The sequence below is a fragment of the Opisthocomus hoazin genome, chromosome 2, assembly GCF_030867145.1.
Source record: "Opisthocomus hoazin isolate bOpiHoa1 chromosome 2, bOpiHoa1.hap1, whole genome shotgun sequence".
NCBI lineage: Eukaryota > Metazoa > Chordata > Aves > Opisthocomiformes > Opisthocomidae > Opisthocomus > Opisthocomus hoazin.
Window position 1 is genome coordinate 17,410,204 of NC_134415.1, and position 231,661 is coordinate 17,641,864.

At 58.9% G+C, this 231,661-nt stretch overlaps 10 protein-coding genes across 23 annotated transcripts; 6 read left to right on the forward strand and 4 right to left on the reverse strand.

Moving 5' to 3' along the window:
- Positions 1-18,836: 18,836 nt before the first annotated feature.
- MRPL14 (mitochondrial ribosomal protein L14) lies at positions 18,837-30,678 on the reverse strand. Its single transcript, XM_075412767.1, has 3 exons — positions 30,609-30,678; positions 23,094-23,187; positions 18,837-19,501 (listed from the first exon to the last, which is right to left on the reverse strand). The coding sequence occupies exons 2-3, from the start codon at positions 23,165-23,167 to the stop codon at positions 19,135-19,137; spliced, it is 441 nt and encodes a 146-aa protein (XP_075268882.1). The 5' UTR covers positions 23,168-23,187; positions 30,609-30,678; the 3' UTR covers positions 18,837-19,134.
- Positions 30,679-30,723: 45 nt separating this feature from the next.
- On the forward strand, positions 30,724-79,547 carry TMEM63B (transmembrane protein 63B). Of its 2 annotated transcripts, XM_075412768.1 has the most exons (24): positions 30,724-30,888; positions 59,855-60,053; positions 60,675-60,754; positions 62,586-62,624; positions 66,229-66,319; positions 67,144-67,181; positions 67,960-68,102; positions 68,369-68,420; positions 68,710-68,818; positions 69,826-69,896; positions 70,711-70,791; positions 70,926-71,049; positions 71,139-71,272; positions 71,416-71,553; positions 71,820-71,973; positions 72,240-72,346; positions 73,154-73,240; positions 74,607-74,672; positions 74,813-74,975; positions 75,113-75,218; positions 75,377-75,544; positions 75,711-75,826; positions 76,057-76,137; positions 77,128-79,547. In XM_075412768.1, the coding sequence occupies exons 2-24, from the start codon at positions 59,877-59,879 to the stop codon at positions 77,290-77,292; spliced, it is 2,490 nt and encodes an 829-aa protein (XP_075268883.1). In that variant the 5' UTR covers positions 30,724-30,888; positions 59,855-59,876; the 3' UTR covers positions 77,293-79,547. The 2 variants fall into 2 exon arrangements, with proteins under 2 accessions (XP_075268883.1, XP_075268884.1); XM_075412769.1 differs by lacking the exon at positions 62,586-62,624.
- A 2,652-nt stretch (positions 79,548-82,199) lies between these two features.
- Positions 82,200-95,369, forward strand: CAPN11 (calpain 11). Of its 2 annotated transcripts, none has more exons than XM_075412770.1 (22): positions 82,200-82,286; positions 84,852-85,134; positions 85,686-85,755; positions 87,226-87,344; positions 87,488-87,621; positions 87,794-87,962; positions 88,554-88,637; positions 88,724-88,809; positions 89,021-89,095; positions 89,499-89,659; positions 89,739-89,908; positions 90,121-90,132; positions 90,418-90,629; positions 90,753-90,792; positions 91,059-91,124; positions 91,359-91,416; positions 91,515-91,579; positions 92,815-92,883; positions 93,015-93,093; positions 93,556-93,672; positions 93,748-93,806; positions 94,041-95,369. In XM_075412770.1, the coding sequence occupies exons 2-22, from the start codon at positions 84,889-84,891 to the stop codon at positions 94,065-94,067; spliced, it is 2,118 nt and encodes a 705-aa protein (XP_075268885.1). In that variant the 5' UTR covers positions 82,200-82,286; positions 84,852-84,888; the 3' UTR covers positions 94,068-95,369. The 2 variants fall into 2 exon arrangements, with proteins under 2 accessions (XP_075268885.1, XP_075268886.1); XM_075412771.1 differs by lacking the exon at positions 82,200-82,286 and adding an exon at positions 83,167-83,255.
- A 6,531-nt stretch (positions 95,370-101,900) lies between these two features.
- Positions 101,901-121,236, forward strand: LOC142360457 (uncharacterized). Of its 4 annotated transcripts, none has more exons than XM_075412772.1 (33): positions 101,901-102,464; positions 105,187-105,294; positions 106,756-106,911; positions 107,603-107,734; positions 107,851-108,042; positions 108,124-108,207; positions 108,344-108,462; positions 108,637-108,751; positions 108,972-109,058; positions 109,368-109,483; positions 109,662-109,806; positions 110,029-110,135; positions 110,232-110,313; positions 110,486-110,620; positions 110,697-110,828; positions 111,100-111,356; positions 111,474-111,597; positions 111,754-111,948; positions 112,237-112,392; positions 112,849-113,069; positions 113,401-113,578; positions 113,885-114,031; positions 114,246-114,644; positions 115,022-115,141; positions 116,286-117,734; positions 118,240-118,320; positions 118,540-118,626; positions 118,737-118,828; positions 119,080-119,165; positions 119,759-119,825; positions 119,920-120,083; positions 120,374-120,508; positions 120,661-121,236. In XM_075412772.1, the coding sequence occupies exons 1-33, from the start codon at positions 102,042-102,044 to the stop codon at positions 120,894-120,896; spliced, it is 6,327 nt and encodes a 2,108-aa protein (XP_075268887.1). In that variant the 5' UTR covers positions 101,901-102,041; the 3' UTR covers positions 120,897-121,236. The 4 variants fall into 4 exon arrangements, with proteins under 4 accessions (XP_075268887.1, XP_075268888.1, XP_075268889.1 ...); XM_075412773.1 differs by having other exon boundaries at positions 108,975-109,058; XM_075412774.1 differs by lacking the exon at positions 115,022-115,141.
- Positions 121,237-122,045: 809 nt separating this feature from the next.
- Positions 122,046-155,768, forward strand: SLC29A1 (solute carrier family 29 member 1 (Augustine blood group)). 9 transcript variants are annotated; one of them, XM_075412781.1, is made up of 14 exons: positions 122,046-122,064; positions 129,445-129,602; positions 148,882-148,964; positions 149,486-149,567; positions 149,829-149,998; positions 150,225-150,364; positions 150,573-150,707; positions 150,882-150,979; positions 151,342-151,432; positions 151,561-151,652; positions 151,795-151,903; positions 152,179-152,264; positions 153,976-154,175; positions 154,818-155,768. In XM_075412781.1, exons 3-14 carry the CDS (start codon positions 148,936-148,938, stop codon positions 154,927-154,929), a joined length of 1,344 nt encoding a protein of 447 aa, XP_075268896.1. In that variant the 5' UTR covers positions 122,046-122,064; positions 129,445-129,602; positions 148,882-148,935; the 3' UTR covers positions 154,930-155,768. The 9 variants fall into 9 exon arrangements, with proteins under 9 accessions (XP_075268896.1, XP_075268895.1, XP_075268902.1 ...); XM_075412780.1 differs by lacking the exon at positions 122,046-122,064 and adding an exon at positions 122,554-122,948; XM_075412787.1 differs by lacking the exons at positions 122,046-122,064; positions 129,445-129,602 and adding an exon at positions 122,554-122,948.
- Positions 155,007-162,322, forward strand: HSP90AB1 (heat shock protein 90 alpha family class B member 1). Its single transcript, XM_075444273.1, is given in 19 exon segments — positions 155,007-155,412; positions 156,059-156,162; positions 156,244-156,309; positions 156,311-156,377; positions 156,489-156,687; positions 156,931-157,109; positions 157,961-158,017; positions 158,020-158,093; positions 158,604-158,702; positions 158,704-158,763; positions 158,765-158,879; positions 158,882-158,913; positions 159,327-159,429; positions 159,432-159,485; positions 159,679-159,869; positions 160,140-160,287; positions 160,566-160,834; positions 161,283-161,616; positions 162,163-162,322. Coding segments are annotated over 19 exon segments (2,655 nt in total). The 3' UTR covers positions 162,261-162,322.
- A 2,298-nt stretch (positions 162,323-164,620) lies between these two features.
- SLC35B2 (solute carrier family 35 member B2) lies at positions 164,621-171,519 on the reverse strand. Its single transcript, XM_075412776.1, has 4 exons — positions 171,436-171,519; positions 168,508-168,701; positions 168,059-168,219; positions 164,621-166,784 (listed from the first exon to the last, which is right to left on the reverse strand). The coding sequence occupies exons 2-4, from the start codon at positions 168,662-168,664 to the stop codon at positions 165,846-165,848; spliced, it is 1,257 nt and encodes a 418-aa protein (XP_075268891.1). The 5' UTR covers positions 168,665-168,701; positions 171,436-171,519; the 3' UTR covers positions 164,621-165,845.
- Positions 171,520-172,987: 1,468 nt separating this feature from the next.
- NFKBIE (NFKB inhibitor epsilon) lies at positions 172,988-186,462 on the reverse strand. Its single transcript, XM_075412777.1, has 6 exons — positions 186,043-186,462; positions 175,253-175,355; positions 174,521-174,752; positions 174,276-174,364; positions 173,800-174,048; positions 172,988-173,482 (listed from the first exon to the last, which is right to left on the reverse strand). Exons 1-6 carry the CDS (start codon positions 186,369-186,371, stop codon positions 173,417-173,419), a joined length of 1,068 nt encoding a protein of 355 aa, XP_075268892.1. The 5' UTR covers positions 186,372-186,462; the 3' UTR covers positions 172,988-173,416.
- A 10,152-nt stretch (positions 186,463-196,614) lies between these two features.
- On the forward strand, positions 196,615-216,346 carry TMEM151B (transmembrane protein 151B). The gene is made up of 3 exons (XM_075412778.1): positions 196,615-196,765; positions 203,507-205,958; positions 210,957-216,346. Exons 1-2 carry the CDS (start codon positions 196,673-196,675, stop codon positions 204,941-204,943), a joined length of 1,530 nt encoding a protein of 509 aa, XP_075268893.1. The 5' UTR covers positions 196,615-196,672; the 3' UTR covers positions 204,944-205,958; positions 210,957-216,346.
- A 445-nt stretch (positions 216,347-216,791) lies between these two features.
- On the reverse strand, positions 216,792-228,428 carry DRC5 (dynein regulatory complex subunit 5). The gene is made up of 5 exons (XM_075412779.1): positions 228,325-228,428; positions 222,906-223,169; positions 221,048-221,616; positions 219,505-219,954; positions 216,792-217,564 (listed from the first exon to the last, which is right to left on the reverse strand). The coding sequence occupies exons 2-5, from the start codon at positions 223,084-223,086 to the stop codon at positions 217,364-217,366; spliced, it is 1,401 nt and encodes a 466-aa protein (XP_075268894.1). The 5' UTR covers positions 223,087-223,169; positions 228,325-228,428; the 3' UTR covers positions 216,792-217,363.
- Between the last annotated feature and the right edge of the window lie 3,233 nt (positions 228,429-231,661).

The window sequence follows — 231,661 nt, forward strand, 5'->3', positions numbered from 1 at the left end:
GGTCCTATGGAGGGAGAGCTCTTAAGGTGGCTCCCTTGGGTTTGGGGAGGGCTGCGGGAAGGCTTCCCCGCATTTGCAGGCAGCAAGCGTCCCACCTGCGGAGACCCCAGGGCCCAGCCGGTTCCCCCTCCGAACGCCCCAGGGGCCTGGGGCACTTTCTCTGCTGACGGTGGGTGGTCCAGCCTTTTTTTGTCTTTTTCTTCATTGTAGCTGCCGCTTTACGTCAGGAAACCAAACTCAGCACTCCTTGTTGGGAGATGGTTCCAATTTACATAGGTTTCCAGGAAATCAATACATTTTTTTCCGTGCCTCTGAGGTATTTTGCGCATGGCCATCCCCAGCCGGCAGAGCCGTGCACGCAAGCTGCTACGAGGCATTGGTGGCAGCAGTGCACAGCCCACACTCCTGGCCGTAGCCTTTTCTAAACTCTGCATCTGGAAGCTGGCAAAAGAGCTGATGCCCTGATGACTGCAGGGACCCCGCCGTCACCAGCCCGGCAGAGCCGGGGCAGAGCCAGGGCAAGGCTGCCTGTTGCCTCCCAGTCTCCAGCGCCCACATTCATGGGAAAGTTGAGCAGGTCCTTGCACCAGATGTCCCCACCACAACCTCCTTGCAAATGCTGCAAGAGACAATGCCTTTTGGGAGAGGCCATCACCCAGAGCATCCACTCCTGGGAGGGGATACCTCCGTTTGCTCAGCTCTCTGGCTATGAGGAGCAACCAGGGAGAGAAGGTGCAGTGCAGGGTGGATGAGGAGGGTCACAAGGATGGGGCCAGCTCTCCCCGCCGCCACCCAGCCACTTGGCCAGTGCCAGGAACAGCAACACCGAACGACATCTAATAAGTGCCGTGGTGACCTGCTCCCCACAGCTGAGCAGCTTTGAGACATATTGATTAATCTAAACAAGTGTTCTGTGAACATCAACACTAATTCATTTTCCGTGGGCCGCACAGATTTACTCTGGGAGGCTCTTCCAGCAGCTGCAGCTGATGTCTGCTCATGCCCAGCATGTCGTCCCCAGGACCCCCCACCTTCACAGACATCAAGGTGGTTCTCAGCATGTCCCCTCACAGACCCCAGCCCTTGGGACATGCTGGGAATGGCGTCTCTCCATGGCTTCCCCGTGGGAAAACCCAGTGATGCTGGGATGGCCTGAGCTAGAATTGGCCCTGAGGACCCGGTGGCTGACCTGTGCCACCTGGATAGGTGCTAAAACTATTCATTGGCATTGATGGATTCTCTGTATTGTGTATAGAGACAGACTCAGGTTGTTGCCTTCCTGTACACTGTGCCCACCCCATTCAGAGGAATGCAGCTCTTCGGCTGGCAGGAGGGCCTTTGCAAACCACCAGGGAGACATTTCCAAAGGCATCAGGTCACCCCAGTGCCCTGGGCTATCTTGGCTCAATCCCAGAGAGAAGGGGTGCCACAACCACTGCTCCCTCCTGCCCGGGCTGCGCCCTGGCCACGTGTGCTGCCGGCACGTCAGGAGACTTGTCAGCCGCCTGTCCTCAGGGGTGGTGAGGAGGAGCACGTTCCTCCACGGCCACTGAAGCCACCGCATGACGCTCACACGCGTGGCTGCCAGGAGGCTGGCACAGTGCAGGGGAGGACAGCCAGAGCGGCCATGTGATCCCCTTCACTGCTATTCCTGGTCCGCGGGGAGGCTGGAGGACTGTCACACGGAGCAAGAATCACCCGGCTGCAGCATAGAAGCCAGGTGAGTCCAGCTGTGGTGACAGCAAATTCCTAATTAGTTCATTGCATCAGACCGGCCAAACACTCACAGTCGTTAGCCAAGGATGGACTACGTGCCGGGCAGGGTGTACTCCCCTGATCCTTGCTTCCCAAAACGGGAGCGGGAGAGCCAGACTAGCTCGCCCTGGAAAAGGGACATGCCGTGTGGCGTGCGCAGCAGGCCAGCTGCCTCCATGTCCCTCAAACCACACAGGGAAAAACCAGCGAGGCAAGTGCCAGGCACGCAGCAAATGTCCCGAGTGTGACTGTCCTGCAGGGTGAGGTCTCCTCCTGCCCCATGCCACCATGCAGGGTGGGTCTCTCTTACCCACAGCCACATGGACCCAGGCACAGGAGAGTGGGGCGCACACCGGCTCCCCCGTCCTGCTCCCCTGCGCCTGGGGTGTAGGCGGGCATGACCTGCTCTTTTCCGACCGCCTCCCCAGGACAGAGAGCTGGGCGGACATTTGGAAGCCCCTCATCATGGCGGCAGCGGGGCAAGCCCCCCACGCGCTCGCCGGCAGCTTTGCAGAGAGGTGCTCTCCCTGCGAGCTCGGCCGGACTCCACGTGAGTGCCGGCTGGCAGGTCGGAGCCCTGCCATGTGCCTGCTCCTGGCAGCATCGGAGGGGAGCAGCACTGCTCCTCGGAGGCAGCGCAGGCAGGTTTGGCAGGGAATTATGTATCTTGGAGCTGCTTTCCCCGTGGCGGTAGCTGGAGCCGATTCTGAATACTTAGCTGGTTTAATATGCAAACAAAAATCCCTGGATTGTCAGCTCTTCCAAGCAAGGGACCATCCGAGTGCTTGGCAAACACGCAGAGCATGGGGGAAGCTGTGGCAGCCGAGCAGCGATAGCCAACGCTGGTCACAGGGCGGAGGTGAGAAAACTGCGGGCCCAGCTGAGCAGCCTGGGCTGGGCTCTGCTTCATGCTCGCTCTGAAGTTCAGTCGCTCTCCTTTGCTCCAGCCAGGCTCACACGGGGTGGCAAGGTGTGCCTAGTCCTCCCTGGGCTCAAGCCCCATCAAGATGTGTGCTGCTGGTGGCTTCAAGGTGCTGCAAGGCGCTCGGCCAGGTGGGGACCTCTGGCTGGACCATGAGGTGGAAGCACCTGCACTGCTGCAGGCTCTGCTGTCCTGCTCCTCCATCATCTCCTGGCCCCAGGGGCACCTCACCCTGCTGGCTGCAGAGTCCCCCTCTCCTGTGCCCTCTGGATGAAGGGTCCTGCAGGATCCAGGACGCTGCTGAAGTGTGCAGACCTTCAGAGTGTCAGGCAGAAACCACCTCCCGGCACACAGCAATCCTACCTAACTGGTTCAAAGGGTGATGAAAAACCCTGCATTCACAATCCCGCTAAAACCTCTGGGGGATTTAGGTCAGGCAGGTGGGGTTACCCGGGATGGAGAAGGACCAGTGAGCAGGAACCAGTGCCCAAAGGCACCACCAGATCTGCAGGGTACCACCCCTGAGGCACAGCCAGCCACACTGTGGGGGTCAGCACCCGCCTTGTCCATCCCACAAGTAACATGGGCGCTGCTGAGAAACAGGGTCCAGCCACTGTGAGCACTGTGCTGGGGCTCTCGGCAGGACCCCTGGCCCAGGCCACAGGATGGCACGAGGGGAGGTGCCCCCAGCAGGAACCGGATCAAGGCGCTGTTGGGAAAAGGCATGTTAGACCTTCCCTCCTGGAGCAGTGCTGCTCTCAGGGTCTCCTCTAAAGCTCCCCCCGAGCATCTCTGCACCTCGAACGCTCCCCAGAAGGAAAGAAGCCTCACCAGTGCAGGCAGCCATAGCTGCTCCTGGAGGAGATTTTACTCCCCATGTGGCCAAGTGGGCAGGGTGGTTGGGAAAGCGGCCATGTCCCAGGCCCGCTGCCTCCCGGGAGCAGCAAGGGCTGTCGGTGCTGCGCTGCAGGCACGACCCACACCCACCCAGGCCTCCGAGCGAAGGCTTTGGGGCTGTGCACGGTCACCACTCCTGCTCGGCTGCTCCAGCTGTGCCAGCGATGCTAACGTCCTGGTCCTTACAGGGAGAAGTCCTGGGCTGCAGCTGGAAGCGACCGACACACTCAGTCCCAGATGATGCCTCAGAGGCCCCAAAAAAAACAAAAAATGTGTCTTTTCTTCTCCTTATCTCAAAGCACCGAGCACTCGTCCCCTCCAGCTTCTCTGCCAGCAAGTGGCAGGGAGTTACTCAGCTGTTTCCCTCGCTTTCCCCACCAAAGGGGACCTCTGCTGCAAGTGGGAGGCCATGGGAGAGCAGGATGGGGGGCTGTGAACATCCCCCCGCGCACCAAGAAGCTGCAGGGGAGGAGGCCACCTCCGCCTTGCGAGGCCGGGCGTTGAAACAGGCAGCAGGGAGCAGGGAGCTTGCCGGCAGCAAAAGGCTGCGGTGCCCCCCAAATCCCCACTCTGCTCCCCGATCCCACCCCCCGGGGCTGCCGAGAGCTCTCCGACGGAGAGCATCACCGGGGGACACCGCACGGCCCCGGCGGCAGTCGGGGGGGAGACGCACGGGGAGCCGGGCTCCTCTCGGGGGGCTGCTGGGATGGGGTGTTGGGGGGGGGGGGGGGGTGCCGGGGGTGAGGTACCGGGGCGGGGGGGGGCCGGCATCTCCCCGAGGACACCTTAAAGCCGGCGCCTGCGGCCCCGCTCCACTCCCCGGCGCGGAGCAGCTGACTCGGGGCGGCTGCCAGCCCGGCTGCTGGATGCGGCCGCGGCAACGTGCGGCCCGGCATGTCAGCCCGGGCGGGCCCATGCTAATGGCTGGGGGAGGGAGCGGGGGCGGAGGCCGAAGCCCTGCCAGCAAATTTCACCCCCTCCCCTCCTCCTCCCTCCTCCCTCGCCACCTCCCCGCATCCATCTGCCTCCCCTCCTCCTCCTCCTCCTCCATTCATAAAACCCGGGCGGCACTGCCATCTGCCGTAAGGCGCGGCGGGCACCCCGTCGGCCCGCGGGCAGCCCCCCCAGCCCCCCGCCCCTGACCCCCGGTCTATCGCGCTCCCCGGGACCCCAGCAGGCTTCCCACGGGGCGGAAAGGCGAATGCTGTCCTTGCCCTCCGTGTCTCTCTGCCCAGCCCCTCGCCCCAGCCTCAGGCGTGTCCCAGCTGTGTTTGGGGGGGGGGTCTCCCCGCCACCCTCTGGGGCAGCACAGCGGTCAGCCCCACCGCTGCCGACCGAGAAGAAATCGGGAGGCGGCGGAGGCAGCGGTCACCTACCTCTGCTGCGTGGTCTCCCACCCTCGGGAAAACCCTCAGCTCGGGTTTTGAAGCACCTCCTTAAAGCCTCGAAGCTCTCCCCCAGCGTGGGGAGATAGGGGAGATACAAGCCCAGCTTCTCCTGTAATGAGCCACCGGCCTGAGGCTTTTAAAAAAAAAAAGACCGGGTAGCACATGCTGCCCAGGAGAAGGGTGAGTTAGCCATCAGCCATAGTCCCTGCTCGGCAAAAAGTCCTCCCAGGGCCGAGCAGCCCCCTCCAGGAGGAGACACTGAGGGGCAGCCCCTTGCTCTCGACGATCCCTTTCCAGTTCCCCACCGGGGAGGGCCTGGGGTCCCACCCGCCTCTGCTTGCAGTGTTTTATTCTCGCTTCTCAGCATCCAGCGGGGCAATCCCTGCTTGGCTCTTATTCCACTTCCCTTACTGTCACCCACAGGAATGAAGTCTTTCCCCCACCAACTCACGTCAGGGGACCTTTCCCCAATCTTTCCTTCCTCCCTCCCTTCCTTCCTTCTTTCCTTCCTTCTTTCTCCCACCCACCCACATCAGGGGACCCACCTTCCTTCACCCACCCACCCACATAAGGAGACCTTCCTTCCTTCCTTCCTTCCTTCCTTCCTTCCTTCCTTCCTTCCTTCCTTCCTTCCTTCCTTCCTTCCTTCCTTCCTCCCTCCCTCCCTCCCCCATCCACCCACCCACATCAGGGGACCAACATTCCTCCCTCCCTCCCCTCTCCTCGCTGGGGAGGGCTGTGCCCGGGCAGCAGAGCTGCCAGCCCCCTGCCCCAGCAGGAAGCGGGCAGCCCTGCGGGGTGACCGGGGCCGGACCCCCGGGCTCACGGCTGGGCGAGCAGGAGCAGCGGGCTCCCTGGCCACCTCCTTCCCCTGGCAGCATCTCAGCTCGAACCAGCCTCCCTCTTTGTTCACCGGAGCTCCCTGCGCCAGGACTACAGCCCCAGGGGAGCAGGAGAACGGGAAGGGGGTGAATTTGGACTGGCCCAAGAGAACAACCTGCAGGCGGGTCGGTGTGGGCAGGTGGGAGACCTCGTGCCTGCAGCTGAATGGGGAGCACTGTCTGAGCATCTCTACAGGGAAGAGAGAGAGGGAGGGAGGGAGGGAAAATAAAAAATCTTGCGAGTGCAGCGTTTGCAAAACGAGCTGGCGGTAAATAGCTGGAGGATAGACAGCGTCTCTGTACGTGAGGCGCAGCACGGAGAGCTGCACCTGAGCGAGGCCGGGCCCTGCTCGCTCCGGCACCGCACGTCGCTGGCTGATGCACCCTCGCCAGCCTCCCCCCCTCCGCACCGCTCCCCCCTCCGCCACCACAACGCAGCGGGAAAAATGGGGCGCACACACACACCCCCCGAAACCGGTGCAGCCACAAAGCGGAGAGCCAGGAGAGGCACAACCCAACTCCGCTCGTGGTCCAGCTCGTGCCTGGCCCGGATCCAGGGGGCTTTCGTCAGCCTGAACCTCCAGACCCCCTCTCCCCGCCGGGGACCCGCACCCCCGGAGCTGAGCCCGAACCTCCAGACCCCTCTCCCCGCCGGGGACCCGCACCCCCGGAGCTGAGCCTGAACCTCCAGACCCCTCTTCCCGCTGGGGACCCACACCCCTGGGGCTGAGCCCGAACCCCCCGACCCCTCTCCCCGCCGGGGACCCACACCCCTGGGGCTGAGTCCGAACCCCCCGACCCCTCTCCCCGCCGGGGACCCGAGGGGCTGAGGCCCGGCACACATCCCCCGACCCGGGGTGCTCCGGGGGGGCGGGCGCTGCAGGGAGGTGCGCTCGGGGGTACCGGTCCCGCCGAGCCCGGCCCATCACCCCCAGTTTCCCCCCGGGCCTCCCGCCCGGGCCCCACGGGCGCGCGGGAAGGCCGGCGCGAGCCTGACACCGCGTGGCCGCCGCGCGCCTTGCAGGAAGGGGGGGGGGACACACACACGACACCCCAGCCCCGGGGGAGCCCCAGCAGCAGCCGGGGAAGGGACCGACGCCCACCCTTCCCGGGAAGGCGGGGGGAGCGGCTCCGTGTGCTGCCCCGGGGGGGGCACGGACCCTCGGCACCCCTCAGCCCTGGGCAAGCCGGGGCAGGGGGAGGTGGGGGCCTCAGCTGAGGTGGCTGTGAGCGCCAAGCCCCCCGGGGAGCAGCAGCCCTTGCTCCAGGCGCTCGCCCAGGGACCCAAGTGAAGCCCCGCAGCCTTGATGGAAAAGCCTGTCTCCGTTTAGGAGAGGATCCTTTGGACACCCTGACTTACCCGTCTCCCTCTTCCGCTTTACAAACCCCCGTGGACATCCCACCCTTGCTCCTCTCGGGGCCTGGGAGAGAGACCTCCAAATCCCACCAAGCGCTGAGCATGGCCGCCAGCTTGGTTCTCCTGCGGGTGCATCAGCCGTGCCCGGGGAACCGGGAGCCCCGAACCCTGCCACACCGCCCACAGCGTCGGCATCCTCCCCCGGACATCCCCAGCTCCGCACGCACGGAGACCGCTCCTCACTCCCGGGCCTTCCCGGGGCAGAGCTCGCCCTTGCCGTGGAGCCCGTCGTCGGCAGCGGGGTGGTGCGGCCATCAGACGCTTTCGCTGCTCCCACCACCGTTGCTCTGAACTGGCTGCAGTTCGGAGAGGTTTCGACGTGATACTCTGCCCCGGCACGTCCCTCCGGCCGGAGCCCAGCGGGGAGAACCGGAGACACGCAGACGGCGCAGCGCAGGGGAACCGTTTTAATTAAAAGCGATGCAGTGGTCAGCGGGGCACGGGCTGCTGTGGGGATGTGGGGAGGAGGAGCGAGCTGCGTGAGTGATGCGGGGGGACGACGTGCCTGCTTAGGGTTAGCTCTGGACTCGACGGCTTTGCAAGGAAAGCGGGAAGCAGCAGGATGAGCTGGCGTTCGCTTCCCAGCAGCCTCACCATCGGGCTGGTGCTCCTGGCAATGCTTAAGGCGCCTTGAACCCCCCCGTGTGAACTGGGGGACTCCCTCCCCCAAACTCAAAGCATTTGCGGCTTCCCGATAGCAATCCCTCCCCCAGCAGAGCAGGAGATATCTGTGTGCCGCCTCTGGACGTCTGGGAGTCCAGGGGCCTCACGCTGGCTCTCCGTCTCTGCCAGAAGACAAAGCTAAAAGCTCGGGAGGGCCCTGCACCAGGTGGGTTATGGCAGCGTGGTGGGCAGCCACCGCAGCCACCTCCTGGAGGTGGGGACAACCACGAGGTCTGATGTCCATCCCTCCGAGCCGCAAATCCAGCTCCAGTGGCAGAGGGCACCCATTGCTGCCGGGGATGTGCCGAGAAGACCAGAAACAACTTGTGAGGGGGAGCAGGGTTTGAGGAGGAACTGGGCAAGGGGATTTTTCCTCACATAGAAGCGCGGCATCCGCAGGGACCGGTAGGCTTGAAAGAGGGACGAGCCCTGGTGTCCATCCTAAAGAGCCTCTCTCAGGCTGGCCTCCTGGCTAAAGACTAGTCCACCCTGGGTAGCTGTGATCCTCCTGCCTTCATCCAAGGTTCCTGGGATGCTCCAGAAAAAAGCTCCCAGACACCAGACCACGTGGCTTTAAATCACCAGGGACGTGTCTCCCTCCAAACACACACCAGGCCTGATTTCTGCTCCTGGGACAGCCGTGGAAAGCAGTGGCCGGGCCCTGCACGCTGCGCCTGCCGGCAGCCATACCCCTGGAGGAGTCGGAGCAGACTCCAGCCTGGCACAGAGGCCGGTGCCGTGACGGTGACCAGCACCACGCTCCTGTCCCAGCAAGGATGCGTCCCGCCGCCTCCCCGCCTCGGCTAGCGGCAGCCCGGCCACGTCAAACCGCAACTGTATTTCAGGCAAAGCGGGGAGCATTTCTAGCTCGTGCCACCAGTCGCTGTGAAGAGCCGTGTCTGCCGATCAGGGCTGGCGAGACAGAGGGAGCGTGGCGGGAGGATGGGTGGCACAGGATGGAGGTGGGGAAGCTGCACCGCCAGTCCTCAGCAATGCCTGGCGAGACAGCGAGGAAAGGGTGGAGAGCGACTACGTGATGCTTCGCAGGGAGAACTGATCTTATTAATAAAAGCTGCTTCTTCCCAAGGTCTTGATAATCTCTCCTGCTGCAGATTATTTACAGCTGTGGAATTTAATACTCCAATGAACAAAGCTCCCCGAAGCAGAGAGGGAAGGAGTGGACAGTTAACCCTTCTGCACGGCACCAGTGGCTTTCGGCAAGGGTTTGATGTCTCGGTGCAGTGGAGCCCTGCCAGATCTCAGCACCTATGCAGCCAGCACACAAGCCAGGCCGATACTTGGCAGAAAGCCAACCCAAAGCCCATTCAAACACCTGGATGGGGAGAACACCACTTAATTAAAAAGACAGGCCAGCGAGCAGTGCTCGGAGGCAGAGCCTGGGCAGGCCTGGGGGCTGTGTTTTCAGCAAGGTCATGCTATATGAACACCGCCAGCTAAGCACTTGACCACAGATACTGGGCCAACAAACTCAGCCCCCAGGGTGAGAAGATTGCTGGCCCCAGCGAAGTTATCCACCCCACACACTCAGCTAAGCCCCGAGAGCCTTGCCTCGGGTCTGCAACACCAGCAGGGTCACAAACTGCGGCACAGCACTCCCTCTGCCCTCCCTGGGCCAGAAAGTCCATGGTTAAAGTACACGCTTTAACACACTCTGCCATGTACCCCCTTCCTCGGCTTGTCTTGAAATTCAGTGCATCTCAGGATGAGGGCACAGGACCCATCAGACTTGGCTTATTTGCCTGAACGGTTGCTTAGATACAGCGGATTTCGTGGGAGAGAGAATGGGGTGGGCTTGAGGCACAGCCTGGCGAAAGCAGGGGTGAGAGGGTTGTAGAGGAAGGACCGGCTAATCATGGCGGCTGGTTGTCCCACCAGTGCCTGAGCCTGGTTTGAGCCTGTTCATTGCTGAGTGGGGTGGGCACAAGAGAGCACCCAGAGGAAGGGGTGGAGGAAGAAAGGCAAACACCAGGCCTCCCTCACACGCTGAAATCCGCTACCCACCCCGTAACAAAGCGGCTGATTGTGGAGCCATAAATGCAGCCTGGTTTTGATCTTCACCTCTCTTAGCATGCCCGTACTTCAGACACTCCCTGAGGATCACACAAATCCTTGGTCCAGTTCTGCACAGCATGATTTTAAAGGGTCACAGTAGCATCCCTACCATAAACTACATAACTATAATCCCCAGACATGATAAAAAGCCTCTGTCCACCCCACATAGCCCATGTAGGAAAAAGCAGAGCTACAGCCGAGTTCAGGTGGGATCCTCTCAGTCAGCAAAAAGCCTGGCTCCTGAAGAGCAGCAAACATAGAGCTGATGCACCAGCTCATGAATCCCTTGGGATGGCACCCCACCTATTTCTCAGCAGCACCCAGCCTCTGCACAGCGCTGGAGAAGCCCACACCTGCCCTAAAACCACAGGATGTGCCTCTCAGGTTAGGTAGCTCCTTTGCTCTTGGCTTGCAACACCCCTCCCTACAGCCCCTCTCCCACCCGCATGATGCCATCTGGCAAGGATCTCTCAGGCCTGTTCCCCATCCTTCAGCCACCCACGTAGGAGGAGCTGGAGGTTGTAGGAGGGAGCTCAGCCCAGCCTCAGGTGACCCAAAATTTGAACGGGATAGCCCATTAACTCCACATTTCCCCATTCTTAAAAGTCTTAAGGTTTGCTCTACTTTCTGCAGAAACACCAGACACCACCTGCCAGCCACCACTGTGTTGGCAGAGCCTTTTGCCATTGAGTTTGCCAGCAAGAAACGCAGGCTGCTGTGAGCATGTTGAATGGAGACACCAGCAGCAAAAGGAGCTCAGGGAGCCAGTGAAGGATGGATCCTGCCCTGCAGAGCCCGGTGGGTGTTTGGAGACCCTCTCTCGCAGGCCTGGCTTCCCTCTCCCCGCTGCCTCGGTGCCTGAGCCACCAAGCCTCCAGAAGGCAACTGCCTACATGGGTCTGGGTCTGATGCCCAGGAGATCCCTGTGTCCTCAGCTCACCTCACTGCAGGTGAGGCCTTCTGGGGTCCTGTCCCTCCTCCACAAGGCAGAGCCAAGGCACCAAAGGCAAAGCAGCAGACTTGTGAAGCCAGTTAAACCAGCTATTTACTGCTGTTAGCATCATGAAACAGCTTTGAGGCTTCCTAGAGCTGTCTAGGGCCTCCTGGAGGAGGGCCGAGCATCAGCCTCAGGAAACAAGGGCAAAGATAACATCTACCATCCTACCACCTCCTGCCCTCACTTTATCTGCCGCTCCGAGCAATGAGTTTTGTGTTGTCAGTGAACTGGAGCCTTTCCCACCACTCTCCAGATGCACATAGCGAATCTTGCGCCTTGTTTTGAAGAGGAACATAGACATGGTTAGGAGCAAAGCTCGGATGGCTGGGCAGCACATCACCATTTTCTCTGCTCCAGGCATGCACGAAAGCAAAAGCGCAAAAGTTCATCACGCAGAAGCAGTAGCCTCTCCAGCGCTGGCGGTGGGTACTGCCTTCCCAAGCCTCCTGTGCATCCCAGACAGCATGGACCAGACCATGGGGCAAAGTTTGAAAGTCAGGACAAAACAGCACGCGGGGGGCCCCAAGCAGGGCTCGCCTAGGCACGGCCTGAAGCACGTTCAGCAGCACTGGGAGGCACCAGCCATGGTGATAAGAAATGCTTGTTGGCCTGTTTGGCTTTTGCTAGCCCCAGTGAACCAAGAGTGGTCTGCTGTTGTCAGTGCCTCCAGGGAGCTGCGGCTGGGCCAGCAGCATGGCTTGGGTGTCACTCACCCCACTGTATCTCCCCTCACCCCGTCCCAGCATAGGGTGCCTGTTTGGGTGAGCAAGACCAGGCTTGGCAGGACCAGGATGCCTGGGAACACCTGAGTTCTTCCTGCCTCCCAGGTGCCGGAGGTGGAACTCAGTCCCCAGCGGTGCATGCCACCCCTAATGCTCAACTCCTGCTCCCCCAACCCACAAAATGTTCCTCATTTCAGAGCCCGTCGGGCATCACTGTAATTTCCAATCCCTGCATCGTATTGTCCCAAAAATGGGAGGAAGGTTTATTTTTACCTCCTCTAGCATCAACCCCCAGTCTCACAAGCTAGAGCAACAAATCCTTTAATCCCAAGAGATGCATCTAATATGGGAAAACACACTGGGATGCCGTGGTCACAGCTAGGGCCCATCAGAGGTGGAGGCTTGGTTCAGAGTCTGGGCCACATGGCCACAGTTATGAGCTCCATGAAGGCCCTCGTTGGCCAGGGGTGGGTGTCATGGGGTGATGTTACAGTACCTGGGAGGTTTCAGCTTTTGAGGGCTGAATGTCAGCCACCATCCACATTCATACTGGGGAGTCAGAGCAGCATCCAGGAAGCCCATCAAAGCATTGCTCTTGGTTCTGGTATGAGGACAGACCCAACTGGAGGGACTGTTATACCAGAGGTAGGAGATAAGAATTTCCTTGGGGTGGTCCAACCCTGGCTCATTCCTTTTCCTGCCCTGCCCTGGAAGATCCTGGCAGAAAGAGCAGCTGGTGGGCTCTGAATTCAGCTTCAGCTCCTCTCCCCACACTCCGCAGGCAGCCTGGGGTACAGCCGCTGCCGGTCACCACTGGAAGCATCCCAGTACCTGGGACAGGATGCCCGTCGAGCCTTTCAGAGCTGCAGTCCTTTGGCAGGCTGGGACACCAGCAGAGCTCACCCTACCATGCCCCGGGGCAAGCAGAGGGCTGTCCTCACCAAACAGGAGCAGTGGGACCACTACATCCTGGCCTTGGCCCTCAGGAACGCTCACCAGTGCACCCTCACCCGAGTTCCACACCGAAGTGCTGCGAGGCCTTTACTGTGAACAGCAGCTCATTTGAGCTGGAGAGAAAGGTCTGCAGTGCGATCTTACACCAAACGATCTTGGATTTGCTTCATAGCCTCTGCCTTGGTCCATGGTATATCCTGGTGCTTCCGTGTTTGTCTTTGAAGCACCACATTAGGTTTATGGAGTTTACAGCCCTCAGATATTTTCAAAGTGAGCTTGTATCTCAGAAGCCCAGGTCACAGCCTGTCTTTGGTGTCCACGTCACAGTAACTGGGCACATCACTTCCCAACTTTTTGGGGAGGGTGTGGGTACTATTCACACTGAGCACGCTCACTCCAGCTGACATGGAGGTGAGCATCCATGGTCATTTCGATCTGTATTAAGCAGTGAAGCTTGCTGCTGCCCTGGAGCAATGAATTCCATGGAGCAACTTGTGCTTTGGGTGAAAGGAAAAATGAAAAAAGCTAATTTTATTTCCTGCACCATCCTGGTTTTTTTGAACATCGCCTCTACTGCACACTCAGACAGGGTGAATGGATGTGCCTGTTGTGCTTTCTCCACATCGTTCTTGTCATCCTCCTGTCATGAGTCCTCATTAATCTTCCTTCTCTCCAGGCTAGACACTCCTGAGCTTTCCAATTATATTTTCTAATTAGAGGGTGGGTCTGCAAGAGGTCTAGGAAAATTCCCATCCTCTACTCCTGACAGCTTCTGAGATAAGCTGACCAGCCCGGCATGCACTAGCTCACTTGAGGCTCCACCGCTGATTTACACAACAGCATTAAGCATAGGTTCAGTATCGTTCACCACCCCATTTCTTATGCTGGAGAACGGAAGAAACTACTCAGAAAATGAGTTGACAAGGCTGCAGCCAGTTACTTGTGCTAACTCACTCACAAGAGAGCCTTCTGGGCAGCGACCACACGAGCTTTGACCTCGGGGCTCTGTGCTGACAGCGCTGCCATCCCTGGCCTCCTCCCTCCACTCCCGGCTCTTTGTCCCCTTCAGTCCCCCTGGGCTTCCCAGTACAAATGTCCAGCCCATACCAGTCCCCCTTATGCCCACTCTCCCCCTGCCCTTGTCTGTCTTGCACAGTAGCTGCAGGATACAAACAAGCAATGCCCCAGGTCCAGCTGTTCCCGGGTTGTCTCAGGTTCACGCGGATCCTAAACGGCACAGCCATGTTCAGAAGAGCAGCAGACAGCTACAGAAATGACAGCCCTTGCCTGTCTCATCAGGAGGGCTCAGCAGGGCCCTGCCTCTGCCTGCTCGCCCAGATGGAACAAGCCTCTCCCTTAGAGAAGGGGATTTGGCGTCTGCCTCTCCCTGAAAGGCCCCAGGCAGGGGGTTTCAACCCATTTTGTTTTGCATCAGGAGAGTGGCCCAGCTCCGGGCTTCCCGAGAGAGCCGGGCCGTGCCTCCCTGCTGCCCACCCCTGCTGCCCGCCCCGCAGCCCCCCGCCAGCCACGAGCCAGCATCCCACCGCTCGGCAGGGCACCGCGTCCCTCCGCTCCCCGCCACGAGCAGCTACCAGGCCCGCGGGAGTCACAGCGCTGCTTCCAGACCCGTCTTTCCATTCAGTTCCAGCTAACCCTCACCAAAACGGCACAGGGGTCAGATGTGACCCTGCCACCCCCGGCCACTCAACACCCCTTCGTGGAGTCAGGGCTCAGCCCCTGTCACAGCTCCCCGGCTCTCGTCAGGTCTTTCCCCAAGGGACCGGGTCAAGCTCGGTCACTCCAAAGTCTCCATCTGGAGACTCGCTGGCCATGGCTCCGCTGCCCCGCTGCGGGCCGGTGGCTGGGGAACGTGCTGACGGAGGGAGATTTCGGCTCCGGCGCGTCACTCAGGCTTAGGGGCCCTCGGAGCGGGGCAGCGGGCCGTGGGGCAGGCGGCCAGGCACACCATCACGGCCACATTGCCATCTAGCCTCCTGCTCCGGGATGTGCAGCTCGCCGCCCTCGCCCCTGCCAACCCAGCGATGCTCCCTTCGGACCAAACACCGGCTGGGGTTTGGGCCGTCTCCCCCTCCTCCCAGCCCCCAAAGCCACTAGCTGCCTCCCCCAGCTCTGCGGTCCATCCACCCTGCTGGCATGGGGCCACGAGACGAGGCCTGTCTCCCAGCAGATGGAAGACATCAGCTCCCCGCCGCATCCCTCCGCGATAATCTGTCTCGCCCGCTTCCTTTCGGGGACACCCCTTCTCACGGCCAGCTAATCCCCAGTGCTCGCCTGTCTCTTTCCAGACCCCGGTCCTCACCAGAGAGCCCTGTCACATGTCTTTCCAGGCAAGCATCTCCCCAAAGGTCATCTCTCCCTACCCATGCAGGATGCCCTAAAAAAAGACCCCTCTCCTCCAACTCCCATGGAAGAATGTCTGGGCATGAAGTCCCCACCATCACCAGGGGAACAGGCACCCTCTCGGGATCTCCATCTGACGCAAACCCCATATCCGAACACACGGGAACAGACACCAACCCAGGGACCCATTCGGAGCTGACCAGGGAGGCACATTTGTAAGGGGGCAAGAAGACCCTGGGAGGACTCTGCCTTTGGCTTCCCCTTACCTCTGCAGCGGGTGGCAGCTCCCCCAGAGGCTACACAGGAGATGACAGAATTCCTCCTAAGCACTGTCCCACGCTGGGAAATTTTCCCATTTACCACATAAAATCATGGTAATGTCAGAATAATAAACATAAATAGGGTGCAGGGGAGGAATGGCCTTCTGGCAGCAGCTGAAGTAAGTGGTGTTTTGGTTTCTCTTCCCTACTTTATGGAGTCAACCCACCAGCCTGCAGCCATCCTTGAAGAAAAGGACCTGCAGGAATTGCTGCCCACAGAGGAAATCACATCTGATTTCCCAGCAGGATGGATGCACAAGGAAAAGCCTCCCGTTTGGAGAGAGCTCAGTCTCAGGCAGATCCCAAAGAAGGATGCCACAAGCCAGAGCCCAGGAAACGCAGCAGCCGCTCCCGGGACACCACTGCCTCGCTGCTCAGAAGGCTCTGGCACATCCAGAGCGGAGCAGGAGCCAGCCTGGAAGCTGAGAACAAACAGGTATTGTCCCCTGTGCCGAAACAAAAGAGAAGACCTAGAATATACGGCCTGCTCAAAGGAAAAGAGAGACCCCACAGAACCTACATCAGCTTGGGCAGCATCCATCTGCTCCTGCCGGAGCAGCACTGGGGCAGTGAGGGGCTGGCCATCCCGCAGCCGCAGCGGGGCCAAGTTCAGTGGGACGGGTGGGAGCAGGCTGAGGGCTCATCCACAAGCCAGGCCCTTTCCCCCGGCAGCGATGCTGCTACAGGCAGCGCCTGGGATTTGCCAAGCACAGAGTTGTCACCGCGGGCCAGGGATTTCTGCTGAGGCTACGTTCCTCGTTAGCGAAAGATGGGTAAAAACTGCAGGAGACGTTCTGCGGGATATGCTTAGCTTTGCTGTCTGCATGTCTGCTTACTGAGGTCCAAGATTAAGGGTTTAGTTCCACATATCAGTTTACTTAGAAGTAAAGCATCGCTTCGCATTTTAATCTCAAGTATGCTGCATTGTCTTGCCCGCTTCCTCTCGTGCCCTCTCCCCACGACCTCTTCCCCAGCAAAACGCTGGAAAGTTATTAGCAAATATTCTGTGAAATATTTAATATCCAAACAGCGGGGTCTGTGCATCCCATGAGAGACTCACAGACCTTATGACCAGGACAAGAAAAACAAGGATTGTTTGCAGGCCCCCAGGTCCTACTGGGAGACGCTTCGAGGCTGGAGTTGTTGCCAAGCAGAAACCTCACAGTAAAGCAGCGCTTCAGATGAGGTCCCAGGCTAGCTGGGACCGGGGTATTCCGGCTTGGGATGTACCCCACTTCCACTGTGTTCACAGCCTTTGCACAGAAACAAAATACCCCATACAAGTGACATTTGAAAGTATATTTTCCAGCCTTTCTTTAGTGGAAGCAATCTTCCTCTTCTCAAAAGGAGTTATACCAAGGAAGTCTGAGCTCCTCCTGTCTGCAGGAAGGGCATGACAGCCATGTCAAATGGCTTATGATTTTTTTATAAAAAAGCTATAAATATTTCTTTACATGTTTATTGGGATCAGGTGACTTTCAAAGGTTGCAGGAGGTTTTCTAAAGCAAGATGGCAGAGCTGTTAAGTGGCATAAACACTTTCCCTAAATACACTTTTTTTTTTTTTTACTTCAAATACTTTAGCCTGCTACTGGGATGTGCTTTGAAGATGCTAAAGAACACACCTAAAGCGGGCTGTGAAGATGTATCTGCTGATGGCAGGGCGCAGTGCTGACTTTCCCACCCCTTAGCCAGGCTCGGTTAGACCAGCACCTGGCAGCCCTGCACAAGCTTCCCCTGACCCCCAGCAGAGCCCAGCCAGGCCCGTGCCCCAGCCCCGGCTCTGCTCCCAAAGCCCAGTGGGGTGGGATGCGGGCGGGATGCGGGCATTGGTGCGCCTGCCCACCCGGCACTGAGCATCGGCAAAGGGCTGGGCAGCCGCTCATAGAACAGCGCTCATGAAAAAAAAAGAACTCTGGGAGCATCCCCACGCCGATCCGGGAATAAATTCAATGGAGGGGAAAAAAATGCGGTGAGTGATGCTCGAGCAGTGAGGCCGTGCCCCGGTGACATGGAGGCAAACCCACCCGAGGAGGGGGGCGAGTCACGCTCATCGATGCGACCAGCACACACGGTTTGTTCACCGTCCTCCGCAGCAAAGTGGCACAAACATCACCTCCGAGCACAGAAAGTTCTTCCTGGAAGTCAGCTGTGCTCGGACAGACCGGGAAGACTGATACCAGCCAGGCGAGCATCCACTTTGCTGCAATGCCAGCAGGCAGAAGCCCAGGAAGCGAGTAGGCTGAGGGCTCACAGGCAACACCCGCGGGGTTCCGGGGGACTGGGAGCAGCAGACCCAACATCCACTGGCTTATGGACGACAGCAAGGAACGTGCTGCTGGCAGCAGTTGGTTCTGCTCTCTCTCCCACTGACCTGGGCAGCAGACAGGCTTGGGGCCCTCCAGGTCACAGGGAAGTTTTACTATGGGGGACAGTGCTGTTACTCAAAGGTTGAGACTAACTTTAAATTTGAAGTATACTCTTACCTGCGTTACCTGGAGTAAGAGAGTATGAGGGCATCCAAGGCTCACCTTTTCCATGGGCAACGTGGGTTCCACAGTGGGGAGCATGGTGCAGATACATCCGCGAGGAGTAACTAGTTAAAGGGAGGAATAGCTCAGCACTGCAGTTCTCAGATCTTCACATCGGGGCAGCACAGGGCCACAGTGAGGACCTCTCCCAGCGCAACCGTGAGGGGAGGTGGAAGGACAAGGCACAGCCAGCCACCGCTGCCACCAGATCTGTGGAGTCGGCTCAGGGGCCTGAAGCTGGCCAGGCTCCGGCTGGCTGCCTCCCCGCACCCTGTCCCCCAGCACTGCTATTTGTAGGAGTGCTCTGTCCCAACATCCCTTTACCTGCCACAAGCACCGAGATTCTCTGCTCGGTTTCATATTAAGACAGCTGTTTGGCTCCTGGACCACAGCTGGCCCTAAAAGCAGCACAGAAGCATTCACCCAATGTCATGCCCAAGCTTAGGAAGCATGGCTGGACAACAGCCAGACTCACCAACCGACATCACAGATCATGTCTGACATGGTCCCAAAAAGCAGTCCAAAAGGAAGCTTCTTTCCGTGGACCTTTCAGTCTGAACCCAGCCCTTGCATTGCTCAGTTTCCTGAGGCTGGTCAGGTGGAGAGCACAGGCTGCATCTCAAACCTAACCCACTCACCTCCCCTTCCTACCTCTGCTTCCCCACCTCTGGCATACCCTGTGCAACCGCACACCACTAGAGCTGCAGGCCATCGTGCTCTCCCAGTTCCGATTCCTCCTAAAGACTTTTATTAGGTAAAGACATAAAAACAAATCCTTTTATTAAATGTGCCCACGGCACTAATAGTTCACTATGTATCTCTCCTGCTCTTTGAAACGTGAAGCCAGTTTGTAGCCCCCAGTGTCATTGGGCCAGGGACTGTGCTTTGTGTCTTGCTCCTGGGGAACCAGGAAAGGCAGAAATAGGCAAAAGAGAGCATAAGCTGTACAAAACAAGAAGGATTTTCATGTTCTCATTTTAATGATTAGAGATCAAATTAACACCACCGGAGCGGTAAGAGCGAAGCAGCATTTCCCCAACACACTGCAGAAGTTCTGTGAAACAAATGAACGCAATTTTGAAAAAAAAAAAGGCATTTCAACATTTAAACTAGTTGTTTGTCATTCTTAAACAGGAAGAGAGACCCTTGATGAACCTCAACTTTTTCAAGTTTCAGCATTTTCTAGTAAAGGACCAAGGAACAGCTACTGTATGAAAGGATATAAACAGGATTGCCAGAGACCCTTCTTAGCTTTCATACAAAATTGCGGGCAATGGCCAATACTTTGGAGAACTCTCCTTCTTTCTGCCGCAGGATATAGGGTATTGGTGTCTTTATTCTAGTCCCTACTGGATTTCCGTTGTCTTCTATGAGTACCACATTGTTGGAATCAAATCTAGGCGTCATGGTGGGGCCAGGCATCTTGTGCCCCACAATCAAAGCCTTCTTCTTTTCTCCTTTGATAGCCAGAAGAATCTTATCTCCTACTTTGCCAACTCCGGTCTTGTTATACACGTGGATACATTTTGGTGGCCGGTGGTACGGCGTGTTCCCCAAGGCGCTGTTGTCCACCACTCGCACGCGGGTGAGTTTCTGTATTGCTCGGCATGCCCCAGTGATACTAGCAAAAGACAGGAAAGAATGAGAGACAGATCTCCTCAATAATCCTTGGGGAGCAAGCGCAAACCCAGCACAGGATCTTGTCATTACACAAACCACTTGGAAGGCGCCAGCAGCAAATACATACCATATGGGTGACACATTTACTGCATTCAATGTGGTCTTTGAAAGCCAGATGCTACTTTGGGCTTTGCACACTCTCCACTAAATGTCAAACATAAAACGACCGTTCTACTCTGAAACACGACTAAAAGATGGCGCGAAGAGTGGCTTCCATTTACTCAGCTTTTTAGCAACTGCAGACGATTCCATTCCACTTCAATTTACAAGCAAAAAAACGCGCTTGCTTCTGCCACAAACGGCCTACAGGAAGCTAAGACTCCAGTCAGGCCCTCTCAATCTTGTACACAGTCCCCAGCAATAACGACTTTTCTGACCAATCTTTTTTTCAGTGAAGTCCATGAGGGTCTCCCATCTTATTCCGCTCTCAGTGAGACCTCTGAGGTGCTGCTGCGCCTGTGACCAGCTGCCACCAGCTAGATTCTAACAGATCATCACCTACCCCACGTGGGAAGAACCCAGAGAGGTGCAGTCTCTTCTGTATCTGTTTGCCCTGTGGGATTATCAGGAGCAGGAAATAAAAGCAATATACTGCACGATACTAAGTTGGTAGATCTGACCCTGGATATACGTGGCAACAGCAGGAATAAACTGAGAAATAATTCATACTCCTTTCAGAAATGGCTATTCTTTTACCCAGTAAGCTGAAATTCAAGTGATTTGTTGCTTTTCTTCAAAGAACACCCAAACACAGACCATCGGAAAAGCAGGAAGATCTCTACTACTGCTAAACAACTCCTTTGCAGCAAGGTACTAGAAACATGCTGGCCAGACAGCTGCAGGAATGCCAAGCTGCTGCCAGCTGAACTACTCAGATAGACAGCACATGGAATCAACCTAACCATTCACCTTGTTTTGCAGAGCAGAAGTGCACACAGTAAATAAAGACCAACGGGGACCACCACCCCTTTTTGAAGACAAAGGACCTGTATTTGCAATGCTGCCTAACAGAAGACCAAGCCACCCCCTGCGCATCAAACAGTGTGGATGGACATCAGCTGAAGCAGACATTTTTACATGCAGTAAGGGAAGGCCAGCTGGGTCAGTTGGTGTTAGTCTAACCGCTCCAGAGGTCCAGTGCTGCCTTTCAAGATTTGTTTCCCGCAGTAGAGGCCTACCCTAGCCTTACCCTACGAGAGGACATCTCTCTCCTCTCTGAGCAATCACTCACCTCTGCAAGCAGCCACCCCCTCCCACAGAATCACAGAATGGTAGGGGTTGGAAGGGACCTCTGTGGGTCATCTAGTCCAACCCTCCTGCCGAAGCAGGGTCACCTACAGCAGGCTGCACAGGACCTTGTCCAGGCGGATCTTGAATATCTCCAGAGAAGGAGACTCCACCACCTTCCTGGGCAGCCTGGTCCAGTGCTCTGTCACCCTCAGAGGAAAGAAATTCTTCCTCATGTTCAGACGGAACTTCCTGTGCTTCAGTTTGTGCCCACTGCCCCTTGTCCTGTTGCTGGGCACCACTGAAAAGAGTTTGGCCCCATCCTCCTGACACCCACCCTTCAGATATTTATAAGCATTTAGAAGGTCCCCTCGCAGCCTTCTCTTCTTCAGGCTAAACAAGCCCAGCTCCCTCAGCCTTTCCTCGTAGGAGAGATGTTCCAGTCCCCTCACCATCCTCGTAGCCCTCCGCTGGACTCTCTCCAGTAGCTCTTCATCTTTCTTGAACTGGGGAGCCCAGAACTGGACACAGTACTCCAGATGTGGCCTCACTAGGGCAGTGTAGAGGGGAAGGAGAACCTCCCTCGACCTGCTGGCCATACTCCTCCTAATGCACCCCAGGATGCCATTGGCCTTCTTGGCAGCCAGGGCACACTGCTGGCTCATGGTCAACCTGTCGTCCACCAGGACACCCAGGTCCCTCTCCGCAGAGCTGCTCTCCAGCAGGTCCACCTCAAGCCTGTACTGATGCATCTGGTTGTTCCTCCCCAGCTGCAGGACCCTGCATTCGCCCGTGTTGAACTTCATCAGGTTCCTCTCTGCCCAACTTTCCAGCCTGTCCAGGTCACGCTGAATGGCAGCACAGCCTTCTGGTGTATCTACGACTCCTCCCAGTTTGGTGTCATCAGCAAACTTGCTGAGGGTACGCTCTAACTCTTCATCTAGGTCGTTGATGAAGAAGTTAAACAAGACTGGGCCCAGTACTGACCCCTGGGGGACACCACTGGTTACCGGCCTCCAACTAGACTCAGCGCCACTGATGACAACCCTCTGAGTTCTGCCATTCAGCCAGTTCTCAACACTCCCACCCCATGCCCTGGCAGGAACTGTGGGCACACAATCTCTGTCCTCTGCTTGTGAGGTTGTGTAGCAGGGAAGGCAGAAGCGAGGAGGCTGGAAAGCGACAAGAATGTTGTCACAGGAAGGGGAAGGAGAAACCTAGGTGGGACCAAGTCCGCAACGCAGCAGTAGCAACCAACCATAAGTGCAATTGATTGCCCAGGTACTAGTAGCCAAGAGTAACTGCATCAGGAGGACTTTTTCTTTCCCCTCTCCTCCTTCATTTCTACCACAGTTTTGGAGCAAAAGCCCACCACATCCAAAGCAGGCCCACCACAAAGGAAAGGTTTCCCCATTAAGACTGGTGACATCCTGCAGCAGCACTGGTCACCTTTGTGGACTTCACCTCCTCCTTGCTGTCAGCGTATTTATATCCTTTAAATGTCTACTGGCCAATGCTCTCACGCAGCCCATGAGAAAGCCAGTAAGACTCAGATAGCTCCTCAAGATAGCTCCTGGGACTACCACACAACCTAGCCCTGAGCATTGTCCTAATCCCCTCTCTAGACCACAGTCATGGGAATGACTATTCTCACCCTATAAACTGAAGCCCTGACCCTTCCAAGCGCTACACGCTAGGGATTCCCCATACCCACACCAAGTGTACTGTGGGATTAAGCTCTAAGCTTTGTGCAAGGCATTGTAAAACATGAGGCCCACAAATTTAAGAAGCTTTAAATGCCTTGAGCCTGAAACAAGGACCTAAAGAAAAATAACAAAATGGACACTGTTAAGGTACAAAGCAATAATTTTTCAGGTTACTTTTGTTCTAAAGAACTGAAATTATAAACTCTGGAATAATTTTAAACATGTCATTGGCTTTACATCAGCAGGCGCTGGCTGTTGTTTTCTTGGATTTGGCTGAGAAACACAGGCACTTTCAGCTGCTGCTTGCAGGCCCTTGCATCGCCCTCAAAGGCTTAAAAGCCTCCCTACAAGCACACAAAAATACAGCATTCAGAACACACTCAGACTGCCAGGCACCTGCATCTGTTGTGTTTGGGCTCACTCTACAACCTGTGAAGAGACAACTATGAGATTTTGTTTTATTATATCATCCTTTTTGAATTAGAAATACTTTGTCTTATGCTTGACTACTACTAACCTACTTAACCTACTTAACGGCATCTCTTTCAATCAGGAAATTCTCCCAAGAAAACAAAAGCAAAAGCAGGATTTGAAAATTACCTGAAGTGTCGCTGGATCACTGCGCTGCTTAGATGGGTTAAGGATGAACCCAATCGCCTATTCAGGAGAGCCATTTGGATGCTGGCAACCTGCCCTGCGTAAGAAACAGGAGAATTATGAACTCTGGAAATTAGACAAAATTTGTTTCTCTTCCTTACGTGAATCACACACGAGAGTCTCAACACCTCTTTAGATGCCGCAACCCACAGCACACAGAGCTCTAACAGCATCCGCAGCACGACACGAAGCACATCAACAGCCCCCGCCTGAATTCAGCAGACAGTGTACCTCGGCCGTGTATACTACAGAGCTGGATTCAGCATCATGGCCCAGCAGTTTCCTGAGCGCAGAGGTAAGGGCCCTTCTGCGTGTGCTGTGAACCATGTAACAACAAGCAGGTTTGAGAATTTTGGATGTGAACCAATTTAGAGGCCGCAGTCACCAGTAGAAGCTGCCACAGTTACTTGTAAAAGCTACCAATGTCACACCAAGCAAAAAGCCAGAGATACTCTGCAGACTGGCATCAGAGCTTCACGAAACAGTTTGCCAGACAGGAAACCAGACACAGCTCCGCTGGTGAGGGCGTGCTCCCTCTTCACATACACACAAGGTGTTCAGCAGCCCGTGTTTAGAGACCAGAATCGCACCTCTGCCAACCTCGCCCCGTTAAGGCTGCCCAGATGAAACAGTTCCCGGTAACCTCACGGTGCCTGCTCAACTCAAACCAAAACGCTACCCCGACTGCAGCAGAGCAGGGTTACAAGGGCAACCTCTGACTCAGTTCTTCCCCGACTACATCTACGGTGGTTCCCTACCCTCGTTCTGTCAGACTGACGGGGACCAGCTCACACACGCAATCGCAAAGGCTCATGTGAACCCGGAGCACTTTGCCAGACATCGGCTGGGGAGCGATGACCCAGGCAGCTATGCCGGCAGACCCAAGTGCGGGGAAGAAAACAACACAGACCTACAGCCAGCCCTCTTTCAGGCCAGCTCAGGTAGAGCTAAGGCTTTCCATCTGACTGCAACTACTGCTGTGTGACACTGCTTGCTTAGACCTTGGCAGTGTAACCAACATGTGCTCCGCTTCTCTCCTTTCTAAAGCAAACATTAAAAATACATCGACCTCTTATCTCTGTCAGTTCTGACCAGCTTATGGCCAAACTGTAGCAGCACACTTTCTTAAATCCATTTTCTTAACTTTTCTTTTAAAAACAAAGCTGACCTAACTTCTCTACAGAGTAAAAAATACCCACAGTGCTTTCCGACAGGTAAAGCCACAACTGGTGTTATTACAAGCAAGTAAAGCCCAGGCTAAACCTTCACTCTCTTTATTGTTTTTATTTTTCCCCAGTGTCTTTGCTTATTTGTAGATGTATGCAATTTTTAGAGTTTGCAGTTGTCCTACAGAGCAAGCGTTACCTGACAGCCAGATGAGAAGCACTGGAGATGTGCACCACAGCAATTCTGCAGCAGCACTCCCTGAGCAAAGCACACGCCGTGGTGAACCGTTTTGCCTGTCATACAGGCAGGTTTGGAAGAGAACAGCAACAGCCAAAGCTTACATTTATTTGACAACCAGAACCACTTTTCTGTGGGTTAGATCTCCAAACAAGTTCAGACCTTCTCTTCAGAGCTCGCCTGCACTGTCCCCTCTCTCCAATGAGATTCCAAGAAGGCTGTGTTTTTGCCACAGCTCCTTACCCAGCTGTGCGATCCTAACAAAAACAAGGCCCTGCGGTATTTACAGCACTGATGGCAATCAAGGTCCAATTACCTGAGCCTTGCTGCTCCTAGCATTTCTAAGCAAGTTCAACTACGCTGCCTTGCTGTAAGCCCACACCGGGTGCTGGCAGGGAGGACAGCCTGTGTCCTGTTCCGCGCTCCGGTGTGCTGTTTCCCATGCGAAACTCGAACCCAGCGGGCAATACTGCTAGCTCCTCCAGAATCACACCGAGGACTTGGATCCCTCCGGAACACCCAAACAAGCAGCAGCAGCAGCGAGTCAGCTTCTCTGTTGTCTTTGACGGATGCTTCCTGGGAAGTCCAGCTCTGCTCCCCTGGCAGGCACGGAGGCCTCGGTGGCAGGAGAGGATGGGCCTGCTCATCCTCACCACTACCTAAGGGTGACAGGAGAGGTCTGGTGGCTCATGGCAGGGCAGGCACGCTCTCCCCAGTGTCAGAGGGACAGCAACGTCAGGACCAGTGACAGCAACGTCAGGACCAGCGTAGCTAGATGAGCTCTAGGCCACATGTCAGAGCCCTAAAGTGCTGCCTAAACTCTGAACTCACTCCCCACTCCTGGGAGGAGTCACTGTTTGTTTCTGCCCTGTGGCAACAGTGAAGGTTTGAAGTCACAAAACTACCAGCAGAAGCATCAACAGCGTTAAGTGTCCAAGGACTGTTTATTTTTCCAGATGACTCAGTACCCCCTTCTTTGCTAAGAATTCTTCCTCAGCACATTAAGATGTGTCATAAGGTACGAAACTTCGCATGATTGATTATTTGGTATGAAGCATCCTGTCAGGAACTGAGTAAACAGAGGGGATGCTTCCAATTAGCAGGAAGGTTCAGGGTGGAGGGAAGAGAAGAATGCATCTGTGGCATAGAGTACAGCATGCAAGGGTGCAAGCAGGTTCACGAACAGTGAATCATATCTTCAGCTATCGTAACATGCCAGCTTGCCTTCTAGAAACGGATAGCCAACAGTTTGGATCCGTCTCCAGGTGCTCCTCAACCAGACCCAGTCCTGACTGGCTCCCTCCGTGGCTGGGAACAGGGCACTTGATCTCACCTGCCCGCAGCTTCCCACTCTGCGGAGCAGCTATTTACTCAGCTCAGCTCCAACAGGCACAGAAGTCATTCACTCTGCCGTGCTGGGTGCTGCCACACAAATGCTCCGAGTTGGTGCCGAGGTTGAAGAGCTGCTATCAAGCGATGGCGGCCATCGGCCCCAGCCAGCCAGCACCCCTCTCCATCCCAGGGCTGATGCAGCCTCACACCAGCAGGCCTTAAAACAGCTCAGAGGAAGCTGCACTTCACACAGGCACAGGGAATGCATCGGACCCGAGTTTGCTTCCAAAGGTGGCTCTCCCAGGGTTATCTCTGATCAGGGTTCAGTGCTTGGAGGTGTGTGGGAGGAGTACCCCCATAACCCTCAAGCAGAAGAAAATTTGCAGGAATTCCCAGAAGCCTGCTGTTGGTATTGCCCAGCTGATACAGGAGCGCACCCTACAATACCCTGGACAGGCAAAACACCACCGCTGCTTAGTACGTAGGCACTAATACACTCCTGGCCAAGGAATTACCCTGGAAGAGTCTTTTGGAGGTTATCTAGTCCAATCTCCTGCTCAAGCAGGATTAATTTCCAAGTTGTTCGCGCTAGGCGAGAGTGATATTTAAACAGACACTATCGTAAAACAAAAGGCCCAACACAAAGACAACTATTGATACAGCGCAGGCCACACGTAGCTGCACCAAAGCAGTGATAAAGAGCCACGCAGAGCAAACTCTCTCCCAGCTCATACCCTGCTGCCCCTAAATTCTAGCAGTGGCTCTGTCTCATGATTACAGAGACTAATTTCTTAAAAAGAGAATCGTAGAGACGCTTTGCTTCTCTCTGCTCCACATATCAGTTAAAAGTTAGCACAGACCTCAGACAGAGCACAGAGTAAGATTCAGAAAGGGCGAAGGAGTCTGTTAATCAAATATTCACTAAAATGACCCAATTTCTACTTCACTGAATAAGTCTGAGCACACAGTAACCTGCTGCAGCAAACACTCCCTTCTCAAGTGCCCTTCAAGCCATACCCCATTCAATGCAACAGACCGACATCAAATTCCAACACCGCACAACACAGGAACTCTTCACCAGTTATAAACCTCTGGAAGTTATTTACCCGCTGCACCATTTTCAAGCACCATACTAAAGCGACCACCTTCACCATTTTTCCTTGAGATTAAAGAACTTACATTTACTGCAGTCTTGAGCGGTTTTTGAAAAGCTAACAGAAGCGGGCCACATACTGTATTTTCGTCAAATGCATGCGAACATGCAAGCAGACCATCACAAAGAGCTGATACAAACCAAGGACATCTTCCAGATAAGGACAGGATTACATACTCACTTTGAAGCAACGTCAGGGCACACAGAACCAAGAAAGGAAGCCCTGTGTCCCCCCAACACATATTTGCACCACCTCCCTGATGCTGGCTCTAGCATTCATGTAAATCAGTCAGTTTTCAGCTAGATCAGTTCCCTGATCCAACTCATCCCACGACCGCATGAATGCTGATGTGATAGAATGTGGCAGAACACAAGAACGGGACTTCTCCTTTCACTGCCAACCCAGACTTACATCGTGACAGTATCTATGGAGAAAGACTGGGAGATCTGGGCAAGAAAAGGAGCTCGTTCATTCCAGCAGAAATACTGATGTGCTTCACAAGAATGGTCTGCATGAACACGCACTATTAACACAGCCATGCGAGCACTGCAAAGGTCTGCGTCTGAACACTCAAGAGGCCAGTGCGATGGCTCTGACCAAGTTTTTATCAGTGGTGTATACCCCAAAAACCAGTCAAGGCGCCATTCTTACCCTGCCTGCACCCTACTTTTAAATAGCGCTGTTACCTAGCAATCCAGTATTACTTTCCTTTCTGATCACAAGTTTTGGAAATGACACCTGCTCCCTATATTCCCCAAGGTCTGTAATTCCACAACCATTCAGCTATTTCTTTTCCTTCTTTCTGCTAGTAACTCATCCACACAAACAGGCCCCAGGGAAAACCAATGGATGTTGCAAAGCAAATGCTGAGGCCTCCTACCCAAAGCCTGCTGTCAAACATACAAAATAAAACAGGGAAAAATATTCTTCACTTCAATAGTAGTAACCTGATCTGCACAGTCAAACAGTGGGGGACAACATCCCCTTTATTCTTCTAAGAGACCAAAACAGACATGCTCCAGGCACCACAAAGATTTGAACTGCATCTGTCATCCATCATTAAAACGCAGGAAATAAATCCAAGACAATATGCGCTATGCAAATACCTAAACCCCTACTCTGCCACTACAGGTTTATTTATAGACCGTCTGCCAGGGTAAGCTACAAGAGCCAACTGTGAACTACGGGGCTCAATCCATTCACAGCTCTCCTCATAAAGGAAACAATGTGATTAAGGGCTTGTGTGTGTTAAAAATACACACGATATTCATTACCAAGACATAATTGGTTTTACATTAATGACAGCCAGAAAGGCCAGGATTCACAAAGAGGAATTAAGACTTTTTGAATTCCATTTATGAATAGGATCAGCTATTAAACAGGGTATTTATCGATCCAAGTTACCAACAGAAACTCATTACAGGTACATCTGTTAACAATTTTGAAGCAAAACACACTAACCTCATTTTCCAGATCACAATCAGTAATGGCAGATAAAAAAAGAGCTGAGTATCTTTAACAGAAAACTTATTTTTGACATTTTAAGTATCCAGAACTCTCAACTCTAAGGTACATGAGCTCTTCTTGTTCTAGTATCCAAACACCTTAAACCATTTTACATATTCATATTCACAGCATTGTACTAAAATATGGAGGGATTATTCCCAGTGCACCAGCAGGAAATTAAGCTACAGAGAGGACAACTCCTGTGTGAGGTCAAAGGAAAGGAGCGGTAGAGCAGGTATCTAATTCTGCTCTGGTATGGTCTGTGGAGCTGGAGGTGAAGCCCACTGAGGTCCTGTCTCGGCCACGTCTTTTGGAATTCCACATGAATTCAAAGAACCGCCCACACTCCTGCAACTTCATGCTGTTATCACCTCTCAAATGTATCTTTACTACTTCTACAAGTATTGAGGTCTCAGGAACAGGACAATAGATGGCAAGCCACAAGACCACATTCTGTTCCCAGCCCTGACCTGGGTGACCACGTCCCAACCAGCAAGGTGCGATCACAAACCAGACAGCAGTAACCACGCTGGCGGAAGCTGTGGCAAGGAGGAGGACACAAGAACAAAGAAAAGGTGGGGAGCTGCGGCTGAACCATAGAAGTCAGGAACCACCAACCTAAGTTAGTTGTTCACAGAACAAAGAATGATAGTGGCTCCAGGCCTTCCTGATACAGCTACAGCAGAAAAGGATGCCTAACAGAGGCAGAATTCAGGTTTAAGAGAAACCTAACCCGGAGACAAAGGCACGCTCATGGCGCAAGGCAGCACAGAGCTACCTGCAGCTCTGCTGGAATAAGCCTCGCTCCTCAAAGACTTCCCTTAACTCGGTTCCTCTCCTTCCAAACAAGACCCTCGCAGATAAACTTGAGGAACTTTTGACCCAGGCAAGCAAACACAGCTCAGATGGGCATCTGTGTGCTGGTTTTACAAAGGCTGGCTGCCCGTCTGCGTTTACTACTAGGAGTAAGTCTTTCACACTTACAAGAAACCTGTCATGCAGTCTTCTTTCCCCAAATTGCCTCCCCTTACTCACCGGACCTCCAAAGGAGTTTTTTGGAGAATAACCAGCAAGGCACAGAGCAGCGCCCACACTTCCTGAGTCCCCATGACACACAGAGTAAACGCCGCGCCTGTCAGGACGCAGGAATTTTGGTCCCACTTTGCCGCGTGACTTCTCAAACCCACACAAGCCCAAGCCCAGCAGCGCAGCCCCACGTGAATTCTGAAGCAAAGAAACACTCTGCGGGGCACAAGCGCAAGAGCACCAGAACAGGCTTCGTGTTTTCCTCCTCCCCAGGGGCAGATTGCTGGGGCACGGGGCTGAAGCCCAGCGGGAGCAGACGGCGATGGCTGTCGGAGAGGCAAGATGCTGCCGGTCACCGCAGCGCCCTGTGCGCGGGTGGCACGAAGGTTCCGCGCTCCGCACGGCCCGGGCTGTCTCCCAGCTGTTTTTGCAAGACGTCCCATCGCTCTGCCCCACCGCGCGCCGCTCAAACCGGACCCTCTTTGGGACCAGCGTTTCCCAGTCTGCCCAGCGCTCAGGGCTCAGGCGTTTCATCCCCCCACACACTCAGCGCCAGCGACGCCTGCAAACGGCTCCTGCGAGGGTCGGGCAGCCGGGCCCGCACCCGGGGCAGGGAGGCTCCGCAGGGCCCAGGCCCCGCAGGGCCCACGGGCGAGCACGGCAGCCACACAGCCACTGCGGCCCGCTCCCCCACGCCCCGAACGGCTCAGCCATGAGAATGCCCGGCGGCGGCTCCGGGGGAACGCCAGCACCCCGGGAGCAGCCTGGCCCGGCGGCGGGGCACGGCCTCCCGCAGGCCGCCAGGCCCGCAGGCCGCCCGCCGGCCCCGCCCGGCAGGCCCAAAGCCCCGCGACGGCAGCCCCGCGGCTCAGGGGCGGGGCACCCGCTGCCGCACGGCCGTCCCCACCCGGCACCCGCTCCGCTCCGCTCCCCACCGCCCGGCCCGGCGCCTCTCCCGGGGCCGCCTCTGGGCCCCCCGCCCGGCCCCCCGCACGGAGCGCAGGCCACGGCCCCCCGCTCCCCCTCCACTGCGCACCTCCGCGGGGACAGCGCGCCCTCCGCTCCGCGCATGCGCAGCGCCGCCCCCCGCGGGCCCCGCCCCCCGCTGCGCAGGGCCGGCGGCTCCGCGCCCCGCCCAGCCGGGGCCCCGCCCCGCGCCGAGCCCAGCCGAGCCGAGCCGAACCGAGCCGAGCCCAGGCGGGCGGTCGCCGCTCGCTCCCGGGAGCGGCGCAGCTCAGCGAGGTACTGCAGTGCCCGGCCCGGCGGCACGGAGCGGAGCGCCAGCCTGGGGGGAGCCAGTCCGCGCCTGACACCGGGTAGGCGAGCCGGCGGGGCGGGGCGCGGCGCGGCGCGGTGCGCGGTGCAGTGCAGTGCGGTGCGGTGGCCGCGGCTCCTCTAGGCCGAGCGGGCCCGAGGCCGTCGCCTCCTCGGTGCTTGCCGGGGTGGGGGGGGGAGGCGGCGGCCGCGCCTCAGGCTCTGCTGAGGGCGGAGCGGGCCGGGCGGCGGGGCCGTTGCGCGGAGCCCCGCAGCGGGGGCGGCCGGGGGCGGGGGGCGCCGCCTGCCATCTTGGGGTGGGGGGCGAGTCCGGGTGCGGCACCCGCCCAGCGGCCTGTGGCCCCCCCCCCCCCCCCCCCCCCTCCGATGCCGCTCGGGGCTGCTCCCCGTGTACCGTCCCTCGGCCGCGCAGCGTGGGTTCTGCGCCCCGGGGGTCGCCGGGCCTGCTTCGGGGCCGGCGGCGGGAGAGAGCGGCGGGCGGGTTGCCGGTGCCGCCATGCCTCCCGCACCCCGCAGAGCCGGGCGAGGAGCTGTCGGACAGGGCTCGCGTCCGCACAGCCCTGCCCGCCCGTGTCTCCACCGCCAGACCCCGCGGATCACAGAATCACAGAATGTTCGGGGTAGGAAGGGACCTCTGTGGGTCACCCAGTCCAACCCCCCTGCCGAAGCAGGGTCACCTACAGCAGGCTGCACAGGACCTTGTCCAGGCGGGTCTTGAATATCTCCAGAGAAGGAGACTCCACAACCTCCCTGGGCAGCCTGTGCCAGTGCTCCGTCACCCTCAGAGTGAAAATCGCCGGGCCCTGTTTTTTCCCCGCTGTCCTCGAGTGCGCCCTGGGTGTCTGCACGGAGCGACCTGCGGGAGGCTTCATGCCAAGCAGCCGTGACGTGGCTGCCATCAGCCCGGTGCCCGTCGCGGGTCTGATGGTCCCCGGCTGGATGGAGACCGGCTGTGGTGGGAATTTGGGATTCTGGGCGCCTCCCTGCCTTGCCCTTCCCTCGATAGCAGGAGACAAGCGAAAGGCTGAGCGGTGCGCGCTGGTGGTGCGCTGGTTTAGTTGTGTGTAGCCCACAAGGAGCCCCCACCCTGGTCATTGTCTGTTGCTGTGGAAGTGTCCTGCTCCGTTGGGTCACCCTCTGCAGTGAGCACCCGCGGAAAGCCACAGGCTGCGCGGCGGGAGCATCCCATTAGCAGCAGTCACAAAGCCACCGAAGGGTTGCACGGCACAGGTGCCCCTCGAGTGGTCCTGCGGATGCCCCACCCGGGCGTGGGACACAAGTGTATTGCAGGGATCCGTACATTCCCCTCCAAAAACCCATGCTATGTGGTCCCTAATAGCCTTTTATTCTCTTAATGCTTCCGAGAGAGCAGAAAGCCAGCCGCTCGGCTGGTGACTGACTCCAGGAGGACTCGGTTCAAACCAGAAATAGCAAAGCATTAAGGACGTTGCCTCTAATGGCATCAATTAGCTGGTATCTACCTGGGAAAGGCCTTTTTTCATCTTGAGTCTTTCAGGGGTAGGAATACGCTGTCTTCACAGGGAGAGAAATCCTTTCTGCAGTCTTTACCTGGATACTATATGAGCAACATAAACATGAAAGATGCCGTTGAGGGGGTTGGGAAGAGACTCTGATTTGGCTCACGGCTATGTTTTGTTGCACGGAGTTTGCTCTATTTTTGTCTGTTCCTGTCTTCGGTAACCTTGGAAGGAACTGAAGCTGCTGTATTTTCTAAGAGTGTCAGTTTTCTTGTCAAGAGAGCATTGCCATGAGGCTTCGCAATGCTCCGTTTTCTTCCCCTTTGACCAGAGTGCAATGCACTATCCTGAAATGTCCTGAAGTCATGAGTTGAGGCAAAAAAAGAAGAATACTGAGTTCTTTGCTTCTTGTTTGGTTTTTTGGGTGGACTGTTTTTTCCCTTCTGGGCTTTTAAAAAATTGTTGGTCATATTTTTTTGCTTTCTTCAGCAATAAAATAGGCTAGGAACTTGCTTGGGGTTTTTTTCTGATAAATTTTTCTGTAAAAAAAAAAAAATCCTCATGAAATCACTTTGTTCTGGGAGCGAGGACTTTAAGAAAATTCCAGGTAGCGTGAGATGTGTGATAAAAGCCTGAGAGCTGGCAGTGCCAAGGGCCTGCTTTTTGTCCCTTGCTAATTACGCTTTCCTTGAGCCCAGGGCAGCTGGAGTGCCTCGGGTCACGGGAAGCCTTGGCTGCGGCTCCTCTCCCACCCTCCCAACCCATACCAAGGGTGCGGGCTGGGGTTGCACCTATCGCTAGGGGCCCCGTCTCCATCCTTGCAGCCAGGGTGACGCCGTGTGCTGGGGACCCCAGGGCTCCGCAGGCGACACGTCCCGCTCCCAGGAAAGACATACGGGACCTGTGTCATCTGACGTGAAGCCTGCGCAGCCATGGGTGCCTGCTTCACGTCGGAGGAGGCTCTGGGCGTAGGATACTCCGCACGCTGTTAATTGCAGACAGCACTGGTTATGGATCCTGTGGCTGATTTGCATATCAAAGCATCTGAGATCTCCGCGGTGGGTAACGGAGGCAAGGATGATCAGGCTTGCTGCAGGCTGGGGCCGGATCTTCCCCGGAGCTTTTTGTGTTGCAGAGATGAGATATGATGGAGATGTTTGGAAAATGGAGATTGTCTCCATGTCCTTGAATGACAGCACCGTTAAGCCTTTTTTAATCTAGAAGCTCCTTTCCAGGGAGCAGGAACCGAGGAGAGAGGGAGCAGTTCTTGGTGGCCATCCCTTGGGCTGCTCCTGCCCTACCTCCTTCTCTCCGGCGAGAGCTGGCGCAGCAGCCCGCTGTGTCGGACCTGGGTTCCCCTCCAGTAGCCATCCCCTCTGGTAGCCATCCCCTCCGGCCGGCGGCTCCTGCGGCGAGTAGCTGGCATGCCAGCCTGCTGCCTGTTCTCTACGCTGTGCCTGGCACAAGGAGGCAGAGGCCTTGCTTGGAGCCTGAAGCGAAGGGGCAGGTTTGCTGCCACCTGAACTGGCTCTGCAGGGTCCCAGGTCTTGCCTGATGACTCAGGGGGCATTGAAGGGGGGGGGGGAGGGGAGCAGCAGAGCCCCAGGTAGGCCATGGACTCTGTGAGTCAGAGGAAGGTTCGCCTGTGTCTGGTCTCAGCAGAGCTATCTCCTGCTCCTCCTCGCTCTGGAAACAAGCCTGGGGAGCTTGGAGCTTGCTTGCAGGCTGAGCTGAAAGCCCAAATGGAGGTTTCCAGGCAGGGAGAGAGGGAGGGAGTCCCTCTGCCACTTTGCTCTTCACAGGTGTGTTGCTGGTCCTGACACTCCAGCTTTGAAGGGCCGCAGCGTGGGGCAGGCAGCCTCTCTGAGGGCAGCTCCGTGTTCCCAGTGGGAGCGCCTGCTGCCCGAGACTGCAGCCCTTGGCTTCTCTCCCGTGCCCTGTGCAGCTCAGGCTCTTGCTGGGAAGGACTCCTCGTGTCGCCAGCACTATGGGGGGGCTGGCGTGTGCAGGGACTGCCTTGAACATGTCCTTCTCAGGAGGCACCTCTTTGCCTGCAGCCCTTGTCCTGTCAGCAGCTCTCTGGCTCGCTCGGGGGAGCGTGTTGGGGGTTGGTTCTGATGGGAAGTTGGTCAAGAGGAGAAAAACAAAAATCGAGGAACAAAAAAGAAACACGCATGTGTGTACGCGCTCTGCAACAGAGGGAGGGCGAGAATCATGAAGCTGGTGCCAAGCTTGTAGAGCAAAGGCTTGCAGTATGAAATGGCTTTTCTCTGAGCCTGCAGGCCTGCGGTTGGCACTGCCTTCTCGCTTCATGTCCTTCCAGCGTGGAGCTGGGTGTCTGCCCTCTACTCCAAATACAGATTAGGCGCAGGAAGCTCGAGACTGTTGCTAAGTGTGAGAAGCACATTTTCTTCTGTGCTTCTCCATGCAGCACTCCCTGCCTTTTGCAGGGTTATCTTTGCACACTCTTTATGCGTTGCCTGCACGATTGCTTAGCAGTGCTGGACATAATTCTGTTCTCCCCACGGCTCTTGCACATTAGTGTTGCCTGCCTGCCATTCCCCCTCTTCTTTCAAGTCCATTCTTCCCCATCCCTCTTGAAGCCAGGTGGGGAAGTGGGAATGCTTCATCAGTATCCCAGTGCTCTTCTTAGGCCAAGCTCTTATAGTGGCTACGCAGCATATACGGGCAAGATGGGGATCCTGCTGGCATAGCCCACTGCATCTTTTCAGCAAGGTTTCCTGTTCTTGATGTGCTTTGGTCTAATTGCTGATGCCAGCAGCTTCTGTCCACATGGCTGTTGTGCTGGGAAGAGAGAGAGGTCTTGTTTTATGCATGCTGTTTTTCCCCGGAGAAATTGGCGGTTGGTAGTATGGATCTGGCTTAAGGCAAGGTTCTGAAGATTCCCGTGTGTGTGGCGGGATCTCGGAAGATGTTTGTGCGACTGCATTAAAGAAAGAGGCTGGATCTCTGAAGGGACTGTGTATTAGAAAGGCGGCACATTGCATCAGCACTAGGAGAAAGCAGCTGCAGGCAGGATTCATGTCTGCCTGTTTTCAGTATGTTCTGCAATTGCTTTTCAGAACCGCCGCAACTGTGCTGCCTCTGAGCAGCAAGCCAAAGAACCTCTCTGGCTGAAGAGGGGCTGCTGCAGGTCTTTCATGTCCAACCATTACCTGTCACTCCACAGAAGGACTGTCTGTCCCCAGAGCTACTCCTGTGAGTGTCTGCTTGTCCCCTCTGTACCCCTGTAATGCTGTGTATGGAGCAGTGGCTTGCTTTGACACAGCTTCTCTTTCCCCTGGGGATACTCCCGTGCAGGTCTCTTCTCCTGGCTCAGTGCAGAGCATCGCCCTGCAGACAGCCAGCTGCCACTGGTGATGTGACCTCTGACTCCGTCACGCTAACAAGGTGGCCACGTGGTGTTGCTCGTGGGGAGATGGTGTGCCTTCTCCTGTTGACCTGCATGGAAGAGCAGCTCTGACAGGTTCCCTTGAGAGCATCCCGCTGTCTCCCGATGTATTGCTGACATGGGCTGGGGGAGGGTGCTACTCTTAAGTGGAATTTCTTACGAGAGTTGCATTTAGTAGGAGAGTTGTGTGTTGGCCTGGCCCTGCTTTTGCTAATGAAGTGGGGACCTTTAGTAGGCTCAGTCTCAGGTCCCTTCAAAGCCCGGGAGTGAGACAATCTTGGCATGATCTTTTACTTAGAGGAAACTTAGATGGTGGTGGGCCTTGTCTCCTGCTTGAAATAATTATCAAGTTCTGATGTCTTCTGCTTGGAGGTCAGAGAGAGCCTGGCGGTGATGCAGGCTGGTGAGGTCTCTTCAGCTGACCTTAGCGTACTTGGGCTCTTGAGGTCCCAAGGAAGATCTTAAAAGGGATTTGTCCCTCAGCTCCTTGTGTGTATGGTCTGGACTCCCTTTGTGTGAAACCATTGGACTCTGGAGGCTCTCCGGTGATGCTGGTAACGCTGACATCTTCCCCAGGATGACGGCATATGCGAGTTGGTGATTTGGTTGTGCTGGGCTCTTGTCTATGCTAGAGGCATAGATGTGAAAATGAATTATAGTGTGTCTGCTGAACTGCGGTAGCTGCCCAGGGGCTCACTGTTACTCACAGCACAGAAAAGGCAGCTTGAGTTGGCATGAATCAGAAAGTTATAAATCTGTGAGGAAGGAACTGGATTTGCAGTGGATGCGAAACTCAGTGTGAACTCCTACCTAGGGCAGAAGGAGCCAATGCAGCTATTGCATAGAAGAAGGAATTGGCTTCTGGCTGCGTGGAAAAAAGGAACAAATAAAATGTGACAGTAAGAACTGTCTTCACATTGCAAAGAAGGTCAGGGGTGACAAGATACTTAAAGGAGTTAATTTTAAAAAGTGGATCCAAGCAGAAGCAGAACAGGTGACGACTATTTAAGTAAATCAGATGTGGGCATGTGGGCAATGTGTTATGAAATTTCCCTGAAAGTACTTAAAGAGTAGACTAAGGCAACTTTTCAGTGGTGAGCAGAACAGCCACCTCAGAGAACATCTAGGTCTGATCCCTTGAAATACAGGGAGAAAGAATGGGACTACAACTAGCCTCAGTAAACTGGAATAAACAGTTCAGCAGTTAGTGTTTATCCTGTTAAGGAGGTGGGAGAGTATGATGATTAAAAATCCACCAGCATGCATTTGTCTGGAACGTACCACGTCAAGTCAGTCAACACCCTTGCCTGAAAGGCTGCTTGCCTGCTGGCTGGGCGGGAGTGACGGATGTGATAGATATTGACTTAAGTCAGTCGGTGTCACTGACCTGAGTGTCAGTCTTATAGAAAACCAGGCAAGGTGTGGGAGATAGGAAGCATTCCTCAGGTGGACCCACAATCTGTAGAAAAGCTATACTCAGAAGGGTTCCAGTTTAATAAGGAGACCCTGACTAGGCAAGGCAGGGGGAAATGTTGGTATTTCTAGGATTTGGGAGCAAGATGAGTTAGTGCTCTGGTGGGAGGAGAAAAACATGAGGCAAGCCTTGTGCCAGGCTGTATGAGGAGTGACACCTGTAAGGTGCAGGAAGCAATTAGTGCTCTCCTCAGCACAGATGGGGTGTTGCTGAAGGACAAGGCTCAGATGTAGATACAACCCTTGGAGAAGGATGTGTGCAAACAAAAGAGTATCCAGGAAAACAACCAAAATGATTAAGGTCTTCAGAAATAAGCTGTGGGAGGAAGGCTGAGAAGAACTGGGACTGTGTAGCCTGAGGAAGAAAAGATGGAAGAGGGAACTTTGTGGTCTTCAAGGATGTACAGCAGTGTGCTTCTAAAAGGCTGTAGTTGTGATAAAGCGACTTCCTGCCCTGTCGTCACCTGTAATGAGGGAGTTCAGACCTTATAGTTTTCCCTGATGTCAGTTGGGAAGTGAAGCAGAGGAGGAGGTTGTCTTGAAGGGTTTTTTGTGTTTTGTGGGGTTTTTTGACTTTTTTGGAACAAATTAGCCAAAAGTCTGTAGATGTGGATGAGTTGCAGCTGGTTACGCCTCAAGCAAAGAGTATCACCAGATGACCAATTAAGGCCCCTTCAAGCCTGACAGTTATGTGAAATGTTTGGCACCTGGAAAAGCAGCAGTGAGTAGCACTGGGTATGAGACTTACTGCTGTAGGAGGTGCTGGGGAGACTGATATTAAAATACTCTGTCTAAATCCAGTGTCAGCACTCAGAAAAGGATACTGAAAAAATGAAGAGAACACAGAAAACAGTTACAAAATAATCTGAGAGCTGGAGAGAAATCTTTACGGTGAGAAACATACGGAGATCAATCTGTTTATCTAATCAAGGAAAAGATTAAGGTGGGACTTGGTTATCCTTCATAAGCATAACACATCTTATGACTGTGTATCATTAGCTTGGTAGGATATAAATGGCAGGCCATCAGGAGTGGCAGAAAAACCCATGGTGAGATGCTGGGCCTGTGGCCACCTCAAGAGCCGTGCAGCCAGCTCTCCCTTCTCCTCTTGTGTAGGTGGACGTTCCTGTCTTCGCCTGTTACGACTTTCTTTGTGCACCCCTTTTCTCTGGCTTTCAAAGCCCGCTCTTGTTTGTTGTTCCTGGCTTGGTATCTGTCTAAGCCCTTTCCTTGAGACTCCTCTACCTTATGAGGAGGCATCTCTGGTAAAAGAAAGCACTAGCTTATCCCCAGCTGATGTAGGGTGATGCCCTGACAAACCTATGCCCACTCTCTGTGCATGTGCCTCTGAAATTGTTCCCTGGCTCTCCTCACCCCAGCCCATCATCCGCCTCTGAATGATTTATAGCATCCCTTCCCATGTGGCGCCTGGCTTCTTTGCCTAACGGGCACCTGGGAGCAGTCAGCACCTACCACTGCTCCAAACTCGGCACCCTGGTCAGTGAAAACGATGAGTGAAACTGAATCACTGTCGGCCCTGGTTCCTGCCAGCCCATGGTCCAGTGCTCTGTCATTTGTATCTGCTGGTTTATTTAGGGTCATTACGCCCGTTTTCAGTCCGTGAGGTGACGTTTCTGCTGTAGCCCGATGAACAAGCCTGGAGAGGGAGATTGGGTGAGATGCTGCAGCAGATGGCTTGCTAAGATCTTGCTACATCCGCAACTTCCCTTTCACCCACTAACGCTGTAATGCTGTTAAAAATAAAGATGATCCAGTGTGCCTGACAGGATGTATCCCTTGTAAATCCCTGCTTGCCTGGTGCTCGTGGAATCTCACGCTCTCGTGTCTTCATGTTTTATTATTGCCTGGGATAGGAGGGGAATTTCAAAGCTAGTAGATAGCTCCTGGCTATGGTTGCAAGTCAGCAAAGCAAATGCTTTGATGTGTTTTAAGGGAGAAGGGGTATAACCCTCCACTGTTTCGCTTGTTTATTTTGTCTTCGCTCAAGCTTTGTTCCATTTGATGGGAGCAGAGCTTTGGTTTGTAGGAAATAACCTCAGTAAATGCTTGTTTTTTTCTGGGGAGTCAAGCACCAAAGGGTGGAACAGCCCGAGTTGCTCCAGAAGAGTCTTGTGGAGCAGCAGCCGTAGCTCAGCTCTCCTTTGGTGAGTATGGGGTGAGGGATGCGCCTTCGCACATCAAGGGCATAAAAACATGGCATGGTAGCAGTATTTGAGCATGGTCGAGGCCATGTCTGTAGAGTGCATTAGGTGCGTCCTTCAAGACACCTGCAGGCAGCGTCTGGCCTGCTTGATGTGTGGGATTGCCTGTTTTGATTGCTTTGCCGATGTATTATTTTGGAGAAAGCGCTTCTGCTTCTCAGCCTGGCTTATTCCACCACCTCAAAACACCGAGAAGCGGTTTTGCCAGTATAACTGCTCCTTCATCAGCAGACTTGTGCCTGTGGAGACACGTTGATTACTTGGGTCTTTGTGTCTGCCCCAGCTGTGCTCGCAGATGTCTCTGGGGTTGGCAGGGTGTGAAAGATCAAATAGGACCTCTAGCTGGAGCTCAGAAATCTAGGGAAGAGAAGGGATGGGGCAGTCAAAGTAGAGGAGGTGTGCAGTTTTAATTAGCCTCTTTTCAAAATACATGGGAGTGACTGATGCCTGGGTAGGAAAGCAGTGCTGGAAGCGCGTAGCTGGTAAATAGAGAACAAAGCAGGTTCGGGACAGCTGGAGGAGAGGGGGCTTTTCTCTTTGGACAGCAGCACGTATGCTCTGTGTCTTGTTCGCACTGCATTTCTTGGAGTAAGAAAAGGGATTTTTAAGCCCGTTTCGTGAAGGTAGGCTCCATCCCACCCAAGCAGTGGTGCAGGTAGAGAGCTGTGTGTTGTGGTCGAATGGGTGTGCGGACTGGAAACTCCCAGCCTGGTCCTGAAAAGCTACTGCAGGGGGGTGAGCCTGTCTGGCCCGTAGCAAGCACACCCACCTGCTCTTCCCTCTGTTCCCTTCCCTTCCCCCTGCCTGTTTCCAGCCTGTCAGTCATCCTGATTAACCTGTAATTGCCTCCCAGCCCACCTCAGCCTTTCAGAGCATCCCTTGACTTGCAACGCATTACTGATTGCGAAGCCCGCCCTTCTTACCAACCCCTTCTTGCAGAGCTGACTCCAGGCAGAGATTTGGGGCAACACCCTCTCCTCCTACCCGAGCACCGGGGCTTGGCTGCCTTGTTATTCCTGCTCTGCCTCCCCGCTTAGAGGTGGGTGCGTTTTCATACCCTGTTTTGCATGGAGAAGCCTCTTGCCAGGTGGATTTCAGGATCATTGAGGGTTTGAGACTTGAACATGGCTGGAGGAAGGTGGTTTAGGGTGAGCTTTTTGATTTTCTGGGGTTTTATCTGCCCCTACTTCTTCTTAAGGCATGTGTGTTGGGGATGGTGGGACAGGAACTTCTGCCCCATCCCTTGGTAACCCAGCAGGCTAGAAGGCCCAGGAGGAGGCCCTGCTGGTGCGCGCTGCTGTGCTGGAGGAGGAACCTCCCGTTCTTTCCCCACTACTGTGGCACCGAAACAAATACCAAAGGGAATAGCTGAGACGTGGTTTCTACGCTTCTTATCTGGTGACTGTGGATGCTAGGGGAGAAGAGCAGCGTACTGTAGAAAATGGTCAGCATGTGTGCTGTCCCTGTTAGGATCCCCTCATAGGATTGGCCTGGTCCTAACATTAACCTGAAGTCCTCTCCAGGGAGGGAAGAAATAAAGGAGAAAAGGTGACAGTGGAGGTGTCAAGAAAAGGTGACAAGCAGGAGGAGAGACGATGTGGAGGAGCCATGTGAGGCATGGGATGAAGAGCCCATGGATGAGGACCAGCAGCTGGGGGCACAGAGCAGAGCATCCTGCGGCACCACCACTCCTCGCAGGTACCTGAAAGTGGACCCGCCTGCAGGCAGGAGAGGCTGTGCTGGGGCTGGTGGGGAGTCCCATGGCTCAGGCCAGGGGTGGACAAGGAGTGTTTTATTCCTTCATTCTCACTCCTTGAGACAAACCTGCTGCTCGGTGCCGCTGCCCCCTCCCTCGAGGGCTGGGAGCATACCTGGTCCTGAAGAGCCCAAGCGCTGACCTGGGATGGGAGACGAAACTAGCAGTGGCAAACCTTCGTAAGGTGCGCTGCTACCTGCCTGGGTGTCTCCCTGGCTGCTTGGAGCTGACCCGAGCTGGCGGAGGCGGTGTGAAGCTTGTGCTCTTGCAGTTACCCCAGCAAGCAGCTGGGAAACCATCCGAAACCATCTTTGGTTTTAATCCTGTGGCTGGTGATGCTCTCGAGCAGGGACAGGACGGGTGTTGCTCACCCAGGAGAGGGGTAGAGGCAGAAGCCCTGGCAGAGGAAGGGGCAGCAGGGCAGTGACAGCCCCCAGCCACTTCCCCGGGCCTTACCGATGGGAGCAGAGGACCATGGCTGCAGGATGTCGTTCCTGGTAACTCCGCAAGGATTTCAGCTGACTGCAGGTGCGGGTGCAAGCAGTAAAAAACGCTTGTGTGCTGCCGGTGTGTCTGAGCTGGGAAGTGGAGTGTCTTTCTGCTGCCCGTGAGTTAACTCTGTGATCCCCCTGGGGGGGTTGCATGTGATTCCCACGGACAGAAGCAGAGGCGCGGGGCGTATCAGCAGCGTGCCCGCGGTCGCACAGCCAGCTGGGGGGGTGCAGAGCAGAGCCAGGCTGTCCTGCGTCACAGGTCCACACCGCTTCACTGCCACTCTCTAAAACAGAGCACTGACACCTTGTGACTCAGGGCGGGGGGGATGCCGGGGGCGAGCTGGGTGCGTGGTTGTGAGTGGTGGGGGGTGAGTCAGTGCCAGGGAGAGGTGAATCAGTACCGGGAGGAGTGGGTGGGCTGGGGCACGGGTGGGGATGGCCGGGAGATGCAATGTGGACGAGTGGGAAGCTGGTAGAGTGGGTGCCCAGCAGTGGGTCCTGAGGTGAGCCAGGAGGATGAAGGGAGCGAAGGATCATGCTGGGCACAGCCAGCACTGCTGGTGCATCCAGCTCTGGTGGCACATGGATGACAGAAACCTGCACCCCCACCAAGCCTGTGGCTTGTTGGTGGGGAGAAGCCATGCTCCAGGGATCGCACACGAGGGTGAGCTGAGTGAATGGCTTGTAGCCAAAATTTGTTGTGCAGTTTACCAGCAGTTCCTGGCTGCTATGTGTGATGATGTCCTGTGTTCCTACTGCTAAGGCAGCATGCTCCAGGCACACCTCTGGACTCCAAGCTGTGGCTGAACACATGCCAAGCCTCAGCTGAGGCTTTCTGGTAAAGTCTTCGACGCAACCCTTGCTGTGCCCATTAGGAAAGGTTAAAAACTCAGAAATTGATCCAGTCTCCTAATGTAAACGCACGTCCTCGCCAGCCTGTTTGGGACTGGTAAGTGCGATGGTGCAGGAGATAGATCTGGGAAATGAAGAGGGGAACTAAGCCAGGAGGTCCATTACCAGTGTGGTGGGGTGGAAGAGGTGTTGGCTATTTGAAGGCATGAAGGCAATAACTTTCTCAAAGATGGAGAGGAGAATGTGGAGCTCTAAAAATGAGCCTGGCATCGGGAGACAGCTTGGCTCAGCTGGGAGGGGGGAATGGAAAATGCGGTGGTGGCTCTGGGAAGAGCCAGGGGCTGGCACCCGTTGTTCCGCCTGAATGGGCTTCAAGGCTCTGATCTGCCACCATATGGGTGTGCAGTTCAGTAACATCATGCAGGGTCTTTTTCCAGCTGCCTGGGAGGGGGTATACCTTGGGCACCGGAGAAAGTCTGCAAAATTTAAGGAGCCCTAGGAGGTACTAATTTCTTGCCTTCTGTTGCTCAGGAGCATATTCTTGGACGGTATCCCGAATGTGAGACATTGCCATGGGGACCTGGGGTTGTAATCCCTCTCCTCCTCCTACCCCGTGTTGAGACCCATAGCAGACGTTGTTGTGCTCATCTCTGCCCATTGCTGAAGGCTGGTGTCCGTAGCGCCTCAGCAGTTGGATGTCCTTGCTTTATGCAGCCCTCTGAATCTAACTCTTCCCCAGGGGCACTGAGCAAACGCAAGGACAGAGTGACCATCCAGAGTAGAGGCTGGGCGAGGGTGAGCAGTGGGGGCTGCCTTCCCACCTGCCTGCTGGAGGACTGCCGGCTGGCAGGGTTGTGGTTCCCACTGGAGACGGGCACTGCCTGAAAAAGCCCTATCAAAGCATTGTAGCAACCAGCAGCCCTTCATTGAGTTGCTGGAAGAGGGTCCCAGGAGCTGTCAGGAGGCTTTCAGAGAGCTTATGTTAAATCTGCTCTTCACACCTGGTGGCACTCCATGCTTCTGGAGCCTGGAGCAGGCTACAGGGGAATGCTGGCTCACTCTTGTGTGCTGGGTCTGATCTCACATTTTCATAGGAAGATCATCCCAGAGCTTAAAGGTCTGATATAAAAAAAAAAAAAAAATTTGCTGAGCATGCCCTCGAGTCCGCTCGCTTTGGTGAGGGAGCGGCAGGTGATCATCCATGCAACAGCACCCAGCCCTAAGTAACCCTCCCACGGTCCCCTCATCTTCCCGTGACAGGGGAAAGGTCCAGGGTGCTCATGCTCCCTTGACTCATCTCGTCCTCCACTTCCAGCAAGAGAGTGCTTGGTGTTGGTAAACAGCGTGTTATAAATAGGCAAGTGATGCTATATTGGGAGGAGTTTTCTGTGCTGGTGAGCACAGGCGTAGTGGGACCTGGGCCTGGGAGCTGTGGGCTCGGCTGGCAGGCGTGCGGAGGCACTGGTGACCCCTCACTGAGGGGCTGCTGTGGGCATGCCTGAGGGGAAGCTGCCTGAGCTCTGCCCCCCAGCCCTGGGAAGCCATCCGCAACTGCCCACCCCTGCCGACATGTGGGTGAGGGCATCGGAGGAGGCTTGCAAGCAGCTAGGATTCCGAAGGAAGAAGCGAGGTGGATATGGCTGTGTTGGGCTGTGGTTGTCCCTGAGGGGCTGCAGGTAGGGACAAAGGTACTGCAGCTGGCAGTAGCGAGGTAAAACTTGGGGCAGGGTCACCGTCAGCTTCCTCTGGTTGAAATGGTCCCTGACATAGGAGGAGGTATGTGGCCAGCATCTGGGCAAGACTGAAGACGAGCAGATGATTGCACCCGGCTGCTTCGCAGTGCCCACCAGGGTGCTGGGTAGAAGGCGCAGAGCGAGGGATCTCCGATTGCTGCCCGGTCACAAACACGCACATCCCTACACCTGTGCCGCCTGGAGAGCGAGCGTTAACCCCGAAGCGCTGCTGGGGCTGCGGGTTTCTGGTGAGCTGCAGTGAATGAGTCAGCCCTCGGGTGCGTGTGTGACGTGGAGCCCAGCAGAGCTCCGTGCGGCAGGGCTGATCCTCGGAGGTCCCAGCATTGCCCCGGATGGGATGTGTCCCCCTGCCACCAGACCAGGCAGTCGGTCCCCGGCAGCCATGCCTGGTGGCTGGCACCGCAGCCTCAGCCCAGGCCTGATTTCCGTACGCGGGGATTCCACAGAGGCGCCGACCGGGATGCCGGTCGGGTGGCGTAAGCGGAGGGCAGGGTGCCAGGGGTGAAATTCCAGCCTCCCCGCTGGCGTACGGGGTTGCGGCAGGGTTGCTGTGGCAGGCCTCCGGCGTAAAGAGGCAGGCAGGGCGGCAGTGGCGGGGCTGGCCGCCCAGGAGGAGAGGCTGCAGGAGGTGCTGCCCTCCTGCATCTCTCTGCTTTCCTGTTTCAGGCCCTGGAGGAGCCAAGCACGGCTGCCAGGTTTGTTCTGGGGGCAGCTGGGGGCCTGGGAGATGCACTCCCACCCTGGCAGCAGCGTAGGGTGGAGAGGGGATGTCTCCACCGCAGGCAGCTGTGGCTCGAGGAGGAGCTGTGAGTTGGAACCTGGGATGCTCCTCCTGCTAGGGTGATGCTGAGGCAGGGGACTGCTGACTGTGCAGCAGTGTCCCCCCCCGTCAAACGGGAGAGTGACTGGGGGAAGGAGCAGCTGGGCTGGTGTGGGAGCTCTCGGAAGGGCCGTGGTGGCTTGCAAAGTGCAAATTGGATCTGGACACTCCTGCAGTTTGAGGAGTGGAGGTCCGCTGCTCAAAGAAGCAGTGTTGTTTGGCCTTACTCTGTGTTGTCCAGGTTGTGTTTTAAGCCGTGTAAACCTAAAGCTGCCTAGTGCTTTCCTGTGAAATGTCAGGCTGGCTCGTCTGAGCTGATTGGGATGCATTGGAAGAGCCAGGCAAAAGCCATCCCAGAGAAGAGCCTGACCAGCATGTGAGATGAGGTAGTGTGGCTATGCTTTCTCCATTGATAAAAAGCAAAATGTCCTGTAAGAGGCTCCTGCCTTATCTCCAGCATGGAGCACGTGTCTTTCCACACCGTGATCTGAAAAGCCAGTGTTAGGATGGGATCTGTAGATCACCTGCCCCGGGAGGTGACTCTAGATCATACAGCTGCTTGGGAAAACTCTGAGGTACTTGCATGTTTTAGTGGAGGAGACCTTTTCAAAGTACTCCATAACAGTGATGGAGATGCAGAGGCTGTGTTGGTTGTGTGGTGGTGTTTGCCAAGAGCCGGGCAAGCCCTGACACTAATGCTGGTGATCAATAGCAAGGCTGGCAACAAGGTTCAGGTGCGTCCCACTGTGTGAAAATGGGATAGCTAGGGTATTTGAATGGTTGGCGATACAAACGGGAAAACCAAAGTTCACCATACAACAGTTGATACTCGTCGAACTACTGTGGTTATTTAAAAAAAAGCTTGCTTTCCCCTTCCACTGCAGACAGTTTGGGCACCATAGGAGGCAGCTGTGCCGGAAGGAAATGGGAAGTGAGAGGAGAAGCTAGGATGACAGGGTATAGAGGTTTCAGTATTTGGCTACGATGTGACTGAAAGAGAACTCTCTGGCCTCTCAGGCTATGAGTGCACAGGAGTCGTGCTGCAGAGCAGGAGACCGCAGCACCCTTCTCCCTCTGGCTTTGGCCGTAGTCGTGCTTGGGATGTTTGGGCACAATACGGCTAGAGAGATGCTGACCACACAGAGAGACATCAGCCGTGGAAACAGGCTGGGAAGGTGTGCTTGGAAGGATGCCAGGTGTACAGAGCTTAGCTTAAGGAGAGCGGAGGCAGGTGAGGTGTCTCCTGACAGCAAGGGATCTTCAATCCCTTTGCTGAGAAGAGGGGAGCAGTATTTATGGAGGAGCAGCCAGGAGCAGAAGTAATGAAATTTGGAAACAGAATTGGGAGGAATCGCATGCCTTTCAAGTCTGCCGGAACCGTTTGCTCATGAAGAGAAGAAAGCTTTCTGGTCTAGGATCATTTATTTAACTAGTCACAGTGAAGTGTACTGCAAGAACCTGTTTTTCATCATCAAAGAAAAATTCTGGTGAAGCTACTAGCTACTTTGCTGTGTGTACCCTGAGACGCTCGACTGGGGCTGGGTTGATAACCGGTGTGCATAGCTGGGGTTCGGAGAATGGTCTTGGAGAACATCTGGTGCTTAAAGCAGAGCACAGTGCTCAAGTCTGTCCATTTTTAGGTAAACACTTTAGCCATGTTGACTTCAGTGAGAGCATTTCAAGATAAGTATGTGCTTAGGAGCTTTCCTGAGCAGGGGTGATTTCTTTTTCTTGAAGATCTTTGGAGAAATATCTTAGCCCATACAGCTGCCAAAGCTAGATTTTCATTGGGAGAAATACTAAGTGGTAACCTCATCTGGGTTATTAATTAGTAATTAATCTCGGAATGCCATAATCTACTGATTGTTCTTATACTCCTGCTCCTGTGATGTGTCTGGGAAGGCCAAGCAAACTTCACACACGTAAGGAAAATTCTGGAGGAACTGCTTGCTGTTCTGTATTAGAAGTCTCAGCCACAGCTTTAATGAGTGATTTGTCTTTTCAGGCAATACATGTGGTACGTTGTCCTGATCCAGAAATGAGGTATGGAACAGCACGTTCACAGTCTCCAGCATGTGAACCAGCAAAGAACAGTTTTGTTGTCTGAAGGAACCCTGATTGTCTTTGGGGTCCAGTGGCTCCTTTTTGTTTGGATGTACTGCACCTCCTGCACACCTCTGTGATACTGCATTTCAGATCGGTCCGTACAGCCAGATGCTTCTTCCATGCAAGCGGAACATCCAGGAGTGTGATTTCTTGGTGGAAACCTACAGTGCGCTTTGGTGCATCCTGCCAGTGTTGTGCTGTGTGCTGGTACCCACGTCCAGGGGAGGGTTAGGGTCGTGGGTGCAGTGTGACCTTCAGACTTCAAGGCTTCACGCAAAGATGGAGGCACATCAGGTCAGAGATTAGATTTTCCCTAGGCTTGGGGCACCTGGACCCCAGCCATCAGTGCTGTCACCCTGCTTTCTTTTGGTATTAGAAGTCATCTGTGGAAGCACAGAGTACGAGGGAGTGCTTTGGGAACAAGAGGGGATCTTGGGAAACATGGCCAGAATAAGCGGTGGGTCTTAACTCCCGCTGACATGTAAGGATCCAGGCTGAAGGTCTTCGGCCTGGCAGCAGAGGTGGTGGGATGGGAGCGGCACAGTTCTGAGCATTGTCCCTCTCAGGGCTGCAACTCCAGTCAGACAATTCCCTCACTGTTTTTCACCCTGTTTAGGGCAGTGCTTTCTGTGGAAAGCGGCTTCCAGGTGCGCAGGCTGCCTTATGGCAGCTCCAGGCCATGGTGCTTATCTGCCCCTGGGTGTTATTCAGGCTCCAGCCTGTGGGAAAACACCCACTGCTGTGTTCCTCTCAACACCATAGCCTGGAGGAGCAGAGCCCAGGAGATGCTCCGGCCACCCTGCAGGCACGCCTGAGGGGGCTGCCAGGTGCCCAGTTTTAGTTCTTCTGCGTGGTGCTGATCCATCTGGGAAGGAGGGCTTTTCCTGACTTCACCCCTGTTAGCCCTTAGTGCACAGTGTTTGGTGTGCTCCATGTTGCTTCTGGGCTGACCTCTAAGGCATCTCCTTCGTGTCGTGTCAGGATTTCAGTGGTCTTAGTGGCTGTAAGTGCCCTGGCTTCAGCTGGGGCTGCAGGCCAGAGGAGCCCAGGTTGCCAGCTGCAGGTCTTTAGTGGACTTTCATAGGCTTGATATTTGCTCTTGTGGAGCTGTGCTCCATGGATAAACAGTGACTCACGAGTGGCTTTGCGCAGTTAAAGTACTGTTTCTTTGTTTGTTTTAACATTGAGATAGGAGTCTGGATGACATGAAGCTTGCACTGCTGCGTCTTACCGAAAGTTCAGTGCCCTCCTCCAAGTCTAAGCAGCCGCTTTATCTCACACACCTTTATCTGCAAGCCTGGGAGTCGGGCTGCTTGCCTTGAAGTACCACTTCGGTGTTCCTGGTCTTGGCTGGACATCATCATCTCTGTGCCCAGTGCCAGACCGGTGCTTTGTTCCCCATGTTCCCAAGCCAGGCCCAGCTCTCCTTGCCAAGACCTGCAGGGTGGAGAGAGACCATTGAAAAGAAGAGCCCGGTCAGCATCTCTCAAGTGCTTGGTGGCTGGCTGAGAGCCCAGCGTCCCCAGCCTGGTGCATGCGAGTGACTCCTGGCTGCAGACCCCAGCCCTGGTAGTCAAAGGCAGGTAGAGCTGCCCTGAAAACTCAAAAGAAGGTGTTCAACCCTCATTCTCCCCAGGAGGTAAAGGTTATCAGGGATTTGTCTCTAGATTAGATCCCTCTGGCAGCGTCAGAGCAAACATCCTACAGAAGAGGGATTGGGATGTCTTTGGGTGTTGATATGCCAAGTGGGATCTAGTGGTTCTTTCAGGCATAGACGAGGGCACAGGGACAAGGACAGTCTTAAGGCTGGGTTAAACGTCCATCTTGCTCTACTGTGACCTTTGTTATTTAGTCAGTGCTCAGCATGAGCTCAAAACTGGTCTCTCACAGCCTCTGTCTCCCTTGGAGTTCAGTAGCTGCTGGAACAGAGAGCTTAAGGGGAACAGAGTGCCACAAAACCTCAAGGTTTTTCCAGCGTCACAGTGTCCTAGTTTGGACATCTGTGTGGCCAAGGTTGCGCTGCTGCTCTTGGTTGTCCTGGGTGCTGTGCCAGCCTTGTGTGTAGTGCCCTGGTGTTGTGCCGTGGGTTGGGCTGTGCTGCTGTTGCCGGAGCTCTGACAACACTGTCTGTCATGCTTTCCCCAGCAGATGCAGGATGCTGGTTCCTCGATGTTCTCCCATAACTGTCCTAGCTTGCTGGCTGCATCCAGACCTCCTGCTGTAAGAGCCCTTTGCTGATGTCTGCTGTCACTGAGGAGCAATTGACTTCTTTCCTCCTCCTGCTGTGGCTGCCAAATCTTTTCTCAGCATGGAGTCGTAAAGGGAGCTCGATTCTGCCTGCTGCAGGGCCGTGATTACGCTGACCTTTGTTGCTTGACTGTGCTATGGGTCCTTTGTAGACCAGCCCTAGGAGTGCTGTAAGGAAGGTGAGGAAAAGGCAAGAATATACCCAGCCTGCAAAATGCAAATGCTTGGAGCTGCAGTCTGCTTAAGGACCTGCAAAAAGGATCGGCCTTTGCTTGTTACAGGAAGGGTACAGGTGCCAGGGTTTGGAGTAGATGTTCCTGTTGTTGCAGGAGCAACACTGAGAAGCTGCTCCTGCTGCAGGTCCTGCAGCATCCTGGCTGGCTGCCCCCCACTCTGTGCCCACAAGGGAAGAGGTTTCCCTCTAGGCTTCCTGGTTTAACATCCCGCATGTTTCCTGGTGGATGAGAGAGCCGGGCTGGTCGGCCCTTCCCTGCTAGTGTCAGGCACCTTCTGATGTGAAGGAGGGTTTTTCTGTGTGCTGCTAAGCATCATCTCCAGGGATGCCTCTCTAAGCAGCCCATGCACCTGCTTTGCCACTGTGCCCGAACTGATGCAGGGTTTCAGTTTTCCTGGGTCTCTATGCAGCAATTGCTAAAAGCAGGGGCATGAAGCTTTTCTGCAGTACCATCCAGGAGAGCTACTGCCCCAACACTGTGCATGCTGAGTGTGGTGGTGTCAGTGCTTAGGGCAGGAGGACCAGGCAAGAGAGAAGTTTACCCGCAGTAACCCCGGAGTGAGCAGCTTGCATGCTGCAGAGTAAGTAGCAGGGATACTCCCAGGGCTGATGCAGTAGGGTATCCTACAAGCCCCTGGAGAGGAACCAGCTGTGGAGCTGTGAGAGGTGGCTAGGACAACTCTGAGAGATGCTCCTTGCCACTGCTTGGTGATTTGCACCACCAAGGGTTTCCTTGGTGGGAAGTGCTGACCACAATTGTAGGTAAGCGATTGTAAGCATGCCCAGTAGGAAAAATTCCTATGTCTGAGCGCTGTGTTGCAAGCAGGTAAAGACTCCTGTCATGCAGAAGTGAGGAGGAGGAAACAGTCAATGTCACCTTGAGACTAGCTCAAAACCCCAGTTTTATGAGACACACACATAGATGCTTCACTTGGGAGGAGAAGCTGGATGCAGATGAGAATACCCAGTCTGTGACAACTGGTAGGACGCAGATATTGGGCATGAGGGAAGGCAAGCATGTTAATACTGCCCTATGCACCAGAGGATTAAGATCGGAGATAAACAAGAAGCTCTGAGATGAGGTGAGCTTGCTGATAAACAAAGGAAAAAAGGATGAGAGCTGGGAGAGGTGCAGAGCTCCTGCTATAAAACATGTACCTGTGCAAAACGGACAAGATGGTATTTGGTCACTGAAGAAATGGAGGGGAACATGGAAAAATTCAGGGTAAGTAGGGATCACCAGGGAGATTGGTCTGTGTTTCAGCCAAGCCAGATGTCATGCACCTGAACAGCTCTCCTTAGCAATTATCGAAAGCCGAAGTGATATTTGTGCAGTGAAGATCCCGTATGAATAGTCACTCTCGCCTAAAGAATGCCGTACGGGAAAGCCAGTCTGGGGCAGGCCCACAGATATTTTGCAAGGGAAGTACAGACCCTGTGCAAGTAGCCTAAGCGCTGATAGTGGACATGCAGGAGATAACCAAGGTGGCAACCCCTGAGGAGCAGCCCATCTGCTATTGGGATCCATAAACCAGAAGCTGGAAGCCACTGGTGTTGAGAGGTGATGGAGTCTCCATCCGTGGGTTCAGTAAACGTCCACTGGGAATTGGTAGAGTTGCTGCTGCTGGGGTGTTGGGTGATAGATGAGGAAACTATGTCTTCTGGGACTTAGCTCCAGCCAGGGTTTGGTTGCCATATGGCCACTGCTCTGCAGAACATACAGCGTGAAGTCCAGCATCTCATCAGTCTCACCACTCAACTTATTTATGTTGCATTTGCTGTGTCACTACCAGCATATGCCTACAGGAAACGAGAGAAGCCACACAGCAAGCGGTATTTCTTTATAGACTATAAAGTACAAGCTGGCAGACAAACTTGATTTCTTTCTGATAGATTTACAGCCCAGGAGCTTGAAGGGAAAGTGACAGGTAGATATATTTGGAACTAAAGTGTTTGATTCAGTGACTCATGAAATCTAACACTCAAAATTTAATGCAAATCAGGTTGGCTGTGACTCTGCTGTGCAGACCAAGAGCTGATTGACATGGAGAACTGTTGGATGGGTTTGGACTTGCTCTTGATGGCAGAGGAGGAGATGGGCACTTGCCGTGGACTAGGGTGGGACATATGGATGGGCTCCCAGTGGGGGGGGGGGGGCAGGGGGGAGGGAGGTGTTTTTCAGGAGTCAAACAAGATGGGGCTGGGGACCTCTCCTCAGTGGTGCAGAGAGGCTGGGTGCTGTGGCTGTGTTGGTTCCTGGTAGCCAGATGGAGACAGTCAGGCTGCCGTGCTGGCAGCTGAGTTGCAGCTTGGTGTTGCGTGGGTGCTGCTGGTCCACCAAACCTCCCTGGAGGGGAAGGGGACACCATCAGCCCTTCCCTGATGGCCAGGCAGGGACAGACACCCCTTGCACTGGAGCACCCAGTCCAAAGGAGTGTGAAAACTGAGGCAGGAGGGCAGCAAGATGCAACGTGGGAGAAAAATGCAGAGCCAGAGAGACCAAAGGGCCTTTAGGCGGAGGACAGATTAGCCAGCCAAGATGAGAGGAGCCTGAACCACAGCGTAGCAGGGTTTTGAGCCATGGTACAGCCCCTCTTGGCATGGTACGTTATGTTCAGGGCACCATACGACTTGAAAGCGCTACCAACAGATTGGAGGGAGTTCCTGTAAAAAAGAGGCATAAACAAGACCTAGCTGTCTGGAGCTAAATCTGTATCACTTGGCAAGGCAGACAGTTTCGGGTAGGCGAAGGCAGCATGAAGGGGTTTGCTGATGTTCAAAGGCAAGGTTTGGTGATTGACTTTCCTGGGTGATCCTCAAGAGGACAGTGTCATGAAATGGGCAGATTCCCTGACCTTCATGGAAGGTAGCACCCAAAAGCTCTTTTCCTTAGTGAAAACTGTGGATGAGAAAATAACCTCCAAAAAAGAGGAGGGGCTGTATGGCTTGGTCAAGGGAGGACTGTCAAGATGAAGTTGCGGAAATAAAGTGGCTTGGTTTCATCTGAAATGTGAAGATTTCCCTGATGCTGAGGTTCCTCAGCTTGCGGAGTGGTTTTTCCCAGGGAAGGGAATTCTTCAAATAACCTGGTTTCAAGCCTTTGAAATGAAGAAGCAGCCCAGTACTGAGCCTTGGGAGGTAAGCAGGGGTCTCCAAAACATCTGTATCCCTTCAGAATCACCTTCTAGCAGGTTCAGGACGGAATGTTGGGAGGAATTCCCTTCCTCCTTTTAGGTGGGGAAGCCATGCTTCCTTCCCATTTTGCTCATGAAGTGAGCTGTGTACATCTCGGTTGTCTTTAGGAGAAAACCAAACCCAAGTTTCTCGTGGATCCAGAGGCTCCCTGCTGTTACAGCGTACTTCCATCCCTGCCAGGCGCTGTCCCAGCGCAGATGAGTCGCTTGTGTGGTCAGCTGTGCCTACAAGAGGAGCAGGGGTTCCCGAGCAGCGGGACGTACGCGAGCTGCCGCAAAACGGTGCTCTGAGCAGCGTGGGGCCAGGGGCTGGCCGTGGCAGGGACGGTGCCTGCCAGCACCGGAGCTGGGAGCTGATACACACAAAAAAAGGTGTGATGCCCTTCACTGGTTGATATATGAGGCCTGGTGCAAAGCCACCTGGAAGGGCTTTGGACCCAGGGCAAGAGTGCACTTAGTTTTTGCTTTGAAGAAGCCAAGCCTGCCAGATCAAAGCTTTGGAGGCCTGGTGTCTGCTTGGCTAGCTCCTACAGATGATGAAGCATGCAGGGAGCTTTGTACATTGACTGGAGGAGATGCAGAGGAGGTGGAGAGGTGCAGGGCTTTGGCAGGCCCTCCTCCTTCCTGGTGGTACAGGACTGATCCCTATTACCTGCTTGTCAGTGCTTTGCCCAGACCTGTTTGAAATGCACTGGTAGCACATTTGCTTCTTGATGCTTTTTCCCTTGGCCTGCAGATCGTGTTCCTCCTCACTGCATCCAGCCTGTCAGCACTTCTCCAGCCCTCAGCTGCCCGAAAGCCCCGTGCCCCAGGTCTGAAGCATGGCACGGGGCAGCTTTCCCACTGCTCTGTCTGCAGCAAGAGTGCTATTTACCCCTTTCCTTTGCTGTGCTCTGGGAAAGGCTTTCAGCCAATTTGCAAGCCCCCTTCTCCCCGTCTCTCCTGCGTCTTTTCCCGGCTTGCTTGCCAAGAGTCGGACTGTTCTGCCCATGGTCTGTTTGTGGCTGCAGGTGGTTTGCACAGAGCTCTGCTGGGCTTCGCTGTTGAGATACAGGTAGCCTACGTGGCTTTTTGGGGGATGGAAAAGCTCCCTCCACCTTGGGTTCTAGCTGGTGCATGAGGGTCCCTGGGTGCCCAGCACAGGCAGGTCTGTGCTGCCCTGGCAGGCAAGGGCTCAGGGTGGCAAGTCCTCCGGGCTCAGGTCCCTGGCGTCACGGCATGGATCACCCATGGTGCTTGGGAGACCCAGGGGACCCTAGACGAGCAGGTCTCCAAGGTACAGGCCATTCCCCCAGCACCCTCCGGGGCCAGGAACCAAAACGCACATCACCTTCCTGAGCAACATATCCTAGAGAATTAGCAAATTGTGGGTTGGGTTTTTTTTTAATCTGCAAATCTCTAGTATCCTAACCCCAGACCTGCTGGTATCCGGCTGCCTGTCTCTGTGCCCCCAGCCTGTTGTGAGACTGTCACATTCCCGTAAATTAATAGGTCTCTACCGGAGCACAAGCTCGCTGTTTTAATTACAGATGGGGTTATTCACATTTCCCGATGAGAGAACAAATGAACGTAGCTTGTGTGCTTGCGTCGTTCCAGCTGCAAGCACAGGCATATGCTTTATTGATTTATATTTTTCTGCAGGCGTTCCTCAGGCCTCCTCCTCATGTCTGGCTGACATCAGTGGTGTGGCTGGAAGGACGCAGCTAGACACTTGCCCATGTCAGTGCGTCTGTAAGCCGGCTGTCCAGCTTCTGCATCACTCCTGCCCGAGTCCCAGCAGAGTGCCTTCTCTGTCTTCTTTCCTCCTGGTCCCAGGGGTTTGGCAGAGGATGCGAGTGGTGGGCGTGAGGGGCAGAGAGTCCAGGATGAGCTGTCGAGGAGAATGGGAAATGCTTCACTTGGGAGGGCCTGCAGTGCTATTTTTATTCCATGCTCAGGCCGTGCTGTGCTGTGGCAGAGTTCAGTGTGGGGCAGGCAGCCTCCTCAACGGGTGCCTCCTGGTCCCCTGCCCTGCAAGAGCCCCTTGGGCCTCTGCTGGTTGTCACCCCACTGCCCAGACTGTGGGGCTGACCCCGTGAGCATCGTGATGCGCACTCTCCGTGGCTGTCTCAGGCTGTGAGGACTAAGGCTTGTCATCCTGGCCTTCCCAGCCTCATGCTGCCTTCTTCCCTCTTTCCTTCCGCAGTGGACAGGTGGGAGCGTGGACACTTGCTTGGCTCCCGTGTGGGTGCTCATCCAAGAGGGTAAAACCCAGCGAGCTGTGCTTACCCGCAGGCCAAGGCCAAAGGCAAGAGGAGGAGGAGAACCTCTGCCCTGCTGGGTCCACCAAGCCCTCGAGAGCAGCCGTTCCCGGGGCTGCGTTTGCGCAGGGCTTGGCAGCCGGGGGCTGCGCTGGAGGCTGCGCAGGGATGTGCTGTAGGGACTTCGGCTGGGAAGCGGGACGCCTCTGCTCCTGACGGGCAGGGGTAGCAATGTGGGGCAGCACGGATGTGCTGGTCCTGCTGGGGACAGGGAGGCTGCGGTGCAGGGCAGGGAGCCGGCTTCTCCAAGGGTAGGGGAGGCAGGGGGACTGCCGTTCCTCCCTCTCCGCTTCCTGCTGCTCATAGAGAAGGGGATGGAGTCCCGTATTGCTGAGTAAGAGCCGTAAATGCCTTTTGGCAAGTCTTTCTGTGCTGTCCTTGCTGTTCTGGGGAAGCCAGCATTAAATGTGCAGAGTGCTGGAGGGGTAGGCTCCAGGGCTTGTGTGGGACCTCGTGTCGTGTCCTGCTCTTTCTGCCTCCTTGGCCCAGCTGCGTGCTGTGGTGGAAGCCGTCCGTGCTTGCAGTCAGGAAATAGCTTGGGTGCCTCGGGCTGGTTGGCATCGCAGCCCAGGCGGAGGCAATCTCGCCCTGTCCTGCAGCCAGTGAGGGCAAGGAGGGACAAGGAAAGGTGCCTTTAACCACATCCCCCTCCCAGTACGGCACAGCCTGCGTGATCACAGGGGCTCTCTCACCTGCTGTAGCAGCGTAGGTGTAAAGAGGTATCCAGGGTCCTTCCCCAGAAGCAGGCAGTGGCATCTGAACAGAAAGCTGTGCAAAATCATCTCTGCTGTGGGTGGAGGAGGGCATCAGGTGTGTGTCTGGGGAGGGGGGTGGTTGCTGCTGGAGAAGTCCTCTTCCCCCTCCTGTGCTGCTGGAGGGAGTTTCCTTTCTGTAATCGGGAAGGATGCTGCTGTGCTGCGAGACTGTGCTTGCTGCGAGCGCCGCCGTTCCTCCCCACCTGTGCTTTGCTTGAAACGCTGCACCCAACGTCGGCTGCCTCCGGCACTAGCCATGCGCCTTGCAGCACAGGACACGTTTCGGCGTGCCCTGCCTGGTCAAGGGTGGGGACAGAGGGTTCCCTGGAGTGGCTGTGGAGACCTAGGTGCAAACGGAGTGTGAAGACAGAGGTATTGCCAGACCCATGGGTTGCGCTGTGCCTGGTAAGAACAGCCAGCCTCCTGCTCAGCTGATAAGCTCCTGGGGAAGGCCTTCAGATAAAGGGTGCTAGGTAAGCACTATCAGTTGAGCCTGCAGAGATGGTCACCGAGGTTTCCTTAGTTCCCTAATTCGTGTTGTAACCCCAGAAGAAGCTGGACACCTCGGTGTGTCTGAAGTGATGTAATGGCAGGTCGCCTCTAGCCTGCTGACAGATGTGTCTGCAGCTGGGGGAGCTGGAAGGGCAGAAGTGCTGGGGACATCCCTGCAAGCTCTCCCAGCCTTCCCACGCACCAGAAGCACCTCTGTCTCCATGGGGAGCCCTTTCTTGTGCTCACCAGCTGGGCGGGAGGTTGCAGACCCTAGGGATGGTGCTGACTGCTGCTGTGCCACCTGGCTGGGCTGATGAAAAGCCAGTGTAACCCTTGGGCATATGCCACAGCTTTTCCATTACTGGCTGTCCTGGCGAGGTTAGTGGGGAGGCTGGGAAGGCTTATTCCTGGTCCCTTCTAGTCCATCCTCTAGGCTTTAGAAAAACAAATACATCTCTGGGACCTGTCTCTGTGAAATGTGGCTTATATTACCCATAGGCTTGCAAAGTTTGTCTTGAACACGTAATGGTTTGTATAAATAATGATTATGGTAAGGTCGTGGGCAATGTGAGCATATAAGCCTTGTTTCTTTTAGAAAGACGACTGGAAAATGGGGCTATAAAACATGCAAGAATGAGGTAAACTGTTTGGTCTCTGCAGAGGAAAAATCATACTTCCCTGATCTGTTGCAAGTCTTTCAGTACTTCAGTAAAATAACAGGTAATATTCAGCCAGCTTGTGTGATTTTCTTGGATGTTCAGAAAACCTCTGAAATTCCTCACAAAGCTCTGTTAAGAAAACTGTCCACTGGAGGAGACTTAGAATCCTAGATCAAAAACTGGCCAAGGGTCCACAAAGCAAGCATGGGAGTGAATGAGCAATTTCAATATGATTAGCAGGGGGGTGAGGTCCTTTGCTGTTAATGACCTGGAAAAGATGGTGTGCAGTGAAGTACCCAAGATCTCTGGATACCCTGGAGTTGTTCAGACTTGTCAAGACGCAGTGACTCCAAAGTGACACCGTGTGAAGCAAACTGGTGTGAGGCAAGGAAAAAGCGGGTACTGAGAAGTGTACAGCTGGGTGTACTGGAAGGAATGATTTGTTCTGGGACGTGGCTGGCTTCTAAACACCTCAGCTACTCAGGGCAGCAGCATTGTGGGCTGGTTACTGAGATGGTTTTCCTCAGTACTCAAGGATGCCATCAGAGAAGTAAATCATGCTCAGCCGCACGAGGAGCAGTGTAAGGAGAGATGCTGAGAGCATCAGGATGCTGTTCTGGCAGTCAAGGTCATTTCCCTACCCGGGATAGTGTATGCGGTTCTGGTCACCTCTCTGTAGGGTCAAAAGAGGAGATATATTGGGGATGTGCGGTCAGAGTGGTTAGAGCTGGAAGACACCTCGTGTCACAGGAAGGAGAGGGCACTTAACAGCAGTGAGCTTAGTAGGTCTAGAAAAAGCAAAGGCTTTTATTCTTTGCCTTTTCTTACTATGCAAGGAGACCTGAAGGCTGTGGAGTTGCAGTGGGATCGTAGCCATTTACTTGACATCTGGAACTCGTTGCTGTAAGATATCATTTACAACCTAAAAGTTTACAAGATTCCCAAAAAGAGGAATGAGGGAGATTTCTCTTTGCAATGAGTCCATCTAGGCTGGTACTTCAGAGGTAAAAATAGAGGGGTTATAACTGTTCACGCTCGAAAGCCCGTGGCTTTCCTTTAAGTCTCATCCCGTCATTTCTTCCCATCTCTCCCCTGGAGCTTCGGAGTCTCCCGTTAGTTCAGCTGGGGTGAATTATCCTGCCTGGCTCCCCAGTTGGTTCCCAGCTGCCGTCTCATGGCTTGGCTTTCTTCTACTGCTTTTCCACTCCCTTTTTCTGCTCCCAGCAGCCCTGCTCCAGCTCTGTATCTATGAATATTTCTTAACAGAGGTATTAGTGGCTTTTCCAGTTTGGCTGACCCTCTCAATGCCTGTAGCCAGCCGGGCTTTTGCTCGTGGCCGTGCCCTTTGTTGTCGGTGCTTCGGCTGGTTTGCAGCTGTGCGTCCGTCCCAGCTGATCCAGGAGGGATCACTTTGGAGCGGAGCTCTCTAGGACAGCACAGTGAATGGTTTGGTGGTCATTACCCAGCCAGCGTTGTGCTGTGATGCTAATAAATCCCTGCAGCCAGGCGGGTGATGCCGGGATGTACCCGTGAGCTGGAGGGAAGAGCCTTGCACCCTCTCTGCTACTGTCACCATCCAAAGCAGGGCTGGTGGCAGGAGGCTGAAACCAGCACAGGGCATGGTGGTGGCTTTCCCGTGCTTTGGGTGAGTGGTGGCTCTTTTGTCCAGCCCACCAGGATGGCATTTCTGGGCTTGGGTAAGCAGCCCCTGAGCATTGCTCAGAAGTGGTGCTATGCCAGCCAGCCTTTCTGCATGGTGGTTGTGAAGGATTTGGGGTGGTTGGTGGGTGCTGGGTAAGAGGGGTGGTTCAGGGATTGGCAGCCTGGGTTAGATCTCATCTGTTATCGCTGCTTCCTTCTGCAGCTGATGGGGTTTTCTCTTCCCTGTTCCACAAAGCTGTTGTATTTCTGCTGTCAATTTGTCATTTCTAGACATGGTCTAGTGATGCTCAATTTGCATTTATCCGTTGCTAGCGTGGTCTTCTGTGTATTACCCATGGAGCTGCTCTGCACAGGAGGAAGACCTTCCCGTGTCCAAGCAGTGATGCTGCAGTGACACTGACCCGAACCCAGCTGCGGGTCTTGTAGCAATTCAGGGAGGGCGCTGAAATAAAAAATATTTCACCAGCTGAATAGTAGAGCCTAAGCTTCCTCTCTGCCCTCTGCGTAGTTGCGTCTGAATGCATCCAAGTCAGAGGAAGGAAAGAAAACAAGCCGGGGGTGCAACGGGTCCCTGCTGGGGCCCGCAGTGAGCAGGGGGTGGTGTTTCAGCCTCATAAAGCTCGTGGTGCAAGCCGGGCGAAGGAAATGGTGGGATCATGATGCAGCAGCTGTCCTGTAGCAGTCTGTTTCCACCGTCCAGACATGACTTCATGTCCCACCACCCCACCCTGTCATTCTTTACTGTGCCTAAGTGTTCTCCCTGCCAAGGGGAAGGGGCCGAGGCACCGAGTCCTCAGGAGGAGTAGTCGGGGAGAAGGAGGTGCTCCAAAATGGCGTGAGAGGGCAGGAACAGGGAAGGGAGCTTGGGACTGTGTGTGCTGGGACCACAGCTGCTGAAGCACCCAGGCTCTTCCAGCACCCTCCCAAACTCAGCAGGCTTCTCCAGATGACGTTGTCCCTGGACACTGGTTCCGAGGGAAATCCTGTAGTGCAGAGGAGCCGGAGGCAGCAGGCGAGGTCGGCCTCTAACCCCAGCGGGGCTATGCTGTCGTCCAGCTGGCATGTGTCTAACCAGGCCTTTCTCTCCTTTCCCCAGGGAAGACGATGAAGCTGTAGAGATGCTTCCCTACGTGATCGCCACGCTGGGCTCAGCAGGGGCCGCCTGCAAAGCCTCCACATGCAACAACAGCACCAAGGACTACTGCTACAGCGCCCGCATCCGCAGCACTGTGCTGCAGGGGCTGCCCTTCGGCGGGGTGCCCACCGTGCTAGCCCTCGATTTTATGTGCTTTCTCGTAAGTCTATCTACCCTTGCTTCAGCACCTTCTCCCCTAATTAGCCATGAAGAGAGGGCTGTGGTCAGGTGATTAGAGTTGGGGGCCCCAAACGCCATCCTGGACTTTGCAGCTGGCTGACTTCTTGTCCCTTAGCTGCTGCGGGCTTAGCCACTATTGACTTAACTCTGATACCACTGCGTTGAGACCATGGAAGGGTGTTGCAAATTTTTCTAAGGACCTGGGTCAGGTTAGGTCAGTCCTGCACGCCAAGGCTCCCACTGATGGTGCCAAATCCCTGCAGCTTTACCCACTCAAAGGCTCTGTGTGTTCCTCCTTAGGAACTGCAGGACCACAGATGCTGTAGCCTAAATCTCACTTCCTTGGCACCCGAGGGCCTTTTGATCCTGTGGCTAACTTAGCTACTGTGTGTTGCATCCTGGACCTCTGCCTCCCACAGCAATCCAGATAGTCTGATTTTGACAGCCCTGGGAAACTTGTGCTGTCCCCTGGCCTCAGTGTGTTGTTAGCTGAGCAGTCTGTCCCTTCCTCCCCTCCCTGTCCCTGTGCCTATGCACGCAGTGGACAAGGACAGAGCTGGACAATGCCTCACCTCACAGCTTCTCCTTTGCTCTCTTCCAGGCACTGTTGTTTGTCTTTTCAATTTTGCGTAAAGTTGCTTGGGACTATGGACGCCTGGCCCTGGTGACCGATGCTGACAGGTAAGCAGGGAGAGGGGCAGGAAAACAAGGCCCAAGAGGTACCTGTCTTTGCTGTGGGGCAGAAGTGGTAAATCGCTTTGTGTGTGTTGGAGGCAGCTGGAGTGGAGACGCGAGCATGCTAGTTGTATCCCCTGAGCTCCAGGAACAGCAAAAATCCCTGCTTACCAGCTTTTTTATTGCAGCATCCTTGTCCCAGCACAGGGGATTGTCTCCGCTGGCTCCATATCACTTATGGTCCCTACAGTGACAGAGATGTGCAGGGGCCTTTACAGAGGAGCAGCAGTTGGAGGGCAGGGAGCAGAGAGGAAAAGAGGTCACAGGAAGGGTGAGGGCTGCCACGATGAAGGCTTTGTTGAGCCTCTGAAGGTGTCTTTTGTGGCTCTGCTGGATGCAGTTCACATTCAGAGCATTTGAAAGTGGTATACTGCATTTCCAGGTGCGGTACTGCTGTGCTGATGTGAGTTTAGCTTGTATCCCAAGTGCTGATGAGTTGGTTTGGATCCTTCCTGTCCAGTGCATTTGTGGGCTACAGTGTCTGTCAGCAAAAGCTAGGGCCTGCTGGGGATGGAAGCTCCTCAGCAGAGTGAGATGCTATGCTCATTTTTGCTGCCAGCAGCAGGAAGGACAACGATTGTTTTCTTCCAGTGCAGAGCAAGGAACTCTCCTTGATTAAGCTAGAGAGGTTGTGCGGGTAGTCTGCCTCTTTCCAGGGATGGTTTACTGTGCCCGTGGAGCTTTGTCATGTGCTGGAGGCAAAGGGTGGCTTCTGAAGGCTGGCTGTGGCAGGTGGTTCTTCTCCTTGGTCAGCTCCACGCGCTTATCACGTCCAAAGGCTTGTATGGAGTTGAGCTCCACCCTCTTTGGTTCCTTTCATGCTGTAAACTCGGGCAAGCTGCTCTTGAGTGCTCCGTGCGTGACAGTGGAAAAAAGTAAGAGTTGCTTTCTTCCAGCACCAAACCAGGAACTCTCTTGGTTTAGCTAAGCGGTCCTGGACAGCATTAGATAAGCAGCTGCGTTCCTGTGGCTCCTCTACTTCCTTTCCTGGCCTGGCAGGGGTAATCGTCAAGACGGGGGCCTCGAGGGAAAGCGAAAAGAAGGGAATAGCTGGGTGAGACCTTACTGGGGAGAGGGCAGCAGGTCCTCAGGGTTAAGCTGTCTGGACCCACACGCAGGCTGGTGGCCACAGGGGCTGCACAGCTCTGGCGTTCAGTGGCTGGTCCTTCTTCGAGGTGATGCTTGAGCACCATGGGAGCAGTGGCTGTAGGCAGAAAGGCAGAGGGGTGCCAGCTGCTTGGCAAGGGAGAGCTGGTAAGTGCAGGGAGAGGGACAGCGTGGCTGTGGTAAGGTCTGTGGATCACCAGGGTCGAGATCCCAGGGAGGAGCCCCTGCTGCTTGGCCCATCTGTGGGGTGAGATGACCCTTTTGGGAGGGTGGGGTGTGAGTGTGTTGGCTGCCTGTGTGGGGAGGAGGCATGGAAGGGGAGCTCAGATGCCAGCTGGGCAGCCCCGGCAGGCTGTCCTGCCTGGCTCCATCTTTCAGGAGCTCGCTGGGACGCCTACAGTGTGGCTCCAGGCCACCTTCACGGTGAAGCTAGCTGCTCGTTAGCTGGCACCAAAGCACTCTGCCCCTGGGCCAGCAGGGGTACAGAGTGTTGTGGCCTGGGGCAGCACTGGGCTCTGGAAGGAAGGTCTTCTCCAGCCTGACCGTTGGCAGGTTTCTCTTCCTCAGGACAGTGTGGAGCCCTGTTGAGCACATAGCTGCCCGCAACAGAGGAGACCCAGCGCCTGCTCCCATGGTTGTAACCTCTCCTTTTGTGTTTCTGTGCCCCCAGGCGCCGACGCTGGCAGACGGAGCGAGAGGAGCGGGAATAGTATGTCGTTTTTCCAGGGACTTGTTTCTTCTCTCTTTCTTGCTGACACTCTCTCACTTTCTCCTTTTCTCTTACAGTTTTCTCTCTTGCTTCTGAACTAATCTAAGTGGCTGGAAGTTTGGGCTTGAATTTGTGCCTCTTGGTGGATTCGTGCTCTTCTTTCTGTCCCCTTTGTGTCAGCCACTACCACAGCTGGATGCACCCTGAGTTTCCCCTCGTAGGCCTTAAATGCTCCCTGAGGGCAGCAGTGCCGAGGAGCCCCCAGTCCTGGCCAAGGCAGAGGGTGCCACGTCACATACCCTGCTCTACCTGCCCACGTCCAGCTGTCCTGCCTGATGGTGAAGAAGATAAACCTGGTTGTCTGAGTCCACAGCACGCTCAGGTCGCGCAGGTGCAGGGCAGCCTCTTTTATCTGATCCTTCTCGTGCCAGGGTGCCACGAGGGCTGCTCGCACGCCGGCTGCAAGGGCAGGCGGGTGCATGGAGAGGATCTGGCAGGCAGTTACAAGACTTGCCTCTCTTTCCTTCACCCCATGAGGCTGCCACAACCAGGGCAAGTGTTGGCCCTTGTCCCTTGCCACCTGCGCTTGGCTGGCAGCATGCCTGGGAAGGCAACACCTTTGTCCTTTCTCTCTGCCCCTGGAGAAGCGAACTTCCTCCCTCAGCACTGCTGAGGGCATCCTCCGACACCTTGGCCTGGTGTTGCCCATTAAGCATCGCCATGGACCCTCCCTCGCTGCTCTTTGCTCTTTTTTGCTGCTTTTATATCTAAGAAAAGAGCATCCCCCCGTACCTTGCTGACTGGCTGGGTGGTGTACACTGGAGAGGAGACAGCCAGCAGTGCAGAGCCTGCAGTGGTTGCTCCAGCCAGGCTAACGCGTGTCTGCGGCCAGGGCAGCAGGCTGCTACTCAAACTCCATCGCTTGCAATGCAGGAGCTTGCTACTGTCTTGAGAGGGTACGGGGATGCTCCTGTTTTTGTGGTTGCTCCTTGCCGCCAAAGGAGCAGAGCAACTGGAGTTGTGAAAACAGGTGGTGGTGGCTGTGGTACCTGGCACAGAGGGGACTCCTCACTCATGCTTGAGTGCTTCACTACTGGTTGGCCCTGCTTCGAGTGTGTCTGGCAACTTTTCACTGCTAACAACCTTGTGGGGGGAGTAAGGCAGAGGTAGCAGAACTGTCATGCTCTGAGCCTTTTCAGGGTGGCCACCTCAGTTATCCTCATGAGCACTTGTCTTTCTCCAGGGGGCTGCTTCTTCCTGCTCCTGTTCTTCATCTGGGCTTCCTGGAGCTCTCTGCTGACCCCCCCGAAACCTACTGCTTGAGCTGGAGTGGTGTTGGTAGCCAGAAACTTCCAAAAGCCTGGGGACCTCAGCAAGGAAACCTTGTCCTGGCTGTGCTCTTCTAAGGCTGGTGGCACCCTCCCATCCCAGCTGTTCTCTGTGCTGGGGTGGTGTCAGGAGGTGAATTAGGGACATGCGTGTGCTGCCTAGTGCTCACAGCCCTTGAATGTGCAGCATCGCTCTTGGTGCGGCGGGCATCCTCCTGACGTGTCCCTCTGCCTGAGAACCAGCAAGTGGCATTGTCCTGCTCCTTGCCTGGGCTTGCGGAAGCCATCGGCACTCTGAATTGGTGACTCGGTCTGCTCCGGGAGGTCGTGGCAACCTACCCGCACCTCTGTGTGTAAGGGCAGTGATCAGAGCCCTGCGGGGCTTGCCACCCACACAGCCACCTCCTGCCTTGCGCCACAGCAAGCCCTTTCCACAGCATGCCTGGCCTCCCCTCCTGGAGCCTGAGGCTAGCCATGCCTCACACCCTGTCCCTCTCCCTCGCTGGAAGGGCAAGCACCAAACGTGGGGTAGTGGGCGTGGAGAAGGCCTCTTGGGTCCCATCATTAATCCTGCAGTTCAGGGCAACCTTGCCTCCACCTGCTTTCTTAGTGCTTTGCTTTAGAAAGCCTCCAGGTGCAGGTACGGTTGGAGCTCCCTCTTCTGCTTCCCATCTTCACCAAGGTTTGGCACCCTCTGTCTTCTCAGCATCGCCGGTCATCCCAGTTATGATCTCCGCATCCTGCTGGATGGAGTGGAGTTAGCCTGGTCATCTCGTAACATGGCACTCTTCTCAGCTTTTCCCTCGAGTACTGCTTGTGCTCTGCCCTCTGCTTTTCCCGTACCCGGGAGCCAAAAGCACACCCTGTCATCGTGCTGGACTCTCCTCAGGGCTGTGGACAGCAGAAGCACCCTTGCTCCCTGCGCCCAGCTGCAAGGCCTCTGGTGTTTTAAAGGGCTGAAGGTCCAAGAGCTTGGTCGAAGCTCACTCTGTCCCTCTGGCAGAGCAGGGTGTTGGGCTGCACAGCCGCAAGGCTGCACACCACTGTCTCATCTGCACTCCCGTAGTCCCATGACCTTCAGCTAATCTGCTTTCCCCTCGCTCCACTGCTTCCAGCTAGGGACTCAGCAGGTGCTGCTCTGCTCTGAGGGAGGCCACGTGTCCCATCGTCTTTCCTTTGACAGGGTCACGAGGGTATTTGCTTGTTCTCCTTCCCATAGTGTCATCCACCTCGTTTCTAGCACTTGTCTGTCAGCTGCTGCTTCTCTGGGTTCTTGTCCATCTGATCCTCCTTGAGCCTGTGCTGGTTACAGGGAGACCATGTTTTCATCTGTTTTTTTTTCCTTTGCTTCTAGCCTGCAGATCAGCCATGTCTCTTCTTGCACCTCCAAAATCCCAGCCTGCTGTTGTCATCGTGCAAGTGCTATTTAATTTAGGTCTCTGGACTATTTTCTTGTCTCCATTGCCAGCTGCCCACTGCCTCCACTTGCAGTGGGGGCTATTGTCTGCCCTGGATGCTTCTGCTACAGGTTCTTCAAGCTCCCACCCTGCACCTCGAGTAAAGCGGTCTGGGGTATTTACCCCTCTCGCTTTCCTGTCCTTTAGCCTGCGGTCATTCACTTCTAGCTGCCTGCCCCACTCCTGCTGGAGGGATTTCCAGGCAGGAGGCCTAGCTGAGGCTGTGGAGCAGGTTGGGCTCAGCCCAGCTCCAGGCAGCACAGCCGCTGGGGCTCAGCTGCATTCCTCCTCCTGGGTTTCCCTGCACTGAGGTACTAAGGGCGAGGAGGCCTGGCGTAGCAGTATGCAGCCCACCAGATTCCCAGCCTTCCCCTTCCCTAGGGTGAATGCGGTCCCCCGGGATGGGAGCTGCTGGGGCTGCCGGCTCATGGCCACGCTGGAGCCAGAGGGGTTGCAGCACCTTCTGGTTCCCACCTCCTCTTCTCTGTCTAAACCCTGCGCTGAACAGAACTCATCTCTCCTCCATGGCAGCCGCTGCCAGCCCCTCCTCGCAGAGGACACCACATGATGCGGGTGCCTATAGGAAGATGCTGAGCGAGTAGCGTCCATGGTCGAGCCCGTGATGGCTGCTGGGCTCAGGGTGCCATGTGAGGTCTTTGCTTACTGCTGCCCTCTGCTCTCTGATCTCACCTCTCTCTGTCTCACCTGGGGCAAACTGAGCTGAATTAACCTCTGATCTTCTGGGTGCTCTTGGTTCCTGCCCAGGCTGCCTCCTCACTTGTTCTAACTTTCTCCCTCGCCTCCCACTTGTCATTTTAGCGTAGCCTCCGCCCTGCACTCTGACAACCATGACCGCTATGAGCGCCTCACCTCTGTCTCCAGCTCTGTGGACTTCGACCAGAGGGACAACGTGAGTAGCAGCAAGAGTCAAACATCTTGAGTGTCCAGGAGCCCACAGCTTGTCTGAATCAAGGGCTCTTCAGAAGCAAAACTGTTTGCTCCTCCCTAGGCCTTAGCTCCCACACCTTGTAGTGTGTGTGTGCGTTGTAAAGCTCGAGATGTACCTACATGGCTTCTACATGTGCTTAAATAAGTAGGCTGTACATCCCTGTGGCTTAACACACAACTGTCCAACCTATCATCTCAGCGTTACAAACAGTACTTTCCAGGAGAAAGGTGTATGGCTCCTCCTCACACCGCTGTCTACCGCTGCTGCTGTTTTTCTCTGTAAAGGGGAGGTGCAGTTCAGTAGGATAATGAGGTGTGATGGATGGGTGCTGAAGCTCCCAGGAAATGTTCCTCCTCCAGGTGTCCTTTAAGGAGCATTGGCTTGGCCCAGCCTGCCTTACCAGTCCCTGCAGACCTCCTCTTGTCCACGATGGTGCCTAAAGTACCTGTGTGGTGAATTTTCTGGGTGTCCCTGGGCTATGGAGAGCTCCCATGCTAGCCAGGAGTCCATGCGTGGTTGCCTGGGAGGCTGATCTGCCAGTTGGTAGGGGACAGCCACGTGGCAGGGTCCGGCCTGTGTTGTGCCCTGTGGAGCAGCACTGTCATCTCTTTCACCTTGGCCCATCCGTGGCTTTACATGTCTGGGTGCTAGTGGTCTGTCCCTCCCTGAGCCAAGACTGTGGAGGTACAAGGACACAAGCCTGGTCCCCTGAGCCTTTGAAGAAGGGAGCAGGGATATGGGAACACAAAGGTGATGTGAAACCCTCCTGTCTTCTTTCTGCACAGGGTTTTTGCTCCTGGCTGACAGCCATCTTCAGGATAAAGTAAGTGCCCCAGGACCTGTGGTGGGGACGCATGAGGGGAAGAAGCAGAGGTAGTGCAGGTTGTTGGGACACCCAGCGCAATACAGCTGCATGAAGTCACTGCGCTTGCTGCAGCCCTCTGTTTGAAGAGCACAAGCAAAGTGTGTCCTCTGGAGATGACAAGCAAAGACAGGACTAGATGGAGTCCTAAAGCCAAAACTAAGGTCACACAGTGAGTCTGACAGAGAAGACGACCCAGCCCAGGTCTCCCCTGCCTCAGTCACATCTCAGAAACACTGACCACTGCTCTGCAGAGATGTTTCTCTCCATGGGACTCCTGCTAGGGGCACTACTGTCCAAGGAATGGCAGTGAAGGGTGGACCGGGGGATGCAGGGAGACACCTCCAACCTGACCGTGCTCAGAGTAGTCTCCAAAGCACTTCTTGGCTTCAGAGTGCTGTGGGGCAGTGCCAGCCATCCTGTATCTCAGCAGGGGAGACAAGGCCTACCAGAAGGGTGTGAGGTGGGGTTTGTGTCGGTCCGGCTGCCCATCTTGGGAGGTGAAGGGCAGGGGCATGGGGAGCTGGGGTTGCAGTAAGCATTGTATGGGCAGGTTTCTGCCCAGGCTTGTTCAAGACTAGGTGGTGGGTTCCCCACCAGAGGCCTGGCTACAGCTCTGCAGGGCAGAACCAGGGGCGCTGTGTGGGCTCGAACCAGGAGGACAGCCATGACCCTGTGCTTTTCTACATTCCCTCAAGTGCTGGAAAAGGTTGCCTGACTGTGTTTCTCTCCCTGGCAGGGACGACGAGATCCGGGACAAATGCGGGGGTGATGCAGTGCACTACCTGTCCTTCCAGAGGCACATCATTGGGCTGCTGGTGGCCGTGGGTGTGCTCTCCGTGGGCATCGTGTTACCTGTCAACTTCTCAGGGGACCTGCTAGGTGAGAGCAGGGAGCCTTTGGCTGGGCTGGGGGAGCTGCTTTCAACACCATGGCCCAGACCACTGGGGAGCAGTGGAAGGCAGGATGTGACTAACACAGAAAAACTGTGACTCCTGTCCCACTTTGTGGTGCATCCAGAGGGTCATCCTGGGCAGCCTGGGTTTCAGGGTGCTCTACAGGTGAGATTCCTGCCATGTCCCACCGCAGTGACGCTCTGTGCCACTTGGTATAACTGAACATGCCTGTGTCTGCCTCTTTCTCTCTAGAAAACAACGCCTACAGCTTTGGGAGGACAACTATTGCTAACCTGAATTCTGGGTATGTGTGGGCAGGGGTGAGATGATTAATTGAGGCCCTCAGGGGATATTTTGTGAACGTCCACTGGCTGCAGAGCCTCACCTCCGTGATGGCTGCCTTTCTGCCCTCACCGTAAGGCTGCTGTGCCTGCTCCAGTTTGCAGGCTGAGCTCCTGGAATTTGGTTACAGGGCATGTGGGTGTTGTGCTGGTTACGCTGTTTGTGGCCCCAGCACCTTCAGGGCCTGCCCAGTCATACACAGGATTGTAGCGGCAACCTTGCGTTGACCTTTGTGGTCTCCCTTGTGACAGGAATAACCTGCTGTGGCTGCACACGTCTTTTGCTTTCCTGTACCTGCTGCTGACGGTGTACAGCATGCGCCGGCACACCTCCAAGATGCGCTACAAAGAGGATGACTTGGTGAGCAGGATCTGGCCACTCTCCCAGGCACATTTTCCCATGCCCTTCTGTCGAGTCAAGTGGCCTTGGAGAGAGTGACGAGCACCCCGCTTCCTGCAGCATTTTGGGGCTGTCTTGTTTCGGTTGTTCTTTTATTCTACCTGGGCAAAGGGAGATCTCCAGAGCAGCAGCCCCTGACTACCTGTGGGGAAACAGGACAGGCCTGTACTGGGTGAACATGTGCGAGAGACCCCATGCCTTCCTCAGGGGTTGCCCCAGCTGCTTTTGCCTGCTTCATTTCTGAAAGGTACCCCCTGTTTCTGTGTGGGCAGCTTCAGTGTAAGCCCCCACACTGTCCATGTGCAGCACACCAGGATGCAGGATGCCAGCAGCTAGTGGAAGTGTAGGAGAGATGAGGAGCTACTGGAGAGAGTCCAGCGGAGGGCTACAAGGATGGTGAGGGGACTGGAACATCTCCCCTATGAGGAGAGGCTGAGGGAGCTGGGCTTGTTCAGCCTGAAGAAGAGAAGGCTGCGAGGGGACCTAATAAATGCTTACAAATATCTGAAGGGTGGGTGTCAGGAGGATGGGGCCAAGCTCTTTTCAGTGGTGCCCAGTGACAGGACAAGGGGCAATGGGCACAAACTGAGGCACAGGAAGTTCCGTCTGAACATGAGGAAGAATTTCTTCCCTCTGAGGGTGACGGAGCCCTGGAACAGGCTGCCCAGGGAGGTTGTGGAGTCTCCTTCTCTGGAGATATTCAAGACCCGCCTGGACAAGGTCCTGTGCAGCCTGCTGTAGGTGACCCTGCTTCGGCAGAGGGGTTGGACTAGATGACCCACAGAGGTCCCTTCCAACCCCTAACATTCTGTGATTCTGTGAGAGGGGGAGCCCTGGGTGCCAGAAGTGATGGGGCTGCCCTTTCCCGTTGCTGACTCAGGCCTTGGAGGGTTTTGCTGCAGTCTGGCCTTTCACACCATCCACATCTACCTGCCCTCTGCTATATTTTCGTTCTTCCTTCCTTCTAGGTTAAGCGAACTCTCTTCATCAATGGGATCTCAAAATATGCTGAGCCAGAGAAGATCAAGAAGCATTTTGAGTGAGTCTCACTGTGTCCCTAATTAAAGATTGCTCTGTGATGGGGATGTTTTCACTGGGATAGTGCTAGAGTCACCTGGAAGGACAATAATACATTGAGAGCAGAAAGGTAGTCAAAATCGGTGAATGCTTGTATTTTGGGCATCTGTTATTTTTCTGCACAAATTTCTATTTGAATGTGCGGTGTCCTCGGTTTTGTGTCATGGGATATGGGCAGCCATCTCTTGCAGAGCCACAGGGGCTCAGTGTGGTAGGTAGTGGAAAGGGCATGGCCTGAGACGCATTCAAATTCAGAGGTGAGATGCGGGAAGGAGTCACTCGAGCAGTGACTACAGGATGTTGTGCTGCTGCTTCTACTCTGATCACGTTCCTTGTAGAAAAGTAGATTTTTCTTTTTAATAAAAAAATTAAATTCCTCTTCCGTCAGGACCTCAGTGAACACACTGTCAGGGCCATGTTTAGAAGCACCATGGGGAGAGGAGAAATGCGTTGTACCCTTTTGGAACCCTGCTGCCTCTTTCCGACCCCAAGCCCTGCAGCCTGTGAAGGCAGAGAGGGGGTGTGGGTTCAGAGTGGTGCCTTGCAGCCGCAGGGCGAAAGCCCAAAGAGGCTCCACGTGCCAGAGCCTGAAGCGTGTAGTGTTTGTCCCACGTGTTGCTTCTGTTGTAAGGGACAGAGCCTGCAGGCTCCCCTGATGTCCCCAGCGAGCTCTTGCTCTGCACCCTGACGCTCAGCCTGGGGCAGGATGCGTGGGGTCTGCTTGAGGGTACAGTCTCTGGTGCCATGTGTGATGAACTGGTGCTTCCCATCCTCAGGGAGGCCTACGCCAACTGCACGGTCTTGGAGGCCCGTCCCTGCTATGATGTGGCCCGGCTGATGTTCCTGGATGCAGAGAGGTAACCCTTGGTTTGGGAGAGAAGGCATGGTGGGCAGGGGCTGCGGGGTCCCCTTCGAGTCTGGTGCCACAGGAGCTTTTCTGAGCCACCCTCTTTCTTTCCTTCCTTCCTTCTCTTCTGCTCTCCTGTTTCAGGAAGAAAGCTGAGCGTGGGCGAATCTACTTCACCAACCTGCAGAGCAAGGAGAACACCCCATCCATGATCAACCCCAAGCCCTGTGGCCACCTGTGCTGCTGTGTCATCAGGGGCTGTGAGGAGGTGGGGCAAGAGCTGGAGGTGTTGGGCAGTGGGGCTCATGGGGCCTTGTGTCCCCAGGTCTCAGCTCTGACCCCTATCCCTCTGCCCAGGTGGAGGCCATCGAGTACTATACCAAGCTGGAGGAGAAGCTCAAAGATGACTATAAGCGGGAGAAGGAGAAGGTGAATGAAAAGCCTCTGGGGATGGCATTTGTCACCTTCCACAATGAGACCATCACAGCCATGTGAGTGCAAAGAATCCTGTCCTCCCCAGGAAGGTGACTTGTCCCAGCTCTTGCCTTAAAGCAGAGGAATGCCAGCACTGAGGCGTCCTCCTCAGCTTGTCCCTGCCAGCCCACTGTGTCAGCATCTCCCTCTTTTTCTCCAGAATCCTCAAAGATTTCAACGCTTGTAAGTGCCAGGGCTGTGCATGCCATGGGGAGCCCAGGGCCTCCTCCTGCAGCGAGTCCCTCCACGTCTCCAACTGGACCGTCAGCTACGCCCCTGACCCACAGAACATCTACTGGTGAGCGGCTGTGTGGGGCTTAGCAGGCCCTGCCAGTGGGAAAGGGGTGCACCCTTCCCGTCTGCTCCTCTGGTAACTGAAGGAGTTGTTCTTGCTGAAGCCCAGCTGGGCTGAGCTAGAGGTCTGATCTGACTTGGAGGGGGAAGGCGTTGGGCTGGCGCCCAAAGCACTGGTCACGCAGGCTGGGCCATAGAGCATGTGTGAGGCCCTGGACCTGCCCTTCTCCCCAACTCAGCCATCCTGATGTCCTCCTTTCCCCCTTCCAGGGAACACCTCTCCATCCGGGGCTTCATCTGGTGGATCCGCTGCCTCGTGATCAACGTGGTCCTCTTCATCCTCCTCTTCTTCCTCACCACCCCTGCTATCATCATCACCACTATGGACAAGTTTAATGTCACCAAGCCTGTGGAGTACCTCAATGTAAGGCCTTTGGAGATGGCTGCAGGATGGGTAGCTGGGAACCACCCTGAGGCACAACAGCCCCTGCCGGGGAGGGTTAGGGAGAGGGACTGTCAGCGGTCCCCAGGTCCTGTCCACCTCACCGGGAGGGAGGTGCAGAGCCTGGCCAGGGCACAGTGGCAGCTGCAGTGCTGGGGACCCAGCGTCAGCAAAGGCAGCTGTACCTGTGGCAGGCGCAAGAGCTGCCGCACCGTGTGACACTTGGTCTCTTCTTTTCCTCGCTGCAGAACCCCATCATCACCCAGTTCTTCCCCACCCTGCTGCTGTGGTGCTTCTCTGCTCTGCTGCCCACCATCGTGTATTACTCTGCCTTCTTCGAAGCGCACTGGACCAGGTAAGGACAGCCAGCACCTGTTTAGTCATCCCAGCCTGCTGCCTGACCACTAGACGCTTCTCACTGACGTAAAACTCCTGGCTGGATCCTTCTGCTTGAACTTCTGTCTTCCACTCCAAGTGTGGTGTTATTTTGCACCTCTTGGACACCTGGGGTCTGCCATGGACAGCTGTTTTGCCAGTCTGTAGCTGTTGTTGCACAGCACGATTGTCTGAGCAGAACTTGACGTAGGTCTACAAGAAGAAGAAAGCTGGGAGGAGTTGGGGCTGGTCACTGTGAGAAGTGCTAGTAGCAAGGGAGGTCTTGGCTCAGGTGAGCGGGCAGGGGTGTGGTGTGCCTGTACCCATGTGTAAGTCGCAGCTTTTCCAAGGGAAAATCACCTTAGCTGCTATGGCTTATGGCCATAGGGAAGGTATTTGAAGTGCAGAGCACTAGGAGTGTGCTGCTTGTGAGGCACGTTCCCCACAGGACGTGTGATGTAGGCTTCATTTTCCGCTGTGTGTTGCGAAGAGTGGTGGCAGTGTCACCGGCTCTGAGGATTGCAGGTCAAGAGAGATGATTGCAGAGAGTCCCCTAGAGGTAGGAGGGCTGGGAGGGCCTGTGAGACAAGCGGGCAGGAGCTGGAACTCACGAACATACCCCAGACACACTGGAGGGAAAGGGGACATATTCACATACCAGTAGTGGACAAGGTGGAATTCAGATTAGACACTGGGAAGCGCTTTCTGATGAGAGAGTGGTGGGGGCACTGCTCCTGGGGCTGGTGAGGCGACAGCAAAAGGTTGACAGCCTCCCCTCTGCCCTCAGGTCTGGAGAGAACAGGACGACCATGCACAAGTGTTACACCTTCCTCATCTTCATGGTCTTGCTGCTGCCATCGCTGGGCCTGAGCAGGTAACGGTGGTGGGAAGGCTAAGCAAGTGCAGAGACCTGGAGCGTGGGGAGGGTGGAGATGCACCTCTGGCTGTTCTACACTACATCTCTTCCCCACTGCACAAGTGCCCTGGCCACCATCACCTTGGGAAGGTGGCATTTAGTTCTGGTTGGGGGGCCAGGCCAGACCGTACCTGGCTGGGTCTCTAGGAGCTTATGGAATCAATCTGCGGACACGTTGATGTGTGCCGTGGTGTTACAGATGACGCAGCAGAAATTGGCACGGTTGATGGACGCAAGTGAAAAGTCTGCTCGAGGTCTGCTGGTGGAGACACTCCCCACCACTGTGCACACTCTGAATTTTGCACAAAACTAGTGGATTCCCCATTTGAGCCAGAACTGAGTAGGTTGCACTGCTTGGCTGGGTGGGATAGTTATGCATAGGCTGATGCAGTGCTCATCTGTTGGGACGTGAGCCCCAAATCTTCCTGCGGGGTCTGTAGAAATGCCCTGTGGCAAGCAGTGGTACATCAGCTGCCAGCCATCAGCATGGGCTGCCGGCACTGAACAGTGGTCGAGTAGGGAAACGGCATAAGGAAGGAAAAACTGGGGGTGAGAGTGGGCTGGGGCGTCCCCAGTGTGGTCAGGAGTTACTTACACATGGGAGGGCGGGGGATCTGCACCCCCCGAAACTCAGGATTCGGTGCATAGCCCCTCAGTGGTGAAGTGGGGCAGCTCCTGCGAGAAGATGAGCCCTCTGATAGAGGCAGAAGGATGAGTGACTACAGCGATGTTTCACAGCCAGATTAGAAACACCTTGTTGCGTATAACCGTACGACTTAGGCAGGTGGATGCTCTCCAAAGGTTTGCATTTTGACCAGAAACTGTTAAACAGACCATGCTGCCTTCTGAGGACTTGGTCCCCCTGCTGTCACTTCTGGAGCTCTGTGCTCCGCCAGCACCCAGGGTGCCAGGGGATTGGACGGCTTCATATCAAAAAACCAGAACCGAGGAAAATGTGATTTGATTTGTCTCTCCTAAGGGTTGTTTTTTTTTAATCTCTGAGCTGGAGAGTACCTTGCACCTAACCAGTTTTTTCTGTAGAGTCAGTCACCTGTTCCTTGCATGGATGTTGTGCCCAAACAGAGAGGAGAGGAAAATACTTTACTGATAAGATCAGGGCAAAGGGAGAACACACACGAGGGTGGGAAGCTTTACATCCCTTTTTAGGGGCTGCACTGGTTTTCCCAGTGTCTGAGGTACGTAATTGCTGGTGACGCCTCCCAAAAGGGAATAAAACAGTCTATGGTCAGAGCTTTGGGTGTGCATATCTGTCTGTTGCTGCTTCTGACTGTTCCTCTTTTCTTCTTGCCTCCTTCCCCCACAGCTTGGATGTGTTTTTCCGCTGGTTGTTTGACAAAAAATTCCTCGCCGAAGCCGCCGTGCGATTTGAGTAAGTGGAATTGGCCGGAAGGCCCCTTTTTGCAACGCGGGGAGGTTCTTTTTGGCATCCAAAGGTTTTGTGGGCTCCTGGCTGCTGTGCTGCAAGGGGGGAAGCACCTCCTGCAGCCTGTTCTCACCGCTTCTCCCCAGGTGTGTGTTCCTGCCGGACAACGGGGCCTTCTTTGTCAACTATGTCATCGCCTCTGCCTTCATCGGGAACGCCATGGACCTGCTGCGCATCCCGGGTTTGCTCATGTACATGATACGCCTCTGCCTGGCCCGCTCGGCCGCCGAGCGGAGGAACGTCAAACGAGTATGTAGCGGGGCTGATGGGGTGGGTTCTGGCCTCCACCCAGGGACGGGGTGCTGAGATGGGACTCGCCCGATGCTGTGTGTTGCACACACGCTCAGCTCCTGGCGTCGTGCTGACAAGTCTCTCTTCTCCTGCAGCACCAGGCCTACGAGTTCCAGTTCGGCGCTGCTTACGCCTGGATGATGTGCGTCTTCACTGTGGTCATGACATACAGCATCACCTGCCCCATCATCGTCCCCTTCGGTGAGTGGTACCCCTCTGCCTCCCCGTGTCGGAGGCTGGGGAGAGCTTGAGGAGGGGAGGCAAGAAGGGTAGCGTGGGGGAGATACTCCCTGTCAGTTAGAGCTGCTGGGAAAGACGCTGATTCCCGTCTCTGCTGGCATCCCTCCTCTCTCTCCCAGGGCTCATGTACATGCTGCTGAAGCACCTGGTGGACCGATACAACCTCTATTATGCTTACCTGCCTGCCAAGCTGGACAAGAAGATCCATTCAGGGGCGGTGAACCAGGTGGTGGCAGCCCCCATCCTCTGCCTCTTCTGGCTTCTCTTCTTCTCCACCATGCGCACAGGTGAGCGCCGGGCTGGGATGCCAGCCTCTGGCCTTCTGCAGAGCCGGTTGCTTGGCTGGGCTGTGGTCCTGGCAGCCCCCAGCCACAGGGCATGGTCAGGGTTCCTCTGACACCGCCGCTTCGATTTTTGAATTTTTTTTTTTTTTTTTTTTTTTTTCCCCCCCAGGGTTCCTGGCCCCCACTTCAATGTTCACGTTCGTGGTCCTCGTGATCACCATTGTGATCTGCCTGTGTCACGTCTGCTTCGGGCACTTCAAATACCTCAGCGCTCACAACTACAAGGTGAGGCAGAGTGCTGGGTGGGAGATGGGACCCTTCCCCTTGGGAGCACAGCTCAGCAGCAAAGCAGTGGGGGCTCTGGGGGAGGCCCAGGCTACTCCCTGGCAGAGCTGCTCAGCCCTGTTTCACGGCGGGGCACGGTTCCTGAGGCCATTTCTCCTCCCTGTATGCTACTCCTGTGGTGGGACAGAAGATGTCATCCCAGCCGTCTCAATTTCTCCTTTCTTGCACAGATTGACCACACAGAGGTGGACACCATAGAAAACAGGCAGAACGGGAGACCTGCCAGCAGCCTGTCAGCTCCGAAATCCGCTGTGAGTCCCCATCCTCACCTCTGTGCCCTGGCCCTGGCACGCTTCTTACTCCGGTTTGGGAAGGGGGAGGTAACTCCCTGTCCGAGTACCTTGCTCCTCACCTCTCTGAGGCAGCACCCGGAGATTCCCAGCAAGGGTGGGAGGCAAATGTTGGGCACAGCTCCCCCCAGCCAAGCTGGGTGATGAAGTGTAACCCACACACAGACGTGCGCACCCCTTTCCCACTGCTCCTCAGACTCTGTGCATCTGCTTTCTGCCTCTCCCTCAGCCAGGACAGTGAATCCAGCGGGGTCAGTCTCCCTTCTCCTCCTGCATCTTTGAGCACTTGCCCATCAGCAAAGGCTGTCGCCCACTGGGCTGGTCCTGGTGCCAACAGAGAGGTCTCCATGGGCATTGACTTAAAGGCTATGAAAGTGCTTTGGAGACTCTCACCAGCCCAGCTCTTTGGGATCCCAGATTCAGTTTTCTGAACTTCTCCTTGGCTCGCTGGCTCTGTTCCAGCCACTTCCTTCCACCATGAGATTTTTTTAGTTGGGTTCTGTGCCGAGCTGTTCAGGCAGTACACGCACATCCTCCTGCTTCCTTAGGAGAGCAGGGCTTGGGTAATCCGGGCTTCTTCCCAGTCTCCATGTACCTAAGGACAGCGGCATCTCTCCAAAAGGAGATTTCCCCTTAGGAGGGTGGCACAGCCTCAGGAACACACATCCACCAGCAAAAAAGGGAGCACTGTCTTCCAGTCCACCTGAGCTCCGAAGTGCTGAGAAGCCCCATGCTCTCCCAGCCCTGGCTCCCTGGGTGTGCTGCCTGTCCTAGGATGCTGGGGTTTGGCACATCTACTGTTGCAGAGCCAAGCTAGCCCCACTTTTAGCCCCTCTCTTGGTACCCCCCGTGGAGTCTGGACCCTTCCTTCGCATGTTGTGCTCTGCTGCCACGAGCAGCCCCCCGGGCTCACATGTGTTTCTGCTCTCTCCCCGTGCCTGGCCCCGGCAGAAGTACATCGCCCAAGTGCTGCAGGACTCCTCGCCGGAGGGCGACGCGACGGAGTCGGAGGAGCAGGGGTCGCAGGACGAGGAGCTCATCAACGCGGATGGCATGAACGACACGGATTTCCAGTCGTGTGAGGACAGCCTGATAGAGAACGAGATCCACCAGTAGCGACCTCGGAGGGCGGGAGGGGAAGGAGGCCCGGGAGCGGGGCAGGCTGTGCACATGGAGACCGAGGGAGAGGCACCCGCGGGTGCTGGCCGCTGCCCTCGCCCACCCACCCCCGGGGCCGCTGCCTTCAGTGAGGGCAGGGGTCCTGCCGCAAGCTCTCCGTTCCCCTGCCCCGCCACCTCTGCGCCGGCCCGGCAGCTCGGCGCGCATGCTCTGTGCTAGCTACCTTGTTTCACGCACCCCCGGACCCCCAAACCCCGGGGGCTGGGGAGGAGGGGGACTGTGACCCCCTCGGTGCTGCTCTGGACCTGCAGGGTGGAGGAAGGCCAGGTGCTTTGTGGGGAGGGACACAAGGGACGCCATGGGGGTCTTCTCAGCAGGCCCCTTCTGTCCCCCGTCCTCCTGGTGAGAAACACTAATAATTTATTAGATTTACAGGAAGGTGATAAACGGACAGCTTTAGTCAGTGTAATGGGAGCCCCACCTAGGGAGGGGGGTGGCTTTTGTTGCACCTTCTCCCCATCTGTGCCCGTTCTCAACCCCTCGCAGCATCCCCTTGGTGTGACATGCCAGGAGCTGGGCCAGGCACGGCAGGGTGGTGACAGAGCCCCCCACTGCATGGGAAGGTGACAGCCTGGTCTGGTGGCCAGGGGTGGCATCATCCTGGGGAAGGGGCACGGGGCTGGCATGAGCTGGGCAGCCCCTCGCAGGGTGAGGGGTGCCGAGGGCGTTTCTCACCGGCAGCCTCTCCCTGAGGTCCTGTCCCCTCCTCCCCCAGGGGCAGAGGCAGGGGGTTGCAGCAGCATCATTTTAAGTGGCATTTTCTTTGCACATTTTACGCCCCTTTCAAACAAAAAATCAGCCTGACCTCTGCTTGGTATCATGATCCCCCTTTCCTGCACAGCAGGGTCAGGCCTGGTGGTGGGGGGGATGTGCTGGGGGTCTCCTGGGTGCTATGGAGAGGGGAGAGAGGGTCCTACGCTGCAGGCCCTTGGTACCTTGCGGGCTCAGCGCTGTCGGGCTGTGATGGAGCCCTTTGGGCTGCCTCCCCTGGGCTGCCGCAGGGTCTTCCCCTAGCTGAGGCCATCAAAGAGGGAGGGAGTCCTGGGAGAGCAGCCCCTGGGAGCCCTCTCCGAGCAAGCCCACCATCTTCAGGAGCACAAAAGCCTTGTGGGGCTGTGCTGGCTTTCTTCACCTGCCCTGAGTGGGTGTAGGCTCCCCCGGCATCACCCAGCCTCAGAGAGGGGCTGTTCCTCCCCTACCTCTGCCCTCGCCCCCTCCTTGGTGATGGCTGTGGTCCAGAGGCAGGGAGGGGACAGCATGGATGGGAGAGGTGGACTGGGGTCCCTGGCATCTGCAGGGAGGTCTGACCCTGTTTGAAGGCTCTTTGTGAGGAAGTTTCTGATCAGGATCAGTTGCCCTCAATTGCTTCCCCCCTCCCCTTGTGTAAAATGTAAAGGAAAATAATAAATCTCCCTGCTATTGAGCTATATTTATTTCCCTCACCCCCCTGCCGCCGTCCTGTTTGGTGCTCGTTGCAGACACTACCACCCCCCCTTTGCCTGGCATCTGCCGGGGCTGGGGGGAAGGGAACAGTCATTTACCCTTTCGGTCACCCGTGCTGGCCCTGGAGCTCCAAGCACTTTAGCAGGCTCCAGCAGCGTCAGCCCTGCCCAGCTCGGCTCCGGGGAAGGGTGGTCACATCCCATGGCTTTTTCCTCCCTCGCCCCCCATCAGAGGAGGGGAGCCAGGGACAGGGAGCAGGTGGGAGGGTTGCTCTGGGGAGGACATGGCTGACTTTCCTGTACCCCTCCCTATAGGAATCCCAGGCCTGGAGGAAGGGGGGGACAGAGGGGAACAGATGGGGGTCTTTGATGCATGGGGAGGGCTCATGGCCACCCCAGCTCTCGGGGCCGGGGCTGGAGCACACGTGGGTGCAGAGGGGCACGAGGGGTGTCACTCGTCCCCTCCAGGGATGGGCTAGAAATGGACTGAGCGTCTGAGCCCAGAGCTCCTGGGCTGGGCTGGGGAGGGTGTTGACCCTGCTTCCCTGTCATTGCACCCACTTTCCACCCTTGCCCTGGTCCAGCAGGCGGGCTGGGATGCTCCAGTCTCCGTAGGTACAGCCGTGGCCCAGACTGCCTCTGCGGCTGTCGGGGCTCTGCCCGTCGAGAGCTGTGTGTTCTGAGTGGCACTGTCTGTGTAGAGATGTGTATAATACCCTGTATATATTTGTGTACAAAAGAAAAAAGGAAAAAAAGGAGCTATTGTTCTTGCAGTCTTTTCTTTGTGGAGCAGGTTGGGGGCTGGGACCTGGGAGGAGAGAACCCCAGCTGCAGCAGGGATGCGGGAGCATGCGTGGTGCAAAAGGAGGAGTGGGGGGTTGCATGCTCCCCCCGTGCGAGCACAAGCCCTGCCCTGCTGCTGGGAACCCAGCTCTGGCTCACGGGCTCTCCAAGCACAAGCAGGCGCTCTCCCGGCTTGCAGAGGCAGGAGCAGCTTTGCTGCCAAAAGCTGGTGGACCAGGAGCTGCGAGCGCTGCGGCTGGGATGCGTTGGGCATGGTGGGGAGGGGAGCGTTCCCAGTAGCCTCAGTGGCAGATGTCAGCACAGCCTTACGGTTCTCATAGCAACGTACGTGGCCGCTCCTGCTGTCTCCACCCAGGAACCTGTCTCCCAGCCTGGTCTGGGTGGACAGCTAAAGGCGTTGGGAAGGGGTGAGGGGTGCCAGACCCCTGGAGCGCAGCTTGGCTGGGAGCGCCTTTTGGCCGCGCGATGCCGGCCGTAGCTCAGCCATCCCCTAAGCGCAGGTCCCCAGACACCGGGGCTGCTCCCTGCTGCTCTCTGGAGCAGGGGTGGTTCCTAGGCAGCTGCTGCCCTGGTCTGTAGCCAGGCACGCTCGCCGAAGTGTGTACGGTGGCCGTTGCTTGGAGGATGGCGCAACGGAGAGGCGAGGTGTGGGGCAGGCCCTGGAGTGACCCCAGGCTCCCAGCTCTGCTCCACCTCGCTGCGCTCGGGCTCTGCGGCTTCACGTGCCAACAGCGCAGCGTGAGCAGGGGACAAAAAGCTCTCCATCCCCTGGGGCAGCCCGCAGCCAAAGGACCGGGAAGAGGCGACGGCGCCTGGGCACACAGAGAACCAAAGACTGAAAGAAGAACGGTGCCTGCTGCCAAGTCCCTGCCCGCATCGCTGCGAAGGGAAGCTGGAGAGAAGGGAACAAGGAAATTGCGCAGGTACTTGTGCAGGTTTTTGACAGAAACTGCTCCCAAGCACAAGGGGCAGGACACGGGACAGCCTGCGTGACAGGATTAGACACGGAGCCATCTCGTACCCCAGGAGAATCAGCTGTGAAAGCGGCTTTAAAGGCCACCGAGGGGTAATGAGGCAAGAGATGAACAGGAGGAGAAGGGGGTCATGAGAAGGACGGGCACTGTCACAGGTGGTTCTGGGTGGGCAGGGTGGTCAGGAGCAGAGAAGAAGCTGGCAGAGCCGTTCGGGGACAAGCCCTGCTGTCGCAGGTCTGCTTGCTCCTTGCCTGAACGCACGCTGCTGCCCGCAGCTCGGAGCAGAGCTGGAGGTGACCCCAGCGGGGACGGGGGACACCCCTGCGCGTCCAGCCTGCGGGCAGCGGCGGGCGCAGCCGCCTTCTGGCTGAGGGTACGATGCGAGCGGCCGCTGCAGCACCCAGAGCAGGACACCCCGCAGCCTCCTCCGTGCCGCGGTGGGCAGAACAAGCTGGCTGGGGCGGGCTCTCCCGGGTGGGGATGGGGACAGGGCAGCTCCGCCGGGTCCTGGCCAGGGCCGGAGCAGTCCCCTGTGGCTGCGGTGGCAGGACCGTGCTACGGCTGGTTCTGAATGCCCTGGTTGCCCTTCCCACAGGCAAGGGACACAGCTCCTGCCCACACGATCAGCCTGCTCCTTGCTTGGGAGGGATTTGCTGCCCTGGGGGGAGGGGAAGTGGGTTAGAAGGCAGGCACTCTGTGGAGCCTGGGCGAGCTGCTGGATGCCAGGTCCTGCAACGAGGAGCTCCACGGTTGGTGACAACCATTGGGATCACCATGCTCAGCCCCAGTACCAGAAGGATGGCAGCGCAGAGGTTCTTCCTGGTGCTGGGGTGGGCTGGTCATGCCAAGCCAAGCCATGCTGTGCTGGTCCACGCTGGGCCATGCCATGCCAGATAAAGCCATGTCAAGCCATGCTGGGCTAAGCCGTGCCGAGCCTCGCCGTGGCCATGCCTGCCGGTAACGGCACCACCCGGCATAGCCGCACCGTGAGTCACGGAGGGCACGCACGGGCAGCCACGGGCAGCCCCGCTGCAGGAAGCCCGAGGGCAGGGGGACCAGCTCCAGCAAGGGGCAGCTGGTGGGGTGGGTGCCGGCCATGCACAGGGATTGCACAGATGCCGGGGAAGCTGGCATCGGGGTCGCTGGCCGTGACTGCCTGGGCTTGCAGGGATTCCAGCTCCTGGAGTGAGGTGGTGCAGGCACCAAGCACGAGGGAAGGAGAAGGGACCCTGTGGGCCATGACACCCCTCGGGACCACCGCGCTCAGCCCTGGCACCAGAAGACCAACAGCCCTGGGCCGAGGTGCGGCGCAGAGCTTCATGCCGGGGCTGGGGTGCCAGCAGTGTGCGGCAGTTCCATGTCGCTCCAGAACCCTTTCCCAGAGGAAAGCTGCTTCCTCTTCCTCTTCCAGCCCCGGTTTCCATTTGCATCGAGCCCTTTGCTCGGAGCAAAGCTGGAAGGAGCGCGCCCAGCCCGGCGCTGCCCCTCCATCCCCAGGAGCTGGGAGAGGCTGGCAGCAGCCAGGACCGCACCAGCAGCCCCTGCCAGCCCCTCCCCGGCTGCTGCTCGAGGTCGCTGCGCCTTTAATTCCTCCTCCCACCGCCCCCCTGGCTCTGCTCGCACATCCTGCCCGCCGAAACCCCACCTTCCGCGGGGCCGGGCCCAGCCGGGCCGGGCCGAAGCGGGCAGGGCGGCGGCGACGGGAGCTTCCGTGAGTCCATCCCCCTCCCCATCCTCATCCTCATCCTCATCCGCCCCCCGGCATGGGCTTAGCACCGGGGGGGGGGGGGGTCTCCCGGCTTCTTCCCCCGGGCTCTGAGCTGCTCCAGACTCTCCTGTCCCGCCCCATCCCTTTTTTATCCTTGGGGGATTTTTGCCTTAGATAAGGCGGCCGCAAAGACCCGGAGGCTTCCCAAAATCAGGGCGCCGAGTAAACTGGGTACGGCAGCGAGCCGGGGATGGGATGCCGACCCCGAGCCCCCGAGCCGAGGCCGCGTCTGGTCGAGGGGACGCGGGAACACAAAGGGGAGCTGGCGGGGAACGAGGATCTCTGTCCCTCGGAGGGCTTGCGCAGGGTGGGACCCCGCGGGCGCCCGCGGCGGCTCGCCCCGAGCTGAGGGTGCGGCGTCCGAGCTCGGCCGGGATGGTTTTCAGGAAGGGAGCTCCCCCTTCCTTCCATCTCCGAGGAACGCTGGCCAGCCCCGAGGTCTGCGGAGAATTTTTGGCTGGACTTCTGCAGTGATGCTGTCCAGGGGGTTTTCAGTGCCAAGGTGCGCGATGTATCGGGGACCCTGTGGGGACCAGCGTGGCTTTCTGCTCCCACCTGGGAGGGATCGGAGGTGCCCCCCGATACTGGAAAGCGTCATGTTCTGGTTGGACATTGCCTGGTGTGGAAAACAGCCCTGAGGGCTTGGCTTGTCCCTGCACACCCTTTCCTCGGAGGAGGAGGACCTGCAGTGTCCATCAGCATCAGACTGGGGGGGGTGTCAGCAGCTGACCCCACCGCTCAGGGCCCTGCGCGGTTCCCGTCCCCTCCTCGGGCCTGAAGCGTTTTTCCTCCCCCTGCGCCTGCGTGACCCCCGCCTGCCACCGAGCTCAGCCCTCCTGAGCATTCTGAGCCGCGGAGCTAAGAATAACTCGCTCGGTGCCCGTGTCGTGTCCGCGGCCATGGCCGGTGCCGGTAGGCAGGGTGGGAGAGGGCGCGGGGAGCCTGGCAGGGGCTGCGGGCAGCGGGAGTTCCCCGGCCCTCGGCAAGCTTCGGGGGGGGGGGGGGGCGGCGAAAAGGGCAGAGCTGCTGGGGCCGTCGTGGAGGGGCGAAGGCCTGGCGCTGCCTTGGCGAAGGGCGGCGGGCGCGGAGCATCCCGGGGCAGGCGCAGTTTCCTCCCGAGGAGCTGCTGGTCGGGGCAGCCCCTGGGCTTAGCAGCCGGGGCTGCGCCCAACGCTGCTCGCTGTCGCCCGCCCTTCCCGTGGCCGTCGCAGCGCCTCGGGACGGGGAGAGCCGGCCTGCGCCCGCTGCCCCGGGACAGGGCGCTGGCTGCCGGCGGGGCTGGGGGGGGGCTCTGCCCTGCCGCGGTCCCGCTGCCCCGTCCCCTCCCCGGCGGCTCCCGGCAGCCCGCGCCGCTCCCTGAGTCACCCAGCCCCGGGCCTCGGCCTGTGGCGGGCCGGGCCCTCCCCTCCTTCTCTCCCTCCCTCGCCGCGCCGGGGGCTCCTCCCTGCTCGGCCCCGCTGACTCAGTGCTCAGGCACCCGGGGCGGGGAGGAGGAGGAAGGAGGAGGAAGGCCTGAACCCTTCCGCCTGGGCCTGCGCCTCCCTGCCGGCCCCGGGAGCGGCTCTGAGGGGCCGGACCCCTTCCCCCCCGCCCCGAGGGGCAGCCACCGGGGCTCAGGGGGCGCGGGGATGGGACAGCCGGGGAGGAACAACCCCAGGCACCAGTGCAGGCTGGGGTGGACCTGCTGGAGAGCAGCTCTGCGGAGAGGGACCTGGGTGTCCTGGTGGACGACAGGTTAACCATGAGCCAGCAGTGTGCCCTGGCTGCCAAGAAAGCCAATGGGATCCTGGGGTGCATTAGGAGGAGTGTGACCAGCAGGTCGAGGGAGGTTCTCCTTCCCCTCTACACTGCCCTAGTGAGGCCCCATCTGGAGTACTGTGTCCAGTTCTGGGCTCCCCAGTTCAAGAAAGATGAGGAGCTACTGGAGAGAGTCCAGCGGAGGGCTACGAGGATGATGAGGGGACTGGAACATCTGTCCTATGAGGAGAGGCTGAGGGAGCTGGGCTTGTTCAGCCTGAAGAGAAGGCTGAGAGGGACCTTCTAAATGCTTGTAAATATCTGAAGGGTGGGTGTCAGGAGGATGGGGCCAAACTCTTTTCAGTGGTGCCCAGCAACAGGACAAGGGGCAACAGGCACAAAATGAAGCTTAGGAAGTTCTGTCTGAACATGAGGAAGAACTTCTTCCCTCTGAGGGTGACGGAGCACTGGACCAGGCTGCCCAGGGAGGTTGTGGAGTCTCCTTCTCTGGAGATATTCAAGACCCGCCTGGACAAGGTCCTGTGCAGCCTGCTGTAGGTGACCCTGCTTCGGCAGGAGGGTTGGACTAGATGACCCACAGAGGTCCCTTCCAACCCCTAACATTCTGTGATGGGATCTGGGGGTGCGGTGTGTGAGGGGCTGGGGGGGAACTGGGGTTCCTCTGCAGATCAAGGTGGCTGGCGTTCCTTTGGGGGGGGGTGCACAGGCACCAGGCCCTGCCGCAGCCCGGCCATGCCAGTTTCGTTGCAGGGAGCGGAGCTGAAGGGAGCACTGCCGGTGCCCGGCCATGATGCCCTTTGGTGGAATGGCCGCCCGTCTGCAGAGGGACCGCCTGAGAGCCGAGGGAGTCGGTCGACACGACAACGCCATCAAGTACTTCAACCAGGACTATGAGGCCCTCAAACAGGAGTGCATCGAGAGCGGCACCCTCTTTAGGGACCCCCAGTTCCCGGCCGGCCCCTCTGCCCTCGGATTCAAGGAGCTGGGGCCACACTCCAGCAAGACGCGGGGGGTGGAGTGGAAGCGTCCTTCGGTAAGTGCCGGGCTGGCTTCTCCTCAGGCTGGGCTGGCGTCCCTGCCCTGCGATGTCTGCACTGGTGTGGCTTGCCAAGCTGCAGCCTGGCCCTGGCCCGCTCCTCTCGGTGCTCAACGTCCCTCGAGTGCTTCACAGCCTCCTTTCCCAGGGGCTTAGAGCAACGCCCGTGAGCGTCCGCTCAGAAAAGCGTCGTGTGTAGCAGGCCCTGCTTCCTCTGGGCAGCAGACCTCGGGCTTTAAAGTGGGTGGGCTACGTCGTTGCTTCTAGGTGTGGTGGCAGGGGTGGATATTCCCTGGGGATCCCAGGGCGATTGCTGTTAGTCTGTCTCGCTGTGTCCTCCCGTAGCTACAGCAGAAGATCTTGTGTAGCCTTACTGTGGTGGCCTTGGGCTTGTAGTCAAGCAGGTTCCCTGGCAGGGGGCAGGTGGGGTGCTTCTCTTAGGGACCTGTACCCTTCCTTCTGAGTCAGAGCGGCAGCGGATGCCAGCCCCGCAGAAGCCCAGGCCCTGCTGAGATTCAGCACCAGCACCTGATTCTCTTCTCCTGCAGGAATTAGTGGATGACCCTCAGTTCATCGTTGGCGGTGCAACCCGGACGGATATCTGCCAGGGGGCACTGGGTGAGTGCTGGGGCTGTGTCCCAGGACCTTGGTCCAGAGAGTAGAAGCTGGGGAGGGTTGGCATGGCTGGAGAAGACATATTTGTGTACAGCTGAGAGGCGACCAGTTTCACAGCACCTTTGCCCAGGCCCGTGCTGTGCATTTTCATGCCAGCCTCTGTGCAGTCATCTCTGTACTGAAGGCTGCCTTCCCATTTAGTCCAGTGGAAACTGGAAGGTGGGAGACAGCCGGTACCTCCTGGTGGCTCTAGGTTAACGCTCCACGAAAATGGGTTGATGCGTGCACAGCCCAACCACGCTCACACCAAGGGAGATTTTGGGTGGATTTGTGCCTAATATAGGCCAACAGCAATGCCAGGAGCTGCTCCGAAGAGCTCCCTGCTTTGGTAAATGGTGAGGGATGGCAGGTGGATGACAGTAACAGACAGAGGTGAGGATGCGCTGGCCATGACAAAGTGCTTGTGAGGCAACACAGCGTGGCAGAAGGGAACTGAAAGCAGAGCTACAGAGAACAAGTGGTGATTTGGCATTTCTCAAGGGGTGTCTCCCAAGGCAGAGGCACTGAGACAAGGACAGCAGCGTTAACGGGCTGGGTAGGTTGGCAGGGCTGGCAGCTGGGATTTTGTGATCATCAGAATCAGGCCTAGGTGCCACCCAGAGCATTGTCCTGATCTGGGTCGAGTTGGGCGCTCGACTGAGAGTGTCCTGTACCTTAGCATACGTAGCATGCTGCTTGCAGGACTGACCACGTTTAATGCATCCAGTAATTAGAAAAAAAATGGAGGTGGTAACTGGAGCATGTAACAGCCCAAAGCACTGTGGTGATGTTCAATTAGTCATTAAAAATCGCGAGTGCCGTTTTGTCGAACCACAGCCTGGTACAGGTTATCCGGGCTCAGGGCTAAGGTGTGACAGGCTTCAAAGGCAAAAGAGAAAGGGGAACCGAGGCAAAGGATTTCAAGGCGGTGTGGCCTGGAGCAGCACTTGTGGTTAAGAGCACTTGGAAGGAAAAGTGCGGTGGTGTTGCTTGCAATTTGAGAAGCCGGGGCAGCGGCATTAAAACTCTCACTTGGTAGAACTATATTTTTTTAAATGCAAAGTGCAATTGCGCCACAGAACTCACTGAGTTGTGGAGGGCTGTCATATGAATGAGTCCCAGGTGGGTCTAGATAAGCAGCTGAAGGATGGGGGGTTGGTGCTGAGTGTGCCTGGTGGTCCGGACGCAGGCTCCGGGTCTGAGAGGATCGTTCCCTGCTGCCTTGAGCTAACACTGCTCTCCGAGGCAGGCTGAGTGAGCCTGGCTCCCTGAGCTCCATCTGTCTGCTGGACCATCTCTGGTTTCTCCACGTGCTTTTTGAGCTGAAGGGGCCCAAATATAGGAGAGCACGCCACGGGCTCCTACACATGCATTGCCCACCCCCCCAGCTGGGGAGGCAGCGGGGGCTCACGCCGGCTTCCTCTCCTTCCCCAGGCGACTGCTGGCTGCTGGCTGCCATCGGCTCCCTCACACTCAATGAGGAGCTCCTGCACCGCGTGGTGCCCCACGGGCAGAGCTTCCAGGAGGACTATGCCGGCATCTTCCACTTCCAGGTGGGCTGGGAGCTCCTGGCCCTCTGTGGTTGGTGGGCTGTGGGCAGGAAGGAGGGTGGTGAGCTGAGGGCGTCCCTCTGGGGTAGGGATGGGCAAGGTGCGCAACGCTCTGAGCTCACCCCACTTCTCCCCCGACCCCCCAGATCTGGCAGTTCGGCGAGTGGGTGGACGTGGTGGTGGATGACCAGCTGCCCACCAAGGATGGGGAGCTCCTGTTCGTCCACTCAGCAGAGTGCACCGAGTTCTGGAGTGCTCTGCTGGAGAAGGCCTATGCCAAGTGGGTACCCCCCGAGGCGGGTGGGCGGGTGGGGGACGGGGCACCTCGCTGCAAGGGATGGAGGGGAGGGGGTCTCCTCTCTCCCTGGGCCTGGTTATGCTGGGCTCCTGGGGAGCAGCGATGTGCTGTGTCCTTGTCACCTCACGAGTCCCTCTCGCCGGCCGGCGCTCAGGCTGAACGGCTGCTATGAGGCGCTCTCGGGGGGCAGCACCACCGAGGGCTTCGAGGACTTCACTGGTGGCGTGGCAGAGATGTATGACCTCAAGCGGCCGCCGCGCAACATGGGCCACATCATCCGCAAGGCGCTGGAGAGGGGCTCCCTGCTGGGCTGCTCCATCGACGTAAGTGATGCGCCGGCGTGAGCCAGGCTCTGCCCCAGCCATGGCCAAAGCAAGGCCTCACAGCCCCAGATCGTGGCAGCCGTCCCCTCGCTGGTACGCTGGGCAGGAGGTCGCTTCTTCCCCCTCTTAGCAGAGCACCCTTTCCAGAGCCAGCGTGTCAGCCCCGTGGCGCAGCGTGTAGCGCTGCAGCCCAGCTGCTGGGAACGGGCTCCTTCTGACGGAGCGGGAACATCCGTCTCAAGCGCAGGCTGTTAAACAAGGGTCTCCCTATAGCTCTGGCCATGTCTTGCATCAGCATCTGCGAATTACCTGGAGCGGAGTCTGCCATCTGCTCCCTCTCATTAAATTTTTTTTCTTGCTTTCCAAAGTTCAGGTGGTTCCCTGATGGACCTTCAGTGTCCTCCAGCTGAGAAACTGTCTTTGAATTGTCCTCAGCCAGCAGCCTTTGAGCATAGGGAACTGCTGCCCACTGCTTCTCTTGGCTGGAGCAGTGCAAAGCAAGGGCAGTTCTCCATGCAGTGGAGGGAAGGCGTAGGGATAGGACTAGATGAATTTAATCATGTTCACTTGAGCTTTGCACATTCTCCTCAGATCACAAGTGCCTTTGACATGGAAGCGGTGACCTTCAAGAAGCTGGTGAAGGGCCACGCCTATTCTGTCACAGCCTTCCGAGATGTGAGTTGGCTACGTGAGACTTTAATAGCAATAAAATAGCCTGGCCAGTGGCATGGGCTCAACCTCCTGTGTCTGGTGACCGGCAGGTGAACTACCGGGGTCAGCAGGAGCAGCTCATCCGCGTCAGGAACCCCTGGGGTCAGGTGGAGTGGACCGGAGCCTGGAGCGATGGGTGAGGTGGACAGATGGGACTTCAGTCCCACTGCTGGCAGGGCAGCAGGCACCGCCCGCACAGCAGTCGAGTGCAGGGCACTGCGAGGGGGAAGTGCGCAGCGTGCGGTGCCATTCGCATCGGAGAGGGGGACAGTTGGGAGCCAGCTCTGAAGCGTTCTCGATTCACATCGAGTAGTCCTCGTCTAATTGTCTCTCTCCTGCTACTCCAGCTCCTCCGAGTGGGACAACATTGACCCCAGCGACAGGGAGGAGCTGCAGCTGAAGATGGAGGATGGAGAGTTCTGGTGAGTGCCAGAGCGAAGTGCTGCTCTTCTTCAGCAGCCAGCTTGGGAAGGAGCAGAGGAGCTGGGGGGAGATTCTGCAGTCCTGCTGCTCCTGAAACACATGACCTGCCTTTATGAGCTGCTTTTCCACCACCGGAGAGCCTGCTAGCATTTTCTCATCTAATCTAGTTAATAATTTTCCTCCCTTGAAGGAAATTCAGCCCAACTAAATGCAAAGTAAACATCTAGGAAGGGTAAACATCTCTTCTTCCCCAAACCCAGCAGCAGGCTTTACATGAGTTACAGCTGCTCAGGGTGAAAGATCTTGCTGTCACTTAATTCTCCTGAAACGTTGGCTGGGGCCGGAGCTGCTTGTGCTCCCCTCAGTGGTGCCCTGGCCCCAGTCCCTGCCTGCTTCCCGCAGGATGTCTTTCCGAGACTTCATGAGGGAGTTCTCCAGGCTGGAGATCTGCAACCTGACCCCCGATGCCCTCACCAAGGACGAGCTCAGCCGGTGGCACACGCAGGTGTTCGAGGGCACGTGGCGCCGGGGGAGCACTGCCGGGGGTTGCAGGAATCACCCAGGTACCTCTCCCCTCCACACCTCCGCTCTGGGCAGCGCGCGGGAGCCGGGAGTCTCATCCACGTGTCCTCTTCCTCCCAGCCACGTTCTGGATCAACCCCCAGTTTAAGATCAAGCTGCTGGAAGAGGATGATGACCCAGGGGACGATGAGGTGGCCTGCAGCTTCCTGGTGGCTCTGATGCAGAAGCACCGGCGGCGGGAGCGGCGGGTCGGGGGCGACATGCACACCATCGGCTTCGCTGTCTACGAGGTAACCCCTGCCCGCCCCGATCCTGCTTCCCTGGGACCGGCTCAGCCCTGCCAGTCCTGCCTGGACCTGGCATCCCGGTCCCCAAGGAAACCTCTCCCACCTGCTTTGGCCAGTCTGTGGGACGTCCCCCCTCCCGTGCTCCCCACAGCTGTAGGGGATGGGGGCAGGTACAGGGATTCTGATTTTTTTTCCTTTTTCTCTCCTCCCTGCAGGTTCCTGAGGAGGTACGTCTGGAGCTGCCGGAGCCTACCCCCTCTTGGAGGGGAGCGCATGAGTGGGAAGGAGTGGGTTAACGCACCCCGTGGTGTGGGAGCTCCCACCACACTGGCAGTGGCTGGGGTGCTAATGGGTGCTGGTGCTGGGCACCTCCATGCAGGAGGGATGGCTCCCACTGGACAGCACGGGGAAATCCTGCCCGATGGCGCTGCCTTTGGTCCTGCCACTCCCTGCGGGTCCCCCCATCCCCCCGTTGCGGGGCTGTGGTCCACAAGTGCCTTTGCGTCCCCCAGGCCCAGGGCAGCCAGAACGTGCACTTGAAGAAGGACTTCTTCCTGCGAAACCAGTCACGGGCACGGTCCGAAACCTTCATCAACCTGCGGGAGGTGAGCAACCAGATCCGGCTGCCCCCCGGCGAGTACATCGTTGTGCCCTCCACCTTCGAGCCGCACAAGGAGGCCGACTTCATCCTGCGCGTCTTCACCGAGAAGCAGTCGGACACGGCGTGAGTCCCTGCCTGGCCAAGGGTTGCCCTGTGTCTTTGAGCGGTGGGACATTTCCCCACTGCAGGCAGCCTGCTGGCTGAGGACCCTGCTCATCGCTTTGCTTTCCTCCTTTCTACCCGCAGGGAGCTGGACGAGGAGATCTCGGCAGATCTGGCAGATGAGGTAGGAGCCGCTGCTTTGGTTCGGTTGGTGCTGAGGCTCTGGGGCTGTGGAGGGGGAGCTGGGGGGCAGGAGGTGGTACGTGGGTTTGGGATGTCGCTGTGGCTGGAGCGGGGCTGGCAGGGTTGAGGTGGTGGGGATGTGGGAAGGCTCGAAGATGAGAAGAAGAAAGAAGAGCTTCCCTTCCCGTTTGGGTTTGCTGAGCCTGGGAGGCAGGGCGGTGCCTGGGTTTGGCCACTAACCTCTCTTTCTGGCCTGTGTCGCCTCAGGAGGAGATAACCGAGGATGACATAGAGGATGGCTTCAAGAACATGTTCCAGCAGCTGGCAGGGGAGGTGGGTATGGCTGCACCGAGCTCGGGGGGGACTGACCTGGGGAGGGGACAGGACGGGACCCCTGGCCGTGAGAGCTCCATCCCACCCTACGCTCAGTCCCATCCTCCGTCTCCGCCGTGCTGAGCCGCACGTGGTTTGTGACTAAGGCAGAGAAGTTTAGGCAGGAGGAGGGAAATGGCCACGAGTGGGGTGGAGAGCAGGCAAGGGGTGGTGCTAACTCTGCCCCTGCTGCAGGACATGGAAATCAGCGTCTTCGAGCTCCGGACTATTCTGAACAGAGTCATCGCTAGACGTAAGCGCTGCCCTTCCTGCTCCTTGCTCCCCGTGGCCCAGGCCTGCTCAGCAGGTCGGGTTTTGATGCACATGCTCAACCTCCTCCTTCCTTCTCAGACAAAGATCTGAAGACGGATGGGTTCAGCCTGGACTCCTGCCGCAACATGGTCAACCTGATGGATGTATCCTCTGGGTGCTGTAGGCAGCCTGCTGGCAGCTTGACTTCTCCGCAGGAGCTGGGGCTTGGCTCTCTGGCCGTGCTGAGGCTGGTCAGCCAGGGGAAGGAAGGAAGAGGTCCTTCTGGCTTCAGGGCCACCTGCCCTACACCCCTGGGCTTTAGCAGCAGGCTTTTTGGAAAGGGAGAAGTGTAAAGCAACAGGAGCCGCAGCCTGTGTTCCTGCTTGCCCTAGGGTGTGCGGTTGAGGGGCAGATGAGCAGCTCTGAGCCCTGCTCCAGCCTGGGCCTGCAGCATCCCTTTCTGCTGCAGGCCAGCCTGGTTTTGCTCCGAGAACACCACAGCAGTGTGCTGCTGTTGTAGTTTAGGCAACTAAGCACTAGACAGCCACTCGCTCGCCCCTCGCCTTTCCCCCCAGTGCGATGGGGAGGAGAGATGGACAAAAGGTAAAACTCGTGGGTTGAGATAAGACAGTTCAGTAAGACAACAAACGAAATACTGCTACTACTAATACTACTAATAATTATAATAATGAATATGCAATACGATTTTTTCACCGTCTGATGACTGATTTGCGGCCCGTTCCCTACCGGTGATCACGGAACCTGGAAAATCGCGAATTTTGCGAAACTTCTGGTAAAAACCAAACTCCCGGAAAAGTTCGAACTCTCAGACAAGAGAGGATTCGAACTCATGGAAACAGGAAAAGAAAGATTCCTGCCGCCCCCCAGCCAGCTCCCTATTATAAACTGAGCATGATGTCTATGGTATGGAATATTTCCACTGGCCAGGTTGTCTGTCTGTCTGGTGATGCTCCCTCCCAGCTCCTGCACACCTGCTCCTTAGCTGAAGAGGAGAAACTGGAAAAAGCCCTTGATTGCATAGCAACAACTAAAACCACCAGGGTTATCAACATTCTTCTCATACTAAACTCCAAAGCAGCTACAGGGAGGACAATTAACTCTATCCCAGCCGAAACCAGGATAGCTTCTTACGGTGGCAGCACAGCTGCTCCCAGGGACCAGCACGGCAGCTGCTGCAAGCATTACACTTTCCCCGTGGGGTTGCAGGCTCTGATCTCACTGATGCTGCGGGACAGAGAGGGGAAGTTGGAGGGAAAAAATCAGGGATGCCAAGTGTGGCCAGGCCTTTCTTACCGAAAGTGGCTGGGATCTGGTGGCTTTGCCTTTATGTCACCACCCGCTTTGCTAGCTACTTTCTCCTTGACCCTCTGCTCCCCAGAAAGACGGCAGCGCCCGCCTCGGGTTGGTGGAGTTCCAGATCCTGTGGAACAAGATCCGGAGCTGGCTGGTGAGGAGGAGCGGGGGGCATGGTGTACTGCACGGAGGTAGCACCCCTCCTGTGGCACCAGGGCGAGGGGACAGCCAGGCTGGAGGCCCCAGGAGAGCCTGCCCTTCACGTCCTCCGTGATGTTTTTGCAGACGATCTTCCGCCAGCACGACCTGGATAAGTCAGGCACCATGAGCTCCTATGAGATGCGCATGGCTCTAGAGTCAGCAGGTAGGTCTGGAAAAGGATGGGGCTGGGCTTGGGGGCTGGGGAGGGGGCTCCTGCTGTCGGAGCCCTGCCTCGGGTAACTGAAGAAGAGCGAAACCAGCCTGTGTCGTGTGCTTGGAGCCAACCTGTTGTGGTAGCGAGATGTGGCCCATGTCCGTGCTGGGCTCTCTCCATCCCAGCCATGCTGAGCACTGGAGCCCGGGGGTTAGGGGTGCATGCAAGGTGGTCTCAGACTCTGTCCTCCTCTGACCTGCACGGCCCCATCCTGGCAAAGCAGAGGCCTGGGGTGGATCAGTGAGCTAGCTAGTCATGGCTCCAGGGAGAGCATCCCCTCTTCCTGCTGAGGCTCCACATGGTGCCCTTCCTTGGGTGGGTTGGTGGCTCCTTCGGGTGGGGGCATGGACTTTGATAGTTCCACCCTCCTCTCCTGCCTCCCTGGGTTGCTGACTGCTCTCTGCCTTGCAGGTTTCAAGCTGAACAACAAGCTGCATCAGGTGGTGGTGGCCCGCTATGCAGACGCCGACATGGGCGTGGACTTTGACAACTTTGTCTGCTGCCTCGTGAAGCTGGAGGCCATGTTCAGTGAGTGGTGGCTCTGGGGCAGGGAGGGCAGGGACAGAGGGATGCGTTGCTCACCTTGCTTTTGTGCCCCTGCAGGGTTCTTCCACGGCATGGACCCTGAAGGCACTGGCACTGCTGTGATGAACCTCTCCGAGGTGAGAGCTCAGCCCAGTGGGAGGTGGGGTGGGAGACAAGGGGACAAGGCAGCTGGGGTGGGTGGTAGAAAGCCCTCCAGCCGCTTGGGTAGGGGAAGAAGCCATAAAAGATCAAGATGAGAAAACAGGATTGTTGCAGGCTCTGTGTTTCTCAGAGGGCTGTCAGAGTTGACACATGAGGGCACGTCAAAAATGCCCCAGCCCCTGCTCACCCCTTCTCCCTCTCCTTCCCAGTGGCTGCTGCTGACGATGTGCGGCTAGGAGCCACGACAGATCCGCTGCGGCTGGGACACCCCGGCGGGCCAGGCCCCCTCCAAGTGCCTCCCCTTGGATCTGTGGACACAGGATACTCTTCCCCCTTGCTCCATCCCGCGCTGAGCCACCAGCCCTGCCTCCCGGCAAGCCTCACACCACCCTCTCCGGTGGACCAGGGATCAAGGCGGGCAGGGGATGCCCTTCTCCTCTTCCGGGCTGGGCTTCTTTCCGCTCCCCCCTCCTCTCTGCCCACCCCAGGACAGGAGGAGGGCAAGCAGCATGGGGTACCTGTGCGTCCCCGCACCGAGCTTGGCTGAAGTGAAGGAGCAGGCTGGGGGCCGGCTGAGGAGCAGGGAGAGGCAGGTGCTGCAGGGGGAAGAGAGGGGGGACTCGCATCGCTCGCTCTGGTACTGTCCCATCCCCAGCGGCGCGCACTGCCTGTCTCTGCGCCCGCCTTGGAGCCTCAGCAGTGCTGCCTCGCTCAGCCAGAGGCAGCGGGTTCCCGGGGAGCCGGCATGGCCTTCTGGGAGGAGGAAGGGCCATACTCTTCTTCTTGAAGCCCTTGCACTGCATTCATCGCCACTAAGCACGACCAAAGCGTGGAGCCCATGGGCTCTTCCTGCGTGGCCTTCTACACCTCCCTCCACCTCCATGGGGGCATGCCTTTGCCCCACCGCTGGGCCAAGCACTGAATGTCTGGGGGTTCCCTCACTGCATGAGCACGTGCCACCCTACAGCGGAGCAGATGCTCCTCTCTTCCACGTGGGGCTGGCAATGCCACCCCCGTCGCAGCAGCTTGGCCTCCCCTCCCAGCCCCGGGAGCTCCTGAGGCAGTCGCTGCCCCTGCTCCTGGCCTCCAGCAGGGATGGGGGGTGCCTGGCACCTGAGGGGCCATGCCTTCCCCCTGAGAGGACGTGGGGCTGGTTTGCGGGGGTGTTCTCCTGCGCACAGTTGGGTTTTTCACCCCCTTTCCCTCACCCTCCGCTGCTGTTACACACTCCTCTTCCCCTGGGCTATTTCGCCTGGGGCGGATGGGCTCCAGTGCCAACATATTCACACTTCTCCATGCTCCTTCGCTCCCCTCACCTTCTTCTAGGGTAACGGGGAGGCTCCAGTTTGGCGGTGGGCGATGGCCCGTCCTTTGCCCCATAGAGGCAGGCAGGCAGGCAGGCAAGCAGTTAGCTTTCCCCAGTCCCCTGTCGTCGCTGGAGGACGCGCCTGCAGCAATAACCACTGCTGCCCGCCTGGCAGCTCCGCTTCCCCCCCCCGCTCGCTGCGTGCTCCGGGAATAAACCGAGATCTGTTGGACCTGTGGCCCGGGAGGTGACTTGTGCCCACAGCCTGGGCTGGGGGGGTGAGATGCAGAGCCAAGCCCAGGGCATGCTGCTTGCTCAGCCCAGGGCACGGGTGCAGGAGCTGCATCCACCAGGGACAGGTCTTACCGTGGGGATGGAGGGCTCCATCCCTGCTAGGATTTTATAAAACTCGCGTTTTCCTTTACAGGGGGGTCTGAATGCCGACGGGCAGGGGCAGCACCGTGTAAGAAGTGTAAGGGAGCGCTGCTCTTCAAAGCGAGAGCAAGCAGCATGCTGTTAGCAGGGCTGTTTGGTTATCCCAGGGGTTTCTCAAGTGGAGGAAAAGCCAGTGCTTGCTCCCTGGTGTCGGCGGGAGGAGCGTGTTAGTGCCAGGCTGGGATGGGGAGCCGGGGCAGCTTCACCCCAGCCCGTGCCCCAGGGATGTGGGTGCAGCCGTCCTCCCGCTCGGCCCTAGCTGGTGTCCCAAAGGCCTCCCCGGGGCAGCGCTGGGTGCTTTTGCCATGCAAGTAGCTGCAGCAGCTTCAAGTCGCCGTCCCCCTGCCTCACCAGCGGCCCGGCAGCAGCTGAGGGCAGCCGGCAAGGCTGGGTTTGGCCCAGCGGACTTTGCGCTTGGGTGGATTAATGTTGGTCAGGGTTTGCTGCCCCGGACAGCCCCTTGCCAAGGTCTCCTCTGCTGGTGGCAGAGCTGGGGTCTGCTCTTAGAGGTGTCTGGGGGCGGTTGGGGAGGGGAAGGAGGGTCTGCTTGGCTAGGTCGGGGTTAACCGTGGAGCAGGTGGGAGGGGAGGGCAGCCTGCAGCTCTGGACCCCAGGAAGGGACCACACAGGGTATGTGACCCTGGGTGGGGGACATGGAGCTGAGGAGTGAGGGCAGCTCCAGCAGCACAGAGCATCGCCCCAAGCTGCCCTCTTCTCCAGGGCTGCACAGAGATGGGCTACTTGCACTTGGCTCCTGGCTACCTGGGGTGCGGGGGTACCTCAGCGCTTGGCAGCGTGGGCTCCCCTGTGCAACCACAAAGTCCCCGATAAACGAGGGCTCCAGGCGACAGGACGGGACACCGGTGCGGGCAGGCAAAGCTGTCGTCGCTGTCCCAGCTGTGGGGCCTCACTGTGCACACACAGGCCCAATTGTAGGGCAGGGTGACGTGCTGGCTTTGGGGTGACAGGTGCCCCCGGCGCAGCCTTACCAGAAGCCCCCTCCCTCGCTCCGGGCGCCAGCTGGCAGATCCCTTCCCTCTGCCCTGGCAGCTGGCAGCAGTACTGGCGGGGGGTCGGCAGGCGGGGGGTCCCCAGCTGCCAGCTAACGCCACGAGGGGTAGCCTGGTTCATCCCCCTCCTTGCAAAGGGGGACAAGGAGGAGGCCCAGCGGGGTCCTTAAATGCTGGTATAAGGTGACGAGCAAGAGCTGTTGGGTTGATGGTTGGACTTGATGATCTCAGAGGTCTTTTCCAACCTTAATGATTCTGTGAAGAGCGGATAGGGGCCAGATGTGGCCAGAAGTGCTCTCAGGGTAAGGTTTGTCTTGCCGTGGGCACTAGCCAGTGAGAGCCTTTCCCAGAGCCATCCCTTGGGTCTGCGTTGGGTGGGAGCGCACAAGGTAGATGATGGTTGGGCTGGAAACCTCTAAAGGTCCCTTCCAACCCAAAGCATTATATATGATTCTATGGAGGTGGGCAGGCGGCACCCATGGGTGCTCGGCACCGCTGCTCCAGCTCCCCAGGACCGCAGCACCCCTCCTGCACCCCCGTGCTGTCCCGCCGCCGCCCGCTCTCCCCGGGGTCCCCCCTCTCCCACCGGCTGCTCACGTCCATCCTCCAGGCACGGCGGGGGCAGGACCGCAGCCCGGCCCAGCTGCCCCACCAGCTGCCCCAGCAGCCGGGCCCTGGCCCCGTCTGCCCCTCGGCTGCGCTCCGCTCTGCCCCGGGCCCGCAGGAATGTGGGCACAAGGGGCCTTTGTGTGAGCGAGCCGGCGGCCGCGGGGCCGTGGCCCAGCCCAGCAGCCGAGCCGGGGCTGGGGAGAGCCCGCTCCCCACGCTCCTCGCCGCCCCGGCACCAGCAGCGGGGTGTCGGGAGCATCCAGCGGCGCTGCCGGCCCGGGCACCGGCACAGAGCTGGCACCTCCTGGGCGCCCGTGCCAAGGGACGCCATGGGCTCAGCCGCCGCCGAGGGAGCGGGGCGGGGGCCGAGAGCACCGGGCAGCAGCTGCTGGATTTGGGCTTTTTCAACAGCTGCCGTCTCGGCGCCAGCAAATGGGGAATGCGCGCGGGCTGGGGCTGTCCAGGGCCCCGCCATGGTGCATTAGACCAACTATTTATAGCTCTTGCGTCCCTCCCCAGCAGGAATGGCCTGTGTTCAGGGGACAGGCGCTCGGGTGCCACCGGTGTCCCCACCACCAACAGCCTCTCATCAGGCCCCTGCCAGGAGGGTGAGGTTTCCTCAAGAAAAGGACTCTCGGCCGCCTCTCGTCCTCCTCCCCCCCCATTTCTGCTAGCTCCCAGCGCTGCAGCCAGAGTAAGATTTGCTGCACATCTCGCACACCGTGGGAAGAGATGCCCGAGGGCCGTGCCCTGCTTCACAGCATCCCTGCTAAATCCTCCGGAGCCTTAACTGTGCAACAGCCGCTTCAAGCATTGGCAGGTGCCGACGGCTGCTCCGTCCCCTGCGCCTGCCCTGAGGCGGCATGAGGGCTTTGCCCTCCCACGAAGCAGAGATGCTACCCTGGGAGCAGGCCGGGTGCTGGCAGGTCACTTGTGGGGCAAAGGCTAGGAACCTGGCCCCATGTCCAAGCCCATGCAGCTTTGCCTGCCAGCCGACGGGACATGGAGCTGCTCAGCTGGCCTTCCCTCCACTGACAGGCAGCTGCAGCTAAGAGGGGTCGTGCCAGGAGGTAGCACAGCCACGTCCTACCCAAAGGCTTGCATGTCGTGCAGCCCTGACCCTCCAGCCGTGTCCTTCGAGGTGGCCACCCAGCAGGTCATCCTCTCCCAGAGAAAACAGAGGTGCTGGCTGGCTCCAGCCCCAGCGTCTGCCCAGAGGACACATGGGCTGTGAGCCCACCCAGCTCAGCAGCAAGAAGAAAGGGCCCGGGCTTTGGGCAAGACGAATCCCCAGGGCTTTGGGACAGCAGGGAGGAGAAGACAAGAGGACAGCTCTGCACAGTCCTGCCACCACCGAGGACAGATACTGCAGCTGAGCTTCTTCCAGCCTTGCTCTCCCATTGCCGGTGCTGCTGTGTCTGCAGGCTTCCCGGGACCCCGCACTCGCCTCGTGCCGCCCAGGGGCATCTCCTGCTCTGGGGAGCCCCTGTTTGGGCTGGGGAAGCGCATCCTAGCCCTTTCTGGCAACTAAATAGGGATACTTGGTTGTGCAACTGGTATGTTAAAAAAAGTGGTCACCTGAAAGAACGCGGCCTTGATATGTGCCTGGCAAAAAAGGAGCCGGCCACCTGGTGAGGGATTTTGAGGCCCTTGATGAGGAGGGATGGACAGGCAAGAAAAAGAGTTGAGAGAGAGAGACAGAGCAGTGACTGCAGGAGCAGAAAGTCCTCAGTGGATCAGAGAGATTACCGGAAGGCCCTGCATGCCCTGGCCCAGGAAACACACAGGCACACAGGACTCCAGTGCCCTGAATCTTGTGTTTGGAAGTAGATACTGGTGGGATTTCGTTTTCTTTCAAGATTGCATTCTCCTCCCAGCTCTCCGTCTGACTTGGCAGAGGAGCAGGGTTAAGTCCCTTCACCTCCCTGGGCTGCACTTTTGCCCAGCGGTGACAGGAGGCTGAAGCCCCTGACCTTCCAGATGGGGAAAGCGGCTCAGCAACGTCTCTGCATTTTTGGCAGGGACAAAAATCTGCCTCTTTATGAGTCCCAAGAGCTTGGCAAACAAGCCCTGCCCCACTTTCCGCCCCGTGCTGGGATGTGCAAGCATCTGGCTCTTGCGCCAGTATAACCCCTCCTGCCGCTATTTGCGCTCGCTGCCTGGGAAGGAGCAGGTCTCTCCCGCGGCCAGACACTGAAGCCCCTTTGTTCCCAAGGGATTTTCCATCCCCCGTCTTGTGTATCTCTGCCAGGTAATTCTCAGACCCAATGTCCCCAGGAATGTGCTCCAACGCCTCCGCGCCTGGCTGGCACCCCCCTTTTCCCATGGGATGGAAGGACAGGGTTCCCCTGGTTCAGGCACAGCTTCTCCTAGGAATACGTAAGTCTCCCTAGGGAGACCGTGGTTTTCATTGCAGTGGTCCCCAGCCTGCACCGAGGCAGGACACCGTGACGGCCCTCTGCATGGGGTGGGGATATTCCCCCCGGGGTTGTACTGCTGGGGAAACCGAGGCACGGAGCGGGGCAGCGACTCCCCCGGGGTCAGCCGCAGGGCAGCGAACCCCGGAGTCTCACGAGCCGGCAAAGTGCCGCACCCGCTGCCTCCTCCATAGCAGGGGAGAAGCTCCCTCCCAGGGAAACGTGAACCCTGACAAAGCCGCAGCAACGCTTTGGCTCCTACTTCCTTCACCTGGGCTCTTCCCACTCCCCAGAACACTGCCGGCGGCAGCACGCTGTGGAGCGGGGCCCCTGCGCTGGAGCCCTTGGACCGCAGCAGACCCAGAGCCCGGGAGGCTCCGGAGGTCTCTGGGAGGTCAGTCCCAAGAGGCTGACGTCAGCCCCGGTCCTTGCAGCTCCCGGGCCTGGAGCGGAGCCATCGGGGAGCTGTTTCTGGTCTCAGCACACAGTGTCTCTGCGCTGGGGCATGGCTGGCCCGATTTCCTCATCTCAGCCATGGCTGTCTCCCTGAGGGGAATCCACAGGGCTGGGAAAGGTCACCCTGGCTGAACTAACCACCCTTAGAAGGGGACTCGCTGGGCAAGGGACAGCTTGCATCAGGCAGGCTGGGAGGTGGCGCAGTGGCTTTCGGTCCATTGTGTCTGTTCAGTCTCCTAAATTCTGCTTGAGCGGGAGCTCAAGGGCCTTGGCAAGGTTTCTGAAGGGAAGAACAAGGCGAGGAAACAAAGCCAGTCAGCCGCCAGCAACCAAACAACGGTTAGGCACAGGAGGGAAGCGGAAGGGCACAGGCGCGAGGCACAGACCCTCCTGCCTGCGCTCCCTGGGTCTGCAGGGCCCTGGCTGCTTGCCCTGAGCAGGCTCAGCTCGGGAGTGCAGCTGGAAAGCATGGGGCACTGCTATCCAGCCTGCTCCGGAGCCCAGCGCGAATCACAGAATCACAGAATGTTAGGGGTTGGAAGGGACCTCTGTGGGTCACCCAGTCCAACCCTCCTGCCGAAGCAGGGTCACCCAGAGCAGGCTGCACAGGACCTCATCCAGGTGGGTTCTGAGTATCTCCAGAGGAGGAGATTCCACAACCTCCCTGGGCAGCCTGTTCCAGTGCTCCGTCACCCTCAGAGGGAAGAAGTTCTTCCTCATGTTCAGACGGAACTTCCCATGCTTCATTTTGTGCCCATTGCCCCTTGTCCTGTCGCTGGGCACCACTGAAAACAGTTTGGATCACAGCTCTTGCCCAGGGGAGCGCCCCATCTGCTCCTTGGTGCTTCGCGCCCCGGGGCATCCCTTGCTCACCCTCCTTGGCCACCCGGTCCAGTCTGCATTCCTGGTCCCCAGCCTGCGTTCCTGGTCCCCAGCCTGTGTTCCTGGCCCTTGCGGGAGCAGGGTGCTGGCAGACAGTGACAGCCAAGCATATTTTGGACACAGCTGCCTGCTCAGGGGCTTTGGCGAAGCACTGTAGTGAAAGGGGACCCCCCCCCACCCCGTCCTGCCAACCCACATTTCTGCGGTGGGCAGATGCTGCTCCTCCCTCGCCCCCCTGCTCCCCCCGGCGCCGCCACCCCGACAAATGGGGTCCGGGGCGGAGGGGCAGTGTCGCTTACAGGGAGCGTGTGGCCGGCCCGGGAGGAGGGGGCATTTAAAGGGGCAGCTGGCTTTTTCGTTATTGTTGTCCCTCGCTGCCATCCGGGCTGGCGGCAGGTCCCCGTGGGGGGAGCTGAGCCGTGCGGGCTCCTCCGGGAGCAAGGGCCGAGCGGGAAGGGCCCCAAGGAGGGCAAGAGTGACCGGGGGAGCAGAGCCGTTCCCCCGAGCACCGCGCCGGGGCTCCGCACTCCGCTCCGCTCGGAGGTGAGCAGCCCCCCGGCACCCCCCAAGGCACCTGGGGGGGGGTCCGACGGCGCTGCCGCAGGCTCGGGGAAGGGGACGCAGACCCCCAGCGATGCCCGCCCCGGCGCTGGCCGCCCCGCTGCTCCGCGCCCTGCTCGCCCGGCTCCTGCCGCTGGCCCGCGACCGCCTGCTGCCGCCGCTCCGCCGCCTGGGCCGCCGGCTGCGCTCCCGGGAGAGCCGCCAGGCCCTGCTCGCCTGCGCGCTCTGCCTGCTCGGCCTGCGCGGGAGGGCGGGCGACTGAGGCCGGCCCGAAGGGGAGGGGAGGGCAGGGGAGGGCAGGGCGGCCCCCTCCGCCTGCCCGGCCCGGGGCCCTCCTCCCGCGGCGGGGCCGGGGCGGGGAGCGGCCAGCCGAGGCCGGAGGGCCGCCCGCTCCGCGCCGCTCCGGCCATGGGAGCCGGGCCGCTCCCCGCGCCGCTGCCCCCCGCCGCGGGGCCGCCGCGCTGAGAGACCCCCGCGGGAAGGGGGGGGGGGGGAGGTCCCCGTCGCTCCGTCACCGGCGGTCCCGGGGCGAGGATGTCCGGCAGCACGGCGAGGAAGGTGCAGCCCTTCACCGTCGGCACCAAGCTCTCGCTGCCCAAGTGTGCCGCCGCCATCCCCGGCGACGCCTGCCCCGCCATCGCGCTCGCCTCCGCCCTGGACGGCCCCCGCGGGCTCCGCCGCAGCCTCAACCAGCGCATCTCCCTCTACCTGGCCCACGCCCGGGCCGGCCCCGCCGCCCCCCAGGCCCGGCCCCGCGGCCCCAGCCCCGGCCGGGATGGCGGGGCCGGCGAAGACGAGCGGCTGAGCCGCAGCTCCCTGGCCCGCTCCATTAAGAAGATCACGCTCTCCAACTGGCACGGGGAGGAGGACGCGGGGGGACGCGGGGACCCTGCCCGGACCGGCGGCGAGAGGAACCACAACAACAACAACAGCGGGCCAGGGAAAGCCCAGGTCCAGGTAAGCGCTCCCCGCTCGCCCCGCTTCCGCGTGGTTCCCCGTTCCCGGCTGCCGGGGAGCGGGTCGGTGCCGGGGAGGCTGCATCCCGGCAGGGCATCCCAGCCGCCTGGTCCCCAGCCCTCCGGGCAGCGCTGGCCACGGGGCTCCGGGGCTGGTTGCTTTTCCTCTCCCCCCAAGCGCTTCTCCGGTCTTTGCGGGCGAGCCGGAGACGAGCTTTCCCTCGGGCTGAGACGACCCAGAAAAGCTCAGCCCAAGAGCCCGAGCCGCGGAGGGCTCGGCTCTAGCGATGCCCGCGATGATGCAGTGGTGTGGCAGGGAGCTGGGAACCCGCTCTCCCATTTACTGGAGGGGAAACGGGGGCTGGGAGGAAGGGAAGTGACTCACGAAGGGCCGCAGAGCCAGGCAGAGCGGGGACAGGGCTAGGAGCGGGACTCGGGGCTCCCGGCTGAGCGCTAGCAGCCATGGAGGTCCGAGTCTGTGGGTGCCGGAGCCCGGGAGACCCCCTGCGCGGCTGGGATGGGGCAGAAGGCAGCTCGGGGACCTTGCTGTCGCTGGCAAGAGCAGGCAGGAACTCCTTGGGATTTAACCCCGACCCGCAGCGGCTGGTTTCCCGGCGGGATAGCGCTAGGGCGAGCCGTGCAGCCCTCTGCCAAAACCCTTGTCTTCATTGCCAATAAAGGCCAGGCACGGCCTCGCAAGAGCTGCCGCTTCCTCCGGCATGCAGGCAGCTCCTCGCTGGGCGGCCGGAGTCTGCGCAGCCCGTGGGGCGTTGGTGCCAGGCTCCCCGCTTTCCTAGCAGGTAGGGACACGTGCTCGGGCCGGCGGTGTGGTGCGGGACTCCCTGGGGGCTGCCGGCATCGGCCCCTCCTGCCCCGCTCGTCCTGCTCGTGAGCTGTCACCGGCACTCGCTCTTTCATGGGAACGCGGCGAGCCTACGTGCTGTGTGAATTCCGCTTTTGGCGAGGGAAAGGAGCGTTGGCAGAGGGGCAGCTGAGGCCGCTGCGCTCGTTTCGCGTGTGGCTTCGCTCAGGCTGTGGAGCCTTCGGGTCCGGCTGGGGAGCGGTTAGCACGGCACCTCGCACACACCGAGGCAGGCACAGCTCCTTCTCCCAGCCCTGCGAGAGTTTGTTGTTCTGCCGGACCGAGGACGGGGCTCAGGCCGGAGGGACCGGGGAGGAGGGGCAGTCCCGGTGGAGCAGCTCTGCGGGAAGGATGAAGTCATCCTTGTGCCGGCAGCCCTGTTTTCCTGCCGCTGACAGGCTGTGGGATGGGGACTTTGAATACAGCTCCCATGTCACCTGCAGCCTTGTCTCCCACGGCCGAGCCCTGGGGCCAGGGCTTGCAGGCTGCAGCCGCCATGGGACACTGCTGCGTAGCAGAGCAACTTCCTAGGGTCTTCTGCCCTGTGAGCACGTCACGTTTAGCTCCCCACCATTCACTGAACAGGCACCCAACACTCTTGGCCCTGTGGTCAGGCAGGGGGGTGCCTTCTCCTTCTGGCACCCTCCTGCCAGATGTGCTGAGCTCTTGCTGTGCCTGCCAGGCCGTGAGACAGCTTCACTCCCTGTCCACTCTTCCTGTGCAGGATGGCTTGTAGAGTTGTTGGGCTGCTCGTGGGGCTCTGAGCCTTTCTGGTGGCAGCAGCTGTAGCGCTGGGGGATGCCATCCGTGCTGGGACTCTCCTTCAGTCCTTCAGAGATGGTAGGAAGCCGCTTGCCCTGCAGGGAGGGAGTCCTGCTTTGCCTGGGTTGTCTCCCTCTTGGACACAGTCTGGAGTGGTCCAAGCAGTGGTGGGCTGCATCCGGCTCTGGCTGATCCACAGTCCCCTGCGCAGTGGACAACAAGGAGGGGGTCTCGGGGCAGCACACGTTGCCCACCACCTTGTGCTGCACTCGGACAGCCATTACAGAGACAGCAAGGTGGCCCCAGGGAGGGAGTAGAAGGAGGTCCCTAAATCGGCCTGCTGTATCCAACAGCCCGAGAAAAGATCCATCCGTAGAGGACAAGAGTGATTGCCCTTGTGCGTGATCCAAGCAATCCCACGCACCTCTCCTCCTGGGGCTGGGCTCCATTAAGGGTAAGGTAACACGGAGTTCATCCTGGACCTCCTCTCTGTGCCTGGCTGAGGCTCCTGGACTTCCTTCCTCCTGCCTCTCCTGCTCCCACCCTCGCCCCGGTCCCGTGGGAGCCCTTCCCTGCGAGTCAGCCACCCCCTTAACTCTTGGCTCCCGGACATGCCGAGGTCAGGGCTCAGCAGCTGAGAAGATTCGGGTTTGTGACAGTGGGGTTATTGTCCTCCCGCACCCTTGTGCCTCTGCCCTGCTGTCCTGGAGATGGTCAGGGTGGGCTGACTCTGAGCATCCTTAGATGGCCAGGGGCCAGTGGTGACCGCGGAATGGGTTTCTGCTGGCTTTGGAGTCAATTCAAGGGGAAAAAGGGTGTGTGTGTGGGGAGCTAAATCAGAAAAGGCGCTGAGCAAAGCAGGCTTAGGAGCTCTTGCCCCTTGCTGAATGCGTGGCTGGCGCTGCCGATGCTGCCTGGAGGAGCCTGGCCTGGATGCCTGAGGAGGGACGGGCGCGAGCCCGGCCGAGCGGTGTCTGGGTACCACTGGCAGCCGCCACTGGCCCGGGGCAGGGGAAGGCGGGCACGTGCTCCTCCATCCCCTTGGCTGCTGGGACAGTAGAGCGCTTCCAGGCTCACCGCTGCGCCTTCCTGTCTCCAGGTCTTCCTCAGGAAGGACGCGGATGTGGAGGACGAGCAGCAGGAGGCCGGGAGTCCCCGGACCGGTGGTTTCTGCTCTCCGGTGGACAGAGGTTCCCCCTCCTGTGCGGTACGTCCCCCTGCCCTCGCCATTTCGGGGGTCGGAGTCAGGGGTGCAGCCTGGGGCTGAGCGAGCGAGGGCAGCCGCTGGTGGTCTGCCTGGGTGTGGGTGTGGATGGAGCCTCAACACTTTAAATGAGCAACGGGACGAGCTGGGTGTGATGGGCTGAGGGGATAGCCCCCAGGTCAGCACACAGAGGTTTGATCACTTCTGAGAGAGCCGGATTACAGGCTCCTCCTGCCCTGGCCATGGCAAGAGACTGAAGATGCCGGAGTCACAGGAGGGCCTGAGAATCTGTGTTGCTATTAAAAAAAAAAATAAAAAGAAAAAAAAGGACGGAGGATTTCTCTAGTTCTTGTGGTTAGGCAGAAAGGCTTTGAAAAGCGACTCCCATGCCGTCAGCAGGGCAGCACATGCCAGAGTGCTTAGAGAGCCTGAAACAGTTGCCCTCAGCCCACTGCTCCACAGGCTCCTGGGAGATTGCTCCCTGGCAGGCTCGGAGGCGGCTGGGACCCCACGGGGCAGCTCGCACCGAGATCCCTCGGGGAGGCCATGCTGCCCCGGGCCGGCCCCAGGAGTGCTTGCTGCATGGTGGGGGAAGGCAGTGAGCCCTGCGCCTTCAGGGCTCTCCCGGAGATGCTCAGGCTCCCGTTTGCCACCCGTTCGCGTACGGTCAGGTCTCCGTCACCAGGCAGCACGGTGGGAAGTGAGTGCCCGGGTGGCTGTGCTGTCCCCGGGCTGCGTGCAGCTGGGCCCGGGGCTGAGCTTGGAGGGGGGCCAGCGCTTTCGCTGGCTGACCTTCGCCGTCACCCGCGGCAGAGCTGGAGCCCTGACAGGGCGTTTCGTCAGCGCCGGCCGCCCGCGAGGCCGAGCTGTGCTCCCTGACCCACCACTGCCACTTGCTCAGGATGGGGGTCTTGGGGTGCCCCAGAAGAAGCGGTGAGCTGAGCTCACTGGGGACCTGCCCCATGACCCCTCCATCCCATCCCATCCCATCCCATCCCATCCCATCCCATCCCATCCCATCCCATCCCATCCCATCCCATCCCATCCCATCCCATCCCATCCCATCCCCTGGCAGCATCCCCTGGGGTGACACCACACGGGTGCCGCAGACATGAATGCTCCTCAAAGGGATGCACAGCTGCGGGCCGGAGGGGCGGCCAGTGTGGCGTCCCCCTCCGAAGTGGGTGTGGGGACCAGCCCGAGCACTGGGTGCCAGCCTACCAGCCTGGGGTGACCCAGGGCTGAGGGCAGCCTTGGAACCCCCTGCTGAGTCTGTGAAAGCCACCAGCACAGCCTTGGTAGAGGGGAGCTGTGCCTCGGGGTGCTGGGAGAGCCCCCCAAATATGTTGGTGAGGGCATGGGCTCAGGGAAGAGGCAGGCTGACCTCCTTTATTTGGGCTTCCGCAACGCTCCCGGGAGGCAGTGGGGTGGCACGCTGACCCCCTCCACCTCTGCCCACCTCAGCTGGCAGCACCTCCGGCATCGTCACCCCGGAAAGAGAGCCCCAAGGGCAAGGAGCCGGCGGCAGCACCGAGATGCAGCGGGCAAAGCAGCGCGGGAGCAGCCCCCCTCCTCGACCTGAGCCCTCTGGTAGCCCAGTTCAACCGGGAGATGCTGCAGGTGAGGCCGGCCGGTGTGCCCGCCCGAGGGGCTGCCTGGGGAGCGGGCCGGGGGGGCCATCGGCAGCCTTGCCTGTGAGCTGCGGGGTGGGGTGCGCGGTGGGGGGGGCTGAACTCCCGGCCCCGAGCGAAGCCGTGGTTGTGGCATGAGATCATGTTTGGCCGCCTCTCGCTGGCTGCCGGCCCCGGGGAGAGGGGGTCAGCCCGCGCCAGGGCCCTGCTTCCTCCCCACGTGCGCACGCTCCTCCCGTCCCCCATCCTCCTCCTCCTCCTCCTCACAGCCCCTGGCGTGGGAACGGGTGCGGCGCGGGGGGGCTGCTTCCACGCCGTGCTGGGGAGGGTGCGTGGGCGCTTGTGCCAGGGAGCAGGGTGCGGGGAGGAGAGATGCTCTGTGCGGGGATGTCCTGCGCAGAGACCCTCCGTCGGGCCCGCCCAGGAGGGCCCCGTCTTCTCCGGCCGGGCTGGGGCAGATGCTGGACAGAAGCAAGAAGCTGCTCGCCATCCTACACCCATCGCCACCGATGCCGTCCTGAGCCCCTTTGCTGGGCTGTCGGTGCTTGGAGCAAACGGGTTGTCAGCCAAAAGGGTGCCCTCCGGTCCCCGTTGTGGCTCGGGGCGGGGTTTGGGCTTGGGTTCCCGAAGCCGCGTCCTGGGCGCCGTGGTGAAGGCGTGTGGCTCTTCCCACATTGCAGGCGGAGGGCTGGGTGCGAGGCAAGCTGCGGGACCTGAAGGATGGCTGTGACCTCCAGGACTGGGAGGAGGTGGCTCAGACCCTGCAGCGGGACATGAAGGATTTCGAGAACACGCTGATAAAGCTCAACCAGGTCAAGCTGGGCAGCGGCACGGCTCCCGTTCCCCGCAGCACTCGCGTCCCCGGGGTCTTTGCAGGGGAGGGTCCCTGCAAGCCCCTGACGCTGAGCTGGGTCCCTTGTCCCCACAGATGGGCGAGCAGCTGATGTGGCGGGCGAGCCCCAGCGCTGAGGGGGTGCGGAGGCAGCTGCTGGCCCTGCGGGACCAGTGGCAGCTCCTGAAGCAGACGGCCGCCAGCCAGAGCAAAGCCCTGGGGGGGCTGCGGAGCCTGCAGGACTTCAACAGGAAAGCAGAGCGGCTGGAGGCATGGATCAGGCGCAAGGTGTGGGGTGCGGGGAGTGCGGTCCGGGGAGGGGGATGGCCTGGCTGTCCCATCACCTTCTCACACCCTTCCCTGGCCCAGGAGGAGAAGCCCTCCCTGGCAGCCCTCCTGCAGGAAAGCCCGGACAAGATCCAGCTCACCCGCCGCATCCTTGACTTGAAGCAGGTGAGAGGCTGCTGGGGGTCTGCCGGCGTGCTGGGGACCCCGAGTCCCGTCAGGCAGGGGCATGGTGCAGGGCCCTGAGAGGGGGGCAGGAGGGCTGGCCAGGGGGTGCTGATGTCTGCCTCTCCACTTGGGCCAGGAGGAGCAGCAGTTCCAGTGTCTGCACGAGGAGCTGAACAGCCTGGCCCAGAAGCTGGAGAAACAGGGCAAAAGTGAGAGCAGGAGCATCTCGGCCCGGCGCAAGCACCTCAACAAAACGTGAGTTGAGAACACACGGGCTGAGCAGGGGCGAGCCGGTGCGGGAGCCAGCAGGCTGGGAAGCAGGACCCCCCCCCCGAAACGAACCTCCCGCCTGCCTCCCCTCGCCCGAGCTCTGCGCGGCTTCCCAGGGAGCACGAGCCGCCCGCCATCTCTCCCTCCCTGCCCGCGCAGGTGGCTGCGGCTGCAGGGGACCCTGAAGGAGCACCACGAGGCTCTGCAGCTGGCCCTGGAGGTGGCCGCCTTCCTCCAGCAAGCAGATACCCTGCTCGGGGCCATCCACGCCAAGGTACCGGCGCTGGAGCCAGGGCTCCCCGTCGTCCCCTGCGTGGGGGCTGCTGTGGTCCCAGAACCCTCAGCCTGGGGCGCGGGGAGAGAGCTGGGGGGCAGAGCCCGGTGTAAGATGGGGAGCCGGAACAGCAAGCTCAGCTTTGCAGCATCCCTTTCCGCCGGAGCTGAGGGCAGGGCCCTGTTCTCCTCCCACTGTTGACTGCAGCTTCTTCTTGCAGCAGAGGAGCGTCTGCGGTGTGGGGAAGCCAGGGGAGGGCGAGCCGTGCCGGGATCGGGACGTCAGGGACATAGCCAGCCAGGTGATGGTAAGTGCAAGGCTCTGCCTCGTCCTCTGAGCCCTGGGGAGCATCCTAACAGAGAGGGGACGTGTGCCTTGCTGAGTCAGCACTGGCACCGGCCGGGCTGGGGGCTTGGTGGGCACCCCATGGCCACGTGGGGTGGCCAGGGCTGTGTGATGGACGGGGGAACAGCCTCAGGGGACCGGGCTCGGTGCTCGCCACCTCTCCTGCTCCCGCAGGGCTGGTGGTGGGTTGCCATCACACACTCGCACCATGGCTGCGGTGGCTTGTCCCCCACCAGCCCTGTCATCGCTCCCTGGCTGCTCTCTCCTCCAGATGCTGGACGTGACTGTGTCCCAGCTCCTCAGCCTGCAGCCCAGCCTGGCAGCCCGAGTCGCTCCGAAGCACCGAGACGTCAAGGAGAGCTGGGCGCAGCTCCAGCAGGTGCTGAGGTAGGGCACAGCCCGGCAGGAGCCCCAGGGCCTCAACGCTGACCCTGCCATGTTGGAGCCGGAGGCTTAGGGAAAGACCTGGGTTAGCCCAGGCAGGCTCTCTGGGGCACCAGCTCCCCTTAAGGTCTCTTTTCTCCATCTTCTGCTCCCCTGGGCCTCCCTTGTGCCTCTTTCCCAGGACGGAGAAGGCTCCAGCGCTGGCAAACGGTTCCCCAAGGGGCAAAGTTGCAGCTCCAAGCGTGGAGCCCCGAGGAGATGATAGCGGCCGTGGGGCTATGGGGAAGGAAGCAAGAGATAAGTGCACAGAAGGCTCTGGGAGCACGGTGAGCGCGGGCATTTGCTTTCCTCCGGGCATCTCCAGCACCTCCGCTGCGGGAAGATGGGGGAGCTTGTGGGAAAGGGGTTTGAGTGTTGGGCAAAGCCCAAGCTGAGCACGCCCGTGACCTGGGCCCACCTCGTACGGGAGGTGAGAAGTGCCAGGCCCTAGGGCAAAGTGATGCATGCTTTGGGCTGGCAAAGGTGGAATGGGAGCCTTTGTACCGTAGGTGCCGAAGGACGTGCCAGGGAAGACGGCAGAGCATGGGAGAGGGGAGGAGAGCAGCCCTGGCTCTCCAGCAACAGAGCAGCCCCCTCATGCAGGGGACAGCAAAAGGTACCAGCTCGTGGAGGTGGCTGTGAGGTGCGGGATGGAGCTGGAGGGGATGGGGGTGCCCTGTGCAAGCTGGCCTGACTGTCCCCCTCTCTGCAGGAGGAGAAGAGAGGCAGAGGCTGAGTGGGGGACGCAGCAGCCGGAGGCCCAGGTGCAGGACAACTGCCAGGCGGTGAACACGGTAACGTCTCCCCAAGAGTCCCCTTTGCTCCCAGCCCGGCCAGGGGATCCAGTGTGGAGGGGGGACTCCCTTCCCTGACCCCCTCCTGCTGCTTGTGGGCATGCACACTTTTGCACACACACCCGTCCCTGGTCTGGGCACTAACGCACGACGTCCCCCTGCTCCTCAGCAGACTGTCCCCACACACAAGGAAAACGTGGGTCCTGGCATCCCCCCGTGTCCAGTGGGGGATGTAGAGAGCCCGGAGGCAGCACGGATGCAGCGGGAGCTCCCGAACCCCAGCTCAAGCCCCGGGGCTGTGCTCCCGGTGAGCACCCTCGGGTGGGGGTTAGGGGGACACACACCAGGCAGGGTCTGTCCTCACCGCCCTCCCTGCCTCGCAGGAGTGGCTGGCGCCGGGGGGCTCCCGGGGCAGCCCGCAGGTGGAGGCCATGCTGCGGGAGCTGGGGGAGCTGTGGGAGGACCTGCAGAGGAAGCACCGGGAGAACGGCGCCGTGCTGCGGGAAATCGATAAGGTACGAGGAGGCACGGCTGGGGTCGGGCGCAGGGCTGCGCCCCGAGCGCAGCGGCTTGCTGGGGATCGGCAAGCGAGGCCGCTGCCCGTGGGGACGTGATCCGCAGCGTTGGCAACCGACGTCGCCAGCGAGCCCCGAGCCTGCGTGCTGCTCCGGCCGTGCCGCCCGAGCTGCCGGTGCCCAGGGTACCTGCGGTGGGGTGGCAACGCGGCTCCTGGCTCCTCTTGCGTGGCTCGGAGCCAGGCCGATGGGCTCCCCGCTCTCCCGGCAGGCACTGAGGCTGGTGGGGGAGCTGGACCGGGCCGAACGGTGGCTGCAAGCTGTGGCCGGGTCGCTCTCGGAGCCGGCCACCATGAGAAGCCCGGCGGAGCTGCGCCGGGACCTGGAGGAGACGGGCCAGCTGGAGAGGCAGCTCCTGCTGTGCGGCCTCAAGCTCCAGGCGCTGCGGGAGGAGGCGGTGGGCGAGCAGCCCACCGAGCACGAAGGGGCGAGGAAGATGCAGAGGAAGGTGGAGATGGTGGAGGAGAAGTGAGTCCCCGGGGAAGATGCCTCCTCTCTGGTCACTGGGAAGGGCAGGTGGGAGGGTGCTCGCCCCGAGGAGGTGAAGAGGGTGCTGGCACCCGTGACGGGCACCTGTCCCCGCAGGCTGGCACATGTGCAGGCAGCCCTGCGGCACCGGGCAGCAGACCTGCGCGACTCCCTGGTGCTCTCCGAGTTCCTGCAGGACCTGCAAGAGGAGGAGGCACGGAGCCGGCAGGGACCTGCAGCGGTGAGCAGCGGGGCCACACATTCCTTGGGATCACCCAGCACCTGGGAGGCTTGGTCTGTGGCTGGCAGGGGGACCCTATGGGAGCCCCCTTCTGCCCTAGCTGCCTGGGGGGGCACTCTCCATCGCCCTCACGCTCAGTGTTTCTGTTGGTTTCAGCCAGGGAGCGGGCACTGTGGCTCGCAGGGGTCTTTTCCCCCGCTCTCGGCCCAGGCTGGGCAGCCACCGAGCAGTGAGGACATGAGCTGCCCCTTGGGAGAGCTGCAGGAGGCCGTGGAGATGCTGAACGATGCTGCGAAGGAGCGGGAGCGGGTAATGGAGGTGGCGGCGGAGACGGAGAGACTGGAGTGCCTGGTAGGTGACGGAGGCGGGGGGTCTGGGAACGCCGCTGGGTCACACCGGCTAGGTGGGACAGGCCATGCACCTCAGCTGGTGCCAGTGGGACCTGAAGGCTTTGGGATACACTGGGACTGCTGTGTGCAAGGCTGGCACCCCCGTCGCTCCCATGGCTGGTGCTCCCTGCCCCTTTGCAGGTGCACGGCAGGGTGCCCACAGGCTGGGGTGGGCTGGGGCCACATGGCAAGCAGTGGGACAAGGTGTCCCATGCCAGGGCTCATCTCTCTTCCCCCCCTCCCCACCCAGGTGGCGGAGGTGTCCCCGCGCCTGGATGCCCTTCGGTGCAGAGCCGAGGCGCTGGCTCATGACACGGCCCAAGCGGAGAGCAGCTTCACCGCGGTGAAGAGCGAGAAGGACCTCCCAGGGCTGCAGGGCTTGCTGAGCCGGCAGCAGGAGATGGAGGTGAGATCCCGGCGGGCTGAGGCTGTCCCAGGGAGGTGCTGGCCCCCGGGGGGCCCAGGTGCCGTAAGTCTTGGCAAGCCATGGCGGGCCAGGCTGGAATTTTCCAGCAGAGCCGAGCCCTGCCCTGCTCCACTCCCCTCTGCCAGCACAGGCCAGGCGAGGGGAGAGAGCTCACGTCAACTCCTGTGTGCCAGCGCCTGGCTGCCAGCACCTCGCTCATCTTCCTGCTGGCAGGGAGGTGACTGATGTGGGCAGAGCGGGGAAACCAGGCAGCCCTCTGCTCTGTCTGTCCTCCCCTCTGCATCCCGCCCCGTGCCAGCATCCTCCTCTCCCTCCATCCCTGCATCCTTCCCTCCATCCCTGCATCCTTCCCTCCATCCCTGCACCCTGCGGTGCGGGGGAGTTCAGCCCGGCTGCGGGAGGGTTGGATGCATCCCCGACCTTTCCTTCCTTCAGCGTGTGGTGTCGGAGACCCTGCAGGGGCAGCTGGAGGAGCTGGAGGGGGCGGCTGCCCGCTTGCAAGAGCTCTGCCCCGCCGGCCTGTGCCCCGTCAGCCGGGTGGTGCAGGGGACGCTGCGGGCCTGGGCAGGGCTGCGGGAGCTGCTGCGGGAGACCCGGGCCCGCGTGCAGCAGGCCGGCCGGCTGCGGCGCTTCTTCAAGGATTACTTAGCCATGATGTAAGTGGCGACGAGCTGTCGGGGTTACGTCTGCGGCGGCCGGGGGGAAGCTGCCGAGAGCACGGCGTTGCCGGAGCGTGGGCTGCTGGCGAGTGTGTGGGCAGTGCCAGAGCTGCAGCCGGGCAGGACCACGGGGAGCCTGGAACGATGGGCTGCGCTGGGGCTCACCCATTGTGGGGCAGCCCCACGGCATCTTGCCCTGCCCGGCCATTTGTCGCTACCCCAGCGAGCTGCTTCCAGCCATGCCTGCGCGTGGGAATGGCTTCTCCGTGGTCTGCAGGGCTGAGAAGGGGCTGGGTCATTTCTCAGCCTGTCCTTCACATGCCCACAGCTCCTGGACGGAGGACACACGGGCTCAGATCTTCTCCGAAAGCCCGAGTGGCCACGGCCTCGCAGAGACTCCGTGTGAGGAGCTGGAGAGGAGGATAGAAGGGAAGCTCAAGGAGTTCGAGGCGCTGGCAGCAGCGGGGCAGCAGCTGGTGTCTGAGGAGCACTACCTGAGCGCAGTGGTAAGGGCGGGGAACAGGGGGAGCCACCTTTGCACCCCCTGAAATCCTCTGGCAACAGTCACTGGAAGAGAGAGAGAAGCGTGGGTGCAGAGCCCCAGCGGGCGGTACAGGGCTGGCCATGCGTCTCCAAGGCTGCTCAGGAAGGGATTTCACCCAGCAATGGATGCTGAGACCTGAGGGGATGCCACTGATCCCGTCCCACTCCCCAAAACCCCCTGAACTGCTCCGTAGCGAGGTGTCCTGCTAAGGCCAGCGACCCTGGGCCAGGGATCCTTGCAAGCTGCCCGGTGTCTCTCCTCCCCTCAGATAAAGGAGCGCTTGGAGGAGCTGCAGAGCATGCTGGGCTGGGTGCTGGTGCGCTGGCGAGCACAGAGGCACCAGCGGGACCTGGGGAGCAAGCAGGAGGACAGGAGGGACCCGGAGAGCCCCTCGGGCACGTCGTCTACTGGCCAAGTGAGTACCCAGTCGCGCAGAGACCACCGAGGAGTGGGACCGGCCTTGAGGCTGAGGGTAGCGGAGGCACTGGACAGAACAAGTGGTGCAGAACTAAGGGAGGGACATGCCCCAGGACTCTCTGGACGGGCAAGGCAAAGGGAAGATTGTTCTGAGAAAGTGCCTGGCCCTGGCAGCCCTTCCTCCACGTTCCCTCTCTTGCCTTGCTCCCCAGGAGCAGCGTGCCCCGTGTGCTTGGCCCCAGCTGGAGAGCAGCCGCAGCCCGACGGGGTTCGTGCCCTGCTCCCTTCCCGAGCTCGAGCAAGGACCGGAGCCGCAGGTGCCAGTGGGAACGGCCGTGTCCCCGCTGGCATCGCCCCTCTTGGATGACCCACTGGGAGTAGAGTGGAGCTGGGGGAAACCCAGCAGCTTGACGCCCTGCGGCGTGGAACCCACTGAGGAGGCTGTCATCTGGGATCCTGCCGAGACCTCCACGCTGCTGCTGCCGCCGCGGGGCCCCGGCGGGCTGGGGGGGACGGTCAACCTCATCCTCAGCATTGGCAAGAAGGGCGAGAAGAAGAAGGTGCAGCCGGCGGGCAGCGGGGAGCAGCCGGGCGAGGAGGCGCTGCGGACGGTATGTGGGGACGGCGGGCGGCTTCGGCAGAACCACGGGTGAGCACCCAGCGATGGGTGAGCACCCAGCACCCATCCCAGGACTGGCCACCACCGTGCAGCCAGGGCAGCTGCCCGGAGCTGTGCCCCCACACAGACGGGGGGGGCTGTGGGGGCTGTGGGGTAGCCCCTGTGCTGGGACCCCCCCAGGCTATTTGCAAACGAGCTGCTGGGGCTGTGTCCATCTCAGGAGAGGGATCTTTGGCTGTGCCAACGCCGAGCGGTGCCTGAGGGCTGAGGACCAGCTTTAGCCACCCCCCTTTGCCTGCGCTCTCCTGCTGTGGCTCTTTGCCCGCTCTGCTCTCAACTCTCTCTGTGTCTCTCTCTCCCGCCGCTCAGCTCCCCGCCACTAAACCCTCAGGCTGTAAAACCTTTTGGAAGCGTTGCCAGGGGCTTTTAGGAAACACTTGGGGTAGTTTAAAGCGAAAGAGAAAGCCGCCTCGCCAGCCGGTGGAAGAGGTAACGTCCCGAGGCAGGCTGCATGCTGGGCAGAGTGGCTGCATGGCGTGAACCTGCCTGGTACCAACCCGCCTGGCTGTGCCACCGTGCCCTGCCGGTGGTGGTCCCTTGGGAGAGGGGAAACCCTCCCGGTGCTGTGGGCTCCGGAGTGTGGGTGCTGGGGCATGTGAGGATGGGGCTGGGATGGGGCTGGTCACAGTTTAGCCCCCCGGGTAAGTGGGTTTGGAGGCTGCGGGAGGCACTGCCAGCAGACGGCCAGCGGGAGAGCCTCCCCTCTCCATGGCTGGGGGGCCGCAGCAGCCCCGTGCGCAGCTGACCGAGGGGAGCAAGGCTGGATGGGGCCGTGTGAGGGTGCACGTTTTGGGGGGAGCTCACTCCAGGTCACATGGCTCGGAACCTCGGGGCTGGCAGCCCGGTACTTTGTTGAGCTTGAGTCCCTTGGTCGCTCCAGGCCCGGCGGTGCACCAGGACCCCCAAGGGCAGTGGCAGCTGGGAACCCCGCACAGCCAGACTGGGCATCCCAAGGGGAGGGCAGGGGGCCGGGGAGGCCAGAGGGCATCAAGGCTGGGTGAGGGGCTGCCAGGCTGCTGGGAGGGTGTTGGTAATGGGCACCTTTCAGCCTAAGGGGGACAGGGGGATGCTGCTCCAGCTCCTGCAGGCAAAGCCCTTCGCTTTTGTCCTTGCTGCTGCCGAAACCCGGGAGAGGAGCTGCGGCTGGGCTGGAGAGGGTGTCTGCGGGGAAGGGGAGGGGAAGGGGCTGCGCTCAGCCCCTGCCCTTGCATTTGTCTGCCTCTGTCTGCATGCAGGGGTGGCAGGGACAGGCAGCAGTGACTGCGGTCTCCATAGCCACCCAAACGCAGTGGGTTGGAGGGCAGTGGTGCAGGGGGAACGCCGCATGGAGCAGGCTGCACCGCGCCTGGGGGACTCTGTCATGGGCAGCGGGTCCCCTGCTTGCACCAGGGTGGGAGCAGCCCTCGTGGGGGCTGGGGGGAAGCCGTGCCTCTCCCAGCTCTGCATGTGCCTCTGGCGAGCGTTTGCGGCTGCCTGCTGCCCCGGCTGCCTGCGTGCCCGGGCACACCATGGCGCAGGGTGGTGGGAACTCCGGCCGTGGGGGTCACCCCTCTCTCCTTCTCTGTGTCCCCAGGCGGAGGTAGAAGCTGGGAAAACCTCTGTTGCACAGCGGCCACCCCCTGTCACCCACCGCACTCGGGCACCCGTCAGCGGGACACCGGCCACCTCCCACACCCTGCCCAAGGCCGGGGCCGGCTCTCTCTTCGGCAGCCTGCAGCGGCGGGAGCGGGCGCGGGCTGAGCAGGCGCGGCTGCAGACGCTGCAGGGCATCATGGGCGCCAGCTCTCTGCAGCCCGCGCCCGAGGAGCCCCATGGCCCCAGCAGCACGTGGCCGCAGAAGGGCGGCCGGAGGAACGGGGGGCCAGGGCCGGCCGCCGCCGGAGCCCCGCTCGGGGAGCTGCTGCTCTACGTCAGGAACCCGCTGGCGCGGGACATCGACGACGAGTGCGGGGCGGCCGCCCGGGACCCCCGCCTTGCTGCCCCGAGAGCCACGTGCCCCCGGCTTTCCCTGGGCTCCGTGCTGAGCCTGGAGCTGCCCCGGGATGCATTGGTCCTGGGGTGCCGCCGAGGGCCGGGGGCACGGCGGGAGGAGGTGGAGGGGCAGGAGCAGCATCATGGCGGCAGGGTGGAGCAGTGGCAGCCTGCGGGCACGCGTGGAGCTGGGTGGCAAGAGGAGCGGGGTGCGGATGGGCACAACCCCCAGCGGCCCGGCGAGGGGCTGGGGATGTCCCCCAAGAGCGAGCGAGGAACGTGGTTCGAGGAGGTGAGCTTCAACCCCAGCTACAGCTGGCAAAGGGCACGCCGCGCCGGGGAGGAGCGCTGGAGCCCACGGCACCCCGGCAGCACCGGCGAAGACCTGGACTGCGCGTCGAGCCGGCCGTCCCGCACGGACACGCTGGGCCAGGACAGTGGCCCCGGTGCCACATGGGCTGGGCACGGCGAAGCTGCTGGGCTGGAGCTCCGACCATCCCCCGCCGGCACCCCGGGCAGGGCAGGAGCTGCGCCCACCACTGCCCGCACGCAGCGGCCAGCTGGCAGTGACCAGCCCGGGGGGTCCCCGGCTTCCCCCGCTGCCCACACCCAGCTCTCTGTCTTCGAGTGGGCGCTGGGGTCCCCGCAGCCGCCCAGCCCCACGTTGGGCACCGGGGAGGTTTGCCACCCTGCCCGTGGGCAGTTTGAGGAAGAGGAAGAGGAGCTGCAGGCCATCTGGGATGGGGCAGGTGAGCGGCGGGCACCGAGCCCGCGGGCAGGCAGCCTGCCCAGCCCCGACACCGCTGCCGGCAGGCCCCTCATCGTCTCTGCAGCCAACAATGTGGTGGTGGCCAAGTTCACCCTTCCCGCCGCCGCCCGGCTCCTCTGCAGCCCGGCAGGAGAGAAGAGCCCCGGTGCCGGGCACAGTGGCAGCCCCAGCAGGCACGGGGCATCCCCCCGTGCGGAGGAGCTGGTGTCCACAGCCCCCTCGGATGGCCCAGGCACCGGGGATCGGCAGGGGCACGGGGAAGAGGAGAGAGACACCAGCAAGGTGAGAACTGTGGGCCGGGGGCTCTCCCTCAGGGCCAGGCAGGGGGTCGGGGAATGCCCCAGGCAGCAGCTGGGTTGCACGCTCTGTCTGAACATGAGGAAGAACTTCTTCCCTCTGAGGGTGACGGAGCACTGGAACAGGCTGCCCAAGGAGGCTGTGGAGTCTCCTTCTCTGGACATATTCAAGACCCGCCCGGACAAGGTCCTGTGCAGCCTGCTGTAGGTGACCCTGCTTCGGCAGGAGGGTTGGACTAGATGACCCACAGAGGTCCCTTCCAACCCCGAACATTCTGTGATGCTGTGAAACGTGACTGGTGTTTGGGGTCTCCCCAGCTCGGGTGGTCCCTTTGATCCAGCTGCACTGCCCGGCCGGAGAACGGTTCCTGCTGTCCCACTCCCACCTCGGTGATGGCTGCAGGGCTGGGTCAGACGGACCCTGTGCGCCCGGGGGCTGAGCTGGCACCGCCGGTCCCAGCACGGCTTCGCTCACCCTTGTCCCCTTGCAGGGCCCCCCCGGTAAATCGGAGTTCCAGATGATGGAGGGGACGCTGGAGAGGAAGCACGTGCTGCAGGCAGGAGGCAGGAAGGTACGGGCACGGCTGCGGGGCTGGGATGCTGGGATGCAGCAGCAGGGGGACCCAGGTTTCGGGGTGGTAGCAAAGCCAGGGATGCTCCCGGCGCTACCATGGCAGTGCTGCTGGGAGGAAAGAGCCCACCGGGGCCGGGGGCCATTTTGAGCGGCAGGGGACCGCTTGCCTTCTCCCAGACCCACTGGCGTCACAGCTGTCCCCTGCTGCGTCCCGCAGGCCAACTGCCGCGCCTGGGGCCTCTTCCACGCCGTGCTGATGAGGCAGACGCTGTGCTTCTACCAGGACCGCAGGGACAGCCTGAAGGTGGGCTGGGGGACAGCGGGCGGGCGCCGGAGCAAGGGGGCTGGCAGCAGGGGGGTCCCTCCCTGCGCCTGCCGACCCCGCTGTCGCCCTTGCTGTTCCCCGCGCCGCAGAGCTCCGTGGTGGCCCTTCCGCTGAACCTCGCCGGGGCTGCCTGCGCCCCCGACGCCGAGTACACCAAGAAGACCAACTGCTTCAGGCTACAGTGAGTCGCCCCCACCCAGGGCAGCTGGGGTCTCACGGCCGCAGCCCACCCCTCACCGAGGTGGAAGGGGCTTTGCGCTGCTGGGACGGACGCGCACCGACACCCCCAGCCGGGGCCAGCTCAGTCTGGTGCCCGGATGAGGATTTCCTCCTTGCTCTCTCACCCGCTTCCCTGCTTTCCCAGGCTGGCGGGGGGCTGTGGAGTCCACACCCCACATCTGTCTGGCTGCTGACTTCTTCTCCCCCCGACAGGCTGCGGGATGGCTCCGAGTACCTCCTGAGGGCCCCCTCCCAACCCCTCATGAATGAATGGGTCTGCAAGCTGCAGCAAAACTCAGGTGGGCAGCCCTTGCTGGTGGAGCAGGGGCCTGGGTATGTTCAGCTACCACGGGCACGCAGCCCCCGCTGAGCCCTCTGATACACAGGGGGTCTCAGAAGAGAAGTAGCACGGCGTCTCTCTGATTTATGCATCCTCCCAACCTGCCCCAGGAATGGCAGTTCTCCGCCAGGCAGGATCTGGAGGCTTTGTTTTCACACCACATACACAGTTATAAATCAGGAATAGCACGACTGACGTCAGTGGAGCCTCAGTAGCAAAAAAAATCTGTGTCAGGAAAATTATAATTGTGCCTCGGTCTTCCTCCATCTCCTCTGCGGGGTCTGGAAACCCCTCGCCTGCCCTCCAGGCAAGGAGATCTGCGATACTGAGGTCTTCCCACCCCTGTACCCATACCCGAGGGGGCTCAGGCCCCACCATGAAATCCTAGGCTGGCTGGCAGGACCAAGAGCAGGCGCTACAGCAGGAGGGGTCGGAGGGACCAGCCCTGCAGCACGGGCGTGCAGGCGGCTCGGCCGGCCGGAGCGGGAGCTGGCTCCAAGGGACGGTCCTGGGCGCTGCCAGCACCCCGACGGTTGTTTGCTGTGCCCCCAGGTTTCCCCGAAGTGGATTACTTCCAGGCAGCAGCACAGCGTGTCGAGGGCACCGGCAGTGCTGGGGGGTGAGTAGCCAGGAGCCGGCCGGCCAGCCAGCTCTCGTAGCACCTCTCTCCCATGGTTGCCGGTCTGGTTTGCTAAATCTCTGCTGCTTTCCAGTTTCAGCAAGGTCCCCAGCCCCGGGAGCTCCCATCTCCAGGGACATCATCAGGTCACGACGGCCAAGAGCCAGGAGATCGTGGTGCTACCCCGCTCCAATGCCCAGCTGCAGCGGCCTCTGGGCAGCCAGGATGGCCCGGCCGATGGGGCTGGGGCAGCAGCAGGTGACTCTTCTCCCTGGCTGGGCTCCTGCTGTCCCCCGACTCCTCTCCACGGCCCAGAGAGGTGCAAGGGAGCTGACTGGGGGAAGCTGGAGGCTGTTGGTCAGTCTGGAACTCGGTGGGGTCTGGGCCAGGAGTGCCAGGGCCCTTACCCAGCAGTGGGGTTGGGGGAAGGACCAGTTACCTCCCTTCACTGCCTGGGGTAACCGCGTGTTGCCGTGTCCTCTCTGGGGACTGACACAGGGATGTCCTGTGGTGGCCTCGCCTTGTGACACATCTCCATTCTGCTTCAGAGGGTGCTCATGGGGCCGGGCACAGGGAGCAGCAGTGGTCATCCAGGGCATCCCCTGGGCTGTGGGACGACAGCTGCCATGAAGACGACTACGGGCTGGTGGCCAACAAGAGGAGGTCCTACTCCTTCACCTCAGGTATGCCCTGGTTTCCCTGTCGCTGCCAGGAGGTGGCACCGCTGCCGCTGTTCCCACACCCCTGGGCTGCAGCACCCACTCGGGGAGGGCTCTTGGGGGCCGGCAGCGCCCGCTGGCACCCTGCCCTCCCCGCTGAGTGCTCCCTCTCGCAGCCACCTACCAGAAGATCACCCCGGTGGCCGTGCCCAAGGAGCCGGTGGAGGCTGGGAGCAGCTACTCGGTCACGCTGTACATCGGGGAGCAAGCGGCAGCCGCGCCCCGGGCACGCTGCCACTCCTTCGTCGCCCGGCCAGGGACCCCGCGGGACATGCTGGGGGAGAAGACCCCTGGCCCCCCTCGCCCGAAGAACAAATCAGTCTTCAAGAAGTTCTTTGGGAAGAAAGAGTGAGCCCCAGCAGAGGGGCAAAAAAGCCCCAGCTTGCCCTTCAGCCCTGCTCTCGGGTGCTGTCCTGGCACGGTCTCCGCTCCCAGCACCGGCTCACCGCTCGCCGTCTCCCCGGGGAGAGAGGCTGCGCCGAGGGGCTCCGCTCCAGCCGGCCCCGGGGCTGCCCTACGCCCCAGCCACCGCGGCCCCCAGGCTCTGCCCAGCACCGGGCACCCTTCCTGCCCACCCGCTGGGTGCTCTCCCTGGGTGCCGCCGGGTCCCCAGGCATCCTGCCGGCACGCAGCGCAGCCCAGGGCGGGTGGGAGCGTGTGGATGTTTTTATTAAAAAACAAACAGTCACTGAGCCTGGAGGCTTCTCGCTCCAGCAGCACCCGCCGGTGCAGGAGGAGAGGGGCTCTGCCAGCTGCTCCCTGCTTAGGGGTGGGGGGAGCTTCAGATGAGAGGGGCTCCCGCAGCAGAATTTGGTCCTACTTGGGGAGAAGCCTGAAGAGTCTGGTGCCTCTCACAAGGATGCTTTGTCCCATGGTTCCTCTTGGTTCCTCTGCCTGCGCCCAACCCAGCTGATGCCGTAGGGCACACGGGTCTCTTTTTCCCTGCTGCAGGAGCTGGCTGGGGAAGCCACTGCCTGGAGAGCCAGTCCTCCTGCCGGGGCAGCCCTGCCAAGCCTGCCCAGCCTTCCTCTCTTGCAGGATGGCCGCTGGCCCAGGTCGTGGCAGGAGGATGCTGCGGGCTGTGGAGGGGGCCAGGGGCGCACGGCCAGACCCCCCCGGGGGCTTCCTGCATCCCAGGTATTTTGCAATAACTTCACCAGGCTACGCCGGCTTCAGCTGCCCCGGTTCCTGCTGGCGCTGGGAAGGGGGAAGAGGAGCTGGCCCAGCCTGCCCTGAGCCTGCGCCGGCCCAGGGGCAGAAGGAGAAGTTTCCAGGGCCACGGGTGGCAGGGCCTCTCCCCGGCAGGCTGCGAGGCTCGGCCGCGCGCACCCCTCGCCTCCTCGTACGCATCGTGGGGCTGAAAATAGAAGCGCTGGCTGCAGCCCAGCTCTGCAGCAAGGGCGGGGAGAGGAGAGACGTGGGCAGCGGGCTGTCCCCCCCGCCGCGGTGTCCCACCAGGCTGGGGACCAGCAGCAAGGCGGAGGTGGGCGCACCAGCGTCGCCCGCAGAGGGGCCTCCTGGTGAGGAGTGGGGGGCGATGCTGGCGAGGGGTGCTGCTGCGGGAGTGGGGGGGGGTGCGCTCTCTGTGCTCCCCCCGCGCCTCCCCCCCTCCGCTCGGCTCCGTCGCTCTTGGCTCCGGCACCTGTTTTCTTCCGGCACCGAAGCTCGGCCGCCTGCGCTGCCTTAATGGGAAGAGGCGAGAGGGCAGCTGGGGCCGGGGGCTGCCCTGGGAGGGGGCCAGCCCGGCCGGCGCGGGGAGGAGGCCGAGGCACGGCGCTCGTGGCTCCAGCCACGCATGCCAGGAGAGCGGCCGGTGGGCAGGCGCCAGTTCATTCCTGAGCAGCCGAGGGGCCGGCGGAGGGGGCAGCGGGTGCTGAGGGCCCCCCCCGCCGTCCCGACGCAGACCCAGGGTGGGGTGGGGGCTCGGCGAGCGTCGCGCCACGGCCCGGGGCCAGCGCAGCGGCGTGGGGTGACATGTGCCGCCGGAGAGGTGCCCCCATCGCAGGGGCGACGCTGGCACCCTCAGCCCCCCTTGCGCGGGCTGCGTCGCCCCCCCGCCCGCAGCCTCCCCGCTCTGCATCCCCGCGCTGGCGCTCGGCCCCGCTGCGATCCGCCGACGAATCCCGCTCGCAGCTCCCATGGCAGAAGCCACGTCCGTCCCGTCCCCCCCCCCGATAATCCGCCCGTGCGTGCAGCTTCCACCTGCTGAGCCAGCGGGAGCCATGCTCGGCCGGCCCCGGCCAGCGCCACGGCTCTGAAACCCGCTCCGGCGGCCGGGCCCACGGGCGGAGGGGGCTCTGCACCCCAGCCCCGCCGCTGCAGGAGACCCCGGCCCCGCTTGGCAGCGGGCAGCCAGGAGGCTGCGGGCAGCATCGGCGGGCACCAGGAGAGCCCAGCGCTCGAGGTAAGGGCTGGGTGCGGGCAGGGGGGGGAGAGGGGCAAGCGCTGGCCCTGCTGTGCCTTCTTCCCCTGCGTACCGGGGAGGGGGTCTGGCTCCCAGCCCCCCCCCAAGCCAAGGGTTTGTCCCCCTTTTTGGCTGCAGAGCAGTCCTGCTGCAAGGTCACCCCGCAGCTGGGGGCTTGCCCTGAGTTCCCAGAGCCATCACCCGCTGTCTGACACCCCCACCCCGCGGGGACAGGGGTCTGGGAACCCAAAGAGGACCTGGAGCTTTCCGGTCCCACGGCTGCGAGGAGGGTTTGGAGCCTGGCCCCACTGCGGGGGGAAGTTAAAAAGGGGGAGCAGCGGTGGTGGGGCTGGCTGCCGGCAACCTGCCCTCCTTGCCCGGGCAAGCTCGCAGCACGGCAATGCCCCCCTCTCGTGGGGCAGGGTCCCCTTGGGGCAGGGTCCCCAGGAGGGCACCGGGGCAGGAGGGCCGGCACTGGGAAAAGCCAGAGCACGAGGCATTCCCGCACCAGCGCCACGGCAGCGGTGTGACCCCTCGCAGCACCCCTCTCGCAGATGTGACTGCCGCAGCTGGGGGACCCCTCGGCAGGGTGGGGTGCGAGGCAGGGCTAGGCAGGAGCGGGAGCACCGGGGTGGTCCCTGGGCTGGGGCTGAGGGCTGTCCCGCACCCGTCTGCGCTGTGCTCTTGAGGCGGCAGGCAGCGTGCTGGGACCTGGCGAGCCCCGGGCAGGCACGGCTGGCAGCCCTCTGCCCGGACGGTGCGGGACCCTGCCTTGTCACGGCAGCAGCGCGGGAAGGGGCCTGCCGGCACCGCAAAAAAGCATGTAAGCAAGAGTGGCTGTGTCCTGGGCCACCCGGGCCCGGGTGGGAGCTCCCTGCACTGCATCCCATGGGCTGGGAGGCACTGGCCGTGGGTTGGAGACTGCTGCTGCGGGCTGTAAACAGGGCGCAGGGTTAAGGGCCAGTGCCTGCTGCCACGGGGGTGGGTGGGCACTGGGGCAGACAAGCAATAGTTGAGCCATCATTACCATTCAGCTTTATATCTGTGAGCATGTGATCTGACCTTAGAGCAGCCTTCCAGTACCTGAAGGGGCCTGCAGGAAGGATGGAGAGGGGCTTTTCACAAGGGTGTGTAGTGATAGGACAAGGGGGAATGGCTGTAAACTAAAAGAGGGCAGATTCAGATTAGATATTAGGAAGAAATTCTTCACCAGGAGGGTGATGACACCCTGGCACAGGTTGCCCAGAGAAGCTGTGGCTGCCCCCTCCCTGGCAGTGTTCAAGGCCAGGTTGGATGGAGCTCGGAGCAACCTGGGCTGGTGGAAGGTGTCCCTGCTCATGGCAGGGGGGTTGGAACCAGATGATCTTCAAGGTCCCTTCCAATCCTGCCATTCTATGAGTCTATGACCCCGGTGGCAGCGGTGGTGGAAGCGCACTGGGAAGCCCTGGCACCCATCCCGTGGCAGGGCAGGGCAGGGCAGCCAGGGTTGGGGTGCTGGGGGGTGGCAGGCTGTCTGATGGGTGCTTTGACCCCTGCCTGTGTGGGGTGCTGCTGCCTGCCAGCCCCTCCCAGGACCCCCAACGGGGCTGGGGACCTGTTCTGGGAGACACAGCCAGCGCCAGGACAGCACGGTGGAGCTGCAAACACGCCCTCCACCCCCCCAGCACTGGCCAGCTGGGTACAGCGTTTGGCTGGCCTGCACATGCGGATGCCACTCCAAGACTGGCACAGCCACCTCTTACTGTCACCTCCTTGGGTCAGTCCCAGCCTTTCCCGAGCGCCGGCTGTCTCCCTGTCCCACTAGTCCCACAAGTTCCCCCACCGCCGTGCCAGCCCTCCCTGCTCCTGCAGGCCCTGGGGCTGTGCCACCCCTCGCCTCCGTGCTGGGGTTTCTTCTGTGGCCCCTTCCACCGCTCACAGGCTTTTTGTCCCAGTGGCCAGGCACTGTCCCATGACCCTTTCTATTTGTAGGCTGACCGCTGGGACCCTGCTCTCTGCCCTTGCACCGTTCCCCATCCAGCTCCTTCCTCCCCAGGCGCCGTGCCCCACAGAATCACAGAATGTTCGGGGTTGGAAGGGACCTCTGTGGGTCATCTAGTCCAACCCCCCTGCCGAAGCAGGGTCACCTACAGCAGGCTGCACAGGACCGCATCCAGCTGCCCTCAGCGTGATTTGGCCCAGGGCGGAGGTCCCGGCTGCCCCCGGGGCCTGAGGCTCAGCCCTGGGTTTGTTTGCGGGGGCCTGACCCCACGAGCAGGGGAGAGGGACATGAAAGTACAGGCAGTGCAGGGCTCATGGCAGGGCCCTCATCCCTGCACCCCATGGTGCCTCTCAGGGTACCACTCTGCTGCCTGGTAAAGGTCTCACACAAGAGGTGTACAAGAGGGTCCCCCACCATGGCTCGCTGTGCCTGTCCCCTCCCGGGGAGGGAGCAGGCACTGCAGGGGCTGCGATGGGTGGGGAAAGGTAGGGAGCAGGGGAAAATGGCACGGCCGGGTGGTAGGAGATGGCAAACATGGTCTGTCGTGGTGCCCAGGCCCATGTAGGAAAGATGATGGAGGACGCGGTAGAGGAGCACGGCCACGTGCTGCTGCTGGCCGCCCGCGCCGCGCCGGCTGTCTTGCACACAGACATACAGGGAGCCCCTACTCCCAGCCAGGAGCAGCCTGAAGGCGAGCTGGGCGGCACTGGGAGCAGCGGGACGGGGGATGCGGGCAGCAGCGGCGGAGCAGCCTGTCCTGCATCGGAGCGGGCAGCCCCGACCTGAGCTGCCGGCAGCAACGAGCCGCTCCTGGGCTTACCGGGCAGCCAAGCGTTCGTGGAGCTCTTCCGCTTCTTGAGCAGCAATCTGCCGGGCTGTTTGCAGGGATCCCGGCTCCTCCACAGCTGCAGCTACAAAGCGGGGCCAGCAGCAGCACAGCAGCAGCACTGCTGGGCGCTGCACGGCAGCTCGGCCCCGCTGCCAAGCTTCCCAGCTCCGCCGTCCCCGGACGAGGCACTGGCGAACGAGCCAGGTGAGGTTCCTCCACCCACCCGCGCCCACTGGAGATGGCATGTCCTGCGAGGAGAGTGGAGAAGGCAGGGAGTAGGTGATGCCTGCAGCTCCTCCTCAGAAGGGGGGGGTCTTCGTGGGAAGCCAGCCACCGCTGTTCTCAGGGCTGGCAGTCCTGTTCTGCCTGGCCAGGAAGGAGATTTACTGGGTCTGGGTCACGGTGTTAGCAGAGCAGGGTGCGTTTCCCCAGAGACAGTCTGTGAGTCCCGGCTGGCTGAGGACGGACGTGTGGAGCGAGCCTCAGGCCACCAGCCCTGGGCTGGCAGCGCCAGGAGCCCCTCTCGTCCCCGAGGCGCTCGGCAGGGACGCTCCTGGCTGCCTCGCGGCCCAGGGCAGCGGGGAGAATCACAGAACCACAGAATGTTCGGGGCTGGAAGGGGCCTCTGTGGGTCATCCAGTCCAACCCCCTGCTGAAGCAGGGTCACCTACAGCAGGCTGCACAGGACTGCGTCCAGGCGGGTCTTGAATATCTCCAGAGAAGGAGACTCCACAGCCTCCCTGGGCAACTGTCCTTGTCCTTCTGCACGGCGTTACCCCCAGGCAGACGCTGCCCTGCTGCTTTCCACCACCTTCATGCCGAGAGCTGGGGCACAGCAGGCGCGACGAGCCCTCGGACTCGCTGCCCGCCCTTCAGGGTGCCTGGTCCCTTCCCCCCCGAAGCCGACGGGCCGGCGCAGCCCTTCCCCGCGGGCTCCCCGGTCGCGGGAGGGGGCCCACAGCCGCCGGCCGCCCACCCGGGGGCCGCCGCGCCCCGCGCCCGCCGCCAGGGGCCAGCAGCGCCAGGGGCCAGCAGCGCCAGGGGGCAGCGCCGGATCCCGCCGCCAGGGGGCAGCACCGGGCCGCGCGCCCCGGGCGAAGCGTTTGTGGGTGCTCTGCGGCTGCGCGGGGGTCCCAGGGCAGCCCCAGTACGGCCCCAGTACGGCTCCCAGCACAGCCCCAGTGCAGCCCCAGCATAGCCCCAGTATGGCCCCCAGCACAGCCCCAGCACAGCCCCAGTACGGCCCCCAGCGCAGTCCCAGTACAGCTCCAGTACAGCCCCAGCACAGTCCCAGTACAGCCCCAGTGAAGCCCCAGCACAGCCCCAGTACGGTTCCCAGTGCAGCCCCAGCACAGCCCCAGTACAGTCCCAGCACAGCCCCAGTACAGCCCCTCTCGGGGCCAGGCAGCTTTGCAGCGAGGGCAGGCAGGGGCCAGAAGCAGGTGCCTCCCCTCTGGGGACCACCAAACTCTGTCCGGGCCCCCCCGGCAGCACGCGTGTGAGGCACTGCAGGCTCTTGGGGGTGTCCCCCAGCCCCATGTGCGAGGGGCGCGGGACCCGCCCAGGGTTTCCTTCTCCCTGGGCCATGTTAGCACGTCCTCTGCCCGCGGGTGGACGCTGGGCTCTGCCGAGGGGCTGCGGGAGGGAGGGCAGTCGCCTGGGTGACACCCGGCGGTCGGGCTGCTGGCCGTGGGTTCTGCCTGCCCTTCGTTTGATGTCTGGGGCTGTGCTCCGCCGGGTGGCCTGGGGGCTGCGTTTTCGCTTGGGAACCCATGGGAGCGTGACTGGCAAGGAGGGGAAATGATGAACGGCGGGTACTGTTGGGAGCTGTGGGAAAGGGCCCTCCTGCAGACCTCCCTGGGGGACGTTTGGGAGCATTCAGCCACAGCTCCATTGCGATTTGCCCAAGGGGGAAAGCATGATGGGATGGGCTTAGTCTCCAAACAGGATTTAATCAGCCGTGCCAGACGTTTGCACAGAGCTGAATTCCTCCAAGCCAGACACTGTTGGGCCGGGCACAGGCCAGGGCCAGCACGGCCGTGAGAGCTCCTGGGGCTGTGTTTGGAGCCCTCGTCTCTGCAGATGGCCGTGTGCCATGGTCCCTGAGTGCTGGTGGCTGTGGAGCCCATCTGGGGAGTGGGCAGGGTGGGCAGCGTCCAGCTGCAGCGGCAATCCCCGAGTGCCGAAGCACGGCTCTGCCTGCTGCTACCAAGGTGTTGATGGGGAGGCACAGCTTCAGGCTGTCCCTCGGGGCTGGGATTCAGCCACCCTCCAGAAAGTCTTCTTCCGCCTCTAAGATGAGACCCAGGGAGCTGCCGGGCACCTGGTTTCACTGGGGCGTGGATGGGCTTTGGGGGGGGGGGAGCATGACCACATATCGGCTGCCGCCCCGCTTCCTCTTGCCAGGTCCCCTGGTTCCCAGCTGCCCGCAGCTCCCCCGCGGTGTTTTACGAGGGTGGCTGGGCGCCAGGCAGCTCCTGGCTCAACGGCTCTGCTCCGTCCCATCGCGGGAGGCTGGTGCTGCCGGCCAAGCAGCGGGATGTGCCCCCGGCGCTGCTTCAATGGGCCGGGTGACCTTGACTGTAGAGTGGCTCCCTCCACCCGCGCCAGCTCCATCCTCCGCCAAGGACACCCGGTGTGAGACCGCAACGGGGTGACACACCACAGCAGGGTGACGGGGTGCTCGGGGTGGCCCCTGCCCCGGGGCTGCCGCTGCTGAGGGCCGCAGGAGCTTCCTGGCCACTGCTGGGCCAAAGGTTAACCCTGGCTCCCACGGTACAAACGGGAGCCTGCACTGCGTGTCGTGAGTTTAGCAAGGTCTCAGCTCGGCCCCTGGCAGGTGGAAACTGCATGCTGTGGGGGTAACATGTCACCCTTGGCCGGTGGCTGCACAGCTGTCACTCAATAACTAGCCACCCAGCAGCTCCACAGCTAATTGGTGTCATTAGGCAGTAAATGCTTGTAAGAGAGGGCAAATGGGCAGCTGGGCTGGGGAGAAGGCGGCAGTGGAGCAGCCCGTGCAGGGAGGGAGGGAAGATGTGCAGGGTGCAGGGAGGGAGGCAGAGGGATGGGGATGGAGGAGGGAGGATCGCTGGGGGAAGGGTCGCGCCCAGGAGGTGGCAGGGATTGGAGACCCTCGGCAGTGGCTTGCGCAGAGGGGTTTGTGTCCCCCCCGGCCTGGCAACTGGGAGATGTGACAGGTCCCAGAGACACCGCTACCCACGGGGTGCCAGCCCCTCCCTTCTGGCCATGCGAGAAAGGCTGGAGCGTGGCTGGACCCCACCGGCCACACCAGCCCCCGGGAGCTGGGAGGGTTCCTCAGGCCCCACGCTGAGCTGCACCCACCCTGTGGTTGATGGGGTTTGTTTCCGCTTGCCCGGCTGGAAGGCACCCACGGCCTCGACAGCGGGCTGGAGGCACTCGGGGCTGAGGCCCTTCCCCGCCTTGTCCCCAGGCTGTTTGCCCACGAGCTTTGGGAGCAGCATCCTCACCCCATCACATCTGGGTGTTAGCAGCGAGGGGGATGCTGAGCGCTGGGAGGCGGTGGGGCCAAAAGGCAGCAGCTGCCTCCCTCTCCCCAGCCCTCACAGGTCTTCACCCAGGGCTGCTCCTCTGCTCCCAGCGAGCTCCTGCTGCCCACAGCCCGCTAGTGAAGAAGTGACGGGCAGCTGCCTTTACCCCTGCAGGCTGGGTCGTGTGAGGAAGCAGAGGGACGGCGGCGGCACACTGGAGATCCACGTGGCTCCCTGCGAGCGGTGACGTGCCTGGCTGGGTCTCCACGCCACGGGCAGAGCTTGGGAGAGGATCGCAGCCGGCCTCGTCCCAGCCGGGCTCAGGCCGTCGGGTAAGCGTCACCCCCGCCCTGCCACCTCTCCTCCCGAAACGCAGGGCAGAGCACGGGGGGCTCGCCGTCGGGAGCCCCACCAGCCGTGATGGGAGAGCTCCCACCCCAGAAAGGGTCTGCCAGCGGCTCTGTGGCCAGGACCCTGCTCCGGGGCCAGCCAGGGCCAGGGAGGCAACAGCAAAGCTAAAACGGTCCCTGAGCCGTGCGCTGCTCTCAGCAACAGGCTGAGACGCTTTGTTGACTGTCACAGCACCCAGGATCACTGCAGTCTCATTATAACTGGATTCCCAGGAGCCTGCAGTGGTTTCCCCCCCCCCCCCCCCCCCCCCTTGGCTAATAGGTTAATAACCTGCTGGCACTTGACAGAGGTCCAGCATCTTCTGTGTTTCCCTCCATGTGACAGATTAAAAAGCCCCTTCTCCCCCTTTCCCAAGCCGGCTGCGCTCCGCTGCCCTGTCACACGTGCAGAGAATCGGATACAGCTGCTAATCTGCTTGCCAGCCCGCTCCCGCCAGCCTGCTCTGCCTTCTAAGCACCCTGGCTCGCTGCTCCTCCGCTCTGCGGCGCCGAGGGCTGGCGCAGGGGCTCTCTGAGCCGAGCTGCCCCTGTCTTCCTCGGGGACGGGGTGGGCAGCGCTCCATCGAGGGGATTTCTGTCGCCGCGGGTCACGCCGGCAAAGGGAAGGGCGGTTCTGCAACGGAAAGGGGAGCTGGACGGCGTAATGATGGCCTCGTCGTGCCTCGGTTTCCCCTGTCCCTAGCATAGAGGAATAGCACGTTAGAGGAAAAGGGAGATTGTGTTGTAGAGGAGGACTGGTGGGTTAATTAGTGTATGGTTGCAAAGTGCTGGCAAATCTGCAAGGAAAACGCTCGACGTGGGTGCCAAGTGCGAAGGATCCTGGAAACACTGAGTGCCTGCGAAGGCTGCCTGGCTCCTCAGGCCCGAAAACTCAAATATTGCCCAAGAGGCGTGGAAAATGTTCCCTCAGCTCATCTGATGCATCACCCACAGCCTGGAATAAATCTCCCTTTTTGCTCTTGCTTTCCAAACCAGCTGTTTGTTTGCTTTCCCCTTTTGGATTTCGTGGCTTTAGTTGAAGCAGGGAATTGCTGTGAGGGGGGGGGGGCGGGGGGAAAGCAGCTTTTGTGGAAGGTTTGGCAGCCAGCGCCTCTGAAGGGAGAGCCCTTCGCCTGTTTGTGCTGCCAGTTCCACACCAGTTCTGCCCAGAGCGTACAAACTGGGCCCCAGGTGATGGCGTCGCAACGCCTGCAGCGCACATTTCAGGTTTCAGAACGAAAACTCGAAGTGCTGGGCAGCTTGAGCCGCACCAGCACGTCCTGGTGACCCTGGTGTCCGTGGGACCCCCGGCCTTACGTAAGGGAGAGGCTTTGCTGGCCGCCTTCCTCCGGGAAAGCAGGGCTCTGCCTCCTCCTGTTGCTCTGGGGAGCGCAGCAACCTGCCAACAGCAGCAGCGGATTTTGGCACCACGCTGCTTCTTCAGTGGTGGAGAGGGTGGAAGAGCAACAAGCCCCTGGGCCCCGCTCGAGGCCGCCTTTCCTCCTTGCCCAAATTACACGGGGAGAAGCCCCTAGCTCCGTGCGTCGTGCTGGTGTCGTGCAGCGGTGGGCCCAGTACCAGCGCTGGGCAACGCATCAGCTGTTTCCAGTTTGGAGCAGAAAACCTAGCTGTTTGCTTCTTCTGGAAGGCTTGTTCTGCTCGCAAAGGCGAAGCCGACAGCCTGGGAGTCGCTTGGGAGCAGAGGGCTCCGCAAAGGCAACGCGTCCCGTCAGGATGAAGCCAGGCAGCTTGGACCTTCAGCGAGGGCTCGTGTTTGCGGGGCAATAAGCGAGTTGTCACCGGAGCTGTGATTTGTCACCTTCCCTCACGGAGGAGGTGTTGTCCCCCTGAGACCACATGCCGGTGTTGGCGTCACACAGCCCAAGGACCACGCATTGGTCTTGAGGGTGAACGTGCTCCTGGGGCACTGAAGTGTCTCTCTTGAGACAAGACCCGTGGGTGAAATCTCTTCTGTCCTGCCCCAGCCAGGGCTGGATTTCAATGGATGTTCTCTCCCAGCCTTGGCCTTCCTCACTTCGTGGTGACTTGCTCGCTCCGGGTCTCCTGCTTGCCCGAGGGAAGGCATCGTTAGACCCCGTCCTGCAAGCCGGTGGTGGGTGGGTGCACAGGTCTGCGCAGAGGAGCAGCCGGCGGCCCGTGCTGCACTCAGGAGCTGGAAGCTGCCTTTATCCTCACCTTCCCCCGGGTATATCTGCTGGCCTCCTGTCTGCCTGCGGTCGCCGGTGGCTGCGACGCTCTTCAGCACTAATGGATTTCAAACCCCCGTCTCCACTGAGAGACATCTCTATGGAGAGATGTTGATTCCAGTGCTCAGGAGTGGTTGTGCAGACTGGACCAGAGCTGTGAATCAGAGAACATTTAATCCCGTACTTCGGCGATGGTAAGTGCTACGCACCCCGTGCTGAAAGCCTGGGGTGAGGCAGCAGCTACACCTACCCTGTCCTGACGCGGAGACTTCCTGGAATATTCACTCAACGGTAAATTTTGTGGCGTTTCTCCTCCCAACAGGATCTGAGGCTCTTAATGGTGTGGAGAGCCTTGTCCTGGCTTCGCAAACCACAGTGGCAGGTTGGCTGGGCACTGCTGGTCTGGACCCCGTGCTCAGGGGTCCCTGAGGGATCGGTTCCTGCAGCTTTTAGTCTGTGCTAAAGTTGGAGCTTATCTGGAAAAATCAAATAGTAGCGATGATCAAATTTTAGCTCGTGCTGTTGAGCGGCAAGTGTGGACATCTTGAGGGGAAACACGGGGCCCAAGGTGCTGCGGCATCGAGGTCCTGGCGACTGCCACAGGGCTCGCGGGGCTCCGTAGGTGACAGCGTGGCACATCTCAAAGCTAGAGAGGAGGTGACATGAGACATCCCAAAGCAGACGACCTTGCTTTTCAGTTATGGGAGGGGAGGGGAGGAGAAGAGAGGAGAGGGGAGGAGAGGAGAGGAGGGGAGGGGAGGAGAGGGGAGAGGAGAGGAGAGGAGAGGAGAGGAGAGGAGAGGAGAGGAGAGGAGAGGAGAGGAGAGGAGAGGAGAGGAGAGGAGAGGAGAGGAGAGGAGAGGAGAGGAGAGGAGAGGAGAGGAGAGGAGAGGAGAGGAGAGGAGAGGAGAGGAGAGGAGAGGAGAGGAGAGAGGTTTGCCTGTGTGGCAGCTCACCCAGAAGATGACCTTCCAAATCGGAAAGGCTTAGGGTAAGTAGGCTGAAGAAAGGCAGGCCTAGGGCTTGGATCCGCCATTGCCTGGGAGATACAGCAGGAGCTTAATTGGAGATGGGAGCTTTTAGTTTGATCTGATACAAATCTTACATTGAAGACAAGAGCCTCCTGTCTTATTATCTGACAACATTGTCTGCTGCTCACTTCATGTTCTTGGTGCACCCTGCTATCTAACCCCAGAAACCCATAACTGCCAGAAACACCTGCCCCCGGCGCAGCCATCAGCGGCAGAGGCTGCTCCCAGCCAGGCCAGCGCAGAAGCTGCTTCCTGAGGGCGACGCTCCACAGTGTCACTGCTGCGTCCCAGAAAGCACCGGTAGCTGTCTCGCCCCTGTCCCCGCTGCCTTTTTCTCCGGCTTTGGGGACTTTTTGCGTATGTGTCGATGTTCTGCAGGTCTGTTGTACAGTAAGAGCTTGGCGTTTGGATTCTGCGGGGAGATGTGTGTTAGAGATCATCTCGCTGAGAGATAGCGAGGATGGGACTCTGCCAGAGCACTCGGGGGTGTTTTAACTTCTGATTTTAATTTCCAACCCAAACCGATGGCTGTCTGCAGAGAATTTTCCGCCGCAGTTTATTAATGGAAGCAAACGCTTTCGCAGTCCCAGCTGCCGCAGGGACTTCCTGGTGCCACTGCCTGCGGCCACGCAGCGTAGGTGAACAGAGCGAGTGAGCAGGGCCCCGTGCTCCCGGAGGAAGCACCTCGAAACGCCGAGCTACGGAAAACAAAGGTTTCTGCAGACCATTTAACCGTCTGGATATGAGGTTGAATTCAGGTGCACTCCCCTTCGCCGGGGACAAAGTACCCCAAGTCCGCCCGCACCTTGGCACTCCAGCAAAACAACAGGCTTTTATCACAGCGGAGTAGATAGCTACTCCGGAGAGATAGGAGCCTGGAGACAGGCAGCCTGAAAAACACCAGCCTGGAGTCCCACCTGCCCTCTGGATACTGGGTACACGATGAGACTTCATGGCCTCTGGATGCGGGGGAATTGCTGAATTCTGGAGGGGTCTGCGCGTCGCCTGCCATCCCGAGTAGCACTGCCATGAACGCACAGTGCAAAAAGCTGCCTTCCATCCTCTCTGTAAGTGGAGATAGCGATATTTTATTTATGTTTATATATATATATATATATATATATATTTACACGTGTAAGTGGTGCCTGCCAGCGGAAAGCAGTTTTTGTCCGGATTAGGATGCAGGGTGGGGGACAAGCGATGCACCTAGCTCACGCTCCATTTCGAGCCGTAACTCAACGCACAGCTCCCCTTAGAGCTGGAGTATTTCCTAATCCCTGCGTATTCACGCAGACCCGAGCCGGGCGCAGCTCGGTAGCGCGGCGAGGGGCTTTGCCCCCCCTTCCCCCCGCCCCGCGCGTTGCCGAAGCAGGCGAGCCCCGGGCGGTGGGGGGGGCGTGGGGATGCGGGGAAGGCGCGGAAAGGGGTGGGAGCCGGGGGCGGGCGAGCCCGGAGGGAGGGCGGGCAGCGGGCAGCAGGCAGCGGAGCGGCGCGGAGCAGCGCGGAGCAGGTGGGTTCACCCGCGGGGTGGGGGCCGCTGCCCGGGGGGGGGATCGCGGTGCCCCTCACCCCTTCTTTCCCCCGTAGAAATGGATGGGGAGGGGAAGGGAAGGGAAAACCCGCCTTCCCCCCCCCCACTCCACGGGGGAACCGCGTGGCGCAGAAGGCGGCAAAAAGCGGAGGAGGAGTTTGCGAAGCGGGGAGGACGGGGGGGGGGGGGGGGGGGGGAGCGTGTGTGTGTGTTTCCTACCCTTAGCGGGGCAGAGGTGGGTGCTCGTATTTAAGGTGTTGGCTCAAAGTCGCTGAGGTTATACGCCCCCCCCCCCCCCCCCGGCTCCTAGCAGCCTTTCAAAGCTGCCGGGTGCGTGGGGAACCCACGCACCCGGCAGCTTTGAAAGGCTGCTAGGAGCCGGGGGGGGCGGGGGTCGCAAAGCGGTCTTGGGGGATGCGAAGCGCGGTGATGCTGCGGGATGCAGGACTCAGCCGAGGAGCTGGCGCGGCGGTCCTCGGGCCGCAGGGGGTTTGCATCTGGGGGTGCTGGGGTGCCGCAGCCGGGCACCCGTCGAGAGGAGGTGTGGGCTGGGTGCCGTGTGCCGCTCCGCAGGGCCACCGTGGCTGGCGGAAAAGCCGCTGGGCCAGGGTTGCCCCGAGTCCTGCTCGAGAAAGTGCTCCCAGTTGGCTGCGGGATGCTGTGGAAGATCTTGGTAAGCGTTATTTTCCGTCCCGGAGCAAACCAGCTGTGTTAATGGAGAGCCTGGTCCAGGCAGGAGCACCAAGGGCCCCGTGTGGAGATCTTTTGTGCCGTCCTGCCCAACCCTGTAGTTAAATCTGAGCCTCTAGTTAAATCTGAGCCTCTTGCCCCTGCTAGGTGCTAATACTGCCAGACCAACACAGTCCGTGCCTGTACTAACCAGTATTCCCATCTGCCTCTCGGGAACGGGCTGTGGAGCTGCGTGCTGTGTGGGAAGGCAGCGGCGGCCAAGCCCTGGGGCTGTGGGATCGCAGACAAGTGAGCCTGTATCCTTGAGGCCAGTAGATTCCCCAGGGCTAGGGGCTGCAGGAGCGATTCGTGCAGCTGTTGGCCACAGCTGGATGTGCTTCCCGGCTGCTCCAAAGCAGGAAGCGGCCCAACGGCCCCTCAGTTGCCTGTTGCGAGCCGACACAATTGAGGGACTTCTGTGAATGCCGACACGGGAAATCCCACTCCCCTCCTGCACCGCATCCCGGCTCGGCGGCATCGTTTCCGCTCGCCAGCCCCTGCGAGCTGGCAGGCAGCCTCGGGCTCCGTCGGGCCTGCCTTCACCACAGAGCTATCTCGGGGTGTGACTAGGCAGGGATGCTCGGGTTCACTGGCTGTCCGAGTGCGGCTCGTGGGACACTGATACTGTGTGCAGTGCAGTGTCGACACCACACGTGTGACCTTCAGAGCGCTCCTGCTGTTGCCTTTCGCTCCTGGGAGAGGCTTGCTCTTGGCTCAGCGAGAAGGTCTTCACAGAGCAGGGGGCTTTCCGTACGGCACCGAAGGCTGTAACGTAGGCCCCAGGAGCTGGTTTGCAGGGTGGCTGTTTGCCCCCCAGCCAGTGCAGACAAGAGGCAGTGGCCTACGCTGTGCCGGGTACCTGGAGTGAAGAGGCCGAGGAAATTCACGCCAGCCTGAACGAGCAAACGTAGCGCCAGCACACAGGGCAGCGTGGCACCCCTGGCACCTCCACCCCGCACTTGTCCCTCTTCTCCCTTCCTCTGCAAGCTGCGTAATTAACTGCTGGCATCATTTCCCCATCATGGCATCTCTGCTCTTATTATCTTGGGCTGGGAGGTATTAATGAGCCTCTTCCTTTTTGAAGATGAGCCACGGGCTTTGTTCTTGCCCTGGCCTGACCTGTGTCCCTCCTTGTTGTGGTCTGAGGTGAAGCCAGGGCACAAAGGACAAGGCACCCGTTCACCTGCTGCCACGCTGCACCTTCCTCACTCTGCCTGGCTCCTCACCTAGCTTCGCTGGCAGAGACAGGGCTTGGAGACAGGCGCATCGGGCCAGAGCGAGCCCAGGAGCACCTGCCTGCCCTGTCCAAAGGGGAAAGCTCCAGCCATCGGCTTTGGGAAGCCAGCAAGCAGCCTTCCTCTGGGACGCACGTAGATCTCGGTTGTTTTTGTCCACCGTAACATCCAGGTCCTTGGCGTGTGTTAAGGAAGCTGCAACACCCGCTCTTATCAGCAAAGTGCTGTTTGCTTGCGGTCCCTGCCAGCTCCGTACCGACCCCACAGTGCAAACTCCACTCGTCCCCCTGTGCCTTCCTGAGCCCCCCAGCACCCAGCTCTGCCCTGTGACGCCTGGGGCTGCAGGACCGCGAGCACTCGGGGTCGCATCTCCATGCTAACTCCTACTGGGCTGCCAGCACGTTCAGGTACAAAGCACTACGCGGAGAGAGCTACAGGCGTTTGTAGATGGGCGGGAGTCAGGGATTTCACAGCCACGCAGCCATTAGGATTTGATTAAGCAGTGCAAAGTGCTTTCTAGGCTAACAGCGTGCAAGATGTGGGATGGGGAAAGAAGGCTGTGGAGTAGGGGTGGACGCTGGGTGGGTTTGGTTCCATCAGGATGTGTGGTCCAGAGGGACTCCGCTGCCCCCAGCTGAGGTTGCAGCGCGGCACTGTGCCTCATCTCCCAATCCAGAGCCTGCAGACCTGGTCGGGGGATCGGCTGTACATGGGCTCGGGGTTCCCCGTGGGGGAGAGGAGCCATGGTGCTGCCTGAGGAACGTGTATGAGGGCTGTTGCTCCCAGGGAACAAGGGAAGCTGTTGTGGAAGGGTAGGGCTGGCTCTTCGTAACTTCATTCCTGACGCTGGTGGTGTAAAGATCATCACTGTTGTGGTATTTTGGTCCAGCTCCAGCTTTTCTCTGGTCTCACCATTCAAAGCACTGGGTATGCGTAGCTGGCATGCACCATGGGTGACACGAATTGGTGAGCCTGGCATTCTGGGTGCAGCGCTCGAGGCTCTCTGTCAGCCTCTTAAGCCCTGGGTAAGCACAGTTGGGATTAATCTCCAGGAGACTATTTCAGAGGCTGAACGGGAGCAGAGACCTATTGCCTGCTTCTGGGTCACGCAGAAGAAGCCAGCAGGAAATCAGGCAGATTTCCGCAGAGCCTTCTTGCCTTCTTCCCACCACACCAGTGCCAGTGAGATCTGCTTTAGTTCATTTCCTTTAGGACTTGTCTGATGGGAAAGCAACTTGCTGTGAAATTTCCAGCTGGAAATTCCGGGAGTGAGTGGTCTGGGAAGGCACAGAGCGGGGAGGCAGGCAGGAGGCTGGAGGCGGACAGGAGCAAGGCTGGGAGGGATGTGGCTGGGTGGGAGCAGCGGTGGGATCGGAGGGGCGTGTGGTCAGCCTCCCGCTCGGCGAGCAGCCTGCTTCGGCCACGTACCAAAGCTGAGGCAGCGGGACTGGGTCTCCTCCCAGACTTCTGCCATCAGCCTTGCTGTGCCGAGGGCAAGCCACCAACCTGAATGCCGGAGTGTTCTCTGGCAAGGCTGCTGGGGACAGGGGCGTCCCACCTGGGCCACCCTGCTCGGCTTCTCCTTCTGCTGCCCATGCTGTGGCTCTGAGTGTGGTCCTCACCCCTGCCTGGTTCATCACACCTACGACAGCCGCCCACCGACGCCACGCAGAGACAGGGAGCTGATTTACTGCAACTGTGGCTGAGGGGCAGCTCGCCTGGAGAAGCTCAAAGACGGTGAGGGCTTTGGGGTGGGCAACCCCGTTTGAGTTTTGCTACAGGTTTGCTCGTGGGAAACACTCGTGAGAGGAGCTCCTTCCGTTTCGGCTTGGGGATTACCCCCGGAGAACAGCTCGGGGAGGTGGAAGGGACAGGTGGCGCAGCTCCCTTCTTGGTCCTGGCCAGGGGCTCAGGGTTAAAGGAGCTGCCTGCCCGGCCTGCCCTGCCTTTGACAGGCCTTGTCTTCTCCTGGCCTCAGGACCAGGTTGGAGGCAACTCAATTTTTTTTTGCCGGGGATATCCTCCCTTGGTGATGTGGATGAGAACCCTGATGGAATTTGCTCCAGATGGGACCTCTCGCCCTGGGGAACCTGCTGCTGCACGGGGAGCACAGTGCTTTCAGCCTGTCAGAGTTTGTAGGTGCTGGGCTGTGGCTGGGGCTGGTGGCAAGGGCAGGTCTCTTCACTGTCGTGATGAGAGTGGGAGCGTTATCCATTAACCAGAGGAGGAGACAGGCCAATGGCAACACAACTGAGCTATTAAGAAGCGATCCACCCTCCCCTGCAGCTTCTCCTTCCTGGCTTCACACCCACTCCTCATGGCAGTGCGAGGCTGGTGTGACTGCGTGGTGAGCAACGTCGGGAAATCGATCTGCCGGCGTGTTCCCGGACGGGGCTGTTACTGCAGAGGCGGTGGGAGCGGTGTGCCCGGGCGATGGTGGGCAGGAGGCACGTCTCGCTGGGGCTTGAGGGAGCTGCCATTAGGGCCCCACGTTCCCCCTGCCTGGGCTCTGCAGCTGGCCTTGCTCTGAGAGAGAAGCCTTCCATGCAAAACAAAACGCAATGGCAGCAAAGAGCCTGGCTGTCGATAAACAAACACGAGTCGTCCACCACCAGCTGTCCCTCCCTGCCCTCCCCGTGGCTGCGAGGGCGATGCGGTGTGTCAGAAGGGGATTGCTTCAGCAGGGCAGCAGCCCAGCCCCTGGGCTCCCTATCGCCCGGCATCGGCGTGGGAGGGCATCAGCACCCCTGCGTGTTCAGGCACCCGGGCAAGCTCTGGCAGCACGCCGTGCCGGATGGCCAGCCCGCTTCAGCAGGGGCTGCGATACCCTCGGGTCTGCCAGCGGGGAGTCTCCGAGCTGCCCTCGTCTCCTCTGCTCCCCAGATTAATGCAGGGGCGGCTGGGATGCCAGCAGAGCCTGCACGCCGATGCCAGCCTCTCCAAAGTGCCACTTTGGCAGGAGCAGAGCGCTGGGGGGCTCTCAAGCGGGGGTCTCCATGCTTCCCTGGGGCATCCCCAAGGATGCCAATGGTCCCAGGCAGCCCAGGACCTTGTGGCTGTGGCACGCTGGGTGGTGCCTGGTTGCACAGACGCGGCAGTGCCTGAAGGTTGGGATTTGGAGGGGATGTGACTTGCCCTTTCCCTGGTTGCGGACAGGCTTATTATTGTCGGTTGTGCAGGAGAGTCTGTTTTGTCAGGCTTTGGGCAGATGTGGGGGTGAGCTCCCCACCTCCTGTTGGCTCTCCCTGGCTGATCCTACTCGCACAAAGGTTTTCTGGTTTGCCACAGGTTGGCCGAGGCCAGCGCCAAGAGTGGGAAGTTTGGACTCTGACTTACTCCCTCTGCAGGAGGTGTCCACCTCGAGCCTTGCTCTCCACGTGTGAGACCTGAGTCCTGCCAGGCCGTTTGGGGAAGCTGAGCTGTTCAGGGAGGAGGGAAGAGGGTGCCAGACGCGGTGTTTCCGCCCTGGGTGTTTACTCCAAGTCCTTTGCTTGCTCTGTGACTCTGGTGGCATGCTGCCACCTTGGCTTTCCAGTCCTGGGTCCACAGACTGTGCGCTGCCCACGCGGCTCTGCTGGAGCTGCCGCAGAGTGGGGACGTGGCAAGCGCGGCTCTCAGCAGGCAGCATCTTCCCCTCAGCCTGCTTTAAAGCCAGCTGGGAACTGTGCAGGGGTATGTGGCTCCTGGAGTGCCCCCAACTCAGACCCAGCCAGGGCATCCATCCCTGCTCCCTCCTTTTGTTTCTGGGGATCATGGGGTGCGCTTGGCTGGGACAAAGGGGGTGAGGGGGTGACAGACATGCCCCATCTCCTGGAGCAGAGCTGCCATATCCATTGTGAGATGGCTGCATTTAGCAGCTGAAGCCAGCTTGGGGTTTGCGAGGGGCTGCGGCTGTCCGAGCAGCGAGCGGGATCTTGGCAGGACAGGCGGCTGGCAGAGGGACCGCGCGGGACCACGGCGGATGCCAAAACCTGCTTCCCTGCTTGCCATCCCCTTTCCCAGTAGGGCTGCAGACATTTGATGCCGAAAGGAGTGGTCAGCCAGGGCCCCCGTTCCTGAGCTGGCCTACAAGCCAAAGGCCGCTTCGGTCTGTGGGGACCCAAAATAGCCCTGGTATTTCTGTCCTGTCCTCCGGGCACAGCTGATGTGCCGAGGACGAAGCCAACCTCCGCCCACCACAGGCCCATCGGCGGTTCGCCCCCATGCCCGTGCGTCCGTCCCACCTTCTGCCAGGGGGCTGCTGGTCTGCAGGAAGGAATCGCCCCTCCAGATTTTGGGAGCTGGGGCGATGGTGATGCCAAGGGAAGATCGTGTTGCTCTGGCTCTGGTTGTGCTCCTCCGCCTCCCCACTAAATGGGAAGCAGCTGTGCAGCCTCTGAAAAACTGCTGAGCGGGGCAAAATGAGCTGTGCCCATGTGCCAGCCCCCTGGCAGGGCTGGCAGCCTGCTGCAGCCCCTCTGCCGAGTCCTCTGGGTGCAGGGGCAAGGCTTGCTCCATCCAGCCCAGGGGATGCTCTCCCACCTGCTTGGGGGGCTCGGGAGCAGCGTGGGGCTGCCTCTCCTGGGGGAGAGGAGCCCCCATAAAGTGCGCAGTGGCATTTGGGGTAGGGGAGCATGTTTGGGGTTCAGCTGAGCCCTCCAAGCCTCCTCTGCCGGGGGCTCTGTGCATAGCAGGGTCTCCATGCGTAGCTTGGGGAAGGATTTAGAGGGGCTTTTGAACTTTTCAGTGATTTTACAGGCTCCCCTGCCTTGCCCCTCAGTGCTGGGCTGTTTTGAGGACCTCCCAGCTGCAGCATAAGCTGTCTCCATCCTTCTCCCCCCAGCCCCTCACTGCACGTTGCTCCACGCTCATCTCCCTAATGTCATTCTGGCCTGACTCCTTCCTGGGTCTGCCAGCTCTGAGCTCAGTCCTGGGGCCAGGAACATGAAGCAATGAAGAAGGAGTCCTCTCCACTCTCCATCCCAGCACCCCGGGGACCACTGATGGGCAGGTGGGCTCCCGCAGTCCTGCTCTTCCCCTCCAGAACTGCTCCCTGAGCGGTGACCGCGGGGTAGCCATGTGTTGCTGGTAGGTACGGCAGGGTGTGGAGAAACTCATCTTGCCCCTCTCTTTCATTCCCGGGCTGTGGCACTCACTCCCAGCCTGGCCTGCCTGGGTTTCTTCTCGTGCATGCGCTGAGTCCTTATCTTCATACTTGTCTGGCTATGGGCTGTTTTGGTCTCGTCCTGTCTTGCCATGTGCTTCTTCCTCACCGATCTCACCTTTGCTTCTTTTAGCTGCAGACATGAGGGGGAAACGGGGTCACGGTCCTGTAGGCTCAGCCCATCCCTCTGACGTGCTGTTACTGCAACGCAAGGTGCGGCCGGTCGAGATACCATCTGTACAGATGGGGATTCCTCTTGAGCAAGCCCAAGCGTGACTCGAGGGGAAGCTACCAGAGCAGAAGAGGTGCATCTGGCAGCCATGCCCCACGGGGTCTTACCTAAGTGCTGCCCCACCCCGGCAGAGAGCATCCCTCTTCCCACCCGACCGGGTGGAAATGAGGAGTGTCACCTGCCTGCAGGAGAGCCGTGGTGGCCTCTGCCACCACTGCACCAAGCCCCAGGCTCCGTGCAAGGAGGACCCGCTCACGGCTCGGGGCTGCATCTGGCTGCTCCTTGTGCTTCCAGCTGAGTTTTACGTTTGCGGTGTCCGGACGTTCTCCCTAGGGGTCCTGTAGGATTTTCTCCGTTGGGAAGCGGAAATGTGGCTTCCTCCCATTGTGCCTCTTCCGCCGCGGCCCCTCTGCCAACCCTGGGGGAGCAGCCGTCCCTGGCAGAGCCAGGCCGCTGCTCCGCTGGCCACGCTGGCACCGCAAGGGCTTGGACCGGCCCTGCGGACGTGGGCTGCCGGCTGCAGAGGATGCCAGGCGAGGATGAAGGTCTGGGCTGAGGCATCCCCAGGCTCTCCCTGAACCCGTGGTGGTCCCGTGGGAAGCTGTGGCTGGATGGTGTGAGCTTGGTGTGAGCCTCTGTGCCTGCCCGTGGTGGGTCATTCTCCCTGGCCCCCCAGCCTCAGGCAGCCCCTGGAGATTCTCAGAGCTGCCTGGAGGCGCTGCCCAGATCCGAGAGGTGGTTTCTGCCCTTCTCCTTGGAAGAGCCCCTACAGATCCCTGTCTCTGCAGGCAGGCTCCTGGGAGCAGCTTATCTTTCCCTCTCTGACACTTCCTCAGAAATGACGTTCCCCCTTAATGCCTGCCCCCCCGGGCGCTGTATCTCCTCCCGCACCCCCAAACAGCCGGCCTTGGAGCAGGTGACTGCTCCGGTGTTTGTGGGGCTTTTCCTGCTTCTCCCAAGGCTGCGGTGTCCCCGCACTCCCGCGGCCTGAAGTGACCAGAAGCGAGGGTCCGGGACCAACCTGCCCATCTGGTAAGCTTCTTGCTGTGATATTAAAATGTCCCCCCGCAGCGTTTGATGGGATGCTAAGCAGCAGCTCCTGTCACCGCTCTGAGGGGTTGCGTGGATGCCTGGAGGGGTTTCCTCTGGCCGGGGACCAGGTGTGCCTGGGCTTCGGCACTCACTGTGTGCTGGGGAGAGAGGTGTGTGGGTTTGTCACGGGGCTGCCATCTCTAGGGCCTCCACATTGGTACTTGGCCAGCAATATGTCAGGGCTGGAAACCCACACGGCAGCCCCGGTGGGGAGGTGGGTGCCCACAGCCTCGTGGGACTCAGTGATGGGTGGAAGAGCCCCAGCTGCATTGCCTAGGGGGGTTTTATGGCTGTCTCTGCCCCATCACTGCCTGCTCCCCTCTCGCTGGTGGGAAGCTCTTCAGGGACAGCACTGGAGCCCCACCGGGCCCTGGGGAACTTGCTGCCCGGCTGGGTCGCGTTACCTGCCAGGGGCAAGGGCTCCCAGGGAGCCTCTTGGGGTTCCCTGACCTCCCCAGAGGAGGGACTTTGCAGCTGGCTGGTGTGCACGGTTCAAAACACTGCACAGGGCTGCGCGCTGCCCCCGCGCCAGCCGGCAGCCAAGATAACGGCCAGCGGCGGGTGCTGGGAGCGGGGACAGCCTCCATAGCTTCTGCTCTGCGGGGGGGTTGTGTGGTGGCTGGAGGAGCCGCAAGCCTGAAGGCAGAGAAGGTCTAGAGCTGCCTCTCCTTTTGCCCATGGAGGAGTGGAGGGAGCAAGGTGTAGCAGGTCAGAAACATTGCCCAGGGACCCTCACCTCTGTGGAGTGAGGGTGCTGTATGGAGGTTTTTTCTGCCTTCCAAGCCCTGGCAATGCAGAGGGGTTTGTCTTCAGGCAGCAAGGCCAGGGAGGAGGCAGAAATGGCCCCATCCTGCTCCCCGACTAAGGTCCCTCCTTGGGATGCAGGCGTGAGCAGCGCTGGCAGGAGCGGATGGCGCAGCAAGCCTGTTTGCAGAGAAGCAGGGCTCAGAAAGGAGAAGAACGAGAATAATAGGAAGTGTTAGCAGCTCCCTGATGGAAACTGCTCGCAAAGCACACCAGGAGTAGGAAGGAGCTTCTCTGTCTGCTCCACAAGAGCCTAAGCAGTTTCTTCCACCTTCTTGCAGGGGGCTCCTTGGAGCATCTGCAGAGGAAAGGTTAGAAAGCAAATCTAAACAGCAACAAGTCGCTAGGGCAAGGCGATGTTCACCAGAAGGAAAGGGAGGGCAAACTGGCTGGCTGTCACGTGTGGCCAGTAGTCCTTCGCTCCTGCCCCGGCCCCCAGGGACTGGGAGGGGAGGGAAAGACGTGACGTTCATTTCTAAGAAGAGCTAGAGGGAACTTCAGAGAAAAGCTGACTGATGAATCTGCTGCGTGTCGCGGGTGTCTGCGCAGCGATAGCGTCCGTGAGTGGTTGGGGAGGCTCCTGCTGAGGGGCCCTGGAGCTGGGGCAGCGCTTGGTAGAGACTCTGGGCTTGTGGCACCCACGCTGCTTCCCAGAAGACATTGGGCCAGGGCTTTCAGCCCAGTTTTTGAGGGAACTGGCTGGTCAAGAGGGAAGGTCCTCACACGGCTCCGTAACTGGTACGAAAACAGGAAGGAGGATGTAGGAGTCAGCGGTCAGTTTCTGCGGTGGAAAAAGATCGCTGCGTTGGGTCCCATGTTTTTTCGGTGTGTTCGTGAGTGACCTGGAAAAGGGAATGAGCAATGAGATGACAGGGCTTGCCGAGGCGACTGGATTACTCAGGTTCACGGGGACAAGTGCCAGCTAGAAAGAGTACAGAAGACCATTTCAACACTGGGCAGTAGGGCGGTAGGAAATTCAGTTTAGATAAAAGTCAAGTGATAGAGGAGGGGCAGGGGGACAAAGCCCCAGATCTGCAAACAAGATTAGACACTGAGCTGGCCATTTGCAGCAAGGCCTGGGGCTATTTCAGATAGCTCGGTGTGCGTAAAAACACATTGAATCATCTTTGCAAGTGACAAAGCAGAAATAAAGCAGGAAAGCCTTGTGCCACTCTTCAAATTGGCGTCTCACGCCCTTGCAGACCATGCGGGCCCCCAGCCCCAGTGTCTCTGGAAGGGTTGAGGGGAGCCGGGGAAGGCTGGGAGGAAAGCCACAAGGAGGACCGAAGGCGTGGAGCCGTGCCTGGATGACTAAGTGAGCTAGAATTTCTCTGTTTGGAGAGAGAGCTGTAGGGTGGATACAATCCAGGCCTGCAAAGCCATGGCTGGCATGGAGAAGCCACTCCAATGTTCATCTACCCTTTGATGGCCAGGGTGAGTGTTCCCCGGCCGAGGCCCTGCGTGTGGGGAGACAGGCTCCGAGTCAGAGGGGGAAGCAGGGATTTCGCAGAAGCGAAACCTGCTGCAGGCGATGAAATGCATGAACAGCGTGTTCCTCCGGCTGGGGGACTGGCGGAGCCGCCGGGCCGTTAGGCTGTGCCTGTGCCACCCTTACGCTCTCTTGGTGTCTGCTTTTGCCCTCTCATGGAGACAAGCTTTTGAGCCAGACCGGCCTCTGATTTGCCCCGGGATCCCAGCCCTTATTTTGGGAGGGCTTGCGTTTTTCCCAGCCGCGCGGTGGTGGTGCACAATCGCGCACACTCATACATCTTGTGAAATACAAGCACGTGTCCTCGCAGCTGGCGGCTGGAGGCGGAGGCGGGCAGGACGCTGCCCAGGAGGCTGGTTCCCCGGACCCCAGCACAAGGTAGGAGGACCTGCATGGTCAGCGTCAGGCACGCACATGAAATCTCATGAAACGAGCAGTCTCAGAGCGTTTGCCATCCTCCAGCTGAGTCACGGCCATCAGCGCTGCATGGGACTCGCACGCCCGTGCCGTGCCGGGCTTGTTCCCTGGCGACAGGTGAACCTCGGCGGGCCCCGGGTCAGCGTTCCTGCCGGGAGGGCTCTGGTGTCGCCTGGGGGAGTGAGCAGATGCACGGGATGGGGTGCAGCCTGGCCCTGCAAAGCGATCCCCTGCAAGCAGTGGCAGCGGGACGTGGGGTGCTCGCCATCGGGGCTGCTGGCAGCCCCTCGTCTAGGGACCGCAAGGGCGGTGCTGTGCTTGGTGTGGCGTAAAGGGCTTTTCTTTAAAGAGCTGGTGTTCCTGGGTATAAACCCACAGCATGCCTACCCGCCGCTGTGAAATTGCTTTGGAGTGGAAAGCTCAGCACACGCTGTGCTCCCCTTCGGCGAAGGCAGCAAGAGCAGGAGAAAAGGCGATGCGTGGGAAGGGAGAGGTCGGGAAATCTCCGAAGCCCAGTGACAAACGGGCAGCTTCAGGCATGGCTGTCCTGCAGTGCAAGTTTCTCTGCGGAGGTTAGGTGGCTTTGGTGGCGGCTGGCCCTGCCATGGGCTCCCAGGGCCTAGCTGGCAATGGGACTGCATGTGGCCCAATACCGCAGGTGTCACTTGGCATCTGTCAAGGCCTTGATGCAGTGTGAATGGGCAATTAAAATTAAAATTGTGTCTTGTTTGTACCTGCTCAGAGGCGTTAGCCTGTGGTTTGTTAAGCCCACTCCTTGTTATCTTGCTCCTTCCACTTACACATCGCTTCTGAGGGGACAAGACAGACTGCTCTATGCCCGGGAACAAAACGGGTGTCCTTAGGGCGAGCCCCCCATCGCTCCTCCTTTTCCCTGTCCCCCAGGCTGGGCAGCCACTGGACTGGGCACGGGGAGGCTCCTGCGGGAGGTGGTTGGAGCTGTGCTGCGGCGGGTGGGAGGCAGGGTGGCCTCCATCCCCCGGTCCCTTACGGTCGGGCTGCTCTCAGCGGGTGGGGGCAGGGTTGCCACCTGTTGCTGGTGTTGGCTGGGGTGACCTTTTCTGTTTGTGGTAGGGCTGTTTGTAAGAGCCGGCGGCTGGACGTGTTTCCTGCCATAATGAGTGCTGACCCGTGAGCCCCTTGGCAGGCACCGGCTCTCTGTGGAAAAAATTAGGAGGCACTTAGCGAAGTGAGACAGTAAACAAAACAGAGCGGAGAGGAGGCAGCGGCCGGGCAGCACCCGCCGGGAGGTCGGGCTCCTGACGCGGGGACGTGAGCGCTCTCCGGACGGAAGCGGGAGGCAGCCGGGAAGGCAGCGTGGCGGAGCAGCACACAGCACCGTGCCCCAGCACCCCCGGGCCCCACTGCTGAGCCCCCCCCACCACCTCCCCAGCGCCACGGGCCACCCCTTCCTCCCGCCCCGGGTGCCTGGGCAGCGGGACCCGGGCCGAGTGCCAGCCGTGGTACCCGACACCTCTTCTCCTCCTCGGCGGATGCTACTAGACCCAAATGGCCCCCGACCCCGTGACTTGAGCCGGGGCCTGACACTCACCCCCAGGCGCGGGGGGTGTGGAAGGGGACACGCACATCACCATCAGATACGCTGAGCACAGGGCTCGCTCTGGCTCTGTCCTCCCCAGGTATGTCTGTGCGGTCGGTCGCTGCCCCTGTTTCTTGGGACACCGATGTGACCTGGTGGGGGGCTGGGAGGGGGGCCAGGGGCTTGGCTGGGCGAGGGGCGGTGTGTTGAGGGCTTGCTGGAGACCCATGGGGGCAGCTGGGGTTCTCCTGCCTGTTTGGGGGTGAGATCTGTGTGCTCGGGGACAAGCAGTGGCCCCAGCCGGGTGTCTGTGTGTGAGGGGCTGGCAGTTGTGCGTGCAGATCCCGCTGCTGATCCCGGGTCAGGGCTTAGAGCATCTCCTGCCCACAGAGGCACTGGAAGACTGCTGGAGGGTGTTCTCGGATGTCTTCTCTGGAAGCCCAGGTGGCTCGCAAGGGCAAGGCAGGAGCATGCCCTGAGCTGTCTGCATGGGAAGGCAGGGGAGCCGTGCTGCGGATGGCTCCAGCGTCGTGGAACGGCACCTGCCCGTGTTGGTGGGGCGCTCGGTCCCACGCAGGGGTACCTGCCGTCCTGTGCTGGCTTTTCCAAGCAGCTAACGGGCTTCCCAAATCGCTCTCCACATCCTGCTGGCGATGTTCCGCCTCCACCGCAGCTGCAGGCTCCCCAGCCTGCAGGACCACACCGGGGGAAGACGCGAGCTGTGCCCAGAACCGAGCGGGGAACCTGCGACCAGTGACGGGGCTCCGCTGCCTTTAAGCGTGCCGGGGCTTGCCGGGACTACAGATCCCAGCATGCTGCGTCTCGCCTGCCCGCTCCCCCGCCGCGCTTGGCAGGCTGCGGGCAGGGATGCTGTAGCCCGCAGCGGTGCGGTGCGGTGCGGTGTGGTGCGGTGCGGCCGAGGGGCATGCCCCGGGGCGGCGGGGGGCTCAGCGCCGGGCGCCCCGCCGCAGGTGAAGCCCTGGGAGAGGTGCCGGAGCATCGCATGCTGCGGCGCCCGGACTGGAAAAGGACAAGGCAGGCCTGAGGTTTCTGCGGGGCGGCTAATCTCGCTCTGTCACAGGGAGAGGGGGCGGGAGGGTCCCTTTTCGGGGGTCCTGGCGGGGAGAGCGATGCCGGGGCAGTGATGGGGGTAAAGGATCGGTGGGCACTGCAGAGGGGACAGCAGTGCCAGGGACGCCCTTGGCTTTCCAAGGTGACCCAGGACATGGGCTGCATGAGCCCCAGGGAAGCGGGAAGTGGAAATGGGGGATTTGCGTGGTTTTGGAGGAAGAGGCCGCCGAATTAAATGTGTCTTTTGTGCCAGCGTGCCCCAGGCGTTGGCGGGAGGTGGGGAGGGCGCTGGGGGCGGACACAGCCTGCTGCGCATATGCTTCGCTCATAGCCCCAGGATTGGGGGCAGAGAGCTGCAGGCTCACAAATCCCTAAGTGCCTGCTGCGGAGCAGCTGGCCGAGCAGCCCGGGCACCGCAGGAAAGACGTCTCCCTTTCGGAGGGGAAAGGCTTGGTGTCCCCTGGCCAGCAGAATAAGGCTGTGTGTCGTAGCCCTTCGGCTGAAGGACTCTGAGCCACAGGTTTCCAAAGCTCCTGTGCTGTGCTCTCACCATTCGCCGGCTCTGTTCGGCTCCCGGTGCTGTGGGGCACTCACCCAGCAGCATGGCTGGCGGGTTAAAGCCAGCCCTGCTCCTGCCTAGCCTGCGTCCCTCACTCCTCCGTAAAATCCTGTTTGCTTTCCAGACGGAGAGCAGCCACGAGACTTGCTGGGACCTGCGCTGACGATTGCTGCACAAGATGACAGCAAAGGACGGGCCCCAAGATAGGTAAATGCCGGGCTCTGGTGTAGGTGTGGGGGCACATCCAGGGTACCAGGAGGTCAGGGAGGATGGGGGACCCAGAGTCTGGGGGACCCCCTCTCCTGCATGTTTTCTGGAGCTGAGCTGTCCCTTCCCCGAGATGCTCTCTCCGTCAGCTTTTCCACAGCAAACAGGCTGTAAACAGCCCCTGGTGCTGGGACACGCCTGGGGAGCCCAGCTCCCTCCCAGCTCTGGCAACGGCCACGGTGCATCTGGGTGCCACATGCCGAGGAGCAGCCAGCCTTCCCCCCGCCATCATACCCTCCTGGGGAGGGCCTCCCACCGCCCCTCGGCAGCGCCTCGTCTCCTCTGGCAGCCCAGGCCAGCAGGGGCTGTGGGGCAGGGGCAGGGACAGGGACAGGGCAATAAACTTCGTCCTCCCTCCTCCTCCTGGTGCCTCTGGCCACGGGGTCGGGGACAGTCGGAAGCGATGCCTGTCCTCTGCCCTGCCCAGAGTCCTGCTCCAAATCACTCTGTCCCTTCCACAGGTACAAGGCTGTCTGGCTCATCTTCTTCATCCTTGGCCTGGGAACGCTGCTGCCATGGAATTTCTTCATGACTGCCAGGGAGGTGAGGGCTTCCCTCCCACTGCTGCCCATGACACTGCTCGTCCCTTGTCACCTCTAGGCATGGCAGCACGGCACAGCATAGAGCCCCCGCATTTGCATGCATGAGACAGAAGCGTGGGTGACCTGGGTGGGACAAGTGGCACTGAGGTGGCAGGAGGAGCCCTGGGCTGGGCATGGGGCTGTAGGGGGGACAAGGGTGGCCTGAGTGTGCTGAGAGGGGGCCTCGCAGCACCTCAGCCCCACCAGGCTCCTTCCCTCGTAGTATTTCATCCACCGCCTCGCAGACCCGGAGACGAGCCGCCTCTGGAACGAGACCAGTGGGGCTGCCTTGCCCATCTCCTACCTGCAGTCCATGTTTGACAACTTCATGACTCTGTGCGCCATGGTGCCCCTCCTCATCTTCACCTGCCTCAACTCCTTCATCCACCAGCGGTGAGCCTTGCCCCATCCTTGCTCTGCCAGCCCCCATGGGGCCACCCAGCCCTGGCCCGTCCTCCTGCCCCAGCACTGAGCCAAGCCACAGCCCATTCAGTCAAGTCAAAGGCCAAACACCGGTCTACTGTGCTGGGGCTTGGCTGGGATTCCCACGGGAGGGCTTCACCCCAGGTTCACAGGCTTTTGAGGGGTGGGTTTTCCTCACCGAGACCCTCTCTTGCAGGATTCCCCAGCAGATCCGCATATTGGGCAGCCTGGTGGCCATCGGGCTGGTGTTCTTAGTCACCGCCATCATGGTGAAGGTCGACATGGAGCCTCTTCCCTTCTTCATCTTTACCATGATCAGCATTGTCTTCATCAACTGTGCGTGAGGCAGCAGGGGGAAGGAAAGGGGCACAGCCCCATGGCTAGGACTGATCTCCGTGGGAGAAGAGCATTAGGCTCACTGCGGGAGAGCCAAGGAGGAGGGAGACCTGCCTTGCCTCGCAGGGCAGGGTCCTTGGCTCCCTGCAAAGGTGCAGTCTATCTTTGCTTGTGGTTTCTCATTTCTGCTTGTCTTTCCCCTTCGCAGCCTTCGGCGCCATCCTCCAGAGCAGCCTCTTTGGGCTGGCAGGGCTCCTGCCTGCCAGCTACACAGCTCCCATCATGAGTGGGCAGGGCTTGGCCGGCACCTTTGCCGCTTTGGCGATGATCTTCAGTATTGCCAGTGAGTAATCCCTGCCCTGCAGCTGACAGAGCCTTCCCAGAGCACTGCTGTCAACAAGATCTGCTGGGATTACACTGCAGGGTTGGGTGGGAGATGGCAGCAGGGCCTTGCTCCTCTCAGCCCTCGTCATCTTCTTCCTTTTTGCCCCCATCTCCTCCCTCCCTGTGCTCCCAGTTGGCGCCCAGCAACCTGAGAGCTTCATTGGTTACTTCACCACCGCCTGTGTGGCGATCGTGCTGGCAATCATCTCCTACATCGTTCTGCCTCGCATGGTGAGACTTTGTTGTCCTGGTGGGGCAAGGTCTGGGAACACGGGACCTTCACGCATCACAGCACAAAGGCCACGGCCCACTAGCACCCCAGCCTTGGCTCCTACCAGCCTCCACCTCCTGGGTCAGGGCAAGCTCTCCCCTGTCCCGAGGGAGCTCTCTGGGGTACTTCCCACCCCAGATAACCCAGTATCCTTGGGGTACTGTGGAAGTGAGCCCCTGGGTGAGCAGGAAAGCATAAGTATTAGACGTAAGCGGAAGGATACTTTGCCGATATTGCATTTGCCCGTATTTCCCATATCTGCTGTTACCCCACAGCCTTCATTCCTCATGTACGAATGAGTTCTCCATGGCTGTCTCTGCAGGATTTCTTCCGATACTACTCCATGAAGGACAAGACAGAGTACCATGTGTACAATGCAGAGCTGGAGACCAAAAGAGACCTGATTAAGAAAGGTGAGGGGCTGAGGGGAGGAAGAGGAAGAAAAAAGAAGAAGAGCTGAGAGGAAGGATGAGACAGAAGGACTAAATCAGGTGACAACTTTCAGGGGTCTGCCATGTCCTACTTGTGTCTCTCCCTGCAGATGAGCCCAATGGGATGGAGCAGAATAACTCAAAGATCATCCCTGTCCGCAACCCTGACAAGAAGCCCTCGGTCGTCGCTATTTTTAAGAAGGTCTGTGAGTTCCCAGCAACCCCTGCCGTGCCCCTCATGTCAGGGGATGGGCACAGGTGTGGGAGAGCACGGGGAGAGGAGACCAGCCCTGCACTGGTCTCTTCCCTTGTACTTGGTACCAGCCTTTCTTTCATCTGCCTAGCTCTGGGTCATGGCTGTGTCTGTCTGCTTCGTCTTCACTGTCACCATCGGCGTCTTTCCTTCCATCACAGCTAAGGTGTCCACTGTCCTCGGAGAGGGAAACACATGGGGTAAGTGTGGCCAGGGATGGGGTGGGGTAGGAGGAATCTGGGAACAAGGTAAATGGGCGGAAAGACAGTGGGGCTTGAAGTACTGTGGGTGCCTGAGGGGAAGCGGGGACCAGTGTGCATGGTGGTTTGTATGCAGACATCGGCCTGGCTGGGAGAGCATTCCAGCCCTTAGCGGGAAACTGGGAGGACCCAGACCCGAAAGACAGCCTCCATGCAATCAGCAAGAGGGCCTGGGGCACCCTGGGCTCATCAGTGACATTCTCCCCATTCTGCAGGTCTCTACTTCATCCCTGTCTCCTGCTTCCTTCTCTTTAATGTCTTTGACTGGACAGGACGGAGTCTCACCGCCCTCTTCACATGGGTAAGCATGGGGCAGGAGCAAATGCCCAGGCACTCCTCATCCTCAGGCCCCTCAGCCATGGCTGTCACTGGGGCTGCCATCCATAGCTTGGAGGAAGGAGGCGCAGAGCTGACTGGCGTTAAATCCTAAGCAGAGACTTATGGGTCAGAGCCGAGAACCACAGTGTTGTCCCGTCCTCCTCCCACCCGTCTCTCAGCATGGCTTGGATGAAGCTGCCTCCTCCATTTCACCCTCTTTGTAAACAAACCTTCACTCCAGCTATGCAAACAGCCAGGCAGGACGGCGGCAGGGAAAGAGGGTGAACGACAGGGCAGCCCAAAATAAAACCCCTGGCCTCCGCACGGACACAGCTGCTTTCAAGAGCCTTGTCCTGGGAGCAGGGCAGAGCCACGCCACGTGGGTCACACAGCTGTCCTGCCCCGTCCCCTTGCTCTCATCATCTGCCCTGCCTGGCTCGGAGCTGCTGGGGCTGAGTGGTGGGAGCTGTGATGGCGGTGGGCGAGCAAGGGGGCTGTCGCCTCTGTCTGTGCCTCTTCCTGCCCCTTCACCCACCCCCCAAGTGCCGTTTCCCCCTGCATTGTTCAGGCTGCTTGTTTAGAGAGGCTCCTCAGCACCGCACGCCGTGGGGTCTGTCCGGGGCTGGCTTCCCCACGGCCTGGAGCTGCTTCTCCCTGGCCACCACTGCTGGCTGCCCTCGGCCTTGGCCACCAGCCGCGTTGCCTGGTGTCCAGGCCACAGCCTCCGTGGTGGGATGACCCAGCAGGAGACGTTTCCAAAACAAGGCTGTGTGGAAAGTCTGACTGCGTGCGGTTTGGGACGCATTTCCCTGGCTGGGGCCCCGCTCGCTCCTTCTCTCCTCCTCGGGCGGGAGAGGCTGCTGCTCTCGCCGGTTTGCCCACGGACGCGGCGGCTGGTCGTGACCTCAGCTTCCCCTCCCGCTCACGGGGAGCTCCCGGGGCAGACGTGGGGCTCTCCGGACCCCAGCCCTGTCACCTGTGACCCTGGCATCCCGTGGAGGGGACCCCGACGGAGCCAGGCACGTCTCGCACCAGGGGCTGCTTTGGTCCCAGCTGCAGGGAACATGGGGCCACGGTGCCGCCTTCCCTGTCCCAGCCTCATGCGTGCAGGGGCTCTGTTAGGATGCGAGGAGACTTTAATTCGTCCCGTGCCTTTCCCGGCGCTGTCTGACACAGCCCCAGCGTAATCCCTTTCCCAGATGGCTGGACCTCGCCCCGCTCGGCTGGGGGATGGCGTGGGAGGCTGAAGAGCTGGTTAAAGCCCAGCTTGCAGGCCCCGAGGTGCCAGAGGGGATTTGCCTCAGCCAGCCTTGTCCTGCGCGGTGGTTCGCTGCCGGAGGAGATCGCGTGAGCGTGCACGAGGCTCTCCTGCCTGCCTCTCTGGTGCTTGCGGCAAGGGCTTAGCAGTCGCTCGCAAGCCCAGCTCGGTATTTCGGCTGTAGTGCTGCTGCTCTCCAGGTCGGCTGGGACAGGGCTTCAGGGCAGTAGTCAGACCGAGCAGGACCTCCTCACCACAGCAAGCGGCGGCGCTGAGATTTGTTGCAGCCAAGGAAGCCTCTCAGCAACCTTGCCCGATCTGTGGCTCCTCAGCAGCCCCGGTGCAGTAGGGACAGCCTCTGTAGCCCCTGCCACCATGCCATGGGATGGGGAGTGCCCACTGCTCGGCTGCTCAGTGACCTGTGTTTTCCTTCCAGCCCGGGAAGGACAGCTGCCTCCTGCCAGTGATGGTGGCCCTCCGTGTCATCTTCATCCCCCTTTTCATGCTGTGCAACGTGCAGCCCCGTGACTACCTGCCTCTCGTATTCTCTCACGACGCCTGGTACATCACCTTCATGATCTTCTTCTCCATCTCCAACGGCTACCTGGCCAGCCTTTGCATGTGCTTCGGGCCCAAGTGAGTGAGAGCTGGGGATGGGGGAAGGGTTGGTTACACCCGCAGATGCCAGCCCTGACACGACTGGAGTCTGCCCCTGCCCAGCTCTGGCGTTTGGAGAGGGGGATGGAGAGCGGGATGGCCACACTGCCTCCGGGAAGACAACCGCAGTGTGCCATCTCCCAGCCTCGTGCCTCCGCATCCCAGAGGCGAGGAGGCTATTGTTTGGGCTCTCCATTTCCCCCACCTGCCCCGCTGGGGAAGGGGCTGGCCGCAGCGGGGATTGGGAGGGGAGCGAAGCGTGGTGCAGCACCCGCAGCAGGGCGAGCAGCCTTGCCCAGCGCAGGAGCACGGGCAGGACAAGGAGCCCAGCTGGAGCTCAGCCAGGCGGGCTGCCGTGCAGGGGGCAGGACTCGGGGAGGGGTGTCCCTGGCGCCGGGAGCTTCAGGGCAGCCTGCCTGAGGCACCTTCTCTTTCTCCACGAGCCCGTCATATGGAGGCAGGCTCTTGGAGCCAAGGTGGATTTGCTCTTGACGTTCCTCTGCTGCAGAGGAGCACAGCTCCTGGCTCCTCTGTGGCCTCCTCCCATCCCTGCATTGAACTCACAGCAGGGCATGGGGCACGCATCCCCGAGGACGGGTCTGACCCCTGTTTCTGTCCTAGGAAAGTGCTTGCCCACGAAGCGGAGACGGCTGGAGCCGTCATGGCGTTTTTCCTGTCGCTGGGCTTGGCCCTAGGAGCTGCCGTCTCCTTCCTGTTCCGAATTCTCATCTAGCAGAGGCACCCGGAGGGTGCAGGGACACCGAGAGACACCTCCGCATCCTCCCCCGAGGCCCTGGCCACCTCGGTGCCATGGGGAGAGGACACCTCACGCCTGCCCCTGCCACACCGCGCTGCCACGGCAGGCGTTACGCCCAGGGACAGTTCCACTCCTGCAGGGCTGGCCCGGCTCCCGCCACGCTCGGCTGTGCGACGCCTTCAGGCCCGCGTGCCTTCTCCTTCCCCATGCTGTGTGTGTGTGCGCAAGACCCCTGGGATCTCGCCGAGGTCCGGCCGCCTCCCACCCTGCCGCCATTTATTCCCCCAGCTCCAGGCCGAAAGCCATTCTCAGCCGCCTCCTCTCCGGTGGAGCTGGAGGCCGGCATCCAGTGTTACTGCCTCCCTTGCCCTTGTGCCCAGCGGGGCTTGCTCTCCTCTTCCTCCTCTCCTCTGCTTCCCGGGAGCCTGGAAGCGTCCCACACCTCTGCTGGGGAGACTCGTGAGCAGGCAGCAAAGCCCCCGCCATCCCTGCTCGCTGCCAGGCGCGCAGCCCTGCCCAGCACACCCCCGGGACGCCGGCTCCCCTCTCCCACCCACACCAACAGCCAGGCTGAGGAAGAACGGGGCGGGGGGGAGGTCTGGTGATTTTTCCAGGGTGTTTTGGGTGATTTTTCCCGTTTTCTTTCTGCCTGCCGGTGGTGTGACAGGAGGCCCCACGGCGGGCTGCCAGAGGAGAGGAGGCACCCCCCTTCCCCCGCTGCCTGTGCTGCAGGGAGAGGCCCCTCCCGTGCCCTCCCAGCCCCTTGTCTGTGTACATGTGCCTGTACAGTGGCCGTTTTCTATTAAAAAAAAAAAAAGACCAAAAATCCCCTTCGCGTGTGTCTCCGCCACCCGGCTGAGGGGGCGGCCCGCTGGGAAGCGGCGCCGGTCGCTCCGCGGCGCCGAGGCCGCGCTCCCGCCGCCGCCATTAAACGGCGCCGCTTGTCCGCGCCGCTCCGCCGGGACCCCCGGGCGGGACCGGCAGCGGGGCCGGGCCGCACCGCGCCCGGCGGGGCAGCCGGAGGCGGCGGGGCGGGGAGCAGCGTCCGTGAGGGCGGCGGGGCCGGGAAGCGGCGGCGGGAAGCAGGGCCGCTTTACGGCGGAAGGAGACGGAGAGCGGCGCGTCGCCCCCGTGCCTATAAAAGGCGGCCGGGGAGGGCACTGCCTCAGTTACCGGTCCCTCTGTTACCAGGCGATCGTGCTCGACATGGTGAGGGTCGTGCACTGGGGTGGGGGGGGCACCCCTCCACCCCCACCCCCCCGGCCATTGCCCCAGCGCTGACGGCCTGTGCCTGGGCGGGAGGGCGCGGAAGCCTTCGCCCAGCTCATGTCCTTCATCATCGACGCCTTCTGCTCCCAACAAGGAGATCTCCCTGTGGGAGCTCATCTCCGACATGAGCCCGGGGGTCTGCGGGGGAGGCCACTGTACCACTGGGGGTGCCTGGGGAGAGGCCGGTGCCTGGGCGGCCTGCGAGGCTTGTGCCGGGGGAGGGAGGCCGTGCCGAGCATCACCATCTCCCCTGGGTGCTGGGCGAGGTCCCTACGAGAGCCTGGCTGACCCCTCGAAGCTCAGCAGCGGCAAGGACCTCAGGACTGACACAGTTCCCAACCCCTGGGACCACGCTCTGACCCTGGCAGACACTGGCACTGGGATGACAGAAGCGGACCTCGTCAACAGCCTGGGCACTGCTGCCAAATCTGGTACCGACGCCTCTGCGGAAGCCCTGCGGGAGCGGTGCCCTTGGCAGCATGGCTTCCCGAGGGGACCTGGGGTACAACCCCAGCCCTGCTGCCTCTTCTGCTGTCTGAGCTGCTGGCCTACCCAAGCGTGCTTCCCCACCTTCCCAGCGGCAGGGAGGAGCTGAGGGTAGGGCTGGCTGCCTGTTGGCGCTTACCTCTTCTTCTCTTCACGCTGACCCAGTTCTTTGCTGCCGTGAATCAGTTGCACACATCTCCCATCTCTTCAGGGGTCTATCAGTCTTTCTCCGCTTTCACAGGCTGGTGCAGACATCTCTATGATGCGGCAGTTTGGTGTGGGTTCCTATTCTGCCTGTCTAGTGGCTGAGAAGGCGGCTGTCATTACTAAACACGACGATGATGAGCAGTATGCTTGGGAGTCGTCAGCTGGGGGCTCCTTCACTGTCCGGACTGACCATGGTACATGTTGTACAAAACCAAGTGATACCTGTAAATGTAAAATTTCCACTTACTAGGGTGATTGTAATTAGATTCTTGCTGTTTTGAGAAGACAGGAAAGCTCTAAGATAAAAAGGCTCCTAAATAACACTACTAAGACAGAATTGACTTGCTGTTTGGGGGGGGGATAGGAAAGCTCTAAGATAAAGAGACTCCTAAATAATGTTATTTGGACAGCTCAGCCTTGGGAGGGCAGATGCACCAAGCTACAGAGATAAAGAGGCACCAAGAGGGCCACAAGACCAGAGCAAAACAACCTGGAAGGACACGGTATACGTCACCTTAGAACTGAGTTTGCACAGAAACAAAGGTCAACCAGCGGACACTGTGATGAGGAGTATAAGCCTTCATCTTAAGACTCCCAAAGAGCATCCGAGGACACCAACAGACATGCGTGAAAGATATTAACATATGCTAATTAGTTCTTGGAAAAGTAATGAATATGCTAAGCATTTCTCAGAAATATAATGAATATGTATACTGTGATTGTATTTAACCTGAAATGACAGGGTGTTTGGCACGCACGTTTGGAGGAGAGATCCCCCGTGTGCCTGGTGCCGCAATAAAGAATACCTGCTTCATAGTCTGCCGACTATTGAGTCTTCAATTCCGGCTTTTCACGGCATCACACGCGTACTTCTCCACTAGAAGCATTTCTTTTCCTGGTGCTCCCTAGAGCTGGCTGCGTTGTCAGTCACACTTGATAATGTTGGGGATCAAGTAGTGTTTAAGCTCGAGGAGCTGGTCCCACTTGCTCTCTGCCCTTTAACACTATGCCCTGAAACACTAACGTTTCTCTCCTTGCACCACAGGTGAGCCCATTGGATGGGGCACAAAAGAGATCATGTATTTGAAGGAGGACAAGACAGAGGTCTGGAAGAACAGCGTGTCAAAGAGGTGGTGAAGAAGCACTCCCAGTTCATTGGGTACCCCATCACGCTCTGTGTACGTAAGGGAAAGACTGTGGGGACCCCCTGGAAGGCCGGAGGCAGGGTTGGGTGGTGTTGGGAGCAGGAGCCTGGAGAAGGGCAGAATATGGGCTATTCAACTCCCTTCCATAGCTCCTGGCTGCTGGGTATGGAGCAGTGGTGCTCCCAGCTTCTGTGGCCAGAGGTGATTTGAGGCTGGAGTCTTGTTGGAGGTTAAGGTTGTGGGTATCCAGCCATGCTTCTGTGCAGCTGGAGGTCATCTAAACCAGCCACGGAGGGAGGAGGGTTTCCTGCCCCTTGTCACACCTACTCAGCCACAGCTTTTGGTTGCATGAGCTGTGGAGGGACTCTTGAGGGCTGGTTTCAAGAGAAGCCCTGGTTCCAGGTGTTGCATGTGTTGGGCCTTGTGTTACATCAGGAGGATGCCCACTTCTCTCATCTGGGGGCAAAAGGATTTCTGGTAGCAGTTGCTTGAGGCTACACTTGGGCTCATGGCCCTGACTCTTGCTTGTCCCTTTCTCCACAGCTAGAGAAGGAATGTGAGAAAGAGATCAGTGATGATGAGGCAGAGGAGGAGAAAAGCAAGAAGGAAGAGGAAGAGTCAGAATCCAAAGACGAGGAGAAACCCAAAAATCGAGAATGTGGGTTCTGAGGAGGTGGAGAGAGGCAAAGGCAGGAAGAAAAAGACAAAAAAAAATCAAGGAGAAATATATTGACCAGGAGGAGCTGAACAAGACCAAGCCTATTTGGACCCACAACCCTGACAACAGCACCCAGGAATATGGCGAGTTGTACAAGAACCTGACAATAACTGGAAGGACCATCTGGCTGTCGAGGTGGTTGCTGGGCCACCCTCAGAGAGACAGAGGGCCCCTTCCAGGCCATGCCTAGAGCCACCACATGGTCATGCCTCAGTGGGACTGAGGGCTCCCTGGCCACTCCATGGTGTCCCAGCCTGCACTGTGACTCCTGTGCAGGTTATAGGGTTGGCAGTGCAAGCCTAGAAGCAGGACAGGAGCATGTTGGGCCTCAGAGAAGCATGGCTTCTCCATCCAGGCCTGCTGGATGCAAGAGAGCCCTGGGACACAGGGGACAGAGGGCTGAGGAGGGGGAAATGCAGGCTGCTTGGACGCTAGAGACCCTGCTGTGCCAGCCCCAGTTTTGAGGAATGGCCATTCAGCCTGCCCACAGCGGGTCCTGGGGGAAGGGGTAACACCATGGCAGCTGGTTTTCCTCTCTGGCTCTGCAGCTCTCTTCTGTTGAAGGGCAGATGGAATTCAGGGCCTTGCTCTTCATCCTGCGCTGTGTCCCTTTTGACCTCTTTGAGAACAATAATAATAATAACATTAAGCTGCGAGGCATGTCTTCATCATGGACAGCAGTGATGAGCCCATCCCTGAGTACCTAAGAGCCCTCCTGCCTCAGCCTCCTGGTGCACAGTTGGGGACCCCCCCACAACCCTGGTACTGCTCCCAGTATAAAGTGGCTGGCTGTGGCACTCGCTGGTGTGGGCGCACAGCAGTTGGTGTCCTAGCACTTTTCCTTCTGTGATGAAGCTCAGAGCTCTTAACCTGACTCCTGGTTTTATTTCCCGTACGCAGACTTGATCTGGGGCGCTGTGGACTCAGAGGACCTGCTTCTGAACATCTCTTGTGAGGTGTTCCAGCAGAGCAAGATCCTCAAGGTGATCCCGAAAAACATGGTGGAGAAATGTTCGGAGCTCTTCTCCGAGCTGGCAGAGGACAAAGAGAGCTACAAAAAATTTTATGAGGCCTTTCCCAAGAATCTGAAGGTGAGAGCTGGGCACCCTGCATCTGGAGAAGGGAGGGCCCCATGACCCATCTGCCTGACGAGCAGGCTGGTCCCTGTGCCCTGTCTTCTCTGCGTGGGTGTTAGGGTAGAGGGGGGGGGGTCTCGCGAGTGCCCTAAAGACCTGGCCCCTCTGGCTGCCCTAGGCCCAGGACTGAAATGGTCAGGGGGTGGGCAGAGATGGCTTTGCCTTGAGGGTGCCCAAGTGCACGCGTCCCATCCTGGAGGCTTCATGCACCTCTTCTGCCCCCAGCTGGGCGTCCATGAGGACGCGACCAACCGAAAGCGCCTTTTGGAGCTGCTGCGTTACCGCATGTCCCACTTGGGCGATGAGGTGACTTCGCTTTCAGAGTATGTGTCCCATATGAAGGAGACCCAGAACAGTATCTGCTACATTACAGGTGAGCCAGAGCTCCTCCGTGCCCTAGTGAAGTGGAGGCAGGTTACCTGCCTACCAGCCCTAACTTAAAGCAAATTTTTGCAGGTAGGTCAGCTGGGGGCTGCCTTCAGCAGGCCCTCCCTGCTGAATCCCAGCCCATCCCTGGGGGCTGGGGAAGGATCAGTAGGCCTAGAACCCTGGCTGCAGCCAGTTTTATGCTAGGGGCTCCGAGCAGCTGGTACAGTTTGTCCTGCTGTAACCAGCTCTTACATCTTGGTGACATCTCATTTCTACACCCAGGGGAGAGTAAGGAGGAGGTTGCCAACGCGGCCTTTCTGGATCGTGTGCAGAAGCGTGGCTGTGAGGTGGTGTACATGACGGAGCCCACTGACGAGTACTGTGTGCAGAAGCTCAAGGAGTTTGATGGCAAGACCCTGGTATCGGTCACCAAAGAAGTGCTGGAGCTGCCTGAGGATGAGGAGGAGAAAAAGAAGGTGCAGGAGAGCAAGGCCAAGTTTGAGACCCTCTGCAAATTCATGAAGGAGATCCTGGACAAGAAGGTGGAAAAGGTGAGATGGGCAAGGAGCTGAGCCTAGGGTTGTGTCCTGGGCTGGAGGGAGGAGGGCTGGGCCCTCTGTGGCACAGGCAAGGGCCCCAGCTCAATGCAGGCCTCTCATCTCCTGCAGAGGAACTGCTGAAGGAGACTGGAGGTGCCAGCATGCACCACACCATCTTGTTGTAGGCATCCAGGCGGCAGGTGAGGGGCACTGACCCAAATATGTGCATTGATGGGAGAGGGTAAGTGCGGGAAACATGCTGTGGGTACTGAAGGTGCTGGCTGAGCTGTCCAGGCTGGTCTGTGCAGCAGGCCTGGAGCTGCTTGGATGATTTCTGCTTGCTTTGGGTTGTCCCCTGGTGAACCTGGGGCAAAGACCTCAGGTATTGTGTGTGCTGTGGCTGGGCCAAGTCCAGGGCGTGTGGGAACCTTGCTCAGCTAACCCTTGGCCACGTTGGCAGGTTACTATCTCAAACCGGTTGATCTCGTCTCCCTGCTGCATCGTCACCAGCACCTACGGTTGGATGGCCAACATGGAGTGCATCATGAAGGCTCAGGTGCTGTGGGATAATTCTACCATGGGCTATATGATGGCCAAAAAGCACTTGGAGATCAACCCTGACCGCCCAATTGTGGAAACTCTCTGCCAGAAGGCTGACACTGACAAGAATGACAAAGCTGTCAAAGACCTGGTGGTGCTACTCTTTGAAACTGCTCTGATGTCCTCTGGTTTCTCCCTGGAAGATCCCCAAACCCACTCCAACCGCATCTACAGGATGATCAAACTGGGGCTTGGTAAGTGTCCATGCAGCTTCTTGGGCCTGAAGCAGGTCCTGAAAGCAGGTTAGCTGGGCAGGCTAGCGCGCAGCTGTCTGGGACAGGGGGAGGGCAGTGAGCAAACCACATTGGTGCGATGTGTAGAACTGGCTGTGTACATAATGTGGCGCGGGGCAAGTGGAAACCTGGAACAAAGTACTCTGGGGAGGGCTTAGGGCTCTGAGTGGACTTTCCTGTCCTCCATGAGGCCAGGAGCCACCACCAGGCTGCTCAGATGACAAGCTGAGGCTTTTCAGTTCTTCATGGTGAATGTCAAAAGTCTGCCATGGGAGATGTCACCCATCTGGTGACAGCTTGTGCTGCACCCTACTTTTTTCTCCAAACTGGTGTTTTGGGCAAAATGTAAATGAAGAGGTGCTGTGGCTTGGCGTAACTACTAGGTGCTAATAGCCCTGTCCCTCAGGCTGTGAGCAGGAGCCAGTCTTTGCTGTGCAAGAGGCTGTTCCTCTGGGATTGCTTGGTGCCACGTGGAGGCCTCATCTTTCCTTTCCTCCCCTCTCTCAGGCGAGGTGACTGCAGAGGAGCCCAGTGCAGCTGTCCCTGATGAAATCCCCCCTCTGGAGGGAGAGGAAGACGCATCCCGCATGCAAGAGGTAGACTAAAGTAGGAGGAAGCGTCTTCCCTCACCCGCTAGGCCTCTGCCCCATGTCATGTCTGCTTACAAAGGGGTCTGCTCCCACCAGCTGCTACTGACTCCTTGGTGGTGTCTCTTTTTCTGCATTTGGTTGGTTGGGGGTGGTAGTTTTTTTGGCAGGGGGCAGGAGGGCACGATTCCCTGTTTGTCAGTGATTCAGGCAGCCCAATGCCTGTCCTGTGTCTTTCTGCTTGTGTAGGAACAGCTGATGTGGTGAGGAGGCATCAGGCTTCCCCTCTGTCCCCGCTGTGGGGTCTCTCATGTTCCCAGTAGGCATCAAACACTGCCCTTGTTCCATCGGGGTGGGAGAGTCCTTCCTCTGAGCTGCGGCCTCCCTGAACCCCCAGGGTATTGTATTTTGGTTGGCTTCGTTATTTTTTTGTTTGTTTTTCTGTTGTTTTGCTTTACTTGGAATTAAACTATCAAAGAGGGTGGTTTACATGGCAGGGTCCCTTGTGTTTCATGCTTAACATACAGAGGGGGTCTCCGCCTGTGCCTCAGAGTATTGGGCTGCTGGTCTGTCCCCTGCCCTGACTGGTTTTCAGAACCCTGCTTTAGCTCATCTCTACCCCTTCCCTGCCCAGCCCCCATGAAGTGGGTAGGAGCAACACATGGCCTGCTGTGCAGCTGGGGTCATCTCCAGCCAGGCAGCGGTTCTGCACCTACAGCGCTGCATGCCCCACAGCCTGGGAACAAACCTTTCCCATCTGCACGCGTCAGCTGGGCAAGCCGTGCCAGGACCAGAGCCTGCAGTGCTGCTGCCCGCTCTGATCGGGGCGTCCCTGGGGCGGGAGCTGTGGCAGGAGCCATCTGCCTGCGCTCCCCTGCAGCGCAGAGCAGCGGGTGGAGGGCACAGCTCAGGACTGGACTCCAGCTGCCTCTCCTCAGCTCTCAGGCCAAAGGGCTCTGTGCTCTAGACTCCTCCTTTTCTCCAGCCTGCCCCTTCCGGGCTTCTGCAGCCCTGGGGGGCTTGGCAGTATCTGGCCATCCCCTGCCTTTTGCCCATGTCCCAGATGATGGAGAAGCCCAGGGCATCACTTCTAATTGAAATGCCCCTTGCACTGAGCTCACCCCCACGAGCGGGATTTGTCATCCTCAGCCACACTGGCCCCTGGGGTTTGGCAGGGGAGAGTGGGCTTTAGCCAGTATCCACCTTCAGCGGGGAGGGAGGAGGCAGAGCCTGCTGCGGTCCCTCGCTGCACACCGGGGCACTGCGCTGCCCGTGTGGCAGCTGTTTGGGTGCAGGCTGCTAGGGCAGCGCTGGCGCTGAGCTAGCTAATGCCTTCAGGGGGGTTTTCTTTCCCTGAGATGGGAGAAAAAAAACTGTTTAAAAGTAAGATTTCTCTCTGGATAGGAAGGTTTTGTCAAATAATGAATCAGTAAAGTCCATTCTTTTCAACTTAGAATGTTTCACCTTTTTTTTTTGCTAATTTTTTCTTTATATTTACATTTAAATTAGAAAAGGTATCCCATTCCCAACCTGGCAAACAACCTATTTTTTTGACTAAAGAAAAAACCCAACATTCCATTTTCAGTCTGGCAACAGATGGTAGGGGCAGGATGAAGGGCTGTGAGACCTGCACAGGCACTTTCAAGAGCTCGGAGCTAGGAAAGGAGCACAGGTAAAACTGCCGGAGAGCCAAGCACCAGCTCTGCTATCCTGCTGGCTCAGCTAACTCAGCACTGTGAGAAGCAGCTCCTGTTCCTGGTCTCCTCTTCTTTCTCTGGTAGCCCTCACCCAAGTCTCCCCTTCCTCTAGCTCTGTTATGCCAAGGTCCTGTCTCTGACCCCAGACCTCACAACCAGACGGCGCAGGCCTACAGACAAGGTTTTTTACCAGCTGGATGTACCATCCACATCCTCAGCCTCCCCAGCCCTGGTGTGGAGCTGGTGTTGGTGCAGATGCACCCCATAAAGGATGGGCTCCCCCAGGGCCTTGCCTGCAGCACTGGTGGCCCTGGCTGGCGGGTGCTCAGCAGGCCTCTGCACCGTCTCTCTCCAGCTACGCTGACTGGGGCTGCCCAAGCTGCACCATGCAGGAAACCCAGGAGCCAAACCAGAGTGAGGCGAGCAGCTTCTCCATCTGCCCATCAGCATGAGCGGGGGTCCAAACCCAGTTGTGTGTGCAAGGATCTTGTGTCAGACCTTGCAGCTTTGGATCCAACCCTGGCTGACACCTGCCTGGGCAAAGGCAGAGGCATCTGTCTTTGCAAAGACAGCTCTGCTGTCCCAGAGAGACTAGGGACACAGGAAGGGTTGGGAAGTCTTTCCCCTCCTTCCAGGTACCTGAAAAAAAATAATTTAAAAAGAACATTTACCCCCAGGGCACTATATGCAGCATATTTTTAATTTAATAAAATAAAAAGAGAAAAAAGTTGCCTTTCAAAAGTACCGAAACCTGCTGGCTTGTCAGTCAGGTTGTGTTGAGGAGAAAAGGGTTAACCAGGAAAACCCAGGCTCCTGGGGAAGAGCAGCTTCCACTGCTCCGTCCCCTGCTGCCTGGGGAGCAGGTGCCCACTCGCTCCATCCCGTGCTGTCTGTGGAGCAGGCACAAGGCACCGCAAGCAGGCTCTGCCCCATCTCTCAGCCCTCCAGACACAGTGGGGCTCTGGCCAGGCCCCCTGAAAGCTGGGGCCGATGCCTCCAGTTGGCAGGAAGAAGAGGGGCTATTTGTGCTTCTCTGAATGGCAACTACAAAGCCCAGAAACTGTGGCACTGAGACACCCTGAGGTGATGCTGGGGCTTCTGGGCAGCGCAGCCTTTGGCCTATGATAGCAGCAGATGTAACCAAAAAGCAGCCTACAACTCAGCAAGCCTTAGGAAGCGTACTGGCCAGCCTCAGTCTCTGCATAAAGATCAGCCTGGGCCAAGCGGAGCAAAGAAAACTGTCTCGGAGTAGGGGCAAGCAACCGATAAAACCAAACTGGGAGGTACCGGCCCACTGCAGAGTGCGTTCCCAGAGCAGATCCCAGGCCTGGGGTAGGACAGGCTGGCAGTCCTTCCCTTATCAGTGCCTGTCCCACCTGGAGCACCTTCTGGGACGGGGGCTGAGAGCTCCCCCCCTCCCTGGGACAGGCTCAGCTTTAGACTTGTCTCACATGGAGGTGTTTCAAAACAAAAGCTAGTGTTTTGCTTGCCCTTTCCTCCTGCTGAGCTCTGTCGTGGTGACAGAAATGGAGGACCATTAGCCAGAGGCAAGATGGTGCCAGGGAAAACAGTTTCCTCGTTCATCAGTGACTTTGGAGAGAAGCCACAAGACAGAGGTGGGGCAGGAGTACCAGCAGCCCCACATGAGTTTTTCCCCAGGCCCGTGCCCTGGCTGGAAGTCTTTGACCTATTAAGGCAAATGGAAATGTGTGGAGCTATGGCAGCCCAGAGCATTCCCTGGGCTTGTTCCAGCCCCTTCCCCAGGAAAAGCAGGTGGAAAAGTGAGTCACTGGTCCAGCCTATCCATACCCCACCCTGCTCCTCAGCAGGTTCTGAGAAATCAAGCAAGTACCCCCAAGTGGAGGCAAGACAGCAGGCATGGCTTAAACACCATGGCCCCAGCTCCTCAGACCTTTTGTACAGGGGTCTCGCCCGGCGGGAGCTTCTTACTGCGCTTCTTCATGCGGCTGCGGGCGTAGACGCGGAGGAAGAGGGCCATGAAGACAACGGCTACGCCCAGCCCGCCCACGACAGTGACAGTGTGCCCGTAGATGAGGCAGGAGAGGAGGATGGCAAAGGCCTGGCGGAGAGTCATGATGATGGTGAAGACGGCTGCCCCGAACTGGTTGATGGTGTAAAAGATGAAGAGCTGGCCGCAGGCAGAGCACACCGAGAGCAGCACGGCGTGGGCTGTGAACTCCGAGTGGCGGGCCATGAAGCGTACCGACTCCAGCAAGGCACCCTGCTCCAAGAGCGAGCCCACCGTGAAAAGGCAGGAGAAGACGTTGACACCAAACATCATCTGCACAGGAGACATCTTGTAGGTGAAGAGGGCGTCCTGCCAGTTGGAGGTGAAGCTGTCAAAGATGATGTAGCCAGCCAGGAGGACTACGCCTGAGAAAGTGGTGACAGTGGACATGTGCCTGTTGGGAGCACTGGAGAGCAGGAACATGCTGACTCCCACAGAGATGAGGGCAGCAGTCAGGTACTCCCAGTACTCGTAACTCTTGCGCGACACCAGTTTGCCCATCATCATCACTGGGATCACTTTGGAGGCCTTGGCCAGCACTTGGGTGGGGAAGCTGATGTATTTGAGTGCCTCATACTGGCACCAGCTGCTGAGGATGTTGGAGAGGGAGGCAAAGGAGTATTTGTACATAGGAGCCCCGTGGCGCGGCTGCTTGGTCAGGGCGCAGTACAGACCAGCCACCGTGAAGGCCAGGATGCGATTCATGAACACGAGGAACTGGGAGTCCTTGAACTTCTCACCAGGGTCCGTTTCGGTGGCACCGTACGTTCTTGTCATCACACGCTCCTGGAGGACGCCCCATGTGAGGTAGGAGGCCTGCGAAGCAGGAGGAGCACAGGGAGAGTCAGGACCCACAACGGCCACTGCAAGCAACCCCTCGCTTGCCCCAGCGTTGCCTCATCCTCTGCACGGCAGTGCCTCCCTGAGACACTGGGAGATGGGGCCACCCATCTGAGGGAACCCACTGTTCTGTGTGGTTACAACCAGGAACATCCCGTCCCAGACAAAACCTGCTCAGTTTACAGCCTCTCCAAGGGCAGAGAAGCCCGCAAAGCAAACATCCTACCGTACAGCAAGCGGTTACGCTTTAAGCTGCCCGTTGAACCAGACCGACAGGATCAGGGAACGTTAGTTACCGATGCACAGCTGCCGTTTTGGTGCCAGCTCCCTGCGGCACATCCTAGCAGTTTTCCCAGTGGCCTCTGCATTGGTTTTCACTTCCAGCTCCCTAGGCCTGGTTCTTCCATCCAAATCAATTCTCGTTTCAAGCCCAGCAGACGAAATTGTCCTCCAGGGATGATCTCTGTTCTGGCTGTCACCTCTGCTACTTCTCGTGCAACAGTACCAAGCCCCTCACAAAAGTAACACAGACTTCCTCTCACCACACACCTCCTCCCGAGAAACTGACGCACAGATTGATGGAAGGACTCGCTGGTGACCCGCAGCAAGCCTGAAGGGGGTGGGATAGTAGGCCAGAAAGTGGGTGTCTTCTGCTGGCTGTGGGATGTGTGGGGTGTTTCTACCACAACGTTCACAGTTCTATTTTTAGTTCTCACAGACCCAAAAAGCTGCCCCTCCTAATGACGCTCAGGCTGTAGCTGAGACTTCAGGAAACCAAGATTAAAAATTCCTGTATTTAACTGTAGCTGAATTTAGCATTTCTCTCCAGCATTTGCATCCAGTCCATCAAGGCAGGACACGTCAGCCCCAGAAAGTGACCCAGAGCAGGGCCTGGGGGTAAGAGGGCTCAAACTATCTGCTGCTCTGACATGAGGGCCAGAACAAAAGCAGCCCTAACGATCTGCTGAATCACAGAATTTCCCCTATCCATGGCTGCAGAGGACTGTGATCAGATGAACAGGCGGTCCCAAGCCAGATGGCACCAGCTAAACGGACCTCCACAGCCCTCAGAGGTGACACAGCAGCTCTGGTGGGCTGTCCTGGTTGAGAGGCTGTGTCCCAGCCTCTAACCCTGCCCCGATCCAGGACAGCACTGCATCCTTGGTCTTCAGAGAACTGATGGCACAAACTCCTACCCACCTCCTCGTCCCAGAGTGGGATGGCCACACACACAGGCCCAGGGCCCCTACCTGTAGACCAGCAGCGCAGAAGAGCAGCTTGAAGACCTGTCGGGCTGTAGAGGACTCTGTGGGCTCCGCTCGGGTTGGCAGGGAGCCGTCCTCCTGGTGCACAGACTTCACCTCAGAGCCGAACACGCATGATTTGATGACAGGGAAGCAAATGCCTCGGCCTGAACAGGGCAAGAGAACACAGAGCCAGAATTAGCCACAGCCTTGGCACCAGAAGCCGCACCAGCTTGAGAGGTGACGCCTCCCTCCTTACTAGCCTCCACATCTGCTGGCGCGGGGGCCTCGGAGAAATTTGTTTCAGGGTAGCACCTAGACAGCTCTGGGATGCAGCTCTGCGAGCAGCTCACTTCTGGTCTGGCAAGGCAGGTTGGAAATGACCTGTCTGCGCTGAATAGGGTGCAGAGAGCCCACAGGGAGGCAGGATGTGGATGGAAAGCTCCTGTCCTTACCTGTCTCCAGGTAATTCCTTCTCTTGAAGTACTGGATGAGAAGGAATCCCGGCACCACAATACTCGCGTAGCCAGCAGCATTAACAAAGAAACGGAAGAGCCAGAAGTCCCCCCACGAGTCCTGCAGGGCAGGGGAGATCTCTTCACCAGTAGCCATGGCAGGGAGGGAAGCCAGCACGAGGGCAAAGCCAAATCTGCGGAGAGAGGAAGAGGCAGGCGGTGGGCAACCGGCACACGGCTAGCTCCGCTCCGCATGCCTGCGCTGCCTGGCCTGCTGCCCAGCGGCAGGCAGCACCCAGGTGCCACGACAGCGATGACGGCAGCACGTGGAGTAGGAAAGCCCTCCGGAGTTCAGCAGCACATGCCAGGCGTTAATGTTTGCTTCTCTTAAGGGTGTTTGCTCTGGCTTAGGAACATGTGGACTTAGCAACCTGAATTTCCAGGATCGGAGAGAATGTCTGAACGTTGTTGTAACCATGTGGTTTTGACAACACCTTTACTCCAAATGCAAGGGGCGCCTCACCTTTTTAGGTTAAACTTTAGCACAGCTCCAGGGCGGAAAAAGAAAAGGTCACTGAATGGAAAAGGCAACTCCTACCTAGCAGCTCACGTTTCAAGCCTGTGGCCAGAGTAGCATTCCTCTGAGAGCAAACCGCTCAGAGCTTTCCCCCTCCGGCTGCACCAGGTGAGTGGAGGAACATTGGGAGGGCTCGGGCTGCCAGCCTCCCCCACCTCCCCACGCAGCCCTGGAAGGGAGCGTGCCAAGGCATTCCCCACAGCTCAGAGGAAATTACCAGGGCTCACCCGCTTGGCAAGGCACAGCCAGAGAGCAAGGCTGGGAAGGAACTTTCCTACCAGCTGGCTGGCTGGGATTTTACCAGGACTATCTGAGAAGGTATAGCTGATATTCTTCAGCTATAGCCCTAGGTGATGACCTAGCCAGCTTTAAAGCAGCTTTAATACTCTGAAGGAGTTCCTCCCTCCCTCACAGAGGCAAACCTGCGACATTCAGGGGCCATACAAAGAACAAGAGCACCAGGTACACAACAGAATGAGCAAGCAGACAAGGACTTCCCACACCCAAGGGCACCCGCACCCTCCTCTCGCACAGCAAGCTGCGCCTTCCTGTGTCAGGGTAGGAGCTTTCCTTGGTCCATGCTCCATCCCTGCTTCAGCCTCTGCAGTAGAGAAAGCCTCTCGATTGCCTTGGGGCCAGGTGAGGGTGCTGTGGGGCTGGCTACATAAACACGTGCCAGAAGCAGCTCTGAGCTCCCGTGACTGAAAGGGCCAGAGACGGTAATCCCCCCTACCCCGAAAACAAGCCAGTCAAAGCAGTTTAGGCCCTGTTTAGGGGTGCACCTGGCCCAATACAATATAGCTGTGACCTCTGGTAGCCCTCATGTGAAACTCAGAGACTTACAAACTTTGAACTTTAGAGGCAAGGAAGTCCCCTGCCATCTCACCACCAACAAGCCCTCCCCAACAACACCTTGTCCCCTTGGGAAAGGCCTGAGGGGCTTTTCTTACCCTCAGTTGCCGTGGCCAGGACCTCGGAGTCCAACAACCTGACCTAAGCCGAGGCTGTGTTTCACCCTGAAATCTCCCTTCTGTGACTTAAAGGAGCCAGAAATTCCCAGCCCAGGGAGAAGTACAAACAGCCGGGGGTGGGTTTCTGCGCCTGCTTGCTACTGCCCCCCACACTCCCCCGTGGAAAAGGCAGTGTAACGCCTCCACCCGTCATCCTTCCTGCTGCAGGGGCACCAGCGCAGGCTGTACAGGTGCTGTGGGATGCAGGAATGGGGCTGGGTGCCGGCACCCGGGGCTGAAGCTGCCCATACGCTCCCGGGTTCGCCCGTATTAAGTAACCCTGGCTGATGGCAGCAGCTCTCTTGCTGGGAAGCGGGTGCAGAAACGCCATTTGCTTTTGCAGAAGTCAGATATAAGCGGCAGGGTCGGTTGCTACCCTCATGGGCCACGTCGCCCTTCACCTTGCCAGAGACCGAGAGCCAGCCGTCTCCGTTCAGCGCGACTGCGCCCTGCTGTTACCCCGGGAGGAGAACCAGCTCCGCTCTCCCACGGCGACCGCGAAGAGCGGGCTGCGGAGGGACAATGGCTCTCTCTGTGCCCGCGCTCGCAATTCCCAGGCCCCCAGAGCTGACTCAGTGCAGCAGGCCCTGCCCTCCCCGCCGAGGCTGGGAAGGAACAGGGACGCCAGTGTTGCAGGTAGAAAGGCGGGGGGGCCACGCAGGGCACGCAGGCGGCAGCCAAGGCGTGAAAGGAGCCTTAGTCCGGGGCCGGCAGAGCAGCCAGGGAGCCGGGACGACAGCCTGGGCGGCCGTTCCCCTCGGCGCAGCTCTCAACGCACCGCTCCGCAGCCGGGCCCGGACACAGCCCGCGGTGCAAAAAATTTGGCTCAGAGGTCTGAAAAATAAAGTAAAATAATAAAAAGAGAAATAATCCCTGCCCGCAGCCCTGCTACCCTGGAGCACGTTCCCAGTGCCGCGAAGGGCTGGGGTCCGACGCACGCCTGCAGATTGGGGGTCCTCGGCCCCCCCCCCCCCCCCCCCCCCCCAGCTCGGGACCTGGCGTCCCCCCGGCCGGGCCGCAGGCAGGGGCAGCCGGGCTCCCGCACCCCGCCGGCCGCGGGCAGGGCCTGGCGGGCCCCGGGTTGCCCGGGCGGGGGAGAGGCGTGCGGGAGCCCGCTGCCCAACGAGGGCTTCTCCTCCCCGGGCGCCAGCGGCCTTTCCCCGGGGACCGGGCCTGAGAGGCAGTGCCTGCCCAGGCGCGGGGCCCCGGGGACGCCCAAACCCCCCCTCGCCCGGCGGCCGCGTCCACCGGGAACGGGCCGGCAGCGCGGCGGAGGACTCTCGCCCACCCTGGCCGAGCGGGACGGCTGCCGCCCGCAGCCCGACCCCCCCCAGGACCCACCTGCGGCCCGGCCCGGCCCCGCTCCTGCTCCCGGCCGGCTCCCCTCGGCTCCGCTCCCAGCCCCGCTCCCGGCCGGCTCCCCTCGGCTCCGCTCCCGGCGGCGGCGGCGGAACCCCCGCCCGGCGGCAGCGAGGCGCCGCCCCACAGCGCCCCCTGCCGCTCCGGAGGGCCGCTGCGGGCCCACGCGTGGCTGGCGGGGGGGGGATGCAGTGTCGCTTCCCCGGTGGGCCGCAGTGGGAAGGACTGAGCGAGGGAGGGGAAGGCAGCGGGCGCGGGGTCCAGGAGAGGTTTCCGGGCCTGGGAGCCGCGCCGGGCCCTCGCCACCCGAGGCCCCACCACCTCGGTCCCGGGGGCTGCGGGTCAGGGCCTGCACACCCCCCCCACATCCCCCCCCACTGCCCCGGGCCTGCAGCCCCACGGCGGGCCCGGGCAAGGCTGCGGGGCCGGCTGCAGCCGTCGGGTGGGCACCCAGCAACGCTTCACCAGGCGTCTTTCCAAAAAAAAAAAAAAGGAAAACCAGTATTTTATTTTAAAATAATTAAACGAAATCGTGCAGATCAGTTGATCCCGGCTTTTCCCTCCCCACCCGGGAGGGCCCCACGTCCCCCGGGACAGCGGCACTGGGGCAGCCCCCCGGGCCACCGGCTGCATGGCAGCAGCGCTGAGGGCCTGCCAGGAGCCCAGAGGCGAAGGTGCAAAAGCGAGGGAGCAGGCTGGCCCAGGGCTGCTTGAAGAGACCGGGCAAGCTCCGGGAGGCCCGGGGTGAGCCTGCGCTGCTTCCTGGCAGCGCTCCCTTGCTCTCTGTCTGTCCAGGCAGGGAGGAGGAAGACAGCGGCTCACCCCAGAGCACCTCGGGCGATTGTGCCATCCAGGATTTGCCCCCAACTACAGCAGCTGCTCCCAGGCAGCAAGCCGGGAACTTCCCCTGCTGAGGTGGGGTCAGGCGTGCTCGGTGCCTCCGCTCCCACAGCACCTTTGGCTGCTGGTTCCCTACGCATCGCTCGTGCTCCTCTGGCCTGGGCAGTGAAGCGTGGTGAGCTGAACAACAGCAGGGATGTGGAGGTAACCCTGCCATCTCCTCCGCTTTCAGCCTGGGGGAATCTAAAACCCAGGCAAAACTCCTGCCCTAAGTTTTCTAACACCCTCCCAAGCCAGGAGATGTGTCAGGTTCTTTCTATCATCTTAGCGAAAGAGTAAACCACAGCACGGTAAGGCAGCAAGATGTCAGGCACAACAGCAGAAGCAGAGATCCACAACCTGGTCTTCTGGCACCTCCTACGCTCCTTCTTCAGGCCTGAAGCCAGACGCTCGGCAGGACAGCACGGGAACGGCGCTCCAGGCTGGGATCCCCCAGCCTCGGCCTTGAGCACTGGAAAGGCTCTGCAAGTGGGGAAGCCCACGCACTCCCACTCACCTTCTGCCCTGCAAAGGACCCGAGGGAGCGGGCGGGCTGGGGAAGCCCCTGCAGCCCTCACGTGCCCGGGCGGCCGGGTAATTCTGAGCCTCCTGATGCTGCGGGGGAGCAGGGTGGGTTAGATCATGAGACCTCAGGTGCCCGCAGCAAGAACAAACGTTTATTAGAGTGGGCGTTAGCTCTCCTCACCCCGCGGTTATTCTGGTGGCGTCTGGGGGTGCCAGAGGATGCTCTGTCCCATACAGCGTGAAAAGGAGTCCTCTCCTGCTCCTTCCCTGGGTGAGCTGGAGACCCCCCCAAATCAGACCCATGGCAGGGACGGGAAATTCAGTCCTGCTGCAGGGCACAAATACTAAAAGAAAAGCCTCTCCTGTGTAGTGCTCATAGTGCCACCTTCTTCCCTCCGGGAAGGCAGCCTGAGGCCAACAAAACTTTTCCAAAGAGGAGAGGGTGGGTAGAAGTCTCCCATCGTGGCTCTGCTCCCACTGCACTGCAGGCAGGCAATGTCCCAGTGGGCAGCAGGGCAGAACGAGGAGGCAGCCCGAGGGGCCAAAGGAGTCCGGCTGCTCATTCGGAGCACACAACAGGCTTCCCCGAGATCTTCAGGTCATCGAAGGGCAGCAAGGCGAGGAGCTGCAGAGATCAAGGGTGTGGACACGTAAGGATCCAGGGCTGTGTCTCCATCGGGCTGGGGTAGGGGACCAGACCTCCCCCCTCCCCAAGCCCTGCGGCCTCCCACCTCCCCGAGGAAGTGCCAGGAAACCCTGGCTGGACTTTCCCTAGGGCTGGAGGCAACAGGCAGTCACCCCACCAGAGCCAGCGCCTGCACCCTATATGGGAGGAGGGGCACAGCTAGAAACTCCTCCTAGGAGATGCCCCCTCAAATCATCCGACTCCTGCCCCCCCCGACACACTTGCAGAGACACAGGCCTCCCCCCACGCAGACTCACGTCGTCATTGCCATCAGCCAGGTCCTGGGCGGTCTCGTTCTCCATGTTCCTCAGCAGGGTGTCAGCCCCGGAGTGGGAGAGGATGGCGGCGATGGCAGCGTCCTTGCGGCCCACGGCCAGGTGGAGCGGGGTGCACCCGTTGTACATCTGGGCGTCCACGTATGCTCCGTTGCGCAGCAGGAACTGGACAGCCCTGCGGTTGTGGCACTCCACGGCCAGGTGCAATGGGGTCTTCCCACTCGTGCCCTCCTGCAACCCGCAGACCACAAGATCATGGGCGCAGGGTCCCCTCAGATGGGCCCCGCAGCACCCACCCACGCCCCTTGACAGGGTGCAGAGGGGGCAGCCCCCACCCCGACCGCTGTCACCCAACAGCTCCTCAAGGACCATTTCTCTCTGAGCCCTCAAAACTCAGTGCCTCCAAGCCCCACAGCAGTGCATGCCCTGAGGGAGCCACGCACCGTGCCCAGCCTTACCCGAACGTCGATGTTGGCACCGCTCTCCAGCAGCAGAGACATCATCGGGATGTTCCCCTTCAAGGTGCTGATGTGCAGACAGGCCAAGCCTGGGACGGGGAGGCAGGAGAGAGAGCCACAGTCAGCCTGGACCACCCCGAGGCACGCCAACCCCAACCCTGCATCCCAGATCCCTGCACACACAACACATGGTCTCTGCCCCAACCTGGTCACCGGCTCCACGCCGGGCTGGCCATGGACCTCACCTTGCCAGTTCTGGAGCTGGAGGTCATGGTGGTGCCCGTGGGTCTGGGCCGTGCCGTCCGGCGATGCCGTGCCCTGCAGCAGCTGCTGGGCGCAGCGCAGGTGCTGCTGCTCGCAGGCCAGGTGCAGCGGCGTGTTGCCGTTGCGGTCCTGCAGCCCGGGGTTCACTCCCTTGTGGATCAGCGCCTGGATCACGCTGGGCTGCTCCAGGTACACGGCGAGGTGGAGCGGGGTCTAGAGAGGAGGTGGGGACAGAAGTTAGGAAAGGGGGGGGATGCCTCGCCAGACAGCAGGCATGAGGAGCCACGCAGGAGCCCATCCCTGTCTCGAGGTTAAGCGTGGCTGACACCGGGGTGGTGCACACAGCTTGCTGACCCCCCGCACCTCAGCTCAGCGGTCACCCGTGGGGGAAGATCTCACTCTCCCAGGTTATCTACCCTGCCACGTTCAAGCTGTGGCTGCTCCACCCTCCAGGACTGTCTGCGACATCCTGGGGCCTCGTAAAACAGCCCTTCACCCTTCGGTGCTGGGAGCTGTCACACCTCTCTCTCAGGGTATCTCCCACACCCTTCTTCGCCTCCCTGAAAAGGAGCTGCGCACATGGGACCTTCACCACGCTCTGGAGGAAGCGGGTGGGGGGTCCCGGGGAAAGGGCAGATGGATTGGGCATCTATCCAGGGAGCAGCCGGCAGCACCTGCCTCCCTCCCGTCTTCTGCCTATCACATCCGCATACCTGGAAAAGATCATTTTGGATCTCCAGCACCTCCTTGGGCAGCTGAGCAATGCAGAAGAGTGCCACAGCTGGGACACAGTGGATAATGGCCAGGTGAACCAACCTACAGAGGGGATAAAGGGAATGGGGGAGAATAAAAAAAACTAGTCCTGAGTGCTATGCTCAAGAGCAGAGATCCTCCACTGCTGCATGGAGGAACAACCTCCCCACCTCCGCCCATTCCCTTCCCTTCCCACCAGCTCCGAGCTCCTCCATCCTGCCCTCTCCCTGGGGCGCAGCAGCAGGGCAAGGCAGGACCATGGCAGGAGGCTCCCCAGGGCAGTCCTTCACTCCAGTCCCCAGAGGGAACGGACCCTCTTGTCCCCGCAAAGCCCCGCAGGGCCCTCCCTTGGATCTCATGGCACGCCTGAGGCTTGGACCTGGCACTGCCCAAAGCCAGGCCTCCAACTGGGGCAGGTCCGAAGAGCCTGGGATGCGTTTCACAGAGCCCAAGGGCTGGGTTTGGCATCTGCAGAGGGAGGTCTGGGCTCTGGCAGCTGCCTGGGGAATTCCAGTTCCCCACTGCTGGCTGCACACCACACTTCTGCTTTCCCCTCCGTGAAGGCAGGCGGCCAGAGCCGGCAGGAGCCCGGCGCTGGTCCAAGATCACCTGCGCGGCACAGTCCCCGTGCCAGCCGATCTGCTGGCCGGCACCAGTTTCCTCTTCTCTCCCCCACATCCTTCCCTTTCGGCGCTGCCGCGGCAGGGCTGGCACGCAGCTGCACGGCGCGGAGGGACACCGGGGGCACGGCCGCCGGAGCTCGGTGGCCAGCAGAGAGCCCACGTCCTCAGGACCATGGCCCCCATGCAGCCCGGAGCCCCCCAGCCCAAGGAGAGGTTTTATTTCCAGCCGGCTCTGACGCCGGCCCCCGCGCAGTCAGAACAGAAGTGAGAGTGCGACGGAGGCAGAGCGGAGAGGGAATTTCCAGTCCCCTCCGCCAACCTGCTGCGCTGCCGGGCCCCCCTGCGCAGAGGGACCGGCCCCCCCCGACCAGCCCCAGCCATGGTGGGCAGGAGCAAGGAGCGGGCAGCAGCTCCTGCTCTGCAGAGCACGGCAGGCGTGAGCTGAGCCTCCTGCCACCTCGCCGCCGCCCGCACTGGGGCCCCGGAGTGGCTTTTATCTCCGGCAGGGATCAGCTCCGAACCAAAGGCTGGACTCTGAGCTGGCTCCTGCCACCCATGCCGCTCAGCAGAGGCGGGCAGGGGCGAGGGATGGAGGGCGAGCGCCGTGCCAGCCCCGGAAAGACACCCAGCTCGCCGGGCAGCCCGGCTTTGGGGTGCCACCTGCGACAGGGGGATGGACAGCATCCCTCCGCAGGCGGGAAGGCAAGACCTGGCCCTAAAGCGTGGCAGCAGAAAAGCGGGGCTGGGACCGCCTTCCCGCCAGCTGCAGGAGGGACATGGGTGCGCTGAGGAGCCCGGAGGCCAGTCCTCAAAACGTCCTTTATCCATCTCCTAGCTGGGCACTGCCCGAGGGTCGAGCCAGCACCCAGCACCCCAAGCAACCTCAGCCAAGCCCCATTTTTGGTGGCAAAAGAGGGCCGGTTCCCCTTCGCCCTGCCACCAGGGGAGAGGCTGAGAGGAGAACCTGCATCCCCGGGGAAGCCCCGGGTGACAGCGGCAGGGAATTCCCCGCTGGAAGGAGAGGCCACCCACGCTGGCTTCTGCACCGCCATGGGGTGCCCCCTCGCCACCAGTGCTCCCGAGGGCAGGGGAGGGGGCTGCATGCCGGGGCCGAGCGGCCCCATGGGCAGGGTCCGGCTGCCCTCGGTGGGCCACGGGCAGGGGCACAGCCCGGGGCCCCAGGAGCGAGGGGCAGAGCTGGGGGGACCAGCTGCAAGCATAGCCCTCCCCTCGGCAGGGTCTCGCTGGCCCCAGCCCGGGGACGACCGGGCAGCGAGGTTTGCTGCTGGGTTTTGCATCAGGCCCCCAGTCCCCACGGCGGCACCTGCGCCGAGGTGTCCTTTGCCCGCTCGCAGGGACAGCCCCTGCTCCTCCAAACCCGCTCCCAGCCGCCACGTGTGGGAGGAAGCCAGGGATCTGCCTTCTTCAGGTATGGCGGAGATAAGGCTGCTCCGGCGGGGGACTTTCCAAGGCAATTCGGCTTGAACTTTAAACCTCTGCTGCTTTCACTTTCCGGAGCCACGCTGGGCTCCCAGGGGAGAGAGCAGCGCCCGGGGTCGTGTCCCCTGGCATCCAGCCCCTGCGTCCCCAGGAATCCCCCCCGGCCTCCCTGCCATGACCCACGCCACACCACGCCATCACGTGGGGACAAGCGGGGCAGTGACCCAGGGGAGATGGAAACCCCGGGGCTGCTCGCCGCCGCCACCGGCACCTCGCTCTTCCTGGCCTGGGCGGCTTTGCAGCTCAACGAGGCTCAGCTGACGCCGAGCGAGTTCGGGCATCTATGCCATGGAGGCGATGGGGGTGACCATCCCCACCCGGCCAGAGCTTCAGGCTTTCACCTTGAAGCTGGGACCTGCCTGCTTTGAAGGGTTGCTTTCCCCTCCTCCCTCTTCCTTCTCCACCCGGGCGGGCGCAGCCTCCTCCTGCGCTTTCATTTCTGCATTCTTTCCCCCCTTTCCTCAGTGCCAGCCCTCGACTTCCTGAAACGGCCGAGAGAGCCGTGAGCTGCTTGGGGGAACCGTGGCGAGGCCGCCGGGCTGGGATGAGCCCACCACGAGCGCGTGGGTTCCCAGGCACGCCGTGCCACGGGCAGTGGTGCCAGCCAGGAATTGGGATCAGCTGCTAACCGGGGAAACCTCCTATGCCCAGGAGACCCAAGGCGCAGGCATGGTGCCAGTTTCTGCTTTCTTCCGCCAAGGCCACAAGCACAACCCTCTCTCTGCCACGGCAGCCGCGTGGTCCAGGCGCTGACGGGCTGCTGCGTGCTGGCGCGCCGTGCTCACAGCTGAGCCCCGGAGACAGGGCTCGGCGATGGAGAGGTACCCGCTGGCTGCCAGACACCCCTCCTCACCCAGCCACGGCCCCGTGGCCTTCGCCAGAACAAGCCCTCCACCTCACCACGCTCAGACCCTTGCCCTTCGCTCTGCTGCCTGCACGCCTCTCCTCTGCGCTCCCTTGCCTCCCTGCTCCCTCCCTCCCCACGCGCCTGCCTGCAGACACGGGAGTGGGTGCCCTGCAGGGATTTTTGGAAAGGGCAGGGAACGGAGGAACGGTGGGCGGGGGAAATGTGGCCAACCTAGTAGGACAGACTGCTGGGCTCGTTCTCAGCTTCTCCACTTGCTCACCAGCTCTGTTCTGGCACAAGGGCGCTTGTTAGCGCTCCGAATTGCACAGGTCCCCGGGGCACAGGGCATCCCTGGGTCAAGGTGATCATCCGAGAGATAATGATCCCGGAGCAGAGGGGTCAGGGCTGTCCCTGGGGATGTTCCTGGGTCTGAGCACACCATGCCTAAGGTGGTCCTAGTTTAGGCACAGGAGAGCATCCATTGCCACAGTGCTGTCCACCTCCCAGGTTTCTGAGTGACCTCAAGCACCTGGTAGGAAAAGTGTCCACACCTGAGGACTGGAGGCAGGAGAATGGGGTAAGGGTGACACCCAGCTCTAACACACAGGCAGAACTGATGAAGTCCCACCAATTCTCCTGCTATCCTCTTCCATCCCTCTAGAAAAGGGGCTGACCATGCAGATCCCCCCATCTGTGGAGCAAGACACCTTGTCCTCAAAGCAGCCTCTCCCTTTGCTATCTCACCCCAGAAGCACGCAGGACAAGGGATCCAGCATTCAGCAGAATTTGCTTTGACTAGTTTTTCTCCCTCTCTAGATAAGGTCCCTGTCTGCAGCAGGAACAGTTCACTCCCGGCTCCTTATTTTGGCTGAGCGGAGCAGTAGGAAATCACACAAACAATTTGCACAAGAGAAACTTGTTCAGGGGAGGAAACGGCCCCAGCAGCAACAGAGAGGAGTGAAAGAGGAGGAAAACAGCAGGGGAATTCCGTGCTTACCCTGCTCTCCTGTTCCAGCCCTGTAACCTGCACTGCTAACCGCTTCCTCAGCCATCAGCATGAACCTCTGCCAGCAAGCTCAGCAAGCACGGCTCTGTCCTGCCTGCAGCCCTCCGCCAGCCCAGCCCGGCTCCCTTCCTCCCCGCATACCAATGCCACGCTGCACGGCTCCATAACACTGTGCCAGCTGCCCTCTGACAGCTCCAGGAGAGCAGCAGATCCCAGCCAGCTGTAGGCTCATCCCCATGTCCTCTGCTCCTGCCCTGGGTCTCCAATTCTGCAGGTTTCTTCTCCCCTTCCCTGGACAAAGCCCCTTCAGCCATTGGGTTCAGCTCCTCTGATCTCCAGCCTGCTGCTCCTGCGGCCAAAGGGAGGGGTGGGAAGTGATGGGTGAGCAGGGGAGACAGCCTCTACCTTTCCTGTGGTGCTCTGCAGAGGGTCTGGTCTTGGTGCTGGCAGATGAGGGCTGCTGGAGGCTGGCTGGCAGGGGAGGTGTTGCAGGAGGGCTGTGGGCACCTCGTTGTTCAATGAGGTGGGGGAGGAGGAGGTGGGGAGATGAAGGTGCCCCTGTTCACATGCGTACTGCACCCCTGGCCTTACATCCTCTAGACTCTGCACCCACACGTTTGAGCATTTTGCTCCACTTCTGAGCAGGTGGTGGGTCCTGGATTGCGCAAACACTAACCACCAGCTGCACGTGGGCTGCTCCCTGCGAAACGAGGGGTCTGTCCTGCACTACCACCACTGCAGGGATGAGCCAAGCCAGAAAGCAGGTCAGCCCATCTCAGGCAGATGGAGCTGGTTTCACAGACATGGGCCAAGTAGCAAAACGAATGATTGCAATAAAAGCAGCAAGCATCCTGAAAGGCCCACTGGCTGTGGCAACTCCATTTCAAAGAGAGCACATTCCCATTCTTGCTCATCAGGAGGAAAAGACGTGCTACAGTTTCCGTACACACAGCGATATCTTTAGGTCACAACAGTCTCTTGCAAGAGGATAGTGCCTGGACTTTGCCAGAGCCAGTACAACACTCCCTAACAATCATTCACAGCCCTGTGCACATATCCTTGCTGCCTCAGGATTTTCTTTTATTCAGGCACCAGCCAGGGACGTTGCAGGGCTCCCCCTCAGCCCTGCATCTGCCCCAGTCAGAGGGGCTTCCCATCTCCGGACGCAGAGAGCATCCCACGCAGCTCACTGAGAGGCACCCAGTAACCGCTCTCACAGCTCAGACCCCATGGCCTCTCTTCCCACACAGTCACATCTGACTCCTCTTTTATCCACATTGTACTAAAAAACTCCCAAACCAACAAAAATCAAAACTTTCTTTGTTAACTTAACTTAGCTGAGCTCAACTCATTCCCAGCAGCAGTCAAGCCTGCGTGCAGAGTGCAAGGACCTGAAGCCCTCCCCACCTCGATTGATCTGTTACAGCCAGGCATCAGGCTTCTTCATCCCAGGACATGGAAATTTCCAACCATTCTTTCCCTTCCCCTGTGCTGAAGTTCCCTGTGCCTCTCCCCAGCTCCAAGGCAAACCTATGTAGGCGGAAAGTCTGAAGGAACTTCCTCCAGGCCAGGCTGAAGTCATTCAAACCGTGAAAAAAACATCTCCTCTTGCCTGCACGACCTCAGAGGGCTGCCAGGACTCACCCAGCTTGTGCCAAGGTTGTACATGTGTACACCCCTGTGGCCGCCAGCAACTTCTGTGGCAACCCAAAGGAGCCTGTGCAGAGCTGTCTGCCCTGGCTTGGAGGGGCACCAAGCCCTCCCCTGCTCACCAAACTCCTGAGCACGCATTGAAGAAGAGTAAGGCAAGGCTCCACGCAAGGGGAGTTGGACACAGCAGGTTCCCTTCTCCCTCCAGCCAGCCCCGGGCTAGGACTCCTTTTCTTCTCTGCCCCACAACAGCAGTGTGCTAGGGAGCAACCTGCGGCAGACTCCAACTCTCCTGGCAACGGGGGGCAAGGAGCTTTCCGAGGCCCCTTTGGAAAAACCAGGAGCACCCCTGCTTCCCATTAACTACGGCCACCCCACTGCTGGGCAGCCAGCAACAGCCCAGCCCAGCCGAGCAGGGGGGACTCCCGGCTCGACCACCAACCAGGTGTGCTTTGTGCATTGCATTTCTTTAATCCGTCTCCTAAAACCTTGTCTCTCCAGTCCCCTGCTTCTTTTTTCTTCTTTCCCAGCAGTTTCCCTTCGCTGTCACATGACGAGCATTCGCTCAGGCACACACGTTGGGATCGCGGGGTACAGGGGTTCAGGAACACCCCTGTTCAGCAGGGCAAGCGCCGAGCAAGCAGCCACACTGCAGCAGGCAGCCTGAACGGGGACAACCTTTGTGCCCCTGCACGGGGAAGATCTCTAGCACGGGGCGACACAAGGCGGGAGGGTTACGACTGGCACGCGCCGGTGAACGGTTAGAGGTGGCTCTCAGCCCTGCAAGACGAGCCTTCGCCCTCAGCGCCGACCCACGCAGGCAAGGGCTCGGCAGGGAAGGCCCCTTCGCTACCATCACGCGGAGGAGAGCTGAGAACACCAGCTCCCGTGGGGCCCCAGCGTTACTCGATTAACTGTCCCCGAGCCCTTCTCAAGGCATCTCAGCCCACAAGTCACTGGCACGTGATTTCTTATCAGCAGACGGGGCAGCACTTGTCTCTGGTGGAAGGAGGAAGTCGGGCTTCCTCCGCTCCCCTCCCGCCCCGAAACACGCACCCAACCAAAACCGCTCGCTCCCATTTTCCATCTGAAGGAGGCCAACACCTCTCTCCCGTGATTGAGCTGGGGACCCCCGACCTTCACCCCCGCAGAGGAGCCGCGCTGCTTTGCACACAGAGCCTGGTGCAGCAGCCAGCCACCCACCCGCCCACCCTCCTGCGCAGGCACAGCCCCCAGCCTTCCCCAGCACCGCACGGCCAGAGGGCCCAGAGCAAGGCTTCACACCCTCTGCCCAGCGAGGCCCATCACCGTGGCATCAGGTACTGACGGCACAAACTGGTGCGTGGCCCAGGGATCAGCCCATCACCGTGGCATCAGGTACCGACGGCACAAACTGGTGCGTGGCCCAGGGATCAGCCCATCACCGTGGCATCAGGTACCGACGGCACAAACTGGTGCGTGGCCCAAGGACCAACACGGGCAGAAAGGGAAACGTGTTTTTACGTTTAAGACAGAATATGCAGTCCTAGAGAGAGGAAGCTCAGCCTAATTTCCCACACTGATGAATCAGCTCCGCCTCTCCAGAGCTGGCAGAGGCTGCCATAAGCCCAAGCAAATGGGGAGGTTTTCCCTTGTGCTGGAATGCAACAGGAGATCCCATCACACCCCATCCTACCTCCGAGGAGCTGGTCCCACACCCACCCCTTTCTCAGGACGCTGGACTCGTGCATCTGCCTGGCAAGGCCGGGAAGGAGGGGGTTTCCTCAGTGAATCCTAACAAAGATTGAGCTCGTCCGGAGGCCGGGGCATGGCGATAAATCTGCCTGCAGCCTGCTCAGAGCTAGCCATGCCTGCAGCTGGAAAGCCCCTCTCTTCACTTCCACACAGAGCAGTCCCATCGGGACTCAATTCAGCAGAAAAGGAGCTGGTTTACATGGAAGAAACGGATGCTCGGAGGAGACCGCTTGGTTCACAAGGAAACGATGGATGCTTGGAGGAGACCGCTTGGTTCACAAGGAAACGATGGATGCTTGGAGGAGACCGCTTGGTTCACAAGGAAAAGATGGATGCTTGGAGGAGACCCCTTGGTTCACAAGGAAACCAATGGATGCTTGGAGGAGACTGCTTGGTTCACAAGGAAAAGATGGATGCTTGGAGGAGACTGCTTGAGCTTGCTCTCCACCCGGCTGCAGAATAAGCAGGATTTGTATCACTGCCCTAAGCGCACCCACCATCTTCGGCCTGTTCCTCATCCTCGACCTCTCCTACCATGCCAGCTCTGCCGCTCTCTCGAGGACAGATGTGCTGCAGCCCAGCTGCTGCAGCTCTGAGTTCCCCGAGGCAGAAGGACTGCCAGTGGCACTGGGGAGGTGTGTGTGGGGGGACCACCGCTTGGGCAAATGATTCTTAGAAGACGGCACCCACACATTTCGCTGGCCATCACACCCACATCTCCCCTGCTGGCCAATTTCTTTCCTCCAGATGTGGGACCCCTTCTAATTTTGAGTGCGGGAAGAGCCAATTTTAGCCCCATTGCTTCACCCCGCCTGGGCTAAGGCTCCTCTCCCGCGGAGGCGGGCAGGAAGGTGTCCGGGGAAGGTCCTGCTGACGCTCCAACCGCCCAAGCACATGCTCCTCGCCTCTGCCTCCACCTCGTATGCTTGCCCCACAAGCGGCAGGCTGGCAGACACAGCCCCTCGCAGGCACACCTCGAGGCGGCAGGGGTGGGCGAGCCTGTGGGAGCTACGGATGGCCAAGGCCTCCACCAGATGGACAGCCGAGACTTTCGCCAGCTCCCTTTGCGTGAGCCCGGTGCTCCTCTCCACTCGGTACCAGCCAGGGCAGCTGGGGAAACAGGAACTACTCGGCCAAAACCCCTGAACTTTTTGTATTTTCAGAACTACAATTACAGGAAAGTGTTATTGCCCAAGTCTTCTGAAATATAATGGTAGTATGATTTTAATTGTCAGCCTGGAGCTGTTTTGTGGCAGACATTCAAGCAAGGCACACAAGGAAATGTGCCGCTGATGGAGATGAAAAGAAGTCGATGGGTTTGTCTGTCTGGATGAAAGGGATGCAGCCTGTGGCCATCTGATCCCTCTTCTCCAGGGAGCTTCTGTCACCGGACGAGCAATTGCTCCACAGGCTCTGGCATTACTATCAGCCCGGACTTGTTTTTGCATAAAAAAACGCCATATTGGTGGCAGTTCGATGAGTCTTCGGGCGCTTGCAGTCTCTATTTGCATCGACCAAGCAGTGGATGTTCAGCATTTCTAAATATAAGTGCCGCCTACCTCTGCCGCAGGGTCAGGAGGGGAGACAGGAATAGCAGAGGCAGAGATCCACAGCCTCGCCGCTCTAACCACAAGAATAGTTTTTTTTCCCCAGCGCTGGGAGCGGATCCCAGGAAAGCCGGCTGCTGCACGGACATGGCCCGCCCGGAGCTGTACGAGCTGCAGCACCGGCGAACTTTTTGCTCCCTCCCTCGCTTGCTCGCTCTTTACAGATTTCCTGTTCTGAGCTGCACTGCGAACGAGAGAAAACAGAAGAGCAACTGCAACCGTTTGGAGCACTCTCCTGCCTACAGTAACCAAGGCACCGCCGATTAATGTTTCCCCAGTTAATGAGATGCGTTCGGCTCTGGCAGAGCAAGTCTGACAGGCAAAGGGCTCAGCCACCTTACGAAACAGCCCCGAGCAGCAAAAGCATCCCCAAGCAGTGAGTGGTGACGGGCTAGCCTGAGGGGCCTTTCCGAGTCCTTGCTTCCACGGCTCTGCTTAACAGACCCCTGGCTCTCTCCATGGGCACCTTGGCTCTGGTGTTGGAGGTGGGAAAGGTGGCGAAGCTCCTCCGCGCCGAGGAGCCCCAGCGTCAGCCTGTAGGTAGGACGGGACTAGAAAGCACGACGCAGGCGCCCGGCTGGGGAGCGTGGGAGGCTGGGTTTAATCTAACCTTGCTTGACGCTAGTCTTTCAGACAATCCTCGGAGCAGATCCCACAGTGAGCACTAATGAACTAATTAGCAGATGCACAGGCTCCTTCCTAACCGGGAAGTAAACACTCGGGCTGCCTCCCAGCTCGTCTTCAGGCTCAGAACCAGATGTGCTCTGCAGGCAAGGACAGTCTCTTTGCCGCTCCTGCTATTGAAGACATTTGCTTGTTCGTGTCAGTGCTTCTCAGTTTCTCTTCCTCTTGCACCATTACTCAGTATTAAACTCTGGCCTGGGTCTGGGGCAAAGCTTTGCCCTTCTCAGCTGCGAGCACGCTGCGCTTACGCTCTGTGTGTGCACTCATGATGAAAACCTTCCACTGAGGGAACGCACAACAGGAAAGAGCCGTGATTAGCCAAAGGCAGTTACCAAAAGCCGAACCAAATACCCCCAGCGGGATGCCTCTGCCCTTGAGAGGGCATTACGGATGTGGGAAGCCTCCCCCAGCAAAGAGAAACACTTGTCTCCGTCACAGAGGCTCGCGAGGGCAGCCCCGTAGCGGGGCGTGCGTCACAACCGTGCTGAAAGCTGCGGCTGTGCAGGCGGCTTGGCAGAGCAAGGCGATTTCCACCTGAGAACAAACAGCTCTTGGGTTGCTCGGTTTGAGCAGCATCTGTGGCCCTGGTACAGCCATCGCAAGGTCCTGCCCTGCACACCCGATTTCGTTCTGGGCCTTGCTTGCACGCCATCTCACACAGCCAAGCCTTCCCCATCGGGGAGGAAACGTTGCATTCTGTGGGGAAGGGATGGTGGGGGGTGTTTCTTTGCTCCCACACCACCTTCTAGCTGCTAGCGGGCCCATGGCAAGTGGAAGCTGGCTTCTTGCGGCGCGTCCGCTCTGTTCCACGCTGCCTGGGCTGCCTCTCCCCGCTCGCTCTGCCGGACCCGGCGTGGATGCCCCACGGGTCACCCACCCGAACCCGCGCCAGGGCGCCAAGCATCCGTGCGCGGCGCAAGGCGCGAGGCCCACAGCCCGGCCAAGCGGGACCGCTGCAGATCAAGCCCGACTTATCTCCAGGCTCCGGCCGGCTGCGAGGGGCCAAGCCCGGGGCCGGGGGGGGGGTGGTATGTGAGGGGTGGGGGGTCCCGTCGCTCTCAAGTGTCAGGGTGTTAGGGCAGGGTCCGCGGTCACTCACGTGTCGCCGTCCTCCGAAACGTAGGTGAGAGCCTCCAGCTGCTGCGGGCTGAGCCCCTCGGGGGGCGGCGGCGGAGGCTCCTCGGCGCGGCAGGCGGCCGGCAGCCCGGCCGGGGGCTCGGGGAGGCCGCCCGACCCGTAGCTGGAGTCCAGCCGCTCCTCGGCGAGGGGCTCGGCGAGGGGCTCGGGGGGGGCGGCGGCGGGGACGGCGGGGGTCTCCCTCCCGCCCGGCAGCGAGCGCAGGGACTCGATGCCCGAGTCGCACTGCCCGTCCTCGCCCTCCCAGCCCGCCGGCTCCTTGCGGCATTCGCCGCCCGCCGACCGCGACATCGCTCAGCGCCCGCCGCCCGCCCGCCCCGGCCCCGACCCCGACCCCGGCCCCGGCGCCGGGGGGCTCATGGCCGGAAAGCCAGCGAGCGGCGGCCGGCGCGGAGGCTAAGGCTCCGCGGCTCCTCCTCCTCCTCTTCCTCCTCCTCCTGCTCCTGCCCGCACTGACTCAGCCGCGCCCGGCCCCGCCTGCCCGGGATTCCCCCCGCCGCCGCCCCGCCCCGGCACCCCCCTGCACCCCTCAACCTGGGGGAGGGGGGGGGGCTGCCTCGGGAGAAAACCCGCCCGTGGGCACGGCACGCGTGGGCGAGCCCGGCCCCCTGGGATGCGCTTCCCGCGGCGGGTCCCGGGCCCCGTCCTCCCCTGCCCGGCGCCTTCGGGCTCTCCGAGCGGCAGCCGGGTGTGCCCGGGGTGGGGAGGCACCTTGCCGAACCGGCCGCTGCGTGGGTGAGGGTGCCGGGGCGTGCGCGGGTGCCGGCCGAAGCCGCGGGCCCGTGGGAAGCGACACGGTGGACGGACGTCGCTTGGTGGTAGCGGAGATCGGTGCGAAGGGGACGTTTGCTTTTCCCGTGTGCGTGGTTTGACCCGTGTCACCCGCCGAGACACCTTCTCGCCCGTCCTGCCTCTACGGGCAAAGGGAATGGCCGGGCAGTCACTGCAGTCGGCTGTGCAAGTCACCAGGCCCAGCTGCTTCCCACCGCCTCTCTGCATCGGAAGGAGCAAACCCGAAGCCCGGAGTGCCTGCCAGGGCACACGCAAGGGCAGCCAGGACGGAGAGATCAAAGCTGGAAACAGAAGCTCAAACAAAGGCCCAGTTCTCCACATGTGAATGATTGACCAGGCCGTGTTTCGGTGTCCTCCTTCCAACATCAAAGCTATCCAGCTGTGTTCCTCATGGATCTGCGTAGACCCGATTTAGCCTCAAGTAGAGAAGGCTGAGAGAGGACCTTACAAATGGTTATAAATATCTGCAGGGTGGGTGTCAGGAGGATGGGGCCAGACTCTTTTCAGTGGTGCCCAGCGACAGGACAAGGGGCAACGGGCACAAACTGAAGCCGAGGAAGTTCCATCTGAACATGAGGAAGAACTTCTTCCCTCTGAGGGTGACGGAGCACTGGAACAGGCTGCCCAGGGAGGTTGTGGAGTCTCCTTCTCTGGAGATGTTCAAGACCCGCCTGGACGTGGTCCTGTGCAGCCTGCTGTAGGTGACCCTGCTTCAGCAGGGGGGTTGGACTAGATGACCCACAGAGGTCCCTTCCAACCCCTACCATTCTGTGATTCTGTGATTCTGTGATCTAGTTACTTTCCAGTGTCCCAAGCAGCAGACTTTCCTCAGAAGACAACCTAGATAGCTCTGAATGGAGGTGATGCTTTAAAATCAGTTTTACTTCTTGCTTTTATTGCTTGACGTGCCTCTCCTCCTCCGCAGGGTGCCCATCTTCCCAGCTTGGCCCAGGAGGAGGGGAAGGACCTCTTCGTGCCACACACCTGCGAGGGACCTCACCTGGGAAGAGCTCGGTGGTGGGTACGGGACCCGGTGCGCACAAACCACATGCAAAGCGCTGACGACTTCCCCCTCCCGTGCTCCAGCTGCCGCTTCGGGTTTGCGTCACACCCCAGCACCGGCCACCAGGCCTTTAACTGCAGCCTTGCTGCAGGGGAGATACCCACGGAAAGTGCCTCAGACCAGGCAGGAGGAAAGGTTTGGGGGTGTGAGGGCGGCAGCAGGCAGGCAGGAGATGTCTCTGTTGGCATCAATAAGTTCCAGTCACAAGCTTTCCTCCCACGCTCCGGATCGGTTTCAGTATCTCCAGCTGTGTCCCTGGCACTGCCTGGTTGTCAGGCTGCGATTGCTGAGGGAAAGGAGCTTCTCCCACATCTTGTCAGCTCTGTCCGATGCGGGGCAGGGGTCTGGGCCGTGTACTCGTGTCACTCTTTTTCCCATACCGGTGGGGGCTGCATCCCAGCTCCATGTGCATCTGCAGCTGACGTTCCTGACCCCTACCCAGAACTTTTGCAGATTTTTGTACCCAGCTGCTACTCCGTTACCCATCAAATACCGTCCAAAATGCCCTTGCCATTTTCTGTAGTGACATACTAGCTGTTGCTAGAGATGCAGCTCCATCATGGAATCATGGAATGGTTTCATATAGACATTTGCGTGGATGAAATCAGGTATTGGGAGAAATCCACATTGGTCAAATCAGCACAGACTTGTGTGGTGACGCACAACGATTCACTTTTCTGTGAACTAGTTGCTGCTTGGCTTTGCAGCAAGTGGCAGTGGCTCCTCAATTATCTTGCAATGTCCTGTTCCAGTTGTGGCATAGGTGTGGAGCCTGCTTCCAGTGCTAGCACGGGTCCGGGAGTGGTTCAGCCAAAGCACAGGGCCTGAGCACAAGCCCTGGACCAGCTCTGCAGGGAGGCGACTCGAGCTCCACCACTTGGGACCCTACAGTGCAGCCCACTGCAAGCTGTTGCCACCTCTGGCTACCAAGCAGCCCCTGGAAGCAGCCTTCTGCTGCTGCTGCTGTGCGCTTCCCTGCAGCCAGTGATCTTGCAGCTTCCCTGAGGTGAGCCTTGAACTTTCTCGAGCTGGCTAGTGCTCCCCAAGGTCTATGTTGCAGTGTTCTGCTGCAGCTGAGCTGTGGAGACCAGGCACTCCCCATTAAAACCAGCTATGCCACCCAGGCACCCAGGTCCAGCCACTCTGCGCCCTGACCTTCCAGCTACACCCACCAATACCCGGCTCAGGCAGCACCTCCTGCCATCTCTCTTCTGGCTGGATGTGTGCCTATTAATCCTTTGGACGACTGGGAAGTCTGAAGAATGAACTTGGCCACTCTGGCCCAGTATTTGCCTGCTGTCATTCGTTCAGCAAGACTTGGGCTCCATTTCATGCTGTCTTCCTGACAGAGAGCTTTTCTGCCTGGCCACATGGGATTTGGACTTTCATTATTTTCAGAGGCGTTAAAAACAGAGTGATAATATACATATAATACATATACATAAACATATACATTTATATTTTATATATATAATGTATCGGCAGGTCTTAATGTTCTGATCTGCTTTTGAGGATTTTAAAAATAAAACTCTAATTCTGGTCCCTTTCCAGTCCCCTTTAACACGTGTCGCTTAAAATGGTTAAAATTGCAGGGAAAAAATAAAGGGATCTGTTCCCACTAGAGGTCAGTGTCAGCACACGCCACTGGAAGGCACCCACAGCTACTCAGAATAACCTCTCTGCCAAGAAACTGCTCAGAAAGGCTCTCCCACCTCGCTGCGCTGCCAGTGGCACTGGGGCAGAGCCTGGGCATGGGAAGGACTCCCCAGGCGACCTGTGACCCCCGGTACTGTCCCCGATAATCTCCTGTCCCCAGGTACAGCCCTAAGTGAAGCACCCGACTTCTGGAACCCAAGTGCCCAGTTGTCGCCTGGCCTGGCACCGGCATCTTCTCCGCTGTTCCTCGAGCTGTTAACTGGGTGAGGTCAGTGAGATGCGGCTGAGGGAGATGGAGAAAGGGAGTTTATGTCCAGTCTGTGTCTGGCCTGAGGAAAAATAATGGTATTTCAGTTCCCAGCTGTGATCCTCTGCCATGTTTAAGCAACATAGATTACCTGAAATTCTTATAAGCAGCTATTGCCATGGTAGTTCACACCAGGCAATGTGACTGGTGTTGGATTCCCCCCAAGCAGACTGTTCACTGCACAGCTTTGGTCCCACAAGAGCGTCCCCCCATTTCCTGGGGATGCAGCCCTGTTCCCCCATGCCCAGCAGCAGGAGCTTGGAACCCAGCAGAAAGGTGCCAGATCCTCAGCCCTGAAGGCTCCCACTGCCTTTTCCACACCAGAGACATCTCTGGGTGTCCCGAGCAGTAACCCAGACCTCAGCCTGGGACTCCAGCTCCAGCTAAAGGAGCTCAGCCCAGAAGCCACAGGTACCGGGCTCTTGGCCAGGAGCAGAGGCCCTGGGAGAGCGAGGAAAGCTGCAGGAAAGATGACAGGCTCTCTCCTCCAGCTGCTGTTCCATATATCTGACAGCAAATCAGCTCTGTAGTGCACCAAACTGGGTCACTTCAATTTCTGGCCTAACAGAGTAAAGCAGGAACATGTCTTTTAAAGATTCAATGCCCAGAAGCAAGGCCAAGCTGTCTAACAGACCAGTGCAAAGCTGGTCCTCCTCAGGTACCCATTATTTAGGGTAATTTGCCTGGAAAACGCTGGCCGCCCTCTTGTGGTAAGTCTGGCTGAGATCACAGGGTCACTTTGAAGGTCTCCAAGGATGCTGCCCTGGGCACCTGCTTGCTTTTGCAGTGAAGGATTGTTTCCCATCGGAGTTTTCCTCCTTGCAGCCCAAGCTGGGTGCCTCTTGTCCTGCCCTGCGCTCTCGTAACGTTATGGGACCCATCGCGCCAGTACGGGCAGGTCAGGTTTGTCTACACTGATAGGTGCTCAGCAGGTTGCCCAGTTTATGCCCTCCCTGATAAGGACCCATGATTCCCACTGTTGCCTGGAGTCGTGCAATGGACGGGGCAGTTTCTAGCTCCTTGTGCCATTCGCTGCTGTGTATATGATGTGTAGGAGGTTGCAGAAGGGGATCAACCTAACTTACCCTGCTCTTGGCCACAGCGTTCACTTCCACGAGCAGAATGTGATTGATATAAAGGTGCACTAAAAATCCTTGAGCTTACAAAGCAAATGAACAAAATCTCCAGATATTTTAACAAAATTTCATGCTAATTTAAATCCTCCTTGTGTAACTCCTGTCAGCTCAGTGGCTGCAATGCTCTCTGCTCACATCTGGGCAAATGCATGGCTGAGAAGGCCTTGGTATATGTTTATTTACGCGCACGTGTGTGTGTGTGTGTGTGTGTGCAGCTGTGTGTGCTGAGAGCTCTCCCAAAGGAGATGGCAGATGTGGTTACCAATGGGGAGGGGATGGCAGATGGTCTTGGAGAACTGATAACAAAACGATGCTTAAATAGATGGTGAAACTGTGCCCTAGGTGAGAAATCTTGTCACCTGGGGCTTCGTTTATAGCTAGTGGAGAGACAGACTCACTTTCAGAGGGTGGCTCTGGCAACCTCTGTCTGGCCACACCGCTTTCATGAAGAGCGCTCCTCCCTCCCTCCCTCACTCCCTCCCTCCCCGTGGAATAGCTGAGGAAGGCAGTGCTCCCTCGCTGGGCTATCATTTATTCATGACTCTCTAAGCACAGTTTATCCGGCAGGGACTATCCAAGAGTGAACAAAAACCTCAGCTCACCCAGCCACCCCTCAGCTCACCTTGCCAGAGAGCGCAGGACGGGTGCTGCCAACGCTGCACCCCGGGCTCCAGCATCACCACACTGGACCTGAAGGCTGGTAGAAAGGAGGACTGGCAAACTTACATTTTTGAGTTGCTTCTGCTCGAGTTGGTTCCCGCTTCACCCCAGCCCCTCACTGCAGCCCTGCAACCCCTCGCCAGCCCGGTCCTTGCCTCCTGACAGAGCTCCGAGCGGCTGCTCTGCCGGTCCCGAGCAAGCTGTGCAGTGCTGCCAGAGGTATTGCTCATGCAAGCTCGACTCTGCTCTCAGGAGAGTTAAACCTCCCAGCTGCCATACTGAATTAGAGCTTGTGTCTCTCCACACTTGCATCAGAGTCATTTGGAAACGGGCCTGGTGGAGCCACACTCCTGTCAGCAGCGAGGTGCCCAGGCAGGGGTTCGGAGAGAGGGGTGAGCAGGGTGGCTGGCTCAGGGCGGCAGGGAGGGCAGATGGGGGTGAGCAAGCTGTTTGCAATATTCAGGTGCTGAGCAGGGGCACAGGGCATGCAGAGGGCAGGTGGCCATCCCCGGGGACGGAGGAGCCCAGGCGCCATGAATAAGTGATGATTTAGTCTGTGTTGCCCAGGTAACGGGTGCACTGAAGGTGGGATCGCAGCCGTTCCCCAGGTCGTTGTCCTCGCTGCCAGCCCAGGCCCGTGTGATGGCCCCTAAGTAATGCAGACAGGCAGGAGAACAGTTGTGTGGTGGGCTTTTAGCCCCTTCCCCAGAACGGCCTCATCTCCCCTGTCTGCCTGGGTCCATGGGGAGAATCGGGTGGTGAGGGGATGCTGCTCCAGACCAGGGTGTGTCAGCTCCGACCGCTCAGCGCAGGGAAGGCAAATTGCAGCAGAAATCTGTTTTCTGCATTTCGGAAGGTGATTCCCAGGACTGTAACTAGGGATAGGCTAAATACTCTGAGCCATTAGTTTCCATGGCTTATTCCTTTCTGGGGGTAATGGGCCAAAGAACTCAGGCAGAACGAAACATTTGCCAGGGGAGGATTTGGCTCAGTTTCCAGGCGTTTGGGGTGGTTGCCACTGCTCCAGAGTTCTGTCACACGAGATGTCCTAAGGACTGTCAAACAGCATCTGGGCAGCTCTGAATCTGCTTTTCATTTCTAGGGGGGACGTGAGGGAGGCCCCTGGGTATCCCACTGGGTTGCTGCAGAGAGGAAAGCGGTTTAACCCGAGCCAGAAATCTCTGCGGAGCCTCACAAATAATTGTGCTGATGAAGAAATAGACTGTCATGGGGGTGGATGGAAAATAAGCAAACTGCACACAGGCAGTCTGTTGGAAAGGGAAGGATTACAGCAGGGATCAGAGTTTCCAACAACAGCAATTCCCACCTGAGAGATATACCCCAGAGCAGGAGCTACAAGCCCACCTACTTCATGAGGTTTCAGACTTTGCGCGTTTGTGGCCTGTTGGCTTCTTGCCCATGGAGATGCAGACCCCTGTCTAGTGACGCTGAATAGAAACTGGGTCCCTGGTCACAAATTCGTGACCCCCTATGGGTTTCCTTCCCTCAGTATAAAAGGACACACCTGGGTCTCCTCCCAGCAGACATGAAGTCTGAGCGTAGCTGAGCAAAACGTAACTAATGGCACAGATTTCCTTGAGGACAACGATTGCAGAGGTACACGGCACCCATGCAGCCAACACTGCTGATCAGTAACGGCAAAAGGATGTTCTTTAACTGGAGCAAGAGGCACGTTTCTTCACCCACACTCCCCTTGTTCTGTTAATAAGGAGTGATTTAATTGGAGAGACGCGTTCTGGAAGGCTCAGGCAGCCAGCATAAAATAGCCTTGAAATTTCTAAATTTAATAGGCATTAGTTTCCAAGCTCAGAAAATCCTGCATCCTAACACGAGGGGATTCTCTGCTACACATCTGCTTAAGAGAGAAAAGGCAACAGATCGCTAGGAATCATTGATTGCTTCAAAACAGAAGGCTAAGATTTGATCATACTTGGCCTATTGAACAAAATAAAGCAAACCCCAGTGTTTTATATATATATATATATATATGTGCACACACACGTAGATACATACAATACTACAGGAATTTCCTGCAAAATCTGGTTTTATATTTAGACTACAAATACCAGCCCCTGGATAGGTATCTGTGGTCATCTGGTTCAAAATGCAGCCTCTGTAAAAATTTTTCCAGAAGTTAAATGTAAATTTACTGTGTGGATAACAACTGAAAATATATTTAACCAGGAGAGAAAAGGCTATTTTCTGTAACTACCAGAGGCAGAGGTGTGAGACCTTTTCTGGCTTGATGCATTACGGAAAATGAACGAATGCTGCTAACATGACCTAGTGCTTTACGTCTGCTTGGAACAGATAGGAATGTCTCTGCACGGTGGCAGATACAGGGTATCTGGAGAACAAACCTGTTGGTGTCCCAGTAAGGGCACCACCTCTGCTTCAGTTGCCACGGCTTCTTAAAAGCCTCCCTGCTTCTTTCAACCATTTTGTCACGTCAGAAATGCTCCCGTACCAGAAATGTCCCGCTCTCTAACATCATCTAAGAGTAGAGCACCCCGAAACCCACAGGAATAACTGAGGGAGATTCTCACGTATTAAAATAAAGATGTTTTTGTCTTTTGTCCTCAAGAGAAAGCGGAGCTGAGTGTTTAGGGCAGTGTGTTATAATTAGGACTCCTGGGTTCTCCCTGTGATGATGACACAGAACACAATCTTGAACGCTGGCCTTCTTGCTTCAGTTTCCAAATGGGGCATGCATCCTATAGCCTTATTTCTCCCACTCTCTGGGGGTCCTCTGCTGTTTGTAAGAAGTCATCAGCCATGACCTCGGGTTCCTATCCAAGGGTCCAAACCTGCCAAGCACTTGTTTCCCACAGAAAATGACTGAGAACTTGTACAACTTCAGTTTGGGTGGAGCAGGACTTCTTGGTGACACCTCAGCTCAAAAACAGCATAGCTGGTGATGTGCTTGGCAGTGTTGTCTCCAAGACACAGCAAGCAGGCTGCCAGGACCAGTATCAAAGATGCTTGATACAAAAAAACCTACTTCTGGCTCACCAGTAGCTACTGAATCCACTGGTGGAGGACAAACTGCAGGGCTCTGCATGGGTGGCTCCACGGGGGTGGCAGCAGCCTGCTTCCCAGGGGTTAGTCCCAGCGGGTCACAAGCCCAAAATGGGCACGCTGAAGGAAGCTGCTCCTCGAGTCTGTGGGTGTGCTGTGGAACTCCTTGCCACAGAATGCACGCAGCATCCACAAGTCCAAAGTTAACACGAATTCAAAAGGGAATGGATAAATTCCCCGGAGAAAAAGTTACCATGGGCGAAGACATAAACTCGTATCACCTTTTTTTCCCCTCCACCCTTCTGCTTTGCTCTTTTTTCCTTGCCTCTGAGAGAAAACCAGAGCTGTTCCTGGAGGGTGATCATCATCCCACGGGCGCCTTTTGGTCTGGCCGAGGTCACTTCCTCCAGGAGTCCCTACCCCTATAAAAAGCAGAAATGCATGCGTGTATGCAAATTATTTGCAGCTGTGTTTTAACTGCGCGCAATAGCACAGAGCACTGCTACAAAAGTCCTGGCAGCTCTGGGCTTGCGCCTCTTTGCCTTGCCCTGCCGTGGCACACGCGCGCACCGGTGAGCTCTCCTTGGAGGCATGGGATCCACCATGTGAGGACGGGTCTGACACCCTCCAGAGCCAAAGTCTGCTTAGGGGATTGGGCAGGGGGTGCCTGAGCGGTAGGCAGTGAAATTCAGAGCAGGCTGCTCCTGCTTGCTGCTGTTCCCATGGAAACAGGGGAAAGTGAGAGGAAACGCATCCCCAGCCTCTTTAGAAGACCGGCTCCTTCAGCTGCACCCCCGGCTGCCACACCTATTCCCATAGGAAGCGGTGGCTGGCAGTTCCCCTCGGATGCGTCTCCTTGAGCGAGAACATCAGGCCTAGGGACCATTCCTTCCCCATCCCAGGCAGCAGGCCAGGCAAGAGCAAGCCACTCATCCCCGTCCCAAGGCTGAGCCTCAGAGCTCAGAAAAAGTGAAGCATTTCCAGCAAATTCTGCAGCTTATGCTTCCTCCCAGCTTGGATCTGGGGAAGTACCTGCAGGGACACCTGCTTTCCCAAGGCTGGCAAGGAAGCTGGGCTCTACCTGCAATATCTGGACCTAGATGAGTGTGGACCCTTCCCAAGCTCTGTGTGCGTGTCCCCTGAGGATGCTACTGTGAGTTTAGATGGGGGGGTCCGCAGAGACGCTCCCACTCGTCCCTGCAGCCCAGCAGGTTAGGTCTACAGGGGCAACACGCTGCAGCCAGCTCTGTGATGGCCAGCTGAGCGTCCTTGGGCCTGGTGGAGACCGCAGCAGCGAAGACACTGCCCGATCCAGGGTTCTCCCCCGAGTGCCGGCACTGGCGCTGATGGCCAGCCTGGCCCCCCAGCCCGGCTGGGGCTGCCCACAGGCTGGGAAAAGACAGCCCGAGCACACGCAAAGCGCGCCTGGTCGTCCAAGCTCTCCCGCTTCACCCCGAGGGGTTGAACCCCCGCGGGACCCCTCACCTCCCCACCGGGCAGCCCGGCCGGGGCCGGAGCCCTCCCGGCTTGCAGCCCCCTCGGCGGGGCTGGGAGCGGGACCCCTCCCCGTCCCGGTGGGGCTCCCGAGGGGCGGCCGCTCCGGGTTCCCCGCCCGGCGCTCCAAGGTCACCGCGGCCCCGCTCGGGAAGGGCCCGGGTCCCGCCGCGCCCCCGTCCCCGTCCCCATCCCCGTCCCGTCCCGTCCCCCCCGCCTCCGCCGCGCCCTCCCCCCGCGGCTCCGCCCGCCCTCCGCCGCGCCGGGCGCGGGAGCGGCGCTGCGCTGCGGCGGGGCCGGGGGCCGGCGGGCGCTGCCGCCGCGGTGGGTGCGGGCCATGCCGCCCCGCCGCCCGCCCGCACCCCGGCGAGGCAGCGCCCGGCGGCGGGCGGGATAATGCGGCTGCCCGGCCCGCAGGCACCGCCAGCGGGGAGCCCCCGCCGCCATGTCCCCCCCGGCCTCGGCGGCCGCCGCCGGCGAGGGAGGCAGCAGCACGCCGGTGCCCCCGGAGGAGGAGGCGGAGGGGGCCCGAGAGGAGGTGAGCAGAGCCTGCCCGCGACCACCCCTCCCTCCCTCCCTGCTTCCCCCCCTCCCCGCCCCGAGCCCCTCTCCCCCCCTCCGGCCCCGGGGCTGCGGTGCGGGCCGGCGGCGGGGGCGGGGGGAGGCCGCCCGTCGGTCCCCGGCGCCGCGACGCTCGGCTGTCACCCGGGGGCTGGCGGCGGCGCGGCAGCCGGCGCCGTCCGGGGATGGGGCCGGGGCCGCGGGCGGCTGCGGTGGCGGAGGAAGGGGGGAGGCCACAAAGGGAGAAGATGCTTGGGCTGACTGCGGTGGGAAGGGGTGGTTGTGCTTGGGAGCAGGGGGTATGGAGACCCCCCCCCCGAACCCCTCCCTGCGCTCTGGCTTTGGGGTGCCATCTCAGCTGGGGGTCGGCCGGGCAGAGCAGAAGGCACGGGCTGGGGCAGGACGGGTACCAGTGCAGCCTTGCCTCTGGGTGTGCTGCAATCCATCCCCCCCGGCCGAGGACTCCTCTGGAGTCCAGGCAGCAGATGACGAACAGGGCGAGGAGCAGGGTGCTCTGTGGACGGGGAGCAGCACGGGGAGGCGGGTGTGCGAGCCCCTTTGCCCCCACAAATCCACCTTGCAGCTTGGGCTTCCCAAGAGGAGAGAAAGCAACCACGCTGACCGGTAAGACCCACCTTACGCCGTGGGGCTGGCGGCCCGTGGAGGGCAGCTGGGCAGCGTAGGAAGGGCAGCGTTCTCCTGGCATGGTGGGTTGTCCCCACCAGTGAGACCACTGCTCAAAGGGCAGCTCGGGGGGTGCTCAGAAGCCGGCGCATCACTTTTCCTCTGCTGTTGAGGAGCTGCGGTTACGGAGTGCTGCATAATCCTGGTATTCTCGGCCTCCTTGGCTTAGGAAGAACATGCACGGTTTTTCTATATATACAGACTTATATTTAGACATAAATAATTGCGGGAGAGGAATGCTGAAGTTCAAGGACTGGGAAGCTGTACAAATACCGTATAGTCTGCTCTGCGGCTGTTCCTCTGTTCCTGCTTCTATCCAGCAACCCCTGGTGCCCTGAGCCCCGGCTCCCCAAACAGATCCTGACCAGGGTACCTAAACCGTGAGGCACCTTTTTGGCATGAGGACACGCTTGTGCCATGCTGGGACTTGATGTCTTGCCCCCAGTGCCCTGGCAGTGCTGGTGCTTACGTTCAAGCGAACACAGCATCTTTTGAGAGATGCCAGAGCGAGAGCCGGTTTGGATGAAAGAAGCGTAGCAGGGGCAGTGCCTGGGTGAGTTTCCCTCACCTGCGGTGTCCCCTGGCTCGCAGGGATTACGAGAAGATCGTCTGGGCTTTGATTGCTCTGCGGTGTCTGCCAGCTAGGGTGTCAGCATAATCTTGCCCCGTGGGAGCAGGCAGAAGGGCTGCAGTCCGTGACCTGCTCTGTTTAGGCTAAGGGCACGCTTCCCGCGGCCAGAAGCTATCACAGACTTGCATGAAGCAGCTGGTGGAGGAGAGGGAAGCTGCAGCCTCTCCTGACAGTGCCGCGCTTGCTGATGTCTCATCTGATGCAACGAGGAGAGACCTTAGCGGGGAGCTTGGGTTCATGGACCCACCTAGGGCAATCCTCTCATCTTCAGAAATGTTGGGAGGGGAGGGTGTTCCTGCTCCCCCACAGCGCCCGTGTAAGGCCGTGCTGGCAGTGTGATGTTCTCCTTTCCATCAGGACCAACTGCTGCTGCCAGCATTGCTGAGCGTCCCGGGAGCGTGGCTGAATCCTGGCTGTAAGGGCCCGTTGGCCAGGGCTGGCAGGGAACTGCAGGAGATGTCTGGGGACTGGAAAATGGGAAACGAGCTCTGTCCTGCCTGAAGGTGCCTCATCTTGACATGCATTGGGTCACTGTACCTCGGAGCCATGCAAGACTTCAGGTGCTGCTCAGCTTGTCCCAGCAGGGCAAGTAGCAAGAGCTACTGGCCAGAGCTGGCTGCAGCGGGCTGGCTGAGCCCTGGCTCCCTGTTGGCATCACATGCCTAGACCTACACTTAATGGTGGTGAGCTGAGTCTCACTCAGCAACACATTCCCACCTTGGAGGGTAGGAAATGGCCAGGGACAAGCTCTTCAGCCTGGGAACAAGTGAAACAATGTCCTTTTCCTGCTGCTCAGGTGGGATCCGATGGAAGGAACTGGTCCTCCTCCAAGTTGCTGTGTAAAATGGAGACCTTGGTACCATTGCAGGAGCTGACTGCTGGCAGGGTTCCCTGGCTCCTGGATGCTGAGCCTTCCCCTTTCCTCTGCAGCTGGCAACGCTGCCAGCCTGGGCTGAGCCACCTCTGTCTTCTAGGCAGGTGGTTCCTGAATCTGGGCTGTAGGCATGTGGGGTGTGATGTGGGTGTTTGCTGGGACCATCCTGAGCAGAAGTTGCCAATGTCTGTCCAGGGCCTTGGAAGACGGTGGCAGTTCCTACAAATGACTGGATCCTCCGTGCCTGCCTTGTTCTGGAGATTTGAGGTCGAAGGGGACAGGGCTTATTCTTTTGTTGCATGATGTAAGTAAATGGGCAGGACAAAGCCATGGAAACTGGTGCTCAGGAGTCCCACTGGAGTTCCCTGCAAGCTGCTGCCACAGCCTGGCACTCAGGAGCTACCTGGGCCTTCAGGCTGCTGCTCTGGGGCTTTTGATTCGTTCTTTGAGCTCTATAGAAGTCTGTCTCTGGGACATCAAACCCTGTGAACCCCAGGGCATCTTGTAAAATGAGGACGTAGCATTCTGGGGGTGAGTCAGGAGAATGGGAGAGTTCAGGCTGGTCTCTGCTGGGAGAGGCGGGTGAGAGGTGCGGGAGGTGAGGACGAGGGAATGCTTGTTAAACGGGGGGACGGTAGATGGGCTGGGGACAGGCTATTTCAGAGAGAAACTTGAAGAGCTTGAAGGATTTCTGGAGTTACTGAGTGTTCAAAGTTGCAGGGTCAAGGTTATAGGGGCGATGAAGGTATTTTGGCCCACGTGCTTGGTCACCAGCGTGCTGGGTGGGTTTGTTCCCTCGAGGCTTTTCTGGGAAGAGGGTTCCCCAGGTCTCAAAGGGGTTTAGCACAAGCAGTGTTGGGGCCCCCTCTTCTACTGCCTCTGCCCTGTGCGGTGCGGGCACCTCCTTTTGCTTCACGGCTGCTTACAAGGCATCCCCACCATCCCTCCCGTGCACCCCAGAGCAGCAGCTGCAGGTGTGGGACTCCATCTCCTTTCACCCCAAGGGAGACATCAGAAGTCAACGCGATGTGTGAGGGAGGGGAGGCTGTAGCAGCGCTCTACCCCTTACCCTTCCCAACGTGTGTTACAGTTAGCGCCCAGGCACCTGGTGAGGGTTGTCCCATGTGTTCTGCGTGGTGAACTGAAGCGTAGAGAAAAGCCTTGACCGGGGTCCCGCGGAGGGGTTGGCCGAGCCATGGCTGGACCAGTTCTGCCCTCTAGCACTGCAGAGATCTTCAGGTGCACCTGCAATAGCAGATTTGCCCACTGCTCTCCAGTGCTCAAGCCTGAGCGATGGGGGAGGCTCCCGGTGATGGAGGGAAACCCCGTTTGCAGTGAATTAGGGCAAGCCTTTCGCCTCGTTCCATCAGACTGCAGCGGGCAGATGACGATGGCATTTATAGCAGAGCCTGCTCTCCCCCCAGTGGCACTGTTCTGGGACAGAAAGGATTTCCCTTTCCCTAGCTTTCTCATCTGCATGTTCGCAGTGCTGGACTTCTCCAAGGCTGGTTAAGAGCTCGAGGAGGCAATCTTCATCTGATTCCGTGGGGGCAATCTGCGGAGCAGGGTGTTTGCTCCTGTGAGCCGTTTTCAGCCCGGGAGAGGAGCAGGGATGCTGCAGCTCCTACTGGGATTAGACTCTGCAGCTGGCTCCTCCTCCGGCTCTGCTGTGGTTGGAGCCCCTGTCATCGGCACTTGATCAGCTTTCAGAAACCCCACCAGCACAGCCGATGTGTATGTGTTTTACCTCAAAAGCCTAGGACAAAACTGGGTTGTAAACAGTTTACAGCAGGGGTTAGCGTGACCCTGTAAAAGCGCTGCAGTATCTAAATGCTGCGTAGTGCGAGGAGGAGACTAATGCGTGGACTAGAGCCCTGCTAACACAGTGCCTGGAACCAAGCCTGGGCTGCATCGCACTCCCTGCCGCCCTGCCCCGCGTGGGTGACCGCAGCGGGGCTGGCCTGCGTCTCCGCAGGGCGATGGCCGGCATCGTCCTCCTCCTGAGCAGGATGATGCAGGCAGTGCGGGATGCGAGGAGCCGGGGCGCGGCTGGGAGGTGGCATTTGCTTTTCCGAGACAGTCCTGGCTGAAGAGCTGTCCCCCTGGTGCCCCTTCCCCAACTTGTCAAATGAGGGAGCTGAATGCTTTGCTTTATTCCTTGTGCTCCGTTGCAGTTCCCCCCCCCAAAAAAAACCCCAAGGCACTGTTTCTGTGCAAGCCCTCTCACCCCACCGACACCCCAGGGTTAGTGTGTGCCTTGCATCTCCTTCTCAGCCCCCCTCTCCTCCTCCTTCGGCTGAGCAGTCCCCTTAGAACCTCACAGCCAGGGCTGCCGCTGCCGGGGAGGATTTGCAACGCAGCGGGCAGCTGTGGGAGAAGGAACCTGCAGCCGCTCAGGCGGTGGCACAGCAGTCAGCGCCCGAGAGCCGAGCAAAGGCAGAGGGATCCGGGCAGGCTCTGTAACCACAGCGCAGATCTAAGCAGGGAGGGCACAGCTCGGGTGGCTCTGCCTGCTGGGTGGCCCCCCTTCCTCTCCTCGCTGCCTTTTCTCTTACCCCGGGGTTCCCTTCTTGCCCCGCAACCGTCAGGCTGCCGCAACGGAGGGTCAAACTGGGAAGACTGGGTCACACACGTACCCACACTGGAGCTGCTGAGCAGAGCCGCCCCGCGCTCCTCGCTGTTGCCTGCAGACCAGCGCTACCCCACCTGCCTTCCCTGGGCTCTGTGTCTCTGTCGCCAGCTCTCGCTCCCAGCTGGCTGCCCCAAGGAGGGGGGCTCAGCGCTGCTGACGCTCGGGACCCCCATCGGGACGTGCTGTCGTGCCGCCCGTCTGGATGTGCCGCCTGCTTCGCTCATGGCAGGCTCGCTGCTGGGCGAGCGGGGAGGGAAGCTCCCTGCCGCGGGGAGAGAAACCTCCCCTGGGGATTCGGGCCGTATCCAGCCCTGCTAATCGCAGTGGCAGAAGTCCCACTGGCATGGGGTGGACCAGGCTTTGGCAAGGTGTAGGGAGGAAGGATTAGCATGTGGGACTCTAGGGAACCAAGCCAGGGCTGAGGGGCTGTTCAGGGAGGGCAAGGGGTATTGCTTAGAGGAAAGAAGAGGGTCAGATCTGTCCCTAGACCTGCCGGTGACATTGTGACCTCTGGTTCTTGCCTTAATTTCCCTTTTCATGCAAGAGTAAAAGTGACACACACCCTCCCCCCCCCCCCCCCCCCCCCCCCACTTTCTAGCAGCGTGAGCCCGTTAAGCTCTTTGGGCTCCCTGGATGAAAGACCTCCCCAGCCCAGTGTGCTCAGGAACGGAGGAGGGATGGGGCCAGGCTTGGACTTCACTGCCCTGAGAGGTGTCGTTACGGCTGGTGTTAGCCCCTGCAACGGCGGAGCTGAGCTCAGGAGCTGTGCTGCGTGCAGCTGGGGAGGGAAAGCAGAGCTGAAAGGCTCTTCGTGAGTTTAGTGGCATCTTGCCCCCCTCTCTCAGGTTTGGGGTTTGCTGGGTTTGGTGGTATTTGTGCTGGATGAAGTCTTTTGTGTAAGAAAGCAAATAACCTCATTTCATGTTCTCCCTTTGGGTGTGATACTGCCAGGTCTCACTGACCAAGCTGGATCAATACTTGAGACTTCAAGGTGTTGCAGAGAGTAGCAGAGGTTTCCTAAAGCTGGGCTTTTCCCCAGGTCTTTGTGAAACCCTGCATGGTGAAGGCACCAGTGCAATCTCATTTAAAAGTCCGGTTGCTGAAATCCTGCCCTTTCCTCACCGTAAAAGACCTGAGAGCAGTTTTTCCAGCAGTGTGGGTGGTCACAGTCAAATCCCAGTGCAGGCAGGGACATTCGCTGGCAGCCGTGACCCACCGCTCGCCCTCCCTGCTGCTGCAGAGCGGTGGGGTGCTCTGCTTTTCCAGCCCGAACGCCTTTTAGGACATTATTCCATATTCGCTTTCTCTCCCACCAGACGTGGCTGCGTTTCAGTGGTGGAAAAGTACTTTCCCTGCTTGTGTGGTTTGTAAAGCACTTGCGAAGCACTTCAGAGCCCTTTGGGGTGCCAAGCATTGTGACGGGAATCACCATTACTGAGCAGAGGCCTTTCCAGCTGCAGAAGGTCCGTTTCTCTGCCTTACAGGCACCCCAGGCTGCTCGTGCTACCCTGGTAGGAGCAATCTGAACGTCGCTGTCGGTTGTTAGTGGGAAGGGGGGTTACCCCCCACTGAAGAAGGGGATGTGCGGGGTGCAGGCCAGCAGAGCTGTCCTCTGCTCCACATCCAGCGGGGCTCTGGCTGTCCCCCAAGGAGGGGCAGAGTACCGCAGAGGGGAGCGGGGCTGGCAGCTGCCCACCCTGCGGGACTGTCATCCTGGGAAGGACCTCCCGCCTGCCCGCGGAGGCGTGGGGCACTGTGGCATCTGCCGTTTTGTCCCCGTTCACAGACCTACAGGTGCCACCATGGCACCCTGCTGCCCACTCCCCTTCCCCCTGCTGCTGCAGCCGACTGACTCCTCTCTTGTTTTCTCTCCCCTTCTCCCGATCCCCCGGAGCAGCAGCGGCCGGTGAAGCAGTCTCTCAGCAAGTCCCTGTGCCGAGAGTCCCACTGGAAATGCCTGCTGCTGTCCCTCCTCATGTACGGCTGCGTGGGAGCCATGACCTGGTGCCACGTCACCAAGGTGACCCGGCTGACCTTTGACAGCGCTTACAAGGGCAAGTCCATGATGTACCACGACAGCCCCTGTTCCAACGGCTATGTCTACATCCCCTTGGCCTTCCTGGTGATGCTCTATGTGGTGTACCTGGTGGAGTGCTGGCACTGCTACACCCGCAACGAGCTGCAGTACAAAGTGGACGTGGAGAGCGTGCACGAGCGCGTGCAGCGGATGCAGCAGGCGACCCCTTGCATCTGGTGGAAGGCCATCAGCTACCACTACGTCCGCAGGACCCGGCAGGTTACCCGCTACCGCAACGGGGACGCCTACACCACCACCCAAGTGTATCACGAGCGGGTCAACACCCACGTGGCAGAGGCCGAGTTTGATTATTCCAACTGTGGAGTTAAGGACATCTCCAAGGACCTCATTGACTTGGAGAGCTACCCTGCCACGCGGCTCCGCTTCACCAAGTGTTTCAGCTTTGCCAACGTGGAGTCAGAGAATTCCTACCTGACCCAGCGGGCCCGCTTCTTCACGGAGAATGAGGGCCTAGATGACTACATGGAGGCTAGGGAGGGGATGCACCTTAAAAACGTGGACTTCAAGGAATACATGGTGGCCTTTTCCGACCCAGACAACCTGCCTTGGTACGTATCCCACTATGTCTTCTGGGTGGCCGCTCTGCTGACCCTATCCTGGCCCCTGCGGGTGCTAAATGAGTACCGCACCTCCTACGTCCACTACCACGTGGAGAAACTCTTTGGGTTCGACTACGTGGCGGTGACGCCGGCCGAGGAGCGCTCCTTCTGCCGGAGGATGCCCCGTGTCAACACGGTGGACAGCACCGAGCTGGAGTGGCACATCCGATCCAACCAGCAGCTGGTGCCCAGCTACTCGGAAGCGGTCCTGATGGACTTGGTGGGGCTCTCCAGCTGCACCAGCTACTCCGCTTGCCGGTACGGGGGCTACCGGCAGAACTGTGAGCGGTGCCACAGGACTATAAGCAGCTCCTCCATCTTCTCCCGCAGCGCCCTGAGCATCTGCAACGGCAGCCCCAGGATCCCATTCAGCAGCAGCCGCTTCTCCCTGGGCCGCCTGTATGGCTCACGACGCAGCTGCCTCTGGCAGAGCCGGAGCGGGAGCCTGAACGAGCAGAGCTGTCCCACCGAGCAGACCCGCCTCTCCAGCCAGGTGACTGTGGAGGAGGAAGACCCCCCTCCTTACCAGGATGCCCTCTACTTCCCCATCCTCATCGTGCACCGCAATGAAGGCTGCCTCAACCACGACCACCGTCACCTCCACCGTAACGGGTCCTGCGTGGAGACCTCACTGTGAAGGTGGAGCGCGGTGAGATCTCGTTGTCCGTTGCCTGGCCCGAGCCAGCGCAGGATTTGGGGAGAGGAGCGCAGAGGAGGGAGATGGCCCAGGAGGACATCAGGTTGAAGCGGACACGGCATCTCGCTCTGGCAGCCAGCGAAATCTCCCCCCGCCGTGGCTCTGACCTCCCAGAGGGGTGAGTGCTGATGCTGCCCCTGACATGGCACAGAACTCCAGACCGACCACCACATGCAAAAAAAAACCCAACCCAACCAAACCAACCCCAAAACTGCAATTCATGGCATCAAGATCCCAAGGGGGGGATAAAAAGACAGGCCTGATACAGGGAGGAGGGTGCATTGGCTCCTGGCCCTGGCTCCGGGCTGGCTCGTGCTCTGAGGAACCAACAGCCACCAGAAAGCACCCTGCTGCACCTCTGCTCACCCCGCTGTCCACAAGGAGCGAGACCCCTCGCAGGGTGGAGGGGAACGGGCGCTTTGGGAGCAGCGTGTAACTGCCTGTGCCTCAAGGTCTGGGGCGTCCAGGCACGTGGAGCTGAGCGGCAGGTTAGAGCAAAGGCTGAAAGCCACGAGTCCAGCTCTTCCCCTTCCCCTCGACTGTTCCCCACCCTCCCCACTTTTTTTTTTAGACCATGCTCTGACTGTTACTCTGTTCTCACTGCTGGGAATGGCACCACCTCCAGAGGGTCCCAGCCTCGGCACGCTGGCCCTGGCAGTCGGCATCCCCTAGGTAAAGGGCTGTTGGTTTGGGATCACAGCAGGCAGGCAGCACCGGGGAATGGATGGATGTGCAAACCCAGATGGAGCGGAGATCTGCGGTGCTGCTGATCCTCTTGCTGGAGGAGGGCTCAGCTGGAAAGAAAAAACGAGAGGCCCCGGTGAGCTGGAGAAGGGGGAGAGGACGGCACTGGGACAGGCATCGTGGTAATAGGCAGCGCGTCAAGTGGCTGGGGTCCCTTCCTGGCTTTGAAGTGTGTCCTAATCGGTTCAGACAAGCGTCAAGGAAGGCTCTGGTAGGTTCAGCTGCAGTTCACCTATTGATAATGGAGCAGCAGGTTGGTGCATGTCTGCAAGAGTGACTTTTGCATGAGATCAGGCTGGGCTCTGGCTGCAGACTCCGAGCTGCAGGCTCCTGGCAGCCTCAGAGAGCTCAGAAGAGCTGGGAGGGAGACGTGCAAAAGCATGCTGGAGCATTGGGAACCTGGGCTGGGGATTCCCCTTCTGTGGGGCTCGGCTGTGGGTGCAGGACCCACAGCTGGGAGGCGGGGAGGTGTCTGCCGTGAGGGATGCTCTGGGACCAGAAGCTGGGGATACGTTAGAGGGGAACCTGCGTAAAACCAGGCGGTTTGCACTACAGAGGTTTTTGCAGAGAGGTGCCAGGCTGTGAGAAGTGAGGTGGCTTCTGTGTAGCCCGTGAGCCCCTGGGTTCCTCTGCTGTGGTCTTGTCAGGGCAGATTGGCCTGCTCTGAGCTCTGTGCTGCCTCTTCTGTCCTGCTGGAAAGGATCTCGGCGATGTTGGGCAAGGAGTCTTCACGTCCCTGAGGCTGCAGCAGTGGCTGCAGCATGCAGGCACCCAGCTTTTCCTCCTCTGTCAACACATCCCCAGAGCTCTCGTGTCCCTGTTCTCAGAGAAGCTGTCTCCTTTTCAGTCAGCTCTTTGGGGGAGTGCATGCCAAATCAGCCAGCGATTTCTCCAGACAGCACTGCTCCTCAGCCTCACCACGCTTCCCACATCCACTGGGGCAAACAAGGGCTGAGAACAGCAGGCCTTGGGTGACAAGAGCAAGTGCATTAGCACCTGGGCATTCGAGCTTGATGTCTGCCTCTGCATCCATCGCAGAAGAGCGAGACGTAACAGCAGACAGTAAGGCATTATGTTTAGCTCAGCTGATGTTCCTTCTGCCAGCTTATTAATGGAGGGTGTGTTTCTCCACTCATGCTGCTGTACTGCTTCCTCCCAGGTCTTGAGGAGGCTGCAAATGCACCCTGCCACCACGTCAGTCCTCTTTTGAAAATCATCTCTTGCTGGCAAGCCTGAAGTGGTCAGCACTTGTGGGAATTGTATGGCTCTGCTTGGCTTTGCCACCACAGTGGTCTGTTCTACTGCTCTTTGTGCCTTGTATGTCCTGGTCATTGTCTCTTGCCCTCGTCCTCCTGGATCTCAAGTGCTAGAGTGCAAACAGCGGCAGTCTGAACAGAAGGGCCCTTAAAATCCCACTCCGTTATGATTCTGTCTTGTAATCCGCCCTTACGATCACTACCAGACCTAGATGTTGGCTGAAAGAAGAGAGGGTCCCTTTGAGAACAGGGAAGCATGAGGTTTCTGCTGCGGGCACATCCTTCTCCGCATTTTGTTCTCATCATTATCGGCACAGATTCAGGCTGGGTGAAAGCAGCTACAGCCCCCTTGGCTGCCCTGGGATTTTGTTGCTTAGTGATGACATTTGGCTTGCTGAGCGCTAGTGCTTCTCTCTCCAAGGGCCTAATGTAAACCAAGGCCAATGTTGAGGGTCCTCGTGACTCTGGGGAGATAATGGTGTGCGCTTGTATGTCCCGGTGAATCAGGAGATGTTCAGTCAGTGGAGCTGCAATGGGTCGTTAGTGAGGAATGTGGTCCGCTTGTCCTTCCCAATATGTTCTCTTTGAAATCTCCTACACGTCGCTTAAATTAGGCTGTGATGGTTCGTCTTTGTATGTCCAGCCTCCAAGGTGCCTTGGACAGATGGGTTTATCAGAGGTTTGGCAGGCCTTTTAGCTCCCTGGGGCAAAGACAGTCCTCAGAATAGGGACAGATTAGTAGGGTCTCTGTGCCTCAGTCCTTTAGCACCTGCAGCAGAGTTCTGCTTTCAGGCACCTTGTCCTTGGCTCCTTCTAGGCCTCTTCATGAGATGATTGCCTCAGTTCATTACTCTGGCCCTATTTTCGCCCATGAAATCTTATTCTGGAGGTGGCCTATCCAGGTAGATACACGTGTTTCTGAGGCATGGCTGTTGCTCTGGCCTGCAGCATCCATGCAGAGTCTTCCTGCTGCCAAATGCCTTCCCCATGCACATAGTGCCAGCCGCAGCCAGGTCCCAGACGTAGTCCCAGTGCCATGGTCTGTGGCTGTGCCAGACCCAAAAGCACCCTGAGGAGAAGTGGGACCTCTCTCACCAGGGCTCTCTGCTGCATACCAGGATACCTCGGAGATCCCTTCCTCATATTCTTGGCCCTCCTACCCCACTGCACCTGGTGGAGCTGTCCCTGGGGTCCAGTCTACTCCATTCTTGCCAGGCTGGAGACCTCACTGCCCTGTCTTTGGCTCAGGAAAGGGGCATGGCATGCTTGGGCATGGGAGGGGAGCAGGACTGGGCAGGAGGGACAGGAGCTGCCTGGTGGCTCGGCAGAGAAGCAGTGGAGCTGAAGAGGACAGACTGAAACTGGGGTCGTGCTCCCTCTCCTTCTCCCTGCCTGTGGTGGCAGGGCAGAATGTCTAGCCGGGGAGGGAAGTTCATGGCAGACAACAGGGCTCTGCCTTCCTACCCCCAGCACGAGACTCAGCCAGCAGAAGCGGGGTGTGTGTATATATTTCATCCTAAGTGTTGGTGAAGGACCCTGGTGCCCTGGGCAAAGGGCAGCTGATTTAATTCGCCTCGCAGCTCAGGTTTATCAGCACAGACACCCGAAGACGGTCGGTCCCCGTTCTGGCGCACAGCCTGTCCGTGGTGGAGCGGTCCCATCGCCCCCGGCACGCAGACGCCCACCCGCCGCAGCTCCAGGCTGAGCGGCAGTCAGGCGCCTGCTCTCCCTGCAGACTTGTGTCTGCTCTGCGCCGTGTCTGTGTCGGTGACGACCATTCCTTTGGCAGCTCGGTCGATGGCCCAGTCTGCTCCGCTCATGATAGCCTGCTCCCTTCTATCTAACCTGATTTCGCCCTGGCTCTATCTTAATCCCATTACTTCTCCTCCATTGACTGGTGAGTTTAATTGGCTCTGCTCCTTTCCCCCATGGCCTTCCCGACACAAGCAGGCCTTATCTGGTCTCTGCAGCCTTCTCTTCAGCAATCCCAGGGTCTTCTCTCCCCCAGGATCTTACTGGGCAAACCCTGGCTTGCGTGATGGTGCAGAAGTTTTCCCTGTGTAGCAAGTCTGAGCCTGGCCTGGGCGAGAGGAGAGTGCCAAAGGTGCAAGCAATGCCTTGGTCTGTCAGGTTGCCTGTATCCTCAGTTCTAGTGCAGAAGATCTCTTCAAAGTGAGCAAAGTACGCAGAGCTGCTGGCCCCTTACGCAAGGAAAGCAGGACAGCCTGCATCACCCTCTGGGAAGGTGAAAGCCAGGTGCTTGTCAGTACGAGGGGGCGATAACTAGGGGATCTCCGCAGTCAGACGGCTTTGGTTTTTTCCGTACGTCATTCACCCGACGCAGCTTTCTGTGGGCCGAGAGACAGGCTCAGCATTGCGCTTGTCAGCAGGCTTTCCTCTCACACCGGGATGAGTGAAGCGGGAACGCTGCCAGCTCCTCTTCCTGGCACCTCATGGCGTTAATACGTCCCTGGAAGAGAGCTAGTCCTCACTGCTGCAGGGCTGGACAAGAAGTTTGGGCTATTTGGTGTTTCCCGTTGCTGCCAGTACACTTGCCCGGTACTTAAAAGCTCTCCAGCTTTCCTGAATTAGAAAAAAAAGAGTGAATGAGAGTGTGAGAAGCTCTGGGTTAGCTGGTCTTCAAGAGACATCACCACCCATTTATCTGTCTTTCAGCACATGCTGGAAGCTTCCCAGATAGTGCCCAGCTCTTTGTTCATGCAGAACCAGGCAGTGACACCAGGCAGCCTGGTGGCATTTCTTGAGCCCACTGCTTGTCATGCAGACCACACCGAGGAGGGTGATTTCAGAGAGGGCTTTTGGGTTAAGCGACCGTAGGGGCGTTTGTTAGGACAAGGAGAGGGAATCTGCTCTTATAGCCAACGCCAAGCCTTCCAAAGTCACACACTAGGCCAATACTCAGGATTAGTGCTGGGGAAGCTGCTCTTTTTCTGGTTTCAAACAAGCACAACCTTTCTGCTCCCTATAAAATGCACATGTTAGAGACCCAGCCTGTCCCTCCTCTCTTTGTTGTCTCCCCACTCGTGCTCCGGAGGCTGCAGAGCTGTTTAGCAACTTGGATGCCCATGGAGAGGGGACTGCAGGAAGAGGTTTATTAAGTGGAAGTTTCAGAAAGTGAGGCAGCATCCGATGCCAGTAAATCATTGCCTGCTGATTAGCCTGTGGGAAGAATAGTGTCTTTTAAGCTCTCCCTCCAGCCTTTCCGACCACGGCCTCAGTACTGCTCTCCAGTATGACCAGGGTGCTGCCTTACTTTTAGCTGGGTATGACCTTGCTGCGGTGTGCTCCTACTCTGCTGCAGTAGCTGTAGGGCGTGGGTCTGAAGTACTACACCACCACCAAGAAGTTGTGTTACCAAAGAGCTATAAGTCTCAATTTGTGATATGTGCTTCAAATTGTGTTTCATCCATATTCAGTGGTTAGAATAAGGTCTGTATGAATACGATCTGGATCCGTGTCATCTCAGAAATGGGACATAGTTAAAGTGTTAGCTCTGTTTGGTAATACTGCCTCCTGCGACGCCAGTGGGCCTAGAGTCTCCGCTGAGCCAGGTATGCGTGGGCACCAAAGGCTGGTTCATAGGACCTGGGAGCCCAGTGGGGACTGGAGGCTGAGCCTGCCTGGGGCTCTTTTCCCCGTGGGCTTTCTGGAAAAAGGGGAAAGGGGCTTGGTCACATTTCAGGTAGAAATTAATGGGCTATGTTCATTCCTAGTGTAATTTTATTGAAGCCAATGGTACTATACCAATGTGAGCTTGGCTTAGCAACTCCTCAGGGTGGTCTGTCCTTGAGTCCAGACAAACTGATCTGTCACAGTGTTGTTCTAATGCATAGAGTTCATGTTGGGACTTGGTCAACATGAATGAATGTTGAGTATCTACTGTCTCTGCAAGCAGTGGGTTGAATTGTTCTGCTCTACTGCCTCCATCACAGCTGCTCCGCCGAGGGAAATGTTACGCCCATGGATGCGATCTCGTCAACTCCCTCCAAAGCAAGCTAACAAGCAAATTGACCTCCACCGCACTGGGAGAGGAGCCTTCTCCCACAGGACCGTAGCCCTTCCGCACACAAGGTAAAAGAGGTCTGAAGGACAGAACTGAACCTGCAAGACCCATGGCCTCCCCTTCCTCCTTCCCTCTTCACCTCGTCTGTCTGTCTTGGGGGAGGGACAGTTTCTTTGTGGAGTTCAGCAAGCTCCTCTTCCTGCAGCTCATAACCAGGCTCTACTAACAGGTACGTCATCCACCTATGCAACACTTCCAGAAGCTGCCGAGTTTTCAGGAGCCCCTTACCGCGTGCGGCGTGGCCATCCAGCACTGAGAATAAGCACAGTGGCTGCTGGAAAGCTAAGTGGGTTTTATCCCTCCTCCCGAGAAAGACTGTTTTTGTTGGGGCTTTTTGTTTGTTTGTTTGTTTTTTGTAAAAATAATTTGGGGAAATGAAGCTTGTGAGAAATTGGTGCCCATCCTGAACCCTCCCCAGTCCTTCAAACTTCGGGAACGGATGGATCACCTACTGTGATTATAATTTAGCGGACTTTGTAGAGCAAAGTAACTTCACACACAGACACACGAGGTTCTTTCACTCTCCATCAGCACAAGCTGCTTCTGCAATCTTAGCTACTCACATTAGTGAAAGAAAAAGCCTAGCTAGAATGTGGTGAGATGACTTAGTATTTTCATCAGTCCCATGGTCCCAATGTCCATTAGCAGCACCGTCGGCTGCTGTGCCATGAATTCAGACTTTGGATGGCAGCCCACGAACCGGTCAGGGTGAAAAGTTTCAGAAAAACCCAAGCTCGAGTCTCTATGCGTCTCCAGAAGCAGATGCAGGGAGAGGATCAGCTGAAAGCAGATGTCACCTCCTGCTCAGCCCAGCCAGAAGCTGGTGGCCTCTGTGTGTGCTGCACCCGCCTTCCCAGGGAGAGCTGGGCAGAGCTGTGTCCCCAGGGGCTGAGCGGAGTGGGAGGAAGGGAACGGAGCGTCTGACCAAGCAGCGTGCACAGCACCATTCAGCTGGTCGGGAGTACAGCGGTGGTGACTAGACCCCAGAATAACAGGTTGTCCCTTTGGAAATGCCAATGGCACGAAACGAGACTAAAAGCCCTTAATAGGTGTGAGGAGTGGTTTAGGTTGCTGTTCCTTGCTTAAAAAATTTGATTTTTGGTGGCGAGGTGGGTTTGAACACTTCCCTTCAGCCTGCTCTGTTAGAAATGCACGGTGCTGGCGGAAAAAAAATGCTCCAGGCAGACTTGGATGGTGGCCCCGTGGCTTCACGGTGGGGTAGGCTGATGGGGGACGGAGGCGGGGGTCTAAAGCCTTCCTCTGCCCCAGAGACGTGACCTGGCCGTCCACCCACACGCGTGTGCGTGGCAGGGCGTGCTTCCGCGCGCTCGTGCCCACGGCCGGGGCCCGCGGCCGTGTGTTTGTGGCATTGCCCATCCGTCCTCGCGGCGAGGGCTTTGCAAGGTCACTGAGCAGTGCTTGTTCCTCGTGAGAGGGAACTCCTGACCTGGTTTTTGGGAGGAGATGGTGTGAAGTGTCACATTTGCTGCAGTGAGTGGCAGGGAGCAGGGATAAAAGCACGAAGCAAGCTGTGTTTGAGAACAAGCTAATGCCTTGCTGGCTGCCTGAAACGGGACAGCTGCTGGATCTGCTCCCTGGCCAACACTCTCCACCTCTTCTCACCCTCCCCAAACCCGACGTGAAAACCGCCGTTCTTCTGAACTAAGCAAAGCACCCCCGTCCCCTGAACTCCTCTGAGGCCGTGTGTTGGCATCATTTCGGTCCCCTCCCTGCTAGGCGCTGTGGGCCTGCCATGAAATGCCAGTGGACCGTGGTGACCTGAGGCATGCCCTGCTGGTGTGCCTGCACGTGGCCTTCCAGCGATGCTCCCTGCCCTGGCCTGCCTTCTGCTTGCGTGGTGGAGGGACAGCACAGCCCACAGAGCATTGCAGCGCATCCTGGCCCCACTTCTGCATCGCTTTGTGCTTTCCCAGGGAACTTCACAGCACTTCTCTGAGCCTTTGGAGACAAGATGAGTTCCACAGACCAAAGTTTGGAAACAGAAGCCCTTGACATTTTGGTGTTTCTCATCCCCAGTGCCCTGGTGCTGTCCTGGGGGAGGAGAGGCAGGTTGGCTGTTGTGGTGGTGCAGGATCAGGGGACGGCATCATGGTGAAAGCAACGTGTCTGCTGCGGGGGTGTCTCCAAACACTGGCTCTGCGCTTCTCCACTGGGACAGAGGGCAGCTTTGCGGTGGGCTGAACAAGGTGCAGCTGATGGAGGAGCTAGATGAGGAGGGAAGACCAGCGTGGAAATACTCAGAAAGACGTGTGGAGACGAGGGGCTGTACGAGAACAGCTGTAAAAGGCTTTGCGGATGCGGTGTTTTCTGCGGAGACAGGAGGCTGCTGTGCTGGAGCAGCGGTGCTGCGAGGCCGGGAGGGAGGGAAACAGGGAGCGGGGTGTTTGAAGGAGAAGCCTGGGAACAAAAGCGGGCTTTCAAAGCAGGCTGTGTGTTCTCTGGCCGAGGAGACGGGCAGGAGGTATTGTTTCCAAGCTGAGGGCCCAGGCCAAGCCTCGCTGCATTGTCAGAGCAGCGGTGTTGCCTCCAAGCCCAGCACTGACAGCTCGAGCACGTGTCACCAAACCGCAACGGCGAATGCAGCCACAAGGTGTAAATGTCACTAATGAATAAATTGCCTTGTGCCTTGGAGAGGCCCATCCGTCACGGCCGGGGACGGGGATCTGACAGGCTGGGCTATTTCAGGCACAGCCTGCAGGGAGGAGGAATGCTTCATTTCTGAGCCGTCCCCTCCGCCTAGGGAAGCCGATGCAGGGCTTGGCTCTGCGCTGCTCCCCAGCTTCCCAGCCGCATGAGCTCAGGCTTCATCCCTCTTCGCTGCGACCCACGGAAGAAGCAGGAGAGGTCCAGGTTAGCACAGAGTGCCCTGTCAGCAGGGCTGTACGTGGGCTCCGGCCAGGGCTGGCTGGGGAGGGAGTTTGAAGGGAGGCTGCTGCACACAGGGCGCAGGTGGTTGTGGGTGCTGATGGGGTAAAGCGATGGGTCCCCAGCAATCAGGAGATCTTGCATCAGTTGTCTGGGGTGCAGGGCTGTGGCCCACAGCACCGTGCATGTTTCAGGCCAGTAGTGCTTGGTGCTGCATTTTCCAGATGTGCCGTTTACTCCCCAATTCAATTTCATAGTTTGCACCAAGAAGACGTGACCTGGAAATGCTCCGAGGCTGCCCCAGCCCAAGCCCTCACCCAGTCCGGAGGCACGGCTCTGCTGTGCTGTCCCGGGAGCAGCACACAGGGTCCCCCATTTTCCCCGCTGCTGTTGAACCCCAGCCACCAGCACCTCGGCTGCCTGCGCAGGGGGCCAGCAGGTACCCGGCAGGCCGGGCCAGAACCTCAGCCCCGGATAAATCCAAGCCCCGTCAGCGCAGAGGGGGCTGAACGCAGCAACCGTTTCCATGCACAGCCTCTGCCCATCCCCACGACAGCCCGCTCCTCCATCCCCAGTCAGCGCTCGAAGTCAACCCGCTGTCCTGTTCACGACATGCCAGCGTGACACCTTGCAAATCGATGCCAGGGTTGCTGTGAGCAGAAGCTGCCAGGCTTGGGAAGCCGGCCGCCGTGCTCAGAGCAGCAGATGCAGGGCTGGCCATCTGCTGCAGGGGGCAGCCGGCCGGGCACGCACGATGTAGTCGGAGTGAAAACCCTTGTGTCATTCCCCCTCCTCTACTACCCGGCCACCTCCGCCCCGTCTCCCCCCATCAGACCCACGGGCGGGGGGGATGCTCCCAGCTTGGCTGGGGTCCCTCTGCTGCTGAGTGCCACCAAGTGCTGCTCACGCTGCATCAGCAGACGGCGGTGCGAGGGGACACCAGCTCCCAAGCAAGGTGCTGGAGGTCGTTGCTTTCTTCAGACAGAGGTCCACAGTTGAGCCCTCTCCTTGAAGCCCTGCAGTGCTGCTTGGGGATGGCTCTCACGGGAGAGCTAAGGGGTCCGTGCTGCCTCATGCCCTTCTCGGCACAGAGCGATCTGCTGGTGACCGCGCTGCAAGGCAGTCCCACGCCGCAGTAACAGGAGCTGAAGGTGACAAGTGACGCACCGGCGACGGGAGTGTGCGGACTCAGACAATCTGCTGTTGCTGTCAGGGCTTTCATTTTTACCAACATATATGGCGTTTGAAGTGGTTTCAGCCCTTGCAGACTGGCAGAGAGTGGACTGTGGGTCTTGGTGTGTGGGCAAGTGGTTCAGGCTGCTTGCTTTGAGCTTTGCTCTGGCCGAGAGACTGATGGGAGGGAAGGCAGAGGGATCACCAGGCAGCAGTAACCTGTCCAGGCGTTCCCGTGTGTGGCAGCCCGGGAGTGGGCTTGGAGGGTGCTCAGGAGATGTTAACAGTCTCGACTATTTGCAGGAAGAGGAGCTGTGAGTATCCTAGGAAGTAAGTCGACAGTTCTGGGGATGATACATTTTCCCAGGCCCTTTTCTTTCCATCCCTGTTCCTCACTGGCTCTGGTGGCCAGTTCCTCCTCATGTGTCTGCTAGCATGTCTGAGGGATCTCATCGCTGCCCTCCCAGCACAAGCTTTCATTGCACAACTGGCTGACCAGACGCTGCCCTGTACTTGGAGCTACAGGTGGGCTTGCCCAGGACCAGGCCACCCCCATTAAGCCCCCACCCCACCCTCGCTGCTGGAGCTGTTCTTCATCAGCCTGATGCTGGTCTGGGTCTTTTCTGCTGTTTCTGAACACAAGTTCTCATCTCATTCAGGTGTGTCATTCAGTGGAAATATTTTGTAAATGCAAATAAGAAGAAATAACTCTATTCAATACCTCGGTCTCGAGGATGGGAAACAAGTAGTGGGAGATGCCCAGGTGGGGAGGTTTCAGAGCTTCTGCCACTGGTTAAGGTTTCTTGTGGACATAGCCCCTGGAGCAGCCACAAACGGTTGGGCAGGGAGCTACACAGACCTGCGAGGGCTTGGGGCTGAGCCCTGTGGGCACCCCTCACGCGGCCACCGCCGCCGGGGACACGGCGCAGGTAGAGGTCCTGTCGGCCGGGGGCCATCGACGCCATGGGCGTCTGTATCCATCAGGCAGAGCAAGGCAGAAGCGGGTATGTGGCGAACAAATTCTTTTGTGAGCACTGGGAAACAGTTTTTACTTTTCAACTCTGTCAATATGATCTAGCTCTGTCTGTCTCTCTATATATGTACAAACAGTATATCACAATGTTGCCTTTTTTGTTGGAAATATCAAAGTACAAAGATTGTAAACCAAATCGGTGTAATAAAAGTTTCAGATGATTCACTGAGGTGGCTGCCAGCAGTGGGTCTGTGAGCGCTGGTCCTGGGCAGGGCTGGGAGATGCCTGAAGCTCCTGCGTTGCTCAGAGGGTGGGAGGGGATGGAGGTCAGCCCACTTGCTTAATTCTCTGCTGACCTCCTCTGAGTGGGGCGGTCAAAAGACCGAGGCAGTTTGGGACGTGCCCTGTCCTGTCCTCAGGTGGGCACAGCCCATGGGGCAGAAGGAAGCTGCTCCGTTTTCCTCCAAGCCCAAGGAAGCTGCTCCGTTTTTAACCCCGTGGGCTGTGTTGCCCAGCAGTCCTGCAGGAACCCCTCTAGCTCGGAGTTATAGGAAACACAGATTTTTCTTTTTGACAGGTTTGCACAGACGAGCACTACTAGTTAAGGTAAGCATCTGACTGTAAAGAATTCACCTGATGAAAGCCATAGCAACTCAAAGCAGGAAACCATGGTGGAGAGACCTATCATTTACTGATTTTTTTTTTTTTTTTTTTACCTTTCACCACCCATATGTGAGAGTCCAGACAGATTTTGCTATAAAAATGAATAAATCCTGGAGCAGAGTGATAGCCAGAAAAAGCTGCTGAGGAACTGGAAACAACAACATTCCCTCTCTTCTCAGCATCTTGCATGCTCCTCAGCAAAAAGCTTAAAAGAGCCGCCTGCCCTGAAGGTTAGGTCCGGACTAGACCATTCAGATGGTGGAGACTTCACCCTAGCTGCTTTACAAGTGGAACAACATAGAGTTGCCTGAACTAAGCTTGCTGCTGGAGCATGTAAGAAGCACTACAGGAGGTGGGATTTACTCTCGGGTGCAGTGGGAGAGAGGGCTCGAGACGCAGATTGCTTCTGTGATGCCACTACAGCCCCATGAGGTCTAATGTCTGTCTGGCGTGAAGTCACAGGCTGGATGATGGGGATCTGGGAGACGCTGTGGTGGTGGCCACAAGTTGAGTGTTTCTCGGAAGTGTGAATAGAAACAAGCCTCTGAAGTAAAGCATCTCCAACAGCTCACCTGCAGAGCTCATTGTTCTCTGGAGTGTTTCCTGCAGAGGGGTTTGGCGGGGGGGTGCTGCAGAGACCCCAGCCTTGCCGCTTCCCTGTTGGCCCACACAATTTGGTGAATGAGGTACTCGGTCTCCTGGCCCACCTCTGCCAGGCGGAGGTCGAACTCAGTCAAAGCCTTGTTAGCCGCCAGCCCATCAAGCAGCTGCTTCCCACCATCCTGCAAATGGGTAAGAAGAAAGAGTTTAAGAAGGAGATCCACGAGTGAAGTGTGTTACACACTTTCCCTCCTCCCCAGGACAGCCTCTCCTGCACTTCCCTGCTGCTGGTGAGGGGGAGCCCATGAGATGGTGCCAAAAGCGATGAAGGCCTTCACCCAAGCCTGAAACGTTGCTCACAGAAGTACACAGGGAAGGAATGTAACCTTATGCAGCGCTCAGTGATATGACACATGCTAATGACTCCCTCTGGGTACCGTGTCAGGAGTCCTCAAGCTCAGGCTGGTTAACAGCACGGCTGGCGACGATAACCTGAGAGGAGTCCCTGCTCTCCCCTGTCCCTGGTCCCCAGCTCACTGCTGGCTGGGGACAAATGGTGGTGCGATTAGTGTGCTGTGGCTCATCTCGGCAGTGGCGAGAGCCCCAGTGCTGGCCTGGATGCCATTTCCCAGCCTGGGTTGGCTTTCCTGGGGGGATCATCTCACGCAACTGAAGTCTGGCCTGCACGGGACAGAAAATGCGATGTATATAGCCTTAGGGAGGCAACTCACTTTGGGGCATTTCCCTCCCTCACCTGAACCATTGTCTTTAGGGATGTGACGTATTTTCCCCTACAGCTATTCTCTGGCAGGTATTAAATACACCTCCTGACCCCAACTCCTCCATCCAGGCAGTCCCTTTTCCCCAGTATCCTGCTTGTTAGACCTTTTATTAAGAAGGACAGAGGAAAAAGGACAAGGAAGGAGTCACTTTTTAATGGGGTATGGAGGTCAGAATTCGGTGCATTTCTAGCAAATACCCCAATTTCCCCAGAGATAATACCACCAGCCCACTTGTTGAGCTGCTGTGGAGCTTCATAAATGGGTATCAGGAGAGCTTGTCGGAAGGAAGACGCTAAGCACAGAGACTGTTATTTACGAAGCAAAAATGCTTCTCTCCTTTCCAATCTTTGCCCCCTTGTATCATTACACTCAAATGGGTTTCCACATCCAGGATCATAAACCTCAGAATTCAAAAAAGGTTTTCTGCCATCAAAACCTTTTAAAATCATTGTCAAACACATTGATGCTAATATTCCTGCCAGCAGGGACAGCTGGTCTTGCTGCCTCTTTATTGTGACAGTGAGAAAAATTGAGGCAGCGCAGAAAGTTTAAAAGCCAGCATGATTGCATTTGGCTGTCTAGTTTCAGATCTCTAAAGCTCTTTTGAATCAGCAGAAGAGAAGCGGTCTGGTTTGTGGGCACGTGGCATACTGCAGCTCTCAGGCATGTAGTAAGGTCTGTGGATGCTTCTCTGTCTAGAAAATGTAAGCCTGTGGTTTAGGAGCCACTTATAAGCACCCAGGTGTGACACTTCTGACCTACCGCACCGCTCCAGAGCTGCGGAGTGAGTCAAAGGAGCTCAACAACCAAGCCAGTTCTCTAATAGTCTCCTCTGAGCGTGTGGTGGACAGTAGAGATTCTGGGAAGGAAGGGTGACAATCTCTCTGTGCTGCTGAGTGACAGATGGCACAGCAGATCCAAAGCATGGAGGATATGCATAGAGACCTTGTCTCATGCCGCCTATCATTATCTACTCCCACGTGTGTGAAGTGGCTGTGATTTTTCCCAGGCATACTCCCTGGTTTTCAGTTTCCTGGGGGAGGGGGGGAAAATCCCTCTATGCCCAAGAGCCCAAAACCTGGAAGCCAGACTCAGCCCTGTGAAAAGAGCTAGATGTAACGAGTGAGATAAACGCGTGTGCGTGCACAGAAGATGTCCTTCTCCTTCCTGCCATCTTCTGGAGTCTCCTTCCCTGCTCGCAACTGACTGTTATTGCAGCAAGATTGCAAAGTGAGGGGTGCATTTGTCTCTGTGGCTTCGAGTCAGGGCAGGCTCAGCATCTGCTTTGCAAGGCCACCAAGGCAGGCTCACAAACTGCAGGGAGAAGGGGTTTCTCTTACCAGTCCCAGGTGGTTGCATGAGAAGTTGATACTCGTCAGGGTGGTGTTCTGAGCCAAGACCTGGGAGAAAAACGTAGCAGTTGGCTCTGACAGGTTATTACTTCCCAGATGGATGGACTTCAGGGTTGTGTTGGTCAGCAGGGCATGGCCGATGGCCTCCCCACCTTCATCCTCCACGCAGTTGAGGCGCAGATTCAGGGAGATCAGGGTGGAGTTCTCAGCCAGGGCTTGAGCAAGAGCCTGAGCCCCCAGGTGACAGATATGGTTGTTACACAGATTGAGGATTTCTAATTTGCTGCAGTTGATCAACTTGCCAACAGCTTGTGCCCCCTTGTCCCTGATGAGATTGTGGGACAAGTCCAGCTCCACCAAGCTGGGGTGGTCCAGCAAGTTACAGACCAGCAGCCTGGTCTTGTCATCATCCACTTGGCTGCGGGTCAGCTTGAAAACCTATGGGGATAAAGGACAGGGACACTGAAACAGCCAGCGCTTCGGATTGAGCTTTGTACAAGACCTTCAGCGAGTTAAGCCCATGGCCTACCAGACAGGATTCATTTCCCCTCACTTCGGCCACCTTTGGCCAGTAGGCTCAAGCAGTTGCTTTTATAGTGAGCAGATACTTGCAGCAGACAGGACATGCCACAGATGTCCAAGCCCATTCTAGGGAGAATGGTTCATCTCCTGGAAAGGCCTGATCCTCTCCTCTGACTCCACGGGATCTCTGACACAAGGGGTTAAATTAATACGAGATAAAGCTGCGTAAACTTCTGGAGAGGGTAACAGCAGAACTCGCTCCAGATCACAATCAGATGCTGTCTGAATGAGCACATGCAATGGTGGTAACCACAGCGCTCTCTGTGAAGGGCCATGTGCTGTGTGGCCAGGGCACCTCAATAGCCACAGGAGAGGTAATTTCTCTTCTGGAAGCCAAGCAGACAAATATTTCCCCAAGCATGCCAGCCCGTGGGGAGATTGTTCAGCCAGCTCCCTCTGGCCATGCTCTGGATAGCAATGCCTGCCGATGGCTTGGAGGGGCTGAGTATCTGCACTGCAGTCGCCACAGAACTGAAGATGCTGTTAGCACCCAGAAAGAAAAAGCCTTGTCGCTCTAAGGCAAATGTGAATATTTCCCTATGCTCTTCTTGGAGGTCTCTGCTGCTCTGGGGCATGCTGATGTGTATTTACTGGGCATAACCACCAAAAACTCCATATGACAAATTCTCTTTGGGCTTCTCCTCTGCTCCCTCCCAGAACTATGTAAGGAGTTAAAACAGGAGGGTTGCTTGCTCTTGGGTTACACAGAATGTGTTTTGAGGGAGCAAGTATTTTTCTCACCTACCCTTTCACAAGCTGTTCTAACAAGAACATAAACAGAACAAGATACGCAGTGCTAGGCCAGCAAGTTAACATCTCTGCACTCTGCCAGACTGCAACTTGCAGAGGGAAGGGCGCTCCTGGCAAGAAAAACTGGTCCCTGGTTTTCGATCCCTGGGCAATTTGAAGATCTGTCTGAGGAAGGAAGGTTTAGTTTGGGATACATTACTTTTAAGTTGTGGCACATCTTCACAGCAACAGCCAAGTTGCAGCAGTCCTGGTAGGTAAAGTTAAAGAGGTTCCACTCAAAGTTCATGCCGCAGTCCTTCACGCCGTAGGTGAGATGAAGCTCCTCAAGGTGAGGGAGAGAAGTAATGAGGACTCCGAGGTCGTAGTGATGCACGGAGACCTCACCAAGCCCCGACTCACTCCCTGTGTCAGAGAGGTCATCCCTCTCCTCCTTTTGGTCCACCTTCACCGGTGGCAGGAACTGATCAACCTCCAGTTTCCGCACATAGTCTTTGCAGAGCGGGATGAGCTCTAGGACCTGGTTGGGGTCTGTGGTGTTAGGGATGAAACATTTTAGGATGTTCTCCAGGTGACGTTCAAAGAACATCCGTTTCCAGCTGTCTCCATAGTTGGAGATGTCATACACTTGCCAGCGCTCAGTGCAGCACCTCTTCCAGTAGTCTTCATCACTTATTAGGTTGGCAGTCACAGTGAGTGGAAGGCTGGTGGAGAGCCTGTCCAGCACCTTCCTTTGGTGCTCAGGCAGAAGACAGTCCAAGATAGGGTTCTCTGGAGGGGAGGAAGAGAAGGAGAGGTTGGTCTGGGCTGCAGGAACCATGGCTGGCACCATGGTTCAGCCCAGGCACTCAGCTGTGTGTCCATGCCCTCCCCTCTGCTGATACTGGCTCACTTCTCAGTTGCCAGCAGCTGATGCAGGGAGCTAAGCTGGCAGAAAATGTGTAGGATTCATCTCCTACATTTCTGTGTAGGATGTCTAACGTTTACAATAAAACATCGGTGTAATTGGGTTTACTTCCATAATATTTGGGAACTCCATCAGAAACTTAGCTCCCAGTTTAAATTTTGTTTGGATGCAGTTTATATTCAGAGCAGGACTTCTGCTCCCAAGAGAGCTAATTCAGCCTTACAGCGATGGGAGAGCTTGGCTTGTCATTTGCTGAGCTTTCTCCCCTTGGTTTCTAAGCATCTTGAAGGACGATATTTGAGAACAGCTGTCTGTGTTCTCTTCATGTAAGGCCTCGTGCCTTTTTATCTGATCTCAGGTATCTGTATTACACCAAACTGATTCCTGTTCCTTTCCACTAAGACACACTCTCAGCTTTTTGATCCACCCTGTTTAAATAAAAGCTCTCTTTTCCTAGGAGCTTTCTCCCCTCAGTCTCTTTCACGATGCTCGCCCTAAGTCTCAGCTGGCTTCTCTTTGGTGGAAGTTCTTTGTGGTAAGAAACACCAGAGAAAAGCCATGTGTACTCACACCATGAATGCTTGGTGACATGTATGCAGTAGTGTTGAGTAATAGAAGTCATCAGTGGAGAGGTCTAACTTGTCACATCACCACCAAAAGCCATGGAGCAGGCCTGGGACTGTGACTACAATATTTATTCTGAGATGGTAGCTCCTCTGAGCAGGGAGCAATTCTCCCACCTCTTTGTACAGCACTCAGCACAACGGGGCTCCATCCTCGAGTGCTACCATAATGGTGCATGAATCATGAGAAGTAAACAGCAACTTCACACCCCTGGTCACAGCTGAGGTAAGAGAGCCAGGCAGAGCAGGGGCAGAAAAAGAAATGGTAGGACAAGGTTAGGGCAGAGTCACACCCTGGAGAGCAGCCCAGAGGGCTACAGCCATCGCTGGAGTGTACGAGTACATACTTAGCAACTAAACAGTTTGTTTAACTGGCTGCCTGAGGGGATATTTCTCCCCATCTGTTCCTTTGGCAGGACTGGGTACCACGCTCTGCCTTTCAGATGCATCTGCCTGCCTTGTCGACCCTCCGCTCCCCAGGACTGATGCCCTGTCTCCACGTGTCCGAGGGCAAAGGCACTCATACTTACTTTCGAAATTGTGAACGATGTGCTGGAGGCAGAGCTCAGTGAGGCGGGGGACAGTGAGGAGGGACCACTCGGGGTCCGCAATGATGCGGTGTTTATAGAACGGGTCAGCAGTGAGGCTGGCCTGGGACAGATACAGCGAAGGAATGGATCTGGTCCTGCCACCAGCCGTCGGCTGCTCCATCCTGCTCAGAACCCACGTCTACTTCAGGGGAAGCAAGAGGAAAATTGCTTGAGAGCCACCACTACATTTTCCAGCTGGGCTGCCTGCAAAAGAGAAAGGTTAGTTTAGAAAAAGCCCAGTGACACAAATGCTCTGCTCAACCTGCTCTCCTATAATGCACTTGGCCCCTGCCCTTTGCCTGCCCTTTCCTCTGCTTGGAGTGGAAGCACTGCAGCAAAACAACTATTATTCAGCCTTCTCTTTATACCCTGCCCTGTACAAAGAGGTCTCTAGGTACCACATGTAATAAGCAGATAATAACGTGGTGTTAATTCAGAGTGCTGTTGAAGAGGATGGACAGGAATTGATTGTTTACTGTCTTTTCCGATAAAAGAAATAGGTGAAGCTGGCAGGAGCTGAGTTTAAAGCAAAGGAAAATGATGGCTCTTCACACGGTCTGCAGTTGAACTGGGGAATTCTTTGCCGTGGGATGTTGTGGATGCTGAGAGTCTGTGCAGGTTCCAGGAGAAGTCCATGGAAGAGAAACCCCTTGAGAACGATTCAATGCACAGAAACCACACCTGTCTCAGTGTGACTTGAACACAGCTGGAGGTGGGGAGAGTGCTGGAGGAAAGAAACACATACACTTGCACTGTTTGTCTACTCTTCTCCAGGCATCTGCTTCTAGCCACTGCCAGAGATGTGATACTGGGCCAGACCATCCCCTGGTTCGATCCAGTATACCTGTTCTTATGACTCGTTAAAGACAGGTGCTTTATAGATGAATACACTGTAAGTATAGTTGGGGAATTTTTTTTCTGCTTTTCCCAATCACTTTCCAGCTGAACTCCTTCCAAACATCCATTAACTGATAAGATGGGTCAGACTTGTTCAGACCACACTGAGCCTAAGCAGATACGAGCTAAAAGAACCAGCCTGGAGCAGGAGGCAGGATGCCCAGTTCTATTATCTCTGCAAAGCTTTCTCAGACCAAAGTTTCCCATTTGCTGTTTCCTACCCCAATCTCAGGACCATTGCTCTCAGCCATCAGGATCCCACGCGTATGGTTATTGCCTGGAAGCCCTAATGGTTCCCTTCCCAGCCTCACCAGTCTGAAAGAGGCAGAGCAGACACTATGAAGCAGTCTGCCTCTAAGTCCTGCGTTCAACAGGAGCACCCAGGCTTGGTGAGCGTCTCCCAGGGCATACAGACCCATGCTGATCCTTATTGGAGCTAACTGGACAGAACAGGGCTGCAGTGCCTAGCTGCGCAGCTAGAGACTGCAGGACACCTGAAAGAAGCATGAGGCGGATGGATGGATGGCAATGTCAGAGGCCAGGACAGCTTCCTGCAAGACCAAGAGGATGCCTCAGGGCAGAGGCGGCCTCGCAACACAGCATCGTCAGAAGGACCCTGGGATAACATCCTGCACAGAAGCCAACTGCCGTGCAGTATCTCGTGCCACAACGTCCCTCGGCTGAACAGCGCTTTGATCCCAAACAACTCCGCCTTCTCACAGGGCATGAGGCACAGTGGTCCCCAGATGAAATGTCTCAGGTCCTTCCCCTGCACCAGGCTGCTGCTTTCTCCTCTGCCCTCCCAGTTTGTGCTGTCTCAGTCAGCACAGGCCCCTCTCTCCCCAAAAGCTTTGTATCTGGCTTTGCTAGCGTTCCTGCCTCTGGTCCTACCACCTCCAGAAGACATCTGAGGAAGGGCCTGCAAAGGCATCTGCAAAAGCAGGAAGAGAGGAGATCTGTGAAACGCCGAGAACTAGAGGAGAGGAACAAAATGTTTCACGCTGTTCTGCAGCAACTGTGTCCGCAAAGGCTTCTTCAAATGCACTTGAAGCAGGCTTGAGAAGAGAGTAACCGTTTCAGAAGGCATCAGGAAAGGGTGGAGATGGCAGTGGCAGGGCATCCTCCAGCACCAAGCAGGAGAACGCAGGGCACCAAGTGCCGGGAAGCTGTGTTTACTGGGAGGCACTGGTGGGCAGAGGACAAAGGCAAAGGCTGTAGAAAAGCAGAGCCTGGTCTGAAGAGGGGTGGGTGTGGAAGGAGGAGGAATGGGTGACAGGCAGATGTGAGTACTGGGAGTCTTTTCTCTGGGAAGCTCCCTGCCCCCAAAAGAAGGTGCTGTGATGGCAGGCCACCACTGAGGGGGAAGAGAAGAGGCCTCGTTGTCCACAGCACACTGACCCCAGCTGAAACCCCAGCTTTGGGTGCCTGATGGACTTCAGCCGAAGGGCAAAGCACAGCCAGATGGCAGTGAGGTGGCATTAATAGATGAGGAGTGACTGCAAAAAATGCTTTCTCCTTGCTTAGTCCTTCGTCCTATTCAAAAAGCGTCTGTGTCACTCTGTCCTCCAGGCCAGTCACAGCTAATTGGAGCTTCTGATGGCTTTCCTGACCTTTTGGAAGCAACCGTTAAAGGCCAGCTGTTGGGGAAAGTCAGTGCATCATTGGTGGCCTAGGATTATTTCATGGCTGAGTTCCAGCAGATGATCTGACTGCCAGTTTACCGATGGCAGATCAATTTTCAGAGGGTATGTAACCCATGGCACATGTGGGAATACCAACAGGGCTCCTGGAGACTGAGTGGGAGACACAGCTACCCTCAGGCAGAGCCGAAACCCAGCTCTGGGAACAGTGCAGCCCCTCCATACACTGGGTGAAGCACGCTGAGCGAAGCTTGCCTGCAGCGGCAGGTCGGCCAGTGTGGACTACCCAGCTGTGGACCAGCCCCACATTGGATGGCCCCAAAGGAGAGGCAGACAGCTCGGGGTGTCCGCCTGCTGAGGAGCTTTCCCCTCACCTGAGCTCCACAGAGCTCAGCTGACTCTGCCATCCCTGCTTGGCGTTCGGCATGCATCCAGCGAGAGCAAGGCTGCCGGCGTGCGACAGCCAGCCCGCACGGCATCTGAATCAACCTCACGCCTGCGGTGCTGGGGGGCTGTGTCTGACGCTGAGTCAGCGCTCGCACTGCATCCATTCCCACCGCCCCCAGCACGGAAAGCACGCCCCACACCTCACCTCTGCGGGCCGAGGGTTGCAGCCTGACGGGGAAGGCACTCTTCCACCACCCCATCCCCTCCGCCTTGGCTCCAGCAGTCTCCCCCAGCCCAAGCTAACACACCAAGCCAGCTCCCATAGCCGGGATTGCTGAGCATCTCTTTAAACACCAGAAAAGTGTTGTAATTCCCTATCAATAAGCCAAGTCAACAGCGTTAACACATGCCCCTTCCCACCCACTCTACACATCAGTCATCTATGCTAAAAAGGCTTTATTAAACTACATACAACGAATGGGGTCATGTGGTTTATGCCATTTAACGTCCAGCTTAGGCTGAAAGGTAAATGATATTAAAACTTACAAAAAAAGAAATCACACTTCTCTTCAGAGGAAGAAGCTGATCTTTCAGAAATCCACTCACACAGCCAACTTACTCTGCTGCTTAGCATGCTTAACAAACCTCACTCAGTTGAACCTGTTTTGGTCTGGAAAGAAAGGATTTCTGCTCTTTTCATTCACACCAAAGCCCAGAGAGACCAAAAAAGAAGAGTGCATGGAAACCGGTGACCTTTGGCTGATGCCTCCTACCAGCAGTATGGTGATCCAAGAAACAGAGCAACTGTAAACACCGCGTTTAGTGGAGAGTTTCCTTTCTGAGGATGGTGATGCCCCAGCTGAGACCATGTTCACACTGAAGCACAGTCTACCCAGAAATCAAGGAAGCTCTCACGTCACTGCAGCTGCACCCTGAGAATGTCAACCGTTCTGCAGGTGTTCTGTCCATTGTGCTGTTACCTCTGCTCCGGGCAGGCTAGCAGGGACATGGGCAAGCAATCCTGAGTGCTGGCTAACGCCGCTGATCCCACTGCCGCCTGCACCCTCCCTTGCACTTTGAAAAGCTGATGCTAAGTGTGCATTAGGACAGCACATTGCAGGCTCATCAAGGGGCTGAATCTCTGCAAAGGCCTTTAAGTAAGTCAAAAAAACAGGTGTGCCAAATGAGCAATCTATTTAGCTTCAGATATAATGGGACTTGTCTGTAGCTGGAGATTGGGTGGAATGAGGCCAGCTGGCTGTTTGGGAGTGTGGTTGATGGCACGGCCGAAATCACAGAATGTTAGGGGTTGGAAGGGACCTCTGTGGGTCATGTAGTCCAATCCCCTGGTGAAGCAGGGTCACCTACAGCAGGCTGCACAGGACCTTGTCCAGGCGGGTCTTGAATGTCTCCAGAGAAGGAGCCTCCACAACCTTCCTGGGCAGCCTGTTCCGGGGCTCCATCACCCTCAGAGGAAAGAAGTTCTTCCTCATGTTCAGATGGAACTTCCTGTGCTTCAGTTTGTGCCTGTTGCCCCTTGTCCTGTCGCTGGGCACCACTGAAAAGAGCTTGGCCCCATCCTCCTGACACCCACCCTTGAGATATTTATAAGCATTTTTAAGGTCCCCTCTCAGCCTTCTTCAGGCTAAACAAGCCCAGCTCCCTCAGCCTTTCCTCGTAGGAGAGATACTCCAGAACCCTCATCATCCTCGTAGCCCTCCACTGGACTTTCTCCAGTAGCTCCTCATCTTTCTTGAACTGGGGAGCCCAGAACTGGACACAGTACTCCAGATGGGGCCTCACCAGGGCAGAGCAGAGGGGGAGGAGAACCTCCCTCGACCTGCTGGCCACACTCCTCCTAATGCACCCAGGATGCCATTGGCCTTCTTGGCAGCCAGGGCACACTGCTGGCTCATGGTCAACCTGTCGTCCACTAGGACACCCAGGTCCCTCTCTGCAGAGCTGCTCTCCAGCAGGTCCGCCCCAGCCTGCACTGGTGCCTGGGGTTGTTCCTCCCCAGGTGCAGGACCCTGCACTTGCCCTTGTTGAACCTCACCAGGTTCCTCTCTGCCCAGCTCCCCAGCCCGTCCAGGTCTCGCTGAACGGCAGCACAGCCTGCTGGGGCATCCACCAGTCCTCCCAGTTGAGCGAAGGGCCGGCGCTGGGGGTACCTGTCAGCACGCCCAGGTAAGGGTCGCTGCCCCGGGGGGGTGGCAGGATCATGAAAGCGCTTTGGGACCTGAGCATCGCCCGCTGCGGCCCCGGCCTCGGGAGCACCCGAGCACCCCCGGCCCCCGCCAGCCCCACCGGCCCGGCCCCCCGAAACGCCGCCGGCGCGACCCCGCGCTCCCTCCTCCCGGCCCAGCTCCTCTCCGGAGCCCCCCGGGAGGGAAGCAAACTCGTTAGCCCGGCCGCTTAATTAAGAATGCCAAGACCTGCAGGCTGCCGGAGGGGTCGGCGTGTGCGCGGGCGTCCGTGGGCAGCCGGCAGCCCCCGGCAACGCGGGAAACCCGCGGGGACCCCCTGGGCCCCGGGGGGGTTCGGCTGCCCGCGGGGAGGGGCGTGCGAGCGGCCCGGCCCTCACCCGGCGGTCGCTGGGGACGCGGCCGTTGCCGGGGCGTTGGGGGGGGGGAAGGGGAAGGGGGGGGAGGGGAGTCCTGCGGGGAGCCCCTCCCGGGCCCGGCACGCGCTGCGGCCCCGGCGGGGGGAGAGGGGCGGGGTGCTGGTCCCACGCCCCGGGAAGGGGGGGTGGTCGCGAGTGGGTCGGAGCCGAACCAGGGCTTCCGAGCAGAGCTGGCACAGGGTGCCGAGAATCACAGAATGGTTTGGGTTGGAAGGGACCTTACAGAACAGAATCACAGAACGTTAGGGGTTGGAAGAGACCTCCGTGGGTCATCGAGTCCAACCCTCCTGCCGAAGCAGGGTCTCCTACAGCAGGCTGCACAGGACCTTGTCCAGGCGGGTCTTGAATATCTCCAGAGAAGGAGACTCCACAACCCCCCTGGGCAGCCTGTTCCAGTGCTCTGTCACCCTTAAGAACTCCTTAAAAAGTGAGCGAGCTCACCACAATGCCCCCCCCCCCCCCCCCCCCAATCGCTGCTCCAGGAGCGCTGGTGGGGGCATTTGCGGAGGTCCCGTACGCTCCGGCAGTGGCAGCTGCTGTGGCACCTTGGCAGCGTGGCAAGCATGGGGCAAGCAGCGCTCCGTGGATGGCTGGGTACCAGTGTTCAAATGGGGAATGCTTTGCTGTGCTCAAGATACTTGTTTTGTTGCACGTTTGTGTTTTAAGGCTCATCAGTATTCGCAACAACTTCCTTGCTAAAGATACGCCGTCAGTGCCTGAAACTGGCTTTCCCCAAGGCCTCACATTTTGGGGCCGTTACCCCTGAATGACAGGTCGCAGGCAGGTCCGAGGGGGAGAAGAGCAAATCTGAGAACTCCACCGATAGCAAGCAGATCTTGGCCCATCTGCTGCGTGCCCGTCTCTCTCCTCATTCTGCTGTTTTTCCACCCTCCTGGTGAGCACCCTTTTGTAGCGCAGGGAAAACGCCCGAATCCTCGGCAAGGCAGCGACTGCACACATAATGCTGTGGAATACAGAGACTACACAAAGGGATGAAAACATGCATCTTCTCTTTCCCTTTTCTCAGATCTAAGGATTTCAGTGTTTGCTAGTAGATTTTCAGACTGAAAAATGGGTTTCTTTCGCTCCTTCAAGACGCTGATGCGCTCAGTAGCAGGCACATGACGAGTGTCGCCAGCCTGTGCCCTGTGGGGGCATACACAATACCAGTGCCAGCTCTCACAATAGTCCTGCAAGTCCCATGATAGCTGGCATTTTTGGGAAGCTGAGCTGAATTTCATATAAAATATACCTCTTGGTCATGAAGAAGATGTCACAAACGTGGTCTAAGATAATCAGAATGGCTCAGCAACAAAGCAATAAATGCAAAGACGTATAGGTTGAAAAAAAGGATCAAGATTTTGAGGCCTTCTTTGTGGGTGTCAAAGATGGGGAGGTAGACTTTGGCAGCAATATACTTCTTTTCTAGGTGTGGCCTGATTCTGTCACTCAGCTCCCCAGAAGACAGTGACACCGCCTGTGAGTCAAGCGGGTGTTTAACACAGCAGCGGTGTCAGAAGCCTTGCAAAGCCCTCCGCAAATGCTGGCCCCACACTGACCATGTCATTCCTGGGAACGCGTCATCAGGGCTTGAAAAAAGCAGGAATGAGGGCAATATAGATCCATAAACATTTTCCCTTATACTGATTTCCTTGTGCTTACTCCTGAATTCAGCTGGACTCCTGAACAGCAGAGGAGATAGCAAAACCAGATCAACAGCAACGGCCCCCCTGAGTCGACTCCGCAACTGTGCTCAATTTCTGAGCCGAGCCTTCAACAAGCCATCAGCACTGAAGTCTTTAGCCAACCTCATGGCTAACGTGATGCAAAGGTCATGTTTCGAAGACTTCGCAGTCCAGTGGAGTCCAGCTTTGTCTGCCCAGAGTCATCGGATCCCAGAGAAAATGCTGCCCAAGTACTGCAGGCAGTTGTTGAACTGGATGCCATCAAGTCTTGAATCGTATGCTGAAAACAAGTAGTGGTACCCGAAAAATGGCTGTGTTAACTCTTTATCTACTTTAGCATTTATTTCCATGAGAGTAGACGTTATCATGTGTTTCCAGTGTGGTGTGTGGTGGCAGTTGCTCCTCAGATGCCATGGAGTAGCTGACTGTGTGGGGTAAAACATCCATACCCACTCCTATTCCCCCTGTTCACATCCGAGGGAGGGGATGGGGGAAGGCTCTGCTTCCTGGCCTTGTGACTGGAGCATCATCTTACCAGCAAATCACAGCTGCGCTCTGCATCCCTCCAGCAGCCCCAGCTCAGGTTTCCCCCAGGCAGCTCCTATGGTGCTGCTGTGCATTATCAGCTCCGCCGTCTTTGCCTGGAGCTTGGAGACAGTGTAACAGCAGTCGAACTTCATATCACAACAAATAAATAGGAGAGGAGCCAGGTCCTGCAGTGCCTTGTGTGGGAGGAACATATCCCACGGGGCATCTTCTGCTGCTAATGTGAAGATTCGGGTGCTGTTCTGGAAGACAGAGCTATGGCTGTAGGATGACACCTTTTTCAGTGTCCCAGGCATGATGGACTAGAAACCTATGTTACCCTGCCTGGCTTCTCCCACTCCGATTGCTTTGTCTCTTTCAGGCAGTTTGTAAGGACTTGCTGGGAGATGAGCCAGGTGGGAATGAAGGCAGCACCATGTCATCCTGGGAAGGGGAGAGAAGGGAAAATTCTTGCTTTATCATCTGCCCATGTCTTAGAGCTCACAGCTGGGTGTGATCTCTAGAGCTGTGGCACCAGAAGCTCAGGCTTTGTCAGAGAGCTCGTAACCCAAATGGCCTTTCATAGCACCACAGGCTGCGCTTGCTGAAGATCATCCAAGGAGAGACTGGTGGCCTGTATGCAGCCTGTGTGCTGCAGGGACCTGCAGCAGTTCGAAGACCAAGTTGCCCATCCATGGCTGGTCTGTGGAGCTCCCTCTTTTGAGCCGAACCTCAGCTCTTACGTTTCCCTTCTCTGCTGCTGTCCTGTTTTCTTTTGGTAACACGCACCAGCGAGAAGCAGAGCCTTGCTCCTCTCAGAGAAGATGCTGGAAGCAGCCCCCCTCAACCTGGGCATCTTCCACTTCAAGGTGAGCAGCTGAGAGAAGGGGACCCGAGGGAACCCTCACCCCAGTAGGACTGCTGACAGCCGTGCAGCAC

Excerpts from the sequence above, each read along its gene's own strand:
- MRPL14 (XM_075412767.1), bottom strand. The coding sequence starts at position 23,167 with ATGGCTCTCCTGAATAGGCGATTGGGTTCATCCTTAACCCATCTAAGC. Across the intron at positions 19,502-23,093 it reads GTGATCCAGCGACACTTCAG|TATCACTGGGGCATGCCGAG; the intron begins GTAATTTTCAAA and ends GTCTTTTGCTAG.
- TMEM63B (XM_075412768.1), top strand. The coding sequence starts at position 59,877 with ATGCTTCCCTACGTGATCGCCACGCTGGGCTCAGCAGGGGCCGCCTGC. Across the intron at positions 62,625-66,228 it reads GAGCGAGAGGAGCGGGAATA|CGTAGCCTCCGCCCTGCACT; the intron begins GTATGTCGTTTT and ends TTGTCATTTTAG. Across the intron at positions 71,974-72,239 it reads AGCCTGTGGAGTACCTCAAT|AACCCCATCATCACCCAGTT; the intron begins GTAAGGCCTTTG and ends TCCTCGCTGCAG.
- CAPN11 (XM_075412770.1), top strand. The coding sequence starts at position 84,889 with ATGATGCCCTTTGGTGGAATGGCCGCCCGTCTGCAGAGGGACCGCCTG. Across the intron at positions 87,963-88,553 it reads TGCTGGGCTGCTCCATCGAC|ATCACAAGTGCCTTTGACAT; the intron begins GTAAGTGATGCG and ends CATTCTCCTCAG. Across the intron at positions 93,094-93,555 it reads CATGGCTCTAGAGTCAGCAG|GTTTCAAGCTGAACAACAAG; the intron begins GTAGGTCTGGAA and ends TCTGCCTTGCAG.
- LOC142360457 (XM_075412772.1), top strand. The coding sequence starts at position 102,042 with ATGTCCGGCAGCACGGCGAGGAAGGTGCAGCCCTTCACCGTCGGCACC. Across the intron at positions 107,735-107,850 it reads CGCTGATAAAGCTCAACCAG|ATGGGCGAGCAGCTGATGTG; the intron begins GTCAAGCTGGGC and ends TTGTCCCCACAG. Across the intron at positions 114,645-115,021 it reads GCGAGGAGGCGCTGCGGACG|CTCCCCGCCACTAAACCCTC; the intron begins GTATGTGGGGAC and ends CCCGCCGCTCAG.
- SLC29A1 (XM_075412781.1), top strand. The coding sequence starts at position 148,936 with ATGACAGCAAAGGACGGGCCCCAAGATAG. Across the intron at positions 148,965-149,485 it reads AAGGACGGGCCCCAAGATAG|GTACAAGGCTGTCTGGCTCA; the intron begins GTAAATGCCGGG and ends TCCCTTCCACAG. Across the intron at positions 150,708-150,881 it reads GATGATCTTCAGTATTGCCA|TTGGCGCCCAGCAACCTGAG; the intron begins GTGAGTAATCCC and ends CTGTGCTCCCAG.
- SLC35B2 (XM_075412776.1), bottom strand. The coding sequence starts at position 168,664 with ATGGCTACTGGTGAAGAGATCTCCCCTGCCCTGCAGGACTCGTGGGGG. Across the intron at positions 168,220-168,507 it reads AAGGAATTACCTGGAGACAG|GCCGAGGCATTTGCTTCCCT; the intron begins GTAAGGACAGGA and ends TGCCCTGTTCAG. Across the intron at positions 166,785-168,058 it reads TCTGCGCTGCTGGTCTACAG|GCCTCCTACCTCACATGGGG; the intron begins GTAGGGGCCCTG and ends CCTGCTTCGCAG.
- NFKBIE (XM_075412777.1), bottom strand. The coding sequence starts at position 186,371 with ATGTCGCGGTCGGCGGGCGGCGAATGCCGCAAGGAGCCGGCGGGCTGG. Across the intron at positions 174,365-174,520 it reads CCAGCTCCAGAACTGGCAAG|GCTTGGCCTGTCTGCACATC; the intron begins GTGAGGTCCATG and ends TCCCCGTCCCAG. Across the intron at positions 174,049-174,275 it reads GTGCCAACATCGACGTTCGG|GAGGGCACGAGTGGGAAGAC; the intron begins GTAAGGCTGGGC and ends TGCGGGTTGCAG.
- TMEM151B (XM_075412778.1), top strand. The coding sequence starts at position 196,673 with ATGTCCCCCCCGGCCTCGGCGGCCGCCGCCGGCGAGGGAGGCAGCAGC. Across the intron at positions 196,766-203,506 it reads CGGAGGGGGCCCGAGAGGAG|CAGCGGCCGGTGAAGCAGTC; the intron begins GTGAGCAGAGCC and ends CCCCCGGAGCAG.
- DRC5 (XM_075412779.1), bottom strand. The coding sequence starts at position 223,086 with ATGGAGCAGCCGACGGCTGGTGGCAGGACCAGATCCATTCCTTCGCTG. Across the intron at positions 221,617-222,905 it reads CATCGTTCACAATTTCGAAA|AGAACCCTATCTTGGACTGT; the intron begins GTAAGTATGAGT and ends CCTCCCCTCCAG. Across the intron at positions 217,565-219,504 it reads CATGCAACCACCTGGGACTG|GATGGTGGGAAGCAGCTGCT; the intron begins GTAAGAGAAACC and ends ACCCATTTGCAG.